Below are 270,847 nucleotides of genomic sequence, written 5' to 3'. Positions count from 1 at the left end.
CAGTTTCTGAATTTATTATATCAGGCTACATGTAGACTGCAGTTGGGGTTGGGGTTTTTTTGGGGGAGGAGGGGAGATATGCAAAGTGCAAACTGCAATTTGCATATCTTTTTCCGCTTTTTTTTCGGAAGAGGCTTTTCCAAAATTTGGCCCATCTACACAGGGTTAAATTTCAGAAAAACCTCCTCTTTTGGAACATCCTTTAACCTTCTCACCGAGAGGAATACAGGAAGCTGAAAGAATGCGCCCGCTTTTTCGGAAACTGTTCCAAAAAATTGGATGCGTTCCCTGGAGGTATCCCGAAAAAACTGCTCTCTAAACATAGCCTCAATCTACAGGATCTGAGTTTGAAATATTTTTAAAGCAAATTTTATTAGTGTGTTGCTGAAGATTACAAAACCACATCTCTAAAAAATTGTCATCTGCCCTGCCACCCCTCCCAGGATTGACATCAGACGCAATGGCACCAGTTAACAGTACTGAGTAGGGCCCCATAAATCCTAAGAGTGGCCCTGATATATCGGTTAAGAAAAGAATGTCCATACACCTGGTTATAGTGCTTAGAAGTCTTAAATTATCCACAAATACAAATGTCTCAGAGAGGTAGCCATGTTTCATATGTTAGTCTGTAAGGTGCTACAGGGTTACTTGTCCACAATACAAAGTTTGTTAAATGTCGAAGATCTATATCTATATCTATATCTATATCTATATCTATATCTATATCTATATCTATAAAATACATAAATTTAGGTGACTAAATTTAACAAAACAGTTTAGATATTAGCATCCAGTTATTCAGGCATATTACTGATGAAAAGTTATACAAAGAGTTGGTTGTGCAAAGTAGATATATCAATCAAGTGAAAATTGACCCTCAATAGTTAAGAATTTAGGGCAGATTGTGAGTTAGGGCAGTATTTGAGTTACTTTCCTGACCATGTTTCTCATCAACTCTCAGTTCATCCTTCTTGGTATTGCTGTCGTCTGGTGATGTGTTCTTTTTCTAGGCAGATGTCCCTTCACCATGTGATGGCATCCGACACCATGAGTTTCCTCGTCACCCAAGCGTATTCAGCATTGACCCAATGACCAATTCGACATTCTCTCAACACTTGCTTGTTTCTGGGATCCCATGAGTCCAGGCTCTGATGATCAATGCATGAGTTTGAACCTTATAGCTCCTAGGTCTGAAGATGTGACCAGAGGTGTGTATTCCTTCAGCTTTTGAGATTGGGCATCATGGATGGCTAGAGTTCTGTTCTCAAAAGGCACTGTGGCATACTGCTATGATGCTGTGAATTCAGTAAACATGTAAGCATAGCTTAGAGGATACAAGGATAGCGGTCAGGGCTGGGCCATGCCTAGCAGTTTGGGAAGCCACAGCCTCCCCAAGCCATTCCTATTTGGCCCTACCTGATCTGACCTTTAAGCCAAAAAATTTGCTAACCCCTGCTTCAGCATCTAAAATGAAAGGGTTATTATAAAGAAAAAAGGTATTCCTGTGTACATTTTTGTGAATTTATCTGGAACTATTTTCACAGAATTTGTGAAGTTGTGAATTAGGCTGCTTGATGTGTTGGGACAGCTTAGAATACTACTGCCTTAGATTTAGTGAAGGTCTGATTGTAGGGATAAGACTTTGTCATTCCTCTAAAGCTCATTATATTGTCATGATGTTTTACAATATTTTAAAATGACATTTATGTTATTATATCTTTTACTATTGTGTCCAGCTCCCTTAAATCCTCTACTGTGTTTTTCCCCTTTATACGTTAACACAACCTGGTAGATCTACTTTCACTCCATTTGATGGCACCATGAGATTTTGTCTGTGACCAATATCACAATGGAACAGCAAAGAGCTGATTGTACTATTTGAGCGGATGTTGATGCCTGTTGTAACTGAGGGAAGAGGTCAAGACATGGCTAAGTAAGCATGAAAGGAAAAAGGGAGAATGAGAGCAGAGCAAACTTTTCAATTGATTCAGTTTCTGTTTAGAGGAAAAGGCTGTTATCACTGCTTTGATGGAGGCAGCACTCATCCATGCAGCCGCAGATAAGTGAAAGGCAATTCCAGGTGTTCTCTTGGAACTCTGGGGAAAAAGTAATGTTTTCCCTGTAAAGATGTCAGCAGACTCCCAGAGACTCATTTCATCTGATAGAAGAAACTATCCCAAACAGAGTAGGGGCCAACAATCTTGCTGGGTGCTTAACTTGAGGCCAAATAGACCAGAGACGAAAAAGAATGAGTGAAAGTAGTTTCATGAGCTCTGTTAGGGTATGTCTGCACTTGCAGCCTAATTTGAACTAGGGCTGCAAATGTAGGCATTCAGAATTGCAAATCAAGCCTGGGATTTAAATATTCTGTGCTTGATTTGCATGTTCCCGGCCAGGCGCCATTTTTGAAATGTACAATCCTGGACTAACTGCCCGTGTCTACATGCGGCAGGGAAACGTGCGTTCAAAATAAAGCCCTATTTCGGACTACCTGTTAAACCTCATTGCAGGAGGAATAACAGGTAGTTTGAAATAGGGCTTTATTTCAAACGCCCATTTCCCTGCCGCATGTAGACGCGGGCAGTTAGTCCGGGCTTGTACATTTCAAAAATGGTGCCCAGCAGGGAACATGCAAATCAAGCGCAGGATATTTAAATCCCAGGCTTGATTTGCAATTCCGAATGCCTACATTTGCAGCCCTATTTCGAATTAGGCTGCAAGTGTAGACATACCCTTATAGAAAAGGTGTGGTAAGGTCCGGGAGCAGAGAAGACCATCCTCCTTCTTCATGATTGCAAGGAGACGTCTGCTGGACCTGCTGATAACATGTGTCTCAGTAAGCCCTGCTCATTGTTCCACTTCACTCTGCCTAGTGAATAGTGCAGATGACATTTATTGGTTTATAGGTGTTTATGTAAAATTAGTAGGTATCAATGCATTTCCTAGTAGACTGATATCAAGATCACAGCTGCTATCAAAAGGTCCAGGAATGAGTGGACCAGGGAGACTGACTTCTGCAGAAGTGATCCATGCAGCAAAATGTAGGGATGTGAATGACTAGTCGATTATCTGATAAGCATAGTCGACATACTAGTCAACTAGTCGCTTCTCCCACCCTTGCTGCCTCTATCAGAAAGAGGCAGCGGGGAAGGGGTGCTTCAAAGTGGCAGTGCTGTGTGGAGCCCGGTGCCAGACTCCACGTGGTGCTGCTGCTTTGAAATGGTGTGTGCAGCCTGCCTAGGGCCAGCTGGGAGTCCCCAGCTAGCCCTGGGCTTAGAGCCGAAACTAAGGTTTTCTGCGCCTGGGGCAAGCTACTGAAATGCATCCCCTCCGCCCAAAAAATGATAACATTCTTAATTTTTTGTATTAATTTTATTCATTGCACATGTTGTTAATTGCACATATACTGAGATTGCAAATAGATGAAAGATATAAATGAGATAATAATTTAACTTTCTAATGTTTAATTTTGCACCTCTAAATGTACTGTGCCTGGGGCGAGTGCCCCACTTGCCCCACTCTTGTTATGGTTCTGCCTCGGCTGCATGTTGCATTTGAAAGTAGCAGTGCTGCATGGAGCCCAGGGTCAGCTAGGGACTCAGGCTATATATACATTATGGAGTTTTTCTGGGATACCTGAGGTATCCCGGAAAAACTCCACTGTGTCCGGGGAATGTGTCTGCTCTTCCAAAAAAATTTTTGGAAGAGCAGACGCGCTCTTTCAGAAGCCCTGTATTCCTCATTTTATGAGGAATAAGGGCTCTTCTGAAAGAGGAGGTTTTTCCCACATTTGGCCCCATGTAGATGGGCCAAATGTTGGAAAAGCCACTTCTGAAAAAAAAATCTGAAAAAGGTTCTCAAATTGTGGTTCGCAGTTTGCATACCTTTTTCCAAAAAACCCCCGCAGTGTAGACCTAGCCTCAGAGTCCCCAGCTGACCATGGGCTCCATTCGGCACTGCCTCTTTGAAAGGCCACAGGGAGCATGGGGCCAGCGGGGGACTGCCTTGGGTTCTTGCTACACTTCAAAGGCGGAGGCACCCTTATCGACTGATTGAATAGTTGATGCAAATTGCATTGATTATTTGATTAGCTAATTAATCAAAATTTTACATTGCTAGCTCAATGTTGACAAACAATAAGACATTTTGGAAGGAAGCCTCTTTTGTTAGTGCCCACATGCTACATGTTCTCTTGATAAACATCATACCTCAGTCTCCAAAAAGTGTCAAGCTATTAACTTTCACCACCACTAACTCCGCCTTTTGTTCAGCCTTGTATGACCAAAATGGTGTCAGCAGAACAATGTGTATTGCTTCCAGAGGACAGTTTCTCTGTAAGAGAGATGCTATGGGAGGCACAACAAGGGAGAGATCCTCTAAGTATGCGTATCTGAAAGCAACGAAGTGCCAAGGTTTGGCGATGAAAGTGCTGTTGACATGCTGTTGAGGTGCAGGGGCTACCAACCAGTCCAGAACTCGAGCAGTCCACCCCTCAATGTCTTGCCTCCCTCACAAAGAGGGGATCCGAGCAGTTATAGTCCCAAACCGGCGCTCTCCCCGGCACTGTACTCCTTGGGATTGTCTGCGGGGGGTAAGTAGGGGGGCCTGGGCCCGCCCTCTCTCACGGGCCCCAGCCCAGGGCCCTAAGAACAGGTTCTACTGAACCTGTTCAGCTGGTGGGGGGGGGTTTGTCTGCAACACTCTGGCTCACCGGGCCCCACTCCAGGCCCTGCCCTGGGCTTCTTCCTACCCCGTCGCCTTGTCCGTCTCCTTTCCTCCCTTCCTTTGTCAACTCCTCCCTTTCTTTCCCTCCCCCTCTTCTCCTGGGATTCCTTGTCTCTTTTAACCCTCCTGCCCGCTGACGTCACCCGCCAACCTGCCCTCTGATGTCAGTGCGTCTCCATGCCGTACTGACGTCCGGCCCCAGCCTTTAACCCCTCCCCTGCTGCTCAGCTGGCCCGCGGCGGCCGTGCAGGGAGGGCAAAACCTCACCGTTCCCCAGGCCGCCCTGAGAAGCGCGAGCGTGACTGCTGGCTCAGTGCGGGACGGATTCGCCTCGGAGGGGCAGAGGCACTCCCCCCCCCATCACACATGGAAAAGTCGCCCAAACTGACAACTCGCCAAACCTGTTTTTCTGACAACCTTTGTCAACATATCATTGTTAGCTCCCCATTAACAGAAAGAGTAAAGCAATGTGGGTAAACAGCCCATAGTGCCTGGCATTGCCTTCAGTCGCTAAGCACTGTGGGAATGCACAATGTAGCGGTAGGCATTTTGGAAATAAGAAAAAGTCCTGTCAGCCACCTCTTTGCTTCTCAGCTCCCCTGGGGCTTCTGGCTTAAGTTCATGCCATTTGAATGACAGTCCTTGCTGCGAACTCCAGCGTCTGCTGTGAGAAATCATGGATCCCAGACTTCTCTCCCATGTCATGTTCAATGTGCTTACGACACTGTAGCAGAGCCGCTTCTGTACTTAATAGCAGAGGAGGAAGACTCGGATGCGGATGACAGTGTGAGTGACAGGGACAGAAGCAAAATGGCATTGTATTGGGCTGTCACACAGCAGCTGTGCACAGTAAAGCATCGCTTTTGGGCTAGCGCTGATTGGTGGGATCACGTCGTCATGCAGGTGTGGGATGAAGAGCAGTGGCTACAAAATTTTTGGATGCGTAAAACAACATTCCCGGAGCTGTGTGCTGAGTTGGCCCTTGAACTGCAGTGCAAGGACACTCAAATGAGAGCACCTCTCTCAGTAGAGAAGTGTGTTGCCATTGCTTTGTGGAATTTGGCTATTGTTCAGTTGCAAATTAGTTTGGAGTGGGGAAGTCTACCATCGGGGCAGCACTTATGCAAGTGTGTACCTCAATAAATCACATTTTGCTGGACAAGACTGAAACTCTGGGAAATGTGGATGACATAGTGATTGGCTTTGCTGAAATGGGCACACACATTTCCACTATAGCACCACCCCACCTTGCCTCTGAATACATCAATCATGCGGGGTACTTCTCCATGGTGCGTCAGGAGCCTGTGGCTCACCATGGGCATTTCATAGACTTAAATGTGGGCTGGTTTGGAAAGGTGCATAGTGCATGCATCTTCAGGAACAGTGGCCTGTACAGAAAGCTGCGGGTTTGGACTTTCTTTCTAGACCAGAAAATTACAGGGTGGGGGTGCGGGTGGGAGAGTGGAAATGCCCATAATGATCTTAGGTGACATAGCTTACCCCTTACAGTCCTGGCTCATGAAGTCCTTACTGCTGTCCAGGGAACTTGGACAGCAGTAAGGAGCAATTTAAGTGTGTGTACCGCAATAAATCACATTTTGCTGGACAGGACTGCAGCTCTGGGAAATGTGGATGACATAGTGACTGGCTTTGCTGAAATGGGCTTTCCAAACTGTGATGGGGCAATTCATGGCAGACAAGGCTAAGCTGATACTGCATAATTGTTGAATGTGCCTTTGGCAGATTGAAAGTGAGATGGAGGTGGCAGGCTGGATGTTTTGGAGGATCATATCCTCAAGGTGGTAACTGCATGCTGTTGCTTACATAATTTGACTGAGAGTAAGAGTGAAGTGTTTGCCCATGGGTTGAACAATGAGACACAGCACCTGGATGCACAGTTCAAACAGCCAGACACTCATGCTGTCAGAGAAGCCCACAGGGTGGCCATCAATATCAGGGAGGCTCTGAGAAACCACTTTGACAATGAGGGGTGCTAACATTTCTGTGTGTTGGAGTTGCTTCCCTGCCTCATCTCACTGCACGTCCTGAGTGAGGCAGTCTCATGAAACCAAAGGAATATTACAAGCTTCTCCAGGGACCATGGTTGTCAAAGTCATAGCTGCTTTTATGGAGAATGGAGTGTGCTGGGAAAAAAACATTACCCGATTGTGAAATTGAGTATGGGGGCATAGAAGGAGGGTTGCTGGATAGAGAATGTTTCATGTGTGGCCATAAAGGCTGATCTGTGGTTATAGAGGAATGGTTGCTGTGAAAAGAGTCCTGCTTGTGCTGACAGGGAGGCCTTTGGCTCTGTTCACTCTGTATCTTGATAAGACACTTCTGCATCTCATTTTGAACTTCCATGAGGTTTATTTAGTATGTGTTTAGTGGTTTCTGTTCTGACTTGTATCTCCCTAGCTCTTCTTTGCTCTTTTTTCTCTGTTTGATACATTGAATGCCACAACACATCCTTGACCAGATCCTCCCTTGTCCTCTGAAGTTTTTTTTCTTTAGTTAACAGAGTTTGTCTGAGGGAGAATGTGCCTGACTTCTCAAGGTCTCTGGAAAAGTAACCATTAACAATGGAGTGACTGTACTTTTCCTAATAAAGATCGTAACAATTCAATAACATGAATGACTCTGAACAAAACTAGCCAATTTTCTTGTTACCTTAGAGGCAAACACGATTCTCTCCAGATGCTCTGATCATGGTGAATTTTAAAGGTGGGGGGATTGGGCATGGGTCCCCAAGAATGTATAGTCTGTGCTTGTGCAGCAAGTGTACATGGAAACAATTTGTAATAATCCTACGCTAATCCACAAGCTGCCATTACTCTGGCTGATGTATCCCTGCCCAAGTTTAACACGCAAACCTAGGATCAGCTTCTAGATGCAAGCATGGGGTGCCCCACTCCTACTACAGCCAAAGTCTCTACTGCCTTGGTTCCAGCAGCACAGGCTGAGGAATGGTTTGGGAGAGCGTCGTACCACCCTGGGGAGAGAATGGCAACTCTGCCATGGAATCTGCAAATCTGCATGGGAAAATTAATAAGTACATCAGGCAAAACTGCGATACCATCTCCCAGCATGAGTCTGTTACATGTCCCATTTCCTAAGGGCCACCAAAAGCTCTAGGGTGTCCCAAGCAGAAGAGTGTCTTGAGCGATAGTCATTCCTGTTTCCCTGAGAAGATGCCATGAGGATCATTACACAATGAGCCAAACACCAGGAAATAGAATTTAAAGTCTTTGGGGTTTGCAGATGGGAGGAGCACACTTAAGTACAGTGGAGACAGATGTAGAGTTCTTCCTTTGTACAATGCTTTCATGTCAGAGACCTTCATGTGTAATAGAAGTGTTATGTATCCATAATCAAACCTGAGATATTCTTCTAAGGGTGATATGTGGCTGCTGAAAATACTACATTCCAAAATTAGTTCCAAATTGCAAACTGAAATTTGTGTATCTTTTTCCACTTTTCTTTTGAAAGAGGCTTTTCTGAAATTTGGTGCATCTGCACAGCGCCAAATTTTGGAAAAACCTTCTCTTTCGAACCATCCCTTTACAGGGATGGTGAAAGAATGCATCTGCATTTCCACATTTTTTTCGGAAAAGTGGATGCGTTCCTTGGATGTGCTGCACTCTAGACATAGCCTTAGTTACAAATCAGCATAGCTGAAGAAAGAATGATAACATGGGTGGGAAAAATGTTTACATTGGCCTGTTTTGGGAGTATCAAAGACTCTGATTCTCACTTATCTCAGGCTCTCTTGCTGTCTAGTTCTTGGATTTAAAACACCCTTTATAAACAGAGCATTTATCAGAGTTCTTGCCCAGGAGCTGTTTCTGGAAAATAGAAGAGCTGTTTTGTTTTGCTACTCCCAATCGGTCTCCCACACGCCCCCTCCCGGGCTACCCCCTCCTCTTCCACCTGGCTCCTGCTCACAGCTGCAGTCCAGAAATTACCTAAATGCCCATTTCATGGAGCTCTTCATTTCACTTTCTTCTGCTATTTTAATTGTTCAGTTATACAAGCTCTCTGCTACATTTATTATTGCTGCCACACTATCTGTCATCATATATAATGACTCTAAACTGTTGTTTAGTCTGCCTCTGTGCTTCTTTCATTATGAAAGTTTTCAACTAATTTATTTCTCTGCATGTGTCCTGTACTTGTTTTCAGGACTTTACCCTGTATCCTCTACCTTACTTGAGTATTTCTATAATCCATCCATATATCAACTTCTCCTTCCTCTAACTCCACTTCCTCTTATCCACATTAGCTCTATTTCCACCTTTTCTTGTTATTGTGGTATCTGTCTTTCCCCCACCATTGCTCTTGAGTGTCCTTACCTTTCCATTTCCTCTGTCTTACTTTAGTGATCCCCCTCCTATCCTGGTGCTCCTTCATACCTTCCTTCCTCTGTGGTCTGTATACAGGCAGCCACAATTAATTCTCATTCCTTCCCATTGGATGCCCCTTCTACAATTTGTGCTCTCTTTAAAACTCTACAAGCCATGACCTCTTTATCTCCTGTTACCCTCTTGTTCTCACAGAAATCTTCCCTCATCAATTTAGCTTTTGTTAAAGCTATCTCAATGATCTTCTCTTTTTCTCTCTGTCCACTTGACCTACAGCTGTAGTAAAGTTCCCATTCTCTTGCTTTTTCTCATTCACCTCCCTTCTACTCAGCTGCCACACACCTTCCTTCTCTGAAGTTGCTTCCATCCAATTTTTCTGCTCCCTTTTCCTTTGTGGACATCATCGATTACTGAACTGAATCCTCATTGTTTTATTTAACTTTGACATCTGTCGTCTTTTCAGCTCAACTTCTACCTTTATCCAAGGTGACTTCAGCTTGCACAATAACCCACCTGAATTCTCAGTCCCTCATCTTCCTCATTTAACTGTCATCTTTTTTATCTACTTCTTCTGTCTTTTGACCTAAAGCAAGAATTGCTCTTTCAATCTCCATGTTCACTTTATTTTATTGCTACAGATATACCCAGCATTGCTTGGGTTTTTAAGTGAAGTAATGTGGGGGTTTTTTGGAAAATAAAAGGCAAATGTACATGCTTATTTAAACAATTGTATTTTTCAAAAATGAAGAAAAAAAGAAGTTTGTATTAATAAAAGAAGGGAAGGGATTCAAACATTAGATAGAGCTTTTTGGTAGACAATATTTGCATTTTTGTCTGCTAGAATAAAAGGGGTGGGGCTCAGGAGTAAGGACAGGGAACCGTGAGGGTTGGGGATGGCTCAAGGCAGGGGATGGAGGGTAGTGAAGTGAGGGCAGGGGTTGGGGGTTGAAGTCACAGGGTTTGGTGGAAGGGCTCAGAGCAGGGATGGGATGCAGAAGTCAGGGCAGGAGTTTGGATGTGGGGCGTTGGAGTCAGGGCAGGGGTGATATACAGGCATGGGGCAGGGAGCTGGAAGGGTTGGGGGCTCAGGGCAGAGGGTGGAGATTGCTGGAGTTGGGGCAAAGGGTGGGGGGTTCAGGTTAGGGCTAGTAGTGAGGGCAGGAGGCTGCCAGGATTGGGGAGAAGCACAGGGCAGGGGGTGGAGGGTGTTAGAGTGAGGGCAGGGATGAGAAGTGCAGGACTCAGTGCAGGGGCTGGTAGACCTTGAGGGAGGGTCCAGCCGGTGGCTCCTCTCAGGAGTCCAGGGCTGCGCTCCCTGGCTGGTGGCCTGTCTTTGGGAGGTGGTGTGTCTTCTGGGGAGGCTGTGCCACGGTTTCTGGCCTCTCCTCATGGGAGGGGTCTCTTCTTGCGGGGGAGAGCAGGCTGTGGTTCCCAGCCCTGGTGTCTCCTGGAGGAGGTCTTGAGGTAGCCCTGGTGGCAAATCCAGTGGGCAGTTGGACTCCCTCCCCTGATCTGGCATTGTGTGGGGCAGAGGGCCACTTTCTCAGTCTAGCAACCAGCAATATGGAACCCTGACCTCAGCTGGACACTCTTGCTGGTGCAGCTGCCCCCCAGTGGTCATGCTGCAATCTAGCTGCCACCTGCGCTTGCTGTCCTCAGAGCTCTCTGCCCCCAGTGGTCACTCTGCTTAGCTGTCCCTCTGATCAGCCACCTTCCTTCCCATGTTATGGAAAACAATCCAATTCCAGGCATATCCCATTTTTCTAGGACAGCCAAACCCTGACCTTGCTTTAAGTTAGGATAAGAGGGAGCTGTATACTGAATTTGGTCCCTAGCTCTTACCATTTAGGAAGAGTTCTTGAATAGACTCACAGACAGACAGATTTACAGACAGATGCACAGACTCTGATAGATAGATAGATAGATAGATAGATAGATAGATAGATAGATAGATAGATAGATAGATAGATGTTATCCTCCCTTAATATTGCTTACTCTCCTATTTCATCCACCTGATTACCTACTCCTTTAATGACCTTTTGTTCTTTAACCTATGATTCTCTGTAGCTCTTAGGGCCCTGCTGTCCCTTCTGAATTCACCCTTTTTTCTATGATCTTCACCTTTGATGAAAGCCTCTCCTCCACTCTGATGAAGTGGGTCTTTGCCCATGAAAGCTTATGCTCCAATAAATCTGTTAGTCTATAAGGTGCCACAGGACTCCTTGTCGCTTTTGCAGATTCAGACTAACACGGCTACCCCTCTGATACTTGACTCTCCTCCACTGTTTTTTTAATGAGTGAAAGGCAAACTAAGAGCAAGGAAATGACTTAAGGCCATTGTAAACCTCATACTAACCCATGAACCAAACATGGACATTTTACTTATCAGACATGAGGAACAACTTATATTGCTATAACACAACAAATTTAACTCTGACTAATGAATGGCTGATTTTTAAAAAATCAGTGTTTTTAGTCTCAAGACATGTCTGCACTAGGATAAAATGCGTGTCTAACATGTTAACTTGTCCCTGTTTCAAATCTGGGTGTGTACAAGACATGTAATTTTCATGTTTTAGCTCACCCTTTAATCTCAAATTGCTTTTTGTGCCTTCTCAGTGGCCAAAAGTCCCAGTTACCCCTGATTAGCAATCAAAATCTCCTTTAGTCTATTTGTTTTGGTTTGTCATCAAACCAGTTTATTGTCTATTCCAATTTGCTAACATTTCTTTTTCTTCTGATAATTTATTTGAAAAATTTTACATAATTGAAATCAAATGAAAATAGATATGTGTAGTAGAATATTTCCTTCCAATTCTCCAGTCCTAGAAAATAAAAATAGTATAGCATTATGCCATTGTCCCATTTAAAATTTGTTTCTGCTTATAGTTTATGACTATACTAAACTAATGTTAGAGCAACAGTCCATTATGTAAATTCATTTCAAGCCTTTCCAGAAGAACTAGTTGTATTTTAGTGGTCCCTCATTAGGGTTTTGTTGTTATTTTGTGCAAACAGTAAATTACAATGGAACATAACTTGTATATGTTGGGCTGACAGTAGTTGAAAGCTTAAGGTTCAGTTGCATTCAATTACTATTTTGTAAAAGCCCATATTTCAGATTTAAAACTTATGAATAACCTTGAAATGGCAAGATATGATTAACTGAAAACATTTGTGCCATATACTATAGTTAACAGTAAGTGCAGTCCAAACTAAGAAATTGTTTAAAAACAAATTAACCTTAAACAAGCAACTTTCCACAGTTGGGAGGGTTGGGAGACTGAATTTTTTTCCCAATGACTGAGACTTTAAAAAGTGGTGCAGACTGCATGATTTTTAATCATTCTTTGCTATTGTTCTCCTTGATTTCCTCTCTCTTCACACAATCAGCTTCCTGTGTTTATATCTCATCCATGATTTCTCTGAGCCAACAGTATGGGTAGGGTTATTGATCTCATCTTGCTTCATATATCTTTTCTGGTGTTAGGTACTTCTCCTTTTCTTCTTTCTGTCTTACTACACGTGTACACTGATGCTTTCTGACAGTGTGCCATCTGGTGCCAACTGGAAACCAAAATCCCTGTGTAGTTACCATGGCTACAGCTATGGTCCAGACAGGGCTGCTGAGATGCTGTCCCATGTGATGTGAATAGTGACACCTAACACATAGCCTTTAATGTTTTATGCCACTCTGTTTGCATGCCACTTGCCTCTTTAATAGTAAATGTTTCTCAGAGTCACACTCATACTAAGTGCTCTAATAAGAAGAGATTTCCTGCCGGTGATATATGACTGGACCTTGGAAAGCTGTCTGGAATAGGTGTTACATGTTTCGATTCCAGCTCTGTGAGGTTGCTAAACAAAAGCCTTGCCCTCTATGCCACCACACCATAAAGGCAAATGAGGGAACTGCAGCTAGTAACCTTCTGCCCCATAACAAAGTCTAAATCCACTGACCAGCTGGGTGAAATGACTAGCAGCTGATAGCTGATTGGACCCAACTAGGCATAAAACTTCCTGTTTCTATCCCATCCTTCGTCCAAGTAACTTGTTGCTAGGCCTGATTATGATGATGGCCAGATGCCTGAGATCAAGTTCCTGCCTTCTTGTCTGGATACTGCTTCTGGTTCCTGGTTTCTTGACCTAGTTCTGGTGACTGATCAGCTGGAGCTTGACCCCTGGGTGTGACTTCTGACCCTGGCACTGACCTTTGTTATGGGACCTGACTCTGGATTGTTTCTTGTAGGAGTTTTGGACTCTAAATCTGGTGTGACTTTCCACTGTAATCTTCACTCCACCACTGGTCTGACCACTTGGTCAGAGTGCCATGTTATGGACCCTGAGAGTCTGTAGAACACTGAGCTAAAAAAGTGGAACACTGAGCTAAAAAAGAACCCAAAGTGTAGGACAATTAGATCATAACTGTGTCTATTTTGCTTGATTGTCTTGTCTAGAGAAATGGCTACCCGAGCCTTTTTTAATTGCCTAAATCTTAGGGCTTGTCTGTACACTAGTTTGCACTTATTTAGGGTATGTCTACACTACCACCCTAGTTCGAACTAGGGTGGTAATGTAGGCAACCGGAGTTGCAAATGAAGCCGGGATTTGAATTTCCCGGGCTTCATTTGCATAAAGCCGGGCGCCGCCATTTTTAAATGTCTGCTAGTGCGGACTCTGTGCCGCGCGGCTACATGTGGCACGGACTAGGTAAGCCTAGTCCGAACTACCTAGTCAGTGCCGCGTGTAGCCGCGCGGCACGGAGTCCGCACTAGCGGACATTTAAAAATGGCGGCGCCCGGCTTTATGCAAATGAAGCCTGGGAAATTCAAATCCCGGGCTTCATTTGCAACTCCGGTTGCCTACATTACCACCCTAGTTCGAACTAGGGTGGTACTGTAGACATACCCCTAGTGAAATTTATTTCCTAAAACTGATTTTGTTATTTCAGTGCAAATCTCTGTCCATGCTTTTACTTCAGAATATGACAAAGTATACTACCATGTAAGGGACAGCATGTTGCTCAGGGCCCTGAAAGCATAGAAGTAATCAAGGAGTAACCTACCTCATGTTGAGACTATATATAAATAGGAAAAGGAAGGATGAGTAAAAGAGAAAAGGGGACAGAAGATGTGCTGCCTGCTGTGCGGTTGCAAGCTACTCAAGCTCTAGGATACTAGCCTGCCCTCAGCCTTGGAGATTTAGGCATTGCAATGGCTAGCATCACAATGCCTAACTTCCAGGTTCACAGAAAGTCACAGAATCTACATTGCAATCCACAAAGCCTGAATTGTCATAGAAGGAACCTTGAGAGGTCATCAAGTCCAATCCCCTGTACTCATGGCATGACCGAGCACCATCTAGAGCAGGGCTACTCAGCATGCGGCCCACGGGCCGCATGCAGCCTGCGGCTCATTTGTTTGTGGCCCACGATAAGGTTTGGGTTACATTGCAGCTTGGGTTGATATGTGTTTTAGTAATTAAATTCCTGGACTGTTGTGAAGCCAAAAGAAAAAAGTAGTCAATATAATGGTCTTTTGTTGATGTGTTTTAGTAGTTTAATTCCTGGAATGTTATTGCTCATTAAAAGTGCTGTCATATGGGTAAAAATCAGGTAAATATTGCATTTTATTAATATCCTTTTGGTTCTGGACATCCAACACGCTGGTCATCTGAAAAAGTGGGCCATGCCCACAAAAGCTCATACCACCATCTACATATTTTGTTAGTCTTTAAAGTGCTACCAGACTATTTTTTTTTCTTGTTCCTTGTTAAGTGAATATTTTGCCTTTGTGCTTATTGAATTTCATGCTATTTACCTCAGATCATTTTTCAAGGTGCTCTGAGTCCCTTTACAATTAATGGAAAGAGACAGACACCTTGAAACTGTGGTGTCCAAGCAGTTCTGAAGCAGTAGCTACAATAGTGACTATTACTTTAGCAAACTAGACACACTTAACCAGCCAAGCATGTTGGACACCACAGGTTAAGCTTAAAATGTAATCTACAAAAGCCAGCACAATACAGTGAGTTAGCAGTAGGAGATGCAAATGAAATAGTATGTGCTAAGTTCCTTCCCTCTCACCGAGAATGTTATCTAAAATAAGGCTGCAGAGAAACACCTATATTTGCTTAGTGAACAGGACTCTGTCTCCAGGAGTCAAGCCAAGTCTATGCTACAAACTTTGATCAGCATGAATGACATCAATATAAAGCTGTGACAGCTGATATAGTGCTCATGCAGTTACATAGCTACTTGAATCTGTGCTGTGTGAATCTATTAGCTATGGGGTGATCTACACTGGGAACTTAAATTAGCAAAGAGACATCACTCTACCCTCAGTATAGACAGTGCTAGGGGAGGTGGCTTACTATGCTGATAGAAAAACTCCTTGGCTATGTCTAGGCTGGCATGATTTTCCGGAAATGCTTTTAACGGAAAAGTTTTCCATTAAAAGCATTTGTGGAAAAGAGCTTCTGTGGCCAATCTAGACGCGCTTTTGCGCAAAAAATCCCCGATCACCATTTTCGTGATCGGGGCTTTTTTGCGCAAAACAAATCTCAGCTGTCTACACTGGCCCTTTTGCGCAAAAGTTTTGTGGAAAAGGGACTTTTGCCCAAATGGGAGCAGCATAGTATTTCCGCAAAAAGCACTGATTTCTTACAGTAGGAAGTCAGTGCTTTTGCGGAAATTCATGCGGCCAGTGTAGACAGCTGGCAAGTTTTTCCGGAAAAGTGGCTGATTTTCCGGAAAAAGTGGCCAGTCTAGACACAGCCCTTCTGTTTCCATAGGTGCTGTTTACACTGGAATGCTACAGCAGTGCAGATGTGCCACTGTAACATTTTATGTGTAGATGTACTCATCGTAACTAACAACAGTTAAGGAAAAAAACGCCAAGCCTTTATTGTAATTCAGACATACCCTGTTAGGATTTTTCTCTTTTTATTCAGTTACCTTAGCAATAATATAATTTACACGATATAATTAATTGTTGGAACAATTTACTCCATCATCCATAGCCCTTCAGTAAATCTCATTTCTACACATGCCTACAGAGCTGTAGGATCAAATCCTCAGCTGGTGTAAATAACCAAAGGTTCATTGATGTCAGCGTTTGTACCAGCTTGTGCACCGGCTCAGGCGCATAATTTCATAGCATTATTGATTAAAGTTAATAATCAGTTTAATATTTTTACAAAGCTTTTCACTTTTCCTTTAACATGTTTTAAAATGCTGAGAAATATTATCTACACACAGCAAAAATGGAAAAATAAGTTTTTTGTTACAGAATCCTAATTGTGTTACAATTATTTTGTTTAAGGGTATAATTTTTTTAAACAAAAATGATTATATTTGGATATAGGCCCTGATGTGATACAGTTATACCAGAACAAAGGTACCTTATACATATGGTGACCATATTTTCTGAACCCAAATTAGGGACACGTTGGCCATGCCTGCTGACCCGTTAGCCACACTTCCTGACACAAGAAGTCCCACAGCTAGAGTAGTTCTCCCACCATCCTCCTACCAAGAGGGATGGGTTTGGCCCTCACAGGACCCCCCCATGCAACTATCCTGAAATTGCATTATCTAAATTTGTATTGCATTAAGTCAAGGGGAGAGGCTGGGGGAAGTGTTTCTTCTAAGATTTTCCTCTCATCAGCGGAGTGAATTTTGCCTTGTGCACCAGTACTGAATCCATGTGTGCTTGTTCGGATGTGTGCCACTGTGTCACCCAATATCTTATAAACCTCTCCCTTTTCTCTTTGCTGACATGTCTCCCAGTCTTCCCTCATCCCATCTGCTCCCCTGATGCCTGCTACCCCCCACCCCACACCCTCTGCTGCTGTCCTGGCTCCTGCCCTCCTTACTTCCCTCAGTCCTTTGGGGTCCTGCCCTCCTCCCCTGAACCAGCCCTTCTCTTTCCCCTGTGTCCAATCCTCCTTTAGCCCTACTCTGATCATCTGTAGCTACCACTCCTCATCCCCTCTCCTAACACTTCCTTCTACCCACCTGCCCTGCCTCTCTCCTCTGGTGCCCATCCCTCTCCTCCACATGTCTGCCCATCTACTTCACTCCCACAATCCCTTGACACCTACACCTTCCCAGTGCCACCCCCTTCCCTCACTGCTCCTGCCCTCCTTGCCCTCTTTCTTCTTGATGTGCACTCCCTCACCACTCTCTGTCCCAGTTCTCCTCATTCTCCTCTGTGCCCTCACACATGACTTGCTCTATCCCCTGCCTTACTCATGCTCATCCCTCCTTTCAATCTCTCTTCTCCCAGCAGCTACTTCTCCCCTCTCCTCTTCCTCCCTCTTGCTCCCATGGCTCCTTCCCTTTCTCAGCATCACCCTGTCCCCTACCTTCTCCCACCCCTACTAGAATCCTTCCCTCCCAGCCTCCTTCCCACCCTTTCCCCTCATTGTCTCCTCTTGGCCCCCTGGCATTTGTCTCTCCTCCATCCTGCCCCTTGGTGCCTTCCCCTTTCTTCTTCTGCCCTGCCCCCTTCTCCCCTCAGCACAAGCCCCTTTCTCTCCTTACCCCCACCTCCTCCTTAGTTCTCCCCCTGCCTCTTCCCTCACCTGCAGTTTGTGGGGCTGGAGCTGGGCTGTGGTGCTATTTTCAGTACCGTGATCTGGCCTCAGAAGCCTCAGCTGCTCCTGGGGCAGAACCACATACTGGGGCTGCAGCAGAGGCCACCAGTGGTGCTGTTTTTAGTACCTCAGTCCCGGTCCCTATGGGCTGCCTGACTCCAGCTGGAGTTAAGCGGCAGCTGCATGAGACCCGTAACAGTGAGGCTGCCCTGGCTGGAAGGTGCAGCTGCAGCCTGAATCCAGCTGGAGCTGGGGCTGCCCATGGGGACCCAGAATGCAATACTAAAAATAGCACCACGGACGGCCTCCAGTCCAGTCCCAGCATCTGTCAAGCCTGAGTGTGCTCTGCCCTGCAGCACCCCAGTTGGGTTCCTTGCAGCTCCTGCTGGGGCTCCAAGGCTGCCCGGAGGAGGAGGTAGTCCTGCTGAACCAGGACCCCATAGGACAGAGATGGTCCCATGATGGGACAGAGGGAGGGGCTTTGCACCACCGAAAGCCAGCCTGGCTGCCCTATGCACCCTGCTGGGGGGAGGCTGCTGTGCCACGCCGGTGTCCCCATCAAGTAGCAAAATGTCTGGCAGAGCTTTCTGGAACATTTCACTGCTTGATGGGGCACTGGGACAAAGTATTTAAATTTGGGACAGTCCTGGAAAAATTGGGACGTATGGTCAGCATACTTATACAGTACCAATATAGCTTATTTCCCTACCTGTAGAACTGTGGTCACCAACCCATCGATTGTGATCAACTGGTCAATTTTGGGGGCATGACCAGTCAATCGCAAGGTGTTCCAGGCACCCCTTGCATTCCTCCCATCCCCAAGAAGTAGCCCACACTGGTGCTACCTCCTGGGAAAATTGAGGTAGCACCGGCTTCCAACGGCATGGGAAGAGAAGTCCTATGGCTGCATGCCAGACCCAGTGTCTCAGGAAGCACATGGGCTGCTCCTCCCCTCCCCCAAACAGCTGGCGTGCTTCCTGAAAAGCCAGGTCTGGTACACAGCCAGGGATTTCCTTCCCCCTGCTGCCTTCCTTCTTGTGCTGGTGGGGAGAGGGAGGGAGGAAGGGAGAAAGTGAGGGAGAGAGGGGAAGTCCTGGGCTGCAGGACAGTCTTCCCCTTCCCCCCATGCATGAAGGCAGGCAGCATGGGGAAGGGACGTCCCTGGCTATGCGCCTGATCCAACTTCTCAGGCAGCACGCTGGTTGTTTGGGGGAGGGGAGAAGCAGCATGCATGCTTCCTGAGATGCTGGTTCCACAGCCCGGGACCCCCCTGCTAACACCGATGCTGATGCCGCAGAAAAGCAGGCAACGGGGGAAGGAAGGCTGTGCACTAGACCCAGCTTCTCAGGAAGCACACTGGCTGTTTGTTTCCACCCAGATTCTGCCCCCTCCCCCATTCCTATCCCACTCACTGGCAGCCCTGTCCTGCACACTGGATCCCTCATTAGTGGCCCCACCTCAGAGCATAGAGGGGCCCACAAATTCCACTAACCCTGGAACCCCAGAAGAGTTAATGTGGCTTAAAGCCGTGTACCTCAGTCCTACCTACCCTCCCCACACATGGGGCTGGAGTGCCAGGGGAGAGAGGTGTCTCAGTTGGGGCCACATCGGTGAGGCTTGGGGGGCTTTAGAGGGGTTGTTTTTTTGCATCTCACTTGTGTGGTCCCGACTGCTTTTTCTGTGGGTCAGTGACCCCTGACCCAAAACAGATTCCCCTCCCCTCCCATAAAGACAATTCTTAAACATTTTGTGTTGGACATAATATTTTATTTAAAAATGAAGCCTGGCCAACTAGCCCCCAATTGTGGCCAAACCTCCATCTGGCTGCAGCATCATAACACTCCTGCACTTCCCACAGACCCCAACCCTGAGCCCATCATATACCTGAACCCCCTGCCCTGAGCCTCCACATCCCCAAACTCCTGCACCCCAACATTCACAGTCTTCTGCCATAACACTCGTACACCATCCACACACTGCAAATATGTGTCCTGAGCCCATCATATTCCCAGCCTCCCTGCCCTGAGCTCCTCATACACTCCATCCCAAACTCCTACACACCCACAAGCCTGCACCATGCTCAGCACCCCAATCCTCCACCTGACCCCAACACTCTCCAGCCTGGAGCCCCCACCATGAACCAGCATCCCCTTCACCTCCTGTTGTACCCAGATTCCTCCCCAGAGCTTGCACCTCTCACCCATTCCCACACCCAAATCCCTCATTCCCACCCCAGAGCCCACACCTCCTGCCTCAACCCAGTGAGAGTAAATAAGGGCTGGGGACAGCAAGTGATAGAGAGGAGGGGAAAGGAGAGGGCGAGACCGCAAGGAAGGGGTGGGGTCTTTGGGAAGGAGTAGGGTAGATCTTTGCTTGCCCTGACATTTAAAAAGTGATCTTGGGTGCAAAAAGATTAGAGACCACTGCTGTAGAGAAATAAGCTATACTGCTAGGAAATTTTTATATTAGTACAGTTGCATCCATATTAGAGGTTTCAGCAACTTTATCAGTTTAGCTGAAATGGTACAACAACTTTTCTGAGTAGACAAACTCTTAATCATGGGACCATAGAAGAGATGCAATGTGAATTTTTATAACTTAAAAAACAAATAAATGAGTTCCACTTCATTTACATTATAAACTCTCTAAATACCATTTACAAGGACTCTGAAAGAAACAGGATAAGGAATGGGAGTGGCTTGTCTTCTGCAATGCCATTAAAAAAAATCAACATACAAATTACTGTTTAAATCACAATGAATGTAAAACCTAAACCAAGCCCAATAATTCATATCAGTGTAGCATTCCCCCTTATACTTACTACACTATTCTTTCCTACTGTCAACAAGAGCTTAGTGACAGTATAGTCCATGTTGCAACAATCCAGGCATTAGTAACTGAGTCTTCAAATGGAATGTTAAGTTTTGGTTATTTAACATTGCCTGATCTGTATGTATCACACCCTTACTGATTGGAAACATCATTCCAAGAATTGGTGTGTAAATATTAACTCATACACTAACTTCTTAGATAAGTTGTGAATCACCCAGGGCAATAATGCATTCAGACTTTGTTCAGGAACAGCAAACCAAATGCACATGATTTAACAGAGAGGAAGCACCATAAAGTAGCTCAAGTTTACATTCAGACCTGCCAAGTATCAGGCATTTTGTGTGACTCATATGCATTAAGCAATCCTTTCACACCTACTTTCTTCTCAGATAAAATTCCATGCACTTCTGAGAGTACGTGCTTCCCTGCACTTTTGGGCAGAAAACAGCACTTTGAAGAATTTTCTGCAACAGTTCAATTTCCTTGGCTTCCTTTCAGTTTCATCCACTTGTTCTTCATCCATGAGCTGATCTTGTCTGAACACCTAAAAAAACCAGCAAAGGCTTGGCTGGAACATAACCGCCATGCTTATCATTTAACTAATGTCCAGCTATCAGGAATTAAGAGGGAAGTTTCTCTGGGGGCAAGCTATCCCATAAATGACTCCTATATTTGATAGGCAATTCCCATGTTTCCGGAAAGAAAATATTTCTATATTGCAGGAGGGAAAGCTAATCCCTTTCCTGGCTTGTGACTTCTGTTCCAAATCCCGTCCTTCCCACAGAGGGAAAGCATAATGCTATACACCAAGTCACTAGAATATACTTCTCTTGCCCTAGGAAACATGGCCTTCTCCTGAGGACATGCTTGGTGAAAATGTGATGCAGGATATACCTGTGCTGAGTCTGAGGTAAAAATAGGAGACAGAATTTAATAAAGTTCCCCATTCATGCTAATTATCATAAACCTGCCAAAACTATATTCCTAAATTATGAAAAAGAGCAATGATGCTAATGCTTAGTCTCATCTTCTGTGTATTGTATTCATGGAAGATACCTTTCACCATCAGGGAGGGGAAGAGTCCTTGCACAGTTGCTGAAGTATAGGCCTTCAGTTGTCATGCAGGTATTATCTTTCTGGGAGCAGACCCTGAACAATATCAAATGTAGCCATGATTGTTCAAAAAAACCTCTGGTTCTCAAAGTGTCCCACTCCAGGCTTCTGAACTGCAATTCAGCCTTTTTGATGAATTATGGAAGTGGGTTCCCAGACTTTTTTCTAGGTTGACACCCATACAAATTTTACTAAGAATAAGGAACGGAGGTTAAACATCCCTACTCTGCATTGACAGATTCTATACCCATCCACACGCTCTGTGAGCATACAAGTCCCCCACCCTGTATAGAATTACTCCACTCCAGTATAAAGATGACCCAAGACTTCAAGTTATGACTAAAGAGGAGTGGGCAATAAAGGTGTATCTACACTGCACTGTTATTTCGAGATAACTAGCATTATTTTGAAAAAAAGCAGAAGAGCAAATGCGTTCCCTAGACGCGGCAGGGTTTTTCCGGGATACCAGAGGTATCCCAGAAAACCCCCACAGTGTAGACATAGCCTGAGAGCTAGGTGACACAGGGACACTGTATCTTATGTGGTGATAGATGTGAAGAGAGAAATGGGTCTCTGGATGCGTTTGTGAATACTTGGTGCGTACTGCGTAGGCATTGCCAGTTACATGCACCATGCATGGAGGTGTCACCCTACCATTGTAGCACTCCTTTTTTTGTCATTCAAAATGAGGAGTAACATTAGTTCAAACCAAGGGATTTGGTTTGAACTAATGCATTCTGGTGCGCATTTTCACAGCTGGCATTCGGAGTAACGTGCCAGCGAGATTATGCTAATGAAGCGCAGGATATTGAAATCCCTGCTTCATTGGCTATTTCAAATGCCTGCATTTGCATCCCTAGTTGGAACTAGGATGCAAATGTAGACATACCCTAACAGAGCCTTAAAACTCATCTGCTCTAGTAATTGAATCACTCTCTTTTTTCCTAATACTTGGTTTCTCTCCTATTTTATGTATTGTTATACAAAGTGTGGCAAATAAAAAGGTGTCTAATTGGTTGGGGGATCCCTATTGTCCATGTACTTAGTACAGGCAGTCTCTGGGTTACGTACAAGATAGGGGACTGTAAGTTTGTTCTTAAGTTGAATTTGTATGTAAGTCGGAACTGGTACATATTGTAGGGGAAACTCTAGCCAAACATTTCTCCAGAGCTCAGTTTTATTCTCCCACACCTCACTTCCCTCAGTCCTTTATTCTCAAGCTGAGGTGTCTGCTGAGAAAAGCCGCTCCGTGTCTCCCTGGTCTGCTGTGGGGGAGGCACGCTAGCTTCGCGTCTCCCTAGTCTGCTGGGGGGAAGCAGCTAGTGCAGGGTTGCCTCACCCCGTTTGTAAGTAGGGATCCGATATAAGTCGGATCCATGTAACCCGGGGACTGCCTGTATACATGTTGGAATAAGTCTTATTATCCAAGCACTAGTATTAAATATCTTGTAATCGCAGCAAGACATGAAAAAGTGAGGTATAAGAATATGGTAGTCACACTTCTAGAGGTCTTTAAAGCCCTTTAACTTCAGTTTTGTGCTTTGTATAATACATGAATTTCTATATAACTACACACCAGATTTTTCTGCTATTGCTCTCCCTGAGGTGTATGATTGTCCAATATAGCTACACATTCAGTCATATACTTTTTCTGTCAAATAAACTTGTGATAGATATAAAACCTGACAGCTGTGGGAATGAAGTTGAAGTTCACAGAGATTTTACAACAATCTAAAAGTGATTTTGAAAATAGATATGGATCCAAATTGGGAAACTGAGAGTTAGAATATTGGGTTGAGCATCAGAACTTCTAGAACAATCTTACAAGAGCTGATTGAGAAGCCCAGCATGTAGTCATCTATTTAGACAGAGCACACAGCTTTATCTAAGGACAGAATTTGCAACCCTCCAAAACCAGCATTAACCACTTCCTCATTTCCTTGTATTTTTTTTGTGGGTATGAAACAAGAGCTGCTTTACAAAACAGAGTGGTATTAAAGTTTCTTGTTATTTAATAAATAAGTACTAATAATTTTACTAATAATACCTGCCCACTCATGTTTCAAAATTTCTATTTCTATTTTTACATATTTTAAATATTGATTTGAAATGTCTGTTCTTGTGGAACTTAAATATTCTGATGAAGTATGTTTTAATTCAAACCATTTGGGTATGTCTACACAGCAAAGTTATTTTGGAATAACTATGCAAGCATCTACACAGCAATAGCATTATTTCGAAATAACAGGCAGTTTATTTCGGTGTTGGTAAACCTTATTTTACAAGGAATAACATCTCTTCCGAAATAGCTATTACGAAATAGGGGCTGTGTAGACAGGGCAGCTGCAGTTATTTTGAAATAAGGGGCCTCCAGCCCTTCCCAAGGGGCCCTGCTGGCCACTCTGTCTACAATCAGCCAAACTCTATAGCTTCCTCTTCCCCTGGAGCCCTTAAAGCTGAAGACTCAGGGGAAAGGACTTGTGGCATGCCGGAGGCCCTGACAGCCCTGAGCCACACAGCAGCTGCCACTGCTTCAATTCTGACAAAAATGAGCCAGTCTGCTGATCCCAGCCAGCCCTTCGCTGCTCCCAGGGAGCAGTCAGATGGCTCCCAGGTGCCTGCCTGGGGCTAAAAGAGACACACGCCTTCCTGGTCTGGTGTGGAAATCCTGGGCCTTATAGAGGTTTGGGGTGAAAAAACCAACCTCCAAGATCTCCACATCAGATGCAGGAACACTGATGTCTATGGCTGGATGGCTGAGAGCCTGGCCACCAAAGGACACATGCGCACCCAGGAGCAGGTGAGGATGAATGTTAAAGAGCTCTGCCAGGCATATGCCAGGGATTGAGAGAGCAGGTCCCACTCTGGGGCAGAACCCCACATCTGCTCTTACTCTGAGGACCTGGACTGCATCCTGGGGGGTTGGGCAGTCCCTCCCTACTCCCCCTCCCCCCGTCGGTAGTGGACTCGGGGCTCAAGACACCCATCATCCTCCTTCTGGGGGACAGAGATGAGGAGGAGGAGGAGCTGGACGAGGCCAGCATGATCACCCTCCTGACCGTGGAGCTGGTACCCCACATTGTGGACATGTCCCAGATGTCATCTGAGGCCAGTGAAGGAACATCATGTGAGTGCCATCATGTTCCCTTCACAGGGGGTGGAGGCAGTGGGTGGCGAGGGGTAGCTGGGTACTTCTTGCTTGGCCCTTGCAGCCTGGGGATTGCACAGCAACCTGTGCACATGGGATCACATGCTGCGTCACTCCTGGCCACACAGAAGCAGGAGGCTCCCACAGAGGACCTTGTGCTGTTGGCCACACGGTGTCTGGAGAAGCCTGCCGTACTCAAGATACCAGGATAGGACACCCTCCCCCCACAAGCCACCTCTAGAAGAAGGCTGGGGACATACACACACACACACACACACACACACACACACAAAGCAAGCAGTACCGCACATGCCACACAGGCATGCCCACACTCTTGGGGCAGCATCCACTCCTGGGGGTAGCATGGTGAGGTGCAGGAGCATCTGTTGCTTACACACACTTCTACCCCAGCACCCTACCCCCCTCTCCTCAAGCAGGCAGGGATACAAGTCCAAGGGATACAAGGAGGCCCCCCTCCTGCCAGCATGATCCCAGTCTGGCTGGCACCTTCACATGCCTACTTGTCTCTGGGATGTGAAGCTCCCTCCTTCCAGGGACATCTGGACCCCTGAAGGAAAGGGCCCACTGGCTAGAGCGCACATGGCCTTGCTCCAAGCACATCGCCTTCAACTGAGCCGAGAACTGTCGCTCTCTGTTCACAGACGAGGGCAAGGCTTCAGGCACAGTGTCCTCTGGGATGACTGACTATCTCTCTTTATTCTCCACAGCTAGACCAGCTGTGAAAGGGGGCGGTCAACACCACCCAGGACAGCCTCCCAAACTTGAGGGACCCACAGGCACCGGAGACCCAGGGACGAGTTCCAGTAGGAGCACCTTGCGGCACTCCAATCCCTAGAGCAGACTATAGACCACAGGCTCCAGGAAGACATCCAGCTGTGGCAAGACGTCTGGCAGGAGCTGCTGGAGCAGGGCTGCACCATGCGCACAGCCATGCAATCCCTGGTTTCCAGCATGCTGCCTGCCCTTGCTCCAGCTTCTACTCCCACACCTGCTCTCACTGTAGCTCCTCCTCCCACTCTCTCACCCACTTCTGCTCCCATTCCCGCTCCCCCTCCTCCTGCTTCTCCCCCAAGAATGCCATTCCTGTAAGAGCACAGCCCTGATGGCCAGTCTCCCCATGCTGAACTGGTTTCTGATGGATCAGTAGCTGTACAGTGTGACAAGCTTCTGGAGGGGGATGGCAGGTCTCATGTGAGTGTCCCGTTGCCTGAGGGCAGGGTGAGCCACTCTCACAGCTCCAGAAATGTGTCCTTCCTCATCCTGAAATTCTGGAGTGATTGCTGGTCTCCCCACCATTCCATGACGATCTGATCCCACCACTCTGCACTAGTGCCCAGATGCCAGTGGGAGGGGAGGATGGGATCCAGCTGCATGAGCTGTGCCCACAGAGATCTGAGAAGCATCTCCCAGAGGAGCTGGGGGTTGGGTTCCTGTAGGGCAGTGGTCTCAAAGCTTTTTAAGCATGGGATCACTTTTTGAATTTAAGTGCAATCGAAGAGCTACCTCAGACCCAAATACCCTTGTCCAACCTCCTTTGTGCCCCTTCTCCGAGGCCTCATCCCTCCTATCCCCATCCTCCCTCACTTTCACCAGGCTGGGGTGCAGACTCTGGTCTTGGATTAAGGGATCTGGAGTGTGAGAAGGGCTCTGAGCATGGGGCAGGCAGTTGGGGTGCAGGAGGGATGCTAGGTGCAGGCTCTGGGAGGGTGTTTGGATGCAGAGGTGCTCAGAGCTCTAGGGCAGGGACTTGAGGTGTACGCGGGGGTTCATGACTGGGGTAGGGTTTCGGGATGTGGGCTCCGGCTGGGCCCTGCTGACCTCAGGTGCGGGTGCAGTGGGGCTAAGGCAGGCTCACCCCTGCCCTGGCCCTGCACCACTCCCAAAAACAGCCAAGAAACTCCCTCCATCCCAACCCCAGTTGTGTCCCCTCTCTGCTCTGTGGAAAAAGGATAAAGAATGGGAGGGGGGGCACCCTGACATCAGCACCTTCCTCTCCCTCTCCTGCCGAGCAAGCAGGAGGCTCCCGAGGAGACAGCTCCAAGGCAGAGGGCAGGAGCTGTGCGGGGAGAGGCAGCTATGTGCTGGCACTTGATAGCCTCTTGGCCGAACCATTTGGGATCAGCTGTCAGAGGCTCCAAGATCTACCAGTAGATCTTGATCTACTGGTTGGTGACCACTGCTGTAGGGCCTGGACTGCAGCCTGCAGAAACTGATGTGTGAGTTGCAGCACAAGCTACAATAGCTGTTGACTGCCCAGAGGTAGCTCTGGGTCCATAGTGGGCAAACTGAGGTGTCCGCAAGGGCAACAGCAGCAGGCAGAACAAAAGGCTTTGCTGTTCCTCGAGGAGGTAGGCAAAGGGAAAAAAGCCGGAGACCTGGCAATACAGGGAGGTCCTTTTAAAAAAGAGCCTCAGATACTTCATGTGGCTGCTGCTTGAGGCTAACTGCTGACCTGATGCCCTGCCTGAAGTGGTTCCAGGTGGCCTTAAATGCGAGTTAGCGTCCAATCAGTGTGGACATGCTATTTTGATATAGTTAAGTGCTATTTCAATGTGTATTTAGTGTGTAGACATGCTATTTCAGAAAAAGCTACTTTGAAAGATAACTTCCAAAATAGCTGATTTTGAAATAAATGTGCAGTGTAGGGCTGTCTAGACTGGCAAGTTTTTCCGCAAAATCATCTGCTTTTGCGGAAAAACTTGCCAGCTGTCTATACTGGCCGCTTGAATTTCCGCAAGAACACTAATGATCTCATGTAAGATCGTCAGTGTTCTTGCGGAAATACTGTGCTGCTCCCGTTCGGGCAAAAGCCCTCTTGCACAAATCATTTGCGCAAGAGGGCCAGTGTAGACAGCACAGTACTGTTTTGCGCAAAAAAGCCCCGATGGCTAAAATGGCGATTGGGGCTTTCTTGCGCAAAAGCACATCTAGATTGGCACAGACGTTTTTCCGCAAAAAGTGCTTTTGCAGAAAAGCATCAGTGCCAATCTAGATGCTCTTTTCTGAAAATGCTTTTAATGGAAAACTTTTCCGTTAAAAGCATTTTTGGAAAATCATGCCAGTGTAGTTGTTGCCTAGATGTATCCATTGAGACAAAAATCACTGAAAGTTTTCTTTCAACATGCCAGTCCAATCATTGTAGGTACATAGGTTTCAAAAGGCCTCTTTCCTTGCAGTGATGTTTGGACAGTGGGTTCAGCTGGAAGCAGAGAAAAGTACTGACAGGTAAAGACATGACCAATGTCTTCTGTTTGGTTTGAAACTTTGGTTGAACTTTTCTCGTACAGCAACCTTGGGACCTGGCTGCTGCTGAATCAGAGAATTTGCCAGACCATGGGAGGTCAATATTGTCTAGCAGCATTACCAACATTTTCACTGCTTACTGAGCTCTTAGAAGACATTTAGGGGTAAATTAGAGTTAAATAACAGCACAGAACACTGAGAGCCAGGACTGGTGGCTGCAAACAAACTTTATGGGATTGCAGGAAACTTGGCTACACTCATAAGTGGATATCCTGCTAACTAAAATCTTGCTGGACCATAGATGTTGCCAGACCAAAGAGTGCTGGAGTCTAGAGGTTCAATGTGTACAGTGTTCCTAGATCTATAAAATGTTCTGCCAGGTTAACAAGAGCAAGCTCATTTCTTCCAAGAAATGCTGCTGGGCAGCTTTTTATAATTAGTAGCTACCTCCAGTGAACCACCCTTTTCTCCCTTGCCTGATTTTTTCCTCTTGCTTTACCTCTATGTTATACAACATATTATGTAACTCTAACTATTACCTATTATTTAATTATATCATTACAACTATAAAGAGATGTGTAGTATACTAGTTTGAAAGACACTATGTAAAATAAATGTTGTTATGAATTATGGCAGAGTTGAAGTCATTCTGGTTAGTACCTAACATGCATGTCATTCTAATCCACTCTGATACTGTGTCGCGGGGTGCCTCACCCCACACTGTTCGGCCCTGGGGTCGAGCCTTTGTACTCACAGGCCCTAAGGCCTAGGCCATAGTAACTGCAGGCCCTGAGGCCTAGTCCACAGGAAACACCGGCCCTGAGGCCTAGTCCGTAATAACTACAGGCCCTGAGGCCTAGTCCCTGCTCCAGGAGGATGGGGAAAGGGGGTCCAGGCCCTCCCTCTCCACCAGACCCCAACCCAGGGCCCTAGTAGTGGTGGGTGGTTCCCACCACTGGCTCAGCGGGGAGTTCTCCCCAAAATGCACCAAGCCCACCGGGGGGCGAGGGGTTTCCTGCCCTACGTTGCTTCCTACCCCAGCTCTCTGGCCAATGGAGATCCCACCTGCCGAAGCAGTGCTGTCGGTGGCCATGCTGTCATCACGCTCAACGTCTGGGGCACTGGCACCGGGGTTGTCCACCGTGGCTGGGTGGGCTGCCCCCCGGGGTCAGTGTTGTGGTCACGCTTGGCCTGGGAACTGCAGCGGCAAAGGCGGCAGGCCCGATGGCTCCTGCTCTGGTGGCAGGTCTGGCCAGGGCTCTGGAGGTCAGGCAGGAGTTCCTCCCTTCCCAGAGGCCAGCCGCAACTGAGCTGTCTCCCTGGCCTTTATACCTGGCCCGCAGTTGGAGCATGCCCAGCACTGCTGTGGGGGCAGGGCCTGCACAGCCCAGCAGGCCAGCTGGCTCCCCCCTTGGCCAGTGCGGGGCTGGATTGCCCCGTCACACACTGTCTTTAGGGAAACACTTATTTATTCAGAACCTGCTGCTTCCCTCAACCCTAAGGGTTGCCACCTTGCCAGTAAAATACCTCAGGAGGCTATGTCCTTTATTCAATGGAGACCTAAATTATATGTCAGTAAATAGGCATAACATGGCACAGTTTAGACTTTGAGGCTATGCCTAGACTGCAGACTTCTTTCGGAAGAACCTTTTTTCAGAAGAGATCTTCCGACAAAACTTCTTCTGAAAGAGAGCGTCCACACACAAAAGTGCAATGAAAAAGTGATCTGTGAAGTGTCCACACTGAATGGATGCTATCTCGCATTTAAGCTGTGATTCCTATGATAGAGTGGCCACCAGAGCACCTGTGCTTTTTCCTCTTTCCTCTTCTTTTGAAATAACTCCCTCTTCCCCATCAACACATTCCTTTTTCCAAAAGAGTAGAAAGAGGATTACCAACATCAGAAAAAAAACCCTGTTCTTTCAATTTACTTTCGGAAGAACGCAATTGCAGTGTGCACATAACTCAGGTTTTGCCAGAAAAACAGCCATTTTTCCAACAAAACTCTGTAGTGTAGACAGGCAAAAAGGGAAGTTTGAAGGAGAAAACAAACAAGCCATCAGCAGAAGACTACAGAGAGGTATAAAATAAAGCTACAACCCCACTTCTTGAGCTCTCACCATACTTGTAGCATTATACATTGTATTTCTGTAATGGAACTGATATTACCATATCATCTCTGAATTTGGCTCATACCACATACCAGCCAAACAGCTATAGATACCATGACCAAGTACATTAATTTAAGTGCAGTTATTGGTAATTACCAGTATCATTTTTATTTGTGTTATCTAACATGGGTCCAGATAGATTGTATCTAGCCCCTGTGCTGATGTGCAATAGAAGGGGGAGAGTGCACTCCTATCTGGAATCCCCTGTGTGAGAGCTACAGTCTGCATGCACCCTGCTATTGCCTAAGCCAGTGGTCACCAACCACTAGATCAAGATCTACTGGTAGATCTTGGAGCCTTTGACAGATGACCCTGACAAGTTTGGCAGGGAGGCTGTCAAGTGCCAGCATTTCATCTGCCCCTCTCAGCACTGCCTTGCTGCTCCTGTCCTCTGCCTTGGAGCTGCCATCCATACTGGGAGCCTCCTGCTTGCTGTGCAGGCCATGGGAAGAAGAGGAGAGGGGGGGCTGATGTCAGGGTTCCCCTCCCTCCACCTTATACCCCATCTCCACAGAGTGGGGGGGCAGAGATGGAGAGAATTTGCTGGCTGCTTTTGGGAGTGGTGCAAGGCCAGAGCAGGAGTAAGCCAGCCTTAGCCCCACTGCACCACCACCTGGAAGCCACCTGCAGTAAGCAGTGGCCAGCTGAAGCCCACATTCCGAACCCCGTCCCCAGTCCTAAACCCCTCCTGCAGCCCAAACCCCTGCCCTAGCCCTGAGTCCCCCTGCCCCCAAACTCCCTTCCAGAGCCTGCACCACATCCTGCACCTCAATTCCCTGCCCCAGGCTCAGCTCAGGGCCCCTCACACACTCCAAACCCTTTAGCCCAAGACCAGAGCCTGTATCCCTCTTCTCTGCACTTCCCCAGCCTAATAAAAGTGAGTGAGGATAGGGGAGAGAGGGCAGATGAAGTGAGCAGAGGTGGGGCCTTGGAGAAGGGACACAAAGGAGGCGGAGCAAGGCTGTTTGGGTTTGAGGTAGATCCTGGATTGCACTTAAATTCAAAAAGTGATCTTATGCTTAAGAAGGTTGGAAACCACTAGCCTAAGCCATCCTAAAGAGAGGGGTGCACACAATGGCTAGCAGAGTTGGTGACCCATGCCAGTGACCCATTGCGTTCTTTTAACAGATTGTGTTCTTCTGGGTTCCTGGGTTCTCTGGAGAACACTGTTCAATATCTCCCTAATCCACAGTGCTTCCAGTTGCTTCTGCTCCTGGTGCAGAGCAACTCCATTCCACTTCTAATGAAGGGCTATCACTAAAAGCTTCAAAAGAGCCTATAAGTTCTAGGGCTCTGAGACCTGTGGCTATTGCACATGCAGATATTTCATTAATGTTAATGATTTGGTAATGGACTAGCTGCAAGATCAGGCTTTCTAATATGAAGATCCCTTGAGATAGGAATCCTAATTTTCTTCAGTTTGTGTAGGCTGTCAGTATGCTGCTAGTCTTCAATAAATAACAATAAATTAACAAAGATTTATATAGTTTCCTGGAGAGACAACTGACTGTCTAGGAAGGCATACTTCTGAAAGGGATCTAAGGGTTATGGTAGACCAAAAGCTGAATATGAGTCAACAGTGTGATGCTGTGGCAAAAAAGCAAACGTGATTCTGGGATGCATTAATAGGTGTGTTGTGAGCATGACACGAAAAGTCATTCTTCTGCTCTACTCTGTGCTGGTTAGGCCTCAGCTGGAGTATTGGGTCCAGTTCTGGGCACCGCACTAAAAGAAAGGTGTGGAGAAATTGGAGAGGGTCCAGAGAAGAGCAACAAGAATGATTGAAGGTCTAGAGAACATGGCCTATGAAGGAAGGCTGAAAGAATTGTGTTTGTTTAGTTTAGAAAAGAGAAGATTGAGGGGGAACATGATAGCAGTTTTCAGGTGTCTAAAAGGGTGTCACAAGGAGGAGGGAGAAAACTTGTTCATCTTGGCCTCTGAGGATAGAACAAGAAGCAATGGGCTTAAACTGCAGCAAGGGAGGTTTAGGTTGGACGTTAGGAAAAAGTTCCTAACTGGCAGGGTAGTCAAACACGGAAATAAATTGCCCAGGCAGGTTGTGGAATCTCCATCTCTGGAGACATTTAAGAGAAGGTTAGATAAATGTCTATCAGGGATGGTAGACTCTAGACAGTATTTGGTCCTGCCATGAGGGCAAAGGACTGGTCTCGAGGTCCCTTCCAGTCCTAGCATTCTATGATTGTATTCTATGATTGCCCTCAGCCACAATACTGTCACATCTGCAGGCGCACTGGCCTGGTTTGGTTTATCATGATTGGCTTAACCATTTTTTATTTAAGAAGCACTAATCATCTTTAAGTCAAAATAGAAATGTGAGACCAACTGCCTCACACTACAAAACTAACACTATTAAAAACTTGAGTTTTACTATTATTATCCATTGTTTTTTCCTATGTTGATGGGACCCTCAGATAACCAGAATTTTTAGATAACTGGTACGCCCTAATCCCCGAGCGTGCTGGATAACACAGGTTTTACTGTAGAAAGAGTAGCTGCTGAACTGGCTCTTAGCTGCAGGGTAGGGGCCTGCTCCGTTTTCTGATGTTTAAAAGTGAGGGAAGTGTTCTTTTGCTGTGGGGTGCCCGGGTTTTGAAGGAAGACTTACTTTAAGACTTGTAGTAGTCATGATACTACTAGCCTGATGGTTAGTTTGTGCTGTTGCTGCTAGAAGGAAGAAGGAACTAATTGAAATTGAAATTGAAGTGTCTGGGTGGAACTTTGAAAACTTGCTTTCTTGCTTTTCTGGTTCCTTTGTAGTAAGTTGATCTTTTTCATTGTGCAGCTTTTAATGAAAGAATGAACAGGTCATTCAAGTTTCACTTCTGTTGAAACTTGTGATTGTGTGATGGACTGAGAAGAAAATTAATTCCTGGCTATTTTTTGCCTATCCATGAGGTCAAATCAGACTCCCATCAAGCAGCCAATTTTGTACTAATAATTTGACTTGGGTTTTTTTTTTTGGTTTTGTGCTTGTATAGTGCCAAATATTGATAAATACAATCACAGCTAATATATTGAGAGAGATTTTAGAGCTGTTTTGGCTATTTGGGAGCAATACTAATTAGCTGTACAGGGAAAGTTACAAAATAACCGAGTTTAATAAAAGATTAAGTAAATTGCAGGTGCTGAAGTTTTGTTTGTTTCCAATAACATTTAGGTCCAGAACTCTCCAGCAGGATATCATTTGCAAACATTATCATCCAGTGAAACAGAAAACAATAGTACAAACTCTCATTAGCTGATCATCTTTGAAAGGTATATGCATGTCGGAATTCTGAAGGCAATGTATGGAAATAGAGCACTCCTGGGCCATTATACGTATACCTGAGAATATGTGATTATATTGGCCACACAAACTATGCCCAAGACCACTTTATGTTGTAAAATAGACAATTTTGTTCTCACTTATAAATCTGTTTTCTCAATAGACAGATTTTTCGAACAACAGGAAATGTCTGGAGGGGAGGAGCAGAAAAGTTGCAGCTCAGAAAGAACCCCAACTGGTCTGCTTCTGATTGGTCCCTCCCTGTGTCTGCAGTTGATTGGGGTAGTCCTCTCTCCCCCGACCAGCCTACTCCCTGAACCCTTCATCCCCATCGCAGAGCCTGCACCCAAAGTCCTCACCCCCTGCCCAACCCTCTGCCCCAGATCTGAGCTTCCTCCCACAACCCAAGCTCCTGACCCCTGGCTTCATCCCTGGCTCCACCCCAGAGCCCATACCCCCAACCAGAGCCCTCACCTCCACACACCCCAACCCTTTGCCCACACTCTGAACCCTCGGCCCATCACCACTACATAATGTCCATGTGCAGAATAAATGTTGTTATGTGCACCAATATATAGGTGGTGTGTGACACCTCACATCCATATTGGTGTAAACAACAAAATTTATTCTCTGTGTGGGTGTAAAAAAATTAGAGGGACCACTGAGTGGGGGTGGCCTGCAGGGAGATACTGTTTGACAAGTATTGCTGCATCCTGTGCTTGCACCAGCTGCCCTTGTACTGTGACAGGAAGTGACACTGCCCTCCACATCTACTTACCTCTCCTGTATGTACCATCTCCATCATCCACAACTCACAGCTCCTTTCCCCCCTGGCAATGGAAACCTGAAATCAGGTAACTCTTGTGGAGGGTTTTGGTGTCCAACTGCTATGTAAGCCTAAAAACTAACTTGTAAGTAGATAAAATCAAGCACCTAAAGTCCTCAAACAATTTGTATTTACCAAAAAGAAAAAAAAAAGAAGAAGAAGAAGTCCACTATGGATTTCCTGTTGTGAGAAGATAAATATACCAGTAAGAAGAACAATACTAACTGTTCTTTCACACAATTCTTTAAGCCTGGAAGGGACTTTGGGGATTTAACAAGAAGTCCAAACCCAGAGGGGACAAAACAAGAAGCCACGTTTTACAAATAGAATCTAAATGAGTGAGGTGATTTTCAGAAGTGCTAAGTATGTTAAAAAAATCATTATTAAATTGGAAAAGTCAACCACTCCAAAGTTAGGTAATGGCAACATTAAGGGATGAAACCTTAATTTAGCCCTCTTATGTCTATGAATTACAGGCAGTCCCCGGGTTACGTACAAGATAGGGACTGTAGGTTTGTTCTTAAGTTGAATCTGTATGTAAGTCGGAACTGGCGTCCAGATTCAGCCACTGCTGAAACTGACCGCCAGTTCTGACTTACATACAGAATCAACTTAAGAACCCCAGGCGTCCCCAAGTCAGCTGCTGCTGAAACTGATCAGCAGCTGATTCCAGGAAGCCCGGGGCACAGCAACTCTGCCTCGGGCTTCCTGTAGTCAGCGCTGGTCAGTTTCAGCAGAAGCTGACTTGGGGACGCCTGGGGCAGAGCACCTGGGGTGCTGCTGGGTTGCTCCAGTAGCGCTGATCCGGCGCTACTGGAGCAACCCAGCAGCACCCCAGGTGCTCTGCCCCAGGCGTCCTGATTCAGCCGCTGCTGAAACTGACCAGCAGCGACTGAATCAGGACCTGGGGCAGAGCAGCTGGGGTGCTGCCAGGTTGGTCCAGTAGTGCCCAGAGCGGCGCTGCAGGACCAATCGGCAGCGCCCCAGCTGCTCTGCCCCAGGGTCCAAAACAAAAGCCTGGTCTGCTGGGGGGGAGGCACACTAGCTGCGCCCCCCCCCCAGCAGACCAGGGACACGGGGAGCAGAGCCGCAGCGGCAGCGGGGTGCCGCGCCTCTGAGGCTTTGCTCTGGCAAAGCCTCAGAAGCGCGGGGAACCGCCGCTGCTGCCGCTTCAGTCCGGGTTCCTGTGGTCTGCTGGGGACCGTCCCCAGCAGACCACAGGCACCGGGACTGAAGCGGCAGCAGCGGCGGGTTCCCGCGCTTCTGAGGCTTTGCTCTGGCAAAGCCTCAGAAGCGCGGGAACCCGCCCGGTGCCCCTGGTCTGCTGCAATCCGCCACCTCGACCTCCGGGGCGAGAAAGCCCCGTTCGTAAGTGCGGATCCGACATAAGTCGGATCCGCGTAAGTCGGGGACTGCCTGTATGCGATACTGTGCCATCAAGTAATTAAAGACTATTTCTCCTTACATAGTCAGTTCCAATATCTTCCCCCAGGCTTCTAGTCTCAATCTGCCTAATCCCAACTCCCAGTTCCAGTTTCCTTCCCTGTCCAGTGCCAGTCCCTTGCTCCATCTCCCCAACTCCTTGTCCCAATCTAAGTTCCTCTGACCTCAGAGTTGTCTCTTGTTCTCTCTGCATTCAAGTCAGGCAGTTTCCACCTCCATTCTGCCTCACTTCAACTCTCAGTTCTGCAGCTGAGCCCTCAGCAGCCTAGAGCTGCAATTACAGGAAAACTGCTCATCCTTGGGCTGGAGCATATCCAATATGAATTGAATCATTGGAGGAATTTAACTGTGTAGGTCTAATAATTCTCTAAGGGTAGATCAACACAGCAGGGCTAAAGTCAAATTAAGCTATGCAACTTTGGCTACATCAACTGTGTAGCTTAAGTCGAAACAGTTTAATTCAGCTTTTGGCACTGTCTACACAGCAGGAAGTCAAAGGAAGAACTTCCCTCAACTTCCCTTATTCCTTATGAAATGAGGGTTACCAGGAGTCAGAATAAGAAGTCCTTCAGCTCCACATTATTTCGAAATAATGGCTTGTCGTGTAAATGTGCATGGTGTTATCCTGAAATAATGCTGCTGTGTAGATGTACCTCAAGGGTATGTCTACACTACAGAGAAGATCAAAGCTTTCGCTGTTGATCTTCCAGGGTTCGAATTAGTGAGTCTAGTGAAGACACACTAATTCAAAGTGCAAGGGGCACTCTGGTCAATGTCAGTAGTCCTGCTTCCTTGAGGAGTAAGGGAAATCAAAGGGAGAGTGTTCTCCCTTCAACTTCCTGCAGTGGGGACAGTGCCAAAAGTCAAATTCAGGTACTTTGACTTCAGCTACACAATTAACATAGCTAAAGTTGTGTATTTTAATTTGACCTTATCCCATAGAGTAGGCATACTCTAATAATCCTGTGCAAACAAATACTTTTCCTACCCAAAAGCTTATAACTTGGCTATATTTAGGCAGATTTTCACAGGAACAAGAAAAGACATGGGACAAACAAGCCAGCCCCTATCAAATGTCCAATTCCTGTTCCAAAACAGGTGGCAAGCCAGTAGAGCTTCTCAAAGAAAACAATGATATATTTTTTGAATATTGACAAAACATATTTTTCCCTACCCTTGTTCTCACAACTGGCGGGACCACTGTGGCTGAAATTTTCCATAATAATTCAGTCTACCGCAGACAACCAAGATGGAAAATTTCAGACTAATGTTTCAAGTTTGGCAGAATGACAAACAACCAAAAATAGGGTCTTATGATGGGAAGTGTCGGGCAACTTCAATAATAGACATGGCTATCAGTTCCACTCATAATAATTTTGTATTGACTAACTACATTTAATCTCACAGAACCATTGCTAATTATAAAGGATGGTCTGTATATTTTTATGATGCCTGTATATATATTTTTTAGAATTATTTTATTTGTGTGGCTATATTATATGTTGTTGGATTTTCTTTAAAATATTTTTTTTAAATTGGAGCTTCGTAGCTTTACATTTTCAAGTTTACTAATTCAACCTTATGGAACAGACAACTTCTGTTCGGTTGAAATTCATAGGAAAGCTGGTTTGGTAATGGAGATATCCCTGTTTCATTCATTCAGAAAAGATACCACCAAGTCTTGCATTTAAATACAGACAGCTCTCATTTATGGAGTATCCATGAGAAAATTTAATCCACAACTTACCCTCTTAATTTTAATAATATTTTGTACCACCCTTCTCTTTGACCTACAAATCTCTACTTACTATAAAAACTACTGGGCTACGTCTAGACTGGCCCCTTCTTCGGAAGAGGCATGCCAATTTCTAACTTTGGAATAGGGAAATCCGCGGGGGATTTAAATATCCCCCGCGGGATTTAAATAAACATGGCCGCCGCTTTTTTTCCGGCTTGGGGAAAAGCCGGAAAACAGCGTCCAGACTGGCGCGATCCTCCGGAATAAAGCCCTTTTCCGGAGGATCTCTTATTCCTTGCAAGTAGGAATTTTCCGGCTTTTCCCCAAGACGGAAAAAAAGCAGCGGCCATGTTTATTTAAATCCCGCGGGGGATATTTAAATCCCCCGTGGATTTCCCTATTCCAAAGTTAGAAATTAGCATGCCTCTTCCGGAGAAGGGGCCAGTGTAGACGTAGCCCTGCAGACTAAGGCAAAAAACTACATGACACAACAAAAAGTGATCAAAACTCAAATGAAAAACATTGCAAGAGTGGAAGTGGCAAGAGAGAACAGGGCTGCACAGATTTATAAAGACACTTTAGTAAAATGTTTTGGATACAGATAATATTTCTTGTGCAATATTTATTATTGTTTCTCCTGCTTTGAACTGGAAACTGCAAGTGCTTTGATAAATGGGACAGAAGAGTTTGTTTAGTTTCACTGCAGCTCCTTTAAGTGCTTTGTATCCACTGCAGAAGTGGTCTTTTATGTCTTTTATGAGCAGCGCTCCTCTGTGAATCACAACAGATTATCTGTTTTTTCCCAGAGGCAGAAGCTCAAGCAGTTTCTATGCTTATATTGATGCATATGTACCAAAAGGCATAAAAAGTGTTTTAAAAATACCTCAACAATGCATGAGGTAAACATAAAATGCATAATTTGCTGATCCATTACACTCTTTGCTGTACATGCATGTGGCTATTATTTGAAATAATTTTCAAAACATTCTGTAATGTTACTTACTAATTTATGTATTAATTTGATTGATTGGGATTTATGGATTTCCAACAGGTTTGAGATCAGGTCCTCAATAAGTGGAAATTTTATTGCAAATTATAATGTTTTAAAAAGTACTTAGAAATTATCTTTGAGATATTTTTTAAAGTTTCTAAAGCATTCTTTATAATTTCAAAAATCTTATTTTACAGATGCTGAATAATCAACATTTTAATATTTATTTTAAAACATGCAAAACAAAAAAGCTTTGTATAACACCGAGGGTTTCTTTTAGTTCCCCAATTATTGTGACATTGAAAGTATTCCTATATGAAAGTTAAGTGGTTATAAATGAAAATGTTTCATATAAAAGCCTCCAAGAGAATAGTATCTATCTTTAATATTTGTATTCTGCAAGGTTAGAGATCTGGATTTCTGTAATGTGAAGACAAATGAGGCTGAGCAGATTTTGCCTTTCATTCCCAGTCTTTGTTTTCACAATTGTATACATTATTTATTTAAAATTAATAAAGACATTCAAAAACAGCATAGATTCTACACTTTTATAACTCTCCTGGACATGCACAGCTTTTTTGCATGTTTCTTGTATCACACCAGATATAGATGTGAAGTCCTGTTTTCACTCTGCCTTACTCCAGCTCTTTATGGGAGATCAGATCTCAAGATTTGGAGAAAGGGGGCCAAATTTTGCATTCTTGCTTTTCTGCAGCCAACTTAGGAAAAGTCATACTTCCTCTTCCATAATTCTGACCCTGTTCTCAGGGCTGGTTTAAATTATGCTAGTATATGGTAGTCATCTGGGGCAGAGGTTTTCAGCCTCTCTCTTTCTGAGGCTTCCTTACTCATAAAAATTTCACAGCCCATCTTGCCACAACTATTTTTCTCTATATAAAACCCAGGGCCGGTATTAGGCGGTAGAAGGCAGGGCAATTGCTTGGGATCCCCCACACCACAAGGGGCATCGTAGAGCTAAATTGCTCATGCTTCAGCCCTGGGTGGGGAGGCTTCAGCCTCTGAAACCTGCTTGCACCCTTATGGAGGACCTCAGACCCCTGTTTGAGAACTGTTGCTGTGGGGGCTGTTTCCCCTAGGTAGAGAACAATGAGCACTGGCCTACCCCCAACATACTTCAGATCACAGAAGCCAGGTGAGTACTGGGTTAATTCTGTTATGACAGCCACAAAACTCCTCCTTTTGCAAGGAACCTTTACAGTCTTGCCAACTTCAAATGTTGAATAATTATGTCAGGCCCCCTAGAATCAGGAGACTTTCAAGAGACATCAAAATGTATATTTATTTGCCTTCTGACTTGTGAACTTTGCAGATTAATTATGTTCAACTTATTTTCACAAACATGAAGTCTAGAACGAAACAAATGAAAGCTAAGATTCTGGTGTTTTCAGTTGACACTTAAGCTTGGCTTAAGCTTTAAGAAAAATAATACCAAATACTGTGAACCTTACAATAAAATCTTGCATCTAAGATCCTAGTACAAAGGAGCCACAAAATAAAGGCTAATTGGAGCCAGTGAACTTTGAGGAGAAGAAAAAACCTGTTCGCTGACATATGTTTCATATGGGAAATATTTTTATCCTGTGAGGGGATACTGGGGCCTCTGGTGTGTCTCTGTGTGATTTTTAATTTTGCTCCAAATCCACTAAATCCTATTTGTTACCTATCAACCACTAGCCTACCTTGTCTCTAATATCCTGGGGCTGACACAGCCACACAACACTGCTTACTGAGAGATTCTATGCAGGAGGGATTGGGTTTCACACAATGGAATTTCCATTTATTCAGGGCACAGCTACTGAAGAGTATATGGTAAATTAAGTTGTTACAGGACACCAACTCACTTACTTCAAGATTTGAAAAGTATGTAGTTAATGAAAAAGGTGGCTGTGGAAAATGGTTGTGTAATGAACTGAATTCTATTCCTGGCTTCACTACACCTTTCTATGTGACATGAAGCAACTCATTTAAAACAGAATTTTCAGAGGTGAGCACTCCTCATTTTCAGGATGCCCAGCTTGAGAAACCTAGTGCCCAACTTTTACCAAACTACTGTGTGCCTGCAGCTTCAAGTGTCTTCCAAGTGAGAACTATTTGTGCTGAATGCATTCCATGATAGTGAAATGTATTCACATAGAACTCAATCACTTCAGCTTGAACCAATTGAAGTAGATGCTTAAAAGTCCCTGGGGGGTAAAACCTACTAATTATTGCTTAGTAGAGGAGTGATAAGGAAGCCTCAACACTAGTAATTGCTTTTCAGTAAAAGGCACTTATTTGTGGTCCTTTTATGCTGGTTTGAGAACCTTGCCTCTGGATTCACACAGCTGCTGACTTTGTATTTGTAAAGGGGCAGATGTAATGTCACAAGGGTGAAAGTGTGGCTCTTCCATTTTCTCTCCTCCCTCTGTCACTCTTTAGGTTTTCACCTTCTCTGGTACTATACACACCACATCAGAACAGAAACCACTAGCACAGCTTGCTGAGTAGCTGGCAGAGCTATTTCACATGCTCAGTCCTGAAATGCAGGTAAAAAATGCCAAAGGCACAAGTGGACCACAGCATAAAAAGAGGAGTATTAAATTGCTAGAGCACAAACAATGGTTCTTTGACCAAAGTATTTACATATATTTTATCTGCAATCCAATGTCCAGCAACACCCATAATGCAAGCAAAGCCAGTCCCAATGCTACATGGTTTTCTTTGATTTAAGGCCATGTGCTTGAAAGAATGAAAATCAGCAGTAGTATCATTATCATAATGGTATTAAGCAATATGTGTAATTCATTTAATTTCACACAGTAGTAAGTACAATTGTATGACCCACAGACATCCTAATAATGTAACACTCTGTTTATTTCAGCCCTCGCTTTTCTTCAGTTTTTTTGCCATTTTGTTTAAGAAACAGTCACACTAAATATATTCTAATGCTTTGAAATGCACCTTGATGTCTGGATGGTTATATCTATCCTTATAATAATGATGTTTCACCACTGTCTTAGTTCAGCCAGAAGAACTATATAGGAAAATACAATTGCAGCATCTTTCTCCAGCTTTCACATAATTCTCTGCAGCAATTTTCATCTTTCTCTTTTGGGAATCTTGCTTAAGGTGAGAGCATCTGGGGCTTGAGCTGCCTGCAGCTAAGGGGCATTCTTATATTTGCCCTTTGAAATGTCTGGAATCCACAATTCCCTGGATCATCTGAATGGATATGTCTACACTACCCCGCTAGTTCGAACTAGCGGGGTAATGTAGGCATACCGCACTTGCAAATGAAGCCCGGGATTTGAATTTCCCGGGCTTCATTTGCATAAGTCGGGCGCCGCCATTTTTAAATCCCGGCTAGTTCGAACCCCGTGCCGCGCGGCTACATGCGGCACAGAGTAGCTAGTTCGGATTAGGCTTCCTAATCCGAACTAGCTGTACTCCTCATTCCACAAGGAGAACAGCTAGTCCGGATTAGAAGCCTAATCCGAACTAGCTACTCCATGCCGCGTGTAGCCGCGCGGCACAGGGTTCGAGCTAGCCGGGATTTAAAAATGGCGGCGCCCATCTTATGCAAATGAAGCCTGGGAAATTCAAATCCCGGGCTTCATTTGCAAGTGCGGTATGCCTACATTACCCCGCTAGTTCGAATTAGGAGGGTAGTGTAGACATACCCAATGTCACCTTGTATTCCACTATTTGTTTATATCCATTTTTTTTTATTTTACTAAAATATTTAGATTATACATTCTTTGTGGCAGTGATGGTTTTGTTATGTGTACAGTGTCTAGAAGTAGGAGGGCCTCAATACTTGACTAGGGCTTTCAGGTTTTACTGCAATACAATTTTTAAATCACCATAATGGTAAGGGAGTAGCAGCAGCAGCCCAATATGGAGAGCCACTAGTGATCTGCTTGCTATATCAGTGTCTGAGCCAGTATGTAATAACACCAGTTTGGGATTAAAATTTAGGGGAAATAGCTATTTTATCACTTTACATTCTCAGACTCGAGTGGAAGGTTGGTACAGCTACTAATTTTATCCTTTTTTCTCCATTTGATATTGGTCCAGCACCTGTGCTGAAAAGGCCACTCATCTCGACCCACATTACTAAACAATTGCCTCAACATCTCAAGTCAGAAGTGAAAGATGAAGGACATAAGAACATAAGAATGGCCATAATGGGTCAGACCAAAGGTCCATCTAGCCCAGTATCTTGTCTGCCAACAGTGCCAATACCAGAGGCCCCAGAGGGAGGGAACACAACAGGTAATCCTCATGTGATCCCTCCCCTGTCTCCCACTTCCAAGGAAACAGAGGCTAGGGACACAATTCCTACCTGTCCTGGCTAATAGCCATTGATGGACCTAACCTCCATGAATCTATCTAGCTCTTTTTTTAACCTGTTAAAGTCCTAGTCTTTATAACATCCTCTGGCAAGGAGTTCCACGGGTTGACTGCTGAGTGGAAAAAAAACTTCAATTTTTCAAGACTGATAGATACATCATAGAACTGGCCTGGGCAAAATATGACCCACCAAGCCACCGGATCCAGCCCATGGAGGGAGCGGGGAGCTAGGGTTGCCAGGTGTCCGATTTTTGCCTGGACGGTCCAGTAATTGTGGTTAAAAAATCCAGAAAATACTGGACATGGTTTTTTTGCTCAACAAGTATGGTCTCCCTCCCCCCCCACACACACTTTTTTTTTTTTTTTGCTCAACCAATTTTTTTCCTGCCATGTTTGGGATTTTTTGTGAAAGTATCTGGCAACCCTACAGGGAGCCCCAGGCAGGCTTCCCTGCTTACCCTGCAGCTCAACCCTCCATGCAGAAATGCAGCTGCAAGGCTCGGTTTCTGTTTTAAAATTGGAGTGGGGGGGGGGGAGAAGTTTCAGGAGACTTGTGCCTCCAGCACAATTCCATTGACGGGTAGGAATAACAGGCAGCCAAGAAGAATCACACCCCCTCTGCTTGGCTCAGTTATTCAATGAAGCACATGGCCAGACAAGCAGGCAGGCTGGGAATCATTTTAAGCTTCGCAAGTCAGGCAGGCTAGTTTGGCAGTTGGCAGGTAAGCCCCCTGGCCACAGCCTGCTTCTGGCACCCCAGCCCTTTCCAGCTCCAACCCTATGCCCCCCCACTCAACATACTCAAACCCTCTGTCCCCCTCTAACACCCATACCCCCTCCCAGATCTGGCACCCCAATCTCCTTCCCTGGATCACAGTACTCACCTAACCTAGGTCACAACCCAAACCCCTGCACTTCAGCCCCCCTGCCCTAGGTCACAGCTGCCTGCTTCATCCAAACTCCCTCCCAGACTCCAATCTCCCTCCTGCACCCCAAACCCTTACCCCAAGCTCCCTTCTGCATCCAACCTCCATCCCAGATCCTGCATCTCCTCCATAAATATCATGGAAGAGTGTGGCCCTTGACCACTTTCCAAAATCTTGGAGTGGCCCCGTCAAAAATTATTGCCTACCCCTGTCATAGGGCATTTGCTAGCATGAGGAGAAAAAGCTATGGCTGATGTTGGAGGGGCATGACATATGTACACAAGAACTGCCTTACTGGGTCAGACCAAGGCCCATATTGCCCAGTATCCTGTTACTGACAGTGATCTGTACCAGCACATAAGCTACACTTTTCTATTCACTTTTCCTGAACCATTAATGATTTTATAGACCTTTATCATATCTCTCCTTAGTCATCTTTATTTTAGTTTCTCCTCCTATGGAAGTCATTCCATATCCTTGATCACCTTTGTTGCCCTTCTCTGAATGTTTTCCAGTTCCACTATAGCATTTTTATATGGGGTAATCAGAACTGAACATAGTATTCAAGGTATGAGTGGATCATGAATTTATATAGTGGCATTATGATATTTTCTTTCCCTTTCCTAATAGTTCCTACCATACTGCTAAAGATACATCTACACTGGCAGCTTCTTGCGCAAGAACTGTTTTGCGGAAGAGTTCTTGTGCAAAAAGTCTTCCACAAGAGTGCGTCTACACTAGCATGTGCTTTTGTGCAAGAGATGTGCTTTTGCGCAAGAGTGTCTATAGCAGTGTGGATGCTCTCTTGCACAAGAAGGCTCTGATGGCCATCTTAGCCATAGGGATTTCTTGTGCAGGAAATTCATGTTGCCTGTCTACGCTGCTCTCTTGTGCAATAGCTCTTGCACAAGAGGGCTTATTCTTCATGGGGAGAGGAATAGCTCTTCTGGAAGAAGCCCTGTTTTCTGATGCTAGACTGTAAATTTAGTTGTGCAAGAACGCACGTGCAGTGTAGACACCCGGCAAGTTTTTGCGCAGATGTTCTTGCACAAGAAGCCGCCAGTGTAGACATAGCCTTTGACTTTTAAACTGGTGCTGTGCACTGAGCAGAAGTTTTTAGAGTACTACCCAAGATGACTCCACAATGTCTTCCTTGAGTGATAACAGGTCCTTACAAAAGCTGTGTTGACTCTTATCCAACAACTGTGTTTATCTTGGTGTCTGATAATTCTGGTATTTACTAACATTTTTGCCAATTTGCCCAGTACTGAAGCCAAGCTCAAGGGCCAGTAATTGCCAGGATATCTGCTGGAGCCCTTTTTAAAACTTGGCATTATATTAGCTATCTTTTAGTTGCCTAGTACAGTGGCTGATTTCAGTGACTAGTTACATACAAAAGTAGTTAGGACAAGGTATCTTTGGAGAGATATATGAAACAGGAGACTGACCTATACTAAGTGCTTAGGATCCTATTGTTCTAGGACTACCTGGCATATAATAGGCTTATATGCCAAGAGTATATATCCCTTGCTAATCACTTCTCTTGCCCAGTATCAGAATACAGAAACTGACTCATACTGGAATTCCCACTACATGTACACATCCACCTTGTTTTTGCCATTTAATCTCCCACCAGGAAAAAGTGAATATATGCATTATATACTGTAGAATCTTTGAAAAGGTAATGTGTATCTTTCAATAAATTTTGATGTGGGACTATTTATCAATTTTTAGATTTACTGTAGTAAAGTACATTCTACATCCACGCTGCATTTTCTCAAGTTGTAATGGAATGTTCATCTACTTCTATCTGCATTTTCAGAGTAATGATTTTATGGCCAGGGAAGCAGAATATGTAGCATTCACCAGGTTAGCAGCTCAAGCAAGCATTTCACTGATGTCTGTGCATCACTCTTTATGCTTTCCAGCACTTATAATGCAGACCCAGAAAATTATTTACTAACACTTGACAACTGCCTTGCATTTTTAAAAACTCTATCATGGACATATCTTAAGATGCAACTTCTCTTACCAGGATATGAATGTTCCAACTGGTCTTTATGTCATAAAAATGTCAGCCCCCACTGAGTTGCAAGACATTCATTGAAGAACTATTTATGTTTACCAGCAAATAGTGGGAGTGTAACCCTTCTTCCTATATGGCCTGTTGTTGAGGCTGTGGGTTTTTGTGGTGATGAAAAAGTCACAGATACCATGATTTCTCTTTCTGTGACTTTTCTGTCTGTGGTTTTAATAAAGTATTTGAATAGAGAGGAGAGTCTGAGAGGGGTACTGGTGTGAAGACCCAGGCCACCCCACAAAGGAAGCTCTTGTCCTGTAGTGCTGGGCCTGGCTTCTTGCTCCAGGAGCAGTGACCTAGGCTACGTCTAGACTGGCATGATTTCCCAGAAATGCTTTTAACGGAAAAGTTTTAAGTTAAAAGCATTTTCGGAAAAGAGCATCTAGATTGGCATGGACGCTTTTCCGCAAAAGCACTTTTTGCGGAAAAGCGTCCATGGCCAATCTAGACGTGCTTTTGCACAAAAAAGCCCCGATCACCATTTTCGCGATCGGGGCGCTTTTGCGCAAAACAAATCTCAGCTGTCTACACTGGCCCTTTTGCGCAAAAGTTTTGCGCATAGTATTTCCGCAAGAAGCACTGATTTCTTACATGAGATCGTCAGTGTTCTTGCAGAAATTCAAGTGACCAGTGTAGACAGCTGGCAAGTTTTTCCAGAAAAGTGGCTGATTTTCTGGAAAAACTGGCCAGTATAGACACAGCCACAGTGTATAGGTTCTCACAACAATTTTTTTGGTGAAGTCAGTGTGCGCCACCAACTCTTGCTTGGTGGCAGCTCTCACAATTTTTCCTAAAATACTTAAAGAACAGGAAAATATACATATACATGTTCAAATAATAATTTATGTAATTTTTTTTGCTGACTCAATGTTAAAAATAACATATAGTTATCCCGATTCTTTACTGGACCCAAACAGAATAGAAACACAAAAAGATGCTTTACATGTTTTTGTCTTTTTTTCTTGTTGTTTCTTTTGCTTTTTTACTTGCTAAAGATAAAATGTAAGTTTGTTATGAAAAGTGGTATTAGCAAACACACAAATATCACTTTTCACTACAGATTTATTCAGTCCCAGCAAGCCTAGGAACAAATTAAGCCCTATATGGGGTGGGTTTGGAGGCAATGGGGGTCAGTGAGAATGAGACTTTGTAGGAGGCAGCAGTGACCAGGAGCTTAGGGTCAGAGCCCATCACCATGTGGTCAGGGAACCTAGCCTAAAGCCCCATGACTGGAGCCTGCCACACTCTACCCAAAGACTCAAACCAAACTCCACTGCCTCTGGGAAGATGAGGAACTCATTGGCTGTCTCTTCCAGGGATGTTAATGGTTAACGGGTGAGGCTTACTAGTTACAGTTAATTGGTGGGGGCTGGAGCAGCCACGCACCTGACCCAGGCAGTGGGGCTGCTTCAGCTCTGCAGGACCCGTTGTGAGCTGGGACTACTCCAGCCTGGCAGAAGCAGCTCTCATTCTAGGCTGGAGTAGTCCCTCACTTGCCCCCATTTAATTTGTTAACCACTTAAACTGAATGTTTAACTGGTTAACTAATTAAATGTGATTTGACATCCCTAGCCTGCTCCTCCAGCTTTTGTATCTCCAGAGAGGGGTAGGGACTAACCTCCCTTCCTCCTCCACAAAGGAAAGGTGAATGTTTGTTTTTTTTCCCTCCTCTCCCCACCCCAGTATCACTGCTCAGGAGGCTGTTGCTGCCAGAAAAGCCCTTGATGGCTACATGCAACCATGGTGGCTGTATTTGGGATATGCTGACCTAGAGCATGGGGTCATAGAACCTCTCAGGTTTGACCTGGCTACCCATCCATTATGATTGCTCTCATGCAGATAAGGCCTTTGTTCAATTTTACTGGGGATGAGGGATAAGAAAGGCGAGTGTAGAACTGATAGTTACCTCCCAGTCAATCCAAATGTTCAAGACTTTTGGGAAGTAGACAATTGAATACCGCCTAGAAAATCTACTTCTATCATGATTTGCACAGAGTGGGATAGCAATAGAGGATTATTTGAAGAATTTCCCACTTGGTCAGACCAGTTCAATCTAGTCAGTAGCTGGTACCAGAGCTTTACGGGCCCTGTACACAAGGTAGCAGGATCAGTGCCCCCACCATCTTCCTCTTCCTGCCTCTGGCAGTCAGAGATTTAGTGTTGTCCCAAGTATGGGGTTGCATCCCTATCTTGGCCAGATTAATTTAGTGAGTTTATTTTGAATGCAGTTATATTTTTGACCATGAGTTTTAATGATCATGAAGTCCACAGGTTAATTGTACATTGTACAAAAATGTATTTTCTCATGTTTGTATCCAACCTGATGATTTTTAATATAATCAGGGAACCCCTCTTTTTGTGTGGCATGGAAGGATAAATAATGCTTCTCTATTAACTTTTTCCATGCCATTAATTATGTTATAGACATCTATCATATGGTATCTCCCCTCAGGTAGCAAACTTGTGAATGTACAGCATATCCCATCAACTGAAGAGCAATTTGTTGTTTTTGTTCTAGATGGGATGGAGAAATATTTTTTTTTGTCATTCTAACCCATGTAAAACTACATTTCTATTGTAGAAACGAATCTAGGATCCTAACTTTCTAAAACTTTTTCCAACAGAGTGAACTGGAAGTGGTCTCTGGACCACAAACTGTTGCTGATGGTGCAACTAAGATTATTCTGAAGAAAGCTCCCACATCCACTTCCTGCTGGACAGCTAAAACGTTATTTTTGGGGAAGGGGAGGGGGAGAAGCAGGTTTCACAGGAGCTACATTGCAAACCACAGGTGAAGGATTACCCTCCGTGCACAGCTGCGGCTGCCTGCCACGGCACAGGCTGCCACCTTCTCCGGTTGTACTGGAATCTCAATGAACTAACGATTCATTATGAAGTGATGAAACCTTCACGAACAGGACCGACCAAAACTGACAACCCTAGATGGCACCACGCGCCCACCCTCGCTCTCCTGAGAAGTCTTTCCCCTCGTGTCCCAGCCGCGGGCTCCACTCAAAACTGCCGCACTTGGCTGGCAGCGCTGGCGGAAGCGACTCAGCCGCGCTCGTCCTGCCGCCTGTCCGCTGTAGTCACAGCCCCGTGGCGGGGGGCCGAGGCCGCTACTATCGCAGCCTCTCACTCCGCGGCGCTGCTCCGGGAGCTGCCCCTCTCTCCCCGCGTTCAGGGCAGGAGACGCCCCCGCCGGGCCCCTAGTGGAGGTGCTCAGCCGAGCCGAGCTCGAGGCGCGGCCTCGCGGGGGCCCGGTGCCTATCTCCGCCGGGCAGCCTCGCTCGCGCTGTGCCACTTAGCATCGCACAGCCGAGCCGAGCCCGGCTCCGAGCTTGGGCCAATGGCAGGAGTGGCATGGATGGCGCATGCGCTCTGCCACCGCCTACCCCTCTCCCTAGTTGAACCGAATACGCCCCTACACGCGAAGCGCCGCTCGCCAGTGAGCGCCCATAGGCAGGTCTATGGTGCGCGCTCCGGCTCAGCACTCTTACTCCCTGGCGCGCGCCCTCGTTGCTTGGCGCGCGCGCTCGCTCGCTCGCTCCGCACTGTCTGTGTCTCTCGCGCCCCCTCGCTCAGTCAGTCGGAGGCTCCGTTAAGCGGCGGCAGGTTCCTGTTTCCGTCTTTTCACCACCCCCCGCCCATCTCAACCGCCACCGCCTCCTTAGAGCCGGCACCCGCAGCAGCAGCGGAGCCGATACTCGGGTAAGGGGCTGGCGCTGGGACGCAGGCGAGGAGCCGAGCCGAGGCTGCTCCATCCGCCGCTCCCCATCCCTCGCCGGGCCTGGGCTGCGGAGGCTCGGACGCTGCTCAGCAACCGCCGCCGATGGGGGAAAGGGGGGGGCGCCGCGTGCCGGGCACGGGCAGGGCCCTGAGCCGCTGGGGGCTGCTGAGCCCTTGCGGGAGCGCGGCGGGCGGGCGGGTGGCCGGAGCGCGGGGAGCTGCGTGCGAGTCCCCAGCTCCCGCAGCCCAGCCGGGCGGGCGGAGCGGGGTGCGCGGGCGGAGGCGGCGCTCCGGGGAACTGGCTGCCGAGGCGGTCGGGCGGGTAGGGGAGCGCTGCTGTAGGGCGGCGCGCCGCAGCCCCCGCGAGTGACGAGGAGGCGGCGGCGACAAACTTCGCTCGCCCGGCGGATGCCCCGGCCCCCCGGTCGGTCCTCGCAGGGTGAAATGACGAGCAGGAAAGGCTGGGCGTGAGAGTAGATCTCCCATGAGTCTCCTTCACGCGAAGGGTTCCGGGGTGCCCGGAGGAGCGATGCTTGTCCCACGAATCCGCTCCGGAGTCAGTTACTGCCGAGCGCTTACCCGCATGAGAAGCTGTAACCCTGTTCCGCCTCGTACTAATTCACAGGATTTTGAACTGTAGCCTAGACAAGGCACTGGAGGTTGTTTCTAGGCATGGTTAATTGTAGGGATGCTCTGACAGTTGTTGGTTTATGTCAGCACCGCTGTGTGCTAGTTGATTTTCAAAAGCTCAGAAAGGATGGGCCTTGTTTAAAAAAAGACAATGTAAAGACAGACTAGTAAACAAAGGTTAGGGGAATGGGGACTAGAGTAGTCATATTACTTATAACTTACTACACCAGTCATCATCTTACTTCTTGTGTGTCCACTCAACTATTTGTTTATATATCCGTGTCCCATTATTTAAGCAAGGTATAGCACATGAGTTCAGAGGTCCAGAGATATGCTACATGTTGCAAGAATGGGCTTTAGACTGTATGTAAACTCTTTGGGACAGAGACTCATTGAATTTGTCTACACTATGATGATGCCATGTCAGCATAGTGTTGACACAGCTTACACTGACAAAAGAGATTTTTCTGTTGGTGTTGAACAGTGCTCTCCAATCTTTTTAAGCTCACTTTTTGAATTTAAGTGCAATCCAGGATCTACCTCAAATCCAAACAGGCTTTCACCTCCTTCCTGTCCCTTCTCCAAGGAACCCGCCCCTGTTCCCTCCTTCCTCCCTCACTTTTATCAGGCTGGGGCCTGGGGAGAGAGATGCAGATACTGATCTTGGGCTAAAAGATTTTAAGTATGGAAGGGGTTCTGAGCTGAGCCTGGGGCAGGGAGTTGAGGTGCAGGAGGGGGTGAAGGGTGCAGGCTCTAGGAGGGAGTTTAGATGCAGGGGGACTCAGGGCTAAGGCAGAGCTTTGGGGTGCAGGAGCTGTTCAGGACTGAGGCTGGGATTTGGAATGTGGGCTCTAGCTGGACACCTCTTACCACAGGTGGCTTCTGGATGGTAGCGCAGGGGTGTAAGGAAGGTTTACCCCTACTCTGGCCTTGCACCATTCCCAAAAGCAGCCAGCAAACTCTCTCCACCCCTGCCTACCCCACTCTGTGGAGATGGGGTACAGAGTGGGGAGTGGAGAAGCACCTTGTCGTCCGCACCCCCTCCTCTTCTTCCTGTGCCCTGCTCAGTAAGAAGGAGGCTTTTGGGGGTGGAGGGCAGCTCCAAGGCAGAGGGCAGGAGCAGTATAGCAATGCTGAGAGGGGCAAATGAAATGCTGGCTCTTCATAGCCTCCCAGCCAGTCCTGTCAGGATCACCTGTCAAAGACTCCAAGATCTACCAGTAGATCTTGATCTACTGGCTGGTGGTGACCATTGATATAGGAACACAACCTTTTTAAACAACATTAGCTTTGTCAAGCATTCTTCTGTTGATATAGCTAGCATAGGGGTTATTTTGGCATAACTATGTCAGGTATGGTTTTTTACATCCCTCACTGGTGTAGCTGTTCTCATATAACTTTACATGTAAAACAAGCTTATGTATGCACTGCACAGAGTGGGGCATGGCTTGTCCATGATACCTGGTGGTGCTACTCCAGTATGGAGATTTTATAATAATACATTGTATCTGGGAACATACTTATGTTCTGCTTATATTAAAATTTACAGTTGTGTTTAGTTGGCATGTTACAGTACAGGTTGAACCTCTCTAGTCCAGCACCCTTGGGACCTGACTCTTGTGGAGCCAGAGAATTTGCTAGACCATGGGAGGTCAATATTGTCTATTAGAATTATGAAATGCTTCTACTACCTGCTGGGCTCTTAGAAGACATTTAGGAGTAAATTAGAGCTAAATAACAATGCAAACACTGAGAGCTGGGACTGGTGTATATATAAACAAATTTTATGGGACTGCGGGGAAACTAGGCCACACTCATGAGAAGTGGACATCTGGTTAAGTAAAATCATGCTGGATCACGGATGTTGCAAGGTCAGAGAGTGCCAGACTAGAGAGGTTCAAACTATGGGGTTTTTGATAATTTTCTATCAATTTCTAATCATTGTCTAAAGCTCAAGGGGATATGTCAGAATGGCCATTTAGAAGTGATGGGGTTCTTGGGTTTCACAGTACTATCAGGTCTGTTTTCGGAAAATCATCCCTGTCTTAAGCAGTAAAAACTGTGAAGTTGTAAATTCAGTGGGCAAGTGAGAAGCGATTGGATATTTTCTGGATAGTCACAAAGCAGATTTTGTAGTAATCTTTTACATGTATTAGAAAGTTCATGATCCATAATATTTATATTGGTGACTACAATTTGAATGACAGATTGGTGTATTCTTAATAATCTGTATTTGCTTGGATACTGCAGCTATACAAGACACTGCCAAAGATATATGAGCATTTACCTAAAATAGTTTCAAACTGAAATCATTCTGCATTGTGCGGTGAAGCAGCATTTTACTATGTCTCCCCCAAATATATACAACAAACCAACTAGTTTTTCCTTGTGTAAAGTGTAATTAGTTATTCATATGTCTGAGCAAACTATTCTGTAATGAGAATAAACTAAGAAGCAGACACTGAAATGCTGAATTGCACAAATTCAGTTTCTTAGACACTGACAATTGGAGGAGTTACATGTATCTGACAACTGAACTTTTGGGGGCATGAAAATTATAATTGCATTTTCTCTTGTTGCTTGATATGTCTAGAGTCAAATCTTGAGTAAATTAGCTGAGTAACTGAAAGGAAATAGAATGACTACAAGAACAGGTGTACAATGTCTTCTTTATGCTTGCTCAAGAACAAATGGATTCATTAATAAAATTAACAAAGATACTAAAATCCATCAGTTTTACTAGTTTGTTTAATCACACTTCAGTTGTTTATGATCACTTGATTAAGGTTGCAAACAGAGATTAGTTTTTGAGTATAATGGAATTGTGCTGAAGATGATACATATTTTAGAAAATTCCTGAAATACTCATCTGATTAAGAAAACTTGATCTGTTCATATCTATTGTAGCTGTATAAATGAGTGACCTCCTTAATTGTATTTTAGATTGTCTGAATCCCTGTAATTAGGCTGAAAAGACTTATTACAAAATGAATATCCAAAATCTACAAATAAGACTTTGAAATTCATTCAAAGTGATATGTTCTGAAAGAATTTTGAGTATTTAAATATTTTGTATAGTCAGAGCTTAAAATAAAAAGCAATTACAGCGTTGTCAGGCTGGTCTGGAGGGGGAGCTAGTGCCAAAGCAAAATATAACGTAACTTATGCTAGAATTCTTCAAATGCATGCAGATCTATTTTCCAGTTTGTTCATGGGATACGTCAATAATATCATAAAGAAATGTAGATGATTTATAGTAGACGATTCAAAAACTTGCAGATTTATTTCCAGTTTGGTCATAAGATGTGCCAATACAGTAAAGAAAAACATATAATGCATACTATATTTAAATGTTTTAGTGTATCTGGATTAATATATACTATAGCTCACATAAAAATAAATGTTAAATATGCAATATATATGCATAGACATTATATGGGTTTGCACAGACACACAAACTTTTTTTTACTTAACAGAACCTTATTGAGGTTACAAAGTCAAGCACTCACAGGTTAGGAAATGCCAATGTTACGATTGACTGTTCAGCCTTAACTCAGACAAATTGTGTATTTGCATTATGTGAACACATGCTATTTTTTCTCATGACCCCTGCCTCATTCAGTGCCCAGGATAAATCCAAGGGGAATGAAGCAAGGTTGGTGCAGATTGGACCTCCCTGGTCCAGCACCCTCAGGATCCAACTGGTCCTGGATGAGGGATTTTGCCAGATCAGGTGAAGTTATACCTGTCTCTGGCCCTGCTGATCCCTCTCCCCTCTCCTCCCCACCCTTGCCTGCCCCGCTGGGCAGTCCAGCTAGGTTGCATGGGGCTCCAGGTCCCACCGGGCAGCCCACTGTGCTAGAGCTGTTCAAAGAAAAGGTTGGGATGGCAAAGTTATATTCAACTGAAAACTGTTCTATAAGGCCTGTCTGCTAACCTTAATAATGGGTGGTGCTCTTCGCTTTACCTTTAATTAAGAATAAAATTATGTCATGGAGATCATGAATGTCACAGATTCTGTGACTTTCAGAGACATTTGTAACACATTCAGCCATAGCTGCTGACCTGACTTGTTTTTGCTGGTGGTTGTTTTTTAAAAGGATTATGTCTGAGGGCTATTTCAGCATATTTATATACTTTCATATTCTAGTTATTGAATGTGCCTATTATTGGCATCTTTACTGTTTTAATAATAATTTAATTGTTATGAACTACATAATTACATTATCATGAACTACATTAGATTAAAATCATTGCAATCACCTACAAACTGTCTCTGCTAATGTTCCAGTTTAAAGACATTGTTATATTTCACTGTAGCTTTCTGGAGGACAGTCAGCACTCTTGTTTAAATCTAGGTTCCCTGATAATATATAGATGCATGTTAAGGACAGTTACCTTACTCAGTTGCAAAATCTCAAAGGGATAGCTATGTTAGTCTGTAACTTTAAAAACGAGTAGTTCTGTGGCACCTTATGTACTAACCAAAATATCTAGGAAGATATATTAAATTACTTTATTCAGTTGCATCTGTCCCATTGATAACTGGAGATAATTTTTATGTCTGCTGAACTTGAAGAATGAGAATTCTACAGTTCAGGATGATACAAATACAGAGAGAAGTATTCTTATGAATTTGCAGTATCCCGTCGAAGAGGGACCTGGGAGTGCAAAACTGACACAGTTGGGGAGAGGGGAAGGCTGGGAGCTTTCAGCTGGGATGGGCGGTGAGTGGGGCCCTGGGAACTGTTGGCTGCTGCAAGAATGAGTGCTTGATTCTCTTCACCTCACATTGGGGCTATGTTTCTCTTCTCTGCTTCCTACCCCACTTAGGTTTTAATTTCCAGTAGGAATCTTTTTCTGATGAAGTAATACTATTGAGGATTGGCAGTTTATTCTGAGTTTAAAACTTTCCAATTTAAAACTTTTGTATTAAACTTGGTCCATTGTTTGAAATCTTGTTAGCCCACACTAGTAATCTTAAAAGGAACATAAAATACAGAGCTGTGGGAGAAGAGAATATTCCCATGCTGTTCCTCTGACCACAACATTGTTTAATATCTAGCCTCAAGTCTTTATACTATAACCGTGCCTGAGGCAAAGTGCTATTGTTAAATGATTGTCAGGAGGTGCTTAAATTGTGATACAGGCAACCATGGCAAGTAAAGAGAACTTAGAATCCCTATCAGTGGTGTTTTCTGCCACAAAGCACAATGAATTAATTACCAAGGGGTCTACAGGTTTCTGTTTTACCTAGTTTCTTCTAACATCAAACAACATGAAAATGTAATCTACATAGTTTAATTGTTTGCAAATATAGTGTAATATAGAGCTATACAGAACAATTCTGGAAGTCTAGAATTTTAAGTCTGCATTTACTATAATTACCCTTTTCAGAGGGGTAGCTGTGTTAGTCTGTTTCAGCAAAAACAACAAGGAGTCTGGTGGCACTTTAAAGACTAACATTATTATTAGAGTATTAGAGCATAAGCTTTTGTGAGCTACAGTTCACTTCCTCAGATGCTGAACAGGAAGAGAAAGGCAGGCAAACAGAGGAGAGAAAATGATACAGAGATGGAACTGTGACATCGTGCTAATTAAATCAGAATGGATGTGGCTTATCTCCAACAGTGGTGAGAAGGTGAAAATACCTGAATGGGAAATTACCCATTGTAATGCAAGAACCACTCCATGTGTTTATTTAGACCTTGGTTCAGGGTATCATATTTGCGCATAAATACCATTGTAGCACTTTCTCTCTGCAGTCTGTTTTTGGAAGTTTTTCTGTCTGAGAATGGCCATTTGCAAGTCTGAAACTGTGTGCCCAGGGAGGTTACCTTGTGAGGCACATTCAGAAAAAAGTTGATATTCTTTCACAAAATTGCAGTTGCCGTTGTACAGCATTCTTGCATTGTATGTCTACTTGGTAACTTTATATTGCAAAGGTGAAAGTAGTTATTGTTTCTTTTAGGGATGTTGCTCACAGTTTACTAATGTGATTAACTCAAAAAAATCACAGTTTTAAAAAATTGCATTTCAACAGCACCGTTAAATGATAGTATACTATTGAAATGTATTAAATATTTTTGAATGCTTTTCTACATTTTCAAATTATTTATTTCTATTAATGCAGAATATATAATATACAGTGCTCACATTATATTGTTGATTAAAATATTTGCACTGTAAACATGATGATAGAATATCATTTTTCAATTCACCTCACACAGCTACTGTAGTGTATGTAATCTCTTTATTGTGAAAGTGTCATTTTGTTTTGCTTTTGAATGCAATTATGCAACAATGTAAAACTTTAGAGCCTACAACTCTACCTAGTCCCACTTCTTGTTCAGCAAATCACTAAGGGCACGTATCGACTTCCTGCAGCTTTCGAAATCCCATTTTTAGAAGAGTTTAAAAAAGAAAAGAAGTCTAGATGCAGTTCTTCTGAAACCCTCCCCCCCCATTTTCAAAATAATCCTGTATATCTCATTTTTTTAGGAAGAAGAGTTCTTTTGAAAGGTTTTTTTCTAAAGAACCGTGTCTAGATTGCCTTTTTTCGAAAAAACTCTTCCGAAAACAGGATCGGAAGAAGATATGCAAATGCATGCCAAATTTGCATATCATCTTTCGAAAGCCACGTACAGTCTAGATGTGCCCTAAGAGAAACAAGTCTGTGTACATTAATAGGAAATAATGCTGCCCACTTCAGAATTTTTGTAGCCTGCATTGCAAAGTATTTACATGGCAGATGTATTAAACATTTGTATGCCTTTTATACTTCAATCACCATTCTTGAAACATTCAATCGCCTGCTAAGTATTTTATACAAGAAACAGAAAAACATCAAGAATGACATTTCTAACTTAGAGAGTCTCATCTCAAGACAAACATCCACACTGACTGACACCTTGCAAGACTTTTGTTCTACCAGACAAGAAATCTACTATACACACTTCTATTCCCTTCAAAAAAGAAAAGACAATAAATTTTCCAAACTGCTCCACACCACAGGCTACAACAGCAACAACCTCAACCCACCGGATAATATTGTTAACCTCTCCAGCTACAAACTCAATCCAGCAGAAGAGTCTGTCTTGTCCAAGGGTCTCTCTTTCTGCCCCTCGTCCCCCACAAACTGGTTATAATTTTGTGGTGACCTTGAAGCTTTTTTTTGCCACCTCCGCCTCCGAGAATATTTCCAAACCACCAATGAACACCAATCTGACCTACCAGATCCCCCCTATCAACACAAAAGGAAGAATAATTCTATATGGACTCCCCCTGACGGTCGGAATTACAATCTGGATTTCTATATACAAAGCTTCCGCAACAACGCACAGACTGACATTATTTGCAAACAACAACAATCGACACACAATCTCAGCCACGCTGAACAACATGCCGTCCAGAGTCTCAAAAACAACCTGGACATTATAATCAAACCAGCCGACAAAGGTGGTGCTGTGGTCATTATGAATAAGGCCGACTATAACCAAGAGGCAACCAGACAACTCTCCAACACAACATTTTACAAACTTCTCTCCTCTGATCCCACTTCGGAATACCAAAAGAAATTACTCTGTCTCCTTAAAAGCCTCCCTACAGCTACTTGGGAACAAATCCACACAGAAACACCTTCTGACCCCTGACCAGGATTTTTCTATCTGCTTCCCAAGATCCATAAACCTGGACACCCCGGACGCCCCATCATCTCTGATATTGGCACACTCACTACTGGTCTATCCAGCTATGTAGACTCTTTCCTCAAACCCTATGCAACCAACACCCCCAGCTATCTCCGAGACACTACTGACTTCCTAAGGAAACTACAAAACATCGATAACCTCCCCAATAACACCATCCTTCCACCGTGGATGTAAAAGCACTGTACACCAACTTCCCACATGAAGACGGATTACAAGCTATTAGAAACACTATCCCAGAGGACACCACTGCCAACCTGATAGCAGACCTATGTAACTTTGTTCTCACCCACAATTATTTCCAGTCTGAGAACAACTTATACCTCCAGATCAGTGGCACAGCCTTGGGTACACGCATGGCCCCACAGTATGCTAATATCTTTATGGCTGACCTAGAACAACGTTTCCTCAACTCCCGTCCCCTTTTACCCTACTTACGCTACATCGATGACGTCTTTATGATCTGGACGCATGGCCAAGAAACACTGGAGTTATTCCACAGAGATTTCAACAACCTACACCCCACCATTAACCTCAGCCTAGACCATTCCATACGAGAGATCCATTTCCTGGACACCACAGTACAAATTAAAAATGGAAAATTAGACACCACCCTCTACAGAAAACCCACTGACTCATACAGTTACCTACATGCTTCCAGCTCCCATCCAGCACACACCATACGATCCATCATCTATAGCCAAGCCCTTCGATACAACCTCATCTGCTCTAATCCCACTGACAGAGACCAGAAGCTTCAGGATCTCTACCAAGCAGTTATAAACCTCAACTACCCACCTGGAGAAATAAAAAAGCAAATTGAAAGAGCCAAACGAATACCTAGAAACCATGTACTACAAGACAGACCCAAGAAAACCAACAATAGAACACCACTTGTCATCACCTACAACTCCCAACTTAAACCTGTCCAACACATTATCAATAAATTACAGCCTATACTGGAACAGGACACTAAACTCCAAGAAGCTCTGGGAGACAGACCCATAGTCTCCTGTAGACAACCACCTAACCTCAAGATGATTCTTACCAACAACCACAGGACATACCACACTAATACCAACCCTGGTACTTTCCCTTGCAACAAACCCCGTTGCCAGCTTTGTCCACATATTCACTCTGCTGACACCATTATTGGGCCTAACCAAGTGAGTTATAAGATCAAGAACACATATTCCTGCGCATCCAGAAATATAATCTATGCTATCATGTGCCAAAAGTGTCCGTCTGCTATGTACATTGGACAAACGTCTCAGACACTTCGCCAAAGAATCAATGCCCACAAACCAGACATTAGGCAGGATCACAAAGAAAAAACAGTTTCTTGCCATTTCAACCAGAAAGGACGCTGTCTTAATGACCTAATCACATGCATCCTACTTCAGAAGACTTTCAAATCTGCACTTGAAAGGGAATCCTCTGAACTGGCATTCATGCTAAAATTCGACACTCTCCGCAGGGGGCTGAACAAAGACCCCAACTACCTTACCCATTACAAAGAGAGCTTCCCCACTTATCACCTCTAATACCATTAACTCACAGACATCTACCCTTCCCCACCTCTAATATCATTAACTCACAGGCATTCACCTTCCTTCCTCTCCCCCCCCCCCCCGCATCCCCTTTCTGTTCTGAAATGTGACTTGTCTTTTTCATATGTGTTCATTTTTTTTAATTGTATCCTTTGGTATATATGGTTGTGACTATTTTCTTCCACTATTTGATCTGAGGAAGTGGGTCTGGCCCACGAAAGCTCATCATCTAATAAACCATCTTGTTAGTCTTTAAAGTGCTACATAGTCCTGTATTTTGTTTCAGCTACACCAGACTAACACGGCTACATTTCTATCACCATTCTTGAAACATGCTTACATGCTAATAATGCTTGTTTAAAATACAGGATGGACCTCCCTGGTCCGGCACCCTCAGGACCTGACAAGTCCAGGATGACGGATTTTGCTGGACCAGGAGAGGCTATTTCTGGCTTCCCTGCTACCGGCCCCCCTCATGCTAGATCAGCTGCAGGCTCCTCTATCCTGTTGGTCCCCGCCCCCCCTTGCCTGCCATGCTGGGCAACCCACTCATAGCATGCTGGGTTCCTGCTCTGCCCTTCCAGGCAGCTCTTGCAGCTTGCTGTGCTACTGGCCCCTCTGGACAGCCCATTTGGGGCGCACTGAGCAGTCCTATTATAGCGTGCCAGGCTCCCAATCCCGCTGGGCAGTCGTGCTAAGGCATCTCCGGCTTCTCAGCTGTGGTGATCTAGGCTTCTGGCCCTGCTGTCAGCTTGCTGCCAGCAGCCCGCACCTCTGCCAATCTGCAGGGCTCCTAGCCTTCCACCGGGATTCTCTGGTCCTGGAACATCTGTGGCTTTGGACCATGGATGTTGTGGGACCAGAGAGTCCCGGTTTATAGAGGTTCAACCTGTAATATGTTAATTACATTTATGACTGAACTCTTTGGAGGAGAATTGTATGTCTCCAGCTTTGGTTTACCTTCATTCTGCCACATATGTCGTGCTTATAGCAGTCTCAGATGCATGACTTTTGTTTTAAGAATACTTTTAATAAAATGTGAAGAAGTTACCTATATGGTATTCCTCAAAGATGGCTACAGCACTTGACCTACAGTTTAAGAATCCAAAGTGCCTTCCAAAAATCTGTGAGTGTTGAGATGTGGCGCATGCTTCCCAAAGGCTTAAAAGAGCAATACTTTGATGCAAAAACTACAGAAAGTGCCCCACCAAAAAAGAACATTAACTTTCCGGTGGTGGCATATGATTCATATGATGAAAATGAACATGGGTCAGTCTACACTGCTTTGGGTTGTTATTGATCAGAACCTATCATCCGTATGAATGCATGTCTACTAGAATGGTGGCTCAATACAGTATTTGTATTAGGTGAACTTAACAATACTAAGTCTTTTGCTTTTTTGCAGTGCAAATATTTGTAATAAAAATAAAGCGACCACTGTACACTTTGTATTCTGTATTGCAATTGAAATCAATGTATTTGAAACTATAGAAAACACCTAAAATATTTAAATAAATGATATTCTGTTATTAACAGCATGACTAATCACAGTTAATTTTTAATTGCTTGTCAGCCCAAGTTCTTTTTAAAGGTTGACTGGTTTGAGAGAGTGTTAATAATTAAGAGTGATACTCTGATAGTTTTTACTTTGTAGAACTAAGGGTTTTTTGTGCATAGTTGTGGCAGATGATTTTGGTTAGTTTGATTAGTTACACATTTTTTTTTCTTCCCAGGATATTTCTTCTAATCCTTTAAAATATATTCTGTATTCTAAAAGTATTGTACTAATACAAATTAGTGCTGTTCAATCTATTTCCTGATAGCTTTTTATCCGTTTCAATTAAACTTTTCCATAATTTAGTAAGAATTTATATTGTAACATCAGAATTTTTTATTATGAAAATAGTGGCTGTACTTAGACTTTTTACTTTTTGAGATCTGTTACTATTTTATATGTACACATTTATATTCAGGCATAGAAGGAAAGTTTGCGACCAAATCAATAGCATGAGCTGCATGTAGGAGTTGAGCATGGAAAGGTTAGATTTTTTTTTAACCTCCATAATAAGCAGCAACTATTCTCTAGAAAATAGAATGATTAGGAGCATAAGTCTTAATATTTTGTAATAGAACAAACATGCATTTGCTGCTGTGGAAAGAATGGTTACACTTTTTAATGCAAATTTAGCAATTCATTGTACCATTGCTGAGTTCTGACCCTTCAGAAAATACACACATAGTACACATGTGCTTCTGCCTCTAGAGCTATCCAAAAAAGCAGGTAATCAAATTGGAGCTTTAATTTTTGCTAACTTTCCTCCTCACGCTTGACTTGTTGCAAATAGGGATGTCAACAAGTATTCGAGTAGACGTTTAACTGATAATCCTTATCAGTTTATCGGTTAATCTAAGTGACTACTCACAATCTCCCCCCTTCCCCTCCCCCCCTCACTGCCTCTGTATCAGAGGCGGCAGGGGAAGCAGGAGCTGGTGCTGAGGGAGCCGGCTTAAAAGCAGGTTCCCTGAGCATCGGCTCCGTCGTGCCGCTTGCCCTGTCCTCCATTCCCCCCTCCCCCATGCTGCTGCCTCTATCAGAGGAAGCAGTGCGGAAGAGAGGGCGGTGGAGGCTTCTGCGAAGTAGCCTCTCCCCTTAGTGGGCCCTGGCTTACTGCAGGCAGAGTCTGCTTTGCACTTGCAGCCCCTATTCCCAGTAGCTTCTATCCTTGAGGAGGTCAGCCCCCCTGCATACAGGATCCGCTGCCACCCTGCACTGATGCCTATGTATCCGTTATTAAAACTGGCTCCCTTTGCATATTGGCTCCACCTGGCAACCCACACTGCTGCCACTGATACAGAGGTAGCAGTGCAGAGTGGCAAGGGGCTCCCCATGAGTGGGACAAGTGTGTACTTGTGGCCAGCTCTGCCCCTCAGGGACTATAGAGTAGTTGACTAGCCATGGACGGGGGGGAGGGGAGGGAAGGAGGGAGTGGGAGGTATCGCTCCAGCCCAGTCCTTAATTGGTAACTGGTTAAATGTGAAGTAAACTTCTGGTTTAACTGATTAACCAATTACACAACATATTACTTCCCTAGTTATTACATAACTCCCCATAGTGAAAACATGTTCAAATTCTCCCAAATAATTAGGGTGATTGGGACTTACAGGCTGTGTCTAGACTGGCAAGATTTTGCACTAAAGCAACTGCTTTTGCGCAAAATCTTGCCGCCTGTCTACACTGGCCGCGAGTATTTGTGCAAGAACACTGACTTTGTACTGTACAAAATCCGTGGTTCTTGCTCAAATACTGTGACGCTCCCGCTCAGGGATAAGCCCTCTTGCGCAAGTATTCTTGCACAAGAGGCCCAGAGTAGACAGCCAAGTTAATTTCTTGCGCAAGAAAGCCTGATGGCTAAAATGGCATCGGAGCTTTCTTGTGCAAGAGAGCGTCTACACTGGCATGGATGCTTTTGTGCAAAAGCAAATCTTTTCCGCAAAGGCACATGCCAATATAGACGCTCTCTTGTGCAAATACTTTTAACGGAAAAACTTTTCTGTTAAAAGTATTTGCGCAAAATCATTCCAGTCTAGTCGCAGCCTTTGTGTTTCACATGAAAGTTCTTAATAGTTGCCTTCAGTCCTAATTTACCTAAAATTAATGCTTTCTGACCGTTTTGTCACTTTTCTGTTCATCTGCTAAATATGTTCAATAAATTCTGAAACGGGCCAAAATTTGGAAACTGGCCAATGGGAGTGGCAAGATTTTGCTGGGGATGGAGGCATTGTGCAAAGACTCTTCACTTCTTTCCTTGGGCTTGCAGCATTCAGAGAGCTGCTGTGAGCACAGAGATAACAGGGCAGGGTGGGAGCGTGGTGGATTGCAGGCTGTGTTTTGCCCTCCCTGGTCTAGGTGCAGTTGTTTATCTTTACAGATGCAGGATTGCCCTTCTTGGATTTAACAATGACTTCATCTTCCCTGAGCTACAGTTTCCTTCTTTTTACTTCCCTGAGCTCCAGTGCTTCTTTGCCTTGTGTTGACACTCGGGTTTGAAGGTGGTATTCCTGCTATCTTCTCTGGAAGTGGAAGCTCAGGGCTCCTAAACAAGGACATATAACAGCAACTGAGCCTCTGTCCCATCTCCATGTGTTATTGTCTCGGCCTTTTTTTCTTCCATCATAGCCGCAAGTGTTCTTTCATAGCTGGTTCTCACAGGCTTTTTCAACAATTCTGTTATTGGGGTCAGAGTTTCCTAAGCTCTCTTGGCAGATAACTCTTCTCCAGATTCCATCTCCCCATGTCTTTCAGTACCACCACCTGCTCTCTCCAGATGTCTTTGAACTTCCCTGGCTTCTGTAGAAAATCTCACCCAACCCCTGTTTCTGTCCTTATGAGCCTAAAACCACACTTACATAATTCTGGCACAGTTGCATGGCTCGTCTGGGACTACATCTCCTATCAGTCTCTCTTATGGAAACATCTTTCAGAATTCCTTTCCTGTAAAGGCCTAACTCCTCAATAAAAAGCTGATGGATGTTCTTCAGGGAGCTTACATATGCTGGTATTTATCTCCTCAATATCCTCACTGATGAAGATGGTTGTAATGGTTCTCTGCTGTTTCCCTTTTTCTTTAATTTCTCCTTTTATCCCCTTGTAAGAGTGAAATAATTGCCATGATTTGTATTGTAATAGCAGCTGATACATATGGGCTACGTCTACATTGGCCCCTTTTCCGGAAGGGGCATGGTAATTTTTGAAATCGCAATAGGGAAATCCGCGGGGGATTTAAATATCCCCCGCGGCATTTAAATAAAAATGTCCGCCGCTTTTTTCCGGCTTTTAGAAAAGCCGGAAAAGAGCGTCTACACTGGCCCCGATCCTCCGGAAAAAGCGCCCTTTTCTGGAGGATCTTATTCCTACTTTGAATAAGATCCTCCGGAAAAGGGCGCTTTTTCCGGAGGATCGGGGCCAGTGTAGACGCTCTTTTCCGGCTTTTCTAAAAGCCGGAAAAAAGCGGCGGACATTTTTATTTAAATGCCGCGGGGGATATTTAAATCCCCCGCGGATTTCCCTATTGCGATCTCTGAAATTAACATGCCCCTTCTGGAAAAGGGGCCAGTGTAGACGTAGCCATGGTTTACTTGTTAAACTAGATGGAAGCAAGCAATAAGCATTTCAGTGCAATCAAATATAGAGTCATGCATGTACTGTAGTAGCAAAAATACAGGCCATGCTAATAGGATGGAGGATAATATCCTGGGAAGTAGTGTCTGAGAGAGAATTGGAGGCCACAGTGGATAACCAGCTGAATATAAGCTTCCATTGGGGGTGCTGTGGCTAAAAGGCTAAAATGATCCTTAGATGTAAAAAATGGGATTAAGTAGGAGTAGAAGTTACATTACCTTTATAATGGGTGCTGATGTGACCACTCCTTGGATATTATCTCAGTTCTGGTGTCCATAATTCAAGAAGGCCTTTAATAAATTGGAGAAGAACCATGGCATTAAGAAAAGGATAGGAAAACATTCTGTATAATGGTAGAATCAAGGAGCTCAGTCTATTTAGTTATCAAAGAGAAAGTTAAGGCATGATTTCATTGTCTCTGAATGTCTATATGGGAATATAAATCTGATACTAGAAGTCTCTTCATTATGTAGACAAAGATATAATAAGATTCAGTGACTGGAAGTTAAAGCTAGGCAAATTTAGACTAAGAATTGAGGTTCAGGTTTTTAACGCTAGAGACAATTATCCTTTGGAACAACATATGTAGATTGTCAATCACTTGCAATTTTAAAACTAAGTATATTTTTCTAAAAAAAAAAATGCTCTAGTTTAAACAGGAATTAATTTAGGCTTGTCTTGTGGCTTATATTATGCAAGATGTCAGACTAGATCACAATGATTCCATCTGGCCTTATAAACCTATACTCAAATAATCCAGTTGGAATCAAAACTCTTGACTTCATTAGGTCTCCGCATGAGCCCAGAGATCTTTGTGTGGATACACTTGCAGGATTGGAGTCATGATCTATAAATTTATTTTTATGGGGGTTTCATGTTGATAATGGTCCTTTAAAATAACCCAAATTTAAAAAAAAATCTCAGATGAATATTTACATTTAGAAGTAATAATAATAGAGAGAATTCCAAATGTAAAACATTTTTCTATATGAGCTTTCTAAAAATTTAGATGTTTTCTTGTAATATCTCTCAGAATCCTGATAACATTTTTCTTCATCTGAAATGAAGCTCTCAAATTTAAACTGTAGTTGATTTATAATCCAGTCTAAGATTCAGGAGTACAGTTCCAACCTTGCAAATATTATTGGTATAACTTTATTGATTAGTGGCTGAATAAATCTACTTTGATTAAGGAAGATGGGATCATTCTAGTTACGAAGACTTTCACGGTATGGAGGCTAAACTAGCCTTAAATCAGAAGGTGATTGTCAAGGTCAGACAAAGGAACATTGGAGGGACAGTATGGAGAAACTTGTCAAGCAACTACAAATATGCATTCATTGTGGGGTATTTTTGAATATCTCTTGCAGGTGTTCATAGCTGTTCCTGGGAGCAGTAATGTGAAATTGACATGGTCTGAAAACTGTAAAGCTGTTCACCAGGCTTTGGCAGCACTAAAGTTGACACAAGTCTTGGTAATTTCATTTTATTGCTGTTTGGCAAAGCAATGAAAAGAAGCAGAGGCATCAGATTTTACTCTGGATGAAGATACTGTATTGAATTGCACTTGAATTGCAGAAACTGATAGTGTGAGTGCCTCTCACTTGCTAAATCAAGCTTCTGTTTATCTAAAGTGAGTTTAAAAAATTTGCAATTCTGTGTGTACACTTTTTTTTGAAGTGAATGTGGGGAAATCGGGGTGGGGAACCGTTTTTCGGTCGGTGGCTGTTGATCCTCAGAAAAATCAATCTGGGGGGCCACACAAGCACAAATGTGAGAAGCAAAAAACCAAACAAATTACGAAACTCCTTCATTGATGTGGCTCCTGACTGAGAAGCAGTAAGCGTAGGTGGACCTGGGCTGTTAGCCTTGGGGGACCTATAAAATCTCTGGGGTAGGGCCCAAAGGAAGGAGTTAAGTGTGTAGTGGGTGGCCAGGAAGCTGAAATGTGAGCTGTACTAATGAGATGTTACTTAGGATTCTTTGTAGTTCTGAGGAAGATAGTTTTCTCTGAAACTCTCTCCCCCAAATTCCCTAATTTTAAGAGGAGAAAGCAAACTGGGATCGACATTGTGCACATTGGGTTTGCAGCCACTAAAAAGGTGTGTCATTTTAATATTTTTGTTCCGTTTTTTATCAGACGTGTTAGAACTCAGAAAGAGAGCTCAAATACTGCAGTTTTAAAATAATGCATTGTAGTCTAAAGGTTATAAAACATTGGTATTATGCAAACAAATTAAAAATAAAAAGAAATTCCGAGGCTCAAAAACCTTTCTTCCTTTTTTTGGTTTTGTTTTATTTTACCGTACATATACTATGTGACTTGTAATATTTAATCCTTTCTTTCATTGTGGGAGATGGATTGGTAATGGTAGAATTTGTGTGTGTGTGGGGTTTTGAATTGGAAAGAATTGATGAATTTCCCTTTAGCCATGGCAGGGATCAAAATTATTTGTTCTTTGATTATTAGTCCAAGTTTCTCGTTCTGATCGAGGTTCTCTCTCCTCTGGACTGATGTGATATCCTTTTACTGGCCTTGATAACTTGAAAGCTACTGCTTTGCTCATTTAACCCTCCTTGTCAAATCTCCTAACTCCCCTGACTGGTTCCTTCCTGATCAAACAGCTGATCCTTGCTTTCAGTAGAACTGTGGAGCTTCACTATGTGTACATTTCAGCCATAATTTCTTTTTTGCCTCATATTTGACCTATAATTTGTCAGTTGTTCTCAACTTGATATACTCCTTTTGAGATTTTCTTTTTCTTCCTGCTGCTGTCACTAGGGGAAAAAACCCCTCTTTGGGTGTGTCTGGATTACAGGTTTTTTTTAAAAAAAGTGGCCTTTTTTTCGGAAAAATTTCCCCTGCGTCTAGACTGCTGTCACGTTCTTTCAAAAGTAAATCGAAAGAACACAGCATTTTTTTCTACCGTGGAAAACCTCATTTTACGAGGAATAATACCTTTTTTCAAAAGTGCTCTTTCAAAACAAGGCACTCTGTAATGCAAACTGTCCTTTTTTTTTTTTTTTTTTAAAGAGAGCATCTTATGATGAGGTCCTCTGTGCAGCAGATTTGTTCTTGTATGCATTCCTTTTTCTAAGCACGAAAAGATATATTGGACAGTACAATAATGCCTAACTTGGATTAAGTGTACTTCAGTCTTTTTTTATACCACAAATCGGCAAACTCATTCAAAAACTGTTGGCGGATTGGCACTGAAATATTTGCATATTCATTATGGCAATTAATTTATGTACATAGTTGCATACTCGTTATGTTAATTTTAGCCCATGGTTTATCAAGCAAATCAAAGGGAGGGGCATGATGGTTAACAAGAATTTGAAAAACTGCTCACACACACACACATTTAAAAAACTGATAAAATAGTTGCTAATACTTGTTAAGGGGTATTCTCTAGGTCAAACCTTTTTCCTCATTTGCATCAGTATTAGAGGCAGTAATAACAGGTCTGTCAGTGCTGACTCATTGTGCACATTCATATTTTTCTATGTACTTAATAATGCATAATAATACGTGTACCTGCTGGCTGGGAGCAGCTGGAGGCCACGGGGAGACTCCCATGGAGCAGGGAGAGAGGATAACGGGGTCACAGAAGCAACCACGCTTCACCTGACATTGGGCAGCCGCTCTGCATGTGGTAGTTGGCCCCGCCGGCCAGGCCACGTAGCGCTCTCTGGTGCTGGAACTGGGGCCACAGTGAAGCTGCCCCACTAGCAGGAGCAGTCTGAGGTTGACTGTGGCTGCTGGCTTCTCCCCTCCCCCCGCACATGGCCGTTAATGGCCGTGACGTCGTCATTGGGTGCCCAGGGCAGCGGTGTTCTAGGCAACTGCATAGTTCGCCTAGGCTCATGGGCCGCCCCTGCCCAGTAGGGACAGCTTCACTGTGGTCCTGGCTCCAGCCATAGCACACCCAGCTACCAGCTGCCCCACTCAGTCTGATGCTGCTTGCAGAAGTGCGCAGGAAGTGAATTCCCTGGGAGTCATAGGGGGGCAGAGCTAACCAGAAGCTGGGGGCATGGCCTGGCAATGTGCCATGGCCAGTCAGACAGGAGATTGTGGCCTGCTGCTGGTCTGCTGACTGGTGTAGATGTTTATATATTCATTGCTTATTTGCTACATTATCTTTTCAGGTCCATAAGTTAAGCTGATTGCTTTGTAATTCCACCCATTATTCTTCTTTCCTTTTTTATAGATTGATACTACATTTGCCCTTTTCCAGTCTTCTGGAACCTTTCCTGGTTTGCATGACTTTTTAAAGATAATTGCTAAATGTTCAGATATCCTTTCAGTTGGTTCTTTCAGTATTCTAGGTTGTATTTCATCAGGCCCTGGTGACTTGATATCTAATTTGTCTAAATCATTTTTAACTTCGTTTCCTATTTTAGCATCTGATCCTACCTTGTTTTCACTGGCGTTGACTATGTTAGATGTCCAATTACCACCAACTTTCTTGATGAAAACTGAAATAAGCCATTAAACATCTCTGTCATTTGCACATTTTCTGTTGTTGTTTTTCCCCATTCATAGAATTATGGTCCTACCCTGTTCTTGGTCTTCCTCATGCTTCTAATGTGTTTGTAGAATATTTTCTCGTTATCCTTTGTCTCTAACTAGTTTGATCTTGTTTTGTGCCGTGGGCTTTCTAATTTTGTTTCCTACATACTTGTGTTTGTTTGTATTCATCCTTTGTAATTTGACCTACTTTCTACTTTTTGTAGGAATCTTTTTTGATTTTTAGATCATTCAGGATCTCCTGATTAACTCCTGATTAAGTATGGCAGGATCTCTTGCCATACTTTCTGCTTTAAATATGCTGTAGGGTAGTTTACTTTTGTGCCCTTAATAATGTCTCTCTGAAAAACTGCTGGTAGTTTTCTATTGTTTTTCCCTCTGTACCAACTTCCTGAGTTTTCTAAAGTCTAGCTTCTTGAAATCCATTGTCTTTATTTTGCTGTCCTCCTTCCTATCATTTCATGATGACTTTTGCCCAAGCTGCCTTCCGCTTTTAAATTCTCAAGCAGTCCTCCCTTTCCCCCCATTTGTCAAAATCAAATCTTAAACAGCCTTTTTGAATTGGAATACAATGTCTTTTGCACATTCAAATAGAATATCTTTATTTACAGATACATTTCTTAAGGATGTCAGGGAAGAATTTGAGGTTTCCTAGTAGAGGGTTGATTAGTGGTTTAGATATTACTCAAATTGGTGCTTAATGTGATTGACACCTCATTTAGGATTAGCATTCACCTATAATAATGTGGAGGACTTCTTGGCTCTCATTTATGTCAGGAGTAATACAGATTTCACCAGATCGTAGAAGACTTTCACCTTAATGGTTGATTTTTTGGTTTTTCATCAGGTGTTAGATTCTTGTAAGGACTCCAGGGCTACTTTACCATCTCTAGGGGTTTATACTCCAGTAGTTAAAAACTTTCATCATGTGGAGGAGCAGCAACAGCAATAATTCCACCAGTCTTCCTAGTGGTATTTGAGGCAGTCATTTTATTCTGCTCCACAACAGAAAAGAGGCGACATAAATCATATAGGAGCAGACCTTCTGATTCCAGGTGCTGCCGTCCAGCTTGTCCTCCATCAACTACTGACAAGCAGTTGATTTGACTCTTGTTTCAAGGGCAGCATATCGCTTGCCATCATCCAGTCCATTTTGCCTCCATTTTACAATCACGCTGTCCAACTTCCACGATGCTTGAAAGTCAATAACTTCAGACAAGTGGCTTCTAAGCACTGTGGGATTAGGTAATATCATCCAATTCTTTCCATTTCCCTTTTCTGGAACCCTCTAGCGAGTCCTGACCCTTTAAGCAGGTCCAGACTCTTCTTGCTTAGGGAACTATAGAAGAAATTTCCCTGCAGCATTGGTGAAAGGGTTCCTACTCATGCTATTTCTTGATCCTGAAGTTCAAGGGAGGCCTATTCTGGATCATCAAAGTCTGAATACATCAGGATGCATTTGGTTTAAATCATGATGTAAATCACTAGTCAGGAAGACTTGATTTAATCACATTTTTCTACATAAAAGTGCATTCTTATTGGCCGGGCCTGTGGCGAGTAGATTGTATTAACCCCGAAGAGCCAGGTTCGGGTGAGAGATGTAGGTTTCATTTTTAGAAGGTACACACTATACATTTTTAAAAAATGATTTATTTTGAAAACATTTTAGGATAGTTTTACAGCTATATCTGAAAATGAATGATTGGTTATTTCATTTATCAAAGGTAATTGAAACATATTTATGAAGTCATTGGGAGGTGAATTATCTCCAACTCAACAGATTAATCAGATTAACGGGATTTTCTTGCTGTATTAGGAGGATGCATTTGGTTTAAATCATGATGTTTAAACCTTGGAAGTTCCAAGGTTGTCATAGCCAGGGGTGGTAGTGGGGATAAGCTCCCACTGTCTATAAAAGTACCCCTATACGGCGTGCGTCTCCAATAGCCTCTGACAACCAAGTCCAGCTCCTGGCCTTCACGTGCGGTTTAGCTTGTAAACCCGGCGGAACTGTTTTAACTGACAGGAGAAGGGGCGCAGGCGGGTCACTGGCGCCTTATAACCAGTTGCTTCGGGGAGATGATACTCGTCAGCCTAGAAGGCAGTTCATCTAGGGGAAGGAAAACCCTGATTTTAAACCTCCGCTGCCTTGCGGCTATATTCTTCCATGGAAAAGGCTTCAGGAGTAAACCTCGAGGAAAAATCCGGAGTCGGAGTCCCTAAGACAGTTCGACGCTGCTTGCAGCCTCGCTCTGGCAACTCCTGCGACGGCGCCGATGCCAAACTGTAGCAGCCCTGCTGTTCCTTTGGATTCATCAACGACGTGGAGAGGGGGGACCCGCTACGTGGGCAATAGCCTGTTCCTCCATATTACATCACCCTGGCTAGTATCCGACTACCAACATATCTCGCAACCCTGGAGAGGACACTCCAGCCTCGCTAGCGCTACTAGCGCGGAAACAACACGGGGAGCAACAGTTTACCGGTTATAAGACACAGCTCAATTGGCGTAGAGCATGGCGCCAGGGGTTGTTCCCGACGGTGGGAGGGATCTTCGGGTCTCACTGGGCAGTTACCGCCCGCCTCAAGCTGGGCAGCCCCCAGACAGTCAGGTACTGCCCCGCCACAGTCTGCTTTCCTCACTGGGTGCATGGGGATTAGGAATATTCCGAACGGCAGGCTGCAACCATCGCACCAGGCAACAAAACACTGAGAAAGAGACCACCTCTTAAACTGGGATGTTGGAATGTCCGTACAATGTTGACGGGCCTCTCCGAAGACGTATGGGACATTGACGACCTACGAAAGACAGCAGTCATCAACAACGAACTTCTGAGGCTGAACGTAGACATCGCCGCCCTACAGGAAACACGACTGACAGACTCAGGCATTCTGAAAGAAAAAGACTACACCTTCTACTGGCAGGGAAAGGCCCCAGACGAGCCCAGACAGCATGGCGTAGCTTTCGCGGTGAAAAATAGCCTACTGAGTATGGTAGAACCAGGCAGTAATGGCTCAGAACGACTCCTCACCCTTCGTCTCAACACCACCACGGGCCCTATCACCCTCGTCAGCGTATACGCCCCAACTCTGAACGCAACATTGGAAACTAAAGACCGGTTCTATGAGAACCTAACATCTGTCATCAACAGCATCCCCGACAAGGAACAACTCATCCTTCTGGGTGACTTCAATGCCAGAGTAGGTGCGGACAATGACTCATGGCCTTCGTGCCTCGGAAAATTTGGCGTCGGCAAAATGAACGAGAACGGCCAACGCCTGCTCGAGCTCTGCACTTTCTACAACCTGTGCATCACCAACTCATACTTTCAGACCAAGCCCCAGCATAAGGTCTCCTGGCGACATCCGCGCTCGAAACACTGGCACCAGTTGGACCTTATACTAGTTCGCCGCTCAGCTATCAATTGCGTCCTGCACGTACGCTCTTATCATAGCGCTGACTGCAACACAGACCACTCCTTAGTGTGCTGCAAGATCAGGCTGAACCCAAAGAGGTTTTATCGTTCAAGGAAACAAGGAAATCCTCGCATCGACGTCAGCAAGATGTCGCAGCCTGACCTGACGCAGAAATTCGCAGAAGCGCTTGAGAAGGAACTTGACGCCACACAGACAGGAGACTCTGCCATGGAAAAGTGGGAAACACTGCGGAACATAATGCACTGCACTGCCCTGGCAACCTTTGGAAAGAGGACCACAAAGACGCACGACTGGTTTGAAGCAAAGTCCTCTGTGATGATTCCAGTCATAGAAGCCAAGCGCGCCGCCCTGGCAGAATACAAGCGGTCACCAAGCCAGAGGAACCTACAAATTCTCAGGGCTACTAGGAGCAAGGCTCAACAGGTTGCCAGACACTGTGCGAACGAATATTGGCAGCAGCTCAGCAACGACATCCAGAAAGCAGCCATATCAGGGAACACAAGAGGCATGTACGACGGCATCAAGAAAGCGCTGGGCCCTACCAAGAGCAAAACAGCACCCCTCAAGTCATCTACTGGAGAAATAATCTCCGACAAGCAACAACAGTTGGGGAGATGGGTGGAACACTACTCTGACCTCTACTCCAGACGGAATACGGTGACCTCCGCAGCATTAGATGCCATTGAATGCCTGCCAATAATGGAAGAACTTGATGCAGAGCCAACAGTAGAAGAGCTCAGCAAGGCTGTTGATAAACTGGCCTCAAGAAAAGCCCCCGGCAGCGACGGGATTCCTCCAGACCTGCTGAAACAGTGCAAGTGTTCCCTACTGCACCCTCTTCACAAAGTGCTCTGTCAGTGCTGGAAAGAAGGAGCCATACCGCAGGATATGCGGGATGCTAAGATCGTCACCCTCTACAAGAATAAGGGCGAGAGAAGTGATTGCAACAACTACAGAGGCATCTCCCTTCTTAGCATCGTAGGCAAAGTATTTGCTAAGGTCATCTTGACCCGACTGCAGAAGCTGGCTGAACGTGTCTACCCGGAGTCACAGTGTGGTTTCCGCGCAGAACGGTCAACCGTAGACATGATTTTCTCCCTACGACAACTCCAGGAGAAGTGTAGAGAACAGCAGATGCCCCTGTACGTCTCCTTCATTGATCTCACCAAAGCCTTTGACCTGGTCAGCAGAGACGGACTCTTCAAAATCCTTCACAAGATCGGCTGCCCACCAAAACTGCAGAGTTTGATTGAATCCTTCCACACAGACATGAAGGGAACAGTGCAGTTTAACGGCAGTTGCTCCGAGCCTTTCAGCATCAGCAGCGGCGTCAAGCAAGGCTGCGTTCTTGCCCCCACATTGTTTGGGATCTTCTTTGCCCTGCTCCTCAAGCATGCCTTCGGCTCAGCAACGGAAGGAATCTACCTCCGCACCAGATCGGACGGCAAGCTATTCAATCTCTCTCGCCTCAAAGCCAAGACGAAGATACGCGAGACGCTGATCAGGGACATGATATTTGCAGACGACGCAGCAGTCGTCACACACACCCAGGAAGAACTACAGTCGCTGATGAGCCGTTTTTCCATGGCCTGCAAAGACTTTGGGCTGACTATCAGTTTGAAAAAAACAAACGTCCTAAGCCAGGACACTGTCACTCCACCAGCCATCACAGTAGACGACTACCAGCTTGACGTCGTCCACCAGTTCACGTACTTGGGCTCCACAATCACCGATAATCTCTCCCTTGACGCTGAGCTCGACAAGAGGATCGGGAAGGCAGCCTCTACTTTAGCCCGCCTGACAACCCGAGTGTGGACCAACCCCAGGCTGACAACCGCAACAAAGATGGCAGTGTACAACGCCTGCGTCATCAGCACCCTGCTGTACGGGAGCGAGACATGGACCACATACGCGAGACAAGAGCGGAGACTGAACGCCTTCCATCTACGAGGTCTGCGCCGCATCCTGGGTATTACCTGGCAAGACAAAGTCTCCAACCTCGAAGTTCTGACTCGAGCCGGCCTCCCCAGCATGTACACCATGCTCCGACAACGTCGCCTGCGTTGGCTTGGCCATGTACGCCGCATGGAGGATGGGAGGATCCCAAAGGACATCCTCTATGGGGAACTGGCATCTGGGAAGAGAACCACAGGGCGCCCGAACCTGCGATTTAAAGATGTCGTGAAGAGGGACATGAAAGCCATCGACATAAACACGCAGTCCTGGGAAGACCTCACAGCAGACCGCCCAAAGTGGAGGGGCACCCTGACCACACAGCTCAAGTCAGGCGAAACGAACATGATGCGTGCATCAGAAGAAAAGCGAGCCCGCAGGAAGTTACGCAACAACAACAGCCAGGGAACCACCTATAGCTGCGACTTCTGCGGCAAAGAATGCCTGTCCCGGATTGGCCTTTTCAGCCACCAACGACGCTGTCCCCGACGCTGTCCCAGACAATTCGACACGAACCAAGACGAGAACTAGGATACGTCATCCATGGTCAACTGACCGACGGAGGCCAACTATTAGGAGGAAAAAATAACTAGACAGACATTTACATTGTTTTGTTTAACTAAAACAACGTTATGTATTCTAAATTTTTTTTCTTCTCAGCAAAAATTATAATAGTTGAATAAAACAATTTGAATTTAGTTAAATATTCAAGATTTTTTAAGTCAGGTTTGTTTTTGTTACTATTGTTTTTAATTAAAATAGTTCAACATGAGAAACTCAAGATATTGGCTTCTGCAGCTAACTCAGTAGTCTTCACCTTCTGTTTCTTACTGTTTGTTCAAAATCTGGAAAAGAAAAAACAAGCTTTCCTGCTTTTCAGGTACCAAACAATTTCTCAAGTTGCAATGAATTACTCCAAAAGGAAGAAAATATTTTTTCTACTCCAGCAGAAGAAGCTACTGCTGTGTTAAGTGAGATTATCACTACAAAAGTCTTAGAATCCAAGTGCTTAAGTGACTTCCATTAGTTCATTGGTGTGACTTTCTTTAAAACAACATCAGCAAACAAATATTTCTTGAGTGGTTCACCCTTAGCTCTGAAGTTTATTATAGTTGGCATGGAGGAATGATTGCTAGATGCCCGTGCCATAGCCAACTCCTCTTCTTCAGCAGTGAAAGTTTGATCCTGGCAGCTAATATTGAGAATACTAGCCAATTAGCCCGTCATTATGGGATTTTCACGTCTCTCCTCCACGTTGGTTTTCTCTCCTGAGCCTCCCGTCTCTCGCTCCGTCTCTTTTTTTTTCTCTCTCTCTCTCTCCTCCTCCTCCTATCTCCCCCTCCCTCTCTCTCTCAGCTTTCCTTCGCCTCCTGCCTCTCTCTCCGTCTCTCTCTTTCTCTTCTCCTCCTCCTCCTCTTGCCTCTCACTCAGGGGACGGCGGAGTCCACATGGTCACTTGCACCACTTGCTCCCATGCGGTGGACTGGCTGAGCATTGCAGAAGTCAGCCGAGCGCCACGGTGGGAGGCGAAGGGGGGCAGTGACATTCACGGCCATGGGGCGGGGCCTGGAGCCGCTGTCACGCTGCACGTCACTGCTCCGCCCCCCTTCGCCTCCCGCCGTGGCACTCGGCTGACTTCTGCAATGCTTAGCCGGGCCAACACGGGGAAGTCCAAACGGCTGCTTGCTGCCCCGTGGCGGCCCAGCTGAGCGTTGCAGAAGTCAGCCGAGCGCCACGGCAGGAGGTGAAGGGAGGCGAGGTGGTGACATACATGGCCAGGCTCCACCCCCTGGGCATGTACGTCACCGCCCCGCTCCCTTTCCCCTTCTGCCGTGGCGCTCGGCTGACTTCTGCGCTGCTTAGCCGGGCCACCGCGGGGGAGCAAGCGGCGCAAGCAGCCATTTGAGCCCCACACTCCCCATGCAGTATGGGACGACCAGAGGGAACAGCCAGCATTTCAGGCAACAGCGCCCCCCAGAGGGAACAGCCAGCATTTCGGCGTTAGACTCTCAGACACTGGGCTACTATATATATGATTTGCAAGAAAAAGGGCCGGATACAGTGTTTGTCCCATTTGTTTTTTTTAATGCTTGTAATTTAACTCTCATTGCATATTTCTTTTTTTTAGATCTCACTCAGTTCCTTCTAAATTTCAACTGAATCAGCAATAAAACAGCTATTTTCCTGCATTTTGTTTAAGGCTACAGAAATAGGCTTCAGGGTACTCAGTATGTGTTAAATATTTCTCTTAAGCCCAATGTTCAGAACTTAGGCTCTGACTGCCATCTGTTTTGTCACAATTTTGTTTACAAACTCAATTTTGTTCTCATCTTGCATACATTTGCAGTATTGTCTGTGACTATGCTGCATGCTAGACATTTGATTTTTTTCCCCACAATTCGTTATAACTTTTACTGCTACTTCTTGTAAGTATTTTCCTGTATGCGTATTTTTTGATGTATCAGTTGTTTCTGTATAGAAGACAGTCCCTTCTTTTGTCACGCAAGCATGTACAACAGGATCCTTGTGGACATTGCCCCACCCATCAAGATTCAAGTTAACAATTTTGCCCTCTAGACTTAGCACATTGCTTGGTTGCTGGATAAAGTGTATGGAAGAGAAATTTGCTTGTGATAGCTGCTGTGTTGAGTGGACTGTATCCTGGTCTTAATGACTGAACCATGTTAATGAAGAGTGGGTTCTCAATCATGCACAAAAGAGAGTTTGTTGAATAAACAAACGGGGCAATTTTTTTCATCAATTACCTCTGTTTGGCTAAGTGGAAATGGTTTTTGGTTTAGTCATTGACTAAAGGAATGTACCTAGTTCTAGCACATATTCAAGATATTTTGGATAACCTGTTCTGAATCTTCTCCGCTCATCAAGGATCCACTGAGTCATGATTTCAGCATTTGATGGACCTATTATCCAAGAATTTATCTAGTTTCTTGAACCCTGTTGTAGCTTTGGCCTTCACAATGTCCCCTTGCAAAGAGTTCTATAGGTTGTGTGTGTGATATGAAGAAGTACAGGTTGTATCTCCCTTAACTGGGCCTCTCTGGTTTGGCAACCGGATCATGGATGTTCTTGGACCACAGAGTCTAGGTATAGGGAGGTCTGGCCATGGGGCAGAAATGTGATGGGGAGGCCAGCGACTCAGCTGGGAGCCCCATGTTGGTGGGGGCAGATGGCACAGCAGGGAGTTCTGGCCCCAGCGGGGGCCTAATGGCGGCCGCAGAGACCTGACTGTGGCTGTGGGGACCTGGCTGCGGCTCCCCTGGTCCAGCAAATGCCCTCATTTGGGACAGGTCAGGACCCGAAGGTGCCAGATCAGGGAGGTCCAACCTGTACTTCCTTGAGCTTGTTTTAAACCTGCTGCCTATTAATTTCATTAGGTGACCTCTAGTTCTTGTGTTATATGAGAGAGTATATAACATGTCTTTATTCATTTTCTCCACACCAATCAAGGTTTTATAGACCTTTATCATATTACCCTTTAGTCACCTCTTCCAAACTAAAAAAATCCAAGTCTTTAAATCTCTCTACATATGGAAGCTGTTTTATATTACAACTCATTTTTTGTTGTTGCTGTTTTCTGTACCTCTTTCTATTCTGATGTACCTTTTTTGATATAGGGGACCAGATTGCAGGCAGTATTCAAGATGTGAGTGTACCAGGTATTATATAGAAGCATTGTCATATTATTTATTCCTTACTAATGGTTTCTAGTATTCTGTTAGCTTTTTTTCACTGTTGCTTCATGTTGAATGGATGTTTTCAGATTGGTGACTCAGTTAGCTGACCTGGAAAGTGGGGCCCTGAAACAAGGGCAGAAAGCATCTGCGATTGAGTGCTGCTGGGTTCAGTATTTTTTGTTACATCATCTGGCAACCCTACTGACCCAGAGGAGGAAGTGCCCTCTAAGACACCTTGGTGAGCCAGTCCAGCCACGCCCACAGGAAGTCAGAGGGTGGGACTAGTGGTATAAGAGCAGAGAGCTCAGTCAGAGCCAAGCAGCCGTCCAGGCCAGACGCTCACCTCCCGCTCCCACCTCTAAGGGCTCGGCTGCGCCAATCCCAGTCAGAAGACTGGGTTGGGCCACCCGTGCCCCTGCCGACTCCTGAGCCCTGGCCTGGGCTGCCAAGGCCTGGGCTGCCAAGGCCCTGGCTACTGCTGCCCGAGGACATGCTAAGCCTGCCAGGACCCTTGCTGGGCCCCTATGCCTGTGCTGGCCCACCTGGACACCTGCTGGAGCCCAAACGCATGGAGCCCTTCCAGCGCCTCCATTCCCTGCCGACCCACCAGAGCAGCACCAGAGCCGGGTAAGCCCCCGGGGAACTTCGGAAGTGGCCCAGGGACAGCTGACTCTGGGATGACTGAGGAGATGGAGGTCGGGTGGGCAGTGTGTCGTGGCCTGGAACCCAGCTGGCCCCTTGACCGAGTTGGCGTGTAATGGCCCGGATCCCCACCAACTTGGTGGCTGTGGCCATGGGGCGGCCACTATTAGGGCCCTGGGCAGCGACAAGGTGGAGTAGGGAGGGCCCGTGTCCCCCCCACTGCCACCCTTGCCCTTGGGTGGCAGGTTCTCTTGGTGGGGGCAAAACCCCTGCGCTTGTTGGCTCTCCAGAAGTGAGGAGATACTACCCCTGCCCGGCCGGGACTTGGCCGGACTGCATTCTACTACACCACCGGTGGTAGCTATTTGTCGCCCTGACCCAGGGCTGCTCCTTAGACTTTGCACTCTTGGTGTGTGTGTGTGTGTGTGTGTGTGTGTGTGTGTGTGTGTGTGACTTTGCACTATTGGTGTGTGTGTGTGTGTGTGTGTGTGTGTGTGTGTGTGTGTGTGTGTGTGAACCCCTTATCTGTTTGCCCAGCCCTCACCCAGGGCTAGGCCCTACAAATGGTCTCTTGGTCGAGGTGTGCCGCACGAACTAGTGGGCACCCGAGGGAGTCAGTGGGGCCGCTCACTGATGGTGGACACTGTACATGGACCGTGGACAGTAGATAAATGAAATAATCTTTAGGCCAGAGTCAGAGCAAACATATTGACTCTGTAGTTGCATAGACTTTTAAAATTATTTATTCAGAGTGGAACAGTGTCAACAGGAGAAGTTGTGAGGGAGTCCCACATCAGAATATCCCATAGTGGGTGGGGAATTCACCTGAGAGGTAGCAGATTCCTATACAAATCCCTTCTTCCTCTCAGATGCAGTAGGAGCTTAAATACGAGGTCTCAAAGAGTTTCCCTAACCACTGGGCTAGACGTTGTGAAGAAGATACTCACCTTTCTTCCTGGCTTTTTAGAATTTACATATAGAGGGGCTGATCCAGAAATCAAGGTCTGAGCATGTTTACTGGATTGGGCCCCACAAAAAATTTAGGCAGAGGAATGCCTGTTTCTCCTTGATTGGTCAATCATTTTGATGTTTAGACGTCTGAATGTTAGTAGGGGGCTACAGTGCACATGCCCAGAGCCAAAAACTAATGTGCCCAGGGAACTTTTACTACAAAAATATTGAAATCCAGCAAGTTTAGGCTCCTATAGTATTTAGTGGCAGCTGAGCAGGGGATTTGTGTATCCCGGTGGCCTGGTGATTTAGATGTCTAAAGTAGCAGTTAAGCACCCAAGGCCTTTTGTGAATCCAGCTCAAAGTGCATAAAGAGAATTGTACTGTAATTTTATTACCATTCTAAGGAGGGAAACTTGATGACGATATTATTTCATAATGTTTCTCTAAACATAAGTGTTAAATTCATTTTTGTAATGGTTCATATTGTATGTCTGGTACTTGTAATGAGCTGTAAAATTGCTCTGTTTTCCTAAATAACTGTTTTTAAAAGAAACTAAAAACTGCCAGTATTTTGATGTATGCTTATATTCAGCTTTCTCTGACTTTATTGTTCAGTGTGTTCTGCAAGAATGCCTTTTTATACATTATTCAGTATATTGGAAAAGCACTTCATAGTACACTTGAGTGTCTTTACAGTCATGCTTTTTTGATTCTCATCTTCAGTCATGTCAGGGCAAAAATGTTGTCTCTGCAATTCCACAGCCTAGAATGAATCTTTTCCTGGGCAACTCCTTTGCTAATTTCCAGGTTTACTAATTTTAATACCATGAAAGAAGGGATTTATATTGAAAGTGCTGTACATCTTTAAATAGAAGTGGAAGCTGTATGGTTAAAATTTCTGATGAAACTCTGTCTGACTTACAGTAAATTGATAAGTAACCATTGCACACTGGCAGAATTGTGTTGACAGATTATTGATAAAACAAATATTTGAACAGATATATACATGTCTGTATTACTTGACTGTTCACACACTAAAAATCTCATCTGTACAGCTCATCCTGAAAATTAGATAAGTTTGTTAATTTTGCATCTGTTTTAAGGACTGAAACTCACTGAGGTTATATAAACTGACTAATAAACCACCTTCAATCTTTACAGATGCTACTTTCATCTACAGTGCCAATTAAAATTATTTTATGCCATGAATATGTACAGTATTAGACTTGGGTGGACTAACTTTTTGGTCTGAGAGCTACATTGGGGTTCTGAAATTTTATGGAAGGTCACTTACAGGTGCTTGCTGTATTTCAGAATAAAACACTGAATTAAAATTATTACTAACTTTTTGTTTTTTTTTAAGCAGTTAATTTCACTGACTGCTAGATGAGAGGAAACAGTAATTTCCCTAGAAGCTCATCATGCAACTGTTTCTACTTCTTACTGTCATGAAGAATGTAAGTTGCTTTTCAGATTTATTGATTAGTGTTAATCTCTGACAGGTGGAAATTAAAATGGAATGAGTTTTAGTTCAAGTGATTTCATATATCATCCATATATATAAAGTTGGTAAGTGAATGCCCAGTACAGTCAAGACAGAGAGATTTTAATCAGGAGTACTTGTTAGGGCAGCATTTGCACTCTGAATGCCATTGTGCTCCATATTGAGGGCAAAAAGGGTCAGGCCACCACAACTAACCTTAGTTGCTTCTCGCCACCCATGGCTATGAATCAGAGCTCTCCTCTTTTAGCATGCTTGCCTTCTCTAATCCTTATAAATACATTTTAAATAGTCAATTATTTAGTTAGCTGTAGTTAAAGTTCAGTTTAGTATTTCTTATGTAATGTTTTTCACTGTTGGGATCTATGATGGGGCATATCAACCCTGCACTGGTGCAGCAACAGTTAACCCTGTTCACTTGCTGAGGAGGCCTTGCCGCCTCTGCTCTGCTGGGCATGGTCCAGCTGGGGGCCTGCAGAACAGCTTAATCTGGGCTTACTGCCAGCTAGAGTTGAGGGTCATCTACAATATCTGTGAATTCCCCCCCAAAGAAATAAAAAGTTTGTCTATTCAAATAGTGATAGACATTACCACTACCATGTTTTATTTAAGCAGACAAGGAGGGGAGAGGTCTTTGGAGGCAAACCATGACAATTTGGTACCCAACCCTATTGCCCCCAGTTCCTTACAATGTTGAATCCTGGTTCTAATGGGCCCCCTTGGGTTTTACTCTATTTGGCACTGATGCGAGTGCTGTTGGATTACTATGGTGTCCACTTTTCAAGAAGGATATCAATAATTTGGAGATGTTTACAGGGAAGAGCCATGAGAATGTCTAGATGATTGGAAAACATGCTTTATAATGATGTATTCTAGGAGCTCAGTCAATTCATTTCAACAAGGAGAAGGTTGAGGAGGGAAAATCTGTAAATAAGTGCATAAGTACCAAAATGTGATAATGGAGACTACAGTCTAGTAGAAAGAGAGACAATAAGATCCAGTGGCTGGAAATTGAATTTAAGCTAAATTAGGTCTGCAAATAGGTGGTCATTTTTTTAACAGAGAGGGTAATTAACCATTGGAATAGTTTAGAAGGGCTGTGGTGGGTTCACGATCACTTGTAACTTTTAAACCAAGATTGGGTGTTTTTCTAAAAGAGATGCTCTACTTTAAATGGTAATTCATTCAGGAAAATTGGTCTCTGTTATGCAAGTGGTCAAATTAAATTGTCAGAATGGTCTCTTCTGGCTTTTTAACGTATACTCTCTCAAACTATATTTGGCAAAAAGAACAAGAAAGGACACTCAATACATTTGTACTGAGGAACTGTTACTTGTACAGAATTTTCTGTCACCCCCACACTCTAGGGCACACATTTTTATCCAATTCCTGAGCTCAAGGTTGTAATCCTATTAATTTAAATATTCATCTCTACCCAATTCCTAGGGCTCAGGGTGAAACTTCCTGCAGGTTTTCAGGATATTTTACCAATGAAAGAGCCTTACACAGTAATATCCTTACTCTCTATTTATTAACAATTACCAAACAAGCCGAATACACATGCATAGTATATAGTGCCATGCTCACCATTCTGGATTCGGGCAGGTGAACTATCCCTGTTGACCAGGCAAGGTCAGTCTTGTCTCGATTCTGGTTGCTGCCATCAGGTCATGCAGAGGATTCTTGGCAGCTCTGATCTTAGGCTGTGTTTTGGAGGGGAGTTCTTTTTCCAGGTCTGTCTGTCTTTCTGTTCCTTCTTTTTCTTTCTTGCTTTCTTGCTGGTCTCCTTGGATCCCACTATATATAGTGAAACTTTTTTTTTATTGATATTAAAAATCTTTATTTAACTACTTGAATAATTTACAACTGATCAGAATGAAAAAGTATTGATTTGTACACAACAGATGTATATGCAAACCGAAGTTATCAAAGTACTAAGATGAACCACGTCATAAAAACTACATCTTGAGTTCACATCACTGGGCATCAAACACAACCAATCTTTTTGTTCTTTTTTTGTACATTATTCTGTACCCACATTCTTGATACCTTATAGGCTCTCTTGCTTTTATTTCATTTTTTGTGTCCTGCTGAGATATACCACAACCAATTATTTTACTAAAACTTTACTAACCAATTGTAACACACTTAAGTTACAGAATTACCTAACCAATCATAACCCTGCTACCTTAGTTGATTTAAACCTAGCAAAATCAATTATATTGCCCATAGAAACAATTAAAAACAAGACAGAGATCATACAGAAGGAATTTGCCAGAGGAAATACTGTCAAACTAAGTTTTCTTTAATTATCTTGAGATCTGTTTCTTTATCTGGTAATAGTGGGTGCCATTAGGATGGAATCTCTTTCTAAACAGCCTGTTATGACACTATTGTATTGCAGTTTAGATGGAATGTGAGTATGTGACTCCCTGCTTTACAGCTAACAACTGCTGTTCTTTCAATCTGGCTGCAGATAAACACCCTATGCCAGGGGTGGCCAACTTGAGCCTGAGAAGGAGCCACAGTTTACCAATGTACATTGCCAAAGAGCTACAGTAATTTGTGAACAGTCCCTGTCAGGTGTGTCCTCTCCCATCTACAGCATCTTTTGCCCACCAGCAGCCCCACCAATCAGCGCCTCCTCTTCCTTCCCTGCACCTCCTGCCCACTGCAATCAGCTGTTTCATGGTACTCAGTAGGCTCTGTGGGGGAGGGAAGGAGCAAGGAAATGAGCACAGGAAATTTGGCACCTGTAGCTGCCGCCCCGGAGTCAGTGCCTGAGCAAGGAGCCGCATATTAACTTCAGAAGAGCCACAGGTTGGACACCCCCGTCCTATGCTTTAGGATAGTGATCACCAACCTTTTTCAGCCCAAGATCACTTTTTAAATTTACGTGCAACCCAAGATACGCCCTAAGATAATGTTGTAGATAAACATTCTGTTTTTTAATTTATGCTATGTAAATCTTAAATGAAGTATTTATACATTTTGTCCTCTCTTCACAGTCTGCCACGTGGCCCAGCTGGCCATGGTGTTCATACTACCGAGGCTGATGCAGCAGGGACAGTCTCACTGCACCATGCTCCAGCTGGGCTGGAGCAAAGAGGGGCAATAGAAACTTGACTCCAGACCATCTAGTTTGATAGGTTTCAAAATTAACCATCTCTCCTGCAATCAGAGAAGCATTGCCCTGAATGATTAATTGATTTTTCTCCACTAAGCTGATAATTAAATTGATGGAAAAAGAACGCCGCAGTCATAACTGCCAGTTTCAGGGCCTGATCCAAAGCAAGGTCACCGTAGTCTCCAGTGAACTGGATCACAGTCGTAGTACAAATACAGATACACAACTAACGGGGCATTGCTCTTTTTTTCAAAGACATTTTCTGTGCACATACAATGGGGCTCATGGCTTTGGACATTTTCCTGTTTTACTGAGTTACCATCTGCTAATCCTGAAGTTTTTGTTAATTCATTATTCCCCCCCTCATTAACTAACTAAATGGTTGATGGAAGGGAGAAAAGCTGCGTGGCTGCCCCTCTTTGTTTCAGCCCATGTAGAGAGTGGTGCAGCCTCAGTGGGTTGACTGCCACGGCCAGTTGGTTGTGCGACTGCCCCTCTTTGCCCCAGCCAAGCTGGAGTGTGGTGCAGCCTCGGTGGGTGAACATTATGGCCAGGTGGCTGCCCCTCTTTGCTCCAGCTAGGCTGTACCGTGCTCCAACTGGGCTGTAGAAAAGAGGGGCATCCACCCAACCAGCTGGCCTTGGAGCTCAGCCTGTGGAGGCTGCGCCGCGCTTTAGCTGGGCTGGACCAAAGAGGGGCCAGCCCTATGGCCAGCTGGCCATGGTGTTCAGCCTGCTGAGGCTGCGCTGCGCTCCAGCTGAATTAATTGGTCATGGACTCTGTCCATCACAGGTCCAGACAGCCTCAGTACAAGGTCACTCCTCAGGAATAGGAGCACAAGTGATTGTATCTCTTTGGCAGGAAACTCTATTTTTCTGCCACTCTCCAGTTCCGAATATCAAATTACACCGCTCTCCAGGCTAACTATGACCATGACAACTACACTAGACTACAGGAGCTGTTCCATGACCTCCCCAAGCAAAAAAGGCCCCAGCTCCAATTCATAATGAAGGAAAATAACACAAACAGCCCTTCAGGTATCTAGGGACATGGCCAACACAGCAGCCAGGGCTACAGCAACTGCTATAGTCACGTGCAGGGCTTCGGGAGTCACCGAGAGAATTACAGACTAAGGTAGAAGAACTCCCCTTTAACAGGAACCAACTCTTTGAGGCCAAGATGGACGAAGTCCTACATTCAGCGAAGGACTCCCACACCACGCTGAGAACCTTAGGCATGTGCGCTCTACCTAATAGAAAACGCAGGTATATTTCATACCAGAGACAGTAGCAGAGGCCATATAACAGCCGCCCCAAACAGTGCTCCAACAGAAGGAGGGCACAACACAATCAGTCATCTGACACCAATGTATTATGGCCAAATAGCAAATTTGAAGATTTGGTTCAGGGTCTGAGCAACCATCTCACCAATCCAGTGCATAACAGTTCTGTTTTGCATCACCGTTTGAGGCTCTTTTGTCACCAGTAGGCTCTCATCACTACGGACAAATGGGTCCTTGAGATCATCAGTATTGGCTACACAATTCCCTTCATTTCTGTATCCCCTAATTATCCCCTTCCCCTTTCAGGGACCCCTCTCACCAGCCCCTTCTACAAGTGGAGGTACAAAAACTACTCAGCTTATGGACAGTAGAGCTGGTCCTCCAGTGTTTCAAGGAAGAGGGGTTTATTTCGACTGCTTCCTAACAACCAAGAAAACAGATGGCTGGAGGCCCATTTTAGATTTCAGGAAGCTCAACAACTTTTTACACAACAAGTAATTCAGAATTTTGACTCTTGCAACTATTATACCTGCACTAGACGAGGGAGACTGGTTCTCAGCCCTTGACCTTCAGGATACATATTTTCATATAATGATATACCCTGCACATAGGAGGTTTCTCAGATTTGCGGTGGGCGAAGACCACTATCAATATCGAGTCCTCCCCTTCAGACATTGCACGGCTTGTGGGTATTTTACAAAACTCTGGCTATGGTCATGGTGTTCCTCAGGAGGCAGGGCATCATTATATTCCCCTACCTTGACAACTGCTTGCTCAAAGGCTCTTCATGTCAGCAAACACTAATCATGACAAGTACCACCAAGAACTGCTTCTCTCACCTGGATCTACTTATCAATATGCAGAAATCTACTTTAGAGTCAACTCAGAAGATAGTTTATTGGGGCATTCATGGACACCATGTTGGACAGAGCCTATCTTCTAATACAGCAGTTTCTGACGCTATGTGACCTTATCAAGGAAGTCATACATACTTCCTTCATGACCATATGCATGTGTCTCCAGATTCTGGGACACGTGGTGGCTACTCCCTTTGTTGTCTCTGTCGCCATACTACATATGCGTTGCCTACAGACTTGGTTCACAACCATTTACATTCCCAAACAACACAGCCTTGCAAGATGTTTTACACTTCCACGACTAGTCCTCCGATCTCTTGAATGGTGGACCTTCCCATACAATCTCCTCGAGGGCGTACCTTTTCATTGCTCCAATGCATTGCTACTGGATTGGGGCACCCATTGCAACATGCAGACAGTCCAGGACAGATGGTCTGAATCTGAGATGCGGCTTCACGTCAATATCTTGGAACTCAGGGCCATCTGCAAAATGTGTACACACTTCCTTCCTTTCGTCCAGGGCAAAACTATACATGTCCTCATGGACAACACACCCTCTATGTTTTACATCAGCTGGCAGGGTAGCTTTACTATGTGCAGATTCTGGAACTGGTGCCCAAAGCATGACACAATTCCAACTGCAACGTACATATCAGGTCAACAGAACATCACGATGAACACATTCAACAGGCACTTCTTGGAACAGCACGAGTGGGAACTCAGTCTCAACTTCATCCTCCCAATCTTGCGATAGTTGGGGTTCCTGATCATAGACTTAGCTGTGACACCAGCCAACTGCAAATGCGACTGTGTCTGCTCTTGAGCAGATCAGGGCAAGAGATCAAAGGGAGATGCCTTTACCATATCCTGGACCTCTCCCCTGCTTGTCTGCTTTTGTCAAATCCTGGCTTCAGCAAATGCAAGTTGTTATGGGATATTTAACATAAGTGATTGAGATTACGGAGTATGCCAGTTTAGGCTATATCACCATTGCAATCCTTGTGCTGAATTTTATTAGTGCTTAATAAAAGAGGGTGTGATGGAGCATCTGAAGGGGGGTAGTGGGGCTTGGGAATCACCGAGCCCCTCCATATCCCCAGGCATGTCCCCAGCTTTGGCTGCTGGCCATGACTCTATTCCCAGCCTGGGGGCAAGACTGGGAGTGGAGCTGTACCTTTCCCTTAGTCTGGCTGCTTGCCCCCACCATAAGCTGATTGCAGCTCTGCTACTCCCCCAGCTCCCTGTTTCTGGCCCAAGGCCCAACCCCAGCTGCGGCCACAGCTTTAGCCCTCTTTATCCCTGTCACATCCTGTCCCCCAGCTGCAGCCCCTCTTATAGCCCCAACTCTGAGGGGGGAGGGTATGACCTTTTAAAGTTTGGGCACTGCTGGCCTAATGCATTACATACATATATACTATGTATTATCCACACCATATTAGTAATATGATACATAATTATATGCTGTTACCAGATTTGCCCAATACTCTGGGGTATGCTCATTTATCAGGGTTACCTTTATGGGACTGGGGGAAGGTTAACAATTCTGTCAGTGTGCTGTTGGTGCTTACTTGTGCTCTCATATGGAGCTGAATTCTCCCTGCTGCCAATTCCCCCTCCCACTGGAGCTCTCCTGCAGGAACTAGGTTCCTCAGGATGGGGTTCTTACCACCTTGGCAACACACACAGACACTCACACCCACTAATCAGAGCACTTCTGAGAGGACTGGGTACTCAGCACTCACAAGCTGACCCCCTCATATGTCCCTGGACTCAGCTGGCTGGGTTTCACAGCAATGCCACACTGCACCCTCATGTGCCTTTGGACTCCGTGGGCTGGATTAAACAGCACTTTAAGCTGCCATCCTCATAAGTCCCCAGGTTCAGCACCCCCTATCCCCACTTTCACACCACAATCATTCACTGGTAAACCACACAATGAGCAAACCCCACAGGATTTTGGGCACTACAGGGGTCTTTTGCTTGGGTACAAGAAGCGTTGTTGCAGAGTGAATGGGGAAGCCAAAACAACACCCCTTCAGAAAGAGTGAGCAAAAGAGAAAGAAAGAGAGAGAAGCAACCAGCTTAACAATGAACGTTATTTATTTCTGAGTAGTGAATAGATATCAAAAAGTTACAATATTAAATCTAACAATTACAATATTAAATCTAAATTGAAACTGATTACAAATGTTAGGTAACCATATAACAGTTTACATAGGGCAGGGTCAGGAGGCTATGCTTAGAGAGATAGTTGATGAGAGAAAGAGAGAGAGAGACCTCACCACTCCACGGAGCTTTCACTGATCGGGGTTCCCAGGTGATGATGGTAGCCGGGGGGTCCAGAGGGCAGGAGACAAGCAGAACAGAGCCCCCAGCACGATCAGACAGGAGATGAGGAAGTCTCAATGGAACTGATGCAGTTTAAGTCAGGTATCAGAACAGTTTTTCTTGGGGCAAAGATAGGCGTTTTTATAGGGATAGTTCAAAGAGAAAGAGGAGAGACAATAGAGACTGATCACCCCTGGTTATGGGTTCCTTGAACGAGCTCACAATGCAACTAGGCAGTTTCGGTATTTTAGATGTCAATAGGATCGCTACTAGAATTGGTCTGATAATGACTAATTTGGGTGTGAGCAGGCCTAGGTTCATTAGCATCTGGAGCAGGGATTTCCCATCAGGCAGTGCTTCTCTGCTTTCAGTGTCCTATAGTTCACTGCGGTTCTTGCCTTGGAAGAGCTGCTCTCCATTCTGTATGCTAATGAGATGTCCCTCTGTTCCATCTTTAATGCAAATGAGGCTGGGGTGTTTCCTTAATTGTATCACCTTTGTCTGAAGCAGTGTAGGTGTGTCTTCCCCAGCCTTTTCATTGCTTTGTCTGATTCCAGCAAAGGCTAAGAGGGGGAGGGGAGGATGGTTTTCCATGAATGTCACTCCCTGGCTCCCAAAAGCACAGGGCTGGTAGGTAACAATGCTAGCCAACATACTCTGCAATCTCTTCACTATTCATCCCCTTTTTTCAGATCCTATGAGTACGTTGAACAGTACCAGATTCCAGTATAGGTCCTTGGAGGACACTGCTATTTACCTCTTACATTGTAAAACCAGACTACTTGTACTTGCCCTTGATTCCCATTTTTACCCAATTACTGACCGATGAGAGTACCTTCTGTCTTATCCCAGGAGTGCTTAGTTTGCTCAGGGCCTTTGATGTAGTCCAAATCTTTTATGAAAGTCCCAAGTACATTATACCAACTAGATCACACCTGTCCACTTGTTTGTTGACAGCTTCATAGTATTCCAATAGATTGGTGAGGCAAGATTTCACTTTACTAAGAAAATGTACTAGTCCAATGAGAATATAGATAATTAACACTAATTTATAGCTTGGAATTGGTTCTCAAAGACGTGTCATAAACCAAAATATGAAAACATACTCTAAATATTTTTGAATATGTCACTTGCTACAAAATCACAAGGTTTTTAAACCCATTTAATTTTTTGAGTCCATTATTTAATGTTTCTAATTATTTTTGTTTATTGCTGGCTCAGGACTTCCCTTTCTCCTTCTGAGGCTTTTCCCCATAGCGGCAGGGGGCAGTGCTTGGGAGCAGCAGGGACAGTGGATCCATGTGTGCCCCAGGAATGGGGCGGCAGGTAAGAACTTCACCCCAAGGCTCCCTCCCTGGCCCAGAAAAATCTTTAATATGTCATACCCTATTTCCCAGGGTTGCTGGATTAAAGAGATTTCAAGTGTATTTTAATTCATTCTAGAGGCTTAAATAGGATTCAAGTCTTGCAGTGTTCTTGTGCTGGTCCTGTATACTTGGTGAATTTCACTTTGTGTGACAAAAGAGAGAGTAATAAATCCCTACTTTTTCTACATTGTTTCTAAATAGGCTGGTGGTTATAGTGATTAATGTTTTAATTTTTCAGCTTCTTTTTTCTCCTTAGCGTGCATATGAGGTATATTTGAAAAGCCCACACGCTGATGTGAACTGTTTTTTGATATGTAGACATTCTTAGTTATTTTATATGTAGCTAAAGGACACAGGCCATTTAGGAAAAACACTAATGCCCTTGCGGAGGGGTGGCGCAACATATCTAGTTATTTTATTATGGGAAAACACTTAGTCCTGATCCACACTATAAACTTCTGTCAGTAAATCCATACTCCTGAGCAATGTTGTTATAGTCACCTAACCTGCAGTCAGTGCTATGTCAGTGAGAGGTGTAGTATCTCAGGGAGGTGTAGTATCTATTCCAGTGGCAGAAGCTCACCTGTTGGCCTTAGTAACATCTTCGGCACTGGTGCAGCTTTGCTGCTGCAGTGCTGTAAGTGTAGATTATTTGTATAGACTGAGAGATTTCTCAGGTAGGGGCCCAAAGCCTATTGAAGTCTGTACAACACACCTTTTAACTTCATAGGGCTTTGGATCAAGCCTTAAATATCCAACTATTGAATTTTCCTATTAAAGTTCTCAAGTTAGCAGTAAACATTTTTCCACTGTAGAAACAGACTGGTTTTGGATATGAATTATTTCCCCTGTTGTAAAAGCTGCAGTTCTAAATCTGTGTTCTTTATCTAGCAGTTCTGATCAATTTACGGTATTATTTAAAGTTTTCTTATACTGTAAAAATTACATTCTCAACTTTATATATATATAGACTTTTCCCTAGTCCAAGAAAGTAATTTGAAGAGATCCCTTAATTATTTTTAGCTTCTTTAATTTTGATTGCACAGCCGTAAGCATAAGGTGAGGCAACTCTTTAGTTTAAATTGTGATCAGTCAATTATCATTTTCTCAGTTTTATCATAACTATATTTTTGGAGTGTTCCAGGGTCTCCTCTCAGGTCTCATGCCTCTAGCTGCTGTTGTATTTGAAAGAATTAGACGGGATCTTTTTCAGGGGGTTAAGGCAAAACACCACATTTATTGATAATGTTACATCATTTGGAATATGCATATAGTGTGTTATATCTACACAGACACACACTCACTCTTGTTGATGTTATAGCTACCAGTCTGTTGCTCACATTTACTCGCTGGCCAGGTGAGTTAAATGTGAGAGATGTAGGCGCTAGAATTCTATTGGTTCGCACCAATGCTCTGAGCTTGACAATATGAGACCCAAGGACTTTTCTCCCATTCAAGTCTATATATTTTGCTATGTCAGCTCTTGATTAGTCAGAATCCATTCTTGTAACATCTGTCTGTCTGGAAGTTGTTTTTATTCTCATCCAGTATCAGAATTGTCTGGGCTGTTTCTCACTCTGGCACTCCGAGTGCAGAAGATGGTGGCCTGCAAAGACCTTAAATACCTTGCCTCTATAGGCTCTCCTTAAAAAACTCCCCAGAGTCACAGATTTGCTGACTTTGGGGGGTAGCTGCCACCACCAAGTGAAACAAAGGAATTACCCCTTTCTTCTTCAACCCAGGAAGAATGACTTGGACTTCTTCCTGCGGGGTACCCCCAATCTCTTTTCACACAAGAGAGCTTGAAAAACAAAGAGAAAATAAAATACTGTGTCTAGTAGCTGACTGCTTGTCTTAGGCAGGCAGACACACATGCACACACAGAGCCTCTGTTCCTTTCCTGGACACAAGAATGAAATCATCTCCTTAAAGTGATTTTTATTAACTTAACAAAAAAGATATACTTGATAAAGCATACTTGATTGCTAGGTATTACAGAGCAACTAAGTAAAACAAATTAAAAAAGAGAGAAAATTTTTGGGAACAACTCTTAGGGTGTGTCTAAACTACATGGCTCCATCAATGGAGCCATGTAGATTAGGCTGATCGGCAAAGGGAATTGAAGCCGTGATTTAAATAATTACGGTTTCATTTAAATTTAAATGGCTGCCGCGTTGAGCCGACAAACAGCTGGTCAGCTTTTTGTCGGCTCAGCGCGCTAGTCTGGACGCTCCCGCGTCGACCTGAAAGCACTTTATCAACCTGCCCGTTATGCCTCGTAGGGTGAAATTAAGAAATTCTGTAAATATATTTATAAAATAATTTCAAGCTTTTTAGCTGTTATATAAATGTTTTTATTAAAACTACCGTTCTTTTTATTCGTGGAATTGTCTAAATCATATGGCAATAGGGCATTACAGTTTTCTGTAACACTTGCTAATTATATATGATATGAAAATATGGCAAGCTTTTTCTGTTAAATAAAACTAATAACCAGTTCTTCGAGAGAGATGTCCCTGTGGGTGCTGCACATTACAGCAGTGTGCTGCCACCGAACCTTTTCTCCAGAGTCTTCAAAGCAGTGTCTCTGGGACCACGCTTGTGTGTGCCTCAAGCCTTGTGTTCCTACTGCATAGGCATTGAGCATGAGTCCCCCTACTCCCAGTTCCTTCTCTACCGCCTCTGGTCACAGATGGAGCTTGGCAGCGTTCCCAACCTTGTTTTGCATTTTAGATAAGTAAACCAGTTTTTCCCCAGTTGTTACCTCTTGTTAGTTCGTGAGTTATTCCCTTCATTAGCTGTTACTTACCCCCCCCCCCCCCCAAAAAAAAAACCTTCAAACAACTCTTTCCTCCAAGTTTTTTTTTACCCATAGATCATTAGTCATAGTAAGTGCCATGCCTGGCTCTTTGGGTTTTAAGTGCTGTTCTTCGTGTAAGGACCATATTCCTATGATGGATGGACATGCCAAATATGTTCGCTGCCTTGGCAAGGTTCACATCTCACAGAAATGCCCTCACCTGTGCTAATCCGAAAGCAAGAGCACAGCCTGACAGAGACTAATCCTTCAAACTGATTTTACTTGAAAAATAATTGGCCAACCTCAGATCTGGGCCTACAATCTGATAAGCACCAGGCACAAAAGGACAAAAAAATCTTCAAAGAAATGCACCTTCTCATTGCCTCAAGAGGCCCCAGCATCTAAATGCTCATCTCTGCGCGCATGGTGCCGAGAGCGAATCTGGTACCGTGTCTGAGTCCTTATGATATACCGAGCATGTCCAGCACCACGATGAAAATGGGAAATGCAAAACCCCATTCCAAGGCCACAGGCTTCAAGTTGCCTGCCTTGAGTGCTGCTGCAACTACTAGCACTGGTGTTTCATTGTCAGAACGGCAACTGCATCCAGTGCCGAGCACAGTTTCTGGTATCGCTTTAGGCACTAACCCACAGCACCTACCATTTTGCCTGGCTGCTCTGTGCCAAGACATCACACGGTACCACAGGTAGCATGGGGTGCAGCCAGCCATGGCACTGTCTATGCCAGCACAGCAGTATAAACAACATCGAGACCTCCTTGTCTCCTCACCTTTCAGTTTACCCTTTCTCGGCACTGACATTTTTCTGGTTCCTTGGCACTGAGATTGGATGTATCACCAAGAAGATTTTCTAGTGACTCTGATGAGGAGGTAGATGGGATGTTCTCACCTAACAACCCCCTGCTGATTGATTTATTTTGTGTACTCAGCCAGTACCCATTCCCCCCATGCTCCAGACACTGGGACATGCCACCTTGGTATAACAACCCATGGGTACCACCTCCCATGTCTTACCCACAATGGCAGTACTAGAGTCCGTGGCAGCCTTGCTATAAATATCATCAATCACGCAAATGTGTTTAAGTGCCTCAACACTTTCCTCAACAGTCCCCGGCCCCTTAATAGCAATGTGCAATACAAGGGGACCAGTCTGACCCCTCACTGAACACATCACCTGACATTAACAAATCGTCTTCCCCAGATGAAGCCATGATGCCTCCTCCTCCCACTATGGCAGATAATTTTTCACATTTCCAATACCTTTTAAAATGTATATCTGTGGAACTCAGTATTCCTAAACAGGAAGTGTCAGAGAACCAGCATAAATTGATAGCTATTTTACTAATTCCTACAACTTCGAACATAGCTTGATGGATTAACTCAGCCATCATGGAACCAGCAAAAGCTATCTGGCAGACACCAGCAACTGCCACCCCAACATGCAAGCATGTTGACAAGAAATATTACGTTTTCCTCCCAAAGCATCAGAGTTTCTTTTTGCACATCCTGCACCTAATTCTTTGGTGGTGGAGGCAGCACACCAAAAGACTAAACAGCAGCACTTGAGATCCACTCCATTTGATCTTGACAGCAAAAGGCTGGATCTCTTCTGATGGCAAGTCTGTATGTCGTCAACACTGCACTTCCAAGTTGCAAATTACACAGCACTACTAAGCAAATATAACCATTTGAATTATTCCTAACGAAATTATTTTATTTCAGACATTCCTGAGGCAAAGAAATAACAGTTCAAAGCTGTGATCGTGTAGGGCCATACAATCTCCAGGATGGCCTTATAGGCACGCTAGATGCGACTGACACAGCATTTAGGCTCCCAACCCACATATCTAAAAGTTCAATTGGTCTTTGTGAGATTTTAATTGCAGAAGCATCAGGAAAACTACAGTTAAAGTTTTCCTAATACTCTTACTTTTCCTGTTTGCTCATTTGGTATTACATTGGACTCTTATTTTACAGTCTTGCATTCATGTGAGCTTAATAGGTCTGCAACCTTGCATTGTTTCCAAGGAGAAGAGAGGATGTTGCAAAAATTGTGACTCTGTGCCCCAAAACCATGACTGGCTTAAAAATGAGTTTAAAAATAATACATTTAATATTTTCATTTGCTTTCTTTTTTAAAATCTTCTGCATTTAGCTTTTTTCCATAACCATGAGAGCTAGAAACTTACTTTTTAAAAAAAATTCAAGGTTGATATTCTTATATAATGACTCCTAGAGCTGGAATTCGGTAGGGGCATTCTTTCCTTTAAGAAATCAATATAATAGAATTATAGAAATGTCCAACTGGGAGATGTGTAAAGTTGGTTGCCAAAGATAGTATCAGAGGGGTAGCCGTGTTAGTCTGAATCTGTAAAAGCTGCTGGCATATAGACTAACCAAAGTGTTGGAGCATAAGCTTTCGTGGGCAAAGACCCACAGATGACATGCATCTGACGAAGTGGGTCTTTGCCCACGAAAGCTTATGCTCCAACACTTCTGTTAGTCTATAAGGTGCCATAGGATTCCTCGCCGCTGTTTCCAAAGATAGTGTTTTAAAATTGGAATAGTATTACGTTAGATTCAGCTTTACACAGGTGTGAATCAGATACCTAATATTGCCTGAAATCAGGTTGCTAATATTGAAGATGTCTAATTACACCTGGGTGCCTGTTACAGCAACATTAAAGCTTTTGGGAGAACATGCGTGTGTAACTGGTGCCCTTTAAAAATAATACATGTGAGCCTCAATCTAAGAAACTAAGTATAGATAATGTTAATGTTTTGTTTGTAGCAGCAACTATCAAAATAGAAGATAACCGTTTCAGGTATATTGCTATGTTACAATATATTATTTTTGTGATACAGTATGCTTTTTTCTTATTCTTTGGCGATACTCACCAGTAAGATAAGAAGAAAAGCTCTAAGGGCATTTTGAAAGGAGCTGTTCCCAAACAGATAGGAATCCTATTTGACTTAACATGTGGATATTATAATCAGACATGGCTGATTTGAATCAGGACTTGTGAAAATAGTTCTTATCCACTGACTTTTTTGTTGGAGTCGTCTCTTATTGCATTCTTTTTTCTTTTTCATTTTAAATCTCAAGTTTACCCTTTTCTGGATATGATACTCTCTATTTTGCAGAAGATGCCACTGAGGTGTCAGTTAAAAAAAAATTGTTTCGTTGCATTTGTCAGTGTGTGTTCCTTAACTTTGATATTTCATCTTGCTTTGGAGCCGTGATAATTCTTTTCTTGTCTCTGACATCAGAGTCATTAAAGATTAGTCTTTTCCCTGGGTTTCTGGCTAGCCTTTTTCTTCTCTGTGATGATAAAGCAAATTCCACAGTAAATTGGATAATTTTCATTAACTAGTGAAAGTGCTTTAGGGGTCATTTTTTCCAATATAATTTAATTGTACTCTAATCAGATACATATGTGAAACATTTTGAATTAGTGCATATATTCTGTTGTGAGTTCATATAATGAAAAGTCCTCTTGCAATGGATATTTGCAGCGGAGGTAAGGAGGCAAAGTTAAGAGTCCCAACTTGAAACTTAAAGCCTGCTGTCAAGTCACATTTAGGTCAGAATTTCTTTATAAAAGGAGAATTCTTACTAAACTAGAAAGAAATATAAATGTTTTAATTGAAATAAAAAAACTGCTTCAACTGTAATTTTGTAATAAACAAATAAATAAATATCTACACCGGCGACACCATCACAGGACCTAACCAGATCAATTGCAACATCATGGGTTCATTCACCTGCACATTTACCAATGTAATATATGCCATCATGTGCTAGCAATGCCCCTCTGCTATATACATCGGCCAAACTGGACAGTCCCTACGTAAAAGAATAAATGAACATAAATCAGGAACGGTAATATACAAAAAACCTGTGGGAGAACGCTTCAGTCTCCCTGGACACACAGTAGCAGATTTAAAGGTAGCCATCCTGCAACAAAAAAACTTCAAGAACAGACTTCAAAGAGAAACTGTTGAGCTACAGTTCATCTGCAAATTTGACACTATCAGTTTAGGATTAAACAAAGATTGTGAATGGCTAGCCAACTACAAAAGCAGTTTCTACTCTCTTGGTGTTCACACTTCCACATCAGCTGCTAGAAGTAGGCCTCATCCTCCCTGACTGAATCATTATCTCTAGCCTTACTCTTGATTGGTGTACTCTTTTCTTATGCCTGTATATTTATACGTGCCTCTGGAATTTCCACTACATGCATCTGATGAAGTGGGTCTTTGCCCACGAAAGCGTATGCTCCAATAAATCTGGTAGTCTATAAGGTACCACAGGACTCCTTGTCGCTTTTGCAAATAAATAAATGTTTCTCTGTGGAATTGTGGTAGTACACGAACAGCTGAAAATTAAATTGGCTTGAAACTGACTGGCCTAAGTTCCAAGTTCAATAATAAACTAGATTTTAAAATTCAGTTTAAAAAAATCTAAAGTGGTATTAGTATCATAGTAAGGATTTTTTAAAGGCTTTTCTCTTGCACAATTAGCTGTAGATGTGGAAAACTGCTTTTTCCAGAAATGATGTTTTTCTAGTCTAGTTCTGTTTTGTACAGTTGTAGTTTTACTCTAGTTTTAGCATTAGCATTGCTGATTAGCGACTGTTTTCATAACATGGTTTAAAACTTTTTTCTGTATTTAGTACAGTTTTTCTCTCCGTGTGCACAGTGGCATGGCACAGGAATTATGACAAACCTGAAAACCATGCTTATTTTTTTTGTGGAGCAAGCAAGGGTTATTTGTGTACCCAGTTGTCATTGTGTCAGTTTCTTCATGCATAAGGCTCACAAAGAACAAAGTCTAGGTCATCTTTCTGCTAAATCCTCTGGAGGTAGAATGAAAGAGTCAATGCAGGAAATAGCACCGTTCTCTGTATTTGCTGCAAGGGATCTGCCTAGGACAGTTCCTGCCATAGTTTCAGCATTTAAGCTGTATTATGCTACCTCCATTTCAGTTAGCTGGGACTCCTGAAATAGTTGCTACCAATATTGAAAGCTTTTCAGTGGAGCTCTAGTTCTTTTAAGTAGGGTGCTGCATCCCCATCAGAAATAGTGGTGCACGCAAGACAAGGTTTCTCGTAGACCTGAATTTCACACTTCTCTGCCCTCAAGAATAAAGAGAAGAATTGCCAGTTTGTCAAGGTATTTTCTGTGCCAATGACCCATTCTTTCAAAAAAGCAGTCATGGAAGCATAGATCCCTGGAAGTGTAGGGGGAGAGCAGAGATGTCAGTTCTATCTTCACAAATATTAAAAAAAAACCTCAGCTTAAAAGATCTCTGTCATGCCCTCTAGTTTCTAGCTGTTTAGCAGAGGACAAGGAAAAAGTAAAACAGTGTCTTACAGACATTTTACCCAAGATGATTTTCAGCCAAAATGTTCAAAAATAGGAGCATAACCGTAGTCACCTAAATCCACTTTTTACCACCTGTGTTATAGGTGTCCTGCTATTTCAAAATTGCTTTGTGCTCAATTGATCCCCACTACAGTCAGCTTTTGTAAATCAGGAGATAACTTTAGATTCTTATTTTTGAAAAATGTGGCCTAGTTTTCTGATTAGACTTGCATCTAATGTCTTCTCTCCCAAATATTGAGGAAAAGTTGAGGACTTGTTAAAAAATATATTTGCCAACAAAATTAAGGCCTGTCGTCTTAACTCTTTCAGAAAAAGTGATGAAAGTGATATAGGAGGAATCAGAGTGAAAATAATCATGGCCCAAATTTTTGGTAAAAGCTACAAAAATAGTTTTGACCACCGGTTGAAAGATTGTGTTGCTCTCTAGCCTTGTGCCTCTTCTCCACTTCATTTTATATACTTTAGAAATATGCATCTGTCTGTCTGTTTGCTTGCCTGTCTGTCCATCTGAGTGTCCATTTGTTCAAGAATTCCTCCTAAATGGGTAAGAGCTAGAACCACCAAATTTGGTATGCAGCTTCCTCTTATTATAAGTTTGAAGCCAGAAGAAGCTATGGTTTTCAGCACCTTTTGGTCCATGGCCTTGATCACAGCAGCCATTAACTCTGTTAACATGTTTTTTCATGGATTCTCAAGTTTTTCCAGATTCCTTTTGCTCCTCCATAAAGAAAAAAATTGCCCAGCTTTCTGTCAAAACTTCTTGACAGTTGAAAGAGATGTATTTGTTTCAGCTTCAAAAGCTGAGGCAATCAAGCTCTAACTGGTACAAACTCCAAGCTCCTTGGACACTTTGCTCTTTTGTTTGACAGCCAGCTTTCTGTAGGGTATGTCCACACTGCAAACAAAAACATCCTACCCCTAATCACACAGATCCCTCGTGTTTTTAACTTGTGTTAATTAATCATGTTAGCAAACTTGAGTTAAGACCAATAGTGAAGATGCAGCTGCTCAACTTTGAACTGAAGTTAGCAGCTCAAGTTCAAACTGAGGCTGCCCTATAGACTTGAACTCAAGCTGCTAACTTGAGTTCAAAGACAAGTTTCTGTATCTTCGTTGTTGTTGTTTTAATCTGAGTTAGGGTTATATAGCATGTATAAAGTGTTGTATAACATGAATTAAGAACATATCTTTTGTTGCTGTGAACACATGCCTTCAGAAGGTACACTTCTGAGGAGGAGAATTAAGTGATGGTGTACTCAGTCGGAAGTGTGGCATCAGACTCTGTCTTCATAGTCTGTTCCCACACTATCGCCTCTCAATTGTATGAAACTGATTGTTCCTAAGTCGAGCACTTTGCATTTGTCTTTATTAAACTTCATCCTGTTTACCTCAGACCATTTCTCCAATTTGGCCATATCATTTTAAATTATGACTGATCATTATTAGGCTGATGATTTTTCATTTTCTTTTCATTTCAAATTGTTTAATTTTGTTCTGTGTTTGTACAGACCTTAGCGCAATGGGGGAGCCTATGACACAGGCTCCTAGGCACCACGGTAATAAAAATAATTAATACACTATTGCAGGACTGCATTAGGAAGGTCTTTGAGCTCTGAGGTTTGAAGGATCAGAACAGAAACTAGACTGTATAGTTTCACTGTTCCTCAGGAGAAATAACCAAGATATCGTGGAAGCAGCCTATGTATCCCCAAATGAAATTTGCTTTTTGCCATGACAGAACAAAATACATATGTGTAAAGCTACCTTAGAAATGTGTAGAAAAGTATGGGCACCTAATGTGCAATTCTGCAGTACTGTCTTGTTCAAAGAAAACTCATTTGCCCATGGTGGGGTGTTCTTTTTTTTTTAATCAAAGACGCCTTAGATAGAAAGACTGAGAGGGTGACTGGAAAGCTTTTTTTTCCACTTAAGTGCTATTTAGTTGTTAACTACTGTTAATTCTGTGTGTTTTGATCTGCCATATGCCAGTTGTCTGAAATGTAGTGAGATGGTTTTGTGCCACACCTTTCATAAAAGGTAAGAAAGCTTTGTCAACCTTTGATGACAGTAACTTGCGCGTTATTTTGAATTTCATGAATCTGGAAGCCAGTGCTGCCAACATATCCTTTGTAACTGGACCAGTATGTAGGTTGTTGCATGGTAGGAACAGCATTCCTCTCAACTTTAATGGTGACTTTTCTCTTGAAGTTGGTCGAGCTGCAAGGAGGCTGTCATCAAAGGAAGGTTAAAAAAAGAGATTAGTTAAAGGAATGTTTCAGAGGGGTTTTGTTTAGATGGAAGATTTGCAGACTTGAAAATTCCCAACTTCATAGCAAGAACTGATGCCTGATAATTGGCACAAATACTCAGTTGCAAACAAGGAAGAAAGAGTAAGATGGGGAGGCAGGGTTGGGTGACTGGGTGACTTCTCAGTTCATATTTAAAATATCAATGCTGGATGTAGTGAGATAAAGGAAATTGTTAGACCAGGAAGTGATGTGCTTTTGCTAAGCAGAAAATTGAGCTGAGATGTTTTTAAAAGGTCACTTTGGATAAAATTGTTTTGGTTTTGTTTGCCAAATAGTAGTACTTTCTTTTAAGTTGGTCTAAACACAGTTGTGTATATAACTGTTAAATATAACTTCTCTGTACTTAAACACGAGTTTTCACAATTTGAACTGGCTTCATAAGCTTTGAAAAGCCGAGGTGGTGTTTAAAGGGGCAGCGCCACACAGCTGAGCCGGGGATCAGCTGTGCGGCACTGCGCATGTAGAGACTGGGGTTAGCTGGCGACTCCCTAGCTGACCACAGGTTCTGCGCACCATTTCCTCAGAGTTCATGGTGAGCTGGGGATTTCCCAGCTGATCCTGGGTTCTGCAGTAATACTGTGCTGGAGCCCGGGTTTAGCTGGGGAGTCCCCAGCTGAGCCTGGGCTCCACATGCATAGCACTGTACAGCTGAGCCCAGGGTCAGCTGTGTGGCATTGCTGCTTTCTAATACCCCTTCTCCCCCGCCCCGCTTTGCTGTCTCTATGTGATAGAGGCACCGGGGGGGTGGGGAGGGGAAATCGACTAGTCTTTAACATCTCTAGTATGCATCATTGCATTTGTTTTAGAATTACATGAAATATTTGTGCATTCTTTCCATTGTTCAAAAACTTAATTGATTTTCTTTTCTTTTTTTCTACTTGAACCCTATGAGTTTTCTTTCTGTGCTTAACTATAAGGTGTTAATTTATTTGAAGTCCTTCTTTTTTCTGTCATTTGAAAGTCCAGTGTTTCTTTGTAGAAATTATAGTATTGGAAGACCTAATAATGAAGCAGGATAGTGTTGCAGTTTAGTGAGAAATACAGATTTGTGGTACAATAACGATAGCTAGAAGTGAAAGTTCATACAAGTGAAAAAGGATAGAAGACAAAAAAAAGTATAATTTGTATAATAGCCATGCTTATGTTTCCATTTAAGTACTAAATTTTCTGCAGAATGTCTAATCTGATTTATTGATGAATCAATGACTTAACCTTTTGTGATGTGTGAAAGGGCATTGTACAAATTAGTGAGCATTATTATTTGGAAGAGCTGATGATATTTCACATTATTTTGTAGTAAACACAGGTGATTTACTGTGAAAACTTAAAAGGTTTTCTTTCCCTAGTTGATGAAACAGTGTTTATATTATCTGTCAATTTTCTTGCATGGACATTTACTTTAATTGCCATCCAATATATTCCATTATTTATCAATCCTCTTACTTAATTATACTTGTTTTTATTCTTTTTACAGAATATAAAACCAAGAAATGTGTGATACATAAAGTATTCTACATACATCATCATAAGGATTTCTCTTAAAGAATTGCGTTGGACTAACACATTATAATTTGTGTTACGCATAATGTGGTGAAACAGCGGAGCAGAAGTTGTCCATCTTTGTGCTGACTAAGGAATTACAATGTTTATTTTGTGAGCTAAGTGAACTGAGCATCTGAAAATGCGGCCATGGACTGGTTCCTGGCGTTGGATTATGCTCATCCTCTTTGCCTGGGGGACCTTGCTATTTTATATAGGTGGACACTTGGTACGAGATAATGAACACCCAGATCATTCCAGTCGTGAACTATCCAAGATACTTGCAAAACTTGAACGTTTAAAACAACAAAATGAAGACTTAAGGCGGATGGCAGAGTCTCTCAGGTAGGCTAAAAAATTATTCAGAAAACTTGTGTGTGGTGATTTAGAAAGTTCTTTGAAAATGTTTCATTTCATTGTTTATACATGTTTGCAAGATTAAAACACAGATTTCAAACAAACATTTTTCCTTTATGTACAAGGCTGCATGGTTTATTGTGAGGCAATAGTAAAAAAAAAAATTGTATGGCAGTTACTTACTATACATGATAAATGATGTGTGACAGGATCTAGACAAATGTAATGTATCTTAATGCAGACCTTGATGCCCTAGAAAGACATTTTATAGACTATATATACAGTACAAAATAACTTATTTTAAAATGTTGAATGTTAACTATGTTATAACAAAGATGCATTCTATTAAAGAGATTTTCCTAAGAATTTGGATTGCTTGTAATTAACATTGACAAGGTATACTATATTGGGAAAAAATGGTAGTGTTCACATTTTAGTAAATTCATTTACAATTTTATTAATCTGTGAACAAATTAGGTGTAGCATGTTAAGTATGGAGCAGTGAGTGCAACATACTGTCAGCTTTGAAGTGATATGTCTACCCTTAGGCCCCGTTTAACCCAATGACATTTTTCAATAAGTTCCAGCTATTACTGCCATGTGGAACAGAATGCTATTCAAGACTAAATGCTTGCTGCTGCCAATTTTAAACACCATGTCTCTGGATAGTTTGGTAATCTGGACATAAGCAAATATTATACATTTTAATATGCCAAATATGAAGTCGTACAAAGTATGTAAGCTATACTTACCAGATGAGAGACTATCCCAGGAAGCAGGGACTCTGAAATAGACTTGGGGTTTAGTGTGACATTGTGGCCGAAAGGGCTAATAAAATTCTGGATGTATGAACAGTGGAATTCTGTATTTGGCATTGGTGTGACCGCTACTGGAATACAGTGTGCAGGTTTGGTGTCCACAGTTCAACAAGGATGTCAATACGTTGGAGTTGGTTCACAGAAAAGCCACATGAATGATTAAAGGATTAGAAAATATGCCATATTATGGTGAAAGGCATAGTGCTCATTTTATTTCAATCACAAAGAGCTCCTCAATCTGATAGGCAAAGATATACAAGATCCAAGTACTAGCAGTTGAAGTTAGACAAATTCAGATTATAAATAAGGTACAAATTTAACCAAGAGGGAAATTAACTATTAGAGAAACTTACAAGGGTCGCGGTGGATTTTCTTTCATTGGTAATTTATAAATAAAGGTTTAATATTTTTCTAAAATATGTGCTTTAGTTTAAAATAAATTAATTCAGAAAAGGCCAATGACCTGTATTATACAGCAGGTTAGAATAGATATCACTGCAGCCCTTTCTAGATTTATAATCTATGAAATTCCATTACTTTCTCTTTAAACTGAATAGATTGAGTTCCTTAAGTCTTTCTTTCTAAGGCATGTTTTGTAAACCCATGAATAATTTAATAAAATCATAGAATACTAGAACTGGAAGGGACCTCGAGAGGTCATTGAATCCAATCCCTTCCTCTCATGGCAGGACCAAGCACCATCTAGAGGTTATCCTTGACAGATGTCTGTGTAACTTGCTTTTAAATATCTCCAGTGATGAGGATTCCACCACCTCTCCAGGCAATTTATTCCAGTGTTTAACCGACCTGACAGGAAGTTTTTCCTAATGTCCAATCTAAATCTCCCTTGCTGCAATTTAAACCCATTGCTTCTTGTCCTATCATCAGAAGTCAAGGAGAACAATTTTTCTCCCTGCTTCTTGTAACACCTGTTAAAAAATACTTGAAAACTTCTATCATGTCCTCTTTTAGTCTTTTCACAACTAAACAAATCTAATTCTTTCAGTCTTTTCTCAGAGGTCATGTTTTCTAGACCTTTAATCATTTTGAACATTTTTTTCTTTTCCTTACTGATACTTTAATATGGTATTTAAAATGTGGAATTGGACACAGTAGTACAGTTGTGGTCTCACAAATTTTCATATACAGGGTTAATACCACCTTTCTTCTCTTATTTAACATACACTTGTTTATGCATCCAAGGACTTCATTAGCTAGCCCTTTTTGCTGTTACATTGAGCTCTTGTTCCATTGTAGATCCACCATATACCTAAATCTTTAAACTCTTTCTTGAGTACAGGCATCTTTGTATATTCTGCACATGGGTAGACTTTCTGTGCCTGAGACTAGAAAAGATTACAAGTAGTCTCTGTCCAAGTCTGTATCTTGGCTCTCTTCATGCTCAGGATTTTCCCACCTTGGATGCAATAGGGATGAAAAATCAGACTAAGGAAGCACCTAATGGAGAATGGAATACACTTTATCAGATCCCAGTTAGATATCTTACTGACAGTACCAGTCCATTGCCATGAGCAGGGCTTGACAAACAGTGGCGAAATCTATTCGCCAGCCTTGCACTGCGCATGCGCAAGACCCGCATTGCGCATGCGCGCGCTGCCGGTGATTGAGGTGACCGGCTGAAATCTACTCACCATGGGCAAGTAGAAACAGCGATTTGTTGAGCCCTGAGCATGAGAGTCTTCCACCCACTAAGTATGTTGTGGAATTGAATCTGGTAAAACTGACAACTGGGACCTCTGTACTGTGGGGGACACTGAGTCGACATATTACCCAGGAGGATAATGTTCTCTATTTTGAGGTCTAGTTGTTATGAGGGACACTTTGACCTCAGAAGAGGAAACTACCTAAAGAAGGAGTTTCTATCCACAAATTGGAGCTTCCTCCAACTGGCATTTATAGTACTGTCAATGGACATGGACATGGACCTGGCCTTCTCATCAGCTGAATCGGAAGTCGAGCAAGACCCAGAGGAAGCTAGACAAGTCGGGGCTTTGAGAGTTTTTGACCTGTCCTCTTCCACAGCCTTTCTGTCACCAACAACCTTGGAATGCCATAGAAGAATCAAAGGTGTGGAGACAAACATATGATGCATCATCCACCTGGATGAGAGCCACACAACCTCATCCATTGGTTTAAAGTTACTTTTCGTGAGATGTTCAAGACTTGTGACCTAACGATGTAATTGCTCCTGTTTCTGAACTCCCCTTTGGTTAATGCCTATCTTACTTTGCCTACAAATGGAGGGCTATCACAATGGACAAGTAAATGCTAGATTATCATGCACTTGGGCTCCCCCATCACATTTCTTTCTCTGCTTCCTGCATAACCTCTTTCTCGGTTCCTCTTCCAGAACTACTGGGCACAGGAGGTGGACTCTTTCTTTGTGATAGGAGCAAGTTCCACTCAGCATCAAAGGAAAGGATTTTACTAAACTATTTAATAATTCCTAGAAAAAAGGGAAGAGGGACTCCATTTTTAGCCCATGCCAGCTAAATATTTTTATTCATGAATTACATTTCGGTGTGCAAAGAGTGTCTTCCAATACAGACTGGCTAACCTAGTTTTAAACTAGATAGACCAGGGCAAGAGACAAAAACCCACAGGTAATTCCATATCTGGGTGAATGGTCAGAATCTAGGGAGAATCTGTGCAATCACAGCAAGAATTGAAAGAGAAACAAGATGATATAGAGGGTATACACAATTAATATCTTGGGGATCTGTATACTGATGCAAGAAGTTTGGGGAATAAAAAGGAAGAGCTAGCAATGCTAGTGAATAAATAATTATAACATAATTACAGCACAGAAACTATGGGATGATTCAGATAACTGGAATATTGAAGGATATAGCTTGTTCAGGAAACACTGTAAACGAAAAAGGAAGTAGTTGGTGCCTTGTATATCAAAGAGAAGAATACTCTTGCATGAAGATTGAGATAAAGCGGGGAGATAGATCTGTTGTAAATCTCCTGAGGAAAGATAAAAGGATAATGTTATGGTAAATTCTATAATATACCACCTAATCAGGAAGAAGAGGAACATTAGACTCTTTTTTTAAATAAGTAACAAAATTATCCAAAACATGGTACTTGGTAGTGATAGGGGATTTTAACTACCCAAACTTTTGTTGGAAAGTGATACAGAAGAACACAGATTCTCCACCATACTCTTGAAATGCATTGGAGACAACTTTTTATTACAGAGATAGAAAAAGTGACTAGGGCTATGTCTAGACTGCATCCCTCTGTCGACAGAGAGATGTAGATTAGGCATACTGAAATTGCTAATGAAGCCGGGATTTAAATATCCTGTACCTCATTAGCTTAAACATGGCCGCTGCTTTTTTCTAAATGGATTTTTTTTTCAGAAAAAAAGGCAGTCGAGATGTGGATCTGTCAAAAATAAACCCTTTTTCAACAGATCCGCATCTAGACTGCTGGTTTTTTTTAAAACACTTTAGAAAAAAAGCGGTGACCATGTTTATGCTAATGAGGCATGGGATATTTAAATCCCAGCTTCATTAGCCATATCAGTGTGCCTAATTTACATCTCTCTGTCGACAGAGAGGTGTAGTCTAGACACACCCTAGAGGAAAAGCTATTCTAAATTTGATTTTTTCCATACAGATAGGAATTGATTGAGAGTTTGAAGGTGGAATGCAGCTTGGGTGAAAGTGATCATGAAATTATATAGTTTATGATTTTGAGGAATAATAGGAGTGAAAAGAGCAGAATAAAGAATTTCAAGAGGGCAGACTTTAGCAAACTCAGAGAATTGGTAGGTAAAATTCTGTGGAAAGCAACTGTTAGGAAAAAAAGTTCAGGGGAATTGGCAATTTATAAGGAGCACAAGAGCAAACTATCTCAATAAACAGGAATGACAGAAAGTATGGTAAGAGACCAAAATAGCTGAAGCAGGAAATCTTCAACATCCTGAAACTCAAAAGAATGTCACACAAAAAGTGGAAACTAGGTCAAAATAGAAAGAATGAATATAAAAAGAATCCACAAGCATGGAGGGACAAAGTTAGAAAGGTCAAGGAAAAAATATTTTAAATTAGTTTGGGACATAAAGGCTAGCAAAAAAACATTTTAGAAATACATGGGAAGCAAGAGGAAGACCAAGGAACAGAGTAGAGAGAGATGACAATACAGCAGTGGCCAAAGTATTAAATGCCTTGTTTACCTCACAAAATAAAAGGTATCAGCAATTCGACAACTTACACAATGAAAATCAGCATAGCTGGAGTAGGATCTGAGGCGATAGAAAAAGAACAAGTTAACCATTACTTAGACAAGTTAGAAATGTTCAAGTAGGTAGGGCCTGATGAAATACTTCCTAGAATACTTAAGGAACTTTCTGAAAAAGATCTCTAAGCCATTAGTAATTATCTTTGAGAATTCATGAAGGATGGACAAGATCCCAGAAGACTGAAAAAGGTTAAATACAGTGTCTATTTATACATAGGGGAATAAGGACAAGACAGGAAATTATAAACCATTCAGCTTAATTTTCATATACTGAAAGATAGCAGAGTAAATAATTTGAAGTCATTTAGAAGAAAATGAAGAAACAGCATGGATTTGTCAATAATAAATCATATCAAATCAACCAAATAGCCTTCCTTGTCATGGTAAAAAGCCTTGTGGATAGGATGTAGGCAGAAGTTGTGTTGTATCTCAAGTAAGGTTTCTGATGGCCATCTGATGGTTTCTGATGTCTCACATGGCCATCTTAACAAACTAGAAAAATATATTCTGGATGAACATTACTATAAAGTGTTTGCTCAGCTGGTTGGAAAACTATATTCAGAAAGTACTTATCAAAGTTTCACAATTGAGCTGGGAGGATACATTGAGTGGGATCTGACAGAAGTCTGTCCTAAGTCTTGTTTTAGTCACTATCTTCATATATGATTTGAGTAATTGCATAAAAAGTACATTTACAGTGATTGTGAATGGTACCAAGCAGGAAAGGCTAACTAGTGTTTTGGATGAAGGGATTATAATTGAAAATGATCTTGAGAAACTGGAGAAATGAACTGATATAAAGAGGATGAAATTCAATAAGTATAGATGCACCATATTACACTTAGTAAGAAATAGTCAACTGCACAAATACAAAATGGGAAATTAATGTCTCAGAGGTACTTCAGAAAAGAGCATGTGGGTCATAGTGGATTACACATGAATTAAGAGTCAACAATATAATAATGCTGCCAAAAAAAAAAAAAGCAAACATCATTCTGAGATGTATTAGCAGGAGTACTCTTTGCACAAGCTTGCTCAAATATGTTTTAAAAGAAACAAGACCATTGTCTCAGATGTGGATGCACAATGGCAAGCAGATTTAGTGGATATGCACCTGTTCTCCAAACACACATTTTAACAATGATAGACATTCTATCAAAATATGCATGGGCCTTAGGCCTAAAGGACAAGACGGGCAAGGAGATAGCCAAGACCTTTAAAGTTATTTTCAGCGAAGCTTATGTGCCTCAAAAATTACAAACTGATCAGGGAAAACAATTTTTAAACAAACCTTTAAGTGGATTGTTAAAGCGGCATGGTGTCCACCATTTTGTTACTAACAGTGAAGTCAAAGCAGAGGTTGTGGAGCGATTTAACAAAACTTTAAAATCTAGGATGTGGAGCTATTTCACAGCCCACAGTACCTTTTGCTACATTGACGTGTTACCTGAGTTTATAAAGAATTACAACTGGAGCTTTCACAGAACTATACATACCAGACCTGCTGATGTGAACCCTGCGAATTCTCTGAAGGTCTGGAAAACTGTTTATGGAGACGATTTTAAAATAAAACAACCTGTTGGCCCTTTTAGAAAAGGGGACCACGTGAGACTCTCTAAAACCAAAGGTGCTTTTAAAAAAGGTTATGAACAAACATTTACTGATGAGATATTCATAGTGGATGAAGCCTTAACCAGGGGTGAGAGACCTGTCTACCAGTTAAAAGATTACGAGGGTGAGACAGTGACAGAGATGTTTGACCCTGAAGAATTACAAAAGGTGAACCCCAAACAAGACAGGATTTACAGAATTGAAAAAGTTCTAGCAGAGAAAGGGAAAGGGAGAAAAACATCTATTGGTGAAATGGTTGGGGTGGCCCAACAAATTTAACAGTTGGGTAGAAGCTTCTCAACTCTGTAACATTTAAGCGTAAATAAAAACAATCCCGCCTGCCAAGGGAGAGAGAGAGAGAAATGGGGGACGGTGGCTTTTACATCACTTTTTGCCCAGCAATGCCAGCTGTGGGGTTTTTCCCCAAAACACCAGCTCAAACTTTATGATACAGCTAATAAAGTGGTTGGATCTACTGGGTGCCTGGGAAGTGGGACTAGTAGAAATACAATACCCGCACAGCTAGAACAATATTACTGAGGACACCCCTTTCCAAATCACCTTTGGAGATAAATCATGAACAGCATTCTGGGTTAGCTAGCTCCCCGATGGTAGAAAACGTAGAAGTAACATTGGTGGATTTAAGTCTAAATTTTCTACCCACCGGGTCATAATTCATGATCGCATCAGGTGGTCCAGAATGATGTGCCACAATGTTGTTCATATAATCCAATAATTCGGGTATGCATGAGTAGTAACCTTGTCGTAGGATATAACTCCATGATTTATCTCCAAAGGTGATTTGGAAACGAGTGTCCTCAGTAATATTGTTCCAACTGTGCGGGTATTGTATTTCCACTAGTTGTAATTTTTGAGGCACGCGACCTTCGCTGAAAATAATTTTAAAGGCCTTCGCTATCTCTTTGCCCGTCTTGTCCTTTAGGCCAAGGCCCAGGCATATTTTGATAGTATATTTTAACAGTGATCGACATTCTTAAAACCGCTGTTGTGTTTGGAGAACCTGTGCATATCCACCAAATCTGCTTGCCATTGTGCATCCACATCTGAGACAATGGTCTTGTTTCTCTTAAAACGTATTCGAGAAGGTTTGTGCAAAGAGTAAGCATCCTGGTCTGAAAGCCATGATGTTACCTGTCTTCTGTTCAAAGTTTTATTGTGCTTTTTGACTGCTTGAAACAGAGCGTTCACCCCACCAAAGCTGCCAGCTTCCCCAGGGGAGTAATATATTTTCTTTAACATAGCTATCTGTGTAGACATGACTGTTGTTTGTGTTAATAAAAGATGCTGTAAGTATGGAAGGAACACATTCACACCTACACATTTAACGCAAGTTTTATTAATCACCTGGATTAACACATTTTACAGTCGTCTGCAAAATGGGCGCCCTGACACCCCCACCCTCATCGCTATTAGGGAGTCCAAGTTGATTCATTCTTCCACTTTGTCCTTTTGTTCTCGAGATCCATGTGTCAGACATGAGCAACAACAGCTGGCACAAGATAGATTTACTCCCACAGGACTACTGATGTGCAGCTTCTCAAAGGCCTCTAGAAAGTCATTGTTGAGCTGTCGAGAGATTGCCAGCTAGATTCACAAAACACCCATTATGCCCCCAACCTCGATCTTTCATTTACCTGTTTGACTTCTTTTCCGTTCATCTCGTCCAATTCCTGGGAGCCATGGTCAGTTTCCACCACAGAGGCAGATAACGAGAGGCCGTCTAGCTCATCGGGCTGCCTCGTGAACAGTTGGGTTTGGGGGTCAGATTCTGGTGTATCCAATAGGAGTGGGGGCAAAGGGCCCCTTTTCACCTCTCCCTCAGCCTCAGAACTGTCTCTGATGTAGTGCTTTCTCCCCATGTGGCGGAAGGCCCTTGGCACCAAAGCAAAGTCCGAAATTCTGGCGGGGGTGGCGAAGGAGTCCATGTTTCCACTCAGCGTTTGCACGACTTCTGAAACATGTGCTCTTGGAACAAGATGGTCTCTTTTCTGTGGCGCTAGAACTTATGGGGAAGTGCTATGCTCTGATTGGCAGAGGGTGGCAGGAGAAGATCTTAGAGGGGTTACATGACCCACTTCTGGGCAGGTCACCCGATCCTGAAACTGCTCCCTGATTAGTCAAAGCGGTTTGCCAGGTGGTCCTACGGGGGAAAAACCCTTCCTGATTGGTAGAGGGTGGTGGGATGAGTTCTTAGGGGTCACATGACATCCTTTACTTCTGGTCATGTGTCCCTCTTGACCCTGGATGTACTACCCCCCAAGGGCGGGTCTTCTGGTGACGGGGAGGGACTAAAGGGATCAGGGGGTAGGGTTAACACTTGATTGATGGTAGACCTCTTATACTACTACCATGCATGCAGTAAGCAACACACAAGAAACCACTTCCTTTCTACTCAGTACTGATTTGGCCTCAACTGAAGTGTTGTGTCCAGTTCCACAATTCAGAAAAGATTTAACAAATTTGAGACAGTCAAGAGGAGAGCAACAAAAATGATAAAAAGTCAAGAAAACATGACCTGTGAGGAAAGTTAGAAAAAACTGGACTTGTTTAGTCTGGAGAAGAGAGGACTATGGGAGAATGTAATAATAGCCTTTACATTTGTAAAAGTTTGTTATAAACAATAGGGTGATCAGTTGTTCTCCTTAATCACTGAGAAAGGCATAAACTGCAGCAAGGGAGATTTAGGAAGATTTTCATAATGTCTAACCTAACTATAAAAGTAGTTAAGTGCTTGAACAAATTATGTGGGGAGGTTGTTTAATGTTTAACTTGGAGATTTTTAAGAACAGGCTAGACAAACACTAGTCAGGGATGATCTGTATAATAGTCCTGCGTCAGTGCAGGGGACAGAGCTAGTTGATCCATTGAGATCTCTTCCAGTCTTACAATTCTATGATTCTATGGTTATGCTAGCATCAGCAATTCTCTCCTTTGAAAAAGGGACATGGATCTTTGCTCTCAACATGAAAGATGCTTAGTTTCGTATGGATGCTCTCCTGTCCCACAGAAGGTTCATCTCTCCTTTGATAGGACAGAAACATCATTTCAGGGTTCTTCCATTTGGCAATGCCACCCAAGGTTTTCTCAAAAGTGGTCTTAATGTTGACAAGCATAAATGAGATAAAACAGCTTCTTCATCTTCCCACACTTGGATGATTAGCTTCTAAGAGTAATATCCCACATGGAACTTTAGTAGGCAACCTTGTTGTTTCTCTGACTCTTGGCATACTTGGGACTGTTTGTAAACATGGAAAAGTCTATTCTGATTCTCACATGGCACATCCTGGAGTAGACTTTGCCAAGTCTCTTCAGTCAGATTCCATGCCATGAACAGTCTAAATACCAAGGCACCTACAAACCCCAAACAGTAATCCAGGTTCGGTAGGTCACATGATCTCTAATTACATAATGCTGTTTGACAGACTTCATCTCCATTGTCTGTAAACCTAGTCCCAGTCAGTATATATGCTAGAGCAGTGTTTCTTAAACTATGTTCTGCGGAACACTGGTGTTCCATGAACAATTCGCAGGTGTGCCGTGACCGCTTCTTCGTTTTTGTTACTTTTTTGTTTTTGTCTTTTTGTGTGTGATGACAATTTTTTTTTTTTTTTTTTTTTTTGGAAGAAAATTTTCATAGGTGTTCCGCATAAAAAATATTTATTATTATTTGGTGTTCCGTGGTCTCAAATTTAAGAAACACTATAATGGCAATACCTTGGATTTACTCACATGGTAGATGAACCAAAAACGTGTGTTGGAGTTCTTTCCTTCTTCTCACACCCATCATGTTGATAATCATGGACTTATCCCTTATAGTCTGGGGAAATGGCAATTGTGGTCACATGGAATGAGTAAATTAATGCCTTGTGATGCAAAGATACGTATCAATCTCTAGGAGGTAAGAGCAGTCAGATAGAGGTCTATAGTTCATTCTTCCTAGTCATACAGCAATATCTGGATAACATTGGGTGGTATGATGACCATCTTTTAGAGAAACAGAGATGGGCAAAATCCCAATCTCTGTTCATAGAGGCAGTCAATTTATTGTACTGGTGTATTTTGAACTTCTTCAGTTTTTGCAATTTACCTTCCGGGCATTTGAAACTCACTGGTGGACTGCCTCAGCAGACATTTTACCACGAGTCAAGAATGGGAGTTACACAGTTTAGTGCTAAACAACATCTTTGCTCAGTTGAGCATGGCATCTTGGGACCTACCCTACTTACAGATCAACATGAAGTTCAATGTATATTATTCCAGAGCAGTATGAGGTAGGGATGTAAGTGACTAGTTGACTAGCCAATGAGCAAATGCTTATCGGGTAGTTGAGTGGAAAGTCGACTAGTCGCTTCCTCCCCACCCCCATTGCTGTATATCAGAGAGAGGCAGCAAGGTGAGGAGAATGAGCTGGTGCTGGGGGGAGCTGGCTTAAAAGCCAGTCCCCCTGCCCAGCACTGTCTCCATAGGGGGCAGAGGGCAGCAGGGAAACAGTGCGAGTGGGGATTGAAACAGTCCTGTTCGTGCCAGTCCCACTGCTGCTCCTCTCCCTTTGGAATGTACAAGAGCTGCCTGAGGCTCTTGTACATTTCAAAGGAATAGGCACAGAGAGGAACCTGTGCCAGCGGGGACTGCTTTGCTTCCTGCTGGCGCGGGTTCCTGCTGCCTCTCTCTCTTTGAAATGTACAGGAGCCACCACAGCTCTTGTACATTTCAAAGAGAGGCGCAGTGCGATAGCAAGCGCCCCCCCTTATCGACTAATCGAGTAGTCAATTAAAATTCCATCGACTACTCGATTAGCTGATTAATCAAAATTTAACATCCCTGGTATGAGGCAATGCCCTTCAGCTGTTCTGGACAGATGACTTGAAGTCATGCCTTCATGTCCATTCCACTACTACCTTGGAGTTTATGGAATATTTGTCATGCTCAATGCACTTAACTGACCCATGTAGTTTTGGTTTCCAGATCTACGGATTTCATCCTATCAATTTTCAATCTTTTCTGGATTTGCTAACATCCCAGTGAGTCTCTTTTTCTCATATTTGGTATTTAGATGGGCCTCAGAGCATTCATGCTTGTAGGCTGTGATGGATAAGAGTGCCGATTTTTTCTGGGCATGCCAGTATTTGGTGACTAAAGGGTTAAACTCAGGTAGCTAGGAGATGTTGGCAGGGAGCTAGGAAAGCCAATGGGAGAAGGTGTTGAGAAGGTGCTTTTCCTTTTGTGTGAGTTTTTTAAGCCAGGAGCGGGAGGAACAAGATGAATTGAACTAGGCAGGACTACCATGCCTTCAAAGAATACTGGGCATGGAAATGGACTGGACCTTGAAGCACCAATACGTGAGTTGATAGGGAATGTCTATTTAGATGCAATCAAGTTATTTTCTTTGTTTTGTTTTTTGCTTAAGCTTCTCTGTGCTAAGTCCATGTGCCCCCATACATTGTAACTATGCTGAGTCCCAGGGAAACAGTTCTCTGCTTTAATTGTTTTTTTTTGAGTTGCTCTGTAACACTTAGCAACCAGGTATGCTTTACCAAGTATATTCTTTTTTGTTTTTGTTAATAAAACCACTTTTTTTAAAGCTATGATTTAATTCTTGTGTCCTGGAAGGTAATACAAGATCTGTGTCAGCTGACCTCGCTGTCTTAGGCAGATTGCAGTTTACTTTTTTTTTTTAAGATCTCTTTTGATAAAAAGAGCTTGAAGTATCCATCTGCAAGAAGCTCCCAAGTGCTTTTTTTCTGGGTTCCCGAAGAAAGGGTTTTTTTCTTCCTCACTTCGGTGGTGGCAGCTGCCTGCCAAGGCCAGGGAATCTGTGACCTTGGGAAGCTTTTAAGCAGAATCCTATAGAGGCAAGGTATGTTAAGGTCTCTTGTGAGCCCCCACCTTGTGCACTTGGGGCTTGTCTGCACTGGCCCCTTTTCCGAAAGGGGCATGCTAATTTCACAGGTTGTAATAGGGAAATCCGCGGGGGATTTAAATATCCCCCGCGGCATTTAAATAAAAATGTCCGCCGCTTTTTTCCGGCTTTTAGAAAAGCCGGAAAAGAACGTCTACACTGGCCCCGATCCTCCAGAAAAAAGCCCTTTTCCGGAGGATCTCTTATTCCTACTTTGCAGTAGGCATTTAAATAAAAATGTCCGCCGCTTTTTTCCGGCTTTTAGAAAAGCCGGAAAAGAACGTCTATACTGGCCCCGATCCTCCGGAAAAAAGCCCTTTTCTGGAGGATCTCTTATTCCTACTTTGCAGTAGGCATTTAAATAAAAATGTCCGCCGCTTTTTTCCGGCTTTTAGAAAAGCCGGAAAAGAACGTCTATACTGGCCCCGATCCTCCGGAAAAAAGCCCTTTTCCGGAGGATCTCTTATTCCTACTGCAAAGTAGGAAAAGGGCTTTTTTCTGGAGGATCGGGGCCAGTATAGACGTTCTTTTCCGGCTTTTCTAAAAGCCGGAAAAAAGCGGCGGACATTTTTATTTAAATGCCGCGGGGGATATTTAAATCCCCCGCAGATTTCCCTATTACAACCTGTGAAATTAGCATGCCCCTTTCGGAAAAGGGGCCAGTGTAGACGTAGCCTTGGAGTGCCAGAGTGGGGAATAGCCTTAGCAGAGGCTTTTTAAATTATTCTTAATTGTAGTAGGAAAGATACAGCTAGAAAGTCTCAGAGGGATAACAGTTTGTCTGTATCTGAAAAAACAGCTAGGAGTTCTGTGGCTCCTTAGAGACTAACAGATTTATTAGGGCATAAACGTTCATGGAAAATGCCCACTGCATCAGATGAAATGAAATGGAAGTTACAGAATCAGGGATTGCTTGTGTTAATGAAGCTAATAATGTCAGCCTAGAAGTGGGTTATTCACAATGTTTGGTGTGGAGATGTAAATAGCCAGAGAGGGGAAAATGTATTGAACCAAAATGGGAACATTTTTGTACCTGGTCACAATGGAATCAGTTCTCATCAGCTCCAGTAGATATACCTACTATTCTCAAGACACTGGGATGTTGCTACAAGTTCCCCTTATGGTAATCCGTACATTACATCCTTTGGCTATTTTTTATTTTTACTTAACCAGTAAACCCCTGATTTCTAAAGGGTCTGATGAGCACCTTCCTTCCAGGAGGTAGAGATGTATGTAACACTGCAATTCCTAAGGAGCATCAGCAATAGAAGCTTGAACAAAAGCTTTGTGAAACTGTGGATGGGACATCAAGTTGCCACCTTACTGAAGTCCAAGATAGGCACTTCTCAAAGAGATATTACTGAGGTCACCTGTACTCTAGAGGAATGGGTCCTCACCTTGTTCTGAGGAGTCAGATTTGCAAATTGATAGCAAAGTGGATATAGCTAGACATACATATAGGACACCCTCTGAACAGATGTTACTGGCCCCACATTTATTCTATTTCAAGAAACCATCTAGATTATTTTCTAAATGGCTTCACTTTTTGTAGGTATAACTCATCTAGGTTAAAATAATTAAACCCTCCTTTCTATGCTGGTCCTGCTGACCAACTCCTCCCTGCTCTCCTTGTACACTTGATATCTTTATAGATTCAGATCCAATATTCCTGTGCCAAGATAGTTTTGCTCTGAGGTTTTATTTCTGTCTTTTTGTTCTCTCAAGCATTGGTGGAAGGTTTTATAGGGAGGAATGACAGTTCATATCTCTAGGACTGACTATTTATCCATTCCTGACTTGCACAAGTGTGCAGTTCGTGTTCCTCATCAATGTCAATCAGATATCTGTAATGGGATTGTATTATTATTTAAAATTGTTTTAATTAATTGTGTGTGTTTTGTGAGCTAATCATGGCATATGCTAGAGCAGGGATTTTCAAACTTATTACACAACCCCAGGAAGAGGGATTGAGGTCTGAGTCCTTCTCAGCATCATTGGCCCAAGCGGGTGTTATGGGGGAGTCAAAGCCATACCATTGTGAGTGGGACAAAGTTGAAGCTCAAGGTCCCAGACATTGGAGCTTGGGCTTTGACTTTGGCCCTAACACCCAGCAAGTCTAAGCCAACTATAGTACCTCATTAAAATAGGTTTGTGACCCACTTAGGATTCCTGACTCCTAGCTTGAGAACTGCTATGCTGACTTCAAATATCTGTATAAATAGGTTAGATAGCCTATCTGTTGTAAGAACATTTTTTCAAGAAAAGGTATAGGCTAGAGTAGGAAAGACGTTCACAAGCCTGAAGCTGTCATTTTTTGATTAGACACTAAATTTTAAGGCAACTACCTAACCTATTAATGTTTGTCCTGATGCTTCCAGGAGTATTACATCTTTAGGAATAGAATCCTGGAATGCTGAATTTTTTTTCTGAGAGTAGAAAGGGAAGGTGGGATTGAAAGAAGCAGAAGTACTGTTTGTTATATTTCCTTTGGTCCTTTCAACGGCATATAAATGGAGAAAATCATTCACCTTATTGAAGAAGCAGTGTTCTTTCACCATGTATAAACTCTGAAATATAGCCTTTCTCTGTGATATTAGTCAAAGCTAGAGTTTGCTATTTTGATCCACTGATTGTTACTGAAATATACGTATAAAATATTTTCTTCCCTCTTATAAACTATTAGACCTCCATTTGTGAGGTTTTAGTCTTGTAGCTGATGGCTAGCCATAATACTATTGTTTCCTATAAAATTACACACAAATAAAATTTCCCTTTGTTTCTTTGTCTCTGAATACAATATGTTGACATACCTAAACTGTTTCTATTGTACGGTCTTTAAAATAGATTCTAATCTTGCAAGCACACTGAAGACTACCTCTTTATAGTCTTCTTTTCTTTCTACTGCACCATTAGGTGCCGAAGTTGTCTGCCGGTTTTTGCTACTTATTTTGGTCTTGTGTGGTTTAGGCTTCCGAGTGCCATGTTTATGGATTTGATTTTTTGCTCTTTGTGAAATGGTTCTCTAGAGCACCTTAATTTTCTCTTTTCAGGTGGTATCAATATTATCACTTGATGAGGGAGTCATGTAGGTAGTATCTTTAAAGTGTGTCATAAATGTCTTATTGTAATGGTTTTACCATGTTTGATGCTATACATTGGTTTGCTCTCCTTAGAATTTCTGATTTTTGGTAGAAATTCTGTAGTAAATATTGAAGATATTTTTGAACAAATTTACTTTGGAATGAGCTGTTCTTATCAGTTTTTTATATAAATTTCCATGACACTGCACCATGAAAAGGAGAGACATGATGCTGTATATTTGTGTAAATGCCAGTAATGCTACTTTTCCATATCTTTTTAGATTGATGAAAATGGTTTGATATTTTTGATTTGTTGCTTGATGTATAGCATGGTATAACCACCATTGCATATCTCACTCCCTAAATAGGTAAAATAACTTAATTATAGCGTTTTCTCATCTACTCTAATAGTTGATTTGAGTAAATGGATAGGCATATATTTTGTCTCCTCCAAATTGATGAACAAACCAATTTGATTTGCTATGGTTGCCAAAAGCTGTGTCTTTTCATCCATCAAAACATGTATTGAACAAAGCAGGATAATACCATCAGCAAAAATAAGGTAAACTAATTATTCATTTATCTGTAAAATTTCTTAATTGCTTTCTTTGGTCTTCTTCTAGCCAGATTAGCAGCACATAATTCCAGCATACATTTTCTGTAGTTATCAGAGCAGATTCCCACTTCTGTAGCTAAATTTAGTCATTTCAAGATCCCCGATGAAGATTTTTTTTAAATTTCCAGTCTGCACAGGCTGATGTAGCTGGCTGCTGTGTCTCCCTCCCACAACCCTGAATTCAGTGGGCAGAAAGGGTCAGGAGATCAGAGTACAGCACGCTCTGGGCAGGTTATCCCCAACCAACATAACAGTTTCTGGAGACCATAGTCATCTGACTCTGGTTACAGCTGCCCCATGATGCTCTTATTTTCATTCAAGCATCTTCCATGGACTAGTATAGAATTCATTAATGAAACTGAAGATTTAGTTAGGTTCAAGGAGGGATCTTATTTGATGTGGCATCTGAGTAATTTCAGGCTCTTTTTGGGAAGAAAATTACAAGTTTGAGATTTATTTACTATCTGGGAAGGAATGAACACGTTTGGTCCTATATCTGAAAGTGAGAGAGATGTCACTCTTGTGGCAATCAACAGCAGAAGGAGTCTTTACTGCTACATGAGGCAGTGGGGGGCAATTGCAGTGAATTTATTTACCTTCAAGGAAAAAATATGCCTTATATGATATTATATTATTATTCCAACATCTGGAATACCCTGTATGTTATAACAGGAAGATGATTATCAAATGCAAGATATGGGATTCTGGACACTATATTTGCTAGCAATAGACCTTAATTTGGTTCTGGGGTATTCAGAACATTTTATCATCATTGGGAGTTTGACTTTCACACTTACTTTCCAGCATTCCCACAAAGCAATGGGAATGTGAGGTCACTGTGGAGAACATCAAAGAATACTATACAAAATATGCCCTTACCATTACTGGTGCAGAAGAATGCTATGTCACTGCAGTGCCTATGTAGTCTAATGCAGTTTCTGTTGATGAAATATTAATCTAAAATGTTGCTGCTGCTAAAGAGCAATCTACTTCAGCCAGAAGTAGTAGGACACTGCAGAATTGAGATGGTTTATTTCACAGCTAAGAGCTCTTTTTCGCTTTTGAATCATTTGTATCTGAGTGTAATCTCTTGAAGTGATAGGACTTTTGCTTTCACTTCTCTCAGGTAGAATCCCATGATTCTCTTGCTTTCCTGGAAGCAGCAGGGAGTTGACCAAACATTTGCCTGACTGGATTTGGTTGCCCTGCAAGACTCCCCTTTGGTAACTGTGACCATTGAATGAACATCGCGTAAAACAAACTATTTGTGTGGATGGAAAATGAATTGTGTTTAGTTTGTTTAAAAAACAGGAAAGCTGTGGTCTGAGTAGAACTGAAGAAAGAGGGTTAGATATCAGGAGCGATCATCTAATTTAGCGTGGTATAACATGCTGAAAAAAGGAAACCAAATCAGGGCTGCTAATGTTTTCTGGGGTCTTGGCATGTCTAATAGTGATCCTCCCTCCCCCCTTCAACTCTGCATAGCTGTTGCATCCATTATTACCAATGAAAAAGCAGGGGAAACGAACCAAGTAAACTTATCTGACTTCCTGACAGCCTGCACTGGTCTGCTGGGCCCCAGTAACATGCATTTATTTACATTTAATATATTTATTACTTTTCGTTTCTCTTTATGCTTGAAACCAGTCTCTCTGGATGTGGAGCATTTTCAAGACTGTAGTGAGCAGGGGAATAAAGGGTTGTTCTGGAAGAATACAGAAGGCATCTCTTGGCCACCAGTTACATATAACAAATATCCTAAGAAGCTAGAAATGTGATCTGAGCATTCAGTATCTAAGCATCTTTTTCTAAGTAGAATAAGTAATATTCAAAACAATTCTAGAATACATTAATATTTTTATGATAATTTATGCTGATCTTTAACTAAAATAAGGCAGTAGCCATGATGGTGAATTCAGCATCTTTTAAAAGAGATGGTTTTAATGCACTTGCGGAACATTGATGAAACAAAAACAAAAACCCACCCTTCCAATTTCGGAGATGTCTAAACTACCATTAAGGAGAGAAGATTACTGCTATGCAAAACAATATCTGTCTAGACATTTACTACTATGATCTAAAATAAACAAAGATAGAAGGGGTTATAACTACTATTCCTAAAAATCCAATAAATGTTATATATTCACAGTAAAAAGTGATGTACTGAAGTTAGCTAACAATGTAAAATCCTAGGGGAGACAAGGAATAGTTACTTTTATCTTGATGTAGCTAATCAAGGTCTGCTACAATGAGGTAAAAACCAGAGTTCCTTGTCCTCGTGACAATTTTACACTGAAAGCACCAATGTAAAAGCATCTCTCTTTATAGTGAAGACTTAGTATGATTTTTTTAGGTCTTGTCTGCACAGGAAATTTATACCAATTTAAGCTAACATATACATTGAAACCAGCAAAGTTGTAGTAGTTTAAGTCTCATTAGGACACACTTGTGTTGAAGTATGAGGTTTTTTTTTTCCCAGTTTAGCTTAGGTTGCTTTGGCAAGGGTTTTAAGCTAAATCAGCATCTCTTTCCCATGCTAAATCAGTGTCTCTCTCTCTCTCTCTCTCTCTCTCACATACATTTCACAGCAAAGTGTTCATGTGGGGAGTCAAAGTACAGGCAGTCCCCAGGTTACATACAAGATAGGGACTGTAGGTTTGTTCTTAAGTTGAATTTGTATGTAAGTCGGAACTGGTACATATTGTAGGGGAAACTCTAGCCAAACATTTCTCCAGAGCTCAGTTTTATTCTCCCACACCTCACTTCCCTCAGTCCTTTATTCTCAAGCTGAGGTGTCTGCTGAGAAAAGCCGCTCCGCGTCTCCCTGGTCTGCTGGGGGGGAGGGGGGGGGCGGAGCGCTAGCTTCGCGTCTCCCTGGTCTGCTGGGGGGAAGCAGCTAGTGCGGGGTTACCTCACCCCGTTTGTAAGTAGGGATCCGATGTAAGTTGGATCCATGTAACCCGGGGACTGCCTGTAGTGTGAGGATGTTCACAGTGTTGAGGCATAGCACCACCTTATAGCCATAACATCATGAGATTTTGGCTGTGCCTGCTTTGGACCGGCACCCTAAAACTACTTGTTTGTAGCAACACAGTCATCTTCCAAGCTTCAGCTGGCCTTTCTCTTCTAACAAGTAGCAATAGGCACTCACTAATCCCTGAATCCTTGGTGCATTCCCTATAATGTCCAGCCTCTTATTACTGGACACTCACAGAATTACCAGGCCTGCTGTTCCAAAGGAACAGTATGCATTAGCTTTATAAGATTCAATTCAAAATCCAATTTGCTTAACATGATGGCACTTACTGCGAAAAGAAGCAGAGATTTGAGTAAATAGTGTGTAAAAATATTGGAAACAAATAGTTAAGTACAAACCAGTCATAATGAACAAGTTGCCCTCCTGTCTAAAGATTTTCTCACCCAACATGGTCTATGGTGCTTTCAGCCAAGTCTGTTTGAGACCCTGATATCCTGAAGGACCAATTGACATGAGTGCATTTGTCTAGTTTTGTTATTGTTTGAGTACCTCTTTTTTTGATGGATTGGTAGGATGGCATCCCGTGGAACATCTGAGTCTCTTTATACTTGCCTAGCAGTAGCCGTTAAAACATTTTGAGGTAATATTTTTCTTTTTTATTTTCTGTGTCTGTCTTTTATTTGTTCCTTCTCATTTTTCTTTTTCTATGTACATAGAGTGAGAGAGATTTTTTTACTTTTATATTTTGCATCCTCTTATTTTCCAGTTCACTGTTGAATGTTAAAGCAATAGTATGATATAATCATATAAGTATGTTGTATCTTCAGAGATAACACAAAAAGAACAGAATGTACAAGCAGAATTTCTGTAACACTTGATTTCCTGACCTTAGGTTCTGTAAGGTTCCTGGATTATATGCTGTGGAATCTTTTTGGTAGTGTGACAGTTGGTAGAATGACAGTTATAATTTAATTTATTTTATAAGTATGTTCATTAAAGTGTTAAGGTAACTTGGTTGCCTTGGGGAGAGAGGTAAGTTCTTGCCACGGAGTTACAAAGTATTTGCAAGCTAAGAAAGAGTGGATATCAGAGTCTAATATAATTATTTTAGAGTTTGTGAGTCTGTGTCCAACTGTGAGTCCGTTTGCTCAATAACTCCTTCTAAATAAGAGCTAAGGGCCACCACATTTGGTATGCTGCTGCTTCTTATCTTAATTTAAAGCAAGATCAAGGTTTGATTGTACCAGGAAAATGGGATGTGTCTGGAATCAGATAGTTTTTCTTAACATGGAAAGGGAGGGGTGTCTGAGCAGGGACAGTTATGCTCCACAATGACCACAGTGGGCAGCAAGTGTGGGAGGGAGACAACATTGGAAAGAAAGAGGCCAGGATTTTCCATATTACCCACCATGGGTGAGTGGTCCCCCACTCCCTAACTCCCTCTCCCAGTGTGAGCACTGCTGGTGCCAGCCAGCACAGCCCCAGCCCCCTCCCTCTTGAGGAGATGTGGGCTGGGCTGCATAGCCCTCCATGTGAGCACCGCCAGGGCAGAACAGCACCCTGCTTCCAGAGGAGATGCCAGCCTGGCATATGTGGCACAGCCCTGGCCCCCCGAGAGGAGCTGCCTTTGGATCAGCACTACTTTTGCTGCAGCAGGCAGCCTTGGATTACCCCTCCCAGACTTCTGGCCTGTGTCCCTGGCCTGAGCCAGCGACCTCTTGCCCTGATTCCTGTACTTCCCTTTCCCCACACTCAACCCCTTGCCCTAACTCCTTCACTCCCACTCACTGTCATGAGTTCTGCCCACATTTCCCAGTCCTCTGCTCTGATTCCTGAACCCTAGTGCCTTGAGTCCCTTCACACCTTTCAGCCCTCTACCCTGACTCTTTCTCCTCCCCCTTCCCAGTTCATAGCCTCCCCAAATCCTGCCATGACTCCTGCATGCAGAGGCAGGTTTGTTTCTATCCCTCCTTGCCACTCTGCCCCATCCCAGCACCTGGTATTAGTTACTTATCCCTTTCCTGAGGACGCCACCTGGGTCAAGAGTCCTCCATCTATTGGAGTGGGCAAGTAAGAGCTGAATCAGATTCATCCTGACTATCCCTTTTTGCTGTGCCAGCAACTTATGTTGTCACTCTGGGAAAACAATCTTATCTAGCTGCCAATTCAGTGTGGCTAGCCCTGTAATTGAAGCATAAAAATCTGCACTGTAGTGTTTGAAGGTGTAAGGTTCAAAAACTTCTAATTAATCATCATAGGAAGGTTGTAATAAGTTGTACATAATAAAATTGATTTTTACCTTTGTCTTTTAAAAAACCCTAAGAAATCCCATACAAAACAAATACATTAAAATAATTTAGGTTAAAAAGCCAAGCATTCAAAAGTTAAGAAATGCTAGGCTTATGGTTGCCCAGGTAACTTTAATTTGACCTCCTTGTGTATATGCATTCTCATCTTTAGTTGCATGATCATGTATTTTTTCCATGGAAACACTACCTCATTTAGTGTGCAGGTACAATGCATAAATGGCTTGCATAGATGACTATAAATGGCATCCCTAACTTTACAACCTAAATAACACTTTTCTAATGTGTTTTGGTATGTAATTTATTATAGAGATGAATCAAGAATGGTTCATACTTTTGTAAAGATTTGCTTGGTAATGTTAGCAAGGTTGGCTTCAGGTTAATTTATCAGTTGTGCTTATGTGTTAGCCCAAGTTAAAATAATACTTTTTTCATAATTTTTTAACATTTGTTTTCATGTAGTTCTGTGACTTATATGTTTGTTTCAGATCTTCCCAGTTTTCTGGTTCTTAGTCCCCTTTGGGAATTGTTTGCATTCTTGTGACTGACATTTCTTCTTATGCTTTGTAATAGGTTTAGGCAGCTTTTTATGCATTTTCATCGCTTCAGTGCCTTTGGAAGCATCTGAGTGAAAAATTACTGTGTTTGTTCTTCTGTCACTGTAGTGCTCAATAAAGACTATTTGTGGGCCTCTAAAATGCTACAAGAGCATATTAGCCTAGCAGAAGATAAACATAAAATGCATATATTTTATCAGAAACTATGCACATGCTTAATCTCGTTATCTGTAATATTTTGGATAGATGTGTGATTTTACATGTTTGTCGATAAAATTGAAATGACCAAATCCAGTTTTATCTATTAAGTGATCCAGATAATCATGACATTACAATATATCTGTAAACCTGTCTTACCTATAAATTGAGTTTGTTATTCTATTTCCAGAAATAATTCAATAGAATTTTATGAACACTGGCCAAATCATGACAACTTATTTTTATTATTTTAAGTTTCATAGATCCTTTTTGTAGGTAAAAATGAAATTGCTGTTACAATTTTATTGCTGAGTGAAAAATAATCAAAACTTTATGTAACAGTATATCATTATTAACCTGCAGAGACTATATTATTCCTTGAACTCTGAATCAGTAAAGAGGATTGTGACGTGACTCAAGAATGACAGATAAATCTGCCACTGTTTTATCTAGGCTACACAGTAGGGGCAACGGGAGAAGAAAAGCTTGCATGATTACTTTTCTGTAATTTCTAATTTTCTTAAGAATGAATGTGTACTTGCCAACCTCCCTGCCTCCTCTTCAATCCCTGATTTCATTTTACAATATATTGTGTTTTTACTCAGAGTTTTCTGTATTTTGATGTGTGTGGTGCAATTGCTATGAAATTGGCATTATGTGGGCAGCCAACACTGAAATCTGAGCTGTTGGGAGAAGGTTCAGAAGTCAGTGGAGCTGCTTAATTGCATGGGGCTTTTTAAAAATAAACCTCAAGGAAAATGAACTTTTCTCCCTCCTCCCCAAAATAGATCCACTTAAGGTGTCTTCATCCTACCCTAGAATTAAGAAGGCCTTTCTTTCAGCAGCTCACAGTGAGAAATCAGATGATTATCTGATCAAACAGATCCTTTAGATTCAGCTTTGTGTCATGTCATCTTTCATAGATTTGATGCCATATGCCGGGAAGCACATTTAGCCCTGCTTCTCCTCCTCCAGGCTCAGTAAGCCCCATATGAAGGTCTCCAGGTCATGAGCATCCCACCTTTAATAATCCATTACTTTCTACTGTGATGGAAGCATCCTCATGAATCTTTCCTTAGGAGTGCCTTTCTTGAATCCTCAGGGACCAGTCATTATTACAGATGGAAATGTAAGGAATTTGCTTCACATCAGTACTATGAGCTTTGCCATGTATTTTTCAAGTGCATCTTATGCTAAAATAAGTTCTTCTCACACTTTTTTCTTCCTTCCTTCTATATTGTTACTATTACAGATAGGGATGTTAGAGTACAACCGATTATCCATTTATTGGTATTGGTTACACTCAGCCAGCTCCCAGGGAGGCACCTTCATTGTGGCAGGAGCTGGCGGGCTAAGCGTTATACCGCAGAGCCCACAACACAGGTAACCATGTTACTGCTGAGATTGTCAGCAGTTACACAGTTATCCTATTACACAATTTTTAATATCCCTTGGTTTTATATTTGCACCAAGTATAACAAATTGTCTAGATATTGGGGCCTAAAGTTGTTAATGAAAATACTCTGGGACCACTTCTGTCATTATTGTAAAATAGTTTTATTGGATCATCTCTGCAAAGACAATTTTCATAATTGAACATAGCTAGCTAGTTTGGACTAGATGACCTCCTGAAGTTTCTTTCAACCCTAATCTTCTATTATTTTATAATATAGGTGGTATGATTATTTTATATTACTTGTGGAAATATTCTTCTTTACAGCAGATTTTTGAAATACCATCTTCTGGCAAAGTTTGAATATATACCGTAGACCTTTATTTTTTATTTTTATTTTTTTTTGAGAAATTACCTGATGAGAAGGCAAATAGTGCGTGTACAATTGTGATTCGGGGACCTAGGTTCTATTCTGGACTGTCACTTTATGTGCATCAATTCCCATTTATACAGTGGTATAATAACACTTTTTTATAAAGCCCTTGAGAGCTACTAGTGAAAAATGCTGTAAGAGTACTAAATGTTTTTATTTTTTATGTAGCAAAGCCTTTCGTCAGCTTCAGTCCTATTGTGTATTTCTTATAATCAATGACCAATAGTATCTTTAATCTAGTCGATGTTGCTGGAACAGCAATATCTTTTACGAAAAGTATCTGTGACAAAAACTACGAATTGAAGAAACAGATTACTGACCTAGGGATATAAAATCCTATTTAAAAAGTTAACTGGTAAAAACATTAAGTTTAACCGGTGAACTGGGATCCTGCGTCTAATTTTTTTCATATTTAGATATAAGACATTGAGCAAAACACTTAAAGAATGTTAAGTATATAGAGTCGTTTGAGATGTTGGTCATTTATGCCAGAGAAGTTTTATCTAACCTTAACAGATTGCTTGGTTTTGAAGCTTTGTTTAAAACTTTTGCTGAAGTTTCAAACACCTGTTGCCTGAGTTGGGTAAACAATTGACAACCATTTTACAAGTTCTACTTGCTGTCAGTCCTTGAGTGTACTGTATAGCTTGTTTATAACATTATTCTGATGATAATTATGGACAATTACCATACTAGAAGAGTGAGTTCATCATGGGGAAAATCTCTGGGGCTGTGTCTAAACTACATCCCTTTTCTCAAAAAAGGGATATAAATTAGACACTTTGAAATTGCAAAGGAAGCCGGGATTTAAATTTCCCTCACTTTATTTGCATAATGGCAGACGTGGTTTTTTCGAAATGGGGCTTTTCGAAAGAGAAACGGCTGTTTAGACAGGTATCGATTGAAAATAAAACCCTTTTTTGAAAGATCATGTACTCCTGAAAAAATGAGGAGTATAGGATCTTTTGAAAAAGGGTTTTATTTTTGATTGATCCCTGTCTAAACAGCCGTTTTTCTTTGGAAAAGCCCTGTTTGGGGGAAAAAAACCACGGTTGCCATTATGCAAATGAAGTGTGGGAAATTTAAATCCCAGCTTCATTTGCATGTCTAATTTACATCCCTTTTTCAAGAAAAGGGATGTAGTTTAGAGAGAGCCTGGGTGAGTAGGTATAGTGAAAGACAGAAATGAGTCAAAGCAGAAAAATGTTTTGGAATCTGGCAAGTTAAAATTAAGCTTCAAAATTTGTCCCATCCTCTGAGTGACACATTACCAGTTTTCATTTGAAGAAAATAAATCTTTATCTTGTACTGCATTTCCTCCTCATGTTTGCTTTGCTTCATCCTTTCTACCACCTATTGTATTCTGTTAAAATAGGATGAAGTGCGAGAGAAAAGAGTGCATATATTAAGGTATTAGATTATGTTCTTTTTCGGTGGTCCCCATGGGTACTCCACTTAGGTGTGTCAGCGCTACTGTGCACACGGTCTGGAGATATTTGGTAGCTGTCCCTGGCCACTGGTGCGTCCTGCGATATTGCGCAATCGCTCTGGCTGACAGGCATGCGCCGGTGGCTGTTCCCTTGGTTCTTTCTCAACTACAGCCCGCATTGGTTGCAAGTAGATGGTCTCCCTTCAAAACATTTAACACTAATTAGAAAGATAAGATGAAGAAGAAAAGACCCTTCATAATTGAGATACCGATAGCAGAAGATAAAGATCAAGTAGAGTGGGGCGCAGGTGCTACTGCCGCGTCCTGCTCACCCGCGGCACCTCAAACAGGCAAACCCTGTCATGCCAGCATCATCTGGCTTTAAAAGATGCACAGGGTGCGGGATCTTTATTTCGGCAGTAGACGGTCATGAACAGTGCTTGCACTCCCTGGGTCAGGACCACCCACTGAGCCACTGCCCGGATTGCCAGAAACTTGCCCCGAGATCAAAACAGTCGAGAGATCCACAGAGGAGAACCCTCATTTCGGACAGCACCGTGGCAGAACACCAGCATCACTTAAACCCTCCCAGAGTTATTCTTACTGGGATGGAGGGCAAGAGGAGCCCTCCCTCGGAGGGATGTGCCAGAGAGCAGGACCAGGAGTGGAGTGCAAAATGCTCAAGGTCCCCCACTGATGCTCTGACTGTGAGCAATAAAAGTCCTCCGGGCAAGGAGTCTGACAGTGCTTGCCCTGATAAGGATTGTCAAAATCAGGATAAGGAATTCTGCTCACAGAGAAGCAGTGATCCCAAAATGAAGCAAAGAGTCTCTGGCCAAGCTTCGAGCTCTCCTCGTAGCAAATCAGCAAAGAAGCCGGTATCAGCAGCAAACAAAAAACACGCCAAGCTTCAAAGCAATAGAATGCTGCACACAGAAAAGCGTTCAGTACCAACAGTACCGGTGCAGCCCAGCGCACTGGCCACACAGATGAATTCAGCAGTGGAGAGTTATAATATGATGCCACCACCGCTACCAGTACCGACATATACAATGAAGATGGACCTCACAGTAGCCTCAGTACCATGCAACCCACTCTTTGGTACCGATGGCACACCAAGGTCCAGAGGTTCTGTATTCTCATCAACTCCAGCATCGCTAATGTCAGCGATGATGATGGGGGCGAGATAAGGGGCCAGTACGTAACACCCCAACATGTGGCAATGCAACCACATCAGTCCCAGAATTGGCAGATAACGCAGTGGCTACCCCCACTGCTCCCACCACAGTGGCCCTACTGGGACCTATGAGCGCCCTACAGAAGCCAACAAATGCAGTTACAACAAACCTTCCAGGTGCCCAGGGCTCAGTCAGCTGACATAAACATGCACAGAAGAGCTGATTATAGCCCAGATGCCCATGATAGTGATTCTTCAATGGGAGAACACAAGATTTGCTTATTCCTCCTAACACATCATGCTCCACTATGGATGAGCACAGTTTACCCACCTCACCTGTCGGAGGGGAAGACTTTAGAAAGTTTCAGGGCCTGTTCCGAGGGTGGCGGACATGCTTGACATACAGCTCTCCGACGTAAGCATATGCTTGTTTTGTGTTACAAGTATACTCAACTCACCCCAACATACCAAACTGGCTCTGCTGATGAATGAGGTGCTGATGGACCTGGCTAAGTCCACATGGAAGACCCTGGCATCGGTGCCTTCAACTTCAAAGAAACTGGATAAAAAGTACCACATAGCATCTACAGGGGCGGTATTCCTATTTTCACATTCCTCCTTGAATTCATTTGTCATTGAAGCAGCCAATCAGAGGGGGAAACAACACCACTACCCCAGAACTCCAGGTCATGACAAAGAGGAAGGAGGATGGAGGGTATGGGGAAGAAGGCCTATTGATCAGCCTCCCTCCAACTTAGAATTGCTAACTGCGTAGCCCTGCTAGCAAAATACTCACACCAGATGTTTGAATCCTTCAATTCCTTTATTCAGTACATACCAGAAGACATAAAGGAACAGTATGAATCAAATGTGGCAGAAGGGTTACTGATTGCCAGGACAGCATTACAAGCAGCATTGGATGTAGCAGATATAGCAGCCAGGTCTATGGCATCTGCAGTGGTGATGTGGAGAGCTTCAGAGCTACAACTGTCCAGGTTCCCCAAGGAGGTTCAGTCGAGCATTGAAGATCTGCCATTTAAGGGAAATAAACTCTTTGCGGAGGCAACAAACGCATCTCTCCACAATCTTAAGGATGCCTGGGTCATGCTATGCACACTGGGAATTCAGCTTCCTGGAACCAATAAAAAACAATACAAGCAGAATAATCAAAGGTTCAGAGCACCTGTGTATACACAACAGCAGAGGCCATATGAGAACAAAAGATGTATGAGACAAAATCGACGAAAACAACCAAACTAACATCCATCATCATCCCTGGCGTCCACATGATGCCAGTGAATTTCAGGTGTTGGTCCAGGGCACGGCAGCCCCCAATTCTCTAGGGCAGGCAGACCTAAGGAACAGATATTTGGAAACACTCACCGACTTTTACCCGGCATAGGAAACCATCACCTTGGACCAATGGGTCCTGGAAATAATATGAACCGAATATTGCATGCCATTCATGACCGTTCCACCAACCCACCCCCCTTCCTCGTCCCTCTTCAGGGACCCCTCTCACAAGAGTGTTCTCCTGGCGGAGGCACAGCACCTCTTGCAGCTAGGTGCCATAGAGGAGGTACCAAACCTATACAGACGGAGGGGATAATACTCCTGATATTTTTTAACTGTCAAGAAATCGGGGAGTGTGGGGTGGAGGCCCATCCTAGATCTATGTGGGCTCAACCGGTTTGTCAAGTATCAATGGCTCAAGATGGTTACATTGGCAAAGATCCTACCTGCTCTAGCGAAAACAGCATGGCTATCTCCCCTCAACATCAAGGATGCATATTTTCATAGATCACTTCACCCAGCACATGGACGATTCCTCAGGTTCACCATCAAGGACTCGCACTACCAGTACAGGGTACTCCTGTAGGGTCTGTCCACTGCACTGAGAGTTTTTTCCAAAGTCTTCTCCATGGTGGCAGCACATCTGCGAAGACAGCAGGTAAACATATTTCTCTACCTCGATGATTGCATGATCATGGCATCCACCTTCAGGTGCACAGAACAGTCGATGGATATAAGAGCATTATTCGACATACTTGGGCTCCTACTGAATTTGGACAAGTGCACCCTCACTCCTACTCAAACACTGGAGTTTATAGGAGTGCAGTTGGACTGCACCCGGGGTGTAGTCTCCCTGCCTACCCACAGATGGTTGCGACTATGCAACCTGATCACATTGGTATAGAGCAGCCCACACACCACGGCATGTACATGCCTGCAAATCCTCGGACATATGGCAACGTCCACGTTCATAGTCCCAAATGCCAGACTACATATGAGAGCACTCCAGGCATGGCTGCATTCAGTGTATCATCCCAGGCACAATCTGTTCCACAGGACACTCCATGTACCCAATTGAAACAAAGCCATGTTGAACTAGTGGACAGCCAGAAACAATGTCTGCATAGGACTTCTGTTTCAGACACCAGTGCCATTGGTTACTATCACGATGAACGCATCCCTGCTGGGATGGGGAGCCCATCTGGGGAATGTGATATTACAGGGACAATGGACATGCGAAGAGTCCCGGCTTCACATCAATGTGTTAGAGTTCAGGGCAGTCCAATGAGCATGCTCCCAACTGCTCTCTCACATGCAAAATAAAACTGTGAGGATAATGTCGGACAATACCACCACGATATATTACATAGGCTGTGCGATCTCACGTGCCCCTGTCTATGTGCAGAAGCAATGAGACTATGGCAATGGTGTATTGCACACAACATCACACCTACCGCAATGCATCCACTGGACGAGGACAGTGCACTAGCCGATGCCCTCAGTGGACAATTCCCTCCGAACCACGAATGGGAGATCAGCAGGTCTGTCATAAACCCATTTCCTGAAGAGGTTGTTTATCTGATAGTGGACTTGTTTGCAGCACACAGCAACTGCAAGTCCTCTCTATACTGTTCCAGGGAGGGCATTGGACCGCAGTCTCTCAGAGATGCTTTTGTAGTACGCTGGAATTTCCCATTGGCGTACGCATTTCCACCTATGCCACTCATACAACAAACGGTACTAAAGATCAAACAGGATATGGCTAAGGTCATCCTTGTGGCTCCCAACTGGCCAAGACAGATTTGGTACCCTACCATACTCCAACCCAACACACATCAACCATACAAGTTTCCCCCAGTATGAGCTCTTCTGACTCAAGACAAATGGTGCATACCACACCCCAGGCTACATACACTCAACTTGTGAGCCTGGATGCTTGTTGGCTCTCAGACAGAGAGCTAACCCTATCTCAAAGAGTCAGACACATCCTGATCAACTCTAGAAGACCCACAACAAGATGAACTTAGCTACAGAAGTGGATCTGGTTTGCGGCCTGGAATTCAGCTCACTCATGGGATCCACACAGGATGGGGATATCAGACATACTAGAGTTCATCCTCCACCTGCAGGCCACAGGACTTATCAATGAGTTCCATCAATGTACATTTGTCAGCTATATGAGCAATACACTTACCCACCCAAGGGTATTCTGTTTTCTCTCACTCGTGCGTTAAGAAATTTTGGAAAGGGATATGGAACCTGTGCCCACCATGTAGGAATCCAGTGCCATCATGGGATTTGAACCTTGTGCTGCACTCAATCATGAGACGGTCTTTTGAACCACTGGCAACTTGCTCACTACTCCACCTATCCATGAAAGTGGTCTTTCTCATAGTAGTAACATCAGGTAGGATGGTGGGAGAGATAGCAGCACTCATGGCGGAAACACCATACACGGTGTTCCACAAGACATGGTCATCCTTAGAATACATCCAAATGTCCAAAGGACAACCAGTTTCCAAACAAAGAATATCCAATATATTTCTGCATGCAGACAACTGACTTACACCCAGAAACACAGACAGCCGCTAACCGTTATACAGGCACATTCCACGAGAGCAGTATCTACCACAACTGCTTTCCTCAGGGGCCTCCCCATAGACGTCATTTGCAGAGCTGCAACATGGGTGTTAGCCATTACCATTGCACAATATTATGCTATGCAGACCTTTCAGGACTCAGACACAAGATTTGGATGTATCATACTGTTCAACATCCAGTCCTGCAACATGGGGCACCCACCGCCAAGCAGGAATACTACTGCACAGTCACTTAAGTGGAGTATCCACGGGGACCCCTCGAATAAGAAGGAAAGGTTACTCACTGAAGTTCTTCGAGATGTATCCCCATGGGTGCTCCTTCCTTCCCCCTCCCCATCCCACTCTGGGTTAATACAGATTGGCATAGAGAAGGTACGGAGGAAACAGCTGCCGGCATGTGTCTAACTGTCAGTCAGAGCTATTGTGCAATAGTGCAGCATACACTGGGGACTGCTACCAAAGATCTCTGGGCCGTTTGCACAGTGGCGCTGACACACCTAAGTGGATCACCCATGGGGATACATCTCAAAGAACTTCAGTTACTGCACAAGGTGAGTAACCTTCCCTTCTTTCTTGATAACACGAGCATTTAGAAACTAAATTCTGTATTGTAAGTGAACAGCTTCTAAAACCATTTGATGGTATCCCAGAGTTTTTTGAAGTACACTGTTTTTGCATTTCTTTAAAAAAATCTAGCTGTTGAATCAAATTTTTAAAAAGATTAGAAATGTGAAGGTCAAATTAGCATTCAGTTATGTTTATATGTAATGCTCAATAAGATGTTGACTATATCTTCCTTTCCCAGGTAGCTTAAAGATCTTTGCACCTTGTTTTTAATCTTGTGAGATTAAAAAATGATATGCATTTGACAGCAAAACTACAGTCTTCAGGACATAGTATTGCAAAGTATTTCAGTCCATTGCAAAGTATTTCAGCATGTCCAAGGTACATATTTATAGACCACTTGTATAATTATTTACCAATTATTGTTGATCTTTTGTTGTATCTCAGGAAGAAAGTAAAAGCTAACTTGAAATTTACCTTGTTGTCCAAATCAAGATATTTGTAAAGTTTGGAATTGTTTTTCATTATTTAATCTTTGCTCCTTTCTACACTTTCAGTTCCTGACAGATATTGGAAGTACCAAAACTCCAAGAGGCTTTTTTCATATTTTCAAGTCAGCTTTGCAGCTCGAAAGTTTTATTTGCAGAATCATCTGACCGCTATTGAGTTCTCTTAATTCCTTATTATAGAAGATCATTTAAATGCTAATGGCTCTCTCAGTACTGATGATAACTTGTTATTAGCAGGGAAACAAGTTGGGGAGGACAAAGGGAGACTAGAGGAACTCTGAGAGACAGATAAAAGGAAGACCAGAGAAGCAACGAGAGGAGAGCAATATACAAGAAAGCTACAGAGAAAATATTTCTTACTGAAATCAATTAAAGTTAACCATGGAAGATGTGTATGTAGTTTAGAAAGGTAATGTGAAGAATGGGGTTATGTAATCTTTCCAATCTCTCTTTGATGTTGATTTTCCTTCCTCCATTTTGTCTCCAACTGCTTTTCTTTTTCTTCTGTCATTTTCCCCCCTGAATTGGTTGTATTTCCTCATAACTTCTGAAGTTCCCCCCCCCCCCTCTAATAAACCAATCACATTGGCTCCATGATTTTTATTTGGAGTTTCTTGAGAAAAAAGAAGGGAAGTGGGTGAGAGAGACAAAATGAGGAGAAAAGGGGAAAAGAAGCAGGTATGGTGTAGAGTACAGCTGAAGTAAAGAGACTAGGAGGGAAGGAGAGGGTTTTAATAATCAGACAATGACCAAAGGACAGAGAACATCCAGTCAAAACTGTAGATTTGCTTAAAGTTCAGAGGATCAAATGTCTCTTCTTTGGCTGGGTTTGCCTCTAATGGCTGGTCCCTTCCTACAGTTTTCTCCTAAGGACACAAGGCAGGTTTCAAGGGAGGCACAACCTGAGTTTTAATGGCCCTGGGGTATTTCTGGATGTGTGTTGGTTGCACAGTTCTAGATTAAGGGAGGTGCTGGGAATAAATATACAGGTGGCCCCTGCTTGGCCTCATTTTACTCTCTTCTAGTTCAGCAGTTCCTACTTCGACTGGTTCTGCACTTGTTTTCTGTAGCCTGGGGCTGGCTCTACTCTTTAGTTTTTGTTTGAAGTAAGTTTATTTCTTATATATTTGTACAGTAGAGGTAATTTGCAATGTTAACATTAATAACTGGCTTTGTTAATTTTTGAATTTTCAAATGTTGCAATACAGATTCAGAGAGGTAATCTGAACGATGTCCAAAAGGAAATTGTTGTATTCTTGTGTAGCCAGTAGATTTCTGTGATATATTTCATCCTGGTTTATATTACAGTTTCTAGAACTACTGTTGTTGTTACTACTACTACTACTACTACTACTACTACTACTACTACTAAGTAAGATGGCTGCGAATCTTCACTTCCAACAAGCAAAAATAGAAAAAAAAATCTAAAACTTTGAATTCTCTCTTCACTTATATAAAAGCTGTCTTGTACAGCACTGACTGCAAAGTAAGCACTTAACAAATTATAAATTGTAATGCAGCCTCTTCCCGACTTACGAACTGGTTATGGGCCAAACAATTGGTCGTAACTCAGTTCGTTCCTAAGTCGGACCCCATTGAGTTACACGCAACCACACTGTTCATAAGCGCGGATCGCGTTCATTACTCGGGGTCCGCCATTTACGACAACTTTGGTCATAACTGCGAATGGTCAGAAGTCGACCGTTTGCAACTCGGGGACCGGCTGTAATTTAGCAATATACCTATGAGTGCTATACTGTACTTATGGGGAATTGACAATTCTGGTGCTCAGTTCATTCTTCAGGAGCTCATTGCTTCAATTGCTTTGAGTTTCCTAGTGCCTATTTGAGATATTTGTGTTCCACTAGAGATTTGAACCCTGGAAACATGGAAGGTTCCCACTCCAGTGCTTTGAAAATTTGGTACTTTGAACTCTTTAGATGTCAGTATTTTGGAGCATCCAGAGGTCAGTGCTTTGTCACCTTACGTTCCCTGGTGCCTCTCAGCAGAACATAACTGAGTCTAGGGCTTTAAGAGCTTGAATATCTGTGGTGATCAGTGGGCTGAGCAGCAGAGGGCCTTGGATGCTTCAGAAAACTTGGCACCAAGTGCTTCTTGTTCCCTATTGGGCATTGCAGCCTTAGCCTCTGTGACGATTAAAGTTGATGCACCTCCAGTGTTATTGACAGTCCTATGTCTTTGACATCTCAAAGTGTTGGGCGCTCTCTTGTTGGTGGAGATCAGAGCTGAATTATCTTGGCTCAGAGTATTGATACCTGTGAAGTTCTATCATTTGGATGTTAGGGACTCTACTGTTTCTAGCTTTTAGCAGCTCAGTGATGCAGTGCCTTGATGTTCCATATCTTCAAAAGTTCAAATACTCTGGTACCTCTGTGGCCAAGTACCATGGTACCTCTCCAGTTCTCACTGTAATGTCTTAGGAGCTCAGTACCCTTCACTCCAGTATCTTCAAAGTTTGGTGCCTTTGGATATTGGTGCTTAATATCAAGACCTCTCAACATAGAATCAAACGAATATAGGGCAGAAAAAGACCTGGAGAGCTCATCTAGTTTAAATCCCTATATTAAGGCAGAATCATGTGTGCCTAGCTCATCCCTGACAGATGTTTGTTTAACCTGTTCTTAAAAACCTCCAGCTATGGCAATTGCACAACTTCCCTTGATAACTATTCAGGTTATGACATAGGCAGCCTGGTCTAAGGGTTAGTGTCACATAAGGTCTAAGGTTGCAGGGTCCAGAAAACAATGCCTGGAGTCAGGTCATGTTAGAATAAAAGAGACCAGACTTGAAAAAGAAACCAGGGGCCAAGGCACAAGAGTCAGTTACTCAGAGTCAGGCCACTTCAGGATACCATGGGGTCATGTTTCAGATGACAGGAACAGGTAAACAGCAGATGGGCATGGTAGAGCCCATTTGTAAGGAGAACTTCCTGTTTCCTCCTCCTTGTGAATTCAAGGAGTAGGATTAGAGAATGATGACTCAGGACCCACACCGACCCACATTCAAGGCTGGTGGGGTCTGACAAAAATCTATTCCAATGCTTAAACTATCTTTATAGCTAGAAAGCTTTTCCTAATACCTAACCTTAGTCTCATTTTGCTGCTGAGGCCTCGCCTGTACTGAGCAGAGTAGGGCAGTTGCCTCCCTTGTTTTGCATATGATTCCTATTAATATGTCACAGAATATGAATCCTTTTTATGACTGTTATCACATTGTTAGTTCACATTAGATCTTTTATTCACTGTAAGCTATCTGTTCTGCTCGCTCCATCTGAAGCATCTAGTGTCAGTCACCATTGGAAAACAGGGTACTGGGCTAGATGAATCATTGGTCTGATCCTATATGACTGTTCTTAGAGTCTTAGTCTGAGTCCAGCTACAGGAATAATTTTGGTCTACATCTGCCTGAAACTTCTTGATTTATCAGTGATTTCTAAAACATTTGTTCAGTTTTCCTATAGACCTTGTTGTGATAATTGTGTCTAGAAAGATGACCCTATTTGTGAACTAAAATATAAGAAGAGAAAGTTCATAGAATGTTCCAATCACACACAATGATAAATGTTGGTGGGCAAAGGTGCAAAAGGGGGATTTTTAATTCTAGTCAACAGTCTTGAAAGAGAGATATTTGATTTTTAACAATTTGTACTCATTTGCCATCGACAACTGTAATTGCAAAATTTTAAATTATTTAGATCAACTAAGTGTAGACAGAGAATTGTAAGTACATAGAGAAGAATATGAAAACATCAGTGTAACAATAGTATATATAGACAAAAATAAATGGCTAGAATTTTCTACAAAGTACGTGCTATGGTCAAGACACAGTATATCTAATCCACAAAATGCAGGCATCATCTAAGATAGTTTGCAAGTTACTTAAAACACATATAGATATATCTTTAAGTGTTCTTATAAAATCTCTGTAACATTTCTCCTAGAACTTTGTATTAAGATATATAGATCTTGTAAGAAAAAATATGCCTTGAGCTCTCCCCTTTCCTTGATTGCCCTGTTGAAATGAATGAGGTGTGAATGGAGAATGAAAGGGGAGTACCTCCAGCAGCAGTTGCAAGGGTGGAGAGAGTCTGGGAGCCAGATCCAAGACAATACCTGTAAAGTGAGCTCATTAAGAAGACTGGACAGACTTGACCTTGGGAGTCAAGCAGCAAGTGCCTGCCCTTGGAAGAACTCTCTTTGAAGCAGCATTAAGAAAGGCGAGGTGATGACTAATTGGCTGCATGAGAGGGATAAATAGGAGGCATCTTGCAGAGAGACCCTGGGTTTTTGTCTCCTCAACATAGGAGCATCGATCCGGATTGGCAGAAGCCCGGCTCCACTCCTTCCCCATCTAACTCACCTGGCCAGAGCAGTTAGGAGGAGCAACTTTTGGTAACAACAAGATGGAGTGTGCTTGTGTGTGTGTGTAAGAGAGAGAGTGTGCATGAGTGTAATGTATCATATGCATATGATAAGTATTGATTGATCTATGTATGTTCAATAAATGTGGCGTGTTGCCTTATCCCCTTGAAAAAGATCCCTGGTGCTTCTTTTAAGCACAACAAAACTTGGCCTCCAGTGACAATACCTGTTATGTAGAAATTTTGGACCTATTGTATAAGTCATACCAGTGCTCCCCAGCTAAACTTGATGTGTCTGTGATTACATTTTTTGTTTGGTTCCCTGTGCTTTCTTCACAATAATGTAAAAATGTTTTGTAACAAAATGGATGTTTTAAACAAAATATTTTTTTCTTCTTTCATGGCCACTTGCATGTGTACTTTTACCACTAAACAAGATATAAAATATTTAGTAAATGTAACTATGGAGTGTTTCCAATAGCTGTTAAATTTTTAAAATCTGACAAATATTTTCAGTTACCATGGTTTCTTGTTTAAAAAAGGATTTCTGTTTACTTTGTAAAACTTTTTTTTTAAGTACTCGAAACAAACAAAAAACACTGCATGATACATCACGAATATGGCCCTACCAAAATCATGGTCCATTTTGTACAATTCCACAGTCGTAGGATTTAAAAAAATAATAAATGTCATGATTGTGTAATTGTAGAGTCCTGATTCAAAAGGAGTTGTCTGCGTGATTGTGGTGGGATCACATGGTTATTGTAGGAAAGGTTTGTGGTACTGCTACATTTCTGTACTGCTGCTGGCAATGGCATTGCCTTGAGAGGTGGGCAGCTAGAGAGAGGACATTGCTATCTAGGAACCCTGCTCTGAAGGCAGAGCCACCACCAGCAGCAGTGCAAAACTAAGAGTGCATAGTATGGTATTGTCACCCTAACTTGTGCACGGCTGTTGGCAGGACACTGCCTCTAGAACTGTGTACTCAGCTAACAGATGCCATTCTCTAGTTGCCCAGCTCTTGAAGCAGTGCAAAAATAAGTGTGGTAATATCACAACATCCCTAAAAACAACCTTGCAACCCCCCTAACTCTCTTTTGGGTCAGGACCTCTGAGTTCAGCAATGTTGGTCTCTCCCATGAAATCTGTATAGTACAAAGTAAAAGCACAGAAAAGACTAGATTTCCCAGTCCATGATTAATTTTTTGGTTAAGAATTTGGTAAGGACTTAGGCAAGTATATGTCAAGAGGTATGTGGCTTTCTTATTTATTTTTTATTGTCCTTTTAGGTTATTATATTTTCATACTGATAAAGATAAACTAATAAGCAATAAGATACATTGTGTTAGAGCTATGTTGATACGTTCAACTGTTGTTAAAGTTGTGTCAGAGTTAACAGGTTGCTAATTTTGCAAGTTAAGTTTGATGTGTAAATTTGTTTTGGACTGTATCTTCTAGACTACAAGCAAAAAAATTACTTAATATCCAGTGTTTATAATCTAAATTAGCTACTAGAGCTTGTGATAAGGTAACCAGACATATGTAGAAGCTATTAAGCTCTTTGGTTCAAAGACTTCTTTCTGTTGAGCTGCCACTGTGTCTCACATGCAGTTCATTCTGTGTGTCTTTTGGAATGTACTGCTGGGTTTGCTGTGCTGGTTGAGAAAAGGAAAATGTGGGGGAAATGTAGTTCCAAGGTTGATGAGATAACAGATTCAGAAAAAAAATGACAGGAAAGAAAGCAGTTAGAAAGTCTCAGAATGGAGAGTGGTAACTAGTGTGTCCCTCAGGCATCTGTACTGAGACTAGTGCTACTCAACATATTTATAAATGATCTGGAGAAAAGGGCAGATAGTAAAGTGGCAAAATTTGCAGACGATGCTAAACTGCTCAAGATAGTTAAGACTAAAGCAGACTTTGAAGAGCTTCAAACTAGATAAAACTAGGTGATTGGGCAACAAAATGGCAAATGCATTTTAATGTTGATAAATGCAAAGTAATGCACATTAGAAAAAATAATCCCAACTACAGGCAGTCCCCGACTTACGCGGATCCGACTTATGTCGGATCCGCACTTACGAACGGGGCTTTTCTCGCCCCGGAGCTCACGGGCGTCGGATCGCCATCCGTGTCCTCCGAGGCGAGAAAAGCTTCTCCCGGTCTCCCTGGTCTGCTGGGGGGGTCCAGCAAAGCCGCTGGACCCCCACAGCAGACCAAGGAAAACCAAGCAAAGCAGCCCAGGCGGCGGGAGTCCCGCTGCCTGGGCGGCTTTGCTCGTTTGCCCCGGAGCAAAGCCGCCCAGGCAGCGGGACTCCCCCTGCCTGGGCGGCTTTGCTCCTGTCCCCCTGGTCTGCTGGGGAAGGTTCAGCAAAGCCGCTGGACCCCCCCCAGCAGACCAGGGACATCCGAGCAAAGCCGCCGCCTGGGCGGCTTTGCTCCCGGGCAAACGAGCAAAGCCGCCCAGGCGGCGGCTTTGCTCTGGTGTCCCTGGTCTGCTGGGGGGGGGTCCAGTGACTTTTCTGGACCCCCCCAGCAGACCAGGGGGACAGGAGCAAAGCCGCGGAGCATGCCCGCAGCGGGACAGCCCAGGCGCGCTTGGGCTGTCCCGCTGCGGGCATGCTCCGCGGCTTTGCTCTTGTCCCCCTGGTCTGCTGGGGGGGGGTTTGCAGCTAGTGCCCTCCCCCCCAGCAGACCAGGCTTTTCTTGCCTACCCCTGGGGTAGAGCAGCTGGGGGCTGCCGGGTTGGTCCCGCAGCGCCGCTCCAGACCAACCCGGCAGCACCCCAGCTGCTCTGCCCCAGGCGTCCTGATTCAGCTGCTGCTGGTCAGTTTCAGCAGCGGCTGAATCAGGATGCCTGGGGCAGAGCAGCTGGGGTGCTTCTGGGTTGCTCCAGTAGAGCCGAGGAGCCGCGCTACTGGAGCAACCCAGCAGCACCCCAGCTGCTCTGCCCCAGGCGTCCCCAAGTCAGCCGCTGCTGAAACTGACCAGCGGCTGACTACAGAGTTGCTCTGCCCCAGGCTTCCTGGAATCAGCCGCTGATCAGTTTCAGCAGCAGCTGACTTGAGGGCGCCTGGGTTTCTTAAGTTGAATCTGTATGTAAGTGAGAACTGGCATCCAGATTCAGCCGCGGTTGAAACTGATCAGTTTCAGCAGCGGCTGACGCCAGTTCCGACTTACATACAGATTCAACTTAAGAACAAACCTAGAGTCCCTATCTTGTACGTAACCCGGGGACTGCCTGTATACATATAAAATGATGGGGACTTATTTCACTATAACCACTTAAGAGAGCTCTTGGAGTCATTGTGGATAGTTCTCTGAAAACATCCACTCAATTTGCAGCAGCAGTCAAAAAAGCGAACAGAATATTAGGAATCATTAAAAAAAGGGATAGATAGTAAGACAGAAAATATCTTATTGTCATTGAATAAATCCATGGTATGTCCACATTTTGAATGTTGTGTACAAATGTGGTCTTCTCATCTCAAAAAAGATTCATGGGCATTGGAAAAAGTTCAGAAAAGGGCAACAAAATGATTAGCCGTTTGGAATGGGTGCCAGCTGAAGAGAGATTAAAAAGACTGGGACTTTTCAGATTAGAATAGAGGAGATTAAGAGGGAAGACATGATAAAGTTGTATAGAATCATGACGGGTATGGAGAAAGTTAATAAGGAAAAGTGATGTACTTGTTCCCATAACATAAGTCACCAAATGAAATTAATAGATAGCAGGTTTAAAACAAACAAAAGGAAGTTTTTCTTCATGCAGCGCCAAGTCAAACTGTTGAACTCCTTGTCAGATAATGTTGTGAAGACCAGGATTTTAACGGGGTTCAAAAAAGAGTTAGATCAATTCATGGAGATTAGGCCCATCAATACTAACTAACCATGGGTATGTCTACACTACCCCGCTAGTTCGAACTAGCGGGGTAATGTATGCATACCGCACTTGCTAATGAAGCCCGGGATTTGAATTTCCCGGGCTTCATTAGCATAAGCGGGGAGCCGCCATTTTTAAATCCCCGCTGCTTCGAACCCCGTGTAGCGCGGCTACACGGGGCTCGAACTAGGTAGTTCGGACTAGGGTCCTATTCCGAACTACCGGTACTCCTCGTGAAACGAGGTGTACCGGTAGTTCGGAATAGGCACCCTAGTCCGAACTACCTAGTTCGAGCCCCGTGTAGCCGCGCTACACGGGGTTCGAAGCAGCGGGGATTTAAAAATGGCGGCTCCCCGCTTATGCTAATGAAGCCCGGGAAATTCAAATCCCGGGCTTCATTAGCAAGTGCGGTATGCATACATTACCCTCCTAGTTCGAACTAGGAGGGTAGTGTAGACATACCCCATGATGAGTAGAAATGGCGTCCCTTGCCTCTGTTTGTCAGAGTCTGGAAATGGATGACAGGAGAGGGATCACTTGAAGATTCCCTGTTCTGTTCACTCCCTCTGGGGCATCTGTCATTGGCCACTGTTGGAAGACAGGATACTGGGCTAGGTGGACCTTTGATCTGACCCAGTATGGCCGTTCTTATGTCATAAAATATTTTCTATATTATAATCTTGATTTCTTGTATATATTCTTGTGTGGGTACTTGGTCTCTCTTTTAAAGGTTCTCTTGTCTACTTGAACTCTTTACATCAACTCCTTAGCTCAGAAGCCTCAGTGCCCTTCTCAACTGTATCTGAAGTCTAGTAGCCAATTTCGATTTACTTTCTTCTGTAAAAATCTAAAGTTAGCATATTAAATAGCTCCTAGCTTAACTTTTATTGTGGAAATGTGACTTTAATAGACGTAATACAATAATATGGAGATATACCATCTCATAGAACTAGTAGGGACCTTGAGAGGTCATCGAGTCCAGTCCCCTGCTCTCACAGCAGGACCAAGTACCATCCCTGACAGATTTGCCCCAGATCCCTAAATGGATTGAACTCACAACTCTGAATTTAGCAGGCCAATGCTCAAACCACTGAGCTATCCCTCTCTCCCAATGTTAATTGTAGCTGAAATGGCAGCCTAGTGGTCTTTGATAGGCAGGGCTCGACAAACTAATCTACTCGCCCGTGGTGAGTAGATTACAACCTGGAAGAGCCGGGTTCGGGTGATCTGCACGTGCGCAGAACGATCTGTGCATGCGCAGATCGCTGGACAGCGCGGCTGGCGAGTGGGGCTCGCCGCAGCTCAGCGAGCCCTGTTGATAGGGGACAGTTTAAAATTCTCATTTCCCTCATAACACATCTTAGCCTTTCCCAATTTTCGATATCACAAGGTTGCTGTTCCCTTTAAAGGGAGTTTCAGCCTGTGATGACCTAGTTGAAGTCTCCCACCTAGACAGCTAATTGAGCCTTGAGCACCTGGGTCTGATAAAGATCATTAGGGCTCAGTTATAGGCCCATAGAACAAGAGAAACCCTCCCAAGAGAGAATTGAGACCCTCATACACCAAACAGGAAGGATGTGTAACCACTGAGCACAAGGTGAAAGCTTTTATTTCAAGTTTATTTTGGATTTATTTGCAGTGCAGTTCCAGCAGGGCTGTTAATCATACATCTGTTTGGATTTAAGGGACCCTAAGATAAGGGAAACTAAGCCAAGAAGAGTGTGCACTAACATGCTAGCTCAGCAGGAGGTGCCATAGGGCAGGCTTGCCTTCACAACAATTCCCAAAACTGCCTTTTTGTACACCTTATCCTCAAAGGGAATATTAAATATAAATATTCTGTATATTAAAGTGGCCCAGCAGCACCATTATAAAACACAACACTAAAGGTAGGCCTTTATAAATCCTCTAAAGTCAATATGCTTAGTTGAATTCCTTTTAAATTTGGTGTACCTCTGGCGGGTGCAGGATAGTGTTAGAGATCCAAATTTGGAGTCATGAGGATGTATAAGTTCCTCCTCCAGCCATTTTTTCTAAAAGTGTCTACCTTGGGTTGCCAGATATCCGGGTTTGAGGGTTCTGTCCGGGAAACAAACTGAGAAAATACCGGACATATAAAATGTCCGATATCTTCTAATTAGGTAAGTTTTATTATCAGTACGAAGTTGCGAACTGCCTGGCTGATAGACATGCTCACACTGTGTGAACGTATTTGCCAGCCAGACAGTATGCAACTACATGGGGGGAGCAGGGCCGGGGCGGGATAGAATCCCTGGGGCCGGATTAACTCGTGCTTCACCGGGACCGTGGGTGGGACAGGCAGCACTCCAGGATCTGCATGTGCCCGGGTCAGTCCCACTCTCTGCCAGCCAATTCTCTTCCCCTGCTTTCCCTCCGGCCAGCCCTGCTTCCTGCTGACTGGATTTTCCTCCCTCTTCCTCCTGATCTTTCCCGGCCAGCTCCGCTCCCCCCCCCCCCCCCCTTCCCGGCCAGCCCTGCTTCCTGTTGGCCAGTCCTTCTCCCCCCCCCCCAAATCTCTCTGGCCAGCCCTGCTTCCCGCCTGCTGATTCTCTCTCACCCCCCCCCCCCCCCAGATCTCCCCTGGCCAGCTCCCGGTCCCTTCCCCCCCCAGCCCCTCTGTCCCCTTCCCCTCCCGCCAGCCCTGCTTCCCACCGGCCGGTTCCTCCCCGCCCCCGCACCTCCCAGCCAGCCTGGCTCCCCTTCTGGCTGGTCCACCCTCCCATCTGAGATCAAGTGTGTCCGGTATTTTATTTGAGGCCACCTAGTAACCCTATGTCTAGCTCTGTTTTGTGTTTGTGTGTGCGCGCGCGTGTGTGTGTTGCACAAATTATTGATGGTTATGCAGGTCAAAATGATCTCAATATGTTGTCTTTTATTCAGGATGCTGCACTGCACTCACTAAATCTTTTAGGAACCCAAACTAAGAACAGCCTTTAAGAAAATACACATTTTATAGTGTGTTTATGCTAATAGTGAAAAACAACTAGAGGGTTTCAGTTCTTGCCATTTTACATGCTTTATAGCTTGACTCTTATAAGTGATCTAAAATCCAAATGGTTACTTGAATTGCTCTGAAATTTGGTGTGCTTAATGGGAGTTTGAGATGTCATTGGTGATCCAAATTTGGGATTGTTTGACTGAGGAATTCCTAAATTACAGCCGCCCCCCCAACAAATTTTTTTGTTCTTACTGCCTTGTACTGTTAAACTACACAATACAAATGACTGCATGAATCATGAACCTTGTTGAGATGGAGAACTTACCCTTCAATTAACATAATTTAAGCATAATTAATCACAAGCCCCACCTAAGACAAAAGGAGTTTTGAACTGAATGGCTGAAACCTGCTGTAAGTGTGGGTGACAAAATTTATTTTAGGCAGAACATCATTCAAGTCTTTGGGAAAAAATTAGTTAGACACATGAATGTTTCCTGTGAGGAGAGGAATTTTTGAAGGTGGAAGAGTGAGGGCATAGGGAAAGAGGAATTTGAGGTTCTGGTGAGAAGTGGGGCATGGGAAAGGGAATAAATGGGACTTGATGGTAGGGTAGGTGAGAGAGGTTGAAGGCTCAGGTGAGGGAGGTGTGGGAGCCTAAGGGGTGGAACTCTGAAAAGGAGGACAAGAAGTGATTGGCAGTGGGACTGGAGGAGAATAGGGGAAGGGGCCTCATCTTCCTCCTTGTATGCGTGTGCCCAGATCTTAGGGGGCTTTTGTCCCTCTTGGGGACCTGAGCCTACTCATTGCTCCTCTCATATGAGCTGGGATATGGGAACTTGTGTCACTAGGGGGTATCTGAGCTCCTCTTGCTGCCTCCATGTATGTTCTAGGATCTCAGGGCTCTTGCCTATTTGTAGGAGTTAAACACCCACTCCTTACATTGTTGTGAGCCAGGCTCTTGGGGAGGGGTGTTACCCTTTCAGGAGGGTCTGAGTCACTCTCTTTGCCCTACATGTGAGCCAAGATCTGGGGAAGTCCAATCCTTTGCCGGAGGAGCTAAGATTAGGCATATTTCATGGGTATCAGAAGCTATAAAACACTCATGAGGAGGATGACAATACCCACTGAGGTAAATGGAGCAGTTAATATGTCCTGACTGTTTCAGTTGTATTGATTTCCATGAGGTGTTTTCATCTGAGAACATCACATTGAGAAGAATGGGCCACCTCTGAGAGCATGACAACAGTGTGTTAAGTACAGTGAGTGACAGGCCTGACAGGAGTTACTGTCACAAAGTGGTGAATCACCATTGGCCTCTTGTGTCACAGAGACTGACAAATCTCAGGGCACTTGAAATTTGACTCTTGAGTATAATTCTACCATGATACTCTTCTATCCAAACTCACCATTGATTCAGGACTACAAATACCATTTCTTCCACGTTCCAGCAAGTGCCTTTTTGACCATGAGTGGCAGAGTAGCTCTAGTTGTTTTATCACTTCGGATTTATAGTATTTTGTACCATATTCTGAATGAAGGCAGGGAAGCGAAAGTTTTAAGAGTCATTGTAAAGATAGTTGAAGACAAAAGATTACTATAAAGATAACTTCAGGCCAGACGGTGTGTGTTGGCTGCAGAGGATTCTTTCCCAGAATAACTGAAAACTATAGTTGCTGAAGAATAAATGTTTTATCTTGGAAAAGCATGCCCTAATCTCAAGTCAGTGAGTTCATAAGAAGGGATTACATTTCATTTGTTGTCCTCCCATTGTCTCCTAAGACTAACCTAATACTCGCATATAAAGTTTGTTCTTGATACGTATACGTGGCCAGAAACTACCACTGGTTACCATTGGTTGCCATAAGATCTTGCATTTTTCTGATACACTTGTGATAATTAGAGTATCTTGTGGAAAATTGAAATTTTGCTTTTAGATAATGAACTGTAATTTTGTTTGTATAAATTTTTACTGATATGGGAAGAAGCGTCTGTTGGAGTTTTGTTCGTTGTATATGTGTTACAAGTGCCTGAAGTGTTATCAGTAACTACTATTCCTTATGTCTGATTTGTGTCCATTAATCCTTTGTCGCAGAGACTGTCCAGTTTGCCCAGTATATTGGCTACACCAACAGTTTCTGTGATAAAGAATTAATGGACCACACATAAACCTGTAGGGGAACATTTTAACCTCCCTGAACATTTAAAAATGGATTTAAAAATAGTCATTCTCTACAAAGGAATTTTATCACCCAGTTATCGATGTAGACTGCTGCACTGGCATTCATTTACAAGTTTGACACCATCAACTTGGGCTTGAATAAAGATATTTACTGGTTAATTGCTACAAAGGCAATTTCCCATGCCTTTGATATTCACATGTGCACATTAAAAGCTATGAATGGCACACATCTAGCCTAACTCATTTAGCAGCCTTAACTGCTGTTGCTGCTTATATTATTCACACACTCACTGGAGTCTGATGAAGTGGGTTTTACCCACAAAAGGTCATGATACATTTGTTAGTCTATAAGGTGCCACAGGACTGCTTGAAGCAAAATGCAGGACAATGTAGCACTTTAAAGACTAACAAGATGGTTTATTAGATGATGAGCTTTCGTGGGCCAGACCCACTTCCTCAGATCAAATGGTTTGATCTGAGGAAGTGGGTCTGGCCCACGAAAGCTCATCATCTAATAAACCATCTTGTTAGTCTTTAAAGTGCTACATTGTCCTGCATTTTGCTTCAACTACCCCAGACTAACATGGCTACATTTCTATCACAGGACTGCTTGTTATTTTTGAAGTTACAGACTAACACAGCTACCCCTCTGAGACTTTTTACGTTCAGCAAAATAAGCAAATATTACATAATTTATAAACTTAATTACTTTAATTTTCTTACTTTTACTCTAGGATACCAGATGGTCCCATTGATCAGGGGCCTGCTGCAGGAAGAGTACATGCTTTAGAGGAGCAGCTTTTAAAGGCCAAAGAACAGATAGAAAATTATAAGAAGCAAACAGGAGATGGTTGGTAGAGAGATGTTTTCTTTTTCTTATAAAACACTGATTTACCATATCATAAATGTTTCAATTTCATCACTTGCCACTTCACCAGAAATGTTGACATGTTTATACTTTTTAATAGCAGGCTTGGGGAAAGACCATGAAATATTGAGAAGAAGGATTGAAAATGGAGCCAAGGAACTTTGGTTTTTTCTGCAGAGTGAATTGAAGAAATTGAAAAATTTGGAAGGAAGTGAACTCCAAAGACACATTGATGAATTCCTATCCGATTTGGGTCACCAAGAAAGGTACTAATGCTGATTGTTACTACATTTTTATTGTATTAAAGACTACAAACTGATGAAGGTAGTCAAACATTTATTAGATTCTTTGCAAAGGGGGGAATTGCTACTGTCTGGATTATAATATCATGTTAGGGACAGTAGCAAATTATATCTCTGTTACAGGTGACAGATTAAGACTGCTGATTTGTCTATTAAATCTTATACATAAGATGGAAACGCTGGTTTGATATTTTTATGTATATTTTAATTTATCAGTGTGAACTGTCATAGTTTATTATGGCTGCCTACTACTACTGTAGTTACTCTCTCTCTCTCTCTCTCTCTCTCTCTCTCTCTCTCTCTCTCTCTCTCTCTCTCTCTCTCTCTCTCTCTCTCTCACCTAACAAAACACACAAAGCATTTAATTTTAGGATTTTTTTCATGATTTCATAATGAAATGACTGATATTGTTCAATAACATATGGCATAACAGGAATTACATTAAAATGGGAAGATGTCCTGATAATTCAGTACTTAAAGCCATTTTTTATAAAAAAGCTATTTCTCCTCCTAATTAAAGGTTAACAGAATATTTAAGATACAAATGTAACTTGGCTTTAATTGCATTGCCTATCATTGTGCTGTACAGAAAAACTTGAATGGTGTTTGCAGTTGAAGCTGATCCTGTGCCTTTCCCATTACTAAAAGTGTCTTTAATGTGAAATTTGTCTTTCATGTGAAATGAAAACATTTCAGTGGTTGTGTGTTCATGCAGAACAAAATGAATCTAAGAATCATTTTAAATACAGTGAAAACTGTCCTTAGGCTATTATATTTAAAAGCTTATGTTCCCAGTAGGATTCTGGTTACAATTACTGTCTCATTAGTGAACAATAAAAGAAAAATTGTTATGTTAACACAGTTTACCACTGAACACTGCTCTCTACCCCTCCCCCTTTTTAAATTAAACTAAGAGATCCTCACACATTAACATCAATGGTAGTGTTAAAAGGAGTTCTGAAAAATGATCTCGTCTTACAGGAATAGCTAGTAAGAATTTTCTTTTCTTTGAAATTAATTTTAGCAATAATTATGACAGTGAAATTTTCAGTTAAAGATAGTGTAAATTTAAATTGTTGGGAGAGAGTAAAGAGACATTGTCTACTCATTTTTTAATTTCATCCTTCTTACCCAGAATGTTTACAGTTGCATACAGTTTCGGGACAGGGCCCATTAGATCAGCTAATCTGAATTATCCCTATATGGGCCTTTTAAATAATATTTGACTAAAGGAGTGGTTCTCAACATATTTATCATTGTGGGCTGCATATGTGACCTACAGTATGTAACCTGGCCGTGGGGGTTGGGTGGCAGTGCAGTGGATGTCAACCCGCAGCACCCCCAGACTCCCATTATGTGTGACCAGGCAGCAGCCTCAGACCCTTAACCTTGCCGGGATTGGTGGGAGTGCTGGATCACATCATGTGGCTACCCCACTACAGAGGACCACACAGGGCATGAAGGTGGCAGGGCTTGGTGGCAGCGCTGGGCCCCTGATTATTTGGGACCAGGTGGCAGCTCTGGGTCCATGATTCCCTGCTCTGCAGGGCCTGCCAGCAGTCACAGGTCCCCAACTGCAGGCCTTGGACCCTTTAGCCTGTGGGCCTGGTGGTCTTTAGCACATGGCTGGGCTGCTGTTGTGTGCTAATTGGGCCACAGGTTGAGAACTAAAGCATAATTTGTCTTTGGCTAAAGCGTATCTTTCAGGAACGCATCCAGTCTTATTCTGAAAACATCAATTAATGGAGAATTCCCCCCTTTATAGTTTGTTCATATGGTTAATCTCTCCCTCATTTTTAAAAAATTGTACTTTATTTCTAATTCAGATTTGTCTGGTTTCAGCTTTCTGCCCTTGGTTCTTGTTCGGTCTTTTTCTGCTAAGTTAAAACTCCTTCATAACCAGCATTTTCCTGTGAAGGTACTTACATGCTAATCAAGTCACCTCTCGGTAGGTCTAGACTAAAGAGCTTTTCTGGTATACCGGAGATATTCCAGAAAAGCTCTGCTGCATCTAAGGAAAGCATCTACTTTTCGGGGGGGGGGGGGGGGGGATTGGAAAAGCCGATGCATTTTTCGGCATCCCTGTAAACCTTGTTTTACAAGAAAGAAGGGATGTTCCGAAAGAGGGGTTTTTCCTTACATTTGGCCCCATGTAGATGGGCCAAATATCGGAAAAGCCTCTTTTAAGAAGAAAATCGGAAAAAGACACGCAAATTGCAATTTGCGTCTCTTTTTTCTACTTTTCTTTGTAGTGTAAACATAGCCTGTCTTTTTTCTCCTAAGCTGTTTAGGTCCCTCACTTTAAGGCATTAGTTCCAGTCCTCAAATAATGTTGTTGTCCTTTTCTTTTTCCAAGCTGGCTGTACAGTTTCATCTATGCCATGTACAGAGGTAGATCTCTATTACTACTCACTACTTCTTTATTTATACATTCCAAGGCTCTCATTATATCTCTTTGTCCTAGTATCACACTGGGAGCTAATGTGGAGTTGCTAGTCTGCTATGACTTCAAAATGCTTTTCAGAGTCAGTGCTTTCCAGGATACAGCCTGCATTCTTTTTTCTAGATGTATAACTTTGAATTTAGCTATATTGAAGTGTGTTGTATGTGAATAGGCTCAGCTTACCAGCAGTCTGGATTGTTCTTTGTGGCTGTCAGGTGGTCTTTGTTATTTACCCCTCAACTAATTTTTGTGTCATGGGCAAATTTTATCAACAGTGATTTTATAATTATTTCCATATTTTTGATAAAAAATGTTGTATGACATTGGGACTAGTTCTAATCCCTGCTGAACCCTACTTGAAAAAAACCCAACAATTAATGATTATTCTCTATTGATATCTACTTGAGATCCATCAGTTGGCCGGCCCTTAAACAATTTAATATGTGCTTTATTGATATTGTTTAGCACCAACTTTTTAATAAAATGTTGTGCAGTACTAAGGAAAATGCCTTACACAAGTTTAAGTACATTACATCTGTGCAATATGATAATCTGCATGGGCCCATTGGTTCCAGGTGGATTTGTATAGCCTTCATTGAAATTTGTGCTGCCACAGCTTCACTGTTCAATGAACCAAGCTAGCATGATTAAAGCTAAATGCATTCATGACCTGTGATTGTAGTCCAGACGTGTCCTTGGATACACAGATAAATTATACAGATAAAAAAGGACTAATTACATTTTTATTGAGAATTTCTTGTGAAATTATTGAGGTGAAAAGAGAAGCCAGAGTTTCCAGAACCTTGATACAAATTGTAACAGCAGCAGTTGGTGCACATAGAAGGGCATGTCGAGATAGTTAGTTTGTGGCAAAATGGGGTGTAAAGCTAGGGTGCTCCGGTGTGCTGTGGATTTACTTGTGTGTTCCTGGTTGCTACATACAAAAAAATTCTCTAATGTTCTTAGTGTCTTAGTATTCTACTAGTGACTTTCTGGCAGCCTTTTTCCCCCTCCTTTTTGAAGATTCATAATTCTATCATAAATGTATTTACTGGAACAGCATGAAGAGAAAACACCTTTTATATAATCATTTTAAATGGCAAGGCACAGTGTTTCTTCCATTTAACTGTTCTTTTAAAGTAGAGGGTAGGCAGGGTTTAAATAGATCACTTTTTTCCCCCACCTGCAAAACTTCCATGCTTAAATTCTGTAATTGATTGTATGTGGGCAGTTCTGTGCCCCTGACTTTACTGTGCATTGGAGTCTGTTGGAAGATAGTCAGTTGCATGACTGAGGCTTCACTGATTTCAGGTGAATTATGTGAACCTACTAAAAACAGTATTTGTCACTTTAGCATTATTATCAGTTGTTATTATAAGCCTGATCTGAGAGACCAGATATGATCTAAGATGAAACTAATATGGACCTAAAATGAAGTCCTAAATTCTAAATTTGCCAATCAGCCAACACTCCCCCAGATAGTACTTAGAGGCACATCTTCATACATTGGTTGCTGCAACTCCAGTATAATTCTTCTTTCTCAATATTCCAGCGTACTGCATTGGTGTTTTCTCAGTATTTTGAGGTATTTGCTCATTGCTTGAAGGGCTCTTGACTCCTCTGTTTCTGAGCTTGAGTGACTTTTGGCTATTATGCCTTGACGCTTTGGCACATTTGCTTCGGTGCTTGGCACAGCTATTTCAATACATATTGGGTTTTAACACATGCACACATTTTCTTGTTTCTTCCATGCCACTAGATTATTCAGCAGTTTTTTGTGTTTCCATTCCAAATGCCATTTGAAGGAGGTTGGTCTCTGGCTTCAAGTCACAATCCCATGGCTTAACAATGTTCAAAAAAATGACAATTTGCAGCATATACTGGGCCTGGAGTCGTCCTATAACATTCATGGATTTGAAATTGTTCTGAAGTTGTCATCCAGTGCAATCAAGAAATATGGGGAATGCCTCTAAATTATTAGTTTTAAAGGAATTCATTATTCTAGAAGGAATCTCCAGGGAAACACCCAGATCCTGAGGCAAGGTTGCCTCACGGTACATCTAGACTGGCGTGTTTTTTGGTATCCTGGAAAATCTCCACCACGTCCAGAGAACGCATTTGCTCTTCCGCTTTTTTTGTGTGTGAAAGAGCAAACGTGCTCTTTCAGGGAGCCCTGTATAACTCGCTCTACAAAGAATAAGAGCTCTTACAAAAGAGGAGGCTTTTCCACCATTTTGCCCCATCTAGATGGGGCCAAATGGTGGAAAAACCTCTTCTGGAAAAGCGATCAGAAAAAGCTACGCAAATTGCAGAGCGCAATTTGTGTAGTATTTTCCAACAAGGGACTGTAGTCTAGACCTAGCCACAGTAAGTTGAAGGAGAATATCAGGCTAATTCCTCTGAATACTGCTGGGAATCTATACAGGTGATACTCACAGAAATTCTGATTCAGATCATTCCAAGAGAGGTGCAGCAGGGCAGCCAGGCCTCCAAAGTCCCAATCCAATTACCCCACAGTGCAGAACACTGACAGGGAGGTTTCCTGTTAGGGGTCACCACTAAAATCAGTGACATTGAGCTCTGCTTTTTCCGATGTGGTCAAGCTTTATAAGAGACCCAGACAGAAAGCAAGAAATGGTGATCACTAGCTATCAGAATCACCCATGACAAAGCCCCCTCTTCCAGGCAGTTCTTCAGTGAGTCCTCTAGACTACCTATGTTAGGTCTGTTTTTTAGAAGCAAATCAGCAGGTATCTGCTCTCTTGTGCTTTTCTCTGAAACAGCACTAAGATGTTTTGGGACAGGCTTTGTGCTCCAGAATGATGGTAGAGAGAGCTATTTACACCAAGCCAGAGCCCCTTGTCCTGGATAAGGGAAACATGTTGTTTCAGAGAAGCTTGTGTTTTAGGGGAGTGCAAAGTGGGTAAATGGTAATGTAGGTTTAGCGCAACCTACTATATAAAATAGTTTATAAAAATAAAGAAATATCAAAGAAAAAAAGATAGGTACAAATTAGATGTCATTCAACAAAGATAACAATTAAGAGTCTTTGAGGTTTGTGGTGGAATCTGGTATAACAATGACCTGAAGGATTAGGGACACTGTTTTTTCTGAGTTTCTCCTGGCAATTTTCTAAACTAGGTTCTGCAGTGAACATCTTGTGGTTATTAAATTTCTAAAGAGGAAATGAGCAGGGGCGGCCCATGGATGCAGGCAACCTTGGCAGTCGCCACGGGTGCTGCGTTCAACGGGGCACACAATGATGATGTCACGCCATTGAGGGCTATGGAGGCGGGGGCGCCAATCACGCATCCCACCTAGGGCGCCAGCTGCTGGCAGCTCACCTCGAGCCACTCCTGGAAATGAGGTTCATCATCCCTGCTTCCACCATATATTAAATTTCTGATTTGCCATCACATCATTGGGTTTACATTTTCCTTACTCTGAAAGGTGTCTTGACCAGATTGGGCAAGGAGAAGAAACTAAACATGATCAGCTCCTCCCTTGGGTTTCATTTAATGCCGTGCCCTCTGAAATGTGAATCCTTTGGTGAATCCACCTGGAATGTGAAATTGGTGTCTCTTTTTCTTCCCTACTTTATTTCTATCTTTCCCATCTTTTTCTTTGAGCTGTTTATCTAATAAGAATCTGGGTTAGTTGGCTAAGACAAACACACCTTTTGCAATATTGCCATCAGGAGAAAGGAAGCTTTAAGAGCCTGGAGCATGATAATAAAATGTAAAAAGGATTTGATTGATTTCTATTGGATGATAATTATGACAAACAGAAAAACTAGCATAATTCTTAATGCAAGAGATTATATTAAAGGTTCTTGCTAACAGTACATTGAAAGGAGCACCATATGATGACCTAACCAGGGAATGTTAATGCTGTTGATCTTATAGAGAAGCAATGGTCTGGAAAACAGAGCTCTAAATTAGGAAAATGGAAAGACCCACAGAGCCAAAGATACGTTCTTCATTAAAGGAAGGATCAGGATCAGTTTCTGACACTACCTGTATGTACAACTCTGTCAGGCTATGTCTAAAATGCACAGTTTTTCTGGGATACTCTTGGTATCCCAGAAAAGCTCTGCCGCATCCAGGAACACGTCCACTTTTTCAGAACAGTTTCCGAAAAAGCGGGTGCGTTCTTTTGGTATCCCTGTGTCCCTCATGTTATGAGGAAAAAAGGATGTTCTGAAAGAGGAGGGTTTTTTTTTGTTTTTTGTTTTACTTTTGACTCCTTATAGACGGGTCAGATATCAGGATCGCCTCTTCCGAAAAAAACCCAGCAGAAAAAGATACGCAATTTGCATATCTTTTTCTGACAACCCCCCTCTCCCCAGCAGTGTAGACATAGCCTCGGTGTGTCAAAGAACACCATGTTTAATGTAAAGAGAGAGCTCCTGTGGTATATGATGCCAGAATTAACTTACATGCTGAACCTGTTCCCCACTTTAACAAGTCTGTATATAAAGAGTAGCCTCAGTTATGGTCTTTTCTACCATCTTTCCCTTGAGGATGCATTAGAAAGGGATCTTAGGGAAATAGGCATGCTCCCTGGACCCACTGGCTTCCTCTATCCCCAAACCCCTCTCTCAGGTCCAATATTCCCATGTGTGATTCAAGATTCTGCTGGTAAATCACAGCCCCTCAAGTCCAAATAAAATGTACACTATCCCAAATGGTTAAAGTTTGTCAAAGTTACAAGCAAATGGGTATTATAATTAAGCAGTGTCAAATATAGGAACTGATCCATTCTCTGACGCTGTTGGATTATTAGTTAGATTATTAAATGTAAAGCTATAGTATTTGCAGAATAGACAAGTTAATGTTGTGGGTTACGGATGTAAGTGACTAGGTGACTATCCGGTAAGTATAAGGTTATCAGATAATTGATTAGTTCCTTGACTAATCACTCCTTCCCCCTTTGCTGCATCTAGCATCTTAAAAACCAGTTCCCTCCAGCAGTGTCTCGGGGGTGCAGGGACAAGGGAGACAGGGATAGCAGGGACCAGGCATGAGCTGATTCTTGGCTTTGTGCCAAGTTTCCCCCCCGCCCCGCTACACTTCAGCCTTTTAAATATATTAAGAGCCAGAAACAGCTCCCTCACTTATTGACTAATTGACTAGTCAATGGAAATTCCATAATATTTTGCATTTACTGATTCTTCGTTGCATAAATTGGTTATTGAGTGCATAAAAATCCAAACCTCTCTGTACTCAGAATATTGGATTTTGTCAGGACAGCCCCCTTCCACTTGTTGTCTGCCCCAATTGCTGCCAGTCTGCAAACCCCTCCCCACAAAAAAAAATCATGGTATACCATAAAATGCCTGTGGTATGTGGTTGTAGCTGTCTTTGATGTACTTCTATCCTGCCCAAATTCCCTCCTGCTGATCAGGATGCCTTTCCATCTCCCCAGTATGATTACCATCTTCCTGCTCCCTTTTGCTAGAATTTCCTCACTACCCACTAGTTGTGATTATCCACTAGATACTACTTATCATTTGGTATCTGATAGATCTGAAAAAAATGCTATCTAAATTCTCTAGTTTAAATTTGTGATACTAATGCAGATTTTTTGCATTTAATGGTCATACAGTTTAAGTATAACTGCTTTATGGAAAGATATATAAAAGTGTGCCCTTGTGCATTGATATGAAAACTTTTTCTGAACTATTGTGACTTAAATCCAGATTTATGTCATGTTTACATCTATGCTATTACTCATCTTTTCCATGATAATATTTTTTTAAAAAATTGTATACAGATATGTATGTCTCTGTCATAATTTTTTAAAGTAATGTTCCATGGTTGGTTTCCTGGTGTACTAGTAAGTGTTGCATAAAAAGCCTCAGCCTGAGCTATTATTTGATTTTACACATGCATTTTCTGGAAATACACTAAACCAGTGGTCTCCAAACTTTTTACACCCAAGATCACTTTTTAAGTCTCAGAACAGGCGAAGATCTACCGCCCCACCCCTTCCTTGAAGCCCCACCCTCTCTATTCTCCTCCTGTCCATCACTTGCTATCGCCAGCCCTTACTTACACACTCTGATAAACAGTTTATTTTTAAATTATGTGATACATAAAATTAAAATCACGTGTTTATAGTTATGAAATTAATGGTCTGTTTTTTATTCATGCTATTTAAATCTAAAATGAAGCATTTATAATTATACATTTTGTGGGGACAGAGTTCTGCGGCTGCATGCAGGGGAGAGGGAACAGGGTGCTGGCAGGGCAGAGGACAGGGTTCTGCAGCAGGGGACAGTGTGCCAGTGGGGACAGGTTTCTGCAGCTGGGGACAGGAATAAGGACAGAGTTCTGTAACTGGGAACAGGGCAGTGGGGACAGTTCTGTAGCTGGGGACGGGAGTGGGGACAGAGTTTGGGGAGTAGGGACAGGAATGGGGACAGAGTTCTGTGGCTGGGGACAGGGGAGTGGGGACGGGAGTGGGGATGACGTTCTGTGGCTGGGGACAGGGGAGTGGGGACAGCGTTCTGTATCTGGGGGGTGGGGTGCCAGTGGAGGCAGAGAGTCCCCTGCATCTGCCTCCTCCCAGGATCCCCTCCCCTCCCGCGCAGGGAAGCCCCGTGTGCATGCGTGCCTGCCCAGGGGGCCGACTCCCCCCCTCCCCCCGTGCAGGGAAGCCCCGCGCATGCTTGTCCCGGCGCCAACCCCCCCCCGCACAGGGAAGCTCTGCGCGCACGCGCGCCTGCCCCAGGGCCCCCCCCCCCCCGCCCGTGCGCACTGGGAAATCCCCTGCGCGCCTCCCCCGGAGCTGATTCGCCCCTCCTGTGCGGTGCAGGGAGCTCATGCTCCCTCCCGCAGTACACCTGGCAGAGCAGCTAGTGTACTTCTGGCCTCACCGGAAGTGGCGCTAAGCTGCGGGACTTCTGTCCGTCCCCGGGAAGCCGACACTACCTCCATTTTCACTTGAGGTAGGTAGTGGGGCTTCTCGGGGGTGAGAGGGAAATGATGGCGGGGCGGACAGGACACCTCGCGATCAACTGGTCGAGGTCTCACGGTCGGCCAGTAGATCGCGATTGACCTGTTGGTGACCACGGCACTAAACTGTAAGGTCCTGCCAACACATGACTTGACTGACAAAATCCTCCTGCTGACTGCATTGCTTGGGGGTGGGGGTGGGGAGGGAATTGTCTTCTAAGTCACTTCATTACTGTTGATTTGGAAATGATTCTGTGAAGCTTTGTAACTGCATTACCTTTTAAACTTTGCAACTCGTAATCTTTGTTAAACCTTGCAACTTTGTAACTTTCAGCAACTTTGCTTTACAGGTTCTGAAACTTATTGTAAGCTGCAACTTTGTAACTCTCAGCCACTGTGTAACTTGCTCTAAACAGTGTTTTAGAGAGTGAGAGCGTGTGTGTGTGTGTCTGGGCACATGGTGATGAGTCGTCAGAATGCTGCTCTGCTGGACCAAAGGAAGTCTGGGCATGCTCTCTGGTGACAAAGGTGGATGAGTCACAGGAGCTATACTGAGACAATAAAAGAAGAGAGCACTTGGGAGAAGGCCCCTTTTTTCCTCTTTTTGAGAATCTCCCCTTTCTATAGCCAGTTTCTTTCCTGAGCAGCTCCCCAGCCATGATAAGCAGACAGACCCTCCAGAACCATCATGCCATGGCTCCTTCTGCAACCCGTATGCCTGTGTGAGTGCCTGAGGGCAGGAATGAATGTGTGTGAATGAGCGAATGAGTGAAAGTGTGTGTGCGCTTGTTTGTGTGTGAGAGAGATAGTTGGTTCCCTCTTTAGTTTAAACCTGTGGTGGCAGCTCTATCTTCTTTAGTTTATCAATAAACCCATGCTAGCATAACCCTGGGTGGTCTCCAGTAAGCTGATCTTTGATAGCATGGCAACATAATGTCAGAAATGCACTTTAGGAGTCACCCCTGGACTGTCTCTTCCTTGTCCAATGAATTTAAGATCTGTCTTGGAATTAATGCTGTTGGGGTTATTTTCAGCACAAATGTAAAAGTTTGATCTTAAGATCTTTTCCACCCCAGAGCCATTTAATTCTGCAGTTACATATGGTTGTAGAAACATGGTAAAATGAAGACACAGAATTACACATTTTGCTGCTGCTGTTTGTGTTGGGGTATACATGCAGAAAAAGGCAATCTGCACTGATTCCATGGTGTATGAACAGTCAGATTAATTTAGTGTTGTATAGTGCATATGGACCCATGTAATCAGAAAGCCTATTTAAAGGCCTATTTGTCATCTTGGTTTTTGCCTAATCCCTTAATTTAGTAGTATTCAGTTAGATATCTACTATTGCTTGCCTTTTTTATAGGTCAATAATGACAGATCTGTACTACCTCAGTCAAACAGATGGAGCAGGTGATTGGCGAGAGAAAGAGGCCAAAGATCTGACAGAGTTGGTACAGAGGAGAATAACATACCTTCAGGTAAGAAGGGCACTTAAAACAAAAGGAAAATTTGAAAATGTGTTTTGTTGAAAAAAATCTAAAATATGCCAGTCTAGTAAAAACATTCAAATACTTTAAATAAAGGTGTAAATGCTGTAGACAGTGCTATGAGAGGATTTATGGTGTAATATCATTTGCATTTTTCTGTACAGTGAAGTGGTATTTTCAAACACTAAGTCAACAATATACAAAGATTTAACTGCTGTTTTTTAAATATAATGGTGTGATAATGTAGTCTTTTCACACATGTTTTGGATGTTTGTTTTTTTGCAGAATCTATGATTTCTAGGAGACTAAACTTTGCCTTTCCATTCAGATGCCATAAGTCTGCAAAAGCTAAAAATAGCTTGTGCTTTGGTATATTACAAAAAGTGGCCATATCTTTTGGGAGTTCTCCCACAGACACATTCTTCAGTTCATCAGTGTTTTTTACAAAGTGAGAGAGAAAATACTTTACATAAAGAACATAATTACAGTGTTACTCAGGCCATGTCAAAACTACAAGACGAGGCCAAATCCATTATGTTCAATTTCTTACCAATTTTGCAGAGTTGAAAGGCCGTGTCCCCGCTGCGGGAAAGAACTCAATGGGAGACTACTATCAACTTTGAGAGCGGTGACCTGTAGGTAGTTATTCCACAGTGCCTGCGCTGCTTTGCATTCTGGGTTATGCGCCCCATGCACACTGAGACCAAAATTGCAGCAGGTGGTTATAGGTTCATGTCATCAACGTCCCATAATGCACTCATATTCTCCCTTCCCCTTGATTGAGAAACAGTCTTTTTGCACTCTTTTTGGCCCTGGTTTCCCAGCCAGATGCCATAGCAGCGCAAGCATGGATCCACATCAAACCATTGTGATAGTGATATCTCTTGGTGTGCCTAACGGTGCATTACTTTGAGAGCAATAGCACGACACTCCAGGAAGAAGACGAGAAGGAATATTCTCCGTATGGGGGTCCTACGCTGTGCAGGCAAGCCCTTGCATTGAGCAAAATGGAACTGCAGCTGGTGTTTGATTCTATTGACACAATGGAATGCCAGTTCTGTGCCATGAGACAAATACAGACTGGTGAGACTGCTTTGTGATGAGATATAGAATGATCAGCAATGGCTGCAAAACTTCCGAATGTGCAAGGCCACTTTCTTGAAACTTTACAAATGGCTTTTCCCTGTCCTGAAACTCAAGAATACCAGAATGAGACCCTCCATGACCATGGAGACATTTGTGGCAAAGTCCTGTGGAAGCTTGCAATGCCAGACATCTATCAGTCAGTTGAAAATCAGTTCGGAGTGGGGAAATCTATAGTGGGGGCTGTTATACAAATAGCCAAGGTGATCAATACCATTCTGCTATGGAGGGTTGTGATTCTGGGAATGGATACCATGGTGGATTGCCTTGCTGCAGTCTGGTTCCTAACTGTGGTAGGGTGATAGACAGAACACACATTCCCATCTTGGCCCCTGACCACCTTGCTAAGGAGTCCATAAGGGGAGCTTCTCCACTGTGTTGCAGGTGTTGGTGGTTCACAAGGGACATTTCACTGACATCAGTGTGGGATGGTTGGGAAAGGTAAACTCTGGAACTTTTTTCCCAAACAGGAAAATCAGAATCAGAGAGGTGGAAATGCCAATAGTGATCGTAGGTGACCCCACCTATCCCTTGCTCCCATGGCTCATGAAGCCATACATGGGCAGCTTGGACTCCAGAAAGGAGTGGTTCAACCACAGGCTAAGCAATTGCAGAATGGTGGTCGAATGTGCTTTTGGACATTTAAAGGGAAGGTTTAGGAGTCTCCTGGCTAGGTTGGACCTCAGCGAACACAACATTCTCTTTGTGGTGGCAATATGTTGTATGCTTTGTGATCTTTGCGAGAGCAGAGGGGAAAAGTTATTTGGCTGGGTGGGGGGCTGAAGCAGAGTGCCTAGCCAAAGACTTTGAGCAGCCAAACACCAGGGTGATAAGGAAAGCACAGCATGGGGCAGCACTTGGAAAGATAGTTTTATGAGTGGCCAGTTTTGAGACTCAACAAGGGGTCCCTGTATTTACTGTTTGTCTGTAATCCTGCGCACCATCCCTGCAGTACAAGCAATAAAGAGACCATTTTTTAGTGATCATGACTTTTTATTTAAGGAAGACAGTAGGAAAAGAAAAGAAGTCCATGGCAGGAATCCAAAGGGGGAAGATTCAAAAACATGAGGAGAACAACCTTTTACCTCCCGAGACCCTGGAGGTTGAGTATGAGGCTGCCCTTGAGTTCTCCTCTCCTTTGTCCTTGACACCTGAGGATGGATGCTATGGAACTGGGGGAGAGAGAGTGATTTTGTATAGAGTCGAGGGAGTCCTAGGAGAGGTGGTTCTCCAGACACACTGCCAGTTACTCCATCGTTGCCAAGATTTTCCTCTTGGTCCTTTGCTTGTACTTCCCTGTACTTTTCTGTCCTGCCTCTCTGCCTGCATCTCCTTAAACACAGGCTATGTCTAGAATGAAGGCTTCTTTGGGAAGAAACTTTTCCAAAGAGAAAAAACTTCTACTGAAAGAGAGCGTCTACACTGCAAACGTTCATTGAAAAGGTGATCTGCTTTTTCAAAAAAGAGCGTCCATACTGAATGTACACTATCTCGCACTTCAGCTGTGATTGCTATGGGCAGAGTGGCCAGCAAGGCACCTGTGCTTTTTCCTCTTTCCTTTTCTTTAAAAAGAACTCCCTTGCCCTGTCCACACACACCTTTTTCCGAAAGAGCTTTCAGAAAAAGGCTTCTTCCTCGTAGAATGAGGATTACCAATGTCGGAAAATCCCCTCTGTTCTTTCGATTTTCTTTTGGAAGAATGTGATTGCAGTGTGGACGTAATTGAAGTTTTTTTGGAAAACAAGCCATTTTTCTGAAAAAAAAACAAAAAAAACCTGTAGTGTAGACATATCCATCTCATCCCTGTCTGTTTTCACGTGCGGATCTGTGCGAGGTGGACAGCTGATGGATCCAGGGTATATGCAGAGAGCTGACTGCTGTGTTCAGGTGGAAGGGTCCAGTCATGCCTGCAGGAAAGCCTGAAGCCAGGAGGGCAGCTAATAGCTTCTCCTCCTCCTTCATCCAAGTTGCCATGTGAGATGTCAGTCTTCTCTGAACCACACAGAGTGATGTGGAGTATTTGTTAACTGAATGTGGCCATAAACTTGGGCCTTGGAGTTCAATGATGCCAGACCACGTACTAGCGGCTTGGCATGGAAAGGTGTCCTACTGTGTAGGATGGACTAAAGCTGTCCTACCCAGAAACCTTGTGAGATTTCCTATCTGAGAGCTTCATGGAGATGTTCAGAGAGGATTCCCGCTTCCTCTCCAGATACGTTAACAAGTTGGTCCAGGCCCCCCGTGCTGTGTAGGCACAGATTGTGCCCACATTTCACACCCCATTGCCTTAACCTGCTTGTAGTAAGAAAAAAAATTGTGAACTCACCAGAAGTACCCTGCCCAGGACTGGGAGACATCCTGGGAGGCGGGGACTGGCTCCAACGTGATAAAAAGTTCTTGGCTCTTGGCAGATGTCATCTGGCCATTCTCCTTGTCCTCATCCTCCTTTTCACCCTCCCTCTGCCACCATGCTGTCCTCCATGCTGCTGCCAGGAGTGTCGTGGCCAGACTGTGTGGTCAGGCTTAGGAAGCTGGTCGGGCTCTCCCTAGAACCATGCACAGCTGATCATAGAAACAGTATGTGTATGGTGATGCACCAGACAGTTCATTTGTCTCCTTTGTTTTGTGGTAGGACTGCCTCAGTTCCTTTATTTTAATTCTTCAGTGCTTGGTGTCCCTAGTATATCCTTTCTCCTCTATTGCCTTTGAGATCTTTGCATAGATATCAGCATTTCTTTTGCTGGTTCGGAGCTTGGAGACAATGGATTCCTCTGGGAACTAAAGCTTATGGGACTTGAAGTGTTGGAAGTTATGGTCACATGTGCTGCTCAGGTGTGCTTCCTGTCCCAAGGTGTGCTGGCAATGCTGGCTATATGGGAAATGAAATTCAAACTTTCCCAGGCTTTTCCTGTTCACCTGGAGAGCAGTAAAGGCTCAAGTTCTGGCCAGAGGGGTCAGAATGGTACACTGGGGGGATGCCTCCCAGAGGCCAAGAACCTCAACTTAGGCCAACGCTGCATCTATGCTACCATAAACTCGACCAGGCAAGGTCAAGAATAGCATTACTACTTGTGAAATCAGGAGTATCCAACATCGACTTCAGTGACCCTGAAGGTTTAAGAGACAGGCTTGGTAGTGTGAACACATCATTTAGAAAATCAACCTTAGCAGCTAAATTTGGTGTAAATTCCTAGTGTAGAACAGGCCTCATTGAACCATAAACACCTAGGGTGTAGAACCATCATTCTCATTTAAAATGGTAATAGTCTTTCCTTAAGCTTATTTAGTTTTCAAGTGTTCATTAAAAAGATATTTGATTTCTACCATAAAGATTTAAATTCAGATATGATCATGTTCTAGTTCTACTTCCTCTGATTAACACATGCTTCACCAGCTATTGTATTTCTTCCTGACTTCAATCCTTGATTTTCAGTGTTTAGTTTTAAGGTCCCTGTACATTGTCTAGAAATATCTAGTATAGAAATCAAATTGAAATATCTAGTATAGAAATCATATTTTTCTAATACTTCTGTAATAATTGCTTTTTTTCTCTATTTTTATTGTACTCTGAAGAAACTTTCTTCTTAGTATCCCTGAAAAATGCACTGTCAACCTGTGGAACTCCTTACTAGAGGATGTTGTGAAGACCTGGACTTTAACAGGGTTAAAAAAAGAACTAGATAAATTCATGGAGGATAGGTCCAACAATAGCTATTAACAAGGATGGGTAGGAATGGTGTCCCTGGCCTCTGCTTGTCAGAAGCACGAAATGGATGATGAAAAAAGGTTCACTTCATGATTATCTGTTCTGTTTATTGCCTCTTGGTCACCTGGCATTGACCACTGTCATAAGACAGGATACTGGGCTAGATGAACCTTTGGTCTGACCCAGTATGGCCGTTCTTATGTTCAGTTGAGTCAGCAAACTGCCAGAAGAAAAGTTCTGATGAAATTTCTGCCTTATCCATAATATCATTCTTCCCAAAGGAAGAAAAATTCAGTTAGGGATCATAAGCCTAATTGTTTTAGTAAAGAGTGACGCAGTGAAGAGCAAAGTTTGGCTTATGAATGGGTCGTTGTATTTTAGCAAATTTTTTTTTTTAACTTGCGGTAGTCGGCAAACTTTCAGTGGGCCCAGCAGGGCAAACCGTTGGTGTGCCAGGACATTTTATGTACCTGGAATATCTATAGGCACAGAGCCCCTCAGCTCCCAGTCGCTGCTGTTTGCCATTCCGGGTCAACAGGAATGTTGGGAAGTGGTGGCCAGGATGCCCCTTAGCCTGTCTTCCTTCCTGCAGTTCTCTAGGAATGGCAAACAGCAGCCAGTGGGAGCTGAGAGGCTCCATGCCTGCAGACGCTCTGGGTATGTAAAATGATCTGATGTGCCAGTGGCTTATGCTGATGAGCTGGGACTAAAAGTTTGCAAACCACCCATATACAGTTGGTTTATGAATGGGTCATTGCAATGTTTACAATTTTATTAACATTGCGGGTGAGATCAGTTTATGAACAAACAGGCTTATGATCGAGTATATACGAATTGTACATCCTTTAAATAGACTGTCAACATCACATAGAAATCACTGGATTTTTTTCTTCTGTTTCACTACTGCGGATTTCAATAATCATGAAATACTGTCTGGAAATTTTTGTCTAGCAAATTCAAATTTTTGTCACTGTACATTTAGCCTGGCATTTTCTGCTAGTCTTTTCCTCTTAAATGGATATTTTTTACCACATCCCTTTTTCTAATATTTTACAACATGTGTTTTCTGTGTTCCTCACCTACCTTCTCAAACTCTATGTACAGAATTAATTTAACAGTATCAGATTACTGAATTTACACGCTCTCTAAAACACCTTAACTGAAACTTAGGCATCTGAATGGGTTTCAGCATATTAAAAAGACAGTCTTTTTGGCAAAATAAAAAAAGGTTACCTAAAAATAAAACAAATGAAGAAAAGAGACTATCACAGCAGGCAAGCACATTTTTAAATGATATTTTTGAGTGATATTGGAATTAGATCACATAATTTTCTATACACTACATTTTCCCTTATAAAAATATAAGAGCATATGAAAATTGAATAAGCTTGGAGAAAGTTTTCTACAATTTTAAATGAAGTGTTGGCTCTGTTCCATATTTCTTTTTGTAGTTCACTGCATAAAAATCTAATCTATAAGCATAATAACCCCTTAAAAATGAATGCAACTCAAACCTACATGGCATTTCTCCAAAGATAAGTCAAGACTAGTTTTAATATTAGGGGATTGTAGACTGTGGGAAGTAGTTTGCAGCTCCTCTGCATTCATGAGGTGATTGTGCTCAAGGTGAAATTCCTTCCTTGAGTAGAGTAGGTGCTTGCCAAAGCATTCATCTGTAGTACATTGGAGCCAGGTTTGACTCCCTGTTCTACTGAACCGCATACATGTTCAGGTGATTTGCAATACTGACTCTGTTGGCTGGGAGAGTAATAGATGGACTTCCAGCATCCATGAGCTCCTTTCTCCCCCTCAGCTTCCTTCCAAGGAGCAAAAATAAGACTTTGTGGTAAGAGGGACTGGCCAAGAAGAACTGAAAGTTTTCAGATAGAGGAGGAGTTTAATGGGAGGTAGCTGTTGGGTTCCCATTATTAACTAAAGTTGTGTGGGAAGAATGGAGCAAATTCAGCTCTGAGAAGGCCTTTCAACACTCTCCTTACTTGAACCTTGCTAATCCAAAGTCTACTGTTGGCTCCTCTTGGACAACTCATAACCTAACCTCCTGGGAGGGTAACAGGAGAGGGAATCATCATCAGTAATCTTAAAGTATTAACAGTCAGCACTACCTTCGGGGGACAGAAGGGCTGCAGTAAAGGGGAAAGTGGCCATCATTAATTGGGGATGATGGAAAAGCTGGCCTGTACTAACTATGGGTAGGTAGATTGTGTGTTGTGGGGGTGGGAGGGAGGGGGAAGGGGAGGGTATCAGTATTAATTTTGCATGGGAAGCAAGGGCCTGGCATAGATTGGATAGTGTGCATGACATGAACTGTTGGGGTGGAGAACTGTATGATTTAAATTAGAAACAGCCTGGGTTGAACTTTGAGAACTCTTCTTCTGGCATCCTGTGAGAAACATGGGCTACAACTACCTTCTTCAAGCTTCCCAGCAGCCTGGTCAAGGACTTGGTCCCAAATGTGGTCCCCGTGTTTTGTTGTATATCTACCCATAAGCAAGAAATTATGTTTTAGAAGTATAAAAGCTATTTATAAAACTGTTTGCTCACTGTGTGAATCAAATAAGCCAGTTTTGCCATCTGTAACAGGCCATGCTCCTACTCCATGCCAATTAAATTGTTACAGATGGCAAAGCTAGCTTATTTGATTCACACAATGAAGTAACATCTTTGAAAACATGTTTTATAATTAAAAGCAGTGTAATTTTTTCCCATGCTATAATATGCAACAGAGCACCAGTGTTCTAAGTTTTGATAATTTATCACATTTTGATGGCTTGTTATACACACTAGACGGTTGAGAGGTTCAACAGTGGCACTTTTGACACCTTCCCCAGCTGACACTAAGGATTTTTTGAGTGCAGATGGCTCTTATTACATTTAAAAGGCAGAGGTACAGCTGGGGATAGCAAGCGCCCCACCCATCCATATCAACTAATTGAGTAGTCAGTGGAAATTCCATCGACTACTCAATTAGCTGATTAATTGAAATGTAATGTCCCTATATGAAATATGGGCATTTGTCAGGAGAGAAACATAAGTAATACTCTGATGCCTGATAGTTTTAATTTATCTCAGAATTCAGTTCAGTTTTCACCCAAGCTTTTGCATACAAGGGCTAGCCCTTATTAACACTTTGCAGGATAAACTTCTTTTTATGTATTTTTGTATTAGAAAGCTGGATTTTCAAGAAGGAAGGGGAATTTTACTATATTTTGAAATTTTCATTCCCCTTCACCCTCTTCTTCTTCTTCTTCTAAAAAAAAAAAAAAAAAAAAAAAAGTAAATCTGTCTCTAACTCCAACAACATTCTGCAAGCCATCTATTAACCTGGAACAGATAAGAAAGGTATAAGTAAAACAAGAAAACACAAACAAACAAAAAACACGACAACAAAAAATAGAGGAATATATGGTTCTAATTCATCTTAAATAAACTTCGTTAATATAGTAAATGTTCAAATAAGAAAAGGAACTGGGTGGGAGAGCAGAAGAGTAAGGGTAAAATTCAGAAAATAAAGAAGGGAAGACAGTAAGTAGCAAAAGAAGAAGCGAATCATCCACAGTAAAATGAAAGGAGCAGGAAAGGACACATCTGTTTAATAATCTGTAATTATTACATTAATGACTTCTGTTACTTTATTTAATAGCAGCTGACAGACATCCCACCTGCTTTGTGAGTTTAGGTATTTTTATATAATTCAACTTAATTAGTTGTTACATGAGTGCTGGCTGAAAACTCCATATAATTGATGTTTTTCTGCATACCTCAGAAATTAAGTAAATGTAACTAAAACTCAACTACAGTATTTATGGCTTTATACATCTGTAACTTGTTTGAAGTATTCTGTTCATATAGTTACTGAAGCAGTTAAAAAACCGCTGCAATGCCCAATAATAAGTGGAAACTTTTCTTCCTTTTTTAGCAAAATCACTTATTCTATACTTTATTATTTTTGAATGGTTGAAGCTTGAGATTTGTGTTCAGTCCTCTTCCTGTGAAAAGGAAGACAACTGTCATTGATAACAGTGAGAACTATACCTACTTATTTTTCCATGGGCTGAGTCTTAGCCAATGAGCATAACATTAATTAAAATAGAAAAATTAGTATGTGTAAGAAAAACAACTGTGTTTTTCTGTGTGTATGTAAGTATATGCATTCATATATTCCTGTTTGTGATGTGAGAAGAGAATGTGTTAAGTATAAATTTGGATAAATTGGTGGATTTATTTAGAAACACGAGTAAAAAGAAGGTTGGCCAAGCAATAGGAAGAAATTGTCTATATTTAATGTAGTTAATGTAAGATATAATGTCTTAAAAGTGCAGAAAATTGTTTTAAAATTATTTTATCAAGCTTCAGTGCATAATGTTTTTGTGCTGAGCTGGACTATTTCAATATGTGGATTTTATGCTTATTGATGATACAATTCAGATCAAAATGTTGTCTTTTTACCATTTTATTTAGCTGTGTAGTATGTTCTATACTTGGTTTGTACTAAGCTAGTTTAGAAAATAGCCTCTTAATAAAATGTTTGTTTTATTCTCTGAACAGACTGATTTTTTTTCTTTTTAGATAATTCGTACATGTTCATTGAAAGGGTGCTAACAAAGTTGGTAAAGAGCCAGAGGAAATCAAGAAAGAGCATTCTTACACTGTGTTTTGAGACCCAGTGCAGCCTATTCTGATAGCCTTAGAAATGAAAACATGATTTAATATCTTAAAGTTTATTATTTTACATTGGAGTAGTGAAGTATATATGATAGCTATTCATGTTAACCGCTCAGAATAGATAATTTTCATGCAGCTGGAGCTTGCTCCTTCATTTTAATGTGGGATGTACTAAATTGGCATGTCTTGTGTGAGATTTATGACACTTGTCAGTTGTTAACTCAGAGAAAAATGTCTTTGTGTATATCTTGTCTTCAAGTATACTTCTTCATCCTTATAGAATCCCAAGGATTGCAGCAAAGCCAAGAAACTTGTGTGCAACATCAACAAAGGCTGTGGCTATGGCTGTCAACTTCATCATGTTGTCTACTGCTTCATGATTGCATATGGAACACAACGAACACTCATATTAGAATCTCAGAATTGGCGTTATGCTACTGGTGGTTGGGAGACTGTCTTTAGACCTGTAAGTGAGACATGCACAGACAGAGCAGGCACTACCACTGGACACTGGTCAGGTAAGACTCAAAGAACAATTCACAAATAAATTTCCTTTCATTTTTTGCTGTGCCTACATTATAGGACTATATCATAATCTGTTCCTTGACTGTTAAGTATTGAATAATAAATTATGATTGTGGTTTATAGATCATCATTTATTACTTCATTTCTATAGTGTTCTCTCTTATATGATCTGCTATATCAGCAGGGAGTCTTATGCACAACTGTAGAATCTTTGACCAGTATATTAAGTTACGTTGGCTGTCCGATGAGGTTTCCCTTTTTATGAGGGAATAGAGTTGGTGTTAAGAAAGGTAAGAACTAAGATATATAATCATACTGAAGGAAGTATGAAATATATATATATATATATATATATATATATATATATATATATATATATATATATATATACAGTGAGCCCTCGCTACTTCGCGGTTCGACCATCGCGGATTCACGACTTCGCGGACTTTTTTCATTACGTATGTATATATTATAAAATAATTATATCGCGGATTTTTTTAATATTTGTGCCTGTTTTAGTTTAGGGTACTGTAGTACATGCATTAAGTGTTCTGTACATTAAAGGGTGGTTTGTTAACAGTACTACGTAAAGGGAGGGTTTTAAAAGTCTGAATATACATGTTAAATAAATACGTAAATATGGTGTCCCTACTTCGCAGATTTTCAGCTATTGCGGTCGGGTTTGGAACCTATCTACCGCGATAAACGAGGGTTCACTGTGTGTATATATATATATATATATAAATTTTTTTTCCTGCTGAACAACAGACTGATGTAATCATGTCACTCAGCATCACCCCACTTCCCCATCCTCTGCAGAGTCAGAAGTGGTGGCCATGGCTCAGGGTTCCTCCCGGCCTCTTCTTGGGTGGGCACCCTGGTTCCTTGGCCCCAACATGTTACAACCCATCTGGAAACAGCCACCACCATCACCGCTGCCTGCCTCGGGCTGCTGCCTTCTTGGCGCTCCACATTGTAGCCTCCCTCACCCCCCAAGATTGCAGTGCCAGCACCAGCTTCTTGGGCGGGGGGGGGGGGAGGAGGAGGAGGAGAGAAAGACCTGAGGCTCCACGTTGGATCTGGCTTGCGAGGAAGCACGTACACTGCTGGATATGGCACAGAGTCTTTGGGCTTTCTCCTCTCCCCTGCCCACAGGAAGCTGGTGCTGATGCTGTAATCTTGCAGGGGTGGGGGGAGGTTATGAGGCTGGAGCGCCAGGCAGGCAGCAGCCCAAGTCAGTTGGCTGTGGTTCCCTGTTGTGTTCTGCAGCTTCAGGGACCCATACCCGGAAGTAGAAGCAGAGTTGGAGGCAGATTCCCCATTGGAGCAGTGGGGAAAGCCTCCGGTGCGTGGGAGCAGCACATAGCACAAAAACATGTACATACCCCCAACCCTCTCATGCTCAGACCTTGCACCCCCAACCTGCTCCTGCCCCCTCCCAGATACCTTGCCCCCAGCCTGCTCTTGAATCCTCCCTCCAGCCAGACACCCTGCCCAATCAAGATCCCGTTCCCATCTGGCCACAGCATTCTGGCTGTGGCCCTGATCCTGGGGCAGGCTCTGCAGTCCAGCCCACATCTGGCTGCAGGAAGGGCTGGTGGCAGCCCCTTGACCTGCTGTGGCATGAAAACGAGGGGAGGCTATGATCCAGCTGTGGCATGTGGGGAGTTGGTGCAATGGGGGGTCGGCAAGCATAGAGTAAATACAAAACAGGCATAAGATATGTATTCATATACTAACATAAACAACAGTAAAACATAAATTCTTACTATGAATAAAATAAGACTCATAAAAATAGTAATTGGTGCATATATAGAAAGAGGTATATTTTTATTATTTAGGGCAGTAAATTAATCCAGTATTTTATTGAACCAGATGTTAACAGAAGGAACACCAGTATTTTGCCATTTGGCAGTAATAGATAGTCTCACACATATATATACAGAAAATAAAGGGGATGGAATCACTTTTTTTAATGGAATCTTACTGTCAACATCCAGCTGAGCAATGGAAAGCAGCTGAACTGGAGGTCATTTACAAATTTTATACAAGATTGAATAAGGATCTTAACTGGCGAATGCACTACAAAGTCAATTTCCCCTCTTTTGATATTCACTTCTCCACTCTAAATGCTGTGAATGAGCCACTTCCACCCTGACTTGATTAGCCTCACTAATGTAATATATGTACCCCTGCCTCTGTAACTTCCACTCCAATTCATCTGATGAAGTGTGTTTCACTCATGAAAGCTTATGCCCTATTAAATCTGTTAGTCTCTAATATGCCAGAAGACTCATTGTTTTTGCAGCTACAGACTAACATGGTTACCCCTCTGAGACATTGCTCCCACTGTTCTTTCTGTGGAGGTTTTAAAAATATTTTACTGTCTGCAAGATGCCTATCATCTTCATGACTTTGAATGAGGTTTAAATATACCTTTTTACTTTGCCAGAGTGAGATGAAAAGAAAAAAAAAGAGGAAAATTAAAAAATTTAAAAACTGCATTGTGCAAAAAAGCAGGAAACAGCACCTATTTTTGCAAAAAATTACTTATTTGTAGATTAGGAATTTAATCTATGTCTACTGTGGACAATACAGATAAGATTTGAATTTGTGTTTCCAGTTTTTTAAATGCCAGAGCAATATCATCAGCTTGATGATCATCAGTCTGTTCAAACTCATGCAAGAAGAGGTGAAACATGGTGTCTGGCTGCTCAAACTCTCTGGCTAGGCACTCTGCCTGAGCCCCCCACCCTGCCAGATTAATTTCCCTCTTGGTCTCTCACGGATTATGGAGCACACAACAGACTGCCACCACAAAGGGAATGTTGCATTCCCTCAGATCCAACCAAGTGAGGAGACTCCTAAACCTACCCTTTCAACATCCAAAAACACATTAATCAACCATTCTGCACTTGATCAGCCTATTGTTTAACTTCTCCTTACTGGGGTCCAGGCTGCCCATGTATGGCTTCACGAGCCATGGGGGTAAGGAGTAGGCTGGGTCGCCAAAAATCACAATAGGTATTTCCACCTTTCCAATTCTGATTTTCCTGTTTGGGAAAAAGTTCCAGTGTGCATCTTTCTGAAGAGGCAGGCATTCTTAAAGATGTGTGCATCATGCACCTCTCCTGACCATCCCATGTTGGTGTCGGTGAAACGGCCCTAGTGATTCACCAGCGCCTGCAGTACCATGAAAAAATGATCCTTTCAGGTGATGTACTCCATGGCAAGGTGATTGGGGTCAAGATGGGGATTCTATCACCCCACAGCAATTAAAGAATCCCATTGTGGCAAAGCAATCCGCTATGACATCACCAGAGTCACAACCCTCCAGAGCAGAATGGCATTGATTGCTTTGGCTACTTGCATGACAACAGTTGCCACTGTAGATTTCCCCATTCCAAATTGATTCCCCACTAAATGGTAGCTGTCTGACATTGCAAGCTTCCAGAAGGCTACTGCTACGTGCTTCTCCACAGTCAGAGCAGGTCTCAATCAGGTATTTTGTCATCTCAGTGTAGGGGCAAGCCATTCACAAAGTTGCAAAAAAATGACCCTGTGCATTCAAAAGTTTTGCAGCCACTGCTGATGGTCCCATCTCTGCATCACAATGTGGTCCCACCAGTCTGTGCTTGTCTCACAGTACCAGAACTGGTGTTGCACTGTGTCTACAGGATTGACTGGTGGCTGCGCTAGCATCAGCACCAGGCTTTGCATGAGCAGCAACTCCATACCATGCTGAGCTTCATCCTTGTTCTCTTCCTGAAGGAGTAACATGCGTACTCTTGTGAAGTACTGCACCATTAGGTGTGCCACAACACACATCACAATAGTTTGCTGCAAATTGGGCCCCGTGCTTGTACTGCCTGTAGTGTCTGTGCGGGCACGGGCAACCAGGGCACAAAAAAGCGTGAGCACACTGATTCCCCTTTGTCTCTCACGAAGGGGGGAGGAACTAGATGAGTGCAATATGGGACGCTGACGTCATGAGCCCATAACCACTCACTGCAGAATTTTGGTCCCAGTGGGTACTGTGAGCATATCCCAGAATAACATCGCTCTCTGAGTTGACAGTAGGCTCCCTAATGGGGACTCACTACTTTGAACTACATTTGGTACTTCCCTGCAGTGGAGACTTGGACCTTCAACTTCACAACATGCGGTATCTAGAAATCGACTATAATAGATTCGACCTTATCCTGTGGTATAGATATGCCCTAAAATACCTCAGATCTGCTTGTTCTTATCAAACTACCAGTCTGAGATTCAGAGTTATGGGCATACAACACATCCAGCCAAGGAAGACTGATCTTCTAGCAGAGCCAGTGGCAGACTCCAACTTTTTAGATTAAATCCTTGTCTAATCTTGTCAAAAGACAAAAGGATTGAAGAAGATTTCCAGAAATGCTCTTATGTTACACTAGTTCCAATTTAGGCTTTAATGTGAATCTTTTGTGGGCATTTAATTACCAGTAAATTTAAAGGATGATCCCACTGGTTGCCAAAAATCTCTGTTCTCATTTTTATGCCACTTCAGATTTCTGCATTTTTAGTTTAATTTTTCTCCTCGTCCAACTCCTTTTTTCCCCCGCAAGTAAAAATTGCATGAGATTAAAATTCACAGTCTTGGAGAAAAGTAGTATGACTTTATGCAAACACTCATGCACATCCTCTATTTTGAATATTTGGAATATTTGGATTTTTATCATGTGAAAATGAAATGCTCATGTACAAATAAATATCCAAGATGTCTTATTCAAACTCCCCCTAAGAAAAAAGTCTTTCCCAGGCTTATAACAACATAAATATGTGTTTTACAAATTTAACATTAATTTTGTATAAGCTATATTCTTCTAACCATTTGTACTCTTCATACAGTATTCTAAAAGGACCGTGTTGTTACAGTTTACAATAAATGGCACAATTATAGTTTCTTACGTTGTGCTTCTTTCGCTCATTATAAGTATTGTTTAAAATTGTACATTTATCTTTATAGTAATGAATTGGACTATCCCCGTTAAACACCTTTAATTAGATTAGCAGTCATTTTAATATTTCTAAAGCCCATTGAGACTGATGCTATTTAGATAGTAACCTAGTTTTAGAAGAATTAAGTAGTTTATATGTGAAAAGGATTTTTGTTTTTAAAACACAGTAGTTGCAATCTTTTTTCCATTATGTACACTATGGGTATGTCTAGACTACATGGCTCCGTCGACGGAGCCATGAAGATGAGTTTACTAGACATAGGTAAATGAAGCGGCGATTTAAATAATCGCTGCTTCATTTACATCAAAATGGCCGCCGTGCTGTGCCAATCAGCTGTTTGGTGGCACAGCGTGGTAGTCTGGACGTTCTGCGGTCGACAACGGAAGCCTTTGTCGACTGCTCCATTATGCCTCGTGTAATGAGGTTTACTGGCGCGGTCGACAAAGGCTTCCATTGTCGACCACGGAGCGTCCAGTCTACCGCGCTGTGCCGCCAAACAGCTGAATGGCACAGCGTGGCGTCCATTTTGATGTAAATGAAGCGGCGATTATTTAAATCGCCGCTTCATTTTCCTAGGTCTAGTAAACTCATCTAGATGGCTCCATCGACGGAGCCATGGAGTCCTGACATACCCTTAGTGTCTATTTCAGCAAAACTAATTAGCATGTTTCTAGAATGAGAGAGTGAATTCTAATAAGCTGTTTGACATTAATCTGTTAGTTACAATAAATGAACTACATCTGTCATTGTTCTGACTTGTGCAATGAATCTTAGGATGTTTCCTTAGCATCTGTGCTATGAATTAAAATTATTCTTATGGACTTGATATGATATGCGTGCAAGTGGAATTGGGTTTTTTCTAGCTCAGATATGTCATAAAAATAGAAATTATATTGCGCATTTGTGCCAAATACAGTAGTTTGGTATACCCAACTACAATTTTAATTTTCTTCCTTCATTTCTCACAAACTTTTTTATACTATATTCTATATACAATTTCTCTAAATAGATGGAAGAGAGAAGACTTCCTTATGCAGTTTTTTTTTCATTTTAAAATCACACATTATATACAGATATATTGTGACTATCCGTGACAGGATAATTCGGAGCTATACTAGGCAATTAGTTATTATATTGATATAAATTAATATTTTTATAGGGATTATGTGACTTACGTGACGCTATTAACTTTTTTAGACTCAGAACATCAATCTGGGCCCAGATTACATAATCAGTAATGCATGTGCTTTATGCTAAATGTGTTGACAGTACTTCTGTCAAAAATCATCTGGCAAATTGTGCATTCTTATTTTTAACTAATGGGATGTAATACTTGCGTATTACTATAACCTATTAGGCTGTCACTGCAGAATTTTCCTGATTGACTTACAATGCACAGATCCTGGAGGATTTACCTTTTCACGTCTTTCTAATTTCCCCACTGACAGCTAGAAGAAAATGAGAGAGAGAAAGCTAGATCACTACTTCAGAAGAAGAAATTCCAGATATTTTCACGCTTCCAATTCTGAAGGCAGAATCCATCATCATGCCCAAGAATGAAGTTTGTGCCAAAGATTAAAACTTCTTGTTAGGTAGCAGAAATGTTCACTAATTCCATATCAAAGGATTTTCAGTATCAGAACTGTTCTGGATTCTGTGCAAACCAAAGTCCTCAGTTCAGAGAAAAGACTACTAGTTACTATCACACCATTCAAAATTTAAGAAACAACTTGTGTCAGCCAGTGATATTTTACATCAAGCTGATAAGCCCTCGTGGCTTAAGTAGCTTATGGACTCCATGTGCCTGGTTGAGGTTACCTATTATTTCTCAATTGCACACCAAATGTGGATGTCCCTTTTAGATGATAGAAAAGTTTTTAAGTATAAGGATAATTAAGCTCTGGAATAGGTTTCCAAGGGAGGTTGTGGAATCCCCGTTATTAGAAGATTTTCATAATAGGTTAGAGTAGACAAGCACCTATCAGGAATGGCCTAGATGGCCCTGATGTTCCTCTTCCAGCTCAGAGAATTGTTCTTGATGACTTCTCAGCCCTGTCTTTCTGTGATTCTTCAAACTGTGCCTCCAAACATGCTTCCGTGTCTTCACTTGTTGTAAATCTGATTGCATGTCTTGAAAATGCTGTTACTCTCATCTGTATCTCCAGCAGCTGTCATCAACTCAGATTGCTTCAGCATAGGCTTGGAAATGCACTGACAATACCTGCATACTTGACAGATGGATCACTTGATAGTTGCAGCTTCATATCTGTGTATTAGAGATAAATACAAATACAAAATGGCTTCTGGATATTTCCTCCTTCATTCCTGAGATCAAGTTGTCTAGATCATTATGGACAATATTACTGCAGTGTTGTATGCCAACAAACATGGAGGAGTCCACTTTGTCTTTTTGCAAAGTAATTCAATTAATCATGTGACATGGATATATAGGCCATATGATCTATCCTATTCTTTGCCCAGCAGAGAAGAACACCACCACCTTGGCTGAAAGGCTGAACTGCAAAGCTCAGATTCAACATGAAAAATTTCTCAAACAATCAATAGTAAATTTGCTGTTCTAAAAGTGGAACCATCTTCAAGTTAACTTTTTCACAATCGGCACAAATACGCAGTGCCCAAATTCTGTTTGTAAATCTATTACAGATACATTTCTGTGGATAGGATCAAAAGTGTGTCTGGAAACTGATTCTTCAGTATGAGTTTTCTGATTTTTCCAGATAAGTTATAGCCAAGATCATCTTGTTTCTTCGGACCATTGGCAAGTCTGGTGCTCACAAGACTGATGGAAGCACTTTCTGAACATCTCTCAGGGAATGCTCATATTCTACATTTGGTTTTTAAAAAAGAAATGTAGTAACCTTAATATCTTGAAGTGACTGAATTCAAGGCTTTCATGATTGACCTACCCTTTGTAGCTTTTCTAAAAGACAAGACTGTCTTTGTCCCCATCCCAAATACCTTCCCACATTAATCTCAACATTTCACCTAAGTTAGACTGTTACCTCACCTGCTTACCTAATCACTTGTCTTTCTATTTGATTTGGTTGAGGCAATTTTAGAGCCTTACCCATTATGGATGTGAATGGGTAACTGGTTAACCATTACTCCAGTAAGCATCAGCACAGGCAGAGGGCAGTTCCAACCCACCAAGCCACTGCACAGGGCCAACAGCTGGCAGCCTGCCCAGCATAGGGTTGGAAACTGCTCCAGCTGGGCTCCTGCTTAGTTGGTTAACCATTAAATATTAGATTAACCTAATATTTAACTGGTTACCTGATTAATCTGGATTTTATAACCCTAGTACTCATGTGATGGCAACAACCATCGCTCCCTACCCTACTTCAAGTTGTGGTGACAATGACAGAGACATAGGGATTCCCATCCCCTCCAGAGCATCAGGAGTGGTAACTGGGACATTCTCAGCTTTCTAGAAAGATTGGACACAAATGGACACCCTACTGTTTTCCTAGCAGCCAGTGTGTATCTATTTGGTTGCATAAGCAGGCTCTGCTATTTCTCTTCCTATTCTCTGCTGGGATAGTGAGGGTAGGAAGCCCACATTGGGTCTTGTAATTAAGGACTCATTAAGATGAAGATATCTTCTCAGAATCAGTGTTTCATACTCTCTGCACTCTCAGGCAGCTAACCCTATAGTGGTTATGGTTGGGTCATGTTTTCAAAGTTTTATTTACAGCCCTGGAAGCAGAAACTTGCTCTTTTAAAATGAAAGCATAATTTCTGATGTAATGACATGACATCAGGAGCGTGGGACCTAACACATGTCTATACACTTATGTTTTAATCCTACCCTGGGTTCTCTCTTACCCTGCCCTTGAAAGATGGAAGAAGGAGAAGAAAGAAATAGTGATAGAAATGTAGCCGTGTTAGTCTGGTATAGCTGTGCCGAAAGCGTCTGTCTGCTATGTACATTGGACAAACGTTTCAGATGCTTCGCCAAAGTATCAATGCCCACAAAACAGATATCAGACAGGATCACACAGAAAAAACAGTTTCTTGCCATTTCAACCAGAAAGGACATTGTCTCAACGACTTGATTACCTGCATTCTGCTTCAAAGACCTTTTAAGACTACACTTGAAAGAGAATTCTCTGAACTGTCATTCATGCTTAAATTCGACACTTTACACCTAAGCTTAAACAAGGACATTAATTATCTTACCCATTACACAGATAGCTTCCCCAATTATCACCTCTAATATCATTAACTCACAGACATTTACCTCCCCCCCCCCCCCCCCCCCGATCCTCCTTCTGTTCTAAAATTTGATTTCTCCTTTTCATGTGTGTTCATTTTTTTAAATTGTATCCTTTGGTATATATGGTTGTGACAATTTTCTTCCACTATTTGATCTGAGGAAGTGGGTTTGGCCCACGAAAGCTCATCACCTAATAAACCATCTTGTTAGTTTTTAAAGTGCTACCTAGTCCTGTTTTTTGTTTCAAGAAAGAAATAGTGTATGGAGGGAGAGAATGGTGATATGAAAATTTAAGAGTGCAAAATGGTCAGCAAAATCAAAATACACGGAGAAAGCAAATAAAGTAAAAGGACAGAAAAAGGAAGATGAGGTACAGCTTACTAAAACTGGTGAGAGCTAACATCCACACCACAGTGGTGGTATAAGGGAAATAACAAACATTGATACATTATGAGTGAAAAGATGTTCTTAGCACGAGTGGCTGAAATTCAGTAAGATCACTTGAAAAAACAGTCTCACACAACAGAGGTTTGGGATGTTTTATTGGAAGTGATTTTACTGCTTAAAATACAAATTATCTTTTTTTCATAGATATAATTCAAGACAGAAGACTTTAGACTCTGATTCAGCAGATTAGTTTCTACTTTTATTACTGACAATCAGGCAGCAAGAAATCAGAGCAAACCAACAATACAAGCTCAATACATACAAACCAGTTCTGTGGCTTTCACTACAAGAAATCAATCAAATTGCATTTTATATGGATAGTATACATTTCATAGGAATAGCAAGTAATTCCTGAAAAAATGGTTAGAATTATTCAAGCACAAAATTTAATTAAAAATTTTGTATGAATTCAATAAAGCTTTTAAACTTAGTTACAATAATTAATTAGGCAATCTTGCTTTTATAGTTCTTGTATGAGCTTTAATGTTTCTCTTTCTCACACCCACTATCCTCACTGTCCTTTGTGGCAGTTGGGAAAAAATAGGTGTGAAGCTCTAGCTTTTATGTTTTTCATCTCTATTAGAAATTGGATTTTATTACTTATATCTGTCAGTGCCAGTGTTGATGAAACAAGAGCAGGCACTTGGTAGATGCTATGTGTGAAATACCATGACAAAAATAGCTAATAGGTGGTCTGAGATTTAGGGGATTTTCTTGACATCTTAAGTTGGTTGATTTTTAAAGTCTTGGTAAAACAAAAAAAAGCAGTCATGTAGTACTTTAAAGACTAACAAGATGGTTTATTAGGTGATGAGCTTTTGCTGGGCAGGCCCACTTCAGATCATATTCTGAAAGTGAAATGGCATGACCATTATATAACAGAGGGATACAATGAAGAAGTAAACCAATCAGCTACATAGAATAAAAGGTAGGGGTGAGGGGATGAGGAAGAGACAAGGAAGGAGGAAATGGCTTATTGTAAGAGTCAATTAAGTGGCTAATCTGGAGTTATGAATATCAAAAGGTGGGGAGGCTGTCTTTTTAATGTGTAAGGTAATTATTATCTAAATTAAGGCCCATTCACAACATGTCGAATTTTAGCATAAATAAAAGCTCTGAAGTCTTCCTCTGTAACCTTGTGTTAAAGTCTCTTTGAAGTAATACACATGTCTTGTTACTGAAGTCTTTCTGCCCAGGTTTTCATACTCTGTTTGGTGCAAGAGAACCTTCTATGAAAGTAAACATAAAGATCTCTTTTGGAAAGCAATAAAAATTAGTATTCATGGTAGAGAATTAGCTGGACATGAGATTCCACAATGAAGTGGTGGCAGAGAAAGCAAATGAAGTGGTGGCAGAGAAAGCAAATTTGGTCCTTGATTGTATAAATGAGAGAATATCAAGCAAAAATAAGGGGGTGATATTACCAGAAGATAGAACATTCGTGAGACTGGAATACTGTGTCCATATTTTGTGTCCATACATTAGTAAGTTGGTTGACAAATTGGAAAGGTTTTGGTAAAAAGCTACAACAATTTTTGGGGGGTCAGGAAAGCCTGTCTTTCAGTGAGAGAATAAAGAACCTCAATCCACGTAAGTTACCACAGTGAGGGCTAAGAGACAACTCAGTCACATTTTGTCTAGAGGAGGAAGAGGTTTCTGACTGTAGATGGCTCTTTAATTGAGCAGATAATAGAATAGCAAGGTCTAATGACTGGAAGCTGAAGGCATACAAATTCAGATTAGAAATAAAATCCATTTTGTATAGTGAAGGAAATCAGTCATTGGAACACCTTATATATGGATGTGGTGTGTTATCCATCATTTGAGTCCTTTAAGATTAGATTTCTTCCTAAAAACAAGGACTCTTGAGTTCTTTCTGCTTTGTAAAATATTATTTATGATTGTGAAATCATTGTGAATTTTATCACCCATTTGGTAACAGGGACATGACACTTTAAACAGACCATGCTTTTCTAGGCATAAGTGTCAATAAGTTATCAACAATTGAATACCTCTGCCCTGGCAGAACCTTTGGATTGCTCCTGGCAGAGCTATTGACTTCTAAACACTCTAATCAGCAATCTTTCATGGGGTTAGAAGTCTGGAAAATACTCAGAGGATGAAGAAGACTGCTTTTAAAAAGAAATGTATTCTTTGAATAAGGGAGGCAGTTCACCACAAGAAATAGAAGATATAGCTGGAGAATTGGCTTTGCCTGCTTCTAAAGACACTCTAAAGACACTCACTAACACTAGGGACTGTTGGGAATGGTGAGGACAGATGGATTTCATGCAGGAGTTTATTCTTTTGCATCTATAACTCCTGTGCTGAGAGTCAAGTGTATGTATGGAAAATAAGTTCCTGTGTTTTTTACTTAATATGTCCCAGAAGAGTTACACTATAAACCAGAGTGCCGTTGACAGTTAATTGATAGGGATAGCATGCATGAGCAACTGGGCCTGTCTTGGAATGTGAAGGATTTGGACCGTACAGTGTCATATCCCAAGGAAAGTTTTCAGAGATCTAGTCTGTGTCTGTGCCCTAGAGATCTGCTACCAGTTTCTGGGTTCTACCTAGACCAAGTTGACTTGGATGCATGTTGGATCTAAAGGCTGGATATGGTTATAACCAGGGCTTGACAAATCCGCTTATCTACTCACCTGTGGCCGGTCGCCCCGTTCACCAGCAGTTCGTGCATGTGCAGTGCGGGTCTCGCACATACACAGTGCGGGGCTGGCGAGTGGTTTTCGCCGCGATCGTCAAGCCCTGGTTATAACATCCACTGGAGTACTCAGCCAAGGTTGTAACAATATACTGTAGCTCATCCAGATATTGTGGACTCTCTGGTGAAATTCTGTGATCTGTGGTATGTAGAAGGTCAGACTAGATGATCATCAAGTTCTGAGGCATTCTAATTGGTGAATTTTACAGTCCAGCTGGCAGAAACAAGCCTAAAGCCATGTCTATACTTACCCAGAAGTTTGAATCAAGATACACATCTTCAGCTAACTTTAATTGTGTAGTTGCAGTTGATGTACCTTGATTTGAACTTTTGTACCGTTCTCACAGCGGGAGATCAACAGGAGAAACATTCCCATTGACTTCCCTTACATCTCGCGAGGAGTAGTACTGGCGCCAATGGGGGTGACCTCCGCATTTAATTTATCAGGTGTTTACTAGATCTGCTAAATCAAACAGCAGAAGATTGATCTTCAGAGAGCTGATCCACAGGCAAATATAGGTGTAGCCTTAGAGATGGTCAGTTATCTGTTCGCTTGGTCTGGTCATTGCGTTCTACGAGGGATATCCATTGTCTTTACATGTGCTCACATTGATGCATGATGACTGGGTTTTCATAGCTGTTTCTTATGGAAACCAGCTAGAAAGAGAGACTACAAGTTCTATCTTCCAGTTCTGAAGCTTTTTTTGTGACTGATACATTCACATTTTTTATGTCTGATGATTTTTCACATCGGTATGTGTTCTTGGCTTTCTTTTCTAAGTTGTTTGCACTATCCCATTCTGCACACACAACTGAAATGTTTGAAACATTCCTTTGCTGAATATCAATTAAAATAATTTTAAAATTAATAGTTTAAAATATTTAAGTTTGTATGAGTTTCATTGGTGTCTGTTTCAACACAGGTAATGAAAAATGTTAATTAGACATTGTAGCCGGCACGAATAAGTCTCAGGTCCGACTTGGGTTCCCAAAGTACAAAGGACGCCACACAGGTATCTGTCAAACACAAGTAGTTTATTTCTTGACAGCTAACAGCTGTGCCCCATAAATGGAAGAACAACATAACAAAGAAGTGGCATATGTTATGTCCCTTCCTGCAAGCCTGGGACCCTGGGTAGACTGCGGACAAAGTGGGAGGTTGTCTCAGCTTCCAAGGCGCCGGTATCCAAAGTGCATTGGTGAGATCCAATTTGCTAGGCTCTGAGGCAGCCTTAAATACAGTTTTCCGGCCTTGTTTGGCAGTTTGGAAATTTCCAGAGCTTATTCATTAGTGCTGATGTAGAGCTTAGCTGTTAGTTATCGATCTGGTTCTGATCTGGATCTTCTTGTCCTTTGGCCCTGTTTACATGATCACTACGTTAGGGTAAACAGAATTGTTTATGCATTCTTGTGCTTTACCCATATCTTATACTTGTTCTTGCTATACTGGCAACAGTGCTTATCTTAAGTGGTGTATGATCCCAAAGACTTGCTTCTGGCTCATCAGATATAGGGAAAAGGGAAAGGGGGGAAAGAATGCAAGCCTCCCCACCCCTAAACTATCACGTACAAAGTTCTTCCGCAATTGACTACTACAGACATACATATTTTTTATTTGCTAGAAATCCAACTGAATAAATAGTAATGTGCACAAAAAACCTGAGTATCCTAAATTCTAAACACTTTTGTCAAAATCAGATGTCTTTGAACAGTAAGCAAACACCTCTCACATGCCTGTAAATGTATATTACTCACCTATAACATTTTCCCATAAGATGCCAACACAAGAAAACCCCAAATTCTAGAATTAGCACAACTTATATTCATCCTTATTTAGTTATTGATCTTATAAATTAAAAAGGGAGTTTTGTAAATGTGTAGAGTTGAACTTGTGTTCTTGAGGCCACTCTATCACTCATAAAAATGTCAAGGCAATTCAAAGTACACTAGCCTTGGATATCATAGAATCCTAGAATACTAGGTCTGGAAGGGTCCTCGAAAGATCATTGAGTCCAGTCCCCTTCCCTCATGGCAGGACCCAGTACTGTCTAGACCATCCCTGATAGACATTTATCTAACCTGCTCTTAAATATCTCCAAAGATATTGGAGAAAGATGGAGATTCCGCAACCTCCCTATGAAATGTATTCCAGTATTTAACCACCCTGATAGTTAGGAACTTTTTCCTAATGTCCAGCCTAAACCTCCCTTGCTGCAGTTTAAGCCGATTGCTTCTTTTTCTATCCTCAGGCCAGGAAGAGCGATTTTTCTCCCTTCTCCTTCTGACAACTTTTTAGAAACTTGAAAACTGCTATCATGTCCGCTCTGAATCTTCTCTTTTCCAAACTAAACAAGCCCAGTTCTTTTAGTCTTCCTTCATAGGTCATGTTCTCTAGACCTTTAATCATTCTTGTTGCTCTTCTCGGGACCTTCTTCTCCAATTTCTCCACATCTTTCTTGAAATATGGTGTCCAGAACTGGAGGCAATACTCCAACTGATGCCTAATCAGAGTAGAGTGGAAGAAAGACTTCTCGTGTCTTGCTCACAAGACACCTATTAATGCATCCTAGAATCATGTTTGCTTTTTTTGCAATAGCATCACACTGCTGACTCATATTTAGCTTGTGGTCTACTATAACCTCTAGATCCCTTTCTGCCGTACTCCTTCTTAGACAGTCGCTTCCCATTCTGTATGTGTGAAACTGATTGTTCCTTCCTAAGTGGAGTACTTTGCATTTGTCCTTATTAAACTTCATCCTGTTTCCCTCAGACCATTTCTCCAATTTGTCCAGATCATTTTGAATTATGACCCTGTTCTCCAAAGCAGTCGCAGCCCCTCCCAGCTTATTATCGTCTGCAAACTTAATAAGAGTACTTTCTATGCCGATATCTAAATTGATGATGAAGATATTGAACAGAGCCGGTCCGAAAACAGACCCTCTGCGGAACACCACTTGTTATACCTTTCCAGCAGGATTGTGAACCATTAATAACTACTCTCTGAGTACGGTTATCCAGCCAATTATGCACCCACCTTATAGTAGCCCCATCTAAGTTGTATTTGCCTAATTTATTGATAAGAATATCATGTGAGACCATATCAAATGCCTTACTAAAGTCTAGGTATGCCATGTCCAGGTATGCTTCTCCCGTATCCACAAGACTCGTTATCCTATCAAAGAAAGCTATCAGATTGGTTTGACATGATTTGTTCTTTACAAATCCATGCTGGCTGTTCCCTATCACCTTATTATCTTCCAAGTGTTTGCAGATGATTTCCTTAATTACTTGCTCCATTATCTTCCCTGGCGCAGAAGTTAAGCTGACTGGTCTGTATTTCCTAGGTTGTTCTTATTTCCCTTTTTATAGATGGGCACTATATTTGCCCTTTTCCAGTCTTCTGGAGTCTTTCCTGTCTTCCATGATTTTCCAAAGATGATAGCTAGAGGCTCAGATACCTCCTCTATCAGCATCTTTGAATATTCTAGGATGAATTTCATCAGGCTCTGGTGACTTGCAGACATCTAACTTTTCTAAGTGATTTTTAACTTGTTGTTTTTTTATTTTATCTTCTAAACCTACCCACTTCCCAGTAGCATTCACTATGTGAGGCATTCCTTCATCAGAGTTTTCGGTGAAGAATAAAACAAAGAGGTTATTAAGCATCGCTGCCATTTCTAAGTTTCCTGTTACTGTTTCTCCCTCCTCACTGAGCAATGGGCCTACCCTGTCCTCGGTCTTCCTCTTGCTTCTAATATATTTATAGAATGTTGTCTTGTTTCCCTTTATGCCTATAGCTAGTTTGAGCTTGTTTTGTACATTTGCCTTTCTAATCTTGCCCCTGCATTCCTGTATTGTTTGTCTATATTCCTTCTTTGTAATTTGTCCTAGTTTCCATTTTTATATGACTCCTTTTTTATTTTTAGATCATGCAAGATCTCCTGGTTAAACCAAGGTGGTCTTTTGCCATGTTTTCTATCTTTCCTACACAATGGAATAGCTTGCTTTTGGGCCCTTAACAATGTCCCTTTGAAAAACTGACAACTCTCTTCAGTTGTGTTTCCCCTCAGTCTTGCCTCCTGTGTGACCTTACCTACCAGCTCTCTCAGTTTACCAAAATCTGCCTTCCTGAAATCTATTGTCTCTAATTTGCTGTTGTCCCTTGCACCATATCTTTGAATCATTAACTCTGATTTCATGATCACTTTCACCCAAGCTGCCTTCCACTCTCAAATTCTCAACCAGTTCCTCCCCATTTGTTAAAATCAAGTCTAGAACAGCTTCCCCCAGTAGCTTTTTCAACCTTCTGAATTAAAAAGTTGTCTTCAATGCAGTCCATGAAGTTATTGGATAGTCTGTGCCCCACTTTGTTAGTTTCCCAATATTCAACATTGGATAGTTGAAGTCCCCCATCACAACCAAATCCTGCGCTCTGGATGATTTTGTTAGTTGTTAAAAAAAAGCCTCATCCACCTCTTCCGCCTGGGTATGTGGACTGTAATAGACCCCTAGCATGACATCACACTTGTTTTTTACTCCTTTTAGCCCAATCCAGAGACTCTCAGCATGACCATCTCCTACGTCCATCTCCACCTCAGTCCAAGTGTGTACATTTTAATATATAAGGCAACACCTCCTCCCTTTTTCCCCTGCCTGTCTTTCCTGAGTAAGCTGTACCCTTCTATACCAATATTCCAATCATGTGTATTATCCCACGAAGTCTCTGTGATGCCAACTATGTCATAGTTGTATTTATTTATTAGCACTTCCAGTTCTTCCTGCTTATTACCCATACTTCTTTCATTTGTATATAGGCATCTAAGATACTGATTTGATCTTGCCTCCCAGTTCTGCCTTGTTCCTCCTAGATCACAAATGCTAGAAGAAAACTCTGCACATTGACACAATATGAATTCTTAAATATTAGGCAATTAGGACATTTTGGGAATCTATTTGGAATCTAGGTTATCAAGTTAAAGACATAACTCTGAGAGGATAGCGAGGGCCACTGGTAAAAATGAAACTCATGCAGATTTAGAACACAGACATTTCACTGAGAAAGCAATAAATATTTACTATTGTCTACCAGGGACGGTTAATGAAGCACAAAATTGAGAGTATTTCAAAAGAAATGTTGTTCTTCTCTGGCAGAAATCATATGTTGTAAGAGGTAAGATTTGATAGAGCAAATGATTTTTTTTTTTTTTAGTCCCAATATTTATTGAATTACTTTCTTGTGTACAGGGACTTATAGGAGAGAGTATTTGGTGCCTCTCCTCATAGTATATAGGGATCTTAAACCACTAAGATAGATGAATGTAAGGTATTTTTAAGACAGAGCAAGCACCATGTTTCCTTGCAATTTAGCAGTATTTAGAAGACAGTGATTTGGTCAATTTGTGAAGATTTATACAGAAAGATGCAAGCTGTATTTTTCTTTCTAAAAGTAGCCAAGTTCATGGTTAATCTCATTTCTGTGGGGAGCAAGTTCTAGAAATTCAGCATCTCTACCAAATCAAACTTAGAACACTACTGGATTCTTCAGTGCAATTCCAAAATAATATGTTTTCTGAGCTCATGGTGATGTATTCAGTGCCTCCAAGGGCTTAATTGGTTGATTAAATTTTAGAGCAAAATTTGTCTTTAACAGTATTGTTAAAACCACTTGTTATATGCTTAAACGATATGTCTAGCACCTTTCTTCAGGTCCATATTTGCTCTTATGTTCGGGCATTTTTGAAACCACCACAAAATGTATTTTTTTTTACATAGTTGCTAGTTGTTTGCAATTACCCATTTTGCACACACAACTGAACATCTTGTTCATACTCTTAAAATGATACCATCAATTTCCAATCTAGTCAGTGTTTAAAAATAATTAAAAGCAATTTTAGGTACCATAGCTTGTTCTGAGTTTCCACAGTCATGCTATGTTTCCCTGATTCCTAGTGTGTTTTTGGGTGTAAAAGAGTATTTTATACTAATATTTCTGTAAGAATAAATCCTCACAATTGAATCTGAAGATGTTTGCTCAGGTTAGCTGGTAATTCTCCATAACAAATTAGTAGGCATAATTAACTAACTGCCAATTAGGGTAGGTTCTAGTTGTAACAGGTTTTGTTATAGCGCTTAAGTCATTTTGTAAATTAGTAATAATACCTCTTATTTAATCCATTTCATTCAAAAGAACATGTGACTGTGTGTATATGTGCTGCCTTTGTGTGGACTGAGAAATGGTTGGACACCTTCAGTGGGAAAAAAGGAAAAAGCTAGTCCTGAAATATTAGATGAGCAGTCAGCATCATTGCTGACTTCCCTTCCAGTCAGGGGTTGCTCAGCCTGTCCCAGGTCCCATTCCATCTTTCCTCCTAATTCTGCCACTGCTCCAGCCTTACCCTGCTCCATTCTGTCCCTTCCTCCAAGCCCTCACCTCTGCCCCATCTCTTTCCCACCTCCTTCCCAAGCATGCTCCATGTCCACTCTTTCCCTTCCCTCCTGGAGCTTCCTGAAAACCATGAATCAGCTGTTTGTGGCACTCTGGAAGCACTGAGAGAGCAATGGAAGATTTGGTCAGCAGTGAGGGAGGGGGAACGTGGGTGGGTGGGGAGCTTGGCTTCTGGTGGATGCTCCACACCTACTAATATTTCCTGGTGGCTGCTCCAGCTCTGGAGCACCCACAGATTTGGCAACTATTGCTTCCAGAACCAAGAGACTAGTTGGTCACTGTAGTTTCTTAGGCTGATGGCTGATGCAGCTAATTGGGGAAAGTCATAAAATAGGAAATGGAAGATTGCAAACTGGGGGAGGGAGGGAAGAGAGAAGTGTTACTAAAGCATAAAGAGGACTTTCTGTCTAATCTTCCTACCACAAAAGACTCTTGAGTCTTGGGCAGGCAAAAAGAATAAGTGGAGAATTAACTGCATGTTGAACTTATGAGTATCTTGCTACCTAGAGATTATAACTGTGATACAGAGGCAACAACGCAGGGCGGCAAGGGGCTCCCTGAGAGTGGAGCCAGGAGGACACTGGCTGCCGGCTCCATCCCTGGAGGCAGCATTTAATAACCCTGTGTTGGGTAAAAATTGTTGCCTCTAAACCATTACTAAACAAATGATATCTAACATGGCTATTATATTTATGATATGATATATATGATATAAAAGAGATACCACAGAAAAACAGCTATCTCTGAGCTAGACAGAAATTGCCAATACTGTGTAACAGTGTGTAGGTGCAGAAACTCTTAGCTTAGGATACCAGAAAATTTTGCAGTAGGATATTTTAATTCTCCATTTATCTGCCTCCTATCAACTGCTTACTATGAAACTGAGAGTATGTATCGAATGGATGTCTCTCAGGGGTCTGTCCTGAGTCTGGTAGTATTCAGTATTTTTATTCATTATCCAGGTAATAATTTGCAGCATATGCTTATGAAAGTTGTGGGTGATACTAAGCTGAGAGGGATTGCAAGCACTTTGGTAGACTGGATTAGAATTCAAAAGCACTTTGATAAATTGGAGAGTTGGTCTGAAATAAAAAAGTTTAAATTCAATAAAGACAAGTGCCAATTCCTACAGTTAGGAAGTAAAACTCAATTGCAAACTGGGGAAATAACTGGCTAGGCAGTAGTACTGCAGAAAAAGATCTGGTGGGTTAGAGTGGATGTCGTATTCAATATGAGCCAACAATAAGATGTGGTTGCGAAATTTTTTTGGGTATGATAGTTTTACAAATAAGATTAATATCAGCCTTCAAATGTGTTAATGGCTGATATACAGAAGATGGGGATCAATTGTTTCCCAAGTCCTCTAAACATAATACAAGTAATCATTCTTCCTTGAGTGATGTCCCTGTGGGTGCTCCACTGTAGGTGTCGGGCTCATCCTGGCGCCACAGATCAGAGTCCTCAATAGCAGTAATCAGTCACACCACGCATGCGCGGTCAGCATCTTGCGATGTTCGTGACCTTTCTCTCATGTGCATAGTCTGGCTCCCGCCAGTTCCTTTGTTACCACTCTGTCACAGACGGAGCGAGCTCTTCTCCTCACTGTTGATCATGAAATTAAGACTTCTGTTAGTTTACTGTTTCCTGTACATAGTTCATAGTTCTTACCGTAATAGTTAATTAATCTTAAAAAAAAAAAACCAAAACCAAGAAAAAGCAAAATTGTTTTCCCGCTTTTCTGAGGCTTAAAAAAAAAGAGAGAGAAAAAAAAGATAAGGAAAGAAAAGACTGAAGTTAAATAGATTGAGGTGAACTCCCAATAGTTTCCCTCCGACAATGCTGGGTTCGCCAGGTTTTAAAAAAATGCGACACATGTCGTGAGGCCATGCCAGCGTCGGACGGCCATTTGGCATGCATTAGATGCCTCAGAAGTGCCTGCATTGTTCTAAGCTCACGGCCAGAGCTCATCGAGATAGGGAGATGCAGTTACGCATGCTCCTGTTTGATAAAGCGCTTCAACCTGCGGACAATGTTCCATCAAAGGCTCCTTCAGAGCCTCCTAAGGCTCAAAACTGTAAAGATTTCCTCAACTACGGGGGTCTGTATCAAAAAAGTGCTTTTCTCTGTCACGCTTATTGCTACCAGTACTGGTGAGCAGAATCAGCATCGCGGATAAGCCAGGTACCTCCAGCACCGCTTTGCCATGTCCCAGGGCACTCTTAGACCTGAAGAGCCGGTGCCAAGCACCATCTGTGCTGACAATAGGAAAGGATCCCAGGCACCTAGCACAGAAGGCATTGTCGGCTCTGGCAGCCACACCGGCAAAGGCTGCAACCCATGGCACCAACACCACTGGCCGTGCAGACACAAGCACCTCGCCTTTCTCTTGCACTGAATGCACTGGATACACCTCCGGAACTGAGAGAGGCATGGGTAAAGTCAAATAGACCACTCATTCCTAGCTTTTCACCGACCTTCTCACTGACGCTATCTCCTTCACCACCGGCACCAAGATCACCACTAATACACCACAGGTCTCCCTTGCCTTTACCACCGACACCAGGATGTGCATTTCACCTCTCCATTCACCCAAGACATATGTCTCTTTTACCTGCCCCTTCATCAAGAGGCTCAATGATACTTCACTCTCCAACTTACATCAGGCTGTGATATGTGCTGGGAGAAACAAAGAAGTGCATATTCCTCTAGCCGGGTGTCACCAAGATAGCAGTATTATGACTATCATGGGTACTATTATGACCAACAGTACTGGTTACATGACCGATACCAATATTACCATACTGCAAGACACTGGTCCCCCTGTTGCTACTGATCCTGGCATATACACCATGAATCGTCCCCTCTGAATACCCCTGCACAACACAGCCAATTTCATGTGCCTTCCTCTCCCTCGGACGATCTCAGGCAGTTTCAAGAACTGTTTAAAAGAGTGACCGCTAGCCAGGAGGTCCAGTTACCAAAGTCTAGGAGAAACAATATAATCCCCTTAAGAATTTACAACCATCCCAGTGAACAAAAATAGCGCTACTGATAGATTGAAGTAATTATGGAGTCCACTGTGGAAATATCCTGGCCTTTGCACCGCCTACAAACAAGAGGGCTGGCAAAAAATATTTCATCCCGACCAAACATTCCGAGTTTTTGTTCGCACACCCACAACTGAATTTCCTGGTGGTGGATGCAGTCCAGTAGAGGGCAAAAACTCCACAATATAAGAATGTTGCAGTGGAGAAAGACAGTAAGTGTATTGACCTTTTTGGCAGGAAGATATATTCTTCCTCAACACTTTTATGCATTGCCAACTATGCAGTGCTGCTGTCAAATCATGACTTCAACCAATGGAACATCTGCCCAATGCAAAAAGGCCCTTTTTAAAATCCGTCATCCAGGAGCAATATACCTCCGCCAGAACTGGGCTGCAAATTGCATTGGATGTGGTGGACACAGCGGCTCATTTCACAGCCACCGCTATAGTTATGAGGAGGCATCAAACCGCTGGAGTTCCATGGGAACTTCAGACTAAGGTGGAGGACCTCCCATTCGACAAACAAAAGCTATTTGCTGAAAAGACACATGAGGCCCTCCACTCAAGCAAGGACTCGAGGACCACTCTCCAAGCCCTGGGGATGTACACGCCCCCATTCCGCTGCAAGAAGTACATGCCATTCCAAAGATGTTATGCCTTCTCACAGCCAAGGTACCATCAACATTCATTCAACCAGCACCAGTGAATGAGGAAAAAGACCCTAAAAGAGGCATGCCCAAAATAATCGCCCTTCCACTCAGCTTGCTAACAAAGAGAACGTTTGACAACCTGGTCAAGGGCTCACAAACCCCCTGCACCAGACACCAACCTAATCCTGCAGCTACCATTTTCCATCACTGGCTCAAACCTTTTTACCAACATTGGACCAGCAACACCACTGACTGTTGAGTTCTCGAGATCGTTTCGACAGGTTACACCATCTGATACACATTAATACCCAACTTCTCCACTTCTCTGTACCTCTTCAGGGATCCTTCTCAAGAAGTCTTCTTAACATCGGAGCAGTGGAAAGAGTACTGCATGAGTTCAGAGGCAGAGGCTTCTATTCCAATTACTTTCTTACCCAGAAAAAATGGGAGGTTGGAGACCCATACTCGATCTTTGAAAACTCAACCATTACCTGTGAAGGCAGCATTTCAAAATGATGTGTCTCGCAATCATAATTCCAGCGCTAGACCATGAGGATTGGTTTGTAGCTCTCGACCTTCAGGACTCATATTTTTATGTGACGATCCACCCTGCCCACAGAAGGTTTCTTCACTTCATGGTTGGGGAAGACCACTTCCAATTTCAAGTTCTACTCTTTGGATTCTCTTCAGCACCCAGAGTTTTCTCCAAAATGTTTGCGATGGTAGCTCTGCACCTGCGCCAACAGGGCATAGTAATCTTTCCCCTATCTTGAGCCTTTTGAAGAGTCCAACCAAAGCCAAAGCCTCCCACATGGTTGTGATGGCGAGAGACACATTCGAGTCTCTAGGTCTGATTATAAACTACCAGATATCAACACTCGAGCCAACTCAAAACCTAGAATTTATAGGAGCATGTTTGGACTCCATGACGACTAAAGCCTATTTACCTATACAGTGGTACCAGGCTATACAAGATCTGATCTCAGTACTTACCGTAAGCCCTAACATCTCTGTTTTCATGTGCCTTCAGCCATATGGCGGCCACAACATATATGATCCATCATGCAAGGCTTCATTTTTGGTGCCTGCAACAATGGCTGGCATTGGTGTGTGTTCCCACAAGATCACCATGCTCGCAAACAAGTCACTCCAACATCTGCTGTGATATCTTCCCTAGAGTGGTGAACCAGTCCACACAACTTCCTTGCAGGAATACCATTTCACCAGTCACAGTCGTCTGTTCAAATCAACACAGATGCCTCTCTGATTGGCTGGGGCACTCATATGAATGATCTGTCCATTCAAGGACTATGGACACCACAGGAGGCAGTCCTTCATATCAACGTCCTGGAATCGAGGGCCATCCTCAATGCCTGCAAACATTTCAGAACACACATCTCTGGTACCATGACCAGAATACTCACTAACAACATCATCATGATGTATTATATCAAGCGCCAGGGGGGTCCCGGTTCCGCTCCCTTTGCAGAGAGGCCATTCATCCCTGGGCCTGGTGTATCCGCCACACTGTTACACTCATAGCTTCATGCTTACTGGGAACCAGCAACACCACAGCAGATGCGTTAAGCAGACAGTTTGCACCAGATCATGATTGGGGCTCCAAGAAGACATTTTCTGGCACATCTTCCATCCCTGGGGTTTCCCACAAATAGATCTGTTTGCTTCCCAGAAAAATACAAAAATGTCGACAGTACTGTTACAGAGCTGGGATTGGCAGAAATTCTCTGGGTAACACCTTTCTTCTCAGTTGAACAGGTCTGCTCTGCTACACCTTTCTACCCACCACTCTCATCCCCAGAGTTCTAGAGAAAATCAAAAGGGACAAAGCCAAAGTAATTCTTGTAGCACCATCATGGGGTCGTCAGCCGTGGTTTCCCTTTCTTTATCAAAAGTCTCTTCTGCCACGTTCTCCCCTCCCCAATTTCCCTGACGTACTAACCCAGAACCACAGGACCCTTCTCCACCCATAGCCTCATGTTCTCCGTTTGACAGCATGGCTCCTCGCTGGTTCTCCAATGCTGAGAATCTCTGCTCCCATTTGGTCAAACAAATCCTAATTCACAGCAGGAGGGATGCGACAAGAACAACCTACATGCGTAAGTGGTGCAGATTTGTTTCCTGGTGCACTAACAAATGCGTAGATCCATATATGGTACCTCTGCATGAAATCCTTGAATATATCCTGTCCTTACACCACTCTGCGTTAGCTATAGCTTCTCTAAAAGTGCACTTGGTTATTACTGCCTTCCATCAGCCTGTGGATGGCACATCTATATTCTCGCACCCTACCACCAAGCGCTTCCTCAAGGGGTTAACCAACTTCAACCTTCCTCACAGGCCTCCATCACATGGGACTTGGATCTAGTTCTGGACACCCTCACTAAACCACCTTTTGAGCCATTGGTGACAGTACCTCTTCCAATGATTACAATGAAGGTTATTTTTCTATTGGCAATTACTTCAGCACATAGGGTCAGCGAACTGGCGGCCCTGATGGCAGGACCACCATACACAGTTTTAAACAAGCACAGTGTAATATTACGACCACACCCAGCCTTCATTCCTAAGATCTGTTCTCAGTTTCATATTAACGAATCCATCGTACTTTTGGTATTTTTCCCTAAGTCTCATACCTCTGTTCAAGAGACACTACAGCACACCCTCGATGTTTGCAGAGCACTAGTCTTTTACGTTCAGAGGGCTCAGGAATTTAGGAAGTCCCATTGCCTTCTGGTATCGCTCACGGATCGCTTTAAAGGACGTTCACTATCCTCACAACACATCTTATACCTCATAGTTGCTTGCATTGAGAGATGTTATGCTGTCCACAACAAACCACTTCTGACAACACTTAGGGCATATTCCACCAGAGCCATATCCACATCCATAGTGTTCCTGAAGGAAGTTCCTCTTTTGGACATTTGCTGCTCAGCCACGTGGTCTTCAAATGGCACCTTTATGAAGTATTACGCTATACTACACCATTGGGCCACAGATTCAGCAGTGGCCTCTGTGTTTTCCACAGCCATTAGACCATGACTCCAAGACCCACCATCCAAGGGCTCTGGACCACTGCTACAAAGTCACCTACAGTGGAGCACCCACGGGGATATCACTTGAAGAAAAACACAAAGTTACCTTATGCAGTAAGGATGGTTTTTTGAGATGTGTGTCCCTATGGGTACTCCACTACCCGCCTACCTTGGAGTCTCTCTTTCTCGGTAATTGTCATGTTTCAGATAGTTGGGCAGATGAGAGGAACTGGTGGGAGCCAGACTGTGCGCACGAGAGAAAGGGCGTGAATGTTGCGAGACACTGACGGTGCATGTGCGGTCCACCTGACTACTGCTGTTAGAGACTCTGATCTGCGGCATTGGGATGAGCCCAACACCTACAGTGGAGCACCCATGGGACCTCTTGAAGGACCATTGTTACTACATAAGGCGAGTAATTTCAGCGACACCATAATAGAGGCCCAACTTAAATGTATGCCCTAAATTAAAAACACAGTAAAAACCAAAAGAGTGCCATTTTGGCTTAACCAGGTAAAAGAAGCAGTGACCAATAAAAAGACATCTTTTAAAAAGTGGAAGTGAAATCCTAGTGAAGAAAATAGAAAGGAGCATAAACTTTGTCAAATTAAGTGTAAAAATATAATAAGAAAAGTCAAAAAGGAGTTTGAAGAGCAGCTAGCCAAAAACTCAAAAAGTAATAGCAAAATGTTTAAGTACATCAGAAGCATGAAGCCTGCTAAACAGCTAGTGGGTCCCTTGGACAATCGAGACACTAAAGCAGCACTCAAAGATGATAGTCATTGCAGAGAAAACTAAATGAATTATTTGCTTCTGTCTTTACAGCTGAGGATATTGGGGAGATTCCCAAACCTGAGCCATTCTTTTTAAGTGACAAATCTGAAGAATTGTCCCAGATTGAGGTGTCATTAGAGGAGGTTGTGTAACAATAAAGGTGAATCATTACCAAGTAGCAGTGGTACTTCACTCTCCCTTGACCTAAATTATAATGGATAGACTGGAGGAAATGTGGAAACTTAGTGGTTCTTTTAAGATCAGATGTAGAATATTGACTTACATCTTAAACTGCATGAAATTTCTAGGGCCAAGTTGTCTTAGCTTCCTTTTGTGTCAGTGATGTGCCTGCTATTAATAAAAATGGAAGATAAATAAAAATTACTATAAAAATGGAAGATGATCTTTAGTGGGAGAAAATAAGGAATTCCCATGTTCCACTATTTTATTTTGAAATGGGAGACACCCTAATGATAGTTTGTAATTTTAAAAATGTGTAGTCTTGTGGCTCCTTAGAAACTAACAAATATATAGGATCATGAACTTTCATGGGCAAAACCCACTTCTCCAGATGTGTTTTGCCCATGAAAGCTCATTATTTATATAACATCATTATATTATTTATATTTATATTTATGAAGAAATGGGTTTTGCCCATGAAAGTTCATGAGACTATATATTTGTTAGTCTCTAAGGTGATTCATTGTAATAATTTTACAATTTGGTTCCATTTTTAGAACTACAGAAATATAACAGAAACATTAGAACCAGGCCAGATAGACAGATATTTAAAAAAAATCTGTATATAGTAGCTTACAGAGGCTCCTTTGTGTCATGCATTATATAGACAAATAGTATAATAAGGGATATTTTGTGCCCTGAAAAATTTATAACTTAAATATAAGAAAAGACAAAACAAGATGGAATAACAGAATAATATAGGGCAGGAAGAATGAGGGTGACCAAGTTGGGTGCATAAAGTTATATAGATTAGCTGTATACATGATGAGATAGTTTAAAGTCATTTAACCTTTTTGTTTAGTTTTAAAATATAAACAATGAAAATGTTAATGATAGACATATTCCTGCTGGCCACATGCCTAACCATTTTTTAGCTTGCATTTTATTTTGGGCATCACTGTTTAAAAAGAGGCTAGATAAAGTCATGGAGGTTAGGTCCATAAAAGGTTATTAGCCAGGGGGTAGGAATGGTGTTCCTGGCCTCAGTTTGTCAGAGGCTGGAGATGGATGGCACGAGACAAATTGCTTGATCACTGTCTTCGGTCCACCCCCTCCAGGGCACTTGGTGTTAGCCACTGTCGGCAGACAGGCTACTGGGTTACATGGACCTTTGGTCTGACCCAGTACGGCCATTCTTATGTTCATATGTAAAAATGAGTCTTGAGGAGCATCTTGAATGAGAACAAGTAAAAATATAAAAATGGCCATACTAGGTGAAACCAGTGTCAATTCTAGCTCAATATTCTGTCTTCCGACGGTGGACAGCACCTGATATTTCAGAGGGCACGAAAAGAACAGGGCAATATATCAAGTGATCATCCAGTTCCAATATGTGGCAGTCAGAAATGTAAGAACACCCAGAGAATGGATGCATGTCCTTGATGACTATCTATTGATGGAGCTATCCTCCATGGACTTATCTAATTCTTTATTTAATCCAGTTATAGTTTTGGGTTTTATAACATCTCCTGGCAACAATTTCCATAGGTTGACTTTGCATTAGGTGAACAATTATTTCCTTTTGTTTGTTTTGAACTTAATGCCTACTAATTTACTTTGGTGATCCCTAATTCTTGTATTACATGAAGGGGTAAATAACACTTCCTTATTTACTTTTTTCACACCATTCATGGTTTTATAGAACTTTTATCATATTTCCTCTCAGTCTTTCCTTTTCTAAACTGAACAGTCATAGACTTTTTAATCTCTCCTTATCTGGAAGCTATTCTATTCCTCCGGTCATTTTTTGGTCTTTTTCTGTACAGAATTTGCTTCAGAAAAATTTTACATATACAAAATGTATTAATAATGGCTGCTCATTTCTCTCAGCAAGTATAATGTCATATTTCTATCCGAGTTAAAATCAATTAACTATGCAGTTTAATTATATTTATTTCAGAAATATAATTCTGTCATAATCACAGGAAATTCAGCTTTCTTGTAGTTAGTTAGGATTTGTCAGTTTTATGCAATAGTATGTTTGCCTTTGGGCTTTTGGTTTTACTTTATTAACATTTTAAATATATTCTTATCATCTCCTGACACAAAACTCACAATGTCACCTGAAATCTAGCATTGTGACACCTGGACTGAATCCATTTGTATTTTAATAAATTCAGCATGAAATAAATCTTTATGCTCTGTCAAGCTGTAATGAATGTGAAGTCTGCATTATTGCTATTTATTTAGGCCTACGTGGACTACTGATGTCCCATTAATAGATATGAGGAATTATGTTGAAGCTGTTCTTGTTACAGGATTAGTGTTCATTAGAAGTTAATTTTTGATTCTGTTAGTGATAGAATGGGTTAGGCTAGGAGGTAGGAAGATGACTTGTATAGTTTTTCTCATAAAATGTTCTGTAGATTGGTCACAGTGTTTAAAAATTTGTGTTCCTTACTGAAAGTCTACCCGTGTTAGAGAAAAATTTTAAAAACAACAAATAGTTTAGTAGCACTTTAAAGACTATCAAAACATGTAGATGGTATCATGAGCTTTCGTGGGCACAGCCCAATTCTTCAGGTGACCAGAGTGTTGGAAGTCCAGAACCAAGAATAAAGAAGGGAAGGGACACTTAAGTGTCTTGACTTATTCTGCTTCAAGGTCTATTGTGCTAGGGGCCTGCTACTCAGGAACTCTAACCCCCAGGTGCTCAAGTGCCTTTTTGTCTCTAAAGTAACAAGATTTGGCAACTTCATCACTAAAGGTACACCTGGTGGCCATTTCTGCTTTCCATCCAGAAAAACAGTTTGCTCTGTCTTCCATTTCTGGCTCTTCCTTAAAGGTATGGACATACTCTACCCACTCACTGGTCCAGTGCTCTGCCCCTACGTGGGATCTCATCTTAGTCCTTGTACTGCTCATGGGACCTCCAGTTGAGCTCTGGCCACATTGTCCCTTCTATACCTCTTGTGAAAAGTGGCGCGTTCCATATGGGTGTAGGCCTCCTCGACTGCTTTCCTGAATTATGTACCCCTCCAAGAGATCTGTGACATGATTTTCAGTGCATATCTTCATGTCATGCCATGTCATTATTCAATAATTCAGACAGGGTGCGGCCTTTGGCACTGTGGTGCTCAGGTCAGCAACTTATTGATTCTGACTCCTCCTCCTGTGTAAGGCTTGTGAATCACCTAATTGGAATAGATACGAACGAGCACTCAAAGAACAAAAGTTATAAACTTTTTGTAATTGCTCATACCTATTCATAGCCACCCTCTTCCCCTTTATTGGAGAAGCCAGCAAGAAAGAATTAAGGGGCAATCAGGTCAGCAGGGTCATATACAGTGCTCTGCACTGGTGTCACTCCAAGGGGACTCAATGGTAGTCGCTAGGGTAAAACTTTCCAACAACTGCGTACACAGCACACGCACACTTAATTGGAATAGATATGAGCAACATATCCTGAAAAACAATGGTTGCAAAAGGTGACAATCACCTGGCCTGCATATTTATACCTGCCTCTGGAAATTTCCACGACATGCATCTAGCAAAGAGGATCTTTGCCCATGAAAGCTTATGCTCCAATACATCTGTTAGTCTATAAGGTGCCACAGGACTTCTTGTCGCTTTTGCAGATCCAGACTAACACGGCTACCCCTCTGATACTAGAAAAGGTGACAAATCATCTTTTATTGATTTTTAGATTACCCACACTCTCTCAAATCATTTCTGTTCTTCCAAACCATCAAGAGTATATAAGGCACTGTATGATACAGTACCTCAAAGTATAACCCTGTAACCTCCGTGTTCGTTTCAGGTATATGATTGTTATATTTCATAGAAAGCATGCATTTCATCTGTTCAAACTCATTGTTCTGTCAAAATGTGTATTATAGATGGAATTATGATGTTCAGATATATGGTTCATACTGAAATATGTTGTGTGTCTGGGAGATTCCCACAGTTCTTTAGTGGTAACAAAGGATGCAACTCTGTGACTTACCAAAGCCTACCAGGACATGTCTGGGCCAGTATCTTCCCTGGGGCATGAATAAGAGAATAAAATAAGGGACAGTGGCATCATGAGACCACCTTTATCATGTATTATGCTATAATCTGAACTATTTAATCTAGCTCTGAATTAGTTTAACAACTGCTCTGGGCAGAGGCACTCTCTCCTACTTTTTATATATAATCAAGCATATTGACAGTGCTTTTTTAATGTCCAAATTGCAATCATATGGATTATTTCCTGTGCCTACTCTGTGGAGTTCTCTTTGTTTCCCTAATAGTCTAATAAGGTAATGAAGCTATAAGAGTTCTCTTACAAGAATTTATTTCTGTATTAGGATGTGATATATTGAGTGTTGAGCAAATATTTATGAAAGTATGCTGCTGTTGAAATTGTCATGTCGTCAGTTTGTTTTACTCAATAGTTGCCATCTATTAGGACAGGAAATAATTGTTTCAGTTTTTGAATGGTTATCCTTACACAGATTCAAAAATCTGTTGGTTTTTTTTTTCATACATTCCTTTTTAATAGAACGGGGGACTTCTGAGCAATTGTTACTTTCATAAATACAAATGGCAGTTTCACATGCTAAAGATCTGTCCGAATCATGCTCTCACAAGGCATTATAGATTGCAAATAATGTTTTATTTAGATATTTCTTCTCTGTAACATTTTCTTTCAAGGCTTATGTAGAATTAATTGTATAACTGCCTGGTTTTAGCTGGATCCCAAACCTTATTTGCATACTTAATTGATTTTGCAAGCTTCTTTACAGATTATTTTGGTTTCTGTAATGTATTGTAATACTGTAAATTTTTAAGAATTCAATTTGCCAGTTATACGTCCATTCAAATACAAACAACTTATTAATCAAATTCTCTTCTAGTGTAAACTGATACAACTCCATTGACTTAGTTGGAGATACACCAATTTATATCAGCAAACAATTGGCTCAATCTTTTGAAAAGGCTTTGGCTGCCCATTGGCTTGGCTGAAATGTGAATTTTCTAGCGCAAGGCTACTCAACACGTGGCCTATGGACCACATGCCCATTTGTTTGTGGCCCGCAATACAGTTTGGGTTTATGTGGTGGCTCAGCACGTGGCCTGCGGGTAGGATCCTTTGAACATGGCCTCCACTGGGAACATGCTGCACAACAGTGACCCCCAGGTGGGTGGGCATTGAAAGATGCAAGCGGACAGGCTAGTTGAAACAGACAGGTACAGGGTGTTGGTGTTTCTAGCCCCCAGGGAGGAGGTGCCGGGAGCGCTGGGGCATTGTGGGAAGTGCTATGTATTCATGCCTGTCACTGTGAAATAAGCTATTTGCATATATATTTGCATGTATATGCAACCACACTTAAGTTGTGGCCCTCGGCATGTGCTGAGTATCATTGTGGCCCCAGGGCTTCCAAAGTTGAGTAGCCCTGAACTAGGGTAAGATCCATCTTTGGGCTCTGGCCCTCCACATAACTCAGAATCAGTGGCATTCTCAGAAGATATAACTTTGCACATATTGCACCAGAAGAATCTATTTGCCCTGTCCAGCCCCTCCCTATGGACAAGCACCCCATCACTCCTGACCCACAGGGGAAACAGGGTGCAAGGACAGCACAGAGCCAGAGGGGTGCAGGGAACAGTGGGGGGGGGGTGGTACCGGGGTGGCGCGGGGAATGGGAGGCACAGAGCCAGAGGGACGCGGGGAGCGCTGGAGGCACAGGGAATGGGACGCGGGGAACAGGAGGGGCAGAGGGATCGGGGTCTAGGGGCAGTGCAGGGAATGGGCAGCACAGAGCTGGGGGGGGTCAGGGATTGGAGGGAGCAGGGTGCAGCCCAGTGCAGAGCCAGAGAGTCGCAGAGAAGATGGAGAGCAGGGGATCAGGGGTACAGGGGAGCAGGGGCGGCGTGGGGAATGGGCGGCGTGGAGACAAAGGGGTGTGGGGCGTGTACAGCGAACTGGATGGTCGACTGGGAGCGGTCTCTCACCGGCGAGGTGGTTGGGGCCACGGCAGGACTGGAGCCGGTGGGGCGTGGCCTGGCTGTGCCGCAGCCAGCTTCCGGGGCCACGCAGCCAGAGCTGAGCTGCCGCGGCCCTTTAAAATCAACGGGACCATGTCACACCAGCATCCTGGCGTCTGCCAGCATCCCACCCTCTGGCTCATGCCCTGCCTCCTCGCGCTGGAGCTGCACACAGGCAGCCCAGCACTGAGAATCACTGTGTTTCCCCTTCCTGGCAGCGCTCCGCTCCTCTGCTTGGCCGGCGGATCAGATGGGGCCACGCCACCCGTAGTGCGGCCTTTGGCCAGCCCGTCACAACCGCCCACTGGGCCATTCCGCCCCTGCACTCGCCAGCTGATAAAATCTACTTGCTGCAGGTGAGCTCATTTGTCGAGCCCTGTATATTGAAAATAAAGCCAAAATGATTTTTATCAGGAAGAAATGAGGAAAGAAGGAATCAAATTCCCTGGAAAATGGGCAGAAATTCATGATTGTGGACACATCTTGTAGTTCTCCCTCTCTTATCCTTGAAGTGCTGCTTCTGCACTACTACACGAATGGGCTCCCTGATGGCATTTTTGTTTTAAGACCACTCAGAGAAGACTAATGGGAAATGTTAGAGAGAGCTTACTACCAATGGTGTTAGAATATGCGAAGGCTATTGTGCTCAACTATTGGTACACCAGAAAGCTATAAGTTTGAAAACTATAGCATATTTTCAGGAGCAATTAACTGCTCTGCAGAGTGCCTGTATAAGGCTGCACCACTTTAAAAATAAACTTCAGCACTGTTTTGAGGATAACACACTTTTGTTAGTCACCTAACTTCAATAGAGATTGAAGCAGGAGGTTTCATAGCCTTTTACATTTTTTTAAAAAATTACTATTACAATGAGTTTGAGGGATTGTTCATGTTGATTCCGAGTATGTGTGCACCACATGCATAGTCCTCGGAAGGTTTCTCCCGTAGCAGTACCCATTGGTCAGCTGTTGAGCCCCCTGAAGTGGCACTGTTATGGTGCTATATATAGTCCACTACCATTCCTCCCCCCTCCCCCAGATCCTTCTTACCGTTAGTGGTGATGGTGATTAGAACTTTCCTTCTCTTATCTCAGGCAAAAGTCTTCCCTAGCATTAGCTGATTTTCTTGTAAATAATTGATAGTTAATTATTTATTATTTAGATAATGTAAGTAGTTTCTCTTGTTAGTGGGGAACAGTCCCGTCCTTCCCTCACTACACCATGTGTCAGCATACCAGAGATGATGCTGAATTCGAAAGAACAATGCTTCAGTCTGCAGCTTAGTGATCTCAGACTCCCTCAGATAACTGCTTGAGAGTCTCCTGCTTGGAACTAACATGAGCATTTACTCAAAGAAGAAGAAACAGTAACCTGCCTTTTGTAACTGTTGTTCTCAAGATGTGTGGCTCATGTCTAGTTCAAGATCCACCCTCTGTTGGAGTCTTCCAGCAAGAAGAAACTGAGCAGGGAGATGATCAGCAGTGGACTAGATACAGCACCACTCCAGGAGTCTCCACAGCTGACCAGGTACTGCTAGGGGAAAAACCTTCTGACAGCTATGTATGGACATGAGCAACACATCTTGAAGAACAAGTTACAAAAAGTTGGTAACCATTTTTTTTCCACAGTCTAATTTTGTTATAAGGAGAAAGTATTTCCTCCTTTCAGTTTATCATTCAAAATTCAATATTTTGTATATTTTATAATAGTGAACTGTTATTGATCTGTAATGTAAACATATCAGTCTTTTCAGTCTTTCTTCATATGAGAGCCCATTTCTGAACTCCCTTTACTTCTGTAAAATTCTCTTAGAAATGTGGTGACCAGTACTGAACACAGTATTCCAGATGAGGGTGAAACATTGATTTATAATGGCATTGAATTGGCATAAGTTATGTAAGAATAGGCTCAATTATAGTGGTATAACTGCATCTACACTGGGACAATTGGCTAATTTAGCTTAATCACTCTAACTACACTATTAAGATGCTCCCAGTTTAGCAACCCATTAGTGTTTTATTTTATTTTCAGTTTTTGAACTGATAACTTTATCAGATACATGTTAAAATGTGGTTCTATGCAGCATGAGGCTCAAATTCCAAAAAACATACAGGTACAACTCTAAATTAAATAAGTAATAATTATTTGCATCGACATAAATTGTAGGTTTCTTTCCAGAAAACATTAATTGAAAATAATTTCACCTTAACCAACCAGCTTCTGATTAAAGTTCTACAACTCACTGAGTGTATTGGTGTTAGTCCTGACCTTGACTGCCAGCTTTGATGTGCTCTTCAATATCAGTGAAGAAATTCTTGAAGCTTGCCTTTTAATCATGCAATAAATGTCATGTTTCATGGGCTTTGTTTTACAAATGTACTGAAATGAATTGTACATACACACTGAACAGTTTCAACCGAGGGAATTTTCTGATTCCCCCTTTTACTGAATAAGATAGATTCATTATGCTTACATACACCAAATAGATTTTGTCTGCCAATTAGCCTTCTTGAAAGTTAACAATTATTTTCTGATCGTTTTTAACTTCCAAACCTTCATAGAATAGTCCATTCATAGTACAGCAAAAGTATTTTTACCAGGTTTGTTTCTGATAGCTTACATTGAAAACACACTTATCCTCAGAGCCACTCATCATGCATTCTTTCTGTAGTGGTCCAGGGATCAGCTCCGTGTTGCACTGACACCCATTGCAGACTATGACATCTTCTGTGAATTGATCAACCTACTAGAAATGCATATCTAAATCTTTTGGGTTTTAAAAATGAAAATGTATAGTAATGTGTTCTGATGCTTCTATCTGATTGTCATTGCTTATGTTCAGCATGTGAAATGAGTTCTGGGAAAACCAGCAATATGGACATTTTTATTCTTATCTGAGAAGTTAATCTAAAGGTATAGTTAATAGAATTAGAGTCTTGTCATAATAATGGGACCCCAGATCTGAAAGATTTCTTTGCCGTGGCTTTTAACTGTTAATAGTGCATCCCAATGTGTGCAGAAACCAATTGTTATAATTAATATTTAAAACCGGGCAAATGCATGCATATGTATACAATGTGCTTTTGATTGTCTCCCTCTCTCCTATGCCAGGCATACTGCTCATTATAAATCATAAGCTCTTCAGGCTAAAATCTGTGTCTTCCTCTGTACAGCAACTAGCTCAACAGACTATTTTTATCATGCCAGGAGCTTCTGGGTTCTACTGAAATATAAATATTAAATAATAATACAGTAAAAGCTCTGTTGTCCAGCATATTGGGGCTATGAGGGTACTAGTTAATTGGATAGCCTAGTTAACTGTGTGTTATACTTTTACCAATGGAATACCAATTTTCAAAGAATTGGCATACAATAAAATGAATACAATAGAATACAGGTACTTATCAATCCAGTAGTACTGCTGCACTGCAGAGTGGTTGGTTTCTTGAAGCTCTTAGTTGTATATTGGTTAAGTTTTCTATACATGAGTTTATCTTATAACACTATTTATTACTGTGGGCAGTTCATGACATACACCCAAATCACTGAAATTACAGTTACTCCTAAAACTCTATTGAACATAATTTAATCTTTCTTTGATGATTCAGAAGGCACTTCAGGGTCTTCTAGTGTCTTAGGTCATTATTATCAACATGAGTTATCAACTTGATTGATTTTAGAAATGTGCATCTGTCTTTTTGTCTGTCTGCCTGTGAGTCAGTTTGTTCGAGAACTTCTAAACGATAAGAGCTAGAGCCACCAAATTGAGTCTGCAGCTTTAAATCAAGGTATGGGTTTGGTTGTGCCAGGATAATGGAAGGTGCCTGGAATTTGATTGATTGTTTCTCATACAATGGAAAGGGAGAGGTCTGGTAGAAGGGACAGTTATACTGTAGAATCTTGATGGAGGGGCAGCAAGAGGCCAGAGATGGGGACCAGGACAGCTATAACCCCATTGGGCCAGCAGAGGACAGAGGTGGAGAAAGGGCCAATTATCTACTATATATTTCAGAGAGTTTGTATGTGCGTTTGTGTGTCCCTAGCTGGGGGACATGCACCCATCTCCTGGCTGTAACTGCTTCGGTGGGTATGGACAGGCACATCTCATCAGTCCCCAACATGCTCTGATGAGAGAGGGCTGGAGTAGTCTTGTGTCCCCAGGGTAGCCTGCATCCCCAACCCTACTTGAGAACAATAATATAAATGAAGAAAAACAAAACTTATTTGAGTGAGGGACCCGAGTAATGTCATTTAAATCTTCTACTTGTAGATGTAGGAGACTGGGCCAAATCTGTAATGACCTTATGACACCCTGGAAGCTGCTTTTTTGGGAAAAAAAATCCCTGATTTCAGCTTGCTTGTTTGTCTTCTGCCACTTTTGCATAGAAGTAGAATGCAGAATATACAATTGCATAACATGTTGGGCAGTATACTAGTCCCCACTAGTGGACTGAAGATTTTTATTGGGAGATTTAAAAAATGCTGGTAAATTGAACTTTCTGGTTAATTGAGAGCTGGATATCAGAGCTTTTACTGTATATGGAAAAGTTTGATAAGCGACTACACTTAAAACTGCCCCATATTGAAACACTGCAGAAATTTATGGTTGCATTTTTCTGCCATCCAGTTCTTGCAGTGTGAAATAATATTCTTGATTTATTTTTAAACACTCAACTTCAGTCTGATTATCTGGAATTGTAAGACATGTCCAAGTAGACCTAGAAGCTCAGTAGTGATATTTTAAGAGGATTTATTGGTTTAAAACCATCTAATTCCAATGAAGGGACATTCTGATGGTATAGGTTGTTAGAGACACAGACAATTGTATAAAATTAATCCATTATTATAAATAAATTTTCAACAAAAATAAAGGGGTTTCATTAGCCTTAATGTTAACAAATTGAAAATCCTGTTTTGGTGATCCATCTGAAATGTTACATATTCTCATACATCACATAATTTAGATTATTGAACTGAAATACTTGGCTCATCCTATTATGTATTCTGATACAGGTGAAGCAAATGATAAGAATGTTCAGGTTGTAGAACTTCCCATCGTTGACAGCTTGCATCCACGGCCACCTTATTTGCCATTGGCTATCCCAGAAGATCTTGCTGATAGACTAATTCGTGTCCATGGAGATCCTGCGGTGTGGTGGGTCTCGCAGTTTGTCAAATATTTGATTCGTCCGCAACCATGGCTAGAAAAGGAAATTGAAGAAGCAACAAGGAAACTCGGTTTCAAACATCCAGTTATAGGGTAGGAGATTTTTTTTCCTGTTAGCCCAGAAATTGAATGTGTATTTATTGCACATCATAAATGTTAATTAACAACAAATCTCCAACCTATGATAGATCCAAAACTAGACTCCACATATTTAGAAATCTCAGGTCCGTCATTTTATGCTAAATTACAGTCGTTTACTTCTATCTTATTGGGTGCTCAGCTGAGCATCCGTTTTCTCGTAAACACGTCAATGTTTCTGTTGATCACATCTTTTATAAACAGAATTTAAGTATCTCCAGTTCACTAGTCTGGTTTATTAAAATATATATTATAGATGAATGATTTACAGTAAAATCTATATTCCTATAATCTTCCTATCTGTGTCTTGTATTTAGGTGTCCACAGACCTTACACTAGGGCCTACAAATACTTTTTCCTTCCTTTTTATTGCAGCACACAGCACATGTCAAGGGCCGCAACTTAAATGTGGTCACATAAATATGTAAATGTATATGCAAATATTTATGCAAATATATGCAGATAACGTCACACTGACGGGCATGAATACAAAGATTAAGGCAAAACTATACAACATGCAGGCCCCATTTAACTCAGTTCTGCTGATATTAATAAAATTTACCCAATTTCCACACACTTGACAGCATGTTTAGTGAGCAATAACAATCCAGGAATTAAACTACTAAAACGCATATCAGCAGAAGACCATTATATTGACTACTTTTTTGTTTTGGCTTCACAATTTTAACAAATCAAACAAAAACTGCCAATACAATATTTACTGAAATATAAATACAATTAGTGTGAAGTTAAAGGCACCCAGAGGAGAAGTGGCATGGATAGAAAAAGAACTCAGGAATCCTGCTTCCCATAATCCCTTCCTTTCCACTGCCCGCCCCACCAAGCACTAGCTCCCACAGTCCTCATAGAGCAGAGACTGGAACCCCCAAATCTAAGCAACAGACCAGCTGCCCACCTACAGGAAAGGAAAGAATCCATAAGTTTTAACGCCCAGTTCCCTGTTCTAACCCCATACACCCATCCCTCCCCCAGAGCCAGATACCCTAGCCCTCCCACTCCAACCCAATGCCCCCTTCCCCCAGAGCCAGGTACCCTCCAGACCCTACTGCCCTAACCCAGTGCACCCACCCTTTCCCTAGAGACAGTTACCCCCCTCTCCCCCGCTCCAACCCAATGCCCTTACTGTCTGCCCCACTAGATTTATGTCCCCAGCTCTCGAGGAGGGAAACCCCCTGGGTCTCACTGGAGCCATGCGCATTTCCCTCTAGGCGCTGGGGTGTGTGCGCAGAGCGGCTGCGAATGGTCCGGGTGTGCAGCTTCAAACATTCCATTGAAGGCACATGCCGCCGCCCCCTGCCCGATACATTTTGCAGGGCACAAAATCCCGGACATTTTTTGCCTTCTAAAAAACTCATCCGGATGGTGATTTTAACATGTGAAAACAAGGACATGTCCGGGAAAAAGTGGACGTATGGTAACCCTACCCAAGACCCAGCGCAGACTTTTCTCACCCCAGCATCGCTGCCTGGCTCCGCCACCGCCTTGCCATGTCTCTGAGGGTACGTCTAGACTACATGCCTCTGTCGCCAGAGGCATGTAGATTAGGCTACCAGACTTAGGAAAATGAAGCGGCGATTTAAATAATCGCTGCTTCATTTAAATTTACATGGCTGCCGCGCTGAGCCGACAAACAGCTGATCAGCTGTTTGTCGGCTCAGCGCGATAGTCTGGACGCTCCCCTGCCGACATCAAAGGTATTTGTCGACCATCCAGGTAAACCTCATCCCAGGAGGTTTTACTGTGTCTGGTAGCCTAATCTACATGCCTCTGGCGACAGAGGCATGTAGTCTAGACGTACCCTTACTGCCCAGCTCTGCCACTGACTTGCCACGTGCCTCGCTGCCCGACTCCCCCGCTGCCTCTTGCTGACCATGGCAGCTCCTGCACATGCACCAATGTGGCCTGGCTCACTGTGGTGCCACGCGGCTCCACTTGTGGGGAGACGCTGCTGCTGTGGCCAGTGCAGCAGGCATACTCTGCTGCCACATCTTGCTGCCCTCCTCCCCCACTGCCTCCCACCAGCCAGCAGCTCGTGCGCACGTGGCCTGGCTCAGTGTGGCACAGCATGGTTCAGCTCACCGGGAGGTTCTGCCGCTGGAGCCCGTAGCCCATAGAGACGAGGCAGGCAAGTGGCCCAGGAGGTGGCTCAAGGTGCCACGTGTTGAGTAGCCCAGGTCCAACTAGTTGTCTTTGCTCCTCTTGGAACTAGGGGTTGAATGCAACCCTGGCCCGCTCATTGGCTTCTGGTGCTGTGTCCTCTCAAGCTACTTTCCCAGGCCCTTTCCCAAAAAGACCTAGAAACCACGCCTTCAGGTCATCCAGTAGGGAGACTCGATGCTCACCCCATTGATACCATAGCTTGATTTTTAAAACCAGCTTTGTCTCTAGGGAGGCTTTGGTTTTAGCAGACTTTCTGGGAACTAGAAACACCAGAATGTCTGCTCTTAAAGGGTTGGCCCTGCAACAAGTATGCTAGGTTGCACCTGACTTTAAAGGATAAGCATTTCATGTGACTTTGCCAAAGTTAAATATTCAGAGTAGAAACTTGCATATGAATGCTAATAGCAGAAAATTCTCTTTGCCCCTGCACTATTCCCTTTGATGGGAAAGTCTGATGGGAAATCCAGAATTGATATGCAGACTACATAGCCTGCTGCCTGGAACCGTGTAAATACATGATCTTTAAAAATATTGAGCAAGAAAAGAAAATACTATCTGTTCTGGAATAAACTAACTAGTCCATATAAGGACAATGAATTTACCTTTTCATGCCACATATGTTGGCTTTAATTTCCTTTAATTCCTGAACAATATCTGAAGCCATTTATATGTCATAGTACAGATCATTTATTTAGAACATAATGCCTATAGATTTTAGTGGATGTATTTGATAAATCCTAAAAGGTGTCCAACTGATGCAGTTCTGATGAGGACAAATAAGGTTCCACTTAAAACCCAAAAGAGGCATACTTGGAGCACTCTACAGAAAATTGGAATTACTTGGCAATATTTTGGCTTAGAAAAAGGTAGGAGGAAAGAGGAATATTTTAAAAATGCATTTCCTTTGCAGACAATAGAAAATGTAATGCTATTACTCCTGACAGGTCACACACAGTTTTCCTGAAGAAGCTTAAATTGTACACTGTGTAGCAACTGAATAAAACCTGCTTGGTGTGTATGTAGAAAAGAACAAAGGAAGGTCAGCATCTGCCTACTTAATAGCGAAGTCTTTGAGAGCTTTGCAGAACTATATCTCTAAGACTCCACTGTGACAGATGTGGAGAATATTAGCATTTGGCCTCCAAAAATGTAATAATTATATTCTGTTTTCAAGGGCAGGGTGGCAGTTACCTCCCATTCTGTTACATCACAAATCTAATATGTCCTGGCATATTTCAGATTTTGCCATTAATAATTTTACATTTAGTGAATATTTCTCTGTAGAATCCATTGCCTTTTACCCTTTTTTGTTTCATTTAGTGGTTCATGTTAAAGCGCATCTGAACACATAAAGGGGCAAAAATGTTTATTCTAAGATAACATTTAAATTTCAACTACCAAACTAGTATAAAAACTATAAAACATTTACAAGCTGAATCCCAATATCTGTCTTTCTTTTCAGTGTTCATGTCCGAAGGACAGACAAAGTGGGAACAGAGGCAGCATTTCATCCCATTGAAGAGTACATGGTACATGTTGAAGAACGTTTCCAGCTTCTTGCCCGCAGAATGCATATAGATAAGAAACGAGTTTATTTGGCTACAGATGACCCTTCACTACTACAAGAGGCAAAATCCAAGTAAGATTAATTACATTTACAATACAGGCAGTCCCCGGGTTACAGTGAACCCTCGTTTATCGTGGTAGATAGGTTCCAAACCCGACCGCGATAGCTGAAAATCCGCGAAGTAGGGACACCATATTTACGTATTTGTTTACAGTGAGCCCTCGCTACTTCGCGGTTCGACCATCGCGGATTCACGTATATACATACGTAATGAAAAAAGTCCGCGAAGTCGTGAATCCGCGATGGTCGAACCGCAAAGTAGCGAGGGCTCACTGTACATGGATCCAACTTACATCGGATCCCTACTTACAAACGGGGTGAGGCAACCCTGCACTAGCTGCTTCCCCCCAGCAGACCAGGGAGACGCGAAGCTAGCGCGCCCCGCCCCCACCCCCCCAGCAGACCAAGGAGATGCGGAGCGGCTTTTCTCAGCAGACACCTTAGCTTGAGAATAAAGGACTGAGGGAAGTGAGGTGTGGGAGAATAAAACTGAGCTCTGGAGAAATGTTTGGCTAGAGTTTCCCCTACAATATGTACCAGTTCCGACTTACATACAAATTCAACTTAAGAACAAACCTACAGTCCCTATCTTGTACGTAACCTGGGGCCTGCCTGTATATAGATGTGTAATGGACTTGCTCATATCCTATAGGAAGAGTCCTACAATTCCTGACCTTATTGGTTACAATTCTTAATGTAAGTATCTTAACATAGTATCTGTGGTTTAATGTATATAGTTGAGATTACAATGTAACTTTTACTATAGTCCCTCTTGTGATTTATTGATAATTTTCCAGAATTGTTTTGGTTGGCAACAGCTCAGTGGTAAGACTTTGTCAATTGACCATAATCTCTTGCCCATTTAAAAATAATTTTTATTTTTAGTATTTTAAAGCAGAAAAAGAAGAAAAATATTTTAAAATAATACAATTTGAGCTCTAATTTATATGACAAATACATAAATTGTAAAGAAACTGGAAAACTGTATTTTTAAATTATTTATGAGTTCTTAACTAGCTACTCCTCCCAGATCATAACTTGCCAGGGGAATACAGGTGACCCCCAACTTATGACCCCTCACATTTACAACTGCCTTGCTCTGGCGGCCGCCTCCACCTGGCACAGCCCCCAGCTGGTTCTGGGAGCAGCTCGCACCATGGTCTACAACTTCCTGGCAAAGCGGGCCAGGAACATAACCCTCATTTTTATCATTGTCCCTATGGGAAAAAAGGGTTCGACTTATGAAGGTTCGACTTATAACGGTTCTCCAGGAACCAATTAGGTCGTAAGGGCAGGGGTCGCCTCTACCCATGAGATGCATGTCAGAAGGAAGAAATCTCTGAAGATTATTTTACAGAAATCTGCATATTATCTCATGTGATGATGGGATTTGCTTATGCTTGTGGAACAGGTTTGGCCAGTTTTGGGGGAAGTCACCAGTCGTTAAGAGGCTAGGGTCATTCATGAGAAGGCTCTGTGCCTCTGTATCACCTCTGATCCCTCCTAGTTCTCTGGCAGCATAGTTTCAAATACTCTTCCTGACTGCAACTACTGTCAAGTTGTGAGCCTCATGCAAAAAAGATAATAGAGTTCTATTCAGGAAAGGAGAGGGAAGTGTACATTCTCCCTCTTTCACACTCTCACACATGGCTTATACCTTGCCATAAGCCCTGGATTGCTCAACTAGGATTCCATATGTTTCTGAAGGGTATGCCCCTTCTGCTTATAAGAAGAGAGATGTGTGTGTGGACGGTTCCCTCTGTGCATAGATCTAGGAAAGATAATATTGTGCATTTTGCTGTATTTAATAGACTTAAGTATCAGTTACATGAAGTCATGGCAGTTGAATTGGCTTAATTGTAAGTTACTGTTCAGGATGAACACACTGATAATATGTACTTTATCTGGTTCAACAAATGCAGCTGAAATACAAACAGTTAAAGGACATAGTGTAGGCAAGGCTTTTGTTGTAGCTACCAGAATCTTCCCTTTAAAGAGAATCATTGGTGTTCTAGATTACAATTAAGTGCAGTAGACAAACTATATGGGGAAAACTTACTTCATGTTTTGTGCATGAATCTAATTAGACTTTCTGCTATGTATAACCAATAAAATTCAACAAATTCATATCTTCCCTTCAAATTGCTTATCCTCCTTAATTTCATCTTAAATTCTTTCTTTCATTGTATGCAGAAGTTCTACTTTGTTTTTTTCACTTTTTAAGGACTTAGTTCGGATTAACTTTAAACTGCCGCGTGTAGCCGCGGGCAGGTAGTTCGAACTGTGAGGGATTTAAAAATGGCGGCGCCTGGGAACATGCAAATAAAGCCCGGGATATTTTAATCCCGAGCTTCATTTGCAAGTTTGAATGACTACATTAGCCACCCTAGTTTGAACTAGGGTGGCACTGTAGATATATCCCTGGATTCTGAAAGTGGTTTTGTGAGATTTGGCTTTTTATACTAGTCCCAAAGTTCCATAAAGGTGTGCTGTGTGATATATAGTGATGTGTTATATATAGCCAAAAAAATTCTGATTGCAGAGAAATTGTATTTTTTCTGACTTTAAAATAACATTCAAGATTATTGCTCTTGCTGTTTTGGTCTGTATAAAGCCTGCTGATATGCTAAACTCACATTAGGAAAACAAAATACAGTAGTGCAACATTGGCAGAAGGTATTGACCACAATGGGGAAGACAAGAAGGCAAATTCTGCTAGTTACCGCTAGGGTTGCCAGGTGTCCAGTATTGACCCGAACAGTCCGGTATTTTTCCCTCCTGTCTGGTGAAAAATTTCAAAAAATACTGGACACCTAAAATATCCGGTATTTTCTGAATTTTTTCCCCTGCCAGGGGGTGAAAATACCAGACACCTAGCAACCCTACACACACTCGGCAACCAGGCCCAGCCCCCAGGTCCCCTCTCTCCCCGCTTACCTGATTCCGCAGGGGAGCTCTCTTCTGGCTCGGAGCAGGGAAACAAGATGGCTGCTGACAAAAAGCCTCAAAGGCCTTTTTTTTTTTCTCATCAACTTTGGTCTCCCCCTTTTTTGTTCCTCAACAGAATTTTTTCCCCGTTTTTTTTTTGGGGGGGGGCAGGGTTCAGTATTTTTGGTTAAACCATCTGTCAAACCCTAGTTACCGCTCCCCTCCCTCTGACAGATATAGCCCTTATATCTTGTCATGCATGGCCCTATATCTCTATTCACAAGAAGCATCTTCTCAAAATTGAGAGTTTCTTCCTTTTCTTATCTAACCTCAGCTTCCACATTTTATGTATAATCAAGTATGTCTTCAAAACGGAGTCATTAACTTGAGTATTTTTCATTAATATAATCGTTTTTATGATGAAACAAATGTTTCCTTCAAGACACAAAATTCTAATTACATCTCCTTCAAAGCTAGATGCTTCAAACAAAGTATATAAGAGCACATAAAATGCTCTTTTGTTTTGTGCAATTCCAGCTGTTGCTATTTGACAAAGAATTTTCCCTGTCTCAATGGCCATCACTAGTTAATTTGAGAGAAATACCTCCTTGTATATGACTTGTTACATCTTTGAAAAAAATTATTCCAGTAGTTCTTGCATTGTGAGGGTTTAAATTAGGCATATTCCTGCCAAGTAGAGCTTGACATTTAAGTGTCCCTAGATATGCAAAACAAGATACGTTTGAAGATTCTAACTTTGGTCATTTTCAGCACTCTTACATAAGAACGGCCGTACTGGGTCAAACCAAAGGTCCATCTAGCCCAGTAGCTTGTCTGCCGACAGTGGCCAACACCAGGTGCCCCAGAGAGGGTGGACCGAAGACAATGATCAAGCGATTTGTCTCCTGCCATCCTTCTCCACCCTCTGACAATCAGAGGCCAGGGGCACCAATTCTATCCCCTGGCAAATAGCCTTTTATGGACCTAACCTCCATGAAATTATCTAGCTTCTCTTTAAACTCTGTTATAGTCCTAGCCTTCACAGCCTCCTCTGGCAAGGAGTTCCACAGGTTGACTACATGCTGTGTGAAGAAGAACTTTCTTTTATTAGTTTTAAACCTGCTACCCATTAATTTAATTTGGTGTCCTCTAGTTCTTCTATTATGGGAACTAATAAACTTTTCTTTATCCTCCTTCTCCACACCACTCATGATTTTATATACCTCTATCATATCCCCCCTCAGTCTCCTCTTTTCTAAACTGAAAAGTCCCAGTCGCTTTAACCTGTCTTCATATGAGACCTGTTCCAAACTCCTAATCGTTTTAGTTGCCCTTTTCTGAACCCTTTCCAAGGCCAAAATATCTTTTTTGAGGTGAGGAGACCATATCTGTACACAGTATTCAAGATGTGGGTGTAGCATAGTTTTATACAGGGGCAGTAAGTTATTCTGTGTCTTATTTTTATCCCTTTCTTAATAATTCCTAGCAACCTATTTGCCTTTTTGACCGCCGCTGCACACTATGTGGAAGTTTTCAGAGAACTATCCACGATAACTCCGAGATCTCTTTCCTGATTTGTCATAGCCAAATTAGCCCCCATCATATTGTACATATAGTTGGGGTTATTTTTCCCAATGTGCTTTACTTTACACTTATCCACATTAAATTTCATTTGCCATTTTGTTGCCCAATCACTCAGTTTGGTGAGATCTTTTTGGAGTCCCTCACAGTCTGCTTCTGTCTTGACTATGCTAAACAGTTTTGTATCATACGCAAACTTTATCACCTCACTGCTTACCCCTTTCTCCAGATTATTTATGAATAAGTTGAAAAGGATTGGTCCCAGAACTGACCCTTGGGGGACACCACTAGTTACCCCTCTCCATTCTGAAAATTTACCATTTATTCCTACCCTTTGTTTCCTGTCTTAACCAGTTCTCAATCCAAGAAAGGACCTTCTCTCTTATCCCATGGCCATGTAATTTACACAAGAGCCTTTGGCGAGGGACCTTGTCAAAGGCTTTCTGAAAATCTAAATATACTATATCTACTGGATCCCCCTTGTCTGCATGTTTGTTAACCTCTTTAAAGAACTCTAATATTAGTAAGACATGATTTCCCTTTACACAAACCATGTTGACTTTTGTCCAACAAATTATATTCTTCTACATGCCTCACAATTTTTTTCTTTACTATTGTTTCGACTAATTTGCCCGGTACTGAAGTTAGGCTTATCGGTCTGTAATTGCCAGGATCGCCTCTAGAGCCCTTTTTAAGTATTGGTGTCATATTGGCTACCTTCCAGTCATTAGGTACGGAAGCCAATTTAAAGGATAGGTTACAAACCACAGATAATAGCTCAGCAATTTCCCATCTGAGTTCTTTTAGAACCCTTGGATGAATGCCATCCGGTCCCGGAGATTTGTTAACATTAAGTTTTTCTATTTGTTCCAAAACCTCCTCTAATGACACTTCAATCCGGGACAGTTCCTCAGATTCATCATCCACAAAGGACGGTGCAGATTTGGGAATCTCTTGGAGCTAATCTCTTGCTCTGAGATATTCTCAGCACAGGAGAAGGTGCTATGCTTATAAGAAGCACATGGGATCTTTTTCAGGGGAAAAGACAATACACTATGTTTATTGAAACTACAGTAGAGAAGCAGTTAGCATATGTTTTATAAGGACAAACCCCCACACACAGAGGTCCTGCAGATCGTGCATAGTTACAAGTCCATGATGGCATTTGTAATGACTGTCACACTTACACACATTCTCTCCTCACACCGCATAATTGTACAGAGTTTCAGACAAGATTAATAATTACTGGAGCACACAACTTAGTTTGTGGTTCAGACAAAGGGGTACAACTCAATTTGTAATGCTAACAGGGAGCAAGGCCTTACAGTAAACATTATCTAATCATGAGAGCCACAGAGAAAAATAGAAACTACAGAACTTATAAGCAAATCATTATACATGAAATTATACATCATACTTATAGTCTTATAACCAATACTAACTAAAATATATATTTTTGCTACAAAGGGAGGGTACTGAGAGAGCCAGTTATAGTACCTTGATTCTAGAGCAGTTGCTGCCCTGGCCTCTGTGATAGGGGCTACTCTGAATTATTAATTCTTTTGATACTGTAGGTACCCTTTATTCAAATAACTATAATGTTAACTTTATGACTTAATTACTTACTACTTACTCCACTAGTATTGTACCTGAAACTTTATCTTGTAATTACTATCAAGTTATACATTTTGATAAATGAATTTTGTTAAAAATCTAATAATTGGCCGTTTAAATATTTGGTATATGCTTCATAATTACATTGTAATTGCAGTTGAACAGCACTGTAATTTAAATTACTCTGTTATAAAGTGCAACTGATTTTTTTTCAATTTGTATTCATTTATTTCTTTGACTGACTCTATCACTTGTAATTGATTTCCATATAAAATTCTCTAATTAAAAGCCTTCAAGAAAGTATGGTAGTAAATATAGCTAAAAGTATACTGAAATCAGGACATAGTAACCATGCTCTCTATCTATTTTAGGATTCTGCTTGCTGCACATTAGTGTAGTAGCTGAGTGCCTTCCACATGAAAGCAATAGCAATAATAAAGTCCCTACATGACCTCATGGAGTCTCTGGCACTTCTCCATTTTTTAGGGGTCATATCTCTGTATGGTAAAGGATCTTTTCTGGGGGAGGGAGGCTTTGTGAGGGCAGGGGACTAAAATACTAGAGTGGTAAAAAAGACAGTGCTATAAATTTCTGTAAAGGAGAATTATGACTTAAACTATTTGCCGTTACAATTAGTTTGGTGCTTAATGCTTGTAAAATTTTAATTGTAAGATTTTGATATTAATTATAGATTATATTTTTCCAGATATCCAAATTATGAATTTATAAGTGATAACTCCATATCTTGGTCAGCTGGACTTCATAATCGATACACTGAAAACTCATTGCGAGGTGTTATTCTGGATATCCACTTTCTGTCCCAGGCAGACTTCCTGGTCTGTACATTTTCCTCACAGGTAACAACAATGTAACATTTAAATATACATTGTCAGACAATTTTTTTCCATGTTTGAGGTTTGGTTTGTTTACTTAATGCTAGCAAGTGCATCTACAGTATCATCTTCTCAATGTTTTGTAGTGAAATTTTCATGAAAAAATTAAAGATTGCATAAAATATTATCTGCATATTAAGCTCTTTGTTAGCACCCTCTTCAGCCGAAGTCAGGCATCCTAGTTTAATATACTTAGCTTAGTCAGGGCATTTAAAAGAATCAGAAGGTAAATAGGTTTGTATAACATTCTATGATTTTGCATACGGTGAATATATTACCCAAATCTATCAATTTCTTCACTTCAGTGAACTGATATTGAGAGGTTTAAACACCTCAAGCCTTTGGCCTCAGTTCAGCGGTTCTCAAACTTTTTGGGCTCCGGAGCCCTTTACATGCGTAAAAATGTATGCGGAGTCCCAGCGGTCCACTGATTGAGTATGTGTTGCACTTATCGATGTTTCTAGTTTGTAAACCTCGCGGAGCCCCTGGAGATGTCTTGCGGAGCCCTGGGGCCCCGCAGAGCAGTTTGAGAAACACTGCCTCAGTTCATTACTACTTAGGATACAAGGAAAAAGAAAAAATGTATTTTTTCTTCAGGGTCAGTTACATTTCCACAAGTCCATAAGCAGTACAGTAAATTTACATTGTATCCACTGTAATCCATTAGATGGGTTGTGCAAATAATCACATGCTAAAGACTTGTTTTCTTGAGTAGCCTTATGAAACAGTTCAAAGTCCAGTGAGAATATGAACAATACAGTGGTTATTGTAGCATTTCTGTTTTATTACAAGTACAGTGAAAGCTTTGTTATTCGGCACTTTGTTAGCTGGAAAACTTTATCTGGCATTGCCATGCTGCCAGCTGACATAACCTTCTTCTCCCTCAGCCTGCCTTGAGCTGCCTAATCCTTTGCTTGAGCATCCAGCACATTGTTAACCAGCAACCATCATTCACCATGAGTGTCGGATAACTCAGCTTTCACTGTATATGTAATTTCATGGATCATGACAAATTCTTAAGGATTTTAAAACACAAATAGTATACTAAAAGCAGTGTTTTCACAGATATGATGTTCCATCTGATTCAAAAGACATCAGTGCAGGCAGATAGAGGGTATATTGAAAAAAATAAAAGGCGTGATTAAAATCAGACAAAGCATCTATTGCTGACACTTATGCTGATCAGGAGAGAATTCAGTTGTAGATATTGGCAGCATAGGTCAACATGACTGCATTATTACATTACGTACACAGGCATAATACTAATCAGTGCTGAAGGAGGTGAATACATTGCACAACTTCAAAATGCTGTTTACCTTCTCCATCCTAACGATAACTAAAGATACAATAACCAAACAGCAACATTAATGCTAATATAAAATTAATTAATTCTGATAGAAATAATTAAATGGAGGTAACAATTTATCAGAGCCAGCAGACAATAACTTAACGATAAAAAAAAGCCTCTCGTCCTCAAATTATACCCCACTGCATGCCCTCATATTTTCCCCCAAAACCCTGTCAGTCAAACTTTTTTTTAGCCTATTCAGAAAGTTGTTTTATTCAGGCTATTTCAGACCAAGACATGTCTGATGAGGAATTCACAGAGCCCAAACCAAGAATATCCTGTCATCAGCAAAAGCGGAGAGGAGTCCTGTGGCACCTTATAGACTAACCGAAGTGTTGGAGCATAAGCTTTCGAGGGCAAAGACCCACTTCGTCAGATGCATGTAATAGAAATTCCCAGAGGCAGGAATAAATATGCAGGCCAGAATCAGGCTGGAGATGATGAGGTGGATCCAATCAAGGAGGATGAGGCCCACTTCTAGTAGCTGATCTGGAGGTGTGAATTCCAAGAGAGGAGAAGCTGCTTTTGTAGTTAGCAAGCCATTCACAGTCTTTGTTTAATCCAGAGTTGATTGTGTCAAACTTGAAGATGAACTGTAGCTCTGCTGTTTCTCTTTGAAGTCTGGTCCTGAAGTTTTTTTGCTGCAGGATGGCTACCTTTAGATCTGCAATTGTGTGTCCAGGGAGATTGAAGTGTTCCCCCACAGGTTTTTGTATGTTGCCATTCCTAATATCTGATTTGTGTCCATTGATTCTTTTACGTAGGGACTGTCCAGTTTGGCCGATGTATATAGCAGTGGGGCATTGTTGGCACATGATGGCATATATTACGTTAGTAGATGTGCAGGAGAATGAACCAGTGACAGTATGGATGATCTGGTTAGGTCCTGTGATGGTGTTGCTGGTGTATATATGTGGGCAGAGTTGGCACCGAGGTTTGTTGCAAGGATTGGTAGAGAACCAATCATACATACAAATACTGATTACAGTAAAACTCCAGTGGTCTGGCATCCAATGGTCTGGCACTCCTGATGTCCACCAGAGGAAGAACAGAAATTGGATAGTTAACTTGAGGAGCTACTTGAAGGGAAGCCAAATAATGACTTGCTGGTATTGAACGTTGAGGTTGGGAGGCAAATAAGGCCATGGCTGAAATCCATATGGACGAGGCAGTGGTATCCAAGATGGCTGATCCCAGGAAGTAAAGCTTGGAACTTAAGAAGGGGCTCTAATTTTCTCTGTAATAGTCCATAGTTTCAGAGAGAGTCAGTGAAGATGGATAAGAATCTGCTGATTGGTCCTGAATAGATGCTTGAGAGAAGGATGACGAGTACTGTCATTATGTATCTGCACTTGAGGATGCAGCCAGATTTTTTGGAGCAGGCAGTTGGACCAGTTTGGCTCCTGAATAAAGAAATTCATGATAGGAACCTTGGGATGCTCCCATGAAGTCAGTGAGGTAGTTAGTAAGAAAAGTAATCCAGCAATGGAGACCATAACTCAAGGGTTACTCTGATGTCATTTCTTAAGGTAGCAATTAAAGATGATTCCTGCACTAATTGAGAGGGAGCTGAAAAGCCATTCTTATCTGCAGAAAGTCACTTTGTCACTGCAGAGGTTAATAAGATTTCAAGCACCCTCTGAGGGATAAGACAGTGTACATTCCAATGCCAAGAGCCCCTGACTACACCAGGGAATGCTTGTGGTGCTGTTGCTGTACCAAGGATGCCCACACTAAAGAGTCTTGTCCAGGATCTCTTTGAAGTTGGATCTGTTCCAGGGTGACAGTCTGACAGTGTTGCTTTTGGTCCTAATGCTGATGTCCCCAATGTTGCATTAAGTGGTTCTTTCAATACCCACTGTCACAGTTCAAAGAAACTGCACCTGTATTTCCACAGGGCATAGCACAAGGACGCACACTCTTAGGCTTCTAGTTCCACATATATTACCTATCTTGAGTGAAGAGACACACTCCTATCCCTCCTGACCAGAGTATTTCCAGACTGCAGAGTTTCCTGCCTACACTGAGTTCCCCAGCAAAACAGACTATCTCAGCACTCTGATTTGCCTTCTCCTCAGAGACTATAAACATTGTAATTACCCACAGTTACGTTACAACACAGTTCTTTATAAGCAAGCATATTTATTTTTAAGGTAAAAGCATTGCAGAGAAAGCATTCAAAACAGTGCTGTCCCCACTCCAATTGAGGACTCTGGAGTTCCAGTTGACCAGGAACTGGTCAGTGGGAGCTGCAGGGGTGGAGCCTGCAGACAGGTGTTGTACATGGAGCCACCTGGATCCCTGCAAAAGGGCCATAGGGATGTGCTGCCCACTTCCAGGAGTGGTATGTGTCCAGAGAAAGCAAGGAGCCTGCCTTAGCTCCACTGTGATGCTCACTGGGATTTGGAGCTGACCAAATAAGTGCTACCCAGTTGGAGCCTACACCCAACTTCCAATTCAGTCCTGAGCCTCCTCCCAGAACTTGCACTCCTCCCTCCCCCTCCTGCATCCCAAAAATTATTGCCCACTCCTGCTTTATTCCATGACATGACTTGAAACCTGAGAGTGGTCCGGGATATTAACAGTGGATAAGTGAAGTGCTTAATAAATGTTTTATTTGAATAAAAGCTCTAACTGCTGGAGGAGAGCAGGGGAAGATGGTTATCAAGCTTTTCTATGCAGAGAGAGGTCACATTTTATTTTTTGCAAGTTATTGTTAGAAGAAAAAAAGGATAACTGAGATTATTCATAAATCCTTGATTTTTTTTTTTTTTTTTTTTTTAGTTTTCACCCCTTTATTGAAAAGTATAGTTTTCATTTTCCCCTCAAATATAATGTTAAGGATTCTAATAGCAGTTACATGATTACAGAGCAGTTATGGCTTCTTTTCTGTTTCTTTCCCAAGGTTTGTCGAGTTGCCTATGAAATCATGCAGACTTTGCATCCAGATGCTTCAGCATATTTCCACTCTTTGGATGATATCTACTACTTTGGAGGACAAAATGCACACAACCAGATTGCCATTTATGCTCACCATCCACGAACTGCTGATGAAATCCCCATGGAACCTGAAGATATAATTGGTGTGGCTGGAAACCACTGGGATGGTTACTCTAAAGGCATCAATAGGAAATTAGGGAGAACAGGCCTGTACCCATCGTACAAAGTGAAAGAGAAAATTGAGACAGTGAAGTACCCTACATACCCAGAGGCTGACAAATAGAACAAAAGAAGGAGAGTTGTTGTTCATTCTAATTGGCTTGAACCAACCAACATAAAGGCTTATATGGGATTTGAATTCACATTTTAACATATCGTTAAAATGAAAGCCTTTAGAATTCAGACTGAATAAGAAGCTTGGAGCAAATGGACAGGCCATTATTTGAACTTCTTGTTGAACTTGCACTCTCACACATGCGTGTGCATACATCCTCCCAGGAAAACTGTTGTTTTATACTATTTGTCTCTTTCAAAATTTGTCCGTCATTAGTCATATGTGAGCTTTGGGCTCTCTTCTTTGCCATTAATTGACTATAATTCTCAGACTTATAACACTGCCATATTGTGTAATTTGAGTGACATGAACACATTTTGTATGTGCGGAATTTACAACATGGTGCCTATATTTGAAAGATCTGTGACCTTTTCAGAAGAGCCATGCCCAGTTCCACTGATAGGCAAGAGTTGATCTTTAATTAGTCTTGTCATGAGTTTCAACCAACAGATTAAAAAATCAGACTCCATATATTATCTTTGCAAGATTCTTTTTTTAAAAAAAAGAACAGTTCCATCGATTAGTTCACCTCAACATTAATAAAATAAAGGATACATCCAAACAAAGTATTCACTGTCTATTAGGAACTTTTGTAAACAATGCCATGAACAGATCCTTTAGTACTGTATGTTTCTGGACATTGTCTTTGATAACAAAATAAATTTAAAAATGAGTAACTAAAGTTTTATAGATTATTAAATATTAATTGCTCAGTTGAATAACCGTGAATGGGCCACTGTTTCTCAGTGACTTTTGTGAAGAGTGATTTCACCAGAACGGTTACAGTGACTCTGAATTTCTTGTAGACATCTTTTTCTCTAGGTCTCTAACTTTCCATCATCTCTATTTCTCCTCTGAAAAATAAATGTTCTGCTAGGGAATTATAAACACCAGTTTTCTATTTTGGCATTGAATGCAATCACCTTGAAATATCAGGAAAATATAACGTATTATTTATAATACTGGTCATCAAATATATCATTTCAAAAGAATGGGCTCCTCTGTATCTAGTAAGAGCTGGACTTCCCTGTTGCTGTAGCGTGATTGAGAGAAATCCTAAAGTTTAATTAGTTTGTGGAACTAATCTGGCTTGTTCCCATTCAACAGTTCTTTATTTTGGAAGCATGGAATTAACTCTGTGTAAGGCAGGTTCCTAACTGCTTTTGTTAGCCTCTCCACTAATTTAACAATATTTCTGGCCTTGTTTTTCACATGCATAGTGAAGGCTAGAGGAGACTTTATTTTTCTTAGCTTTGTTCATCTTCCTTAAACTTATGTGGAATTACAAGACTGGGAAACATAGTTTTAACTTACTCAGAAATAGCTCCGTTGTTTTCTGAGCTCAACATGAAAATTAGTGCATAGTTAAAGTTTAACCTTTTTGGAATCCCTAATTTGTTTCATTTCGCAATAAATATTATACTTTCTATACAATATTTAGATTTTGTAAAAAAAAGTCTATATTGCCATAGATTTTTTCTAAGCCCTTTGCTTAGAGATGCAGACGTTATAAGCTTTCCACTCATCCCTTGCAGAAATAATGTTCACAAATGAACAAAAATGTGAAGATTCCTGAGGAGTGAGGTAAGGCATATACAAATATCAGGCAGGACATGGCAGCTGAGACTGCACAGCAAAGCTCATGATGTCATAACCAAAGAACCAGAAACAGTGGTGATGTGAGAGAAATATTAGCCAGACTTTAGCTAGCAGTTGAATAGCAAACTGTAAGACTGAGGAAAAGTATGGCAAGATGTATGTTACTTCTTTTAAAGACCCGAGGAATGATGAGTGAAGCACTTGTGTAAGCACTGCCCTGAAGATAAGACACCAGCTTTCCTATTCCAACATGCTTCCTGTCACATGAACCTTTCTTTTCAGAGATCTGTTTCCTTCAAGAATACCAGTTAGTTAGTTCCCCAGCTAAAACAGCAAAACACAATTCATTTTAGAGTAAACAAATAAGTACTATGGACTTGAGTTATAGTTGCCAGAAAGCCTCTTTATACTACCAGAATTGCATAGAGTTCAGGAGTAAATACTGTAGCTTATGGAATAGAGAGAAAACAGAAATGGAATAGAGAGAAAAAGGTTGTATCTATTAAATACCGATAAGGGACTTTAAAGGAGCATCTCATGAAGGTACTAGAGACTAGTTAAGTTATGTAATAATTACAAGCTGTACTTAGTTCGATAAAGTCTGAATTTTGTAGAAGTCTATTTTGTTTCTCTGTATCAGACCTCCAAGTCTGACATAGCCCTGTAAAGACAGAATCATTGGCATAAAACCCAGTCAAAGTATAGTTCATGTACTCTGACACAAACTAGTGTGTTTTAATTAATTTCCTTTTAATTTATTTTAATATGCAACATAATTTCCTTCTTTTGTATTACATATGCAGTATGCTTATTATTAGAGTTGGGCAAAGTTTTTTGGCCAGAACTTTTTTCACCTAAAAATGCATATTCATTTTGAGTTTGTGTCGATGTCACTGAATTGTTTTGCTGGGGGAAAACAAAATTGAAAAAGTCAGAATGTTTTAACATTTTTCAAAATTAAATGTTTCAATATTTTATTCAAAACATCTTTAAAAATTACTTCAATTTTATTAACTAAGTTTTAAAAATTTAAAAGCTCAATTGAAACAAAATGTTTTGTTCAACCTTAAATGGTTTTTTAAAAATATTTTTAGAACAATCAGTAAACCAAAAAACAAAAGTTATTCTCACAGCTCTAATTATTGCATCTTTTGTAATAATTTATTTTCCACTGAATCTAGTTGTTACAATTTCTTCCTAAAGGCAATCTTCCTTTGGTTTCTTTCCAGGTAGGCTAACAAACATTCCAAACATTAAGTGAAGTAGCCATATGTATTGCTGAAGACTGACTCCCTGAAGCTTCTCTAAGGTATACAGGGAACTGAACTGCCCCTCTCATCTACCAGCATCAACTGTCCTAGGCCCATTGACAACTAATACCCAGAATTACATTGCATGGGATTCTTCGATACTTTTCTGCCAACACCATCAGCTGCTCTCTATAGGCATTATGGATTTAGTCATATTGGATGATATTTTCCTCTCCAGGGGAAAAACTCTAGATTGCCTGACACATAACTTTTCCTGTTTCGATGTGTCAGAAAAGAAACTTAAGCTTTCTTCTTTGATGAAAGGTACTCCATGGTGGTCAGGAAGTTCCCTCCCATGTTTAAAACTTGTTCTAGGTTTCTTTGGATGCTTGAGTTCTTTTCCATTTTCTCTCAATTTCCTCCAGTATCTGCTTACAGTCACATATCAGAAGTGGGTTTTTTGGTTGTTGTTTTTTTGTTTTTACTTGAAATAGCTGAACCAGTTTAGAAAACCTCAGAACATGAAAATAGAATCCTTCAGATTCACTCTACTTGCAGTTGGACAGGGAGTTTTATGGGCATCAAGTGGACATGTGAATGCCAGTTTATGCAATTCATGTTCAGTACATAAAGCCATTTTACATTTGGCTTTTCATTTGCCTCAGATGTGTTCATAAGTAATGTTGCTCACATCAGCAGACCTCCCACAAGAGAATTTAGTGTAATTCTTTATTTGGATGACTTTTTATGGGGACATTCTTGGGACCAGTAGTACTGGAGAGCACCAGCTTTAAGTTTATTTGTTTTCATATTGAGCAAAAATAAATACAATTAAAAGAAACACACCAATAGAGTACAGATTAATTTGTTGCAAATCTGTAAGGAACATGCACTAAAGCCCATGCAGCAGAGAAAGCATGAGCTCCGTGGGAAAGAAAAATCCTTTATAAAAAAAAAAAAACTGCAAGGAGTTGGGTTATCCTTCACAGTATTCTGAACGCTAATCTGGGGGAAACATGTCATAAAAATTGTAGTAGTTGAACCATCAGAGCAGCATAACATTTCCAAGCCTGCTAAGGAATTTGCTTCTTTCATTTGTCTTGAATGAGACAATTCCCTTTTTGGTAAAGTCCTATTCTGTCATCTTAAAGGCACTATTAAATCGCTCTGAAATTGTTCAAAGAGAGTGATCCCTAAAGCTTGAGATCTTCCAACAGAGCTTCGGTAACTTGGGAATCCTTGGCATAGACGTATTTTCTATAAAATATGTCAAATGCTTCATTTTGGCGGTGGGTACCTGAACCCGGTAATGTTGGGCTGCGACATGTTTGCTATTACATGGAACTTTCCCTTGAGTTAACCTTTCTTTCCTTGATGTTACAGCTGCTTCCCACTAGACTCCTCTAATAATAATAATTACCCTAGACTGGCTGACACTGGCTTGCTATGCAAACCTGCTGATACTCACCCAAAGGGTAAAAAAATCCCTCTGCCTGTAGACCAAAATGTCCTTTAGCATGGTACATGAATTCCCTCACGCCCAAGTACCTGAAGTTTCTACAGGAGCTTCAGAAGAAAGTAGGCATCTATAGTGCTGCTTAGACCCCCAGTTTGCACCTACAAAAACAGCACTTTTTTCCTTTCTAGATCAGTTATGCATGTTGGTGTGTTTTCCACCTGTTGCAGGCTAAGGCTTTTTGTTTCTGTTTTAATTTGGTTTTAAGGTTTTGTTGTTGGGGTTTTTTTCTAGTTAGATAAGTCAAAATCCCAGCTACAGGTTGACCCTCCTAAATCTGGGATTCTCTGGTCCAGCAACATCCATGGTTGTTGCAGAGCCAGAGGTGTTGCTGGACAAAAGAGCCCTGGAGCTAGTTGAGGCAACACAGGGACTGGGGAGCCTTGGCTGGGCCAGGAAACATCTGGGGACCCCCCAGCATCAATGCGTCCAGATGGTGGCCAGGGAGTCTGTGTCAGCAGGGCCAGGTCACCGGTGAGTCTTGGCCCCAGCCTGACAGCCCCGCTGCAGCCAGGGATTCCCAGTGACCTTGTGGCTCTGGCAAGGAGCCCCAGGAAATCCCTGGTGGCAGCAGGGCCGGAGTGACTGGACAGCCTCTGCCAGGGAATCCCCAGCTGAAATGGGGCTGGCAGAGGTGGGAACCCATAGAATCCCCAGTGGCAGCAGGGCAGCCCTAGCAATGTATTGGAGTGTCTGGGCGGCCCCAGCCAGGAACCCTGGGGAAAACCCTGCAGCAGCAAAGCTGGCAGCAGCCAAACAGTCCCCACAGGGAACCCCAGGAAACACTGGGGCAGCGAGCAGGCAGCAGGGTGGGGAGCCCTAACAGGCCAGCATTAGGGTGAGTGATAGGGCAGGAAGCCCCACGGACAGGAACCCTGGGGGCAGCCAGCAGGGGAGAACTGACTTCCCCTGGTCCGGCAAGTTCCCTACTCTGGGACAGCTCAGGTCCTGAGGGTACCAGACCAGGGAGGTCCAACCTGTATTGTAGATATTCTCCAGGAAATGTACAGGAGTTTACCTCTTACTCCCAGAGTTCAGACCTTTGCGCTAAGCATCTTAAAGCATCCAGCAGTAGCAGGCCACACTGGGATCCTCCATTCTGGTGTTCCCTAATCCAGGACATCTGAACACGGTCTGAGCCTCCCTTCAGAACATTCTGCTTGGCAAATTTGCAGTTCCCCTCTTTGAGGTAATTTCTGGATAGTGATCTCTTTTGCTAGGGAAAGTACAAAGACAGAAAACTTCAAAGGAATGGATTCCCTTTTTCATTCTCTTCTAAGGCCTGCAAAAAAGCCTCATGATCAAATGAGTCAGGGACAGTATCCCTGAGATTTACAAGGTCATAGAAGCTTTTTGTCTAGTGAGACCTATTGCCCATTCCACTAGATCCATAAACAGTTCCTAGGCTGGAGAGAAAGGGATCTCTGGTCAAGCTTCGCAAAGCTGCCACCTAACTTTCTCTGCACTTCTTCAGCTCAACATTAACAGTTTATTGCACAGGTGTCTGCTGATACAGTCCTTGACTACCAAGTGCTTACTGTAGCACTTCAGTGAGAGGCTCTCCCTTTGGGTGAGTGGGCAAAGAGTCAGAAACCCCCATTCCCTTTTATCCACCTCTGCCAAATTTAGGCTTCCTTGTCTAATCACCCTCAATTTTCTTGTTCTCCCTCCTCATGGTTTTTTTTTACAGAATACAATTATAAGATTAAAACCCATCTTGCATCCTCACTTACTACCTCAGAGAAGATAGTGTATACTCCTAGTCAACATAACTTTCCATAAAATAGGGAAGCAGAATAGGTCACCAGATAATTTTGCGAGAGAGCCCTAGAAAATGAGAAATGCCTGCATTTTTTTGCTATCTTGTCTATTAGTGGGTGAGTAGAAACTCAGCATTCATGCCATCTCAACCAAGCCACCGACAACCAATTAGCCAGGATATGGGAATGTAATTTGTCTATCCACTTCAGCATGTTATTGGAGAATAGACTGTGACATTTGATAATGTTAAATATGTAATCACTGTGTAACATCTATAAATTTTTTATTTGATTTCACTTGAGAGTAACGTAAGCACACTGAAGCGGCAAACTGAAGCATGTGGAATTAAACTGACAGAGGCAGTGATTTTTTCTGGCTTAGAAGGAGTTTATTGTGCACTGGCATTTTTAAAAATTTTAGCTTGTGAGTAAATTTTAATTCTGTAAAACTAGACCAGTCCCTTAAGGCTGATCTAACTGAGTTTTCATCTATGAAACCCAAGAAATTGTGTCGTGTGATAAGGTCTCTCAGGCCTTCTTGCTTACTGCTTGGGGCATCAGCATCCTGACACTCATCTGCTCAAGCCAGCTACCCACTGAAACCCGTATTCCAGAAGCCTAGAAGGGACAGGAAGAGACACTGATCAATCAGGACCTTGCAGCCCAGTTAAGAGAGGCTTGTCTGCTACTACTTCACCCAGGATTGTGTGAGACTGAGTTAGAGGAGAAGCTGCTCAGGGCCAGTTCAGAATGCTCTGGACTTGAATCTGAGTACTGCAAATAAGGTTTGGTTTGTGTACAGATTCAGACTGCCAGATTCTGATTTAATTTTTATTTTACTGAGCCCTGGTCTATACTAGGTCCTTATTCCGAAATAACTCCCCCCCCCCCCCCTTTGGATGTATAAGTGGTGCATCCACACTACCAAGCCTGTTATTTCAAAATAATGGGCTGTGAAATTCGAACTCTGTACTCCTGCTTTTCACAAGGAGTAACACTAATTCTGAAACAGTAATTTCAAAATAATGGAAGTGTGGATGCTCAGGTGCCACTAATTTGAATTTATTGGCCTCCTGGCAGCCTCCCCTAGCTCCCAGTGCTTCCTGAGGCTCTAAGTTTGACATAGCATGTCCACATTAACGGAGCCTTCCTCGGACTAATTTCGATGCTTCCCCATAGTGAGGACACACTAGTTTGAATTTGTTAAATCAAGAGTTCTTAAGTAGAATTTAGTAATTTCAAAATAGTTTACTAATGTAGACATGGCCTAAGTAAAGACTGGTACTGGTCTCCCTGCTTCAAGTAGGCAGCCAAAACTTCTGGACAAAGGCAGGGAGCGCCTTCCATATGATGATGCAAAGTAGTCTCACCTATGACATTCAGTAGCTGGAATTAATAAAGCATTACATAGCAGATTTGAGATACCCAAATATAGGAGCTTTTGCTTGCTTGCTTGATTGTAATAGAGACATTTTCTAACCAAAAAAAAATTAAAATACCAAGAGATTCCCTAGATGCATGTATGCTCTTTTTCTGCTACGTTAGCCATAAAACAGGTGCAAACATGTTAAGATACAGGAAATTAAGTCTGAAGCATAACATAATTTTGTTTTGTAGTATTTTGCTTTATTGCCTTTCGGTTAATATGCTGCTACCTATAAATTTCTACCATGGCTCCCTTTGCCATAGTAGACGGCTGTCAAGAAAATTATAAGAACCGGTCTCAATAGCGCTGTCCCCTCCTGTTATGCCTGAGAGTACATGACATGAGTTTTGAGTAAAGTGGTGCCTTTCTTTTAAGGTTTGGAGAAGGCTTTTGGGAATAGATAAGTGCCTCATTCAACTCTGAAAGCAGCATTCTACTGCTAGGGGCCAAAAGCTGACAAAATCCTATTCTGTGAGCTTTAGCCAGATACCATCTGCTTCGGAATCCCTATTGCACTCATCTGTTGTAAGCAGAGCAGTGCCTGATGTCACTGGGACTCAGTTATTTGAGGGCTTTGGACATCAAAATAGGTAATGGATAGATTGCTGGATAGGGAGCCAAGTATGTGGAGCTTTGGAGAGATGTCTTAATGGACAGCGTGTTGACCTAGCTTGTTCCTCCAATTTCATTCTTGAGCATAGTGCATTGCAACTACCTATCCTGGAGGTAGCAAATGTGTAAATCACTGTGGCCATTTCCACATCTAGTAGGAAGAGATGAAAGAGAGAGAGAGAGACACACACACACATATCTGCTACTGCCGCCCTTTGGATATCTAAGAGTAACAGCGTTGATTATATTCCAAGATTGTGTATTTACCTTGACAAGGACAAATGCTCTCAAATGAGGCATGGCATAGTTTTGGCTAATGCTTTAAAGTGTTTTGCTCTTCCTACCAACATTACCCAGGTCGGTTTTAATAAGTTGCATTTTATCCAGGAGATTCTTTTCCACGGGTTCTGGGATAGCTGGGAGATAATGTTGTCTATATTTCACATGAAAAATACTTGGAGCTGGGCCATCGTTGGCATGCTGCTAGCGTTGGAAACCACAGTGCATCATGATCTCCCTCATTCAGCTACACCCACTTCTCCATAAAAATCTTTCCCCAAGTGCATGCTTTATTCTTCATGTCTCTCAGATTGTGAGATGTGTGGTGTAGGGGACATCTTTATTTTGTGTAGTGTACAGCACTGCACACATTGTTCCCACTAAACAAACCATCATCAGAGGAAATAATAAAGTTACCATAGGCAACTGAATGAACATTAGTAAATGGTGGAACAAACTTCCTGAGTGATTTAGTACTCTGTCCAGGCTTGGCAATATGAGGACATATCTACATTGTCTTCGAAATAATAAATACTTGGATTTACTCTGACTTCCAAAGTAAAACAGACACAGGGATAGACTTTTTTTTCTGGGTTTTTTTGAGTTTTGGTCATCTAGCTCAACTGAACAGAAGCTTCTCACCAAGAAACCAGTTGAAATCAGCTTATACTGCACAGGACAGATTCCTGATCACACAGAACAAACATAGACAATCAGGGACACAGGAACATTTGATATGAGACTTTACATTTATGAGTTATCCAATGAATTGGATTCAGATTTGACATACCCTGTGAAGAAAGCCTGAAAAAGTCCACAGCTATTCAGATGAAGAGTTGGAGTGGCTGGAGAGGAAGAAAATGTCTGTGCATCTTTTGCAAACATAAGCAATATGTGAACCAAATGACAGGCTTCATGATAGTGGTTGGAACTGTAACCAGTCCTGCCCTGAAATACTTTTGCAATTTGAATAGTTGGTACAGATGATGAGTTGATCTTTTCATAAGCTGGTACAGTTACCTGGAAAGTTTGGTAACTACTGTCATATGATAATTTGCATAACGTAATACTTTGGCAGTCATATTAATTCCATAAACGATTTTTTTTAATTGTGACATTTTTGTCTTGGATCTTTTGGAGTGATCAATAAATGATACATAAAATCATGATCTATTTTAAATGGGAACTATTTATTAAAGAAAACACCTTACAAGTACAGACAAACAAGCCTTCATATAGCTTGAGTTCCAGCTTTGTGTCTGTTGCTTACCGGGCACCCCATCCTATCTATGAGAAATCAGGGCCTCCAGCGGAATCAGTTCCTGGCCACCCTAATGAGAGGAGGTGGCCTGTTGCAGGCTGTCTGATTTATTGATGGGAAGGATTGACAGACCAGCTCTGAAGCCCAGCAGCCAGCAGTTCAGTGGTTGCTCAAAGCATTGCACTATAGCTGTAGTAATTCTTTCTGCTTTATTTCAGCCCTGCTCCTGCCCCATATCATTGCAGGTAACTTGGTCTTGACCTTTGGTGCCAATTTCTGACTTTTGACTTCAGCTCTGACCCTTAGCTCTGGAATCTGGACCCTGACTTCTGGTTACCAGCCCTGGCTCTAATCATGAGGCCTGACTCCTCCTACATCTGCTAGCTGAGTGCCCATGTCCTTGTAACTAACACTATATGAAATTTTGCACAGCACACAGAGCCATCCAGTGACTGGATAGTATAATGCAAACAAACATATTACAATTAGAGGAGTTTTAGATAAGCAGCTGAGTCTTTCTCCTGAGCTAATCAAATTGTTTTGAGGGGAAAGCTCCAAAAAGCATGAGATAGGAAAGGACAAAAAGCCTCTCTTAAGTGAGTGGATTTTTGTGGAAGAAAGCCTTAGCCCGCCAGCCTGGAGAACTTTATGGGAAAGAGTTTTATTCTCCCAGTTTTTTTCCCCAGAAGAGAATGTTGGGCATAGGTTTCATCAGCATTATTTGGCTTCTAAAGTATCGATTACTTTTTTTTGTCTTGCTGTTGTTTGAGGCTGATTCTTACTGATCTCACTGTCATTACTTGTCTGACTGGATGTAAAGATCCTTGTATATTTAAAGAATGTGAATGTCCCTAGCTACCATGTTTCTGATGTCCTTAATAACTGCAACATCCATAGCATTTCCCTCCAGAGTGTATTGGGCATTTCTCCCACCTACCAATTCTAATGAATTTCAATGCACCATTGTTAACATGGGATCAGGACTATCTGGGGCAAGAAGTAGTCAACTGCAGTGATTGGGACCCATATTTCATAATAATTTTTCACTGTTAGCTGTTGCTCATTTGTAAAATACAGTAGTCACATTACCTATAATGTAAACTGTATGTTTATGCATTTGTGTCTCAGCTCAGCAGTGCTTTCCCGTTTACAATGATTAGGTACTAAAATAAACCTAATACTTAAGCTTCCATTTGAACTGCTGTAAAAACAACCCCATCATACAGCTGGCAATGAGTGGCTGAGATGCTTTCCTTGCAAATGTCATATCTGACTGAGCAGAAACAATTTTCAAGAGGTGCATGCTTGAGAATTACAGTGCAGGGATATAAATGTTTAGGTTATAACTGCAAACTCTGTCAGAATTACATTTGTGAAATGGCCATATTCATAATTTGAATGAAGGCCTATGCTTAGCATATTTGTTTCTTCACCTGAAATAACCATTTAGCCAAAAATCTCAAACCCACATACATTTGAATTTCACATGGCAGGCTATTGCTCTAAGAAAGTCTCTGACAAAGAAAAGGCCTAATGATGGGCTGAGGGATGGAGATATATTGTTCACTTGTGTTTATTGTCCACATATGTGTTTTAATTATAGCAATATTCTGATTTCTGATCTAAACTAAAGCCACATGCCATGATGACTAGATCAACCTTTAGTCCACAATACTGTCGTGGCCACGTTTTATTTTGATGAGGTTACATTTAAGATGTGCCCCCACAAAACAGGAAAAATAAGAAATGTTTCCAACTAGGAAAGGAGCAGGTGTGCAAGCACAGCTCCCGTTCAAAGAAGCATAACTTGTCAATAATAAAGTGGTGAGCGTGTACTTTTAACTCTCTTTTTACACCAGCTACTCATTGTCAGCGTTCCTCAATGGTTAATAAGAACAGGCTTTGCTTAGGTAAAGAGGCAATGAACTGAAATGGATCTATCCAGATTAGCTCTTCACTGAAGATCTTCTAACAGCAGGGAAAGCTTCAGAACGATGTCTCATAAAACAGAAGTCTCAGGGAGGAAGCTGTGTTCATCTGCAACTTTAAAAACAACTAGTAGTCCTGTGGCACCTTAGAGACTAACAAAGATATAGGAACATGAGCTTTCATGGGTAAAACCCACTTCATCAGATGAGTACTTCATCATGGAACAGAGGCTCCTATGTGTTTACTGGTAGCCTATATACAGGAAGTGAGGTATCTGGTTATATTCATTCTTGTAACTGGCTTAGTTGATAATTCTGAGACCTTTCATTTTCTCCGGGAGTATGAAGTTCTTCGAGTGCTTGCTCATGTCCATTCCAGTTAGGTGTGTGCGTGCCGCGTGTACGGATTCCGGAGCTTTTTCCATTAGCCGTATCGATTGGGCCAGGCAAGGAACCCCTGGAGTGGTGCCGGTATATCATATATACCTCTGCTGACCCTCCACCCCCTCAGTTCCTTCTTATCGCCCATTTACCAAGCTGGAGCATTGACTACACTAATAGTCCTTACCCTTAGCTGTGTGTATAGTTATCTCTTAAGTGTTTTCCAATATTTGTTTAGTGGTTAGCTATACTGAGGGTAAATAGTTTTGTAGATAAGGAGGGTTTCTCCCCTCTGGCCTGTCCCAGGCTGGGGAGGGGATACCAGAGCCACAGAGGTTCAAGCCTGTGCAAAGTGCTTGAAACCTATGCCCTGTGGTGATCTGCATGACTCTTGCTTGAAATGTCTGGGAGAGGCCCATCATATAGAAAACTGTAACAACTGCAAGAGTTTTAAGCCAAGGAGTAAGCATGATAGGGACTCTAGACTCAAGCTTATCCTCAAGGAGTCTGCTTTGCAGCCGCTAACACAGGAGCAGTTACTGTTGGTGCGCAGTGCACCATCCTCAGTGCGGGAAGCCTCAGTGGCACCAGCAAGGCACCAGACCACCTCCTCGAAGCCCTCAAGGCACCGGTCACAGTCCCTGGCACCAAGGAGAGCTAAGGACCCCCAGGGGCAGGTCCCTGGAGAGGCATGGCCACAAGGTGCACCCTAAGAAGGGGGCACAGCCTCAAAGACACTCCAGGATTTTCTCGTACTGCCAAGGTGACAGCACAGCTCTTCGCAGAGAGAAAGTCCGGTACCGGAGGGGACTTTTGAGGAACTCCACCAACTGTTGGCCCCGGAAACTTTCGACGCGGCATGGGAGCTTATCAAATTGACCTGCCTGCATGCTAAGGACTTGGCACCACCAACATCCACACCACCATCTCTGGCACGGCTTGAAGGCCTTCTTAACATGCTGGCGCCACAAGTGGCTCCAGGTCTGCCTGAGCCGGTACTGGCACTGGGCCAGTGGGCGGCACCCACTTTGGCACCAGCACCGGTACCAGAACCTGTAAGATGGCAAACACCCATGCACCCATCAACAGCATTGGGAGGACTGGCACGGCAAAACCCTCCAGCACCACTGTGGTTTACGGCTTCCCAATCGGCACCTCCAGTGCCAGCGTATAGAACCCACAACTCTTCATTTCAATAGCCGAGAGGATGAAGGGCTCACTGGTATCAGCCCAATGCCTATCCTCCTGGATCCCCTCCTGCAGTAAGGAGAGCTACGACAGTGCGGGTAGGCTGGCGCTTCCTCTGACAGTGCACTCTATGTGGGCGCAGGCGATGTGCACAGCATTTCTCGTGCATGTTCTGATCCTTGACATCTGTAGGGCAGCCATGTGGTCCTCTGTTCATGCCTTCTCAGAGTACTACGCAATTGCTCAGCAGATCAGGGAAGATGCGGCCTTTGGGAGGGCTGTGCTGCAGTCTGTTGCAAAGTAGGCTCTGACCTCACCTCCTAGGATACTGCTAGGGAGTCACCTAATTGGAATGGACATGAGCAAGCACTCAAAGAAGGAAAAGACGGGTTACTTACCCCATAACTTTAGTTCCTCAAGATGTGGTGTTCATGTCCATTCCAAATCCCACCCTCCTCCCATTCGTCGGAGGACTCCGGCAAAAAGGAACTGAGGGGGTGGAGGGTCTTCAGAGATATATATGCGCCGATATACCAGCGCCACTCCAGGGAGCTCCCTGCCTGCACAAAGGATACAGCTAAGGGAAAAAGCTCCAGAATCAGTGCATATAGCATGCACACACCTAATTGGAATGGACATGAGCAACACATCTCGAAGAACAACAGTTATGAGGTAAGTAACTGTTTTTTTCAAGGCCCAGTCCTGCAGACACATGCTCCTGGGTGTTATGACTCATAATGTTTGTGGGATTTGGCCATAAATATTTCCCCTTCCCTAACAGAAGCTTTTCTGGCTCTATATGGAAGAAAAATTCCTCAGATCATCACTAACGGAAACAATTTTTCTAGCCCTTAAGAGTTTGCCATTCACTTCTGCAACCAAAGCTGCTCACCTTGCCCCACTCTCCTGCTTCCTAATGTGCTTTTATCAGTTGTTGCTGCTGTTCCCTAATCAGTTTACAAGGAAATTAACAGAAGTAAATTAACAAGACAAAGGAAAAACAATGAGAGAGGATATTTTTCCAAGGACTTCTTAATGCAGCAAAAATGACACATCTATTCTTCCTCTATTTAACTTTTTTCTAAATCTTAAATGTGAATGAATTTTGCTTGGATAATTGCTTCTCTGTACTGAGCTCTGTTTTTTTCCTAAAAGCGTCAGAGTAGGGTCAGGGGAGATATTTTCTAAAACTCACAAGTGACTAGGTAAAGCCTGGAACATCCCTTACTAATTAAGAGCCTAATAATGAGAGTTACTGATAACTTTCTATTCCCAGGCATGTCAGCATGAATGGCAGATGCTCGGCACCACTTATGATCAGAGTCTGTATCTCTGACCATTTTATCTTTGCTATACCTCTTGTGTCTATAGCCTTACTGCATTATGCTTTGAGCCTGTCAGATTACACACTAAGCAAAATTTGGTCAGCTTATTACTGGATGAGTTACCACTAGGGAACCCCAAGATACTGCAAAAAGAAGGGTTAGCAATTTAATAGCTTGTCTTTTCCCCTCTCTATCAATAGAGAAATTATGTCCTCCCATGGTGTTAGGCAGAGCTATGCTACGGAAATGCTGACTTTCAGATGAGACACTACATAGAGCTCCAGTCAGTACTTAGCCTATGTCTGCACTGGGAAGGTTTGGCGACAAAGTGCTGTCGACATGCAAAAGGTGGCAAAAGTGAAAAACGGCCAAACTGGTTTTTTTGCCTCCCACTGTCAACATTTCAGGGCCACGTTGCTAGCTCTCCTGTCGACAGATAGAGCAAAACAATGTGGGTAAGCATCTCAGAGTGCAGTGTTGTGGGAAGGCAGAGCTGATCCCTGCACTGCTGCGGATTCTCTGAGTTCTCCCACATTGTTAATTGCAGGGAGCAGCATAATAAGTAGCTCTGTGAGCTCTCTGGCCTGAGGAATATCGAAGTAGCATAGCAGTCTCTTCAGCCTCCCCCCACCCCCATGCTGCAGGAGTCTGCCTGCCTCTGTGTTTCTAGTAGGGCAGAACGGGATCATCCTAATGATTTGCCCTTTTGTTTGTTCCCCAAATGGAGCAGCTCACTCAGCTGTCAGATACTTCCTGGAACTTTGATAGGGGATGGGCACATGCCCGCAGAGCTACCAAACTAAGCACAACCATCAGGGCATGCATTGTGGGATACTGGCAGAAGTCAGTTCTCTCGACAAAACCAACAACAGAGTCCACACTGGCTCTTTGTCAACAAGAAGGGAGGGGAATAGACACAAGTTTCTCACAGTGGTAGAAGTTTTTTGTCACCAAAAATGGGTGTTTTTCCCAATAAAAGTTGCATTGTAGTGTGTACGCTCTCATTGTTTTGTCAACAAAAGCCAGTTTTTGATGGCAAAACATGCCAGTGTAAAGAAGGCCTTACACTAAATTATTCAGATACCGGCAGGTGGTGTTGAGACTGTAGACTGGATTTTGCTAATTTTCAGAGATTCTACTACTGTGGCTGACAGTATGTGCACCTAGTTTGTTAATAACATTTACACAATTTTCTTTGAGAGGGCTGGAAACAGCAGCTTTACCAAGTATAGATAGAAAGGAGCCTCTGCCTGAGCCAAGTTGATGAGAGCTGTATTGAGCATGATTCAGACAGAAATCTTTCTTTACATTTCTACACATTGTGCAGTCATTTCAGATACATAAATGCAGTTGACTAAAGTAGATTCCAAAGACATTTGCTCTGTGGCTGGCACTAAAACTTGTGATGTGTGTATCTGAGCTCCTGAAATTATGGGAGAGCTGTGCCCTGATAGTTAAACCAGAGGGCCCCAAGGGAAGAGCCCTGATCTCTCAAGATGAAAGATCTCACTCCATTAATAGTATCTTCTCTCTCCTTGGTTTAGCAATGCTGGTTTTACCAAGAGGGCTAAAATAAAAATAGAACCTTTAGTAGATTATTCTGTGAGAAAAATGGGACAGGAGGTGAGAGAGCAGACCTTGTCACAATGCAAAAAAAAAAAAAAAAAAAAGACGTTCTTGCTCTTATTTAAAAAAAGGTTGAAGAGAAGAGATCAGCACAGCATTCTAGTGAGTGAAACTCAGTGTTGCTGAAGTAAATTGTGAAACCATGGTGAATAAAAGTAGCTAAAATAAATTGTGAACATTCCATGAAAAATGTATGACCTCTACATTTACTGAGCTGTTCAGGCGGGCAGAGGGGCTTTCTTAACACTGCACTACAGCACTTTAGTCCCTTTACTGCATTTATAACACTTTGTAGAAAAGCTCTCTGATGCTCAAATTAATTCAATTTTGTCCCCTGCCCTCCTAGTGTTATTTATTAATTCATCAGCTATCACTTATTCATGCAGTGGTTCTCTCTTTCTTTCTCCATTCTGCAGGAACCATATTGGTCTCTGGAACATGAAAGTGATTAGGGAAATGAGTCCAAGTTGGGCATGTTCCTTGTGGGCAGAGCCTAGGAGTGCTGGATCTAAATGTGGTCATTGGAAGAGGGAGAACATACTCAATTGCTCAGTGTCCAAACTGGCACTTTGGCTGTTGTGAAGCACAGAAGTTCCTCTGAAGATGAAATATTCAGAAACCAAGAAATCCAGGTTAGAAACCAGAGTGATAATCACAGTATAAGTAGGTAGATTCTCCGGGTGTTCCTCCACTCCCATTTGCTATTCCATCACTGCTATTTTCAGCATCTCTGGGAGAGGAAAGAAACTTGGTCTATTAAGGTACTCCCGTGTTTGTAGGCTGGATATAAAAGCAGACCACACAATGCTGAAATAACCATCAAACCAATATTTTGTCCAGTTGCAAGTATGAAGTGACCATGAAAGTGAGCTTCATATCATGGGAGTCTGAACAGGTGCTTGCAATTTTTAAACATCCAGCAAATAGAAAGGAGGTTCTTTCCTTCTTATTGCTTTAAACTCTTGTGTGCATTTGTGTTCATAAAGATCCAGATTCTCTGCTGCAACCAAGATGTGCTCACTGCCATAGGAAGCAAGTTATATGGGTCTTGTGCCCATTTTCCATTAATATTTAGGAACATTGGGCTTATATCTTCAGAGCTGTCCTGTCCATTGGACCAGACCATGGAAACCACCCCAGCCCCCATGCTTTGGAGGGTCTGGCACTTTGAGGGGATGCAGGGTCCAGGGGGCTAGCAGAGGAGTTGGGGGAAGGTGGCACCAATAGCAGCAAGCAACCTGGTCACAGCATTACCTACTCTGCTCCATGCAACCAGCTCCTGGCATTGCTTGGGTCTGCTTCTCAACTTTCCAAAACTGCCAGTGTGTGACCTGAGTATTCAAAATGTGTAACAAATAACTGAATTAAGGGCTAGTTGTATTTTGTTGCATGTTGTATCATAATTGACACATTTTAATAGATTTTAAGGTTTTTAATTAATGACTGAGGAAATCTCATGGATTTTAATGTTAGTGTTTTATATTTATTCTACTTCTAATTTAATGTTAATAATTGACAAGTTGTAATGTTTATTTTAAACATTTTTTTAATTGAACAGTGGTTTTATTTTTTTTAAAGTAACAATCCATGTTGTGCTGCTGCTGGTAGTGGTGCTGCCTTCAGAGCTGGGGAGCTGGAATGCAACAGCTATTGACCAGGATCCCAGCTCGGAAGACAGAGCCAGCAGCAGCAGCACAGCAATAAGGCTGGCATGGCATGATAATACTACAGTTATTTCTGAACTCCTGGAGCTGGGCACTGCCTTCAGAGCTGGGCACCTAGCTAACATTCAGCTGCCCAACCCTGAAATCAGCACAGAAGTAAATGTGACAACACAGCAACCCACCTAAAATTACTTTGACGGGTCAGCACTACCAATCTGAGAAATGCTGATCTCCCTTCTGAAATCTGGATAGTCTGAGGTAAAAACACCCAAAAGACCAGATTTCATGGGGTAAGAGACCAGATTTCATGGTCTGAGACTCATTTTTCATGGGTGTCAATTTGGTCAGGCCCCACTAAAAATGGTTCATATCTTGTTTTTGTCTTACTGCAAAGGTAAGTCACGGAGAAGCACATCAGCAGAGATGCATAACCCTGAGAACTGACTACACTCTACATTGAGAGTGGACTTAAGGCAGGAGTCTCCAACCTTTTTAAGCATGAGATCACTTTTTGAATTTAAGTGTAATCCAAGATCTTCCTCAAACCCAAATACCCTTCCCTTGCCGCCTTTGTGCCCCTTCTCAGAGGCCTCACCCCTGCTCACTCCATCCTCTCTTCCCCTGTCCTCCCTCACTTTCACCAGGCTAGGGCAGAGGGTTGGGGTGCAGGCTTTGGTCTTGGATTAAGGGATTGGAAGTGTGAGGGGCTCTGAGCTGAACTTGGCTCAGGCAGTTGAGGTGCCGGAGGGGGTTCTAGATGCAGGCTCTGGGAGGGTGTTTGGATGCAGGGGTGACCGGGGCTAAGGCAGGGGCTTGGGTTACAGGAGGGGTTCATGACTGGGGCAGAGTTTCAGGATGTGGGCTCCAGCTGGGCACTGCTTACCTCAGGTGGCTTCTGGCTGGTGGTGCAGTGGGGCTAAGGCAGGCTCACCACTACCATGGCCCTGCACCACTCCCAAAAGCAGCCAGCAGACTCTATCCCAAGTCTTGTTATGCCCCCTCTCTGCTCTGTGGAGATAGGATAGACAGTGGGAGAGGGGGCACCTTGACATCCGTGCCCCTCTTTTCCTCCTCTGCCCTGCACAGCAAGCAGAAAGCTCCTGGGGGTGGGAGGAGGCAGCTACAAGGCAAAGGGCAGGAGGTTTGCATCAGTAGGGGGAGGAGCAGCTGAAGTGCCTGCACTTGATAGCGTCTTGGCCAAACTAGTCAGGATCACCTGTCAGAGGCTCCAAGATCTACCAGTAGATCCCAATTTATTGGTTGGTGACCACTGACTTAAGGGATTCAGACCTTCACTGCGATGATATTGCTAATCTGAGTCTTACTGCAAAATTTAATATTTTGAATTTCAGTCACTCAGACAGCTTCTCAGACTGGCAGCTGGAAACCCACAGACCTATTGTTTAAAAACAGTCATGTCTTATTTTGCTCTGTAACATTAGCCCTTAGCATTTTTAAGTCCTCCAACTACGTTGTTTATTACTTTACTTATGGAAGTATTTATATTTTTAGAAGCTGAAATGATTTGAGTTCTGCAATTAGATCATGCTTTGAAGTATTTATATTTTTCAGCTACCTTTACAAGGAATGGGGTAATTTTTTCATTATTAGTTTTTAGTTTTGCTCCTACCAAATACATTTTTTTCTGTTGTTGTTGTTGTTGTTGTACACTGTGGATGACTCTCTTTCTCTTCTCCATGGAATAATTTCCTTGGGGGGAAGGGGGAAACAAGTGAATTTGTTTGTTGTTTGATTGGTGCTTTGTGTGCAGTTTGTGGTTTCCAGAGTCTATTTGGGGACAACCAGTTGTAAACGGTCAAGTTACAACCGTTCGCACTTACGACCAAAGCGCCCATGGAGCGGTCGTAAAGGCGGTCCCCGAGTTACGAATGCGACCCGCGCTTACAAACAGCGCGATCGCGTGTAACTCAATGGGGTCGAAGTTATGAATGGATCAGGTTACGGCTAAGTGTTTGGTCCATAACTTGTTCGTAACTCGTGGAGAGGCTGTAGTTGATGGAAGCTACTTGTGTGTGAAATGTCGCCTGATAGACCTCATGGTAGAGAAGATCCAAGGACTAGCAATTCAGGTCCCTCTGAACCCATCTGACCCACAAGATAATCACCATCTGTTTTCACCCCTTCAAGAGATCCATTGAGCAGGTTCACAGATCTGATGGCAGAGAGAGAATCTCACATCTGTTCTAATGGTTCTGCTGGAGCTGGCTAGGTTCCCATCCTCCTCACCAGAGGAAGCAATAACTGCATCATATTCCTCCCCATCAGTTGACTTCAGACCTTTCCAGGAGTTTCTAAGGACAGTTATAGGAGAACTCTCAGTACCATTGGAAATTGTAGACTTGCAGCATAAACTTCAAATAACCTTCACAACTCAGCACCAAAAAGAATACTACTGACAATTAATGGTAAAGATGCTCTTATCTTTTACAGCTGTATTTATTTTAGTTGGTGATGAGAACTTCAAAGAGGATGAAAGTTATAAAGCAAAATGGTGCAGTTCTTTTATCCAATTGAATCAGTTTTCCTAGAATCGAATTTCCCAAACCAATCACTGGGATAGCATTAGTCATGTAGATGATTCCTCCTGTGTAGATGTCCCTTTTCTTGCCTGTCATGTATAGTGGCAGCAGAAGAGGAGAGGGGGAGGCAGCTCGGTTGCCTTCACAATATCATCCCTCTCTGTGCTCTTGAATTTATGTTGCATCCATGCCAAGTTCAGGGATCTGTGCTTCAGAAGGGTTGGGCAGGGTGGAGAAGTCCAGAGTGGTACCCATGCATTCCGCAGCCCCACATTGATGAAACACTTGTTCAGGCAGGGTCTGAAGAGCAGGTGACAGGAAAATGTCTCCTCACAAAGTTGTCTTTGGAAATGTTTTGCTAAGAAATGAGGTCTTAGTGTGTCAGTGCCAGCCTATGGCTATATGTTAAACATTGAAAAAAAGAAATCTATAAATGGGAATGAGCTACGCAGGAAGTGGTTGATGTATGTGCCTTTCGTTTCTGAATTTCAATTCTCTCTCAGCTCACAAGTAAAAATTAGTTGGATGACCTTGCACGCGTGTATGAACCTTTCTCCACCACAAGACCACCATATTTGTTACAGTTGGCCATCTACTTCAGGAGAGGCAGCTGGATTTGAACATCAGAGGTACTACAGATTATTATTAAGGTGCATTGGCAGACCTGTGTGTGAAGCCCAGGGCTGGAAGAATAGGAGGTTGTGAAAGGCATGCTTGAGCTGTATCCATGGAGCTGCTGTGAAGATATTGAAATGGAAAAGCAGAAGTTATTTCAGGTCAAGACTGAGTTAGGTGCATCACCAGAGCTTCTGAGATCCAGGTTTTGAACTAGTTAAGCATCTGTAGTTTAGAATAAAGTAGTTCAGCAGAGTTATATGGGGCAAAACTTTCATGCTTTCTGCCTGTCTAATATTTGACTTTAGCCAGCATTGTCATACTATAATACGATAATTTAATTACATTTCATGGCCCTAACAGTCAGTAAAACACCTACCACTCTGTTATATTTATCTATTATCTAAAAACAGAGAGAGAAGTGTGTGTGTGGGGGGGGGAGGGGGAACCTAATATTTATTATAACCACTGAACTTGTGGAAAAGGAGACTATTTCTGGATAAAATCCAATTAATATGTCTCACTTGTTTTAATGGATTAATCTGTAATTCATTTTTATCATTAGTACATACCTTTACTAAATCCTCTACAATGCATATATAAATGTGTGTGTGTTTGTGTGCATGTGCACACCCCACACACAGAATATACACAATATAGTACTTTCCTGTTCCATTTCAGGATTTCAATGTGCTTTTCAAACACTAATGAAAATAGCCTTAGAAACCTTGTATGAGGTAGGTAAATATCCCCATATGACAGTCTCAGCACTAGACTGAATACTTTGTCCCTACTCTTGTGCCTTTCCTGGTGATAAGGCATACAAATACAGGAGAGTCTGGACAGTGTTTTTTGTGTGCAGAAAAAAAATTCATATCAGTCACCATGGTTTAAAGCTTGGTCCCATGAAAATCAATATTAGGGCTCCCACTGACTTCAGAGGATTTCATTCCATAGGTTCACATTGAATGCAACAGCAAAGACAAACTTTCCAGCAGTTCTTCTACTGAGAATGATGGGACTTTGATGGGTACTTGAGTAAAGGTGGCAGGAAAACTCATCAGGGGTTTCTCTGGAATGAAATAAGTGGGAATCTTTCAAGATGAGCCCCTCACTCCTTACTTGTTGGGTGTACCCGAAAATCAATGTAACTAGAGACCATGAATGGGCCAGTCTCTTAATAGGTGTGTACTTGCAGAAATACTGAACAGGAATCAGGACAAAGCAATGATGGAAATGGTCGTTTTCAGCTCGAAGCCAGCTTGAAGCCTGATGATAGAAAGTGGAAGGGAATGTCTGGAGGATTGGTTGAAACGATAGAGAACGCTTTTTCACTGTTTGTAATATGAATTCTTCCAGTCCTTACCATATAGTTTTATGCCATTATTCTGCTTTGATTTTTGGAATTACCTGACCTCTATAAAATAAATGCACTATAAACATCTTTTCTCAACATGCCAACTTACTCCAAAGACTGTAGTGATTTTGTTTTTCAATTACTACCTCTTTGAAAAATGCTGCTGTAGTGGCCTTAAAACAAAGTTTAGAGCTGTGCTTTCCATATCAGGAATTACCCTTTTCCATCTGCAGTGTTGTAAATGTGAAAGTTCAATGGATTGTGGAAGAACAGGACTGCAATAAACACCCCCGAGATTACCTGTGCTTGATGCATCTTCTCTGCTTCCTGCTACATTGCCACTCAATTTCTTTCAAAGTCAATTATAAATTGTGCATTGGTAGTAGAAAAAATAAAAAGCAGCATGTCAATTCCATTAGGATGGATTTGAAAACAGCAGATCTAATGGATATGCCTTACAAAGTGCTTGTGTGTCAGTCTTTGAACCTTTCATGTCTAATGCATTGAAAATCTCTTGTGTATATGGCTTTTGTGCTCTTTATTTTTCTTAAAAATTTAGGTTAAACATTTGTAGCTGTCACAATACTTTATAAAATAACAAGTAATTAATACCGATATAATATTGTACTTGTAGGCACCTCACGATGTTGCTTGATTAATCATGGTTTGTCTTCCTCTCTCCTTTTCCTCACTCTCTTGCTTGCTCTCTGTTTGTTGTGTCTCTCCCTGCCCAATTTAATTAAAATAGGTTGTGGACTTGGGTAATTGGAAAGATGCATTTTTGTCCATGTCCGTTAGATCTTTCTTAAAAGCACCATTTGTAGGAACTGTCTTTGTTATTGTGCCTTGGAAATGGTTTTGCTGTTGAGCTGAAGCAGAAGGGTATTGAGAAGCAAATAGAGGTTCTTCACATTTCCAATTGCCTATAGGAGTTAGACCAACCTTCAAAAGGCATCTCAGAAAAATGACATTGATTTATAGCTTCTTTTCTAATTCTTTACTATTTGCAGTTTCCTTCCCCATCTCCCTCTTACTGCTGCACTTGTGGGCGGGGTGGGTTGGTTGGTTTGTTTGTTTGTTAAAGAACCTGGAAAGTAACAGTTGATTCTAGATCAACACTTTCCTTTTGTCTCTTTCCTCTTTGTATTCAAATGAAATCAAAACAACAGGACTTTGTGTTTACTTCCTTCTGTGGGTATAAACTCTGGAAACAAAGAGTCGCACCTGCAGTTGGTGTCAATGGGCATGGCTTCATTGAACAGACACAGTAGTTGAGGAGCTGGCCCAGTGTATGTTTGTAAACAGCCCCTATTGAGCCAGCCTGGAGACTTACCACGTAGTTGCAATTGCCAACACTCAAAAGTTGAGCAATATTTAAAGTTACAGTTGCCCCCTTGCACATCCTATGCATTTTATGGTATGCATCAAAGGTTTATGTTTAACTAGCAAAAAAGTTAATCTCTAACTTCCAATTGCTGGATTTCCCAGTGTTAATATTGCACTATCACTACTTAGTTTTTTAAGGAGGAAAAAAAAGTTGATAGAAATATCTGGATGTAACTGTCTTGCAGCTCCTTTGTACTACATTTGTCTTGCCCTGCTTTAGGAACTTTTGACTCAACAAGGGTCCATGTAATCACCAGTGAATGCAACTGGAATGAAAGCCATCTATTTTATTGTATACCTATAGAGGGAAGAAAAATTTCTATGGGTCATTCTCACAGTACAATTTTAAAAAGTCATAGTCTGACATTAAAACAACCATAGGCACTAGTCCTCAGTGAATGCAGATGTTCTACATCCAGGTCAACTCTAGTGTTTCAAACTTCAGCGCTTTTGGTTAGATGGACATATACCATTTATCTATGGGTAAAAGTAGGTCATCCATGTGCTTCTTCTGCTGTAGGATCATGATTCGAACATAGTAATTCAGATTTTTGTAACCTCGAGTGCTGATTCCAGAAATTCATTATATGTAGGAATGAAGCAGCGAGCTGTGGAAAAATCTGTAGCTGATTCAGAATGCAGCAGCACACCTGCTCAGTAACAGAGGCCTCTGAGAGCACTACACTCCAGTGCTCCACTCCTTGCATTTGCTCCCTGTGGGATACAGAATCAAATACAAGGCTTTGGTTCTCTTGTTCAAAGCCCTCCATGAAATTAGCTCTGACCACTCGAGGGTTTTCCTCCTTTATGTGACTATGGCCTCCCATAACCACTATATTCCACTGGTACAATGGAGCTGTCTGCTACAAAGGTGAGACTTATGAGAGCTTTGAATGGTGTATTCTTCATAGATGGCCCAAGAGTGTGGCACTCACTGTCAGGACACATCAGACTACATACCCGACCATCATCAGAACAAAATGAGTCCCCTCCCCCCACCACAGTAAGAGCAAAATAAATGAAAAATACTGTCTGGGAGGAGGGGAGGGAGATAAAATATCTTATTGGGGGGTGGAATGTTTAAACATGTAGAGAATTCAGATACAATGGAGATGAAGTTTGTGTAAAAATGACACATTTCAATAACTGATATCTTCCTGTGGCTGGTCAGTAGTCTGTTAAATAATTTAATGGGTCTCAGCCGGTTCCTTGTGGACATGTGTCCAGAACAGTAGATTCATCCTCACAGTTAATTCTTATTGGCCTTTGCTGGCAGTCTCTGCAGAGAAAGCAAGGATTGAGTGGGCCATGAAATGAGAGGTCAAGGTTGAGCCATCTTGGTGCGGCACTGTGTCGTATGGCTGCTGTCTGTCTGTGCCTGGTCTGTCAATCAGAGGTCTTCAATTTTCTGAGCTCTCAGTCTGGCATTTCTCATCAGTGTGATTTTCAGCCTAAACAGTTCTTAAATATGATAATTTCTGTATTGGCAACACTGCACGTTTCTCCTGGTTACTGCCATCTACCACGCATCCACACCAAGCGCAGCTAAAGAGTGTTCTTTGTAATTTGAATCTCTGCCAGAATGAATGCTGTAGATGCGTCCATACATTGTAGGCCTCTGTCTGGGGAAGATACACACAGCTACTTTATCTAAATGGAATGAGTTGCTGTTTCTAATAGAATCCATCATTCTAGTAATTGCTTAGCACCACTGGATTAAGAGAGGCTCCCTGAGTAGCAATATAAAAAATGCTGCTAATTCTTTCATGCAAGTTAAACCCATGCCTGCTATCAGCTATCTGCTTGTCTATTTGCTGAATAACCACTCTCTCAATCCCTTTAATTAGAGCTGGATTTAGGAGTTTATGGACTTCCAGCTGTCTCTACAGATGTATAATGCTTTGTAGATCTCATATGCAAATGTGCACAAGCTCCTGGACTGATCCTGTTAGGAATGCAAGAGGGATGTGCTTAGTTGCTTAAATGGAACAATCAAAGTTGAAAGATCCACAAATTAGCCACCTTAAACTCTCAGAATCCCTTGCTTATTGGCCATCTAATCATTTCCAGACCTGCACCTGATATAGGGGGTTGGACAAGGAACATATGCCCGGTAGAGGTCCCGCTGGTTGATATCACTTCTGGGACCTGGGCCAGGTGCCACTCTCTCATGCAACTTTTAGCAACCACTGCTAGAGCCAGACAGCATACAGTTATCCCAGATGGCTTCAGCTGCTGCTGCGTATATGTGAGTTGGAGATCAATATTTACAATACCATCGTGTCAGGCCTTATACTGTATGTTAAATCATCAAGTTAGAATTTGGCACTCAATTTTGTCAGAGCTGTTTTATGGAATTTTGAAAGCTCAAACGGGACAGAATTATGGATTTGAAAATAGAAGAAAATACTTGTCCTTGCAGGCTGCTTGGAGCATGCAAAAAGCTATTTTGTGAAAGGGACATGGATGCAAGAAAAAGCACTGCCGAATTGTCACAGCAGATGAAGATTATATTGATACCCAGGGGCAACCAGGAGCCATTTTGACCCCAAGGACACTACGTCATGGAGAAGGAATAAAAAATACAGCTGGCCTGGAAACACTTCTTCTGTCAGTCACAGCAGGAGTATCGGGCAGCCTGGTGATGTCTATGCTACAGATAAGATTGAAGCAGCTGCAGCTGATCTTCCAGGGTTCAAATTAGCAGGTCTAGTGAAGAAATACTAATTCAAACTCAGAGGGCACTCCCATTGATGCCTGCAGTGCTGCTTCTATGAGAAATAAGGAAAGTCGGAGGAGGAATGTGCTCCCTTCAACTTCCCACAGTGTACATGGTGCCAAAATTTGACTAAAGATACTTTGACTTAAGCTACGCAATTAAATAGCTGAAGTTGCATATCTTAATTCAAACTTATCCCCTACTATAGACCAGGCCTTACTGTGATGTAATAGACAGCCATAATGGTCATAGGCAAATCTGAAAGCCTGTCACTCAGGAGGAGCCAAGATGCAGGATATGTCTGCTCTTGATCAACAATACTTTTATTGTTCATAGGTGCTTAAAAAAACCCCATGAAGCTCAAAGTTTTCCCGCTGCAAGTGAAAGTGTGAATGCAGCTTTGTTGGCAGGAGCCTTCTCCTGCTGACAAAGCAAAACTCCCTTATAAGGGGTGGAAATAGTTTGTCAGAACAAGTGCCGACAAGCAGCATTCAGACATACTATACTGACTTTTAGCAATAAGGCGGTGTCGACATTTGTCGCTAAAAGCTGCATACTGTAAACATGCCCTCAGAGTAATTTTAGGTGGAGGGTGTATGCCATAGGGCTTATCAGGGTCACCTTTGCTGGTATGCTGAAGTTTCACAGTGTGTGCCTCGCAGAGTTTTAGCCAGCCCTTCTCGATGACCTCACCAATGAGGTCTCTGATTACTTGATTCAGAATTGCTTTAATGACTGGTCACAACTGTCTGCCCATCTCTTAAGTGTCTGCATGGTGCTTAGCACAATGCTATAGTATTATTTTTCCTGCCTTTAGAAAAATGTATGTATCCTAATTTAGGTCAACAGACTTTTCAATAGGAAGATTTCAGGACAGGTAGCTGATGACTAAATGGGGCATTTATTTACTGGATAGCTAAAAATATACCTCAGAGTATTTAGGGGGACAGTGTAGAGGACTGGGAGTGACAGACACAGCTCTTTACTTCGTGTTCCACTTTGAATCTGGTCCTTAATTGACTGACTAAAAGACAGTAAACTGCTTAGTGTCCAAAATGGAGTGATATGAGGAGAGTCATAGTGTAGTTTCTGCTAGACATGCATCTACATCACCAAACCCATATTGGCAATCTTCTTTAATTAGTAACTATGCCATAAGATCAAATATTCTTAGAAGTATTTTGTTGAATCTTCCTTCACTTTCTGTCATGAAAACTGCTGCTGCATCCAACAAAGGACAGAGAATTATTCTGGGTTTGTTCACAGTTCAAGCCACTGGACCTCTCAAGGGAAGAACTTGCCTATCAACCTTTTAGAATTAGAAATCATGTGTCTGACTCTCAGATTTTTTCTTCTACACATAAAAGAGAAGGGTGTTCAGGTGGTGAAAGCCAATACAATGGCCATGTGTGAAATCCACACACACAGAGGTATGTGCTGAGGCCGTCATCTATGGGACTGGTGTATTCTTCACAATGTCTATCTGCTGGCCCTGAATTTAGTAGAGGAGAGCACTATGTTGGCAGATCAGTTCAGCAGAAGAAGTTCTCAAATACATGAGTGATCGCTGAAGGATCAAGTTGTACAAGAGATTTTCTCCAGCTGAAGTGAGCCCGATGTAGATCTTTTTGTAACCAGGTTCACCAAAAAGAGTCACCTCTTCTGTTAAAGAGCAGGAAGAGAAAATCAGCCCACCTTGGATGCTGTCTTGTTGCCTTCTGTGTGCTACTCCCCACCCTTTTCCATTAACTTAGGAGGTATAGGGACAGGTTGATCATGATAGCCCCAGTTTGGCCAAGCTTCAGCTGTCAGTTGGAGTCTGCAAAGGTCTTCCTTTGTCTCCAGACCTGTAGCAGCTGCAGTAGCATGGCAGGATTCTTCATCTGGATCCTCAGTCTCTTCATCTGGGGGCTTGGGCTGTCAGACATAGAGTACTGCAGAACAATCTTGTTCCACATTGGCTCAGAATGTATTGCTTCAGTCTAGAAAGCAGTCTAGGAGGAAATACCGTTTCTTAATATGGACTAGGTTTGTTCATTGGATGTGGTGAAAATCTCTTTTACCAGCTTCAGCTTTATTCCCTGTGTACTGGATATATTTAAATTCTCAGGAGATATCTAATTCCTCTTAAGAGTTTATTTGGCAGATATCTTAGCTTATCGTGTATTGATTGATAGTGTATCATTATTTGTGCATGATACGGTTAAAAGGTTTATGAGGGGATTATTTAACAAGCACCCCCTCGAGATATCTGATTCCATTGTCAGATCTTAATTTGGTCTTATCTGTGCTTATAAAGCCAACTTTTGGTACCTTGGCAGATGCTCTTTATTTTATGTGTCTAGTAATACTGTGTTTGTATGGCTATCACATCAGCCAAAGGGTAAGGGCAATATACGCTTTGATGTCAGACTGACCATTTACTATTTTTCATAAAGATAAGGTGTTTCTTAGACCTGATACCAGATCTTTACCAAAACTAGTGTCAGAGTTTCATATTAGTCAGTTTAATTTGTCAGTACTTCCCCCCCCCCTTCAGATGCATGCGTATTTTAATATATGGGCATATTTTAGTTGATAAAAGGGCTTTAGCATATTATTTAAATAGAGCCAAAGGTTTTGGGATCTCATCTAGGTTATATGTTTCTTATGCTAGGCAGCATATGAGTCATAGTTAGAGCTCTATGTTTGTCACAGAGGTTCCATGATGTTCCACAACCTCTATGGGTACATCTACATAGCAGCGTTATTTCAAAATAATTGACGTTATTTTGAAATAACAAAATGCACATCTACACTGCAAACTATTATTTTGAAATAATGGTGAGCTGGAGGACTTCTTATTCTGACTCCTGTAACCCTCATTTCATGAGGAGTAAAGGAAGTCAAAGGAAGAGTGCTGTGTAGACAGTGCCAAAAGCCAAATTGAGCTATTTTAACTTAAGCTATGCAATTGATGTAGCTGAAATTGTGTATCTTAATTGGACTTTTGCCCTGGTGTGTAGACGTGTCCTATGAGTGCTGGAGTAGCCCTGGGGCCAACTGCACCAGTCTCTGCTCAGATGATCCCCAGCAGCCATTGTGGCTTCCCCTAGGGCTGCCTGAGTAACTAGCCCCATCCATTCCCAGCAGCATCCCCCCAGTTCCTCTCTAGCAATGGACCCTGCACACCCCGTAGCAGCAGCCTCTGCACATCCACCTGAGCAGTGTTCCCCTGCCCAATATAGTCAAGAGTATATTATTAGTCATGGACAGGTCACAAGCCATGAATTTTTGTTGTATTGCTCATGACTTCTCCATTACTTTTACTAAAAATACCCATGACTGAATCATAACCTTAGTTATACTGTACCTTGTCGTAATATTTCCAGATGGGTTAAACAGTGATCCTTGAATGTTACAAGTTTGCACTAGTCCCTGCACTTCCTGTTGTGGTATCTCATTCTATTGTGTTCTAGCATTTTTCCTTGTCTTAAACATGTTTCTATTGGGGAAATCTTTAAGATTGCTGCTTGGAAGTCAATCCATATGTCTGCTAAACATGATGCTGTGAATTTGGCTTTGACAGAAGACTCTTGATTTGGTAAAGTTGAGCTTCAATTCAATATTTAATTAGAACTCTGTTACTGCCTCTTGAGTCTTCAGCTCTGCTTGCCAAATTACCCATCAATAGGCATATACAGAGCAACTGAAAAAGGAAATGAAGATTACTCATAACTTGTATTCTTCAAAATGGCCCTGCATATTCACACTTCCTTTTTCTGGTATCTCCAGGTCAGTAGTGGAAAGAACTGAGTCAATGGAGTGCAATGCCCCCTCATGTAGCCTTGCTTTTCGTACTCAGAGGTACTGCAGGGAGAGGCGGGAGGGGAAATATGTGGGCACTGTTTGTAGAGAGTTCTACCACTGGACTGGACTAATTGGCACATAATTGATAAATGGGAACATTCAGAATCATCCCAAAGAACTCCAGTTGCAAGCAAGTAACCTTCATGTCCTCTGGATACAATTTATCTCCAAGCAATTGTCTATCCCTCCCCAACCTCCCCGGTATCCCAGTGAGATGGATTCTGTCTATGTCTGGTGGCAGAGACTTCCTACTTGATTGTCTGCTGAAGATAAAGAATCTATAGCCACAGAATCGACACATAATTGTGTTTTTCATTTCAGGAATGGCCCCGAGTTCAAAATACCAACTATCTTGAATTCAAAGCTTTCAGAATAATGCTGTAGTTATTCAATAGATGGATGACTCCATGGTCAGAGCATTTGTTTACATGCAATAGTTAGTTCAGCTTCTCTTAGTTCAGCAAAGGGGAGCTCATCGAATGCAACTCTTGCCTACCAAGCTCACTCAAATGGAAAGCTTCACTGATTGGATACGCCTTTTGTAATGTCCACTCACCAGATAGCTTGCATGATACCTCGGTGTACAAAGAGGATAAGAGAAATAATACAATAGTTGCTGTTTTGTTCTACATGCATTCTTTTGTTCCCATTGCTGAGGAAAGGATAATTTACATAATCTACAAAGTCTTGGAAGTCATATATAGGTCTCCCAAGTATTTCTATTTGCTTGTTAGCAGCATGATAAGTTTCTGTTTGAGACTCCATATGATGGGTCTCCAAGGCTCATCTTTGTTGTGTGTTTCTGGCAGTTTTTGGAGTCATGGTGGTAAAATGGAATTATAGTTTATGCATTTGATGTTTTCCTGGAAGCAAGTTTTTGTTCCCAATCCACCACTGCTTCCTCTCAGAACCTTCACAATGTCTCAGTGCTGTATGAGAGACGTTGTCCTGGCAGGTCCTGCCATCGGGAAGAGTATCTCTGTGCTTCCTTCTGCTCCATTAACTCTCCATATCAATTCACATCTCTTTAGAAAAGGTCTTTTCTCCTTTGCTCTGGCTTTTGAATTTCTCTTTCTCATAACTGTTATTACTTTGGGGCCATATATTTAACTCTGTAAAGCATTCATGGATTGAGTTACTTGATAAAATATAGTGTTTTTCCTTTATTTGTGGGTTTGGGCAGGAAGGGCCATGGCGGAGGGGAGTGGGACCTGCCTAAATGTGGGGGTAGAAGCAGAGGAGATTTCTTCTCCTTCCACAAATTCTGGCGGGACAGTTGGTGAGGAGGAGTGTAGTCTGGTGTGATGAGTGGGTATTTCTCACAATCATGGGAGATGGTGCTGTAAAGTGTAGCCTACTAATCATTATCTGCTTTATTTCAGCCTATTAAAATATTTGCTTTAGTTACATAATAGTTTATTATTCTATTCTTATTTTCCTTTATATAGATTTTAAATATGCTGGTAATGCAAGAGGCCTACAGAATTCACATTCTGTAAGATGGCTGACGGCAATAGACATAAGTGGTGAAATATATGCCCTGTTTGTGTAATTTTCCAGAAAGGGGTGAAGCAAGAATTTGTGGTCAGCGCAAGTTTATTTTTTGAATCCTACCTGGAATTTATGGCATAGATCTGCTAACCTGACAGTTATGAACATTTCAATCTCTTTGCGCAATAACAACAAATGGAGGCTTATAGACCGCAGCTGCCTGTATAACTTCCCGCGCTTTCTTTGTGGTATTGAGACAGCAGCCAAGAAAGATCAGTCACCCATAATAAATATTCATAAGATACCCAAAGATCTCTTCCAATCAAAGATGGTACCCTCAGAAATCTTGGGGTGTTAGGCCCGGTTATGAAAAAGGGGTGGTATATCCGGATCACTTTGGTGCCAAAAGGGGTATTTAGGCCTAGTGAGTCAGGACATCTGGGCGGCTGCGAAACCAGCACACAGCTGAGAAGCAGTTCACCTTGAGACGTTTGCTTATAAGGTCAGAGAAACTAAGAATTTATATCTATTTTTTCCCTCTTGTAACAGCTTTCTTTCTTCCTTTAATCTTGCTTAAGTCTGCTTTTTGGAATCCTACTAACACTTGCTCCCAGGTCTTCCAGGGGAAGGGAAGCCACCCTTCTCCATCCAGCTTTGGGATCCTTGTGTGTGTAGGAATTATTATTATTATTATTATTACTACTCTTTTAACACTAGATACGTTTTAAGTTGATTATGTTAATAATGATATCTTGGAAAGGAATTCAAGTGATCTGTGTTCTTACTATTGTTTTTGCTGTGGTGATCATAATCATTATCCCATTATCAATAAAGCTGTTTTCTATTTCATTCTCGGAGTTAAGGTTTGGTTGCTGTCCATCACCTGTTGATCCTCAAGAAAGGGAGCCTTGTGGTTCCACTAAACTATGACCTGGGATAGAGAACGAACTTAGATCTTTTCCTGGTCAGATTGGCGAGCCATACCCATCCAAATTTTACTAAATTCCTTCCCAGGCTCCAAAAGAGAGGTTCTTCAACTGCTGGTCTTTGTACATACTCCACATTTGCACTGTGAACCTGAGTTTGAAGATTTCCAGCAAGTAATGTTCATTGGTCTGCACATGTGCCATTGTTCTGCTTGTGTTCTGAACTGAAGGCGTAAAGCATAGTTAAAACTGATGCCTCTTTGACTTCTAGTAATAGAAATGTAGCCGTGTTAGTCTGGTGTAGCTAGCTTTGGCTTCTTACTGCCAATGCTTGACCAGAACTGGAATTTTCTGTGTCTACAAATGTCTCTGTGCTTCTTGCGCTTAACAAACTTGTAAATATATTAGAACTAGATTTTCTATTTTAGTATAGTTTAATTCATACAAAAAAAGGGGGGCAGTACTCCAGGCTCAAAGTTGTTGAGGAAAAAAAAACCCCGAAAAGTTATTAAACCAAAAAAAAAAAAAAAAAGCCGCACCAGAGGCCAAAATGTGGTCGCGGCCCCTTTAAGAGCCGCACTGTGTGTCCCAAGCGGGCTATCTTTGGGAGCCAAGCTGCCCCAGGAAACAGGTGCTGGTACGCCAGAGGGGAATCCCATTCAATTAAGGTATGATGGGAAAATAGGTGCCAGTATGCCATCCTGGGGGCGTCACAAAAGAAGCATTGGTTTAAGTTGTAGTTTTAGCATAGTTAGTAGGACTTAGTTTTCTCCTCTACTCAGAAAGTTTCTCTCCGAGAAGAAAGATAATATTCAGAGAACCAAAGTTTAAGAATTTTGTCTTCTGCCCCCAATCCTTCTCCATGAGTACCGTCCTGGCTCTATTGTCTGGGGGATGCACATATCTTAGCTAAGTTCAGCATTTATCTACACATTCCCCCTGATGCAATGAGGCTTATGAGCTCTGGCTGGGAAAACATATGATGGTGAAGGTTATGAGACATCAGTGTGATCTGGTATAGGGAGACCATACACTAACTTCAACTGATGAGTGGCACCCTGAACATGAACTCAAGATTGGAAGCACATTTGAGGCAATGGGAATGTTTCCCTCTTCAGCCTTCAGGCAGGAGCGTTCACTCATTGGTTCAAACAGCACCACTGGTGGAATGGTAACTGATCACTTCATCAGAGGACTGTGAGACTTCTGATCCTTGTGCAGGGGGAACTGAATTCAGACAGAGTCAAGAAGATCTAGAGCCTGTCCTCCACCCAGATATGGCTACTCAAAGGACTTGTTAGGCCTTGTGGGATCCCTACAGTAGAAGTTCTGGATCTGTCCATGAATCCTAATATACCTCTCGAATGTAACACATACTGGCTTTGTTGGAGATTGAGGATGAGAAGATTGAGCTGGATCTCTAGGTACGAGAAGTGCCAACAAGTGTTTAATCTTTCTCACCAGACGAGGCAATTGACCCATCTTTGCTATCTCTGCCCGAGAGTACATCAGTGACTTCCGGATTCCATTACAGGTGGCCCAGGATATTTAACTGTTGACTATTCTTGCTCCATCTTCTGGAAGCTTTGGGAATCCATGTAAATAAAGAAAAGTCCATTTTGACTCCCACAAGGACTATAAACTTTATAGGAGTAATCCTCGATTCGATCTCAGAAAGGCCCATCTCCCTATAGAAAAATTTCAGGCCATGAACATTCTGCTAAGACAAGCCACTTTCAATGTCAGGATCTTCCTTCCCTTTCTAGGCCATAGAGCATCACCTAACATCATTTAGCAGACTTCACCTTTATTGCCTGCAAACCTGGTTCCAGTGCATTTATGTACCAGACAGAAACCACATAAAGATCAGCACGACAATTCTCACCAAGGTCACTGCTTCTCTCAACTGGAACACATTCCTGGGACCTGTTCACATCCTCCAAATGAACAAGAGATTCATCTTTTACTGCTTCAGAGCAGCTTTGGGTCACAGTTCCAGGGGGAGATGCCCTTCTGGACAGACCAGTTCAGACAAACCACCTTTCCTCCCATCCCTCTGCTACTACAAATTCTGCAGAAATTTTGATATTGAAGTGCCTTGAGTCATTTCATAGCATTCAACTGTCCCAGACAATACTAGATTTTCTGCAATGTCATCCTGTCCCTCCATCAGCATTTGTCCCTCTCCAGCTGTACTGCCTTAGTTTAATCCTGTACATGGCCTGGTATTGGTGGGCATTAGACCTAGAACATTCCTGCTCAGATGCTGTTCTGTCTATTTTCAATCAAAGTAGGACCCTTAGACCAGCAACTTACACTGCTTTAAACAGCTCTAGACTCTGGGAAGGGAGGGGAGGCTTCGCGCACTGCCCTCACCTCCTAGAAAAATTTCCCAGCTCCCATTGGCTAGTTTCTGTGTGCGAAACCTTCCCCCCCCCCCCCCACACACACACCTGAAGCAGAGCCATGTGGAGCAGCCAACCATTTTCACGAGCATGGGACTGCATCACACAGGCAGAGGATATTAGACTCACTGAACATCAGGCAGACTCTGGTGTTTTACCTACAAGGGACAGAACCAATTAGAGAAACAGCAAGGCTGCAGTGGAGCAGTCTGAAGGGCAAGCATTGTCTACTCAAAGATTCTGTACATGAATCTATGGCTGCATTATGTGTTACCAACTGGTGCATATTCCTCTTCCCAGATGGGGTGAAAGCCCATTCTGCTAGGGTACACCTCAACAGCATCTCTTTGAGAGGCACCTATATAGGACATCCTTAGGGCAGCTGCCTGGAGCTGCATCCATACATTCATGAAGCATTATGCATTAGTTTAAGCCTCCTTTGCAGATTCAGTCATTGGGGCTGCAGTACCATCAGCATCTATATGCACTGCATCCTCCCACCCCATTTCAGTTTAAATACTCCTTGTTAATCACCCATGTGTGGAATACACACAAAGATCATCACTCAAAAACAAAATGGCAGGTACTACTATCCTGCAACTAAAGGTTCTTTGACATGTATGATCCCTATCTGTATTCAACTACCCATTTCCCTTCTCCTCTGCTTTGGATCTTATCTGATTCATAGTGAGAAACTGGAGAGCACTGGTCCACACTGCCCCTTATTTCCTCAGTTCGGAGAACTACTCTGCACGTCTGGATCAACTGACACTCCTTGATGGAAATCTCCAAATTGCCAGACTCAGGCACACGGTGCAGCTGCACACCCAGGTGTTGAACACAGGTATGTACCACACATCTCAAAGGACTTCCAGTTACAGGTAAGTAACCTCCATTTTTCTTATTGCTCATGGCTAGACCAGATTTTTTTTCCCCTCTAAATCAGTCCGGTGCCTGCTGCTTGGCTGTTTCTCTCCCACCAGCTCTTAGCATTCACAGCTTTGCACAATCACATACAAGTGGGACAATTTGCATGAAAAAGTAAGAGTTTTTTTAATTAAGAAATTATTTAGAGCGTTGAGGAAGGTGGTACAGCCACTTGTTATGCAGCAACACATCCTATCAGCAGGCACTCTAGCCATATTCAGCAAAGGATAGTTTTTATGTTTTCCTTGGCAGGTGGTCTCAGAGCTACATGTGTTCAGAGCATCTGGTGCTGGTGCTTTGGGGACCGCAACAAGGTAAAGATTGCTGTTTCTAATTACTAGCATATCAGGAGGTGCACTGGAAGAATTCCACCAGCCCCTGCTGCTTCTTACTCATACACTACTTCCAAACTGCATCAACATGCAATTAGTGTTTGCAGTTCTCTGCACAGCACAGGAGCCTTGAAAGAGGCTCTGCTTTGCCTTGAAGTAAGTTTTTGCTGGGGTTATTGTTGCTGCCGTCTGGAGAAAGTTCCAGTAGACATGCATAAGATAATTCTGCTTTAGTTCAGAAAAACCCCAAAGCACCTCCCCCCCCCCACCACACACTCTCCACTAACATACAGCTACCCTGGAATTGAACATGGCAGCTGGATAACAGCTCATATCTATGCCACACAAGTTTAGACAGGAAGTAAGGAACAGTAGTAAAGCTCAAATACAGAATATAATTATCTACACTGACATTTAGCCAGGAAGCTAGGGCTAATTCCTATAGTCCTATGTTGTTTGTCTAGTGACCTTCAGACTGTGTAAGCTCTATGGCCTGATGCCCTAAAGAGCAGGGACCTCACTACTGACACCTGTTGATCAATAGGCAGCTCAGGTAGGCTTGAAAATTTCAAAGGGGAGGGGATTCTCTGCCAACACTTCCACAAGAGGAAATGGCTGACGGCCCAGGCCTCATTTGTACTTCTGTTATGTGGCAGTTTGGGGGCATTTTGCATAAAATACACTCCAGTTTTGAAGCAATAAATTGCTACTATTTGTGTGGGAGAATGCAAGGACAAGAGAACTGCACCAATGGTGCCTGGGGCAAAGATCAAGCTTCAGTCCAGTACAATTGGGTAAGAGAGTCTGGACAGGGATAAAGGAAGGTAGGGGAACGGGGCTCGCACCTGCTGCTGGGAGTGCCTTTGTGGTTATGAGGATCTGGTTAAGGGGTCTATATACCACTGATTCCTCTCTAAAGCCTCAGCATAACAGTAACATCAGGATAGTGGATGGCTTTGAAGCAGCAGATGGAGATGAGCTGAGGTGGCTCAGGGTGGTGGATGGAGCAGAGCTCTGGTGTCGGATGGCACTGAGATGGCTTAAGCTGAAGTCACTAGTAGCAGTAGCCTATTCGAGAGACTCCAATGAGGACTTCTCTACTCAGCAATCAGTTAAAATCACTTAATCTGAGTCAGGTGGTAAAGTCCTGGAGCAGTCCAAGCAACACTCCCTTTCCTGCCAGAATCCTTGGACTCCTCCAACCCTGGCTAACAAACTGGCTGCGTCTAGACTGGCATGATTTTCCGCAAATGCTTTTAACGGAAAAGTTTTTCCATTAAAAGCATTTGTGGAAAAGAGAGTCTAGATTGGCATGGACACTTTTGCGCAAAAGCACTTTTTGCGGAAAAGCGTCTGTGCCAATCTAGACGCGGTTTTGCACAAGAAAGCCTCGATCGCCATTTTCGCCATTGGGACTTTTTTGTGCAAAACAGTTCTCAGTTGTCTACACTGGCCCTCTTGCACAAAAGCATTTGTGCAAGAGGGCTTTTTCCCGAATGGGAGAGTCATTGTATTTGCAGAAGAACACTGACAATCTTACATTAGATCGTCAGTGTTCTTGTGCAAATTCAAAGCAGCCAGTGTAGACAGCTGTCAAGTTTTTCCGCAAAAGCAGTTGCTTTTGTGGAAAAACTTGCCAGTCTAGACGCAGCCACTGAGTGGGAAAGTTGGGGAGGAGGGAAGTTGGTAGAATGTGTTATAGACACTTCCTGGTGGACACAGAGGAGTGAGGTTGGGACTATTGCTAAGACACTTTGGGTATGTCTGCACTGCCACCCTAGTTTGAACTAGGGTGGCTAATGTAGGCATTCGAAGTTGCAAACGAAGCCTGGGATTTAAATATCCCGGGCTTCATTTGCATCTTGCTGGGCACCGCCATTTTTAAATCCCCCTTAGTGTGGACTCCGTGCCCGCGGCTACACGCGGCACGGAGTAGGTAGTTCGAATTAGGCTCTGTAATTCGAACTACCGTTACTCCTCATGGAATGAGGTGTACCCATAGTTCGAATTAGAGAGCCTAATTCGAACTACCTATTCCATGCCGCATGTAGCCGCGGGCCCAGAGTCCGCACTAAGGGGGATTTAAAAATGGCAGCGCCCGGCAAGATGCAAATGAAACCCGGGATATTTAAATCCCGGGCTTCATTTGCAACTTTGAATGCCTACATTAGCCACCCTAGTTCGAACTAGGGTGGCAGTGTAGACATACCCTTAGTGGGGTAGGAATCTTACCTAATAGATATTGTTGGTTTATTAATTCCTGGCATCCCAAGTTTATTCTGTCAAGTATCAGAGAGGAAGCCGTCTTAGTCTGAATCTGCAAACGCGTCAAGGAGTCCTGTGGCACCTTATAGATTAACTGAAGTGTTGGAGCATAAGCTTTCGTGGGCAAAGACCCACTTCGTCAGATGCATCTGACGAAGTGGGTCTTTGCCCACGAAAGCTTATGTTCCAACACTTCGGTTAGTCTATAAGGTGCCACAGGACTCCTCGCCGCTTTTGCAAGTTTATTCTATGCCCCAGCCTGTGGTGTCCCCCCCCCCCAAAGTTGCCTTTGTTTTAAATCCCTGGACTCAGTGCTTGTGAGAGTGAAAGTATTGTCTACCAAGGATGCCCATTCAGACACTGAGCAAATTCTGGCCCTCTGTAGATTTTGAGATCTAATGGATTCACAGCTCCATATGGCTGAAGGAAGTGAGTTGCTTCAATTTCTTAAGGCCTTGCTTCTCAAGCCAAAGGAGCTTGATATTTTCCACAGGCCCTGCAACACTGTGCAGTGGTATTCTGGAAATAAACTTAAACAACAACAAATGGTCTGGTAGCACCTTAGGGTATGTCTACACTAGCCACTCTAGTTTGAACTAGGATGGCTAATGTAGTCATTCGAACTTGCAAATGAAGCCCGGGATATTTAAATCTAGTGTAGCCATACCCTTATAGACTAACAAAACATGTAGACGGTATCATGAGCTTTGGTGGGCACAGCCCACTTCTTCAGATGACCTGGGAATGTTAATGATAGCACATAGTTCTCCACTAGGTCCTTCTCAATGGAAGGGAGGCTCAGCAGGGAAGTAGGTGGGACACTCCCTGTTGCAAGAGGAGGGGTGAGGTTGGGACAATTGCTAAGGTGTCTGTGGGGTGGCAGCTTAGTAATCGCCAACTCTCATGATTTTATTCTGAGTCTTGCAATATTTTATATTTTTGGAAGAGTCCTTGCTGCTAGAATCCAATTATTTCCTGAGAATCTCAGCTTTCATTAAAAAAAAACAAACACCCTAAGTTTCTAGCCCTCATGGCTGCAAAGTAAAGCCTGAAAACATGACTCCTAAATGTTCCAACACAAGAAGGCAAATTAAAAAACACCCATCTGCATTGTTTTTAGAGTTTCATTATTTTGAAACCAATCTCATAATCTTTTGGGGTTTGACTCATGATATTTGAATGCTTGGGATTTGCAATGTTGGGTCAGTGTGATACAGGACTCAAGAATGGGGAATATAGTAGACAAGATTATTTGTCTCCCTACACATAGATTATTAAGTGGACCCTACAACACTGCAGTGGACATTAAATATATGTGTAGTGCAGGGAGCTTGCTGGTTTCTATAATGGACAATAATGGAAAAAATTAATTTGTAAGGAGGAGCTGGTGCTGTCTCTTTAAACGTGTTTGCCATTTTTACAGTGCTAACAATCATACGCATGGTTGGTTTCGCATTTTAATTTTCAGCATTGATTGTTGTATTTCCCATCTTTTCTTTTCCAAAAGCCATTAAGCTGCATTTATAGGATCCAGGGGCCTAGCAATTTATTTTTGGACCAAACACTCTAGCGTAAAGCTGTTCAGTTGGGCTTGAGTCTCAGAATGCACCTGCTGCCAGCTATTTGCCAAGGTTCTGAGAGAGAGAGAGACTTTTTCATTGAGTCCACAGAATTAAGGCGAGGTTGAGGTATTCCTTGCTAGAGCCTTTGTGAAGAATGCATTGGTAGGGTGGTCTGAGCTGTACTTATTTATGAAATCCCTGTGTGCTCTCTGCAATTTAAGGGCCCCCTTTGTACCAGTAAAAATGTTGCTTATGCTGTGAGATATTAACACAAAGGTTACCATCTGCTTGCTTCTAGGCTAAGGCAAGATTTCTTTTTGTACATGAAAGTCGGTCTGCAGCCAATATTTGCTTTCCAATGTCTGCATTAAAGAAAGAGAAATCCTGCATACAAATTAATAATTGTCCCTAGGACTTGGTGCCAATTAGAGCTATCAAATTTCACTCTCCCCAACACACTAGCAGTGCATAGGATCTGAAAATTTGACAGCCCAAAACCCTTTCCGTGTACTGAGCTCTGTGAATGTGGTAAAAGGTGTTTTCCAGGGCTTAGATTGCCCTCAGGAGATAAACAATTGTCAGAAAAGTTGCATGTTGCTACCTGCTCTCAGATTGCTGTCATTGGTCAAAATCTATCTGGATTCAATCCAATCAAAAAATAACCACCCCAGCAAAAAGTTTCAGGAGGGTTGCCGTGTTAGTTTGTAACTTAAAACGAGTGGCCTTATAGCACCTTAGAGACAGACAGACAGACACACAGAGTCTCTCTCTCTCTCTCTCTCTCTCTCTCTCTCTCTCTCACTCACTCACACGCGCCCCCATGAAAGCTCGCCCCAGCAAAGATGCTTTGGGTAGACAGTAAGGGGATGTTTTCATAATGGAGAGCTGGGATTAAGCTGGAGAAAACGTGCCTTCGGGAGCAAGTGACTAGAAACCTGTCCCCTATAAGGTAATATAGTGAAGTATAAATTATGTATTCATCTGACATCACAGGAGCAATGGTGTCATTTAGCACTAATGGTTGTAGAATGATGACACTTTGTAATATTATGAGATCACAGCTGCATCAGCGGAATGTGTGAACTATGGTGGAAACTTTGAATAATCTGGTATATACAGAATCTGCAAAGAGCCTCCTCCTAACATTCCTAATAGGTTCCATTCTCTGAACAGTTTTACAGGAAAAGTAATTTTAATTGAACAGAAATAACATACAGATGTGAACTGGGTTTACAGGCTAACTAACTTCCATATCTTTTATCACTTTACCACTTGGCAAAGAAAGAATCTTTGGATGAATGTTTGGGTGTTAAATATATAACAAATAATTCCATCCCTCTTTGTTTCTCTACACCTTCACATAATGCCCATTTTCCTTGTCTAGCACCTTCCAACCCTAGGCAGGATAAGATTGTAATTTGAACAGAATAGAAAAGGTCTGGAGTAGAGAGGTAGACCAGTCATCCTTACAGAAATGGTAGTTGAATTTGTGTTTGCAAATGAGATTACCCAGAGACAAGGTGTAAAAAGAGAAGATAAGGTCACCAAGCACAGAGCACTGTGGGACCTCCACAGTAAGTTAAAAAGACGATGAAGAGGAGCCCCCAAAAGATAAGTTGGAGGAGAAATTAGAGAGAGAGGGATAATCAGGTGTCTCAAAATCTTGTCATACCCTGGCTTACAAACATAAGATCATGGCTGATGATGTTATAGGTGGCTGATGGGTGAAGGAGAATGAGGACAGAATTCTGGTTTTGAGATTTGGCCAGGGAAAGGTAATTAAAGACATTCGTAAGAGCGTATTTGGTTGAGTGCAAGAAATAGATGCTGAAATGGAGCGGATCTAGATGGAGTGGAGGCGAGGCATTCCAGACAGCAAGGCTGCATCTAGACTGGCATGATTTTGCGCAAATACTTTTAACAGAAAAGTTTTTCCATTAAAAGTATTTGCGCAAGAAAGCGTCTATACTGGCATGTGCCTTTGTGCAAAAGTTTTGCTTTTGTGCAAAAGCATCTGTGCCAGTGTAGACGCTCTCTTGCGCAAGAAAGCCCCAATGGGCATTTTAGCCATTGGGCTTTCTTGTGCAAGAAATTAATGTTGCTGTCTACACTGGCCTTCTTGCACAAGAATACTTGTGCAAAAGGGCTTATCTCTGAGCGGGAGCGTCGGAGTATTTGCGCAAGACCCACTGATTTTGTACATTACAAAGTCAGTGTTCTTGCGCAAATACTCTTGACCAGTGTAGACAGGCGGCAAGATTTTGTGCAAAAGCAACTGCTTTTGCACAAAATCATGCCAGTCTAGATGCACCCCAATTGTAAACAATGCATTCAGAGAGCTTAGAGAGAGGCAGGAGAAAGGGGAGAGTGGTAGTTGGAGAGGTAAATGATGTTATCTTTTTTAAGATGATGCAGATGTCTGTATTGTGGATCAAAAATGATATATAAGACCTAGGTGGTATTAATTTTTATCAGTATTATTATTTATTGTAAAGGGAAAAGACTGAAGGAAATGACATTAAGGCGAAGCGTAAGAGAGAAGATGAGCATGGATGCTAGGGAAATCAGGAGATGGATGAAATGGGGTCACTGAGGCAACTGAAGGGGTTAGAGGAGGAGCACAGAAGAGAAATTTCTGTAGCTATGATCAAATAAGGAGAGAGTCTATAGTGAGGGAAGGAGGATGGGAAGGTAAGCTAAGGGGAGGAGGAAGGTCAAATTATATTTTCACAGTGCTTTACAATTATTAATAAATTAAGCCACATGAAAGTCCTGTGAGTCTTAATTAGTGGTTGCAATTGAAAGAGCTACATTAGATGTCTGTGTGTGGTAACTGCAGGTAAATGTTTACTTTGCTGGTAATCACTATAACTAAGTAACCCTTAGTGGGCAAGCCTCTGGCTTGAAGTTTCTGCCTTGAAATATCTAGATTTTGTTTTATCAGTAATTCAACTTGTGGAAGAGATTACTTAGTCCTTCATTTTTGTGAAGTATTAGAGCTCCATGAAATTTCCAATTTATCTTTCAGATGAAACTTCAAAATTGGATGCACTATCTGCCCTGAATAGGCACTGAAAGTCCCCTAGCACTTACTGTGACTGTAGAATTTAGCCCTGGTACTTTTGGCCATAATTTCCTTTCTCCCCTCTCTATTGTGCAGTGTGCTGGCAGACCTAGGTGGCTTAGAGCTGGCATAGTGATTGTATGGCATTCTCACGCCTTGTCCTCAGCACAAGCAGTGTGGGCAAAGCGCCTTTGCATTCGCTGGCTTCCAGAGATGGCATTGAGGTCAGAGGCTGCCAGGACAAACTCTCAGCAGCCCTACAGTCCAACCTCATTTATTCCCTATTCACCAGCTCAGGACTTTTTCATTCATATTCATCTACATTCTAGTGCTTTGCCCAGACTAGTTTTATGGTGATAATAATTGATTGTGTCCTTTGGCATCTTTAATAAGGATACTGATGTCAGTTTTAAAAAAGAGCCATTTTTAACTGATAAATTGAGCACAGTTGATGTAGAGCAGTGGTGGGCAACCTGCAGTCCACGGGCTGCATGTAGCCCACTAGGGTTCCAGCTGTGGCCCATGCACCTCCTTTCTGCCCCTCTCCCTTATGTACCTCTCATGCACTGAGACACTGGAGCCCTGCACTTCCTACTCCTCCTCTTCTTCCTCCCGCCTCGCACTTTCCGAATGACAAAAATCCGCTGATGTGGGCTCTGTCCTTGCTCCTCCCTCTCCCTCCCAAAGCTTGAATGCTGCGAATCAGCTGGGAGGGAGGGGGAGGAGTCATTGAACTGCAGTAAAGCTGCAACCCCACCAGGTTATTTTTAGAGTCACTTTTCAGAGTAAAGTGATCCTTTGATATCTTTCTCCCTGGCTTAGAATTTATTTTTAAATTCTGCAGCTGTTTTGTCTGAAAGCTGGAAGATACTTCACAAAATGAAATTATTATACTTTTACGTCATCAGATTTGAGATACGTGGAGGCCTAGGAGTTAAATAGCAGGAGTTACTTTAGGTCAGTATTGATCATGGTGTACCGGAAGAGCCAATGCTCAATCACTTGGATAAAGCAAATACTGGAGGCACAGGACAAAAGTTGGGGACAAAAGTTGTGTAGATTTCTTTGAGAATTCACTTGCATTTCATAAACGTAATCTTTCTTGCTATTTTTTCTGTTTGTGTTAAGGACTCTGTTGAGACAAGACTTCAGTGTGCCACAAACTGCTTTTCATATGAATATCTATTCACTCATTTTATTAATTTTACTCTGGGATTGTGCACCAGTTTCCATTCTTCTCTAAAGTTGTCATTAACTATTATAGAAAATATGTTACTATTTCAACAGATGATTATCTTCTGAACATTGTCATGAAACAACTACTCAGCCCCTGTGAGGACTTATCTATGGTTTCCAAAGAAATATTCTCAGGTTAGAACTCGATTATTGTGTGGGGTTTCTTTGTTTATTGTGTGTTAGGGATGAGATAGTGTATATGGTTCATGGTTAAACACAGCTCCCACCCTCCATGACGCTGCCTCTGTATCCGTTCCATGGGAGCTCTGTGAGAGAGGCAGCTCCATAGGAGATGGTGCTTGTGGGGAGCCAGCTTAAAAGCTGTCTCTCCACGAGCACTAGCTTCCACCCGCCACCCTCCTTCCCCGCAGTTCTGTGTCTGGTACAGGAGTGCGGAGCAGACAGCTTCATGGGAGCTGGTACACACGGGAATCCAGCATACTGCTGAAAATATCAGCAGTTCCATGTTTACAAAACTAACGTATTTTAACATTTCTACTGTGTATACGGGCAAATGTAAGTAGTTTGAATAACAAGCATATCTTTAGAGCCAAAAGTCCACCAAGTTTCTGACTATAGCTCAATGCCTTCCAAGAGACACTGTCAGTTGAAACCTCAGGGCCTGAAAGCAGTTGAAAGACCCTCAGTGATTTCACAAGGAGATGAACTAGGCTTTTAAAGCCAGCACAAATCCACTAAATGCTTTGGATGCAGTTTTCTGTTCAAGGCCAAGACTAGCTCAGCATAGGACTACTGGGGTTGGGGAGCAAAATTGTTATTAATCCTGTCTTTGCATATTCCAGATTTTGGATCCAGCGGGGAACTAGAGTCATCCCTAGCATAGATTAAAGCAGCTGAGGACCTTCTGATACAATCTGTGACCCCAGATGAGGCTGCTGCAAGTCACCATTACTTGAGGCTACGATAACTTGACCACGGTCCATTCTGATATATAGTTTGCTGTGGACCTGGTTGGAAGGGTGGTGTAAAGCCAGCTTTCTTTACCTCCTGCCGTAAGACACACCCAGTGTGCCAAGTGCAACTCTGGTGTATTTGAGGATTCTGATTGTAGGTTTTGGCATTTGATGACTACCATCAACTGGTAGTACCAACTACCAATGAGAATTAAGAACTTTATTTTCAAATCCATTTCACATTTTCTTCCTGGTGAAAGGGGGACTCCTGCTGAAATATCCCAGAAGAGATTTAAATAGTGAATGTACCAAGCCTACTATTTCCCCCTTATATATGTAACTTTAGAATAGCAATGTCTTAGTGACACAGGCTAATTCAGAATCTGCTGTGACACAATTCCATGCAAATTTCCTGTAAGATTTTAACCTTAAATATGTGTCCTGTCCACTGCTAGTATGATTCATTCAACTTTGTTGATCATTTATTTTCAGTGTGTTCATGTGCAGTGAAAGGTAATAGACGTAAGCCCTTGTTTTGGTTCACAGCTGGAAGAGGAGTAAAGAGAGTTTCCTCATACTTGAACACTAATAAGAAAGTTACTGTAGACTGGCCACCTCTGGGATACGGCTAAGTTGCGAGGATCTACCAGAAAAAGATATGCAAAATGCGCTCCGCATTTTGTGTATCTTTTTCAGATACTTTTGTCGAAAGAGGCTTTTCTAAAATTTGGCTCATCTAGACTGGGCCAAATTTCAGAAGAAAACCCTCTCGCAAGTCCCCTTCTTCCTCATGGAATGAAGAATACAGGGGCTTCCGAAAGAGCGCGTTTGTTCTTCCGCAAAAAAAAGTGGAAGAGCAGACGCATTCTCTGGATGCAGCCGAGATTCTTTGGGATATCTCCAATATCTGAAAAACCCCACAGTCTAGCCGTGCCCTAGTGTGAGAGAGGAACTCAGTCTGAGCCATCCATTCTGTGCTTGGTCTCTTGTCTAAGACTGGCATAAAGGAACTGTCAGTGTCAACTGTATTGCTGGGGGTTGTACTGTGGTCAACTAGAGTGAAATTATCAGACTCATTTCACTTCAACTATCTGAAAGCCATTAGGAGACAATTATCTTAGGTAACGATGCTCCTTCGGAATAGTGACATGACACTGCGGAGTTATGGCAGTTGATTCTGGATTTGAATGTAAGCAGGGGCTGAACTGCTGCTTGTTATCAGCCAGCTAAAAGGAGGGGTGGGTGTGCCCACTACAGTTGTTCAGCTCTGCAATGTAATTAACTGTTAACTGTTGACATGTAAATACTGCTAAGGAGAGAATCTGAGGTGTGGCTATGTAAAAATCCCATTCAGCCAGGGCTGATGGAAGGTCAGTGTTGGAATGGAATGTGGAGAATTGTATATAATTTGGGACTGTTGTGGGGGTAACTAATCATGCTACCCCTAAATGTCGGAACTGTAAAACATGCCACCAGTGCTTGCAGGAGAGACACCACCAACATGGTAAGAGGTCTCAGAAGAACACGCCTCCCCTCTTCCAGAGTTGAGTGGACTGAGCTGGAAGGAAGGGTTAAAGGGCTTGAGTCAGCCTGATTCACACCTGCCAGGTGTGAGCTATAAGACTGGCCCAGCCTGCACCTTTCCCCCTTTGTTTTAAGGACAGACCTAAAGCAGACTCCCTGAGGAGTCTCTTCTTTTGCTAGTCCAGTGAAAGATGGATTCATTTGGCAGCCCAGCTGGTGGCTAAAGAGTTGCAATCACTGAGAGCTGAAATCACTGGTTGGGCTGAGAGCCAGACCTATTGCAGCCAGTGAAGTGGCGGCGACCAACGGCGTGGTGTGGAGCGGCGGCAGGCGAGGAGTGGCCATCAGCGGCGTGGCGTGGAGCAGCGGCAGGTGAGGAGCGACCACCAGTGGAGTGGCGTGGAGAGGCAGCAGGCGAGGAGCGGCCATCAGCGGCGTGGCGTGGAGCGGCCATCAGCGGCGTGGCGTGGAGCAGCGGCAGGCGAGGAGCGGCGACCAGTGGCGGCAGCAGGCGAGGAGTGGCGGCAGGTGCCCAGCAGAGCGTCCAGAGGTGTGGGATGAGACAGCTGGTGGAGCGTGGCGG

General features: G+C 42.5%; 1 protein-coding gene across 5 annotated transcripts; it reads left to right on the top strand.

Moving 5' to 3' along the window:
- The first annotated feature begins 49,324 nt into the window (after positions 1 to 49,324).
- Positions 49,325 to 225,410, top strand: FUT8 (fucosyltransferase 8). Of its 5 annotated transcripts, none has more exons than XM_075927429.1 (12): positions 49,325 to 49,566; positions 81,229 to 81,319; positions 90,179 to 90,283; positions 102,316 to 102,725; positions 148,624 to 148,739; positions 148,858 to 149,023; positions 159,828 to 159,942; positions 169,764 to 170,001; positions 207,600 to 207,846; positions 211,535 to 211,711; positions 218,529 to 218,679; positions 222,969 to 225,410. In XM_075927429.1, the coding sequence occupies exons 4-12, from the start codon at positions 102,523 to 102,525 to the stop codon at positions 223,284 to 223,286; spliced, it is 1,731 nt and encodes a 576-aa protein (XP_075783544.1). In that variant the 5' UTR covers positions 49,325 to 49,566; positions 81,229 to 81,319; positions 90,179 to 90,283; positions 102,316 to 102,522; the 3' UTR covers positions 223,287 to 225,410. The 5 variants fall into 5 exon arrangements, with proteins under 5 accessions (XP_075783544.1, XP_075783545.1, XP_075783546.1 ...); XM_075927430.1 differs by having other exon boundaries at positions 81,226 to 81,319; XM_075927431.1 differs by lacking the exon at positions 90,179 to 90,283.
- Positions 225,411 to 270,847: the final 45,437 nt, after the last annotated feature.

The sequence above is a fragment of the Pelodiscus sinensis genome, chromosome 4, assembly GCF_049634645.1.
Source record: "Pelodiscus sinensis isolate JC-2024 chromosome 4, ASM4963464v1, whole genome shotgun sequence".
In the NCBI taxonomy this organism is placed as follows: domain Eukaryota; kingdom Metazoa; phylum Chordata; order Testudines; family Trionychidae; genus Pelodiscus; species Pelodiscus sinensis.
The sequence above is the reverse complement of the archived record's forward strand: the minus strand, read 5'-3'. Positions and strand labels throughout refer to the sequence as shown.

Bases quoted from the DNA above. Each gene is read 5' to 3' on its own strand.
- FUT8 (XM_075927433.1), top strand. From the start codon at position 102,523: ATGCGGCCATGGACTGGTTCCTGGCGTTGGATTATGCTCATCCTCTTT. The intron at 207,847-211,534 runs GTAGGAGATTTT...CTTTCTTTTCAG, and splicing joins TTCAAACATCCAGTTATAGG to TGTTCATGTCCGAAGGACAG. The intron at 218,680-222,968 runs GTAACAACAATG...TTCTTTCCCAAG, and splicing joins TCTGTACATTTTCCTCACAG to GTTTGTCGAGTTGCCTATGA.